We start from the raw sequence: 288,358 nt of genomic DNA, 5'->3' as shown, positions 1-288,358 counted from the left end.
ACTCACATCCATCTGCCAACAAGTGCAACTCACCAGAAGCCACAAAAACCCACTCTTCCAGTAACAGTGGATCTCTGAATTTTACCAACATAGACAAAAGCTTCTGTACTAAAAGGTCCCATCGCTTCATTTCAGTTTGGTCCTGACTGCATCCGGTTGTGAAAACACCAGTGAGTGATTATTATGAAGCAGCCCTAGAAATGTAATAATAGTTTCACTGTTTGTAGAACTTGACATGACATTTAGAGTCACTTCATGAAATCACCTCAGTCTCTGCTACCGTGAACGCATTAGTCGCACCTTTTAACAAACTAGATTTACTATACAGGTGTAAACATCGCTGTACATTCATGGCTGGCAGTGGTTCTCCAGAATCAGCATGGACAAAAAAACAAATAACTGGTTTCCATGCAACTCAAATGTTTGGTTTCCTCCTAAGTTTTTGGTTTTCACTCAGCAGCCAAGGTTAATCCTTTGAATGGGCCACTAAGGCAGATTGGCTTCACAATCAATACAAGATAAACTCTGCTCTCTGTTGGCAGTAAACAGATAGATGGAAACAGAAAATGCTCATATTTCACATGGCTTTTATAGATAACAGTTTCCTGTAGAGTCATTATTAGTGTTAGCTCTCCTAACAGTGTGCATTTTTAAATTTCAAAGGCGTGGACCGGACCAGGCAAAGCATACATTAGTCTGTTGTTGTTGACTGAAATGCTGAGACGGCTTAGTGGTTGATTGGTGGTGAGAAATTGTCCCATAATGTGAAGGTTGCTTTATCAGCAAGTGTGTCCTTCACGCGCCTTTGACCACTCTTTATAAATACGTTTACACAGGAACTGAAAAAGCCAAAAAAGAATTTTTACACTGTAAAAAATGGATTTCAGTTGCCTTCCATGCTCCCCTGATGGTTTAGTCAGTGTGTAGAAAAGTATATGTACTGTACACAGTAACGGAAACTAACGTTTACTTCGATTTGGAGGTAGAATCAGGGCTACAAGGATACAGCTTGGCTGATAAGAATAATTAGGGGAATAGTAAAGGACACATTAAAAATCGCAACTGAAGACAAAAAACATTTGCAATTCCATTATCTTCCTGCTAATCAGCTTTGTATCTAAAGAGCATCCTTCATCGTACTTATACTGAATTATATTGACTGGTCAAATCACCTGCACACTTTTTTTTTTCCAGAAAGAGTTGGCTGGTGAAATTAGGTCATTTTACTTGACTTACACTTCTTCTAGATTATTTGTGGTTATTAGCCCAGTGAAATTGGGAAAAACTCAATTGCCCTTTGACACTACAGTACAGGTTCCTGTATAGTATCATCTTAAAATGTTAAACATCACAGATCTACACGCCTTTTCCTCATTCGCTTTGATGTTCGTATAAGTGGTTTTGAAAATGAAAAACTTGCACAATAACATACCAGCACATTCAAATTTAGGAGGGACAGTGGCAACATTTCACAGTCCTGGTGTCTAGCCTTTGGAACTTCACACATAGTATATTATAAAATGTACAAGTGATACCCAACAGGTAACAGCATTGTCCGCATTCAACACAATAGCAAATGACTTCATAGTACTACAACACATAATAAATATTGTTGCTTTTGACAACTGGCTCCGCTTAAGGAATTACATTTTTTAATGTCCTTTTTAAAACAAGCTGACTATGTTTTAAGTACGATGCAAAGCTATTTACAGCTTCATGTAAGCACTTTTTTTTTTAATTCATTTACATTCACTAAACCATTTGTCTTTGACTTGACTTATGGCTTGAAGCTGTTAAAAGCATTGACTCAGAGCACAAAATAAAAAAAATAGCATGAGATGCACTTCTACATATGTCAGCTTAGAGTCTCCCACGTTCGGTTCTGGGGTCCGAGAGATGACGTTATTGTTGTTATGGATCCACATGCTGGCTCTGTGACTGATCGGAGTGTCTTAATTTGTGAATGCACCCAGAGCAGAGCTGCTGCTTCTCATTAACACTGCAACAGACACCGCTCTTGTCTGCTTTTGCACAATATCCTTCTGTGGAGAGAAATCCAGCCATTCCTTCACCACATCCAAGACAACACAGCATTCATTATTTATCTCTCCGATCCATCCTGGATTCATAATCATAACAAATTCTTGACAAACACTGACTTAGCTACTTTGTGGTTTATGCAGATCATTGTTTTCTTGATTCTGCTTGTTGAGGGCATCGAGCGCCGTCTGGGTCTCCTTATGATCCTCTGTGGAGCAGTTGGACACAGCATTAGCCACGAGGCAGAACTTGCGGAGGAGGATCTCCCTGAAGAGAAGATAGACCCACGGGTCAAGGATCTGATTAAGGGAGGCCAGACGGATTGCTGTCAGAAAGAAGTTACAGTCTAAAGGAACATCCTGGCTGGAGGTGTGACCGGACGCCGCTGCTGTTGAATTGCAGTCATGGGAGGACACCCGGGTGGAGATCATCCTCACCATCAGCACCTGAGGGGAAAGGCAGGCATGAGTAAGTACCAGCGGGTACATGCTGGATGTTATGATTCTGAACAAGTGCAAAAGTATCTTAAATATTACAAACGCTAAGAGAATTCAAAGATATCATGTTATTCAGTGGAAAGTAGTGGAAAGAAAACTCCCACAAGTCTATATGTGATTCTATGGACCTTTTTTGTAGGCACTTTCCTTTGCATTTAATATTTAATGTGACAGGCCTAAGTAGCTCCAGCATAAAACAACTGGGGGATAATCATAATGTTTACAGTCCAGCTACTTACTGCTGCCACTGTGCTGTGGCTTCTATTACATACGTGACAGACGCATGACCTCCTAACATACTAAGCAGACCCTTCCCCGACAGGACTGCGCTAAGTGGATGGCTGCTTAATGGCATTTTAAATTAATAATACAGTGCAGCGTTTACCTGACTGGAAGCCGTGGTTTGTGTTTGTGTGGGGGGTTGGGACAGAGGTTTGAGCACTAGAGTAAACAAACGTCGGTGTTTGAACAAGTAATTGGGAAAAGCAGCAACGCGTGATTGGTTGCAGCGTCTGCTGTTGCATCCTTGTGGCGGCCCTGTCAATACTAGAGCAACAAAGATGTTCAGGCGTTTGTGACAGCAGCTGACAGTAAAACCCATAAAAAACCCAACATAGAACTTTAATTAAAGTAGATTACAGTTGCTAATGAAACATACCAGCAGAGGAGACCAGCATATCAGCAGGACGCACATGATCCCTAACAGCTGAATGACGGTCTCCGTCGTGAGCCGTTCCCAGTGTTTTGAAGACTGAGACGTGCCAGACTTAGTTTTACACCGGATAATTAAGCCCCGGATCGTTACCACATTGCAGGAAAGCGTGACGAGCAGAGAAGAAATCCCCAGCACGGCGAAGGTGATGGCGAAAAACAAATTTCCCGGCACTTCTCTGTCCCCGATGCTGATGAAGCACCAGGTGCCGGGCCACTGCCGCGTGTATTTTCCGACCCCTGCGATGGGCAGCAGTGCAAAGAATAACACCAGACACAAGATGATAGCCAAGGTCTGCTTTGCCACACGTGTCTTCATGTGGTTGGAGTACCAGTGCGGGTTTGTTATGGCCAGAGCTCTTTCAATTGCCATGGCACTGGCCAAGAAGAGGGCGCACAGTCCGAAAGTTGTCATGCACACCCCGAAGAAAGAGCACAGTTTGCCCGATGAGTCGATTCGCTCCCACTTCAGACCAGCTCTGTAAACTGATATCACTATCGGGCTCGTCAGAAGCTGCCCAAACAAGTCAATGAACGCCAGCGATCCGATGCAAAGCAAGAAGGACTTTTTCCTTTTATTCTCCTTCTTTTTGTAAGAGATATAAACGAGAATAAGCGCTAATGAATTGCCCACCATACCAGTGATCATCATGGTTATGGGGAAACCGACAGATACAAATCCACAACTGGAATTCTTGGTGACGCTGCTTTCGCGCAACGTCTTGGACACGTTGGAGTCCAGCATCTCTCCAACAGTGGTTTGCAAGTCCTCTTGAGAGTCACAGCCGTCCGTTGTCATCCTGTCAGTAAGGGTGAGCCTCTACAGGTCTATTGCGAACAGCCCATGTGTGCGTCCAGCATCCTCTTGCGCTCCAAACTCCTCCAAACCAAACTGACTGCGGAGCGTAAAAAGCGCGTCTGGTCCTCTGCGCGCTGGAGGCGGGACTAGAAGCAAAGAGATGAGGCTGAATATGACTTCAATATAAGCATTAATCAGAAACCCAACATTTCCAAACGTTTGCCCGGTGGTGACCTTATAAACTGTCTATTTGTTGAGTGGAGCTACACATCAGACGCACCGGCCTCAGACTCATATTACCGACGATGCCAGAGATAATAGTGAAATCATATGACTCATCTGATAAGATGAGAGAATAAACAAATGGTCTGGGTCTCTTAAGAGGAAGTAAAAGGTACAGAACCCTAGACTTTCAAAGATGAAAGTAACGAATCATTAAGGTCAAATTCACATTTTCTATTAATAAAATATGGGCTAATGATAATATCACCTCATCATACCCAGAGTAACAAATGCCACCTGTTGACCAGAATAGGAACAACGCGTGTGGAGACTCAGCAGAGACTTTTAACAAAGTAAGTCTCTAATAAAATGCTGATTAACCAGATTATCTCCAGTGGCTGGTCAGATTGAAAAATGGGCTCTCTGAGTAGTTTTACATGAGACATTACATATGACCGACACATAACAGCAAACTGATCCTCTCCGGATTTAACATGTAAGGGGGAAACACGAGGCAACTTTAGGTTTAGCAACAGTCTTTTTTTAACAGACCAGATCTGGTTTGAAACCCCTTACACTTGTCAAACCTTCAGATTAGTAGTCTACATACACAGCACACCACTGACTTTTTATTCTGAAACAAATGCGAATTATCTAAAAATACTATAAAGCCTTCATCCAGACAGTGAATTAACCTCTCTGTGCACTTCAGTTTTTTTTTATATTACTTTTCTTTTGCCAGTGAAACGTGAGCTTGTATCCACTTTACGGCAACTGTTGCCTTAGCAACACTAGCAGCGGCTGACGGTACGGTAACGTTGCCTAGTAACGACGTTTCGTTATCTAACACGGAGACATTTCTCGTCGTTACCGCTGAACAAGCTGCTCCACTTTAACTACACCTGTACTTTTAAAACTACTGTGACCTTTTTATAACACCGGTAGATAAATTTACCCTGTACCTTTTATTAGATTCACGATTGACTTTTCCACATCACTGCACCGACCTCTTAAACTTCTATTGTCTTATAACTATTTCACTTTACTCCACAGACATCTATTTACTTCAAGCAACATAAACGTTATTCAGATCTGGGATTAATTACACATGAGCATCATTAGCAAATAAAACTGCTCCCTGCAGGTCTTTAGAAACCAACGTTACCTCAGACAAAGGAATCACACAAATGATTATCAAGAAACAACGTGGACAGGATTTTATTTACATGTGTACATTTTAGTTGTTCCACCACTAAAAAGACTGTATTACCACATTCTACCATAAATCAGGACATAGGTTTCTTTTTGTTGTATTAACCTAAAGCACAAAAATCTGTCACTGAATGAGTTTGTGTGACAAGTGGAGAATATTTCAGTGAGACATTAAGCCACAACTGTGTCTAGAAAAAAAATAAGAAAACATATCCTAACAGAAGACTTGATCACTTATTTAAAACAAGTAATATCAAAAAGTAAAATACTTACCTTGAAAACACATTTTTTTTATTTAATCAAGAAAGAAAAGGCCAAGATTCATTTGCTACATCTCTGGTTTTCTAAACAGGTGCTTAGGTACCTTTCATTTAAAAAGAAAAAATGTTTTAAACCCAATCGCATGTCCTTTTTAGGGCCAAGCGTAATCAAAATGTTTTACTTTAATTTCCCCACTCTTGATTAGAATTAAATACTGCCATGAAGATATTATGAGCAGAATGAGTTTTAAATGGGATACAGCCTCTTCGCAGTGTATTGGATTTTCTTACAGGACCAAACATTTATGTTTACTGAACACCTATAGTTACAGACACTTGTCACAGATTGGGTTGAATGTGGCTTTAAAAGGGGAGCATGTAATTACAAGTAACAGCAGAGAAAAGTCGCCCGCATTTAAGGTAAATAGGGGACTTTGGAGGTTCAATGAAAATGAACATACTGACTGAATTGATGTAGTTATTTTCTTTGCAACACAACATGCACTTGCACTAAGTTTCCTTTCTTGTTTTAAAGGCTGTAAGCAAGTTATTTCTTTTTTGAACTGGAGCCAGAATGGGAGGATCCAGAGGAGTGGCCACGGCGCCTGAAATCACACAAACACCACGGGAAGAGCAAAGTCAGCAGGGTCAGTTAATGATATTTGGCTGTGCGTACACAAAAGCAAAAGGTCACATTGACAAGATACAGAACAGGGCAAGATGTGAACATTTTTGTAATTGTGAACTCCCATAAGCGAGGCGACAGATAATAAACAGTGCCATTGTGGTATTCCACAGAAACCCAAACCTTTCGGACGAACGTGATCTAGAACGCCTCCGTTTCCGCCCTCCAGATGAAGACCTGGAGCGACTGCGCTTCTGTCTCCTCTCAGGTGAGGAGGAAGGTGAGTGGGACCTCTTCCGGGGAGAGGAGCCCTTTCCAGACCTGGAGCTGGATCTTTTGGAGGAATAAATCAAGCACTGAAGTCAGTAAGGTCCAGGCAGGAGCTTCACCAGGATGGGTATTTATCAAGCTTCTCTGAATATGAGCCTTGGACTATACAAATTTATTGTACAAAAAATATTTATTCAAGATACCTTATGATTCAGTGAACAAAGGAAATTTTTAGCATTTAATGAATATGAGTGGGCAAAGCCAACATCAGTCCTGTGAGATGCTTGATGAAGACCCCAGTTGTCTATTCACACTTCTGACCCTTAGTATCATTCGTTTTTAGTCAGGCAAAAACTAAAACTTTAAATAAACCTACTTCAAGTCATTGAAATTGTCAGGAGACAATTCAGAGTGGAGTAAGCACTATGCAGTTTTTGTTAAAACGTATAATAGGGACTAGGCACTGCTTTGGAGCTTTTTCAGCCCCATACATACACTCTCTAAATGGGAGAGAGTGCATGTCACCTCATTCACCTGGAGTGGGACCTCGAGCGAGATCCAGACCTGGAACTGGAAGAGCTTCTAGAGCGGGACCTGAAACACAAACAACAAAACCTTTCCAATATTTTCCACACAAAACAATATCGATGTAGGTGGTAGCAATGCACGGGGATAATATTTACACTACAACGCAACACAAACTCTTTGTTTTACTGTCTGGAGTTAACAGTTTAAAACATACTGATTAATATTCCCAAAAAGACTAAAACATGTACAGCCCATGAGATATAATATCAAGATAATTCAATCTGCACGCCACGTTTTATACACCACAAGGAAAGGGAGGGGGTTGAGAAGTGGTAAAACAACAGATCAGCAGAACACGACATTGACTTGATGTTGATCAGTAAATCAGAAGGAAGATTGAGCTGATACTGACATTTTGCCTGGAGTTACCCTTGACCTGTACCCTTTTACCTGGACCTCGACCGTGAACTGGAGCTGGAGGAACGTGAGGATGAGCGTGAACGGGACGATCCTGAGCGACTGCCCTTGGTCTTGGTTGGCTTGTCGTCTTCATCGCTAGCATTCAGATCATACTTGGACAAGTCTCCATCATCATCATCATCGTCATCATCTTCATCTTCTTCTTCTTCATCGTCATCTTCCTAAAGCGGATGCATGTTTTAATATTATATATTTTGGCTACTATTGTGATTTTTTATTTAATTTCCTAATTCAGCAAGCCATCTTACATTCAATTTGTACTTAGAAAGATCTCCTTCTTCATCATCGTCTTCATCTTCTTCTTCCTCCTCCACCTCCTTTTTCTCCTCACGTTTAGCCACTTCTTTCTTTTCATCTTCTTTTGAGGAAGATGTGCTGTTGTTCTTCCCACGATACTTTTTCTTTTTCCTGCCAAACTGTGGCAAAATTTACATCAATTACTAGTAAGTTTTTTTAAAATGTAAAATTGCATATTATCAGTGCATGTCTAGATTCTGCCTGCCCAGAACTTGTAGGCTTACATGTGACTTACAAAACTTCACCTTTAGCTAATTTGGCAAAAACAGAATAAAGCAAGGATAATCAAAAAAATTGCTTTAAAGTAGTACTCACTTCATCATATTCACCATCAGATTCTTCTCGTTCAATGTATTCCACGTTTTCCCTTTCATTGAAACCCCCTCCATAACCTGAGCCCATGAGAGACGGGAAAATTAACCAATCATTAGCAAATCAAAATTACACGGAAAAACTGTCAAACTATATACAGTAGGTGCTGCATTACCTGTTCTCTCTTCAAGCTTGGCATATTTTGGAGTGTTGCACATGTTGCACTCTGAACGTCTAGCCCAATTTACATTGCCGCAGCTTTATGAAATCAAAGAGGAAAAAAGAAAAAGGGTAAAATTATTTAAATAAACCCTACAACCACTGCACGGACATATTTAATGCACACGTACGTTTTGCACTGCCAGTCATTTGCACTGAAGAGGCCTCTACTCTTCTCAGCCAAAGTTTTCCCAATCTCTGTTCCTCCCGCTTTCATCATCTTTGCCTCTGTTGTTTTCTCTGTGGAAACAGAACAAAACAATAGAACACAACAGAACAGAACAACCTGATTTAAAATAGCAGTTTTCAGATCTATCAAAGCTCTGCAAGATATTTCAGCCTGTACAGAGAAGGACTCACCTCTGCCACATCTGTTACAGCTAGTTCTTCTAGCGAAGTTCACATTTCCACACCTGTAAAAGCATAACAAAAAACCCCTACTGTTAGGCACAGATATGGTTTGAGCTTGTAACTTGTTAATTCAAGTAAAACTAAAATGAGCACCAAGTAAACACCACCACATGAGTATTTTATGGCACATCACAGCACCAGCTTGCATTCTTTGCATTGTACACCCTGCGTCAAAGGCCTGCACCAGGACAACTGCAACTAGCAGTAGTCATTATCGATCATTTTTAAGCTGCTCATTCGCAATTTGATGCTGCTGACTCAAAGTTAAAGCCACACTCTTGACAGCGTGTCTCCTACAACACAGACACAACACTACAATTGTGAGTGGCGACTCTTGACACCAACCCACACAAGCTAACGCTAGCTAGCTAAAGTCTGCGCGCACTGACAACTTAAAACGGAGACACCCTGCTAGCTAATATGCACATTATCAAATGTGTTATCAATGTGTCGTGTTTGTTCCGCTTGTGTGGCTGTGGCGTTATAAAATTAGGTGCAAGTTAGCTAATTTACTTAGCTTCACGTCAGCGTGAACTACATGCTACAGGGCCAAAGCTAACTGCTAGCAGAGCCACCACATTGAACTCCTACTGCTGCATTTAGCCGAACAGTACTTAACACATGATTTAATTTTGTGCGGGGGGGAAAACACTTACTTTTTATCGGGACAAATCCAGTCCCCGTCGCTAACTCGAAAACTCTTCCCCGACATTTTAGCGCCTGCTAACACTGGCTGGCTCACTCGCAGGGTGTGCTCCTTGTGTTCATGCAACAGTAGCTAGTTAGCTCGGCGCCTCCTCCTTCTGCTGCCTTCAGGTACCTTCTGGCAAATCTTTATGCTCATACTTTTTTTTTTTTTTTTTTTTTTTTGCTTGTAATTAGAGACTTTAGATTTTAATTAGATTTTAACACTTTTTTTAACACAGTGAAGACCATCCACGATTGTTGCACATACTTTGTGCAGCCGCGTAAGAAAGCCTTTATCACCTCAGTAAACTAAGTTGTTTACCACGTCCGATATATTAGAAAGCACTTGAATGCATCATTAATAATAAAAAGAAAGACAGACACTTTATAGATAAAATAAGTCTTAGGAGATAATAGTTACCTAGACTGGCCTTACCAAGTTTTGTTTTTGTACAATAGCAGATATTTATGAATTAATAATTATAAGTTCACAGGAATGCTACAGAGAAAACTATATATGGTACAGTGTAGTTATAAATGTGTCTTATATAACAAACACAAGATTCATTTTAAACTATCAGTACTGTTAACACTGCAAATGATTTTAAAATTCAGAATTCAAGTGTAATCATTTAATATACTGATCTTCTGTGTTCTTGCAACGTCAGTGTTTGTCACTAGATGGCAGTTAATGCCAACATTGAGCTCTGCTCATTCTCACAGACTCTCCTCTTTTATTTTGGGCCCTGTCATTTGCTCATAGGTTACCAATGTTTGTGCTTGTTTGTCTGTGTATTTCACACCATAACCTTTAATGGTTTAAGAGAGATAGACTCTGCGTGCTTACATGCACTCTGGATTTCCACATACACTTTGATCTAGTAAATATACCACATTAGTCTTATATATTATTAGAGAGCCACAGCAAATATGATTACAATTCGATTTACATGCATTTTGTGAGAATTGCAGAAGGAACATTTAAGAGACTGTTACTGTATACTTACCATATCTAGTAATAGTTATGGACTAATCCCCTCAAAATATCCTGGCAGGCATCTAGCACAATTGTTTCTATACAACATAGGTTAGTTTTGTCTGAGCGGCTGGATGATGCATAAGCTAAACCTGAATACAAAATGGGTTTTAATAAAAATGTTGATTCTTACAGGTCCTTCAACAGATCTTTCGTAATATGTGTCATGTGATTGTAAAATGATACGTGTTGTTACTCATTATGGAATATCTACAATTACTTTCCATTCATGTATAACTTTTGTTCCACTTGCTGGAAATGTCTGTCAAAGATTACAGTATCAGTGGAAGTCCAGCAAAGCACCAGTCCCTCACAGAACAACACAACAAATCACAGTGTCATCATATTAAATTCATGTTCACAGGTTCATATATAAAAAGTACTCTTTGAGGTAGAGGTCTGACTCAAATATGAACCGTTACCATTCAGTAAAACAAAACAATTATGTCTTCTTTATTCATTTTCTTGGCATTTTAAAGCAACAAATTATAATTGATGAAAAAAAAGATTCTGACCCTAGTTCAGTCTAATTGCTCAAAGTGTTTAAAAAAAACTTGAATTTAGTTTTACAACAAATACCAGGGTAGCTAACATGCTAAGAAAGTAGCATGCAGTGTGTTTTTGACATGTAAATGTCATGAATGATGGGGTTAGAAAGGTTTTAATTTGCACGTATGTCTCATGTTATAGTGATCAACAATTGCTAGAAGTGCACACTAAAGCCTAGGCTGCTCTAGAAATGCCCTTGTCCACCCAATCTGCTGTTGGTCAAAGTCAAAGACCCTTGGAGGTCACTGTCACAGCTGGTCCATGACCCCGAGGCCACACCAGTAGCCATTTTAGTGTTTCGACTGGAGTCTATTACCTTCTTTTCTTTGCACTTTGTTCCTTTTGCAGATATTTGACAGGGGTGAAATGACTTTGCTGCAGCACGTCCCTTACATCTTGGACAAGATGGGTTTATTAAAGTGGGTATACTTGAGATAAATTAAACACGAGTTTTTAATCATATATTGTTTTAATCATCATGTATCTGTTAGGGAGACATGCACTTGATTTATGAGCCCTACACAAGGTTTATTAGGACAAGAGGCCAGCAAAGATATGGTTTCGGAGGTGAGAGAGTCACATTTTTTGATTTAGTCTGCATGTGAGACTTTATCTGTTTAATTTCCATCGCGCACAAAAATGCAAAGTTTGATATTGCATGAAAACAACTGTTCTGTTTGAGTTCTATTTACTTCATCGTAGTCATTTTTCATGAAAGAAACCTCTTTCCTTCTCACTGATAGCGCCGAAGCCATACTCACAGGTTTCAACTGAGGATGTACATTTTGCTTTCTCACAGAAAAGAATGAGGGGAGATATGAACCAAATGAAGCCATGAATAACTAATAAGGAGACATTGCCAGTGCTGTGCTATGTTTGTTTGCTGCACAGAGTTGCATGAAAGATTCAGAGTAGAGTCAGGCAATTAAATAGCACTTAGGTAAACAGTGTCCAATTACATTAAAGTGGCTTCATTGACGGTAATGCTTTCTTTACTTCACTCTGTCCTCTTCTGGCCAATGTTCAGCTCACCAGCTGATTATGTCCTGGGTCAATAACACTACTAAGAGAGATTTTTCATGAGTGTCAATGAGGTTTTGGCTAGGCTGAGACCATCCTCTAGCCCAGTGGCGGGTTACGGATGAGAGTTTGTGCATAGCAGAGTCTCCGTCAGAGAAAGGCAGCCATGTATGTAGGTTTGGAAAAACCTGCCGCAAGCCACCAGGGCTTTCCAATGCTGACAGATGGCAGTGAGCTGTTCCCGAGAAAAAGGGTTGGGTGAGGGTGAAGAGTTGGAAGCTGGTGGACGTTCGCGCTCTGCACCCACCTCCCTTATCTCAGTATCATGATTTCAGTAATCAGGGGGGCGATTTGTATTTCCCATGTGCTAAACAAGAGTCATCTGTCTGGGTGTTTGTTAACTGGATGTAATTTGGTACTCTGCCCTTATGAGGCATGTCTGTGTGTCCATTTGTTTCTGCACATTTGTCAGAGCACAGCCTAACACAGCCAAAGTTGTGTTCACACTTTAGCAGTGGGAGGTGAACTTTAAGGTGCCAGTGAACCCCATCAGAATTATATAATGCAGACTGCTGCACAGTGAAACAGCTTGTGGTGGGAGATGTGCCGCTGCATTGTGCCGTATCTCCTGTCCTCTCATCCTGTCCTTATCAGCAAAGCACATTCATTTTGGAGGCCACAGAGCATGCATTTTACAATCCAGTCTCACCACTTCTTGTAAAAGCAATCTACAAAGCATGATATGATGTGTAAAATTTCAAAGTAATGAATTTACTGTTTGGCAGTAATAAAATGCAAGATGGAGCACGGTACACTGGATCATCAGTTTTGAATGGGGCCAGTGCATTAAACAACTTGATGTCAAGCATCTTCTATTCGCGTGAACCTATTTATATTAGTTTACTTTTAAACTAATTATTTCCAGCTTCCACTACAAAGATAATTCTTAATATATGACATTTGGTAAAGGTCTTCTGTGAAGAAGAACATTTTTGAGTCAAGACAACCATAATACTTTGAGCCTGCAGTTGATCTTGAGCATTCTTCACTGACAATATCAGTGTGTCAGATCTCGCAGATCTTGACAGGCAAGAAAAGTGGAGGAGGGATGTAGAAAGACCAAACATTGTTCTTCAAATGGAAACAGAGAACCCACAGACAAAGTGTTTACAGGGCGAGAGACGATCTCGCTTGATGATCCCCTTGTGTCAGTACAAAATGCAATTTCTTAACCCCAGCTTCCATTAAGACAAAGCCAGCGGGATGCTCTTCAATATCATCTCTCAAACATTTTTGTCAGGTCTGTTGTGCAGACTCCTGTTTAATTGCTGCACATCACTTTTGGGGACCACTTGAAAAAGAAAGAAATCAATGTCCCCTCTGCGACAAACACAGTCAGAATAAAGTGACTATAACTCAGTCCGCACTCTTTTGTGTGTCTCCATGTGACTAACATGAATTGGAAAATCTAAAAAATGTCGAATCTTAGCGCAATTGTTAATTTTTAAAAATCCCTTCATGAAAACTTAATTGAGTAAAATTGGGGATATTGTAACATGCATATTCTTTCTGTGCCAAAGCGATTTACACACATTTGATAGTAATAGAACAGTAAAGATGCTTGAGACTGGATCAGCCTTTAATTAATTATGAAACATAATTCATGAAACCATCTTCAGAATTTTGTATTGCTTGATGTCTTTGATAAAATTTCACACACGCCACATGGTGCTCCGTTTTTTTGGATGTTGAATATCCCTGTGGCAGAAGAGAGAAAATGAAAATGAGAAAGGTAGAGCGAGGGGAAATTGACAGATGGACGGAGAAAAAGGAAGAGGAGATGGGTCCACAGTAAACAATAGTCAGACTGTAATTAAGTGACCTGACTTCAATTAGAAACATTATGTGGGGAAAATTGTTTTTGTGATTTGATGCACTCAACCGTGCATTTGATCCCACAGTTCTTCTCCAGTTATCTTTAACCCCCGCAAAATTCATTGCTCTTCATTCACTTCAAGTGTCACGTCGCCTCACTGCTGGGCTGACAGTTACTGAAGAGGTAATCTGATTGCCACATAACAATGGCTAATGCGGTAAAATGGGAAGCAGTTTCAGCGTAGCCTTGGCCTATGCGTCATCTGGCTCTGCTCTTGGCAGTGACATAGTCCTGGCAGTGGGGTGATTAATGTGATAGGTGGAATTTGTCTCGTTATGTTGACACCGGCTAATAAATGCCTTGTAAACAGCCAGTCACAGCTGTTAATGCATCATCATAATCCAGGATTAGGAGGTGCCAGGCATGGCCAATAAATGCAATTAGGCACTGACAAAATTAATTCTCTGACTTTCCTGCACCCTGTCCATTCTGAGGGAAACTCAAGTGTGTCGTGGGATTCTTCATAGGGCACGAGGGAATGAGGACGCTGAAAATCTCCTCATTAACTAAAGAATATCTAACTCAATTTGTTTTCGCTGCAATGCGTAATTTGTAGAATATCAACTTCAAGTCAGATTGAAATGAAAAAAAAAACATCCCTGCTTTGTTCCTCTGATCATTTTGGAATCATGGAATAATCAACAAGGGAATCAGCTTGAATAGGAAGGAGACTATAGAGCAAGTGAACATAAACATTTTATTGAGATTAAAGTGAGCTAAAGCTCATTGTGCAAATTTTATTTTTCATTCTTTAATCCTTTATCTTCCAGAGTAAAGACAGGTGACGTTTAGTATGTGACTGGTCGTTAGAGAGGTCACAAAGTGAACCATTAACTTCCTGTCGCTTACATCCATCACGCCTCATTGGTGAAACTTCTGATGAATTTCTTCATGCTTTTTAACCCAGCTGGAACTTAGCTGTGATGTTTTTCTAAAGATTTCAAAGACACTGCACCTGCCCCAAGTACCCAGTCAGATCGTCCCATTATCAGAGGGATGGTCAATTGAGATGATCAATTTGCATAATGGGGCATTAAATTTAGCTCATCACACCCACCTCTCAGCAGCTTGCTCCCATGGAGGACTCACTGAGATGGCAATTGCTCTTGTAGGGGTGGCATGAATCCTCCTTGCTGGAGAAACATTTCGCTATAGAGGCCGAAGCACTTGGCTAGCGAATATAGCACCAGTCACTGAATAATGTAAGCTTTTATTCATGAGTAATCTGTTGCAGGATGGAAAGGTTCATGCTAACAGAATATCTGAATACAAGAATGAGAAAGAAGTGTTTAAGTTACAACGTTAAAGCAAGAATTTAAAACTTAGTGTGATTCTTGCTCACTTTTTTCCCCTTTTGCCTTCTGTCCCTGTCTTTGCCAGGCAAAGGAAAAAGATGGAGCTCTCATTAAGTATGCGATTCAGAAACATTTAATTTATTTCTGTCAAAAACATTTCCATCCTCCATTCTCATAGATTCCCATTAGCTAAACAATGTGCTTAATTGCAATGTCCATCCTCATAGTGGCCAGTGGTCATTTCTTGGATACAGAGCAGATCATTTTGATTAACACCCACCAAGGAAATGTAACACCACTGTCTTTGGCAGATTAGTTGAGCTTTTTAGAAGCACGTCAGTGCCTAAGGGCCTGTGAAAAATTGCATTCAAGGAGCCGCTTGGATCTGAGGCCGGCGGGATGTGATTGATGTGTGTGCCATTTGAGTGGCAGGGAGGAATGACATAGAGCTGTCATGGCCTTCCTCTCCACCATGTTGCTGTTGTTTGAAGGGTTTTCTCTGGGGGAAGCGCTGTCCAGAGAACAATATGGCAGAAGCTCCTTGGTGTGCAGGTTTTGTTAACTGGCCATTTGTGAGTGCCCATTTGGCATGATGAGATTTGGTGGTTGGCAGCTACAGCAAATTTCATGAAATTGACTGCATCGCTAAGATGGACTCAGATATTTATATAGCCTCTTCCACGTTTATTTCTAGTGCATCATTTTTACATCAATTTCATATAAAAAAATATATATATGTATATATTTGTTGTACAACAATCACTCTCCTTGGAGAGGGTGCTGGGTGTACAAGTGATTTGCTCATGTCATGAATAGTAACTGAAAAACTTTAATTCCCATGAGTGAAAGCTACCTTTTCCTGCCACAAGCAGCCTGCTGGGTTGCTGGCAGCCTATCAGCTGTGGCCTGACAGGTGAGTGACATTAAAGAACTAAAGGATTTGGAGGTAGTTGTGAGGCAGTGGTTTGATAGGTTTTTATGAAGCTTTGTCAGATATTTTTGTGACATTGGTTTTGGATGAAAGGGCTGTATAGACTGTAATTTGGCAGTTTGACAAGGAGGCTTGTATTCTCATAGGAGCCAAACCAAGGGCAAATTAATTGAAAATATTTACAATATACTGTTCCCCAAAACGAGATATTGAATTTCTGACCTTTGACTGACATAAAATGATTGAAAGTGCAAAATTAAGTTTATAGACAGGTTTATGAAATTATTAAACATTTATTTGATTGTCAAGATGTGAGACTATGTTTTATTTTAAATGATTAAATATAGACTTTCCATCACTCCCTCACTTTTGATGATGTATTTATAAATACATCTTATTCACAGATAGCATGAACTGGTATGACTCGACTGTACATGGTTTGTTTTTGCATGTGTTTGAACTGTGGGTGTGCGTGCAAATGTGTCTCTCTTCAAAATCTGCCCATATGCATCTCTGCGGGTGAGCAGACAAGCCTGTTTGGGTCTGTCTTGCCTATGTGAGTCTGTGTTTAGAGCATCACACAGCCTGGTTGGTGGGGGGATTAATTGGTAAGACTCTGCATGCATGAGTGCTATCTAATTTACCTCCATCAGTTGATACAAAATAGTAAAGGACCCTAAACAGCCAGTGATGAAATACATCTGAAGGTATCGTTCGCGTTCAGTGTCTGGTCTGGTTAGTACAATAAGTGCAACCTGGCGCTTCTAGTCAAGGCTGTCACTGAGGCCAGAGCAAAAACATCCTGCTCTCTGACTGGAATCTAACACTTTCTTCATTCCATTTTAAATGTCACAGCCAAAAGACAACATGGCTGAGTATTTGCTTCTCTGTGCTCCAGATCCATAGCATTAGCATAAATGGAAAATCAATTATTTCAGTCCTGATGGAGCTGATTATGCAGAGACAATAAAGGCAGAAGGAAGAAGTCATAATTACAAGATGACCTATGTCGCCTTTCCACCATCACCAGTGTACCAGTACCATGTTGGTATTTCATGGGTGAGCTGGTAATTACCTGATAAGAACTGCTAGGAAAGTTGGAAGGCAGATTGTCCCCTTTTACACATGCATTTGAATGCAACACGTTATTGTCCATGTCCCTGAATCCGCTCACATTCCCTCTAACAACACACAACCAAGACACCCTCGTAGTGCACATGCACAGCAAAAATGTTGACTCTTCATTTTACATTAGGCGTCAAATTTAGCCGGTGTGTCAGACTGTTCGTGCTGCTGCCCATTTGATGATAATATCCAGTGTAGCACTTGGTCGGCTGAGGAATACAATTCAAATGGCTCTATCTCCTGAGGCACAGGTGCTGTGATGTGCCAGCCACTCAGCCCACAACCAGCTAGTGTCTTCTATGCCATGCCTGTCAGGTGTAGTTGCTGAATAAAAACACCAGCTCATATAATCATCTCTGCTGGATGCCAGGGGAAATGTCGCATTAAAGAGCCACAAATGACTATTTGCTAAATGAGAACTGTGCCCACATCTTTTATACTGATCAGGACCAGAAGCACCTGCTGAGCCATTAAGCCTTTTAGTAAAATCATTCCTAGTCCCATCCCCTTTTTTTAAGAAGCAGTGGTTTCTAACACACAACATCTCAAGTGGAATCAGACTTCTCGATTTGACTTTGGGAGATCTCCAACCTGCTGGCGATTGTACGGAAACGCACTCTGTAGCTCGGTGATATTAGTGAATGTGTTGCAAGACGTTATGAATTATTTACTTCCCTGGAAACTCCTTTGAGGATGACTTTAAAGGCTCCTCTCTTTTTACTCTCGTAATAATGTTGACTGTATTAGTGCGAGCAAGCAGCATGCGTGTATGTATCAGACAGAACAGGACTCAGTGTGAGATGAGACACTACCTCATCATTTCTTCTTCGCCATCCCACAGCTTTCTTTGAAGTGCCAGGCAGCAAAGAATAATGTGGATGCAAGGTCACTTGGGATGACTTGGGTACCAACCCACACACACACACACACACACACACACACACACACACACACACAGAGAAACACCTCTAAAATTACTACAGAGGATCTGGAGAAATTGTTAGAGGAAGAAGGAAAGGAAAAAAGTCAGGGAAACAAAAGTACGTATGTGTGGTGGAGGTAAAGAAAAACATAGTCAACTAGATATGATGTAGTTATAGCTGTAGAAAGCGGGCAAAATAAAATGTAATGTACTTTCATTGCTGGTATTTGATGAAATCACACACAGGGCAGATATTTGAAAGTCATGAAAACATTGTGATTTGACTGTTTAACAGCTGTTTATGACGCTCAAATGAAACAACATAAATTGGCTTGCTGAGTAACTGTATTAATGTCGGCGAAGTGAGTTCAAAGTATCCTCTAAGGGACATATGTGAGTGAGTGAGTGAGTGAGTGAGTGAGTGAGTGAGTGAAACAGTATTTCATTCTTCTACAATCCAGCCGGTCGGGGTTCTGCAAAGTGAAGGTGGCAGGCTTGTTTTCTTGACAGACATAAGAATAAATATGACCTAATGGTGTGCCATCCAATTGTTGGAAACTGAATTTTCTTCTAGCACATCTCCAACCCCAAAGTTCCTTGCAAATCATGCCACATTGCTGCCACCTTTTGAGACAGCTGGGCACAATTGTGTTTGGCAGATGTCAAGGCATCCTGGCAAAGCAACACAAATCTGGGACAGTTGGACTGAGGCAACAAACAGACAGGACCATCTTCTAAATCTCTGTCACCACAAGAGGACACTGTTGATGTATCAGCCCATATAGACTGGTTTATTAATATTGATGTCCCCACCTTTTTTATAATTTCAAACTGCTTGAGTTTAACATAACACATTTTAGATGAGAAGGTAAGTGGGAATATGTTTTCATCATCATTGGTAAACTGGGTTATTAAATAGTTGAGAGGCCTCTTATTTCATACGCTCTCTGAGAGGGTGTGTGCATGGAATATAGTGAGAGGCTATATGGCTAGCTATTTCACTCTCTAATAACCTCTGCTGAAATGAGAGTTTTGGGGATAGAGATAACAGCTGATTATCACTCTGTGTTATTGTGATAAGCATGCAAAGAATACTACACTGAGACACAGGGCATAGCCAATTACGAATATAAAAACCTATTCATTGAGTCAAGCCGTATTCTTTTCAGACAGTAACTGCCTGACACAAAAGATATCCTCTGCTGATTCCCAAATGACTTCCTGTCATGTTGATACAAACTCGGGTTTAGCTGAAGTCCATGGGTGTGGCGAGTTATAAATATGGATGCCTAATCACTCAGCAAACACTGTTGGAGTACAGAGCATTATTCTCTCATTCTCATAAACATTCAGCCATATTCATACTCATCGAATGCCTTCATGCTGCATGACTGCCCATGAGGATGTATAATTATCAATGAAGACACCTAGTCACTGGGAAAAAAAGAACAGACTGAACTTTCTCTGTCAAAGCTTTCTTATATATGCAGACATCCTGTCTTATTGTTTTCCAGTCAAACAGATTTAGATGTCTGCTCGGTGTGTTTCATGTGTCATGAAATGTGTCATGAAAGCCACATATTAACTGGAAAAAATGAGCAACAGTCATTTATTTGCCATATTTCCATAAATATCCTCCAAGATTAGGTTCAGCCTTAGTGTTGACACTTCTCCTAACTCCCCATTTAACTTACATGTATATTAATGGAGCCTCATGTTAGATACGTGGTGAATTGTCAATAGGATGATTAAATGTACTTGTTTCTCCCCATATTTTTCTAAAACAGTCAGTTATCTTGATGCAGAAACAAATTTGTGTGTAAACTCTACTTATAATATACACTGCCTGTCCAAAATAAAAGTCACCCCCTGGATTTAACTAACCAAATAGGTAAGAGCCTCCCAATGCATACTACTGCAACAAGTTATTTAACTATAAATGATGCAGTGAGTAGCTTCTCATTTCTTAAACAACCATGTCTGAAGACACATCCTGTGGTCGTGGAAAACATGTTAATCTGTTTCAGAAAGGTCAAATTATTGGTATCAAGACTAGTTCCTACCGTACAAGCCTGTGGGGGCATTGCTATGATCTGGGGTTGCTGCAGTTGGTCAGGTCTAGATTCAGCAATGTTATGTGTCTAAAGAATGAGGTCAGCTGACTACCTGAATATACTAAAGGACCAGTTGACAATGTCAGGATTCATCAGGCTCAAACTGTAAAAGAGTTTTTTACAGTCCAGACCTTAACACCATTGAGAATCATTGGGATGTGCTGAAGAAGACTTTGTGCAGCGGTCCAACTCTAACATTATCAATACAAAATCTGGATAAAAAATACATTTTGTTGGACCACCTTTAGCCGTAATTAAAACTAAAAGTGGTCCAACAAAATATTAGAGTGCGTGCCTTGTTTTTTGGATAGGCAGTGTATATTTTATGTGCAGTATTATGCTGTATTATTAAAAATTAGCATAATCATAAATTAAGCTTTTTTAATTAGTATATCTGTGGATTTCTTGAGTTATTTTCTTTTTTTAACGGTGTAAAATGGTATAAATCTGAGTACAGTGCAATTCAACAGCTGCAGTAGACCATCATTATGGTTTCCAGTCAACCCAATTGAGACACTGTACTTTCAGCCTGCATTCCCATCAACTTTGTTTCATTTTAATGCCGATCTTAAAATTAAATGTCAGGATACAACAGATATCTATTGCAGTTTCCTCTGAGGTAAAATAGTAGAATGTGTTACACTGCTACTCACTGACCTCTGTGTAATATCTCCAATCCACTTTCCTCTGGTGCTCCCAGCTTCTTTTCTCTTCATCACAGAGCAGGTTCTCATGAATGTATGCTGACCCCACATGTCTTCTCAGTATGCAGTAGATGTGCATAATGTGTGCATGGCAGTGAGTGTGGTGAAGCACAGAATGTGGTAAATATTAAGATGGTTGTTGCTTTGTTAAAAAAATTTCAATAATAAGAAACAAGGAAAAATGGAGTCAACGCAGTGTCACTTGAACTGGTTACAAGCAGACACGCTATAGAAGAACCAATGTTCTTTGTTAAATAAACACAACTAGTGTGCCTCTTTAGCTTTTTGTTAAGACTATAACAATTAACATTAGGCAGTGCTTCCTCCAGAACTCTATTCTCTGATGCAACATTAACACTAGACCATGTAAGGACACAAAAGCTATGTCCCAAATTAATCCCACTCATTTACTATGCCATGTATCAGTGAGTCCCAACCTCAGGGTCAGAACTCCCTCCAAGGGTACTAAGATAAATCTGAGGGGTCACACGATGATTAAACCAATGTTAAGTGGGAGAAAATCTACTTTTATTTTGACTGGACACTTAAGGTGATATATTGCATTGTTTGCAAAAAGGTAGTAGTAGAGTAGATATAGAGTACATTGCATGACACTAGTATTTTGGGGACTCTCATGTGCATAAATTCTACCAGAAACTAGATACTTAAATAAAGGCTTAAAGGAGATAAAAACATATTTTTATAATCATTTTTTTATTCTAAGCAATGGGGGACTCACACGAACGCACTGTTTTCTGTTTGTTCTGCCAGAATGGTTTTGATGATTTCACAGGAGAGATCTTTGGATTTGCATCTGTGCTTTTCTTGCTGGTTTCAGGTGGGTGGGGCATAATTTGAAAAATGAATTTGAAAAAAACAAAACAAAACAACAACAAACAAAGCAGTGCACCAAACAGGATTTTTCGGATTTTTCCATACATTTGATTCAATGTTGATGACACTTTGGAGGTTGTTTGCTGATGTCTGAGTCTGATTATGTCTGATTATGCACTATAAAGCAGATTAGTAGGTTAAGTGATGAAATTGTAAAAGAAATCATTAAAGATGCTTTTTTTCTGAACTTAAATCATTAACATGTAGTGTTATAGAAACCTTGCACATGTGTAGTGTATGTTTTCAGGGACTTTAAAGTATCGTAGTACACTATGTACCGTATGGTAAGACTTTCTTGCAGCTTTCGTTGCAGGTTTGGCAGAACCTTAAAGCTGATGAAGAAACCTGCTAAATCATACCCTCACCTGAAACACATCAAAAGCAAAAAATAGTAGGTGTTTCCTCATTTCTCTGCAGGCTATTAAATTTTTCATATGCAGTGTTGGTTGAATCCATTATGTTGTATTGTCTTGTGTTTGAGCACAAGGTGTCTGAGTATTTTAGTATTTGCACGAGTGTGTGTTTTCTTCCTGGCTTATCATTTTGTGTGTGTGATTTTGAGTGCTTGCTTGTGTGTGTGTGTCAGTGCAGAGCAACTGACGTGGCTGTCAACTTGGCTCAGGCCCAGGATGCCACATCGAAATATTCACAGCTGTTGCAACTGTCCTCTGTGGCAATCCTGACACACTTTCATTCTGAAATACACTCTTGCAATTAATTCAGAGTCTATTATGGGCTAACTCTGTATCATGTTGGTTGTATGGAGGAAGAGCAGGAAATGCTGAACATTTGAAAGAGCTGGCTCCTCACATCTCCTTTTCATTACAATGCCTTTGATGAGTTCATCATGTCAGGGTTGGCTAATGAGTTTGAAAGGCGAGTGTCTGCTTTACTCAAGGCTTTCTGACAGTAATAAAAGCCTGAGAGCCCTCTGTAGTGATGCCTTAGATGTAAAGTGGCCTTGGTGGGGTTTGACAGGTCTGCAAAATAGAAAAAGAACATGCCAAACACATGGTTTGTTATGAGCTAATCCATCTGAAGCTGATCAATAATTTAATTCCAATCATTTCAGATCTTCAGGGCTTATGGAGCTCTTTTTACCTCTATTTTCCTGTTGTTTTGTTTCACGTGTGAGTGTTTTATGTTTGGTTTAGTCTTTTGTATTACTTTGATAGTTGTTGTTGTTGTTTTTCCTTGATTAGGTGCTTTTACATTCAAATGAGCAAACATAAGCCATCACTGTTGTTATCTATTGTAATTTACCAGTATAAATGACATACACTGTTTTGTAATATGGTCCACTATATTGACAGGAGATGGTTCTGTCCTCAGAGCAGCAGTCTTGAAAGGGAGGCCTGTCTCATTGGACAGAAGATATCAGGTTGTTTTAAAGCTGCAACAACTAATATTTAACACATTTTGTGAGAAATTAAGTGACAATGGCACAGGGTGTCTCTCACCTGTTCTAGTCTATTTCATGTTTCTGGGTTATATACAGGCCCTCCATTGTGGCGTGTTGTTACAGCCCACACATCAACCCTGTCGGCCACATAATGTATGAAAAGAATAGGCACTAGCCAGGTAATGGAAAAAAAGTCAAAAACTGTACCTAAGTCTTTTGCACATTGTGAACTAATAGCTAATGGCAGCTTTGCACAGGAGACTGGCTACGCTGAGGAATACGTAGCTGCAGGATTGGAGGGGCAGGGAGCAAAGGTACTGTATATAGTCTTATTGGAGTGATGGAATATAGTCTTACATAAGACAAGGTATATGGTCTTGTGTTTGTTTTGGTTCTCAGAAGGCCATCTGAAATTAGTTATAGGTCCTTTAACACATTTCAATCTGGGGCACTTGATTGCAGAATACCAAGCAATCCCCATGGAAATAATCTAGGATTATCCTGTTGCAATGCTTATCCCCCACATCTCTGAAATGGATTTCCCCAAGACATCAACAAGCACATGGCTACAGACCGCATAGACTGCAGTGTCTGTCATCTGTGAAGCCAATCTCACATATGTGAGAGTGAGATTTCAGAGACTCGGTTCATGCCAGTATGGCCCCTGATGATTTTCCCTGTCCTTCATGACCAGAGGCTGTGGGCAGTGGTGCTGTGCCAGTTACCATGGCATGTCATTATGTCCATCTGTGAGACCTCAGAGGGTTGTCTGCCAAAGGGCACACACAGTGGGTAGTGGGTATCTTAATCACAAAGCCTAAACACAAATCTCCACAAATAGCAACTCTGCCAGCCTCCCTGAGACACTGGACAATGCCAGACTTTGCAATTCAGGACCTCTGTTGAAAGGCAAAGCTCAGAGGAGTTTGTGACACTCCTGTGTTTTATTGGCATTGACCTTAATTTCATGATTATTTAGTTTTTTCCCCTTTCTTTTAATCTTATTAGAATCAAATGTTTTGAAAGTATTGAAGTATTTAAATTACTCAGTTAGGGTAATAGATAGATGGTTGTATTTTGCAGTTAAGAATAAATCTGTATGAAACAAGTGGCTTAAGGCCCAGTGATCCCAAATACGCACGAATGTTGATCTCTGAATGGCTCAAAAAGAATGAAATTAAAGTTTAAAGTAGTCAACTCAGGTTAAAAAATGTCTCTGAACTTGATAGAGCATAGTGGAATAGCACGTCAACTCTGAGGCTCCTGCTGCTTGAGAGATCCTGTACCTCACACAGGATACGATTTAAAAGAGCTGTGTGTGTGAAAATCACATTGAACATGTACTAGTTGAACTCTGCAGACTGACAAACCCTGTGAATTTCCATTGGTCAATTTAAAAAACAAAACCACTGTTAACCAGTCACAATGATAAGAGAGTCAGGCAGATACAGTATACGTCAAAAATAGGCTTGTAAACCTCTATAAGGTCTAAAAATATCAAAGTAAAGGTGTTAAAGTGGGAATCTGGCAGATGGAGTTTGGCAGATAAATACACGTGAACAGTCTTTTAGCAGAAAACATATCAGCTTGGACTAAGCTAAACAGAAAGGCGCAACCTTTCCAAGTGGCATGATGAGTACAAACAGACCAGCTGACTGTTTGTACAAGTCACAGTCAAGTGACCAGTGGGAACAGATGGATCAGGTTTAGAGGGGGCCCTCATGAACTCAGTGTCTCTCACGGCGCTACACAGTTCTGGCAGTCACGTGGGTTTTGTTCAATGTGCGTCATCAGTTCCATGTGGAGTAAACGGGGTTCAATCCACCAGATTCCCTACAGTACTACGTAATTCTCTGACCTGTATTGGACTTGTCAGAGTGATTGGTGTTGTCTGCTGCCTCTCACGAATCTGCTTGTGACAGGCCTTTTACATTCACGCTGAGAGTACCAGGTCTCTCCACCTGACACAGATGAGCTCTGGAGCCCGGCCCAGGTAGTGGATGATGTAGGCTAGCCACAGGCCATCGATGAAGCTCTCGCTCGCAGTTCCCTCCTTCCATACTTTCCATTTTTTCCTCCGTCACTCTCTCCTGCACACTCCTCCCTCCAAGTCTCCTAGGCATGCTGCACCTGTCCCTGCACCAAAAATACCCAGGGATGCCAGCAACCCTGCAATCTGTCACCTCCAGGGCTTCACTGACATTTTTAATCAGAATTTGATAGGATCACAGGTACAGACGATATTTACCCCCTTAGCAAAGACACTCCTCATACTCAAGGCTTACCCAGGAGTGTGATTTGTGAGGATCATTGTTTTCAGAGTGGTACACACAGGTTTTGAAGAGAGGTAACAAAAACAGGAGTCGTGTTTCCATGTGAAAGCTTTTTGTCTCTGCGTGGTTCATAGGGTAGACTCAGCTATGTGGTTACTAAGACAGAAATACATCAAAGGATACATGTGATGGAGCCCAATTATTGGAATGTCAAGATTAAAAGCCAATATGTAAAACACACTTTGCTCTTTCCCACCCTTTCATGCTTTCTTAGTCTCACACCAAGGGGGATAATGATTTCTCCACAGCAAATAAAGAGATGCTGTTAATGAGAAACACTGTAAAAGCAATACAACAAGCACATGATATTAGTACATTTAATAAAGACATTAGATTTTATGCTTAATCAGGCTCCAACCTTGTTCATGCAAGTAACAAAGACTCTATGACAAAGTCTGATGAGAAAGGTTTTGTATCTATCTGTGCCAAAAAGTTTGTTACATCCTACTGGCAGTTTTTAAAAATGTGTGCTGAAGGCAAATTTCCCTGGCCCTCACTATGAAACATTTCTTTTGTACCATGGGATGCTGCAGCCTCGGGAAAAATAACAAAGGGTCTCTTGAGCAGGATATTCTAAATAAATCTCAAATGGAAAATGCAGTTTATTTATTTATTTTTTTACCTCAGTGACGCCAATGGATAATTAATGCAAGAGCGAACAGGAGAAATGTCCCATAGTCATTGTCAGGATCCTGCGGAGGTGAAGACTTACTCACAGGCAGATGTTACCCTCAGGCAACTGATCTTCAATAGGATTTCTCTCCCCCATCTTGCCACGGACAATAGGAGTCAAAATTATAAAATCATCTCGAGATCTGTGAGAGGAACAGTGTGCACCATCATTAGTGCAGCTGTGGGTTGTTGAGGCAGACAGGTGAACAGGTCAAGTAATCAAATGAGAAGTTCAAAAGTCCACCAACCTCAGCAGAGAGATAAGCTGAACTTAGCTGCTGTATAATTAAGGGTTATGGAGTGTCTCTCATCTTACTATTTTCTATTGCTTTTTGTCAGAATATATAGTGTGCTGTGGCTGTGTCCCATTTCCCAGATAAAAATGCCTGGGTAAGGAAATGGTTGCCATTGCCTCTATGGTTGAATAATGGTGTGATGCCCTTGCTGCACAGCCCTTTGGGGATTATGTTTCAACAGTAACCTGCCAGAGTAAAGGTTGTGGCAGTAATTAAAACCAAATATTTAACAGTTGGCCAGCAGTCCAACGCTGAATTTTCAGATCAATGTGGGTGAAGCCCAAAGATCTTGTTGCCTGCCCAGGGCTCCATGTGCCCCACAGAGGAAGCCAAACAGATTGAGTCAGCTCAACTGCTGGCTAACTCACTGAGCTGTAAGGCTGCATGCCTGCTGGGAACTCTTGTTACAGGGTTGGGTTCTTTTTCTCAATGTTTACTAAGGAGAGAAATGGGATGCACTGCTGACAGCTCTGAGCAATGCATGTTCGCTGCGCTGAGTTAAAACATTTTTAACTTCAGACAGATTCTTCTTCACGCATCTCTTTAAATGCTGGCTAAACGCTTCTCACCAAGCCTAGAGCTAAATGGATCCCAGAACCATTTCAACATGGACCCCAGTTAACCCAGACATCGGAAAACTGAAATTTCACATAGCACTTTGTGATTTAGAAGGCATGTTTGATGTGGTAAAATGTCCATGACTCATTCATACCAGATAAATCGGCGTTACCATTGGTTGTCAGAGGTCAGACAAGACCGAGTTCTGCATCAGTAGATCCACAAATTACAGTTTTCCACGTTTACACTTTATGCCTTTTAGAGTGATTAGGTACCTTTGTCTTTATCTTTATCTATCTTTAGGTTTAGAACATTTGAAAAGCAAAATGTAGCAGTACAGCAAAATTTGCTGCATAATTAAAACTATTATCTTATAGTTTATAAAGTGTTATAGTAATCCCTCACATATTACATACTGTAGCTCTTTGCTTTGCCTTTCATGTAGAGCAGTTAAGGGTAATTGAGAAACTGGGTTAACTATTCAATTATCACGGTAAATATGGTTTCACACTCTCTCCTGGATGGCATTCATAATGTTGCACTTGTTTGAATCCACAAACAAGTCATAAGTATTTGTGAAAACAATGAACGAGGAGACAGAGGAGTTCATAATGTGTTTGCTTTCCTCTTCTACCACATAAAAGGGGTGTGACTGTCAGATTTGTTCTTTTGGAAACTGTCAGATACAGCCCCTCCCCCTCTCTAATGTTGTATAGGTGCTCGGGCAAGGCGGGGTTTCAGACACTATTTAATAATCAAACAAGAACTTCTGTTAGTTACTTCTCAATAAAGACAGGTCAGTATTCAGGTGAATGTGGAATTAGAGACATGCATTCGTGAGACTGGGGTATAAAAGATAATTTAACAAAAAGCTTCTTATCTTTGCCTTATTACATTATTAACTAAAATAGTTTTTGTTATTTATAGACTCACAGAGCATAGTAGACTTCAAAGCCAACATGAAAAAGTGCTTAATTGTCTTGTGTAATGATTAATTTTGGGAAAAAAAAACGTATCCCATGAAATTTCAAGCGAGTTAATGACTCACCATTCTATGGTTGGGGTTAGGAATAGTCTTTGATTCACTCATCTTACAGTGAAAAATTATTGAGAAAGCTAAATTACAGGATGACAGCCAACTCCACTCCCTGCCAGGCTTCTCCTGGAGGCAGTTAGTGGACTGGCAGATAACATCCTTTGAGGATCAACACATCCTACCCACTATTTCTTTGAAATACATCCCCTAGGCCAGAAACGTAAGACTTCATCTATTGAAAATGTATTTTTTCAATCATTTATAGCCACTGCATTCACACATTCCACCACCTACAAGTGAAAAACAGTGTATGTTACAGCAAACTGGCATCTACTATAATGCACATACTGAAAACATTAAGAGGGTGTTGAGATTATTTGTTACCTTTTCACTTGCAGCATTTTATATTGTTTGTCCATGTGCTGTAAGCAGAGGTTCCTTTTACCTGTTTGAGTGTGCAGTCGACACAGCACAGTGCTGTTAGAAGAATAAATGCTTACTGTTACAGCGTGCTTTATGGCTAGATTATGCAAGGAAATGTGAACAATTAGAACTCCTTTGTTTGTATAGGAGCTTTTGTGCACAGGCATCAAAGTCCTCTCTTCCCAGTAATAAATTACAAGAACAAAATTACCGGTTACAGTGATCATCTTATGATTTTAACTAACTTATTACACTTCACTAACAATTTCAGCAACAATTCCTAAAAAATGTAGATCCGTATTACAGTCATTGACAACACATTTTGTTTGTACCTTTTTTCCTACTATGTTCAAAACTTGTAGGCTGGATGCATTTCTACTGCCATAAAAATGGGAAAATATAACCTGTGGATTAAAAATGCTTTAAAAGTGTGTCATAACTCCTGTGTCTTTATGGTGCCACATATGGAAGCTTGAATTACAGGACAGACCCTGAGTGTTATTTATGTCCATTCAAGGTCAGCAGTTCCCAAACCTTTGCTGAATGCAGTCTGAGTATTTCTTTCCCTTGAGTCATCTCAGTGTTTGCCAAAACTGTTTTAAGGGTGACCAAAAAAGGCCCTGTCTTTGGCAGGTCTTTGAACTGGCTGGCACTTGTCCAATTTATAAAGTAAAGAAAAAAATCTATTTACTAAATGCATTAAAAGACAAGCGCGATGCTGGAGCCAAACACTGTTTAACGAATCTTAGGCTTCACTCTATCTTCCAGACAGTGGGCTGAAGACCTAAAGTAACACTTTACTCTACTCAGTGATGGCTGGCATTACTACAACACTCAAAGGAAGTTGCAGTATGTACCAGTCCAGATAAAAAAGATGATTACATTAACTCAGAAACATTTTCTGTTTTACAGTTCTACTATACCATTATAGTAACTGTATGGTAATGTGCATAGACTCTGATGGGCAGTGAAAGTATTTTTGCCTGACAGCCACATGACAGCAGCAATAGAGTTAACCAGAGAGATCAGGAGGGCACCTGGACTGATGAGAGGTGTACTTAGGGGACACTTAGGCAGAAAGAAGGCTGTGCAAAGAGGCATTTGAGCAGACCAAGGGCAAAAATGAAGCATGATCCCAAGTGTCCTATTAAGACACAGATACTGTATATATCCTGGTGATGTTTTTATTAAACAGGCATCCAGAAGGGCAGCATGCCACCCACCACCTTGCACCTTCCCACTGAATGGGAATTTTCAGCTATACAAAAATAGCTCTAAAACAACATCGCCTTTAATAGTTTTAATGTCAGTACTTAAGCATTTCAGGGCATTGTGCAGTGTGTGAGCCTAGTTTTGTTAAATGACTTTATTAACAAAATATTTGGGTCACTGTCACAAATATGGGGCAATTAATTTGATTTTAGATCTCAGTAAGCAGACCCAGATCTGAAAAACAGGATGTATGGCGATTTCACTGGAAATAAACTGTAATACAAGTGGTAAAAATACAAGTACCATTGTACAAATGCAACACAAGTATGACTATATTTGTTAAAGACTAGTTGATAATCTATGATATATTATTTTTTATTTTATGTATATTGTTATTTTTCATTTAACTGTACTAGGGTTTATCATTTAAATTTAATTCACAAATAGTAAAGTGATGTGATATGTGGTACTAAAGCAAATGACGAAACATCATACCTGCACTGACAAGAAACTACATCTCTGCATGCCATCACCATAGCTACAGTTTTTTTTAGTACAGAAAATTAGCAGCAATGTTGAGAGTGACATCCAATTACAAAAAGTAGTACTACTACATATCGTACCTGTTCCATGCAATTTAAACCTTGTAATTAACACTAAACCGTGAAATTACAATATTGATTGGCCATTAGCTAGTAGCACGTCAATATTTCAGCTGGTGGTGTGATTAAACGTTGTGTGGTAGTGCTGTCAACCATTTCTAAATATTGCTGTGTGAAGGGTTTTGTGATCATATTACCACATTATTGAGAATAGTATTGGCAAATATTTTTGATATAGGTAGACAATATATGTGCACTGTAAATTCTCGTTTAAGAATATTGTGGAAATGGCAAGTGTTTTTAAATTTAGTTGACCTAAACTTAAAATTTTGAGTTTTTAATTGACATAACTTAAATAAACATTAGTTGTTCTGACTCTTAGCTCACAATTTAACTTAAAATTATGAGTTAAACAAATTTATTTCTGAGAGTTCACTCAACTTGTTAAATTAAGATAAAATACAAAAATAAATTAGCATATTAGTAAACTTCCCAGCATGAATTTGTCAAGTTTAGTCTTAACATATTATTCTTTTTAGTTCCATAGTCATGATGGAAACGTGCTATGTGTCTTTAGCTTATTTATCTTCACACCAGTATATGATATAAGCTTTTATATAATATTTGTGAATAATTTGTGCAACAGCATAAAATATTTGTACATGAACTTCATGTTTGGATGTGTGTAATCGTGTGGCCACAGTTCATTCAGTAGAATAAACACTTCAAATTTAAAGTATGCAAATGAAGTAAAATGTTATTTTTAATTGCTAATTCTGTTTATGTTGCATATATCTCCTCTGACCAAACCGATAACAGCAATCTCCTACAAGAGAAATATTAAGGGCTGTGAGTTGTCGGGTGCTTTGAGTGGGGGGCAAATAAAAAGACAGAATACCAACTGTCTTGTGAATGAAAACTAGCCCCAAATATAAACAGCACACAGATATACGGCTAGGGAGTTTATCGTCAGCTTCTGTCACGCATGGATGGTAATATGAAAACAGCATCATTTGAAAAATGCCTGAGACAGGAGCACACGGTGAACGCAACAGGCTAATAGCTGACATTTAAAGGAAAAGGACTAAAATCACAGCCTTTTAGACTTGAAAGCTTTTCAGCAACATCATATGAACATTGTAACATTACAATAAGGGATTGCATACTTAGTTTTCCATCAAGAAAGAGAACATCTGTGATAGTTTATGTTGTTTCTCAGGGGGAAATCTACTTTGGAAACTTGAATAGTGTTTGTAAAATGTGTGTTTTATTCTGGAACCAAGAACATCAGATTTGGTTATGTGAAATTTTTTTTTAATGTAACAGCAAAGTGCCACAGTGTAGTAGTGGCTAAGATGCATAAATTATAAATGACCCCAATTCATTTCCCACCAGGGACATTTGTTGCCTTTCATACCGTTCTCTCTGTCACTGATTCCCTTCTCCCAGCACAAAGCAATTATTTGTCTGATGTCATCATGGCATGAAGGTGAAGACCTCAAACCCTGTCAAGGTCAGACCTGGTCTGGTTTTTTTTTTTTTGTCAGTTGTTCTTTTGCACATTTGAAGACACCACCATATGTTTGTGGGGGGCGTCTCGGGATTTACCTACAAAATGTACAAAATGTAAAATACAAGTTATTTTAATATAGTCAGGGCCTGTTGAGCTAACCCTGGCTGCCTTAGGGAGGCTATTTAATGAAAATCCCCTTTAGGTTCACACACGTCTGTAACATTGAAACAAAAGCATAATCTTTCTCTGACCCTATTCAAAGTACTTTTCTTGACTAAACCCGACCTCACATGACACTGTGGCCTCTAGTCGGTCCTGCTCCTTCTCCAATGCTCTAAATCAGTCACCCAGGGTGCGTACAAGCAGCCAGCCAATCAAAGTGACTTTTTTAAAAATACATCTTCCATCCTAACAATCCTAACACAGCTCAGGGTGGTAGGGTTGAATTTGTATGTAGATGAAGTGAAGCAATTTGCTCTTCTCAGGTGTGAGGCGTCACTCATTACGAGCCCCAGCACACCTCTGCTTCGCCCTCCAACCCCTCAATTTGTCTGTTTTTAGGAATTCTCGTCCCCAACTCAACGGACAGTAATTCTCCGTAAACTGCTGCAAATTAAGGCCATTGCTGGAAATTTACACAGCTTTTCAGGCAGTGATACAGCCTCCATCCACCCTAACCACCTCCTTGCCACTCGCTTTATATGAATGAGACAAAAAAAGTAGCATCACAACATGGTGATTATGCTTGCTGCAAAACTAAATTTAGGTTGGAAGACTTATTGAGTTTTAATTGACATAAACGTATAAAAACAAACCTGAGAACATGCTTTGATGTTTTAATCAAGATCTGATTTGAGATCTTTAGCTCATTCGTAATCATTTGACCCAAAGAAATAAAAATAAATCAGTGTTTTTATTTGCAGTACATTTGATTGTCTTGGCGAGAACCACAATCAGCTGTTTCTTTCTCATGCACCGTACCTCGGGGGACACTGTAGTTTTTTTTTTCTTAATTTCTGCTGCATTCTGGTCACTACATGCCCAGACTGGAGGCGTCAGGAAACAAGGGCAAATCAGCCTTTCAGCTGATGACTCTCAACGGGAGGGGACATCATGGCCTGATGAAACCCACTCCCAGGAGAAACCATTTATTTACTGGGCCATCACAGAGACCTTGTACTCACCAACAAATCCTCAACAGTATCCCGTATGACTGTAGCAGGGAAACAATCTGAATGTTTTTCTTCTTTACCATTTTTGTTGTGCATTTTTCTGTTTCAGCAGCAGATTTGATGGTTTGTAGATTGCAGACCTGAAAGGAAGTGGCAGAGCTTTGAGACCGTAAAGATTCTGAATACAGAGTTTGCCTGGAGTGTTTAGTGAACCATCCTAGAAACTCAGGCTTTGTGCTGGAGCTTTGCAGATTGGTGTCCTGTTGATCTTTTTTTCTGATAATATGCACTGGTAGTTGTACTCGAGGTGGAGCACAGGGGGCTTAAAAACGGGCTTAATTCATATGCACAGAGGTCATTAGGAACAGCATGAGGGCAGAGCTCAAACAGTGGGTTATAATGTTCCTCAGTCACTGATCAATAGCTGAAGAACAACTTGAGGCTATACACGTACAAGTTCAATGAGTGGAGCCAGGCACGAACACAGATAGGCTTGGAATTATGGCTTCACCTGGAGCTACTGAAATGATGCCTTTTTTTATGCCAATGGGAGTTTTTTGATACCATAATAGGCATACAGTATTTTTGTGTCTGCTACTGGAGCAACTAGAAATAGAGCCTAGGAAATGTATAATCTTTAACATGAAACAGATATTTGAATAACATGGTTTATGGAGACAAATCTGGCATTGGAAAAAGTATACAGATTGTTTATTTATCTATAATCACAACACTGTAATGAAGCCCTAGATATGACATGGTACGTTTCTATCTGCATCTGTGCGCTGTTTGAGTTTTCAGAACCTTTTCACTGAAAACAGTTACTGCCACCAAAAATATGCTGCGAGAGCTGTGAAAGTGAATTCACAGTGAATTTACGGGGCATAAAGCCAAAACAACGACTAAAAAGATGTAAAACTATACATCAGCATTAAATTACTCTGGTACTAGTGAAACTGTGGTAAGAACCTCCCGTGAACCAGACTCACTGAGCAGCCTGGCAGCACTGCAGAGATATTCCCTTCAAACCAATCAGGGAATTTCAATTATTTATAGTAATTTCATATCAACTTCTGGGCTGGGCTGAGCGTGGTAGAGCATACCGGGTTGCAGCAGAGCAAAAAGGGCTGGGCAGAACAATGTGGACTGATTTTGAGTTGAGTCTATTGTGGCTTTAAGTAAAATTATAATGGTATTTAAAGCATCAAAAGATGAGAAGTGTTAATTATGCAGAATGACTCATTTTAGTTATATTACTATGTGGGCGGTGGTGCAGTGGTCAGGACGGTTACCTCACAGCTAGAAGAATCTGGGTTCAGTCGACTGCCCTTCGTCGTCCATGTGTTTGTTTGCGAGGGGTTTCTCTCCAAAAACATGCAGTTAGGATAATGGGTGACTCTGAATTGCCCATAGGTGTGAGTGTGAGGGTGAATGGTTGCCTGTGTCTATATCTCAGCCCTGTGATACCCTGCCTCTCGCCCAGTGACAGCTGGAATTGGCTCCCGCACCATCACGACCCTTAACAGGAAAAATGCTTAGAAGAATGGACGTATGAATGGATCTTATTATAAATGACTTTCATATTGTTTATTCATCTTGTGCGAATAATTGTTGTCAAAGTTGCGTAAGCATCATCTCAAAACCTTGTAAAGGCGCAATGTAAGGTAAGATAAGGTTATATATTTTTGAATGGTTTAATCTGTAACAGTGTAGCATGTGCTATAAAATAATAATTTATAAAACAAATCGGAAATTAGTAGTTGTATAAATGGAGCGGAGTAAATATTTCAGTGTTACTGTTAAAGAAAATAGAAATGTTCTCTAGAATAGAAAATAGAAATACTGTGATAAAAGTACTAAAAACTGGACTGACTCAGTATTTCAGTAACTTATTGTACTTTCTATAACTGCACGCAGTAAAAAATCCTGTTTCTATAAAGTTTGGATTCCTGAATTAGCCCCTTGACTTGACATAAAGCCGTCTTGGCCCAAGCTGAATCTGACCAGTATGAGGTGACCGCGACAGCAGACAGTAGTGGTCCTGTGCTCTCGTCCTTGCTCCCTGCCACCGAGAGTGGGGCAAGTGAGTCCTGTTGCTAGGATACGGAGGATGGCTCTTAAAAGGGAGCAAGAAGAAAACAGTGAAGCGAGTGACTCTCTACACAAACAAACCTGGGTTTTCAGGGATCGCAAATATGTCACTGATCAATGACACCAGCCACTTTGAAATGTGTGTCATCGGTGTCGCTGGTGGTGACGGTATCACCAGCTTCATCTTACACAGGGGGAACAAATGATCCATAGAAATTAAGGAATTCATTTATAATTCAAAAAGCATCAGTGATATTGACACATAGGGCCTATCAGAGGCACAATCATTAATTCTCCATTTTGTGTTCTTTCATTGAATGCATTAAAAAAGCATTAAAGCTTTGTCTCGGTGCATCAAGCAACACCCTTTGTGCTGCAGCCAGGTGGTTGAAGTTCACAGCACTTTGTTAAAGTGACTTTTTCTTCCCATCAATCAACAGCACTACTGACCCTAAAACCCCACGCCGTAATTGCCTTCAGGATTAAAATGGATTGGAGCCTCTGCTGAAATCCTGCATGCATTTTCCATTAGTTTTCACAAGTAGGAAGTCTGCAGATGCAGGCTGAAAGTAGGGGCACAAGGACAATATTGGATTCGTTTTTACTTCTTTTTCATCTTTATGGATATTTTAAAAAGTTGTCAGAGTGTATAAATAAAGAAGGACATGCACCACGCGTATACTGTATGTGTGCAGGGTATTTATATACATATAAATACACTAGACACTTTTTGAGGTAGAAAACAGCATTTGTCATTTTTCACAAACAAACCATTTACTGTAACGCTGGAAAAAAGGAGAATGCAATGATTTGCAAATCATTTGAGGTTAAAATTTGTAAATTGGTTGTAAAAAGTGCAAAAACAACATATCAAATGTGATTGCTTTCTGAAAAATGTATGCTCTTTTTGAACTTGTTAAAAAGTTACCACTTAATTAATGCACCTTTATGCCATTATAGATTTCTTTTGTTTACTGTTGTTACTCACAATGTTATTCAGAGGTGTTCCTGATATGTGCAGCAATGGCAACTACAGAATTGTATCTGTTTTCAATGCATTGACTATCAGATATTGGTTTTCAGCCTTGTCCTTAGTTTACAGAGACTTTCCTGAACCCTTTGAAAATATACACTGTACATGACACTAATTAAAAATAATCACTATTTTTCAAAAAAGCTTTCAGATTTCTGAATTTCAACATTTGGTGATTCAAAAACAGGCTTCAAATGATTTGCACATCATCCCATCTTTTATATGCAACATGGCAGCTTTTCTTCAAAGGGACTTTGGACATGTATTATTGCATAAGAGGCCTCTCGAAAGAGGTCGTTTCAGGATTTTGTTGTCTAGCACGAGCAATAGATGTAATTATAGCAAACATTAGATTATATAACAATAGATTACAACTTTGTCTCTGTTATGAATACAGAGAAGGTCAAATGACTCACTAGATTGTCTTGTAATATGATTACAGTTGAGGCAATGGAGGATCAATTAACATCAGTGAAAGAGAAATTATTTTATCAAATGCATGTCACAGAAGCTGCGAGTTGTTGTTTTCTATGTATGCTGCGAAAGCCAATTTAGAAGAGACGCTGTTGAAACAAGCAGGATCAAACGGCCGCCACATTTGCATATTTATGATACAAAGAACTCTAAGAATATTGCTCACATATTAATTGGGGCTGAGCTTACTTGGCCATAAATAGAAACACGTAAATGACATGCAGCAACTAAACATGTTGCACCCTTACTTTAATGGCTGTTTACTCCCCTCCCACAGACAAATGCATTGTTTATTTACTTCCTCTCTCTCTCTCTCTCTCTCACACACACAGACACAGTGTGCAGCAAGTCATCGCATAGTGTTTGGGAGACAATGCAACCTGCTCTCATTAGGAGACAATGATGTGCTGAGCTGTGTTCTCCTCCAGTGAATGCTGCAGTTAACCTTGTGTTTCTGTGTGTGTGTGTGTGTGTGTGTGTGGATGCTCATTACAGACAGGCTTTAGCATATGCCCTCAATCTATAGTTTACTGTGTGCATGGACGCACAGAAAGCAGGACCCTCTTTCTTTCTCTTCACCCTTCCCGTCCATCTATCACTGTCCTCAATCCTTCTCCTTCTGACTATTATCAAGTGTTTGACTTGTCCTACAAGTCTACCCCGTCTTTTCTTGACATCTCCATCAGCCACAGAGGATCGATAGATATATAGGACAAGCAGGCACCACATTTTCACTGAGACAACAGCAAAGTGCATTAAAAAAAACTGCTTGTTAGTCAAATGTTCCACTCTGCTGCCCTTTCCAGCTGATTCACTCTTGCTTTTGTGTCTCCCTCTCTGTCTTTCCCTTTTGTCTCGCATTAATTTTAGCACATTGAATCAATCTTTATTCTTTACTTTCTTTATTCCAGAAAGAAAAAGAAAAAGCTTTGTGGCGTAGTAGCTGTACTGTAGCTACACAAAGCGATATCTTGATTTCAATATTCTCTTAGTGAAGTAATGAACGTTATTCATTTTCTAAATATTTGTAATTGAAATCAAACACTTATTGTGGCACGCCGCTTTCAAACAGGCTGCCCTTCAAGCGTTTTCTTTAATCCCTCTCACCTAAAAGAGGAGATGTTTGATGTGGGTGTCCAGCAAATCCTCACTGGGCCACTGAAGTCATATCTGTAAAAGCTGCCGGATGAATAACGTTTTTGTAAAGTCTGTCTGCCAGGCTTAAAACAGCCTGGCTTAGTGACCTGAGCATGCATCAGACACTCATTGCCTCTTGTATCATCCCACAGTCTGACAGCGAGCATAAAAATACATTTTCTGCCTGTAATCACAAAGCTCGGTCTGATTGCGCTGCAGTGTTGTCGTGTTTTTGCCATTGTTTGTGCATCGCGGATAGGTGTGGTAAGGTGAAAGGAACAAGCTGAAAAAAGCAATTTGATCCCACTGTCAGTTAGCTTCATGCATATTGCTCCTGCTGGAAACAACTGAAACAATTTCTTTTTGTGTTATTGAGCGGTGGCTGCAGTGCCTCAATTCTTCTACTAGTTTGACTCTGACATTTGTGCTGCAGCTCAGGTTGTTTTCATCCATAAAGCAACATGCAGCACATTTGAACACAAAATAAGTTTCATAATCTTTTTTCCACTGTTAAACGTAACTTAGAGTTTTTCTCCTGCACATTTATATTGCAATTGTTTTGTTTTTCGACACTCGATACTTTGGTTTATGACCTTTTTTTTTTTGGCCGAACCACTGCTGCAGCAGAATAAGCTATATTTTGTGTTTAGGGCTTAATAAGTGCATTTATTTCTGTCTCCACTAACACATTTATGTGTCTATTCGGGCTGTGGCCATGCATGTGTGGTGACGCTGCGGTCGAATTACTACGTTTACATGAACTCCTCAACAATAAGTTGGTGTGATAGTTGAGTGGACTGTTTATTCTGTATTTTGGGGCGGTTTATGAATTGTCAAAATATCAAAATGGAAACAACCCTGCCTGCTCAGACAGTTTTAATTTACTAAACAAACAAAGACAACACAAACAACAACAACAGTGCACTGGCTCTGCCGGCAGTGGCAGTATAATTACATTATATTTCCACTGGGCAAGGAGGCAATGAATTGAGTTAAAAACACCAATACATGACTCATCTTAAAAAATCAAAAGCTTTGTACAGGATGCATAAAGGCAAAACTCTGCTGGTTGCTTAAAGGGCAATCGGAGTATAGTAGATTTACTCTAACTTATTATAATGTTAATATTGAGTACTATTTCTACCGCCTGCAGTAGCAATAGCTACCTGTGAATGTTTTTCACAGGTACCTTGTTGTTGGCGCACTATGTACTGTATGTGCAAATCATGTGACTTGGAACGCCGTGGTGCATGCTGGAAAACAGGACTCCCAAAAAGCCACTGTGTAATTCAAACCCTGGCCATGGATGCAGGCTTTACTTGACACCAAGGTCAGTTTGGCTTGAAACCCAGGTAAGCTTGGCTATCTTCATCGCTCCACTCATTCCCTGCAGGTCTCCCACTCCGGTCCAGACTGTTTAGGTGTACTGCAGTACTCTTCTTGTGTCAGCATCTATGCATGAAGCTTCACGCTGGCTTCAGTTTGGGTTAAAAGAAATGCAAGAGTGCTTCAGGAATAAAGGTCAATATACATCAGAGTCTCAACTGTTGCTCTGTCTGCGCATTCAACATCTACCTTCAGCCCATGGATGGATGATGAGAAAATGCCTTGACATGTGAAAGCCCCCACATTCCTTCTATAGAGGAGCAAAACTCCAAGATTGAAAGTGGCTATGTTTTAATTTAATAATACTTCTACTAATAATACTACTAATAATACTAATACTAATACTAATACTAATACTAATACTACTAATAATACTAAATGATTTATCAATCCCTTTGGGGAAATTATTGTTTACAGGCTGCTGTATTTTAGGTGCCAAGGGTTGGGGGTTCAGTGTATTGTCCAGGGACTCTTCGATATGTGGCCAGGAATCGGGAGGGAATGGGTTATTAAGTGCATGTAAACAAGTGTTAGCCAGTGCCAGGACAGTGACAGAGGTCACATGTGGGTCGATGTATCAGCCACTATCATTATCCCTAGATTGTGCCTCTCATGTATTGCATACATTCAATTCACAGTTCCAACTCTTCCGATGCCTCATTAAAGCAATAACATGAGATGACATCAAGACACAGCAAAGCATAGTTTGCAGTTGCATTGCAAAGAAACTGTCTTCTGCAGTATTCTGCCACTTACCAACTTTAGTGTGAGGTTTTGGAAATAGTGTCAACATTGGACTTAGTCTGTAGGTGAATATCCCCATCAAGCACCGGTAAATGCCAACAAATGTCCCCAAAGTAACTCAAAGTAATGGGCTTTCCTTTCACATTCTCAACAAATGGCAACAAAACAATGGCTGTGCTCACACCTCCACCAGTCAATAAATCATACAATGACACACAAGCCTACTGTACAGGACAGTGCACCTATTAGCGTGTACCTAATGTGTCTAATCTATCATGGTGGACGTTCAATCGTTCCCTGTGCAGCCGCAGACAAAACATCACCTTAGTTAGCTATTTCCCATTCTCTTTTTTCTTTTCCAACTTTGACAAGCGCCTGTTTCTGCTTTAGTCATATTTGATGACAGTGAAGTGAGCGTGGCAGGTGCCAATTCCTACATTCCTAGAAAACAGAAAGGCAGGCAGCCAGACAGGCCACTGTGATTTAATTGGAATAATGTATGAAATGAGTCAGAGTCGCAGGCAGGGAGTGTTAACTCTCAGCTGTGCAGGCTTCAACTGAGATCAATGCACCTAACCTCAATTCAAGAAAACATTCTTTAATGGATCCCCACGGGACCAGCTCGGAGCCTCTTCGCTGCGGCTTTATTTATTTATTTTAATCTTCTTCTTCTTTTTCTATTTCGACTGTGGCACATTTTTTAATTATCCACCTGAGGATTGCCAGGCCAGTAGAAAAGGATGATTTTTTTTTTTTTTTTCATCCTGTCACACCAAACAATTCTGATTTTGCCACTTTTCTTTCATTCGGCTTGCATGCTCTCCTGGATTTTGTGAGGGTTGTATACTCGTGCGTTTCGCCTAACAGCACGTCAAGGCTACACTTTGATCTGCTGCTGTCTTTACCTTGACATCGTGTCTTAGCCCAAACAACAGCTCAAATATAATAAGCTTTTTCCTCCAAACATATATGGCCAAATTCTAAAGCTTTTCAGCACATTGTGTATGCATGTGTGTGTGTTTCAACCATAAAATATAAAGGATGCTGATTCCTTATTGTGTTTTTTTATCATTCCATAATTTCTCTTTCCAACAAATCACACACTGAAGCAAAACCCAGACAGAAAAACGTCTGTTATGCCGTTTATCTTTCCAGAACACAACATGCGATTGAGTTTTCACAGTTGACATTGTATTCTAACAACTGCAGCAACCCTCTTTTGGAAAAAGAACATGTTATCATATTAGGTCTGCTGTTAGTTTAGCTCTTCTCTTACGCTGCACTTGTTGCTGTGTATTGGTCTTTTTTAAGTGTCTCCAAGTTGCTGGATGCATCGGAAAGTACACAGCAAAAAGAACATCAGACAACCACAAGAGTTGAGTGACAAAATATTTGCAGATGTGGCGAAAAGCTGATGTGCTGCCGTCTCACAGTGATGCGAATAGATAAGAGCTGTCTTATAGTTTGCAGCTCCACTTTTTGTTCTGTCTGGAGTTATTTATTATTCATGGAGTGATTTACTTCCCAGTCAGGGAACGGATCCCAAACAATGTCGGGATTTCACAAACACCCCCGAACGGTAACAGTGCTGGTTTTCTCTCTTTGTCTTTGTCCACTCTCTCTCTTGTTTTTTCAAGTTTTAATTTCATGTTTTAGATTTTGTAAATATCTTTTTATTGGGCTTTATAACATCAATTCTCAACTAAAAGCATAATGTTACTTATCTTTTAAGTTAACTAGGAAAGAAAGTTACCCATCCCCCCCATCCTGAATTTAATTGTGCAGATGTGTGAAAGTATTTAATATATTATCGATTATTAATAAGGTAATAATCTATCTGCATGTGGGTAACTACTGTAAATAAATCCATAACTAAAATGTGATTCTGTAGCTGACCGTCTTTTAGAAATACCTGTCAGGGAGAGAATGACCTTTTCTGTGGCTTGAGCACCTGCCCCTCAAAGTGTCTAAGCACAGCTCTCGGAGCTGGTACGTCTCATTTATTCCCTCTTTTATTACCAAAGACATTACAATGCTTTTAGTAGAGTAGATGATTACAACACTTCTGACATTTTTAACAATGCCTGTGGCTGTCAGAGGTTTGAGAAACTATATAACAGTCAAGACAAGTTTTGTCAAATCCTTTGCAGATGTGTTTTCAGTATGTGGCGTTTCCTCCACCCTATTTGGAACATTATATTGTCGTATGTTAATTAGTATTATTTGACATTTTAAACTAAATATTAACAATGCATCTTGCTGCTTGTTTCCATCCATTGTTTCTCACACTGTGTTTATGCTTGAGGCTCCACAAATATATAAATCATAAAAAAATGTGTCAAAACAAATTCTCTGAATAATTTGAAATATGCATTGTTACATCTGTGCTCCTCATCTCCCTCTCTCCCTATTGCTTTGTCGTTGCTATGTTTGTTAGGGCCGCCTATAGATGGTACGATGACAGCTTTTTCCAAGTTGTCTGCATGTCATACTGCGAGATGTGGGTCTTATAAAGGTCACAATCTCTGTGTCCATATATAGGGGGTATGTCTGCTAGGTGTTCTACTTTTCTAAATAATTCATAGTATTAGAAACTGTCATCTATTTGCCCTATCAATCGGCGCTAATCTGTTTTGAAAATGTAGCAAATTAATAGTCAAGCTTTGGCCACAGAACTTGTATTTACTGTATGTGCACCAAAAAAACCTCAAACTGCTGCAGAAATTCAGATTTTGCATCGTTAGTTTGACGTAATAAATTGTTTTTGTAGCAGTCAGTGGATCATTGGCAGGATTGTATACTGCATGTGCACCACGTTGCAAGATAAACAAAATGAGGACTTGTTACTCCTAATACTACTATTAAAATTGCTTTCTGACTTGACTTGTGGTTACAAAAACTCCTCGGGGCACCTTGACGTGTGTTGCATCTCTCATATGATTCTGTGAGGACTGTTTGTGTCTTATTTTGGTTGGAGAATTTTCTTCAAAGAGATAAGAAAAATATGACATCATTATCACAGCACAGCATCTCCATGTGTGATATTGTGATAGTGAGATTGTCAGGTTAGGGAGGAGGGAGCTTGTCTTGTCGCTTAAATCAGTGTTTGCTTGTACAAGTGACAGTGTGTCCAGTCTTTCCTGAAGAACATGCGTTTGTGACAGAGAAGAGTCCCCCCCCCCCCACTTTTCGCACTCAGAGGAAAGTTTGTTTCTGTGGCTTTATGGTGGTTTCACAGGACCGGCAGCATGTCCAGGCAGCAGACAGCAGGACGTTTGGATAGAATCCTTTGCAGCTTGACAGCTGCTGACACTGTGCATGAATTTAAAAAACACAGTGTTACAGGAACAAGTTACATTATGTCTCACATCGCACAATTTGCTACTACGACTGCCTTCGTGCACAGCTACTCTAGTTTCTACATGGTAAATAACTAAATATATAAATAAATCCCGTACATAATGTGATATTTCCAGTGCATTCATGCACCAGCGTACAGCTACAGCACAATCTGACAGCAAGGCTGTGAGTAACAGATGTGACAAAGCCTCTCCTCACCATTCCTGTATACATGGATCTTTTCCTGTCACTCCAGTCCCGCATCATCCACTGGCCTCAACGTGCCTCGCTGAGATGGGCTGATCAAAAGAACAGACGGGGGTAAAATAAAACTAAATACTAACGGCATCCTTATTTTGTAGTAGGATTGATTTCAGCTAGTCAAATTATTTTGTTATGCCACAATGTAGTCCTCGTGCACAAGTGATGGAGGGGAAGAGCACTGCTCTGTGTTCAGCGTGTTGAGCTTGACAAAGGTTAACAGTGAAACCAGCAAGTCAGGAAAATGCAAAGAAAAGATCCATGCAGAAGCCGCCTCATGTCGGGACTGTTAGCTGTGCTTCTCCTGTCTCAGTAAACACATCTCTCAGCTTTGTTTTACTAGCAAAGTTATTTTGTTGTATAAGCACTAATTAGATGTTTTACTGTGTGCTATGTCAATGTTGCACATCTAAAATACTTTATTGAGGCTTAAAGCATGTTTTGATGGATAAATGTAATTTTGTTTCTAAGAGCAACCAAACAGCTCTCTGACATGAATGTATGTATTATTTGATGAGCAGCATACGTTCATGAGAAATGGTAATTTAACAAGTTTGCTAAGAGAATTAATTTATTTCGAACGTTGTCTACTTACTTGGAGAAATGCAGCAGTAGATCTCAGTGAATAATGTTTGTAATTTACAGTGTTCAGTATCTGCTGCTCATGGGTTTATTCCAGTGTTAAATAAGGTGAATGCAGCTGAATGTAATTCTTGTTAATAATTGCATTGTTCAATCCTATAATGTGAAATGTTTTTAAATGTATTTAAACCACTTAATTCTAATTGAGGCAATATGAAATTGGGAATGTGGAAATTAAGAAGGTTATGGTGCAAATTGGAATTGGTATTAACAGATTTATGTCAGTGATCCTGTACAACATGAAAATCCAGAACAGAGACTTTGAGCCTGATTGTAAATGCAGGTCAGGTCTTTTATTGGAACAAGATCCATCTGGAAAGTCCTGCAAGCAAAATCTACAGATTCCATAAAGTCTAAGCCCCCCAGTAGGTCTTTCAGCACCTACACAGCATCTACGTGGCTGCTGAAACAGTTGGATGATGAGGAACCTGCTTTTTTTAATAGGATTGTGCCAGTCACCCTGAGTGGCACACACTTAACAGGCTAGAGTACGTCCCTACTAATGCTGACCCATCAGGATCTGACTGAAGTGATTTGTATGAGTTGAATCTACACCTACTTGACCGTGATCCATAAGACTAGGTCACTAGAGACTGAACTCCATCACAAGGACAATAGATATTAAAGCGACCACTATTAAGGACAATTCTTCATGGCTAAAGGGCCCATTTTTATTTTCTTGTCACTTGCATTGTTTGTTTTTTGTTTTTTTTTATCTGTGAAGTAAACTAAAATTGCAGATGGCAGATTAATTAGTTGCTTGTGACGTGTTTTGATGATTGTTGCACTAAACACTGCAAACTAGTACATGAATGTTCTTATAGTCTGAATACAACCAAAAGCTAACGCAGATATACTTTATGTAATGCGCAGAATGAAAGATGACAGCACAGCAGTGCCCTTAAATTAGTGCAGCTTAGCATGACTTAATTTGGACTACAATACCCATAATTCTATTCAGGTAACGTCTCATTGCTTAAGTCAGATTCACCCTCTGTGGAACAAGGCATAAATGACTGCTTTGTCCTAGAAAATTGAGGAGTTGAACTTCTTTCACATCTACTGCTACACGTGGCTGCTTCTATTGTTGCTCTATTGTGATTTTCTGAATACCCTGATTACACCAATCCTGCCAGCAGAGGTATCTGCCCTCTGCATATCCATATGGGACTTTTATTATAGTGCGACGGCACCTTCAGCTTTTCTTCCCTTTCTTCTTCTAACGGCTTTAAATCACACGGTAGGGCTGGTTAGAGGAGAATGGAAGTGACATCACCATGTGCAGGCAGTGCACAATTATCTCGACAATTTAGGTCGTTAAATAAGAAACAGTATTTTTAATCTCTCTTTTGAAGAGACGTAAGCCCAGTGTTATGTTCATATTGAACAACACATCATCTCACAATTATCCAAGACTAATGTTTAGTGCCAATGCAAAAAGTGTGCCCTTTTTTCACGATGGATGGACATGTAGCACTTTCATGCAGACGTGCAGTTAATGTTCCTTTTTTAACTTTTAACTTTGCCTAACAACAACTGCACTCTGCACACTGCACACTGTCATTACATGCACAGACACTGTGAGAAAGAACAATAAAATGTTGACATTTAACACCAAATATATTTTCTGATACCACTGGAGGAACTAAAAAACGGCAGAAGATAAATGAGTAAATATTAAACAGCCACAATCATTGACTGTACAAATGAAACCACTGAAAGTTGGCATTTGGTCAAAAAAGTAAATAAATGTCAATATGGCATAAACGCTTCAGTGGTTCGCACCAACCTGCATAATTAGAAATTAAAAGCACAGTGAAAACAAACAATACAAACAATTTGAATCTTACAAGCATCCACACCAACGCAGGTATCTGCACTCTGCATGTGCTTTCAGAACTTTACTGTAACGTTGTGGCATCTTAAGCTCAGCCTGTGCCGCTTATTTATAAAAGAAACGAGGCGTTTAGTTCTGAATAGTTTTATAGTTTTTAGTGAGTTAAAGTAGCAGAGCTAATGTCAGATTCGTCTCTCGCATGAGCACAAAGGTGAATCCAAACACAGTCCTGCCAGTGATTTAACAATATTTTACTGTTTAAGGTAACAGTAATGTGCCAAAATGTGCAGAAGACTTTTAGCAAGTAAAGATTGTTGTGAGCTATGGATGGACAGTAAATAGCTGAATACCGGACTATAAAACGGTACAGTACACATGTAATTTCTCTGAAAGTTGCTCAGTGCAAAAATATCTATATTCTTCTGGATTCGGGTCATGAAAATCTTCCAAATTTTAAGTGCACATCATTATTTTTGGGCCTATAGAGACTCTCCACACACACAAATAAAACAATCCTTCTGGTTCTTCTAGACTTTCAAACGATCTTGGACTGAATGGATCAAATTCTGATAATAATATAAATAAGTCAAAAAATGGGATGTGATGCTCATCGCTGTTAAATCACTGCGTCCATCGTTTGTTGATGTGTGCCCCTTGCTCCACAGCCCAGTGCTGATCCTGGGGGTTTGATGTAAACAATACATCATCATGGTTATATCCCTTGGAACCAGTTTCCCATGTGTACTAGGTGCATTTCCAGTAATGAAGCAGATACAGTGCCTCTGTCTTGAAATGATGCATTGTGAAAATGTTGTATGCACTAAGTATTATTTCAGTTATTTCAATGCTTGACACATGCACAAAAAAATCCAGTGTTATCTAGTCATGCATAGAGTAGAAAGATGGACAGCAGTGTGCACGTTGATACATTTTCATTTCTGGGAAACATCCATTGTACCATATGCCTCATTCATTAGCTGCATTGTTTTGGTTTTCCACAGATATCAGCATCCACAGAGTGAACCACTATGTATAACTCACTCTGATTATTTACTGTCTGAGGCCCCACAATGAACAAAGACGCAGAAGGCTTAAGAAGCACCACAGGCAAGCAGATCATTTGTAGCTGCTCCTTCTCCTCTAATTGAAAAGCAATAAGAAGCATGAGTAATATGCACCCAGGACACCCAGGTACCTCCTGGAATAAGCAACTCAGTTCATTGTTTACAGTGTTTCATATTAACAAATTTAAATATAGTTTGCATGCAATAAGTGAAGATGGAGAGGTGTTGTGAATGTGCTGATAGCAGCACAGGAGATAAGTAAGAAGGACGATAGTACAAGAGTCAACCTAAATTAAGATTGAGCACAGTGCTTGCTCTGTTTATTGTAGTGTGAGCAAGGTGAATTCATGTGGGAGGTCTCATTCATTGACATGCCAAAAAAGATGCTTGAGCAGAAAAGAATAAAACAAAGAAGTACAGAGATCTATGTGACTGTGAAGCCTGTGAGAATGATGCACTTGGCTCGATGCCTTTTATGAAAACGTCTGGGAAACTTGTCGAGACACTCAGAGAACCGCCCGATGGTTTAGTCCTCTTGTGTGTTTGTTGTTCTCAGTCATAACTGCAAACACTTCGCCCATCACCCATTTTCTTCTGTGTTTTCCGGTGGCTAGAGCTAAACCAACTATTATGGGCAGCTATGAATTATGCTGTCAGTCATCAGCTTTCCGCCAAGACGCTACAGTACGGGTCAGCCAATCCCGGGGTTAAAATACAGCAAAGGAGAGAGAATGAAAGAGTGTTGAGGTGCGATTATGTGCTTATTATGTCAAGGCACTGCGGAGGAGCTGGCGTGAGGCCAAAAGGTGGCCATTTATTTTACACATCCGGCCTGTAATCATTAATGAGCCCTTGACTCGGCAGGATGAGAAATAACAAACAAAGAGTAACACAAAGCATAAAATGAGACACAGCAAACCCAGTGCTAACTGTCCATTTAATTGTCCAACTATCAGGAGATAGTTGTAGCCGTCATCCCTCTATAAAACTGAAACTGAAATGTTTCTACACCAGTTCTGGTTCCACATGTAAATTTCTCATTCATTATTATCTAAGAGGTTGTTCCTGTAAATGTTCCTATCCGAGTGAGATGGCCTGTAAATATCTCCAAATAAAAAATAAAGTCTCTGTAAACTGTCATTGTAGGACCTGTAGCACCAGTAAATATCAAATACAGGGTTTTCATGACACTGACTGCTTGTATTGTGTCTGATAAGCTAAAATCTCCCGCTTTGCGGGGTTAGTAACATGTACTGTAGCAAATAAGGAACCAGCTTTATAGGTCACGAACGACACTATGCACTATAATTTATATGTAAATCATAATGCATAGGAGCGTTCCAGTGTTTATTGGCTGGTTGATCCTGTGCCTACAATGTGGGCAAATATACTTAATTCGTCCAGGAACTCGAACCATTAGTTTATTCATTTTAAACCCTGTCTCTAATTACACCATTTCCTTATTTATCAGCGTTTGCATGATACAAATAAAGAGAACATACCAGGAAGCAACAAAGACAGGCAGCAGTTCACTGCAGAGGTGCACTTTGTTACAAATGAAGGACTTGCTGCCGGGACTGAATGAAAGGAAAATCAACTGTTGCTTGGTGACCTGTAACACCAGTAAACGGCAAATACTTCTCCTCATGACTTCATAGTGCCTGAATTGTCTATTTCCTGATAAGTTAAAATCTTTTGCTTTGCAGGCTTGGTCACATGTACCGGTGAAAATAAGAAACAAGCTTTGTGAGTCATGAAGAGCACTGTGCAATATAATGCATATGTAAATTAAAATGCACAGGAGGAATCCAGAGTTTCTCGGGGGGATGGATTAGTAAGCTGGTTTAAGAGGGATGCTGTCATCCCAAAACATTTTTGCAAAAAAAAAAGACCCGTCTCTGATCTTTTGTACCGTAGCATTTATCATTCCACATCTACATTTAGTCATTTGACAGACACTTTTAGTCAAAGTGACTCACAAGGTAAGCGTAAGGAGGTCTTGTCTTGTCCACAGCTGGGATTTATACACTGGTTTCCCACATGGAGGGCGGCGATCTTACCACTACAGATGAAGAACCGCCCCATGTGAACCTCAGTCAATGTTTAATTTAAATTCAATTCAGTTTTATTTGTATAAAGCCAAATCACAACAGAAGTCATCTCTAGGCACTCTATAGTGTTTACAAATTATAACTGTATACAGAATTATATAAAAACGCAGCATCCTCACTTGAGCAGCACTGGGCCACAGTGGAGGGTTTTTGTTTGTTTGTTTTATAAATTTGACTTTATGAAGCAGGAAATTAAAGCCTTACTGTCATCATACGTCAAATGATCAACAGGAATCAAACTTCAACTATATTTGTTATAATTAGAATTATAATTGCCTTTGTTGTCCATTCACATTAAATTTGATTAAGATCTTGTAAATACGGACAAACTACGTCTTCGTTTTTAAGAGAGACGTCAGGACATTGCGTCTTTAAATAAACAAGTCGACAGAGTGCAGGAGTAATAGCGACCTTCTGTTTATATAATCACGAGTTTTGGAAAAAAAGGGAGTGAGTATCACAGGCAATGCTGTTTGAAAAGATGGGACTATGATCACAATATCTGATTTAATTAGTTTTTATTTTCTCCTGTGTTTCCGAGTCACAGATGGCTTCATTATTAGTGTGTCAACATTACAGAGGCATTTGAAGTTCACTCTGATCTACACGTGTTTGCTCCAGCAGGCTGTGGCTCCAGTCGTAGCTGCTGCAGATAATGTCTCAGTTTCAAACCTTATAGCGCAAATAAGTTCAAGTTTATTTCCTGTTGCAGCGTTTGTTGGCGACATAATAGTGGAAGTAAACTTGGACCCCGGGCTGTTTCTTAGCAACACAGCTTCAATGCAACGGTCCAAGCAGCGTTGCGTGTGAACACTTAAGAACATTTTACTTGCAATTATGAAGTGTGTAACTCTGACTCCACTTTAAAAAGAGAAAACGAGCAACATTGCGTGACTCATAACCTGGTAAAGCACTACAGTGTCATAACGGTGGCCTGAATCTACGCTGTGCCTTTAATTTCTCACTGTCCTCGCCCCATGCGGACGTCCCAGCATGATCACTGCAGCAGAACCGCTTTCACTCGCAGGCTTTGGCATTTGCCATTTTCCACGTGTGCATCCTCAGGGAGCGTTCGTCAAGCCATCCAATTTATCAGATAATAAAATAATGATAATGGTAATTAGATTAATTCTCCTGATCGTGACCTGTGCACTTTGAATGCAGATTACCGTGTAAACACCGTCTCTGTATGATTTTCCAGGCTGACAGCTGTGGGCCCAAATCAGAGCGCCACATGTGTATCAGAAAGGTCTAATGAAATAATAACTTTAGCTGTTCAAGCATAGTCAAGTTTTCCTCCTGCTTGTCATGCTACTGCACCACTAACAACAACTCTCCTGTCTGGTACGAAACATTAGGCATCAATTATGTTTTAATTAAGAAATATTTAGGCTTTGGCACCTACGACCACATTACAAATTCTCCACAGCTGACTGATTCCAGAGTATTGAAAAGCAAATGCAAATAGGTTTTCAATTTGGAAATGGGATGTAGGCTAATTGAGTTGACCTTAAAATTGTCTTTTATTTAAAATTAACACCAGAATGTGAAGCAGTTAGTGTTTTTGTGAAGAGCTACATCTGCTAAGTATGCAGCTGTGCTTCACCACGGCTCTGACTTTTGCAATCTATTCATAGCACAAACAAGTTTTTTGTTATTTTATGGCAAATAAACCGAACAAGCAGACTGCAAGTGACATCATATTTGTTGCTTTGTCTGTTTATGTTTGTGTCTCGTAACATTGTCCTAATGGCTGGAATATATAAACCATAACATTTCTGTATGCAGATGCATGTTTGCACAACACAGATTTCAAGTAATATATGTATTATCAAGGCTGACAGCAGGTTCTCGAGTGCATAGCCGGCTTGAAGAGTTGGTTTATCACCAGTGGCTGCAGGAAAGTCACACCCTTAATGCCAGAGAGAGCTCTTCATCTGAGTCAAGCAGGTGAAACCACGCATGGTCTCACACTGAGTTGTGCCCCAGTCTAACTGCATTAGCTCAGCTGTTTATGCATTTAATGCCACCTACAGCAGGCCATGAATCACAGAGAGGACATTTGGGTGGTATAAATCATTTATATTGTTAAGCTTTCAAGCAGACACAGTCATTTATCCTCAGTTCAAGGAGACACAGGCAGCTTAAGACACTTGTCAATGACGTGTTTGAAGAGAGCTCATAACAGGCTGTCAAGCTGTGAGATGAGATGTACGCCATGTACAAAGACAGTGCTAAACCAACATCCTCACGCTTATCTGTGCAATAAAAAAAAAAAAAAAAAAAAAGACACACACACAGATGTAAAAGATGGAAATTGTGCCAGCGCTCTGTCCTCCGCCCTTCCTCTGCCGTTGTAAATTATCACCTGTCATATCTGGGACATATGAGCGGTGACACCTGACGTGGTGATACTGGAGATATGAACTTTGGGGAGTGTTCGGAGGGAGTTTTGCACCCCGTGCTTGCATCCTTATATTTCAAGCACTGTTATCAGTGAATCTTAAAGAAGACAGATCAAAACAAGAAAACAGTGGCAGTTTGTTGCCTGATCAGAGATCACGGTTAGGATAGGTTGATCTGTAATTCACCATGTCTAATCTGCACCAGGTGCAATATGTTTGCTGAAAACAGCTCTTGGTGTTGCGAGAGCTGTTAAGACTTCACTCAGGCGCTACCGCTGCACATATGTCCAGGTGGAAAGTTAAAATGACGTGTGTCTGAACAGGCTTCACATGAAAGTCACATAAGTTCTTGATTATCTCATGTAAGAGCTTTCTATCTATCTTTAAACACGTGCCAAAGTCTGTATTTACTTAGAAATGTCAGACTTTGACAAAGCCAGCGATTTGTATGTGCTGCAGCCAGTGGAAAGTTCCAGATGTAACAAATGCTCATGTCTGGAGGTAAACTGTGTGGTGAGTCATTTCGTATTGCGGGTTGCTTCTCTAATCGTCTTGTTTTTCTGTTGAAGTTTCTCCTGGGGGAGAGCTGACCGAGTTCTGAGATGGAAATGACAGAGGAGGAGGAGGACACACACAATTCCCACGTGGGATTGTTCTGTCTCCGTAATGGTAGCAGGGAACCTTTCAGCCCACCAGCTCCACACGTTTCCAAAGGATCCAGATCAGCCCACAAAATGCCAGTTATCATCCTGAGGAAAGCATTTTGCTTTAACAAAGAGAGACGTAACAGAGATCATGCGGGGCCCGTGTGTCCATTTTGAAAAGGTTTTTTTTTTTTTTTTTTTTTTTTTTTTTACAGTAGAAGCAGGTGGAACAGTAAAAAAAAAAAAGCTATCCAAGCCATTCATACTCAGTTCTCATTAAAAACAAAACGGGTCAGAAAATGCCACATTTTGTGTTTTCCGATCTGCCGTTTTTATCACTTAAGGTCAGTTTTCAAGCAGAGTCTGTGTCTTTCCTCTTCTTCTTGAGAGTAATATGAGACACACACTTAATTCTGACTAAACAAGAAGCTGCAGCTAGCGGCTGGTTTGCAAAGCATACAAACTGGAAATAGGGGAAAACAAAAAGGCCTTGCCCTGTTCAAACACAGCTAAATCCTCCTACCAGCACCTCTAACGCTCATTAATTAACACATCGAGTGTTGTTTGTTTAATTCGTTCAAGAAACAGAAACGCATCAACAATTTTGCAGGGAGATTTGTGCAGGAGTGGAGCTGCTAAGTAAGATGGTAAACTCACAAGAAATATCAGTTGTAAATAAGGGTATTTCCTAAAATGCTTCAAGCTCAGGGAGTTGGTCAAGGTTAGAAGAACATAAAAAAAATAAAAAAAATCAATGTTGACTTTTGTTACCAGACAGAAAATTTACAATGTTTCACCTACTTGAGAGTTTGTGCAAAAAATAAAAAAGGCAACAACAATATCTTGAAAACACATCATAAAACAAGATGGAATTCATCAGACATAAAATAAAATATGCTGAACACGTTACAGTCCACAAAAGGTAACATGAAACAATGTTAACAACAATAATCTTCCGAGCTGCCATGGTTTAAATTCATATTAGCGCGTGGAGGTGGGCTGTATTTTAAGAACAATAGTTGCCGGTTTTGCATCATTCAGATCAAACGGCACACTTGGACGTCTCATAAATCCTTTCGTATCTTTTGTCAAATAGTTCTGCTGAATGTTTGGGATGTCACAAGGACGGCTCTTATGTTGAGAGAGCCATTTGTGCTCTTTATCTGATAAAAGCAGGTAATGGATTTGTTCAGAGTGTGGCTCTGTGCAATGCTTCAATGAAATGAGTCAAACGCGTCGCGTTCTGAAGGCCGCTCTAGCCATAGATTAATTCGATATGTTCCCGTCTCATTTGAAACAAAACACAATTAAAAAGCTATTAGAGCCATTTAAAACATTTGTTAAGTATACATGATAATAATTACTTTAATTACTTTATTACTTAATTTCATATAAATGAAAACACAATGTCAAAAAAAAAAAAAAAACAGTATGTTTTCCTGCACTCGGGGAGGAAGCTGGCCAGTGATCTAAGTTAAACCTGTTTCGGATCATTGTTGCCTATTTGTTCACCTGCCAGTTAGTTCAGCTGCATGTCGACATGCATCATCACAGACTAACTCCGTTAAAGTAAACCACTGTTGTACTTATGACACATTTGGTCTTCAGTTTATATGTCTCAAAGTGTGTCACACATATGGATGAACAACAAATAGTGTATGATAATCACATAATGCTGATTAAAGTCATCAAACTACTAGTTTTGACTAGTTTGCTCTTCGCTGCTTACTGAGAACATCACAAATCACCTTATCGCAAACCTTTATAAGCCTCACTGTTGTTTTTTTCCCCTCCTTTGTTTTGGTGTCTTGATCTATTATTTCCCATTTAATAGCCTGCCATTCATTTAGATGCCATTTTCTTGTACAGAGAGGTGCCTAGTTAACAAAGGGAAAAGAAAAGCCATTAAAATGGATGGCTTTCTAATCAACAGGAAGCTACCAAGGCACAGAGGCGCAAGTTGTTCTCCGAAAAACCTCTTAATCATCCAACAAACACAATTATCACCATCGTTTCCCTGCGAGCTGAAGCCTCTTCCGTCTGAAGTCACATTTTTACCAACTTTGGTGAATGAATGTAAAGCAGCACGCCAGAAGATAAATCTAAAGAAAAAGCTTTCAAGATATGGAGTAGTTTAGTTTGATCAATGATTTGTCTCATATGTTTACTTGCATTTATCCTGGGATTGTTTTGTTTTTGCCACTTTGCTGTTATGACAAGAAAAAAAAAAATCCTGACAGACAAACTTGTGTTATCTCAGCAGGACATCGTGCAGCAAGCTCCCTCTCTGCCACGTTTTGTTCCCAGACCAATATGCTCACTAGAATCCACTTATTTCATCTTCATTTAGAAATCTGGATGCTCACAGACGTAGCGCGTCTCTGAGCCAGAGTGCGGGTGGTGTTTAATATTTTTAATTCTTATGTGTTTGCGAGACATTATGCGTCAATGTCAAAACAGAAATCTGCAGCAACATGTCGCTGGAAGCTGTTACTAAATGACTGATTCCAACAACATCCTTACAATTTTTACACTTGACATTACATGAATCTCTATCAGTGGATTTTTTAATTTGGGATGATGCAGAAGCTGCGTGATACGATTTCAAGGATTCCACTGATGATTCCCTCTCGTTGGCTGCCAGTTCGTGGAGATGTGTGACAGCATTCGAAGCCATTCAGCAAAGTCCAACCGCTAGCTGCCGAGGACCAAAACCAGACTTGATTAGTGACGCTTCTGCAGGGGTGGCTGCTCTGTGCAGCTGTACAGTTGTACTGACAGCTAGGTATCAGCCATATTCAACCAATTGAAGAAAAACAAGAAACTTAAGAGAGGAACAGGCATGACAAGTGAACCGAGGCAGCCTCACTCGAGTGTAGGCAACAGTCCTGCAGCTCCCCTGACAGCTATATTAGTGCTAATGACAGGCTGTGTTACTCTGTGGCACAGACGCACCTGGGCTGCAGCACAGAATAACTGCTGGACCAGCGTGAAAGCATGTCGATTGAGGGTGCACAATGAAGCCCTTTCATTGAACGGTAAAGCATCAACGACAGAATAAAACTTGGTTCAGATGAACAACCATCAGTTTCTCTCTTAGCTGCAGACTTACACCTACCTGATGACATAATAATCTCATCATGACGTCCAGTCAGTAGCTGTTCTGCATCTTACTACTACAAGGAAACTTTGTTTTCCTCCCAAATGAGTCATTAAACCTGCAGCAAATTGTTGACTTCTTGGTAACAATGTAAACAAGTTGCGACTGCAGCAGTAACCAGATATCCAAATGTAGTTAATTTTAATTGAACTTGAACACCAGATGAAGAAATGTTTTAGTTACTGCCGTCTTGGTCAGTATCATTCAATTTTATTTGTATAGCACCGAATCACAACAGAAGTCATCTCAAGGCACTTTTTAAGGTTTAAGACATTATAGTATATAACTGTATATAGAATTATATAGAAAACCCAATAATCCCACTTGAGCAGCACTAAGAGACAGTGGAGAGGTAAAACTCCCTTTAACAGAAAAAACCTCATGGTGGGTGGCCATCTGCCTCAACCGGTTGGGGTGAGTGGAAAGAGGAGAGAGAAAAGAACAGCAGGCAACAAAAAACAACAAGCAGCAAAAACACTGGCAGGTCGGTAGGACCAGTAACTGGACTGTGGAGATATACAGCTCCAAGGCCGAGGATACCTGCAGAAAAGTACAGAGAGAAGGAGACAGAGAGGCGGAAACACAACTAGAGGAGTCTATAGCAGCATAACTAAGAGATGGTCCAGAGTCACCTGATCCATCTCTAACTATAAGATTTATAAAAAAGGAAAGTTTTTAGTCTACTTCTAAATGTAAAGCGGGTGTCTGCCTCCAGAACCTGAACCAAGAGCTGGTTCCACAGGAGAGGTGCTTGATAGCTAAAGGCTCTGCCTCCCATTTTACACTTACAACTCTAGAAAACCACAAGTAAACCTGCACTCTAAGAAAGTGTTCTGCTTGGAAAATATGGAAACTATGAGGTCTTTAAGATGAGATGAAGCTTGATTATTAGGTGCTTTATATGAGAAGTGTTTTAAACTCTATTCTGGATTTTACAGGGAGCCAATAGAGAGAAGCTAATGTAGGAGAAATATGATCTCTCTTGTTAATTCCAGTCAGAACTCTGTCAACAACAAATGCATTGACTAGTTTTTCAGCATCACTTTTGGACAGACAGGAAAAACACAGTTCTAAATTGTTCATGTATAAAGCAAAGGAGATATCCTGGTCAACGCCAAGATTTCTCAGTGTTACTTGAGGCCAATGCTATGTCATCTAGAGTATAAATGTGATTAGACATCATTTCTCTGAGGTTTTCAGGACCTAACAAAATAACCTCTGAATTTAGGAATATAATTACAGATTCTCATCTGCAGAAGGAAATGGTGCCAAGAAATTATGAATCTACAACTAAGAGTGCCAGTCAATCCTCAAACGGTGGAAAATGTGCATAAAACAATGTAAATATGGTATTTATGTTTGGTCCGGCTAATAATTATCAGCATTATTTCATATTTTCTTGCATTACCAGCACTTTTTTTTTTTTATACAAAATGCTGCTAAAAGCCAGTGGATGAAAATTCACTTAATGCCATATTATAACCTTTTAAATTGCTGATTTAAGTTAGAAGCTGGTGAATCACAGATTTCATTGTGAAGCCGTCACATGAAACACGGCAGCGAATGCAGCGCTGACCACAGCTGTTAATCAAAAGTGCATCTACAAAACAAGAACACAGTCGTTCTGGGGCCTTTTGAATGTGGATCAGTTGAATTATTAATTGACTTCATTAGAACAACATTAGTTTGTGCTTTGAGCAGATACACAAGCTGTTCTCCTGTATTTCTGTTGACGTAGCTGCTCAGCACTGTGCTGTTACTGAAACCACCATTAACCACAGGGGCTGATGAAATAACTAGGACTTAAATTATAAGGATTATCCTCACAATAAATGAATACCTACAACGGCAGAACTGCGCAAACTCTACCTGCTGATGAAAATCATGACATTATCAAAAGCCACTCGAGCCGACTTTAACTGTTTCCAAGGACAGGAAGGTTTAATTTTATTTCTTGTAGTAGATTCTCTAATTTCCAATTCTTCTATCAAATATTCATTTTTGGTGCCGAGGTTGTGATGAATATTTGACTCTAAAATAAAAATACTTTCAGCATCTAGATGTCACCTGTAAATGTATGTAATTAAACTCTAAATGTCACCAGCTAAGGAAGTGGTCTAAAGGAAGCTTTGAATGCATATTTGAAACACAGGTTTTAGTTCTTGGATGGATTCATGAAACAGTTTTGTACGGCTGCTGAAATTCAGAGTGGCGTCATGTTGAGATAAAATGCCGAATCTGCGTCATGTGTAGGCTGCATATGAATGATTCATGTGGGTAAATGTGTCGTTTGTAACGTGCAACTGCAAAAAACAAAAATCACATTTTCTTCTATAGAAGTGGTATAAATCATTTTAGTGGGAAGTGCAGTTTACAGAGCGTTAAGATCTGAGTGTAAACTTTATTAATGCTAGAAAGGTGCACAAACGGAACAATATCAGCTTAAAATGTGGGAACAAGCTGGAAATTTTAAAGGAGCCTTGCGTGATTTCACCTCTGAAGCACTGTTGCTCTGTAATGACTGCAGCAATTTGCATTGCTCTTTATTAATTTAGGCCTACCGACATGGTGCTCAAGCACCGCTGACAAGAGATATTCAGAAAAATGAAAACATTTCTATGAATAACACAATTTATTCCATAAATGATAGGCTGTGAAATATGGTGCATACCTCTTCAGAGCCATCAAAAAGAAGCTTCAGGGAGAAGCTGCATGAGGAGGCATTATCAGGCTTGTCAACACGGCCTGTCTAAAATAAATACCATTTGCATCTTTCTTCTATTTATCATCTGTTGCATTATGCCTGCTGTCCTCTCTCGTTGCTGATTAAATTTCCATTAGCCATGCTTACTAGTTGTGCTGGGGTGGGAGCTCCTGAAAAATGCTCTTTGAATGCGATCGCCGTGAGAGTGTCGAGGTTGGGTAATGACATGGTGGTATATATTTTTTGTGACATACACCGTGTGACAGCGTGTCTTTTTCCAGTGCATTTCTGGCTCCTGTCTTGGGAGCTGGCAGGAGCAGAATAGAAATGCAAAAAAGGAGACTCCATGAGACTGAACGGGTGGAATAGCTGGAAGATGGACGCTTCAATCGAAATGAAAACATCTTTTCGGGTACACCATTCATGTAATAAGATGAGAACCACTGCTTGAGGGTGTTGGGGGGAAAAATAATCTTCCAGAAAGTGTGTGAGAGAGGGAGAGGGAGTGAGAGTGAGAGAGAGAGTGAGAGTGAGAGAGAGAGAGAGAGGGAGCTGACACTAAGTCCTGCATTTGCAGTCTCAGCTTTAGTGGGCTTAATTTAACAACCCATAACATTGTCATGGTTAATTGCTATAAGATACATTTAACACAAATAATTGGATTTTTTTTTTTTGGCCCCCACAATGAGCTTATTTGCAATAAAAGGAGTAAAAAAAAAAAAAAAAAAAAAAGAAATAAATTTTAGCTGTAAAAAGGCAGCAATAGTAGCAGAAACGATTTCAATATTAATCAACAGGAAATCCAAAAACCAAGATGGTGGTCAGTGGAATGTGCAGAGTAAAAACATAAAACTAGTGACCATCTCATAGAAGATGCAGATGAACACTTTGAGGAAACAGACAGTGGTTTATGGACATATGAAGCTGCAACTTTCTCTAACTAGCCACAGTTCTCCTTGGTTTCCTTAATGGCTTGCTGGATTGATTAGTGCAGGGAGGATGGGCGGCTCACTGCCTCATTACTCTCAGTTTGCAGGTGTTCTCGATGCTTCGGTGCCCCCGCTGCCTTGGCACAGGGAAGACAGAGGACAGAGACCGTACCCACCTCGTTCATCTTGCGCATTGTGATGGAGGTCATGCAGTAAAGCATCAGACTAAGGTGCTGGGAGTGACAGATGGAGTTGCAGAATGGGAGGGGAATCAGCTCTGCCTCAAAGTGTTTCATTTGTTTTTCATCTCAGTAAGGCGGCTGCAGGCACACTTTTGATGACAGCACCCGCCAGGCTTATTTTATGGTTATGTAAGGCACCCTGACTCTGTGTGTTGGGATTTTACTATATCTTGATGAAACTGCAAATGTGTGTACTGATTGTGTGTTTATCCAAGGGGTCGGGACGACGTTTACTTTGCTGTAGCTCCGCGACAGAGCAGCTGTGGTGGCCACACGCTGAACATAAAGATAATTCACTCATGTCATTTTCTCAAGATGTATTGAAAATGTGGAAGAACGTAAAATATGTGCGGGAGTCTAGAAACAACAGTCTGACGGGTAACACACACAACAGTGTTGGGTGGTAACTAACTAGCCTTGGTTTGGCTGTTGTTTCATCAGCTACATATTTCTGGTTGTTCATCGGTGTAAACTCACATCTTATCGATATGTCATTCAAATTTACTTAAACCTTAAAGGACAGCAGAGATAGAATTATAGAAATATATTATAGATAGAAAGTATTTTAAAGCACAGAAAGACCCACACCGTCATCCTAATCCATCCCAGTGCTATTTTTTCTCCCTTGTTTTCTCCAATAACAGCTTCACTTTAACAGATGTCCTTCCTTCTCTGGGATGATATGTTGCCCTCTAGTGAATATGGATGTCACTTGTCACCGTGGTCATAAGGTATCTAATTTTTCAAGCAGCAGAAGGCAGAGAGGGAAATGATTTAGATAGCTGAAGAGGGACCGAGCAGGAGAGGAGTTTGAATTGAGGATGTGAGTCTTACTGGACTTCCATAATTTCTTTTCCAATGCTTCGAACACACCAGGTCAATGTCGAGACTAATTAAAGACAAGTGGTGGAGGTAAATGCACACGTCTTACACCTGGTAGCAATCCATGCTGGATGACATCTTTCTCAGGGGAGCATCTGTAGCTTACAGTACCTTAAAAAACAGCTCAAAGGAATGTGGAACTAAATTAATCGCAATCAATGAACATTAGAAAAACTAAAAAAAACAAAAACAAAACCAAAAGACTTCATATATCTACAGAAATGTAAACTAATTTTAACAATTTACAGCATGGATACGTTTGATCGCAGTGTTTCCTCATCACTTGATGAAAATCTAATCTCTCTGCATCATGTTTCCGTCCAAATATATTTGCTGCTGCGAGTCGGCACTACGTATGTATAATTTATCAGAGAGGGGGTTGTTAAAGAGCCGATTTGAATGTCATCATCAGCAAAAGTATCTGGAAGAGATGCAAACAACACACATTCCTTATTACAAGCTGCCTCCTCAAGTGGCAAAATCTGAGGGCACACCATCAGCCAAATGGCCATCCGGCTTGTCATAGTCGTCCTAATTGCCGTGTTAGTGCAGGGATCCGGCTGAGACACAGGTCTCATTATTCAGACTTTCATTTCAGAAATACTTTGCAAATTCTTTCTTCCTGACTTCAACCGCTGTCACTTATTGTTCCATCTCAGAGCAGAGTAGTTCTGGATCATAAACTCCATCTCCACACATTTGCATATTCTCTCCAGAGCCACAAAGCCTGCAGTCGCCTCAGCTGTCTCCTCTGCAGAGAGGGTATACCGTCATAAAAAAAGAAAATAGTTTCAGGATTTGCCAAATGCAAGGACACTGCAATTAAGCAATGTGACCAGATCTGTTGTTTAAGTCTCTTGAATTTATGCAGCTTATTGTTGTGGGGGGTGCATTATCTTGACAATCTCACTGGGCTTTAATTATTGGAACACTTAAATTGTGTTGTAGAGTTCATCAGCGCTCTGTAACACTCAACACAGGGCTGCCAAGAAAGAAACGAGTAGGTGGGCGGGGGGGCAATTAGAGTGTAGAGCAGCTTCCACTCAACTCTCATCCCACAGGAATTCTGTCCTCACATTTTGGTTCCAGTCAATAATTCGGCCACTGGATTTAACCATTTGTCATCGTATTAAAGTCCCTATTGCCACTGAGTGGGTTTTAGAGGGTCTGGCAGAAAAAGGGCTGCCAGAATGGAAAAGTGCATCCAGGTCAGCTCATAACTAAAGACATAATAGAATTACATGGCCGCAATTTAGTTGAGCAATTGATTAGTTAGCAGAAATGACACTAATAAAACTGCTTTTCCAGCAAATCCTCTCCAAACTACGCCCCCCAAAAACAATTAATGTGAATTCTGACCTGAAGCATTCGTCAGCATGGACAACATTATCTGTCAGTGGCTTTCCCACAGAGACAGTGACTGTTTCAAAAATGATTCATATCACACGTTGCTTTTCTGGTTAAGTCTGGGGAACGATTGTGGTTCACAAGCTGACATTTCCGCTCTGGAATCAGGCCGTTTGTTTGTCTCGTTTTCCCTGCAGGTAGAGACAGGTGGAGTCAACTAACCTGATGTCATTCACCTGGGCAGGTGAATGACCTGGCCTAGTTTATTTTACACTGGCTCCTCTCTTGCAGTCTCACCCTCTACACTTTTGTTTTCTTTGTTCTGCTCTCACAACACCTCATAACCATTACAAAATACACATTGAGTATATGTATTGACCCAATTTCATTTGACTATTTTACATATTCTGAATATATATTGAGTTTTTCTGTACTGATGTTATTGTTTATGTGTATTTATGTTGGTGTGGGTCTCTGCTGGTTGTGGTTCCTTTTCTTTCTGTCTGTTTTGAGAACAATAATGAGGCAAAACAATTTCCCTCTGGGATTAATAAAGTTTTTTGAATCTTGAATTTAACATTTCCCCACTACCGTCTCAGAATTTGCTGGTTCACTCAAGCTTCATTCGGTCATTTTTGTCTCGTTTTAAAGTAAATTGTTTCTTTTTCTCATTGAGCCTGGGCTGTGACAAAACGGGGACCATCTGGGAACCATCAAACCCATTTGTTATAGTTACATCTGGTGTGACCAGGACTGAGAACATGCTAAGGTTATAATGAAATACCTCAAACTTGTCAAAACTAAAGTCAACTCAAAACAAAAAAGGAACACAAATGAAGGTCATGCTGGCTGGATAACAGCAGCAAAGAGTAAATGAGCAGCTTTTATAGCCACGAGGCCCAGGTGAACGACATCAGCTGACGATCAGCAAATCCTGCCCAGGCAGAACAGGACAACCTCCAACACAGTGGGAGAGGTGTCACATGAGACGGAGCTGAAGACTAGCTGGAACGAACTAACCCCGGACAACCCACACACACACAAATATCGGCTTGCACAGATTGCACAGAGGAGCAGAAACCTTTTGATTCAGTAACACGGACGGCAGCTTGTTAATATGCAGCACAGTTTGTACAGGAAGTGTCCAAAAGGAGCAGATTTCAGTTCCAGTGCTGGATGCAGCGGTGTGGGCAGTGCAGGCTGGACTGTAGACCCTGCAGAGCTCGGCACGGGTGAACTTTGTAAAATGAAGCTGACTTCATATGAAATAAAACTGCTTATTTACCAGCAGAATTTTTTGTTACAGCCGCTTCCAGTAAAGACTTCAAAGGCCAAATCGTGTCTTCGGCTTTATTGGAAGTGTGTTTAGCTCACCGAATAGCTGCGCACGTCCATGCAGAGTGAGGCCAAAAAGAGCAGCTGATCTTGCATATCAACAGACTTATCTTGTGAAAATCACCACTGACCATATGATAGCGTAGGAAGCCCTGAAAAAAAGGTTCATAAGTTGACCTTGAGCTGTGACTCTTTCCTATCTAGAGCTAAAGAGATTGTAATTTGTCTCTTGTAAACACTCAGGTAAACATGAACATAAATTTCAGTCTGGAAGGATGATTTAAGTATCTCGGATCACTATAACAGCAGCAACAACTCATCTCTGCTGACATCCAACTGCACAGTAAGTTAGAAAGGAAATAAATCTCAACTTTTGGATGCACAATAAGCTCTGTACTTCCTTTTATGTGTTGTTTCCCGTTGTATATTCTTCTATTAACTCTGTATTATCTGCTCATTAAATGGAAAACTTGGTTATTTTTAGCTTGTAACATGTTGTTATGAATAAATTAAACAATTCCACCGTGGCTGCAGAGCGAGTACGTTGAGTCAGACCCTCCTCTCTCTCTCTTATGAACACGTGTAGCAGCATTTGAGCGTCGCTGCTGTAAATGTCACATCAGTCGGACGCAAACACAATCTACAGTTCCATCATCAACTGCCATTTATTAGTATCAAACCACTGCTACAAAATTACATCAAACATGATGAGGATGGACTTTGCATACGTGCTTGCACAATGTAAGTTTCAAAGTAATTAAAGTACATGGATTTTCATATTTCTGGACAAATATCAATATATATTTATATATATTATATATAGATATATCAATGCCACTTAAAGCCATAAACTGTATATCATTCCAGTGATCTAGAGCCTATAAATGTACAACTATATCCCCGGTGGCTAAAGGACCTTCATACACATTTGAGTGAACATCTCCATTCCAGACTTCTCATCACATTATTGTTCAGCACAAACATTTAAATAAAGCAACATTTCAGCATGTTTCCATCAGCCTCACAATGTTTGGCATGAAAAACAAACAAACAAAACAAAACAAAAACAAATTAAAAAAAAACAACAAAATAACAGAAGTTCATCTTTTCAATTTACAGAAACATACAGATGGATTTCTGCATCTCCTACGTTGAACTCTACCAGAGGTCACTCCGTTTAAACAAACACCACACTGGAGATGCATGTGATGAACGGCTGCTACAAAGAAGTGATTTGCTGTGTCATTAAAGCCGAAGGAAAACAAGCGAAATAGGATTACTTTTATTGTCAGTCAAATTATGACATTTTCTCCATGACAACCCACTCAATCCTTCACGAAAACTGACAGTTGCCTGGAAGCATCACACAGAAACACTTTGCAGCGCGTGATTCAGTCATCAGCGTCATGGAGCGACCTGGCTTAGATAGCTTGCTTTAAAACCCAGGCATTATCTCAGGCTCTGCATCATTGGCTGGCAACTTATTTTCCAGTTCAGTGGAAATAATGAGGGACAGGTTGACAAATACTTGATGCAACCTCTTTTTAAAATAGCACGCCCTCTCCCTCTACATTGGCAGCTGCCACACTATCAGAGAGATTTCAAAGAAAATGAAGAGTCAGAAATTACTGCGTTTTTGTTTTTGAGAGAAAACAAAAGAGGCTTATTTCAAATAACCTTAACATTTTTCTCCTTTTCCATTTAGAACTTGCTCAAACTTGCCTAGCGACTGTTTATAGAGACAGAAATTTACGTTTTCTTATCTTTCTCTGACAGGAGGTATAGTGTCTGCCTACTGTGCAACAAACATATCTACCAAACTGATCGCTAGCACTCAAGAAACAACATTTTTTTTTTTGATACTGACAGCTCAGTATGCTGCTCTGGGAAGTGGGATGGTGACTGCAGGAGTCTGGCAGCAGCTCCAGGGTGTAGTATGACACAATCTCCCAGTTAAAACTGACAAAGGCACAGGAAGGGTTTCATTAACCGTAAGGTCAGGAAGAATCCCTCTCACTCAACTCCTCCAGACTTGCTCTCTGTTCACGTTAACCACAGACGCCTTTGTGAAGAGCCAAGCACTTCAACACTGTGCTCATCATTTCCATAACCTACAGTACACAGGGCATGAATTTGGCTGCAGGATAATGCTGTTTTACATACATTCATTTGCAGGAATGAAAACGGCAAACAGCCGGCGCTTGAGCGGTCAAATCACAACACACACCGTAAAGAATCATGCACTTGATGAATTCAACACTTTGAATTAGTCGCCACACCTGTCGTCAGTGTTTGTTGGTGTTCTCTTTCGGAGACCGTAAATGCTACTTGCACTATATTGCCTCACATTCCCTACATCGACTCGCGTCGGCAACACAGTGTGTGCTCTGCACTAACACGCGCGAGTGTGTAGCGGGTGTCACAAGAGTGTCTGAGTTTGTTATGATGTTTTCCTACACTGACATCCAGAATCACACATCAGCTGCAAAATAATTCATGCTGTTTGTTTTTACTCCAATGTGTTTCTTTTTTTTATTATTACTATTTTATTTTTACTGGAGCTGTGGATAGTGTCGGGCACAGTACATCAGTCACAGAAAAGGATTAAACGCCACTACATTTCCTGTCCATTGTACAGAAGTAAAAACAACTGGAGGATAATTTGTGTATATCATTTAGCCTGGTAATATTCAGGATGAAGATGCTTGTATTTCCTTGGAAGATAATAGATATGACGACACCAAACAAAGCTATTCATTAATCGCAGTGATTTCATTATGATGACATTTAACTCAATTTTCGATGCTATTCTGGGTTACACGTGTCAGAATAACTGTTCAGCCTAATAAAGTTTAATGAAACCGCTTGCACAATGTAGCACTGACTGTAATTACGTCTGTAACCCATGTGGAGTGCTGCACTACTGCGCTGAGGATGCTAAGATGTTATAAATAGCCAATGTAATGAAAACTTCAAAATACTGTAGCACTGAATAGGAGAGCTCTATCTTGGGTTGTGGTAATAATGCTTTAAATAAGGGCTGATGATTGATAAAATATTTAAAGGCACATTCAGTTCAGTACATGTCCCCCTCTGAGACTCCGTTTAAACAACAGTTGCTTCATAATGCAACAAATATAAACTCGCAATAGACGGATTCATGCAGAACTGTGTGATTCTGATACATCAGGGTGAGAACAGGACGACGCTTCGAAGGAGAAAATTCAGGGTGGGGAATTGTGGGGTCACGATAATACACACCAGCATGAATATTTAAAATTCTCTCATCTTACATTTAAAACTGAGAAGATTTATTTCCCTGCGCTGTCAGCTGGGTGCACGGGGGCGAGGCAGTGATCTCTGCTGGTGGGTGCTGTGGCCTCTTTTTCAGCTTGTACATCAACAATGACTCTTTTACGAGGCAGGTCACACACAACAGTAGACGGTTTAGTGGAGAGCGTATCCAGGTCGTAGGATACTCAAAAGCCGGTGTGCCGGTGGGGGGAAAAGATGTAATATAACCCAGCTGCAATGTGGAATGGAGCGGTAGTTTATCTTTTGTGAAATTTCTCCAGATCATATGTGCTGAGCGACACATTGAAGTCAGTGACGAAGATGCAGTGCAAACGGTGGTTAATCCTATGTTCTGTGGCATCTGGCCATCTGGGCTCAGGAGGATTTATGCAGCGTTCAGGGCCAGCGGGGAGGGGATCAAATATGCATGATACGGCACCATTAGGATGACTTAATAACTCAAGCTACACTGTTTAAACATACTGAGATGTCCCTCATCGCCCATCAACCTGGAGAATAGACTCAGGGGATAATAATGGAAACTGTGAAAGCCACACAGCCTATAAGTTATAAAATAAGTTTAGAACAATTAAGCATACTGTGCTAGACACATACTTCTACTTTGTGTTTTACATTACTCCAAACTAAATCTCTTCCAGAGGAATGGGCATCAAAACCACAATGACCAATAATGTTTATCTATTTGTTTCACCAGGTTTTGCCTGTGTTGCTAAAGATTTAAAGGACCAACAGACCTTAGTAAAGATCAAAAACTGAAGTCTCTACCTACCTCTGCATCCTCTAAATTCTGGACAGCGTTTCTACCCGTGCTGAACTACCTGGACAAGACAAAGTCCCACAGACCTGTGTATGTAAGGTCTAACTATTCATACAGTTTGTCAGGGCAAAAACCAAGATAGGAAGAGGTCTCTGTGGACCTCAACACTAATATTTTGTGATGAGCAACCGATCAGGAAAAAGGGTGTAAGACAATTTCTAAAGATTTTAGTGTTCCCAGAAGCACAATGGCCTTAATGATTGTGAAATTGGAAAAGTTCAAAAACAGTGTGGCTCTTCTTTGGAGTGGCCGTTGAGTAACCGGATAAGAAGGATCTTGTTCAGGGAGGTGACCAGGAACCTAACAGTCACTCTAACAAAGATGTGGAGACGGGAAAACCTGCCGTAAGGACAGCCATCTCAGTAGCACTCAACACATCAATCAAGCCTTTATAGTGGAGTGGCTAGACAGAAGCCACTTTGAATAAAAGGCATATGACAGCCAGCTTTGAGTTTGCCAAACAGCACTTAAAGGACTCTGAGCGCATAAGGACAAAGACTCTGTGGGCTGATGGGACAATATTAACCTCTTTGTCTGGGGAACAACAGCTAATACCATCTCTACAGAGGTTCATCAGGGACAGGGAGACTGGTCAACACCGAGGGAGGGAATGCAGCCGAATACAGAGAAGTTCATGAACCTCATGACCTGCTGCAGAGTATTTGGGGCCTTAGAGTGGGCTATTGGTTCAACTTTTAACACCACAATGACCCAAAGCATACAGCAAAGGCAAGTCTCCAGACATGTCCCCATCCAATCTGATGACCTGCCAGGAGCAACAGGATAAACTTACCCAAGAAGTCTCAAAGCTGTAATTACTTCGAAATACCTTCTACAAGGTCCAGAGAAAATGCAAAACTGTATTATGAATCAATGACTTCAATATGCAGCCCAATACAATATCTGAAGCCACTGTATGTTTTGCAGCAGACATTGTTGGATTTGCTCGCTCTGGCTCAAACCCTTGTGCAGTGATAATCAAACCCCTTTGAGTGGTTTTTATATTGTAACATGAAGACTTTTATTGCAAATAATAGTGATTTGATAAAAGGGACTTGTAAATACCATTATTCAAAATAACCAACATCCAGTACATTTCATATAGAATACTAGCATGGTCTTAACTGCTTAAACAAGAACCAACATAACTTCAGACTGTCATCAATGTGCCACAATAATTATCATGACTCTGAATAGCAGTGGTTTCATCAGTAAAGTTCAAATAAACCACAAACAAACATAGCCTGGTGATCTATAGGAGGTATGTACTGTATTTTTAGACCAGGTTAAAGAACAAAAAGTTTGGAAAAACTGATTCCATTCATAAAAAGTATGAACATCTGTAAAATGGCCACCTCAAAAACACAGGTTAACTTTGACATGCAGCACAACCATACTCTCTGCACATCGTCAAACACGCAAGTGTGTGAAAACTATGACTACACACTGGCTCTAAAGATCAAAAGGTATCCTATTTTCTCCAAATATACACACATTGATGCTGTTCTATAATACTGTTATATTGGTTCACACCCTCTCTGTTTCAAAAAGTAGGTAATTTGATTGCAAACATTGCTCTTTTAAATGTACTCATCTGACAAAAAATCAACAACAGTTATGGCATCTAAGTGAACCCGACAACATTATAAACTATGCCATACTGTACCTCATTCAAATAAATGTCACATATCCAGTTTTACATGTTGTAAATGTATTTTTTATACATTGTTTTCATAAAGGAAGAGAATAAATATATATTCTGACCCATTTTCATTATACCTTAACATCTAAACAAGATCATATGGTGCAGTATTTTCATAATTTGTAAAACAAGCTGATAACAGTACAAACAATAAATGGAATAAGGTTTCGCAGACCTCAAAACAAATCACCACAAAACGTAAAAAGTAATATCAGTGTTTGTGCTTTAAGTCTTTTAACTGCGATGGCTATTTCTCTATAGGTTTGCAGTTACAAGTTCATGTGAAAATACTGTGTGAACTCGGTCGCAGGGCGTAAAAGAACACAGTCCAAATCCAAACAAGAGTTGCAAACATGTTAACGTGTACGACTAATACTGCATTTTTTTATCAGGTGTGACTGGCTTATTTGAAAATACCTGTAAGAACCATAAGTTGATCGATTCAATTTTGATACAATATAATGCCTAATTAGAACGATAATGGTTTTATGAACATTCAATCATCAGTAATATGTCAAACAGTATGAGTAGTATTTTTATTGAGAGCTTCTGGTAGTATCCTTCTAAAGAAGGTTAATTTATGGCACTATTAAGGCATTACAGTGCAGTATCTCTGCTTACACCATGGATTGAAGATAGCTGAGGATGGATGTACCATGCTGACAATGTTGTCACAAAGCAAACCCCTGCAATAACCCAGTTCTCTTTTTTTTTTTAGCCTAGATTTGGTTAATTTGCATGAATAAAAAGTTTGTCCTCCTAAAAACCCACATGGTTTAATTAACTTTAAATGTCGGTGGATGTTCTCTGACCCTGCCGACACTGATCATTTGCCCGTCTTAAACCTGCTCATCCTGGAGGAACAGTTAGCCCCTTAGGCTACGTTTGTAATGATGAGAATGATCATAATCTTCATTTTGTGTTGTGTTTCTCTGTTCGACGTGAGAAGGACTCAGAATGGAATCAAAGCAGCTCTCACTATTGAGCTTTTTATTGATTGTGTTTTAACCACTTACTGTGTGTTGGTTGTTTATCAGAAAGCTTGATTCTTGTGGCCTTTGGCTCTGTAGATTTCCATTATTTGTAATGATGCATATCTATTTACTGTAAAACAGACTGTGATATATTTAGATATTGAATTATCTGTAAAGAAAAAATGGGGAATAAAGTACAGTGCTGCAGAATCCTGCTTTTTCACGTCAGAAGTTGAAGCCTGAAACTTCCACAGTGTGCAGCTGTGGGGTTTCAGCCAGATGATCAGTAGGTTTGCAACAATTTCAGAGACCAAACGCTCTGCTCAGACGCCTACTGAAGGTGGCATGCTTCAAAGAACTGCATCTTTAAGAGAAAAGCTTGAAACAGTTGAACTCGGGCTCTGCTTTATCTTCTCAACTGCAACATTCACATATGTGGACTCACTGAAAAAAAGTGTGGAGAATATACTATAGTATTTATATTTTCAAGAAAAATGTAAACATAGGGCAGCGATGTTCCTCCCTTCATAATGTACAAAGTCGTGAACTGTGTTATTGGTCGAATGAGAAAAGCTGGTCCCACAAAAGCCTACACTATATCAAAATATATAGATACAATACAGTATACTTTGCTACTTTGACGACTGCCTGATCAAAGCTGTTAGGCAGGCATAGTAACAGAAGGATCCATTTCAGAATACAACAAAGCACACCTTCAACACTATTCCTCCATCTTTTAAGTAATCATGACAATCAGGTCCTGAAAAAGCCCCGTCTTTTTTGTTTCTACATTTATTGTTTTTTTTTTTTTCTCTTTTCTGTATTTTTCAAGCACACTCCATAATGTGAATTTGTATTGTTAGCAATCGAAATGTTGTTCCCTTGTTCAACAACCCATGATACATTCAGTACAACATTGCCATGGTAATTCTGTGTACTGAGAGACTTGGCACAATTGCTTCTTTTTAGCCATGTACAAAAACGAATTAAAGTGTAAATTTTGCGGCATCCCCGTCCACAGAAATCGGCATGAGAGTATGTTATTTGGGAGGTTTGGGGGCTTTTGATATGATTGGAGGTGGTGTGGGGCTGAGAGTGAGCACTGATTCACAAGATGGTCAATTAATCATAAAAGAAAAGGAAATATAAGAGAGAGGAAATAATAATAATAAAAAAACATAGTATTTACATGACAGAAATTTCACCAAAAAGCAAAGAAAAAAAACAAACAAAAAAAGAAATTCCCCACACAAAGTAACGCTGATTATTTTCCCCTCACGGCTTTTCAACAAATTGTACCAGATTGGATTCCAGCCATCAGCAATGTCAAAAAGGATTCATAAATGCTCTCGACAGTCATTGTGTCTGGGCTGGCCTCTGCTAGTACACGCTGATGAAGGAGGAGAGAGCCAGGACCAGGTATCGGCAGGCCAGCGGGACGTGCGCATTTCCTGTGCTCCCATAGGGTGCAGTGTTGGGCGCTGTGGGCAGGAAACAAGAGAAGCTCTGATTAGTTGTGATTGCACTTTTACTCTGCCAAACCTACGATTTGCAAACCCTCAGTCAGCTTTGTGTGGTGCAGACTGTCACAACTGTAATTATTATACTGTTGTCACTGAATTTACCTGGTTACTTGGTTGCACTTAGTTTTAAAAGAAACTCAAGTCATTGGCATAACTGTAGGAGGTGTACGATGAACAAAGATTGTTTCATAGTAAAATACTAATGTCAAAACATATAATGGTCCATTATAGTGATAGTCCTTCATTTTAAAAATCTTGTATTTATGAAAATGATAACTTCAAAAGTCAAAGTGAAGACTTTGGCAAAAACAGACCGTGACAGACATATAATCCTGCCACATTCATATATTTCACTGTCCAAGCAGACTGAAGTAAAGCTAAGTATGTTTAGTGCAGTAATTCCTCAACATGCAGGTCAATCTGGAAGTCAATGAAATCAAGTCAAATAAATTTCAGAACAAATTTCAGAACAGCACCTTTTGACCAAAGCGCTTTACAGAGAAATAACACTTTTCTGAAAAAGCATGATATAAAATCAATAATGACTGGCATTGAATAATTTTAGATCAAATTAATTTGAATAATATTACATAGACACAGTAGAAGAAGAATTCAGCTACAGAAAATTAAATATCTTCCTAATTCCTCTTTTAAAGCTTTTTCAAATGTCTATATGTTTATACAGGAAATGTCGCTCTGATAACAATTCACATACATTGAACACATGACAATTAAACACAAGTAGAAACTACTTTTTTGTTAAAAGTCACAATAAAAAGCACTGGTTTCATCTCTATTTATAAAACGCATCCTTTCCATTAATCATCAGTACCATCTTCTCCTTTTTAGAGGTGGACAATTTAGTCATCGAGCTTAACTGGTGATAAGACAATGAAGCAACTGAAGGAAACACAAACACATGTTTCTTCTAATGTAAAATCCTAAGAACAGTGTTTTCACTTAGGTTGCTTGATTGACACCTTTTCTCAGATCTGTCAATCTACAACAATGCAGTTACATTAACAGTGTCCCAAAAAGTCAATTTACAGGCAACTCAACTGTAAACGCAATGTTCTCATGTTTTTTAAAGGAACGAGAGAGAAGGGCTACATTTATTAATGGGAAATTACGATGAGGTGGTTGGGGTGGATAGAGGGCAAGAAAGTGCAGGACTGTGCGGCCATGGACCTGAGTTTTAGTCCAGAACAGAGTGTGTGGTTCAGGCAACAAAATCACTCAAGGTTTGAGAAACATCATCGGTTAAAAGTTTAATAAACACATTGTGCCTGAAGTCAACTATTCAGCCAGACCCCAATCTTTGTCTAACCTTAACCAAGGGCTGCAAATGCCATAAGGATTTTATTTGATATGTTCAGTATCAACGCATTTAGAACTTAATGATTACATTGTCAGCATATCCTAATTATGTTAGCAGCAAACATCATCTGGTTGCCATTAGAAAGCCTTTCACCTGATTCTTTTCTACCTGGGTGTCAAAACACTTATTCCCCTTGCTCCACTTTTATATTAGTGGTACAAAAAAACATCAGTGGAAAGAGAACAGATGAAGGTTGCACAAGTTCCTTTCTTCACACTGCTACTGAAGGCAGCTTTGTTTTGTGCTTCTCTGACCAGTGGACAGCCACAGTAATATGAACAAGTCTCTCTGGAGAGCTGCGTCAGGCGAGCCGAGAGGGAGAGGGCAGCCTTTCATTTGGAGGGGCTACTCTGCCTACTCAAAACAGACACTCTCTTCGAGCTTGTAGCTCAATAAAGCACACCTCACAGGTTACAAAACATGCTCTCCCTCAGTGCGCGCACACACACACACACACACACACACACACACACACACACATACTGTATACCTGGATGTACAGGTCACATGCATGCCTGCACACACACGCGCGCGCACACATGCAGCAAGGCAAGGCAGTGCAAACAGGCTTTGTGCTACCAGGGGAAATCATGTGGTGCACAGCCCATATCAGCAGGGTGCCTCTATTTACACAGCCACATAATTAGTTCACAATGTAACTCCTGTGATGTGGACCTCACATTGCAGCAGAACAGCATCACCACACATTACACACACACACACACATAAGTGTACGCACTCCGATGCAATCGTGAACATATGAAGTCCTTTTCTCTTTAAGGTTAGAAACAGCTTGTTTTTTGCACCTTTTGAAGAAGAGGATGATTATCCTACTGCGCTTCTGTCATTTTGGACTGTGTATTTATTCAATAAGAACCTGCACTGTTTGTCATTAGAATGGCATATGGCTGTTGTTGGTGTGTAAAAATAAATACAATGATGCCGAGATTGATCTTTTTTTCCCCAACATAATAGCTTGTTGGTGACAATTTTCACAGGAGATGCCAGGCAGAGAGAGAGAGAGAGAGAGAGAAAAAAGACATATCCCATTATCACCTGACACAGCACTGCTTTTACCTAATATTTCCAAGCATTATTTGTTGGCACTGAAGCTGTTTACCTATTAGAGTGAAAACTAAAGCTCTGCTGACAGACAGAAAGGGGAGGACAAAAAAGGAAAAGTAGTGAATAGACGAGCACAAATGGGTGCAAATTTTGATGATGTGTGTGTTAGATGCATGGCTGGCCTACGTGAACTGCAGCCCCTCCCCTTCTGTCTCCTTGCCTTTCTATCTTTGTCTCCCCTTTCTACCTCATTCTCTCTCTTTGTATCCCTCCCCCCCTCGTGCGCTCTCTCTTTCTCTTCTCCTTTCCAAAGTACAGGATAATGACACAGTTTTCCTGGGCTGTGAGAGCGAGCCGAGAAATGGTAACCATAGCAACAGCTCCTGTCCTGCTCAGCCGGCCCACTGTTGCCGGAGCCTGAGTGCGCTGCATTGTGCTAGCCACGCTAGCAAAATCAGTGTGTTGGGTAGCGGTGGGTGGGGAATAGGCAGATGTCACTATTTCCCTTCTTCTGTTCTCATCTGATCAATGTCAGTGCAGGTTCGGTCTCAGTAAAGGCTGCAGTAATTGCATTAATATCATGTACACAACAGCTTTTAATGCAGCACTTCAGGGACCTCACAAGGTAATTACTGGATCTCTGCTATGACTAATGTTGACTAGGCTGGACACTGTAACAATATCCCCCCCAATACTTCAGGAGGGGAATTGTAAAGTGATGTTGGGGTATAGTGAGTGCTACTGGGTTCCTTCCGCCTCACAGTGTTTGATTGTGGGCTTGTTTAACATCTCCCTGTGTCACTGCAAAAAGCAGGGGCCTCCATTGTTTTGACTGTGTGGGTTGTAACTTGCCATTTTAATTAACTCCCCAACCAGGAACTGCCTGCAACACCATTACTCTGCGTATTAACATGAAGGGAATAGAAGGGGAAAGAGACAGACACAGAGAGAAGGCAAGTACAGAAGAAAGACAGATATGGGGGAGAACAATGGAGAATCAAAAGAAGACAGGGCTGGGGAAAAAAGACAGTGATTGAAAAGGGTGCGAGAGTGAAGCTGCAGCAACAGCAGACAGGAGAGAGAAGAATGGGAGGGGAGATTCTCACTAAGCTCTACCTCTTTGGGGTTTGAATTTAATTGCCATGTACATCAGCAGCGAGCTACAATGAAGTACCAGAATCCCAGACAATATATCATAGAGAAACCAACAATGTCAAGATGCGCAAATGCTGGGAAGACAAGCAGTGCTCCAAAGGGAGAGGAGCAGAGGAGATAAGTGGAGATGAAAGCGATACGCTTCAATTACTGTTTTGCAACAAGAAGTGAAATGAAAAACCCAAACCCTCCCCAGCACTAGCCAGAGTCAAATGAAAATAACAATCTTCTTTTCTTTCTCTTCTCCCTTCTGATTCTGGACCGGAGCCATCGTCTTTAAATAGTGTGCTGGGAGTAAGAGTGCCACTCTCTCGTACTTCTCCCCTCTCCCTTATCCCTCCCAAATCTCCATCGACAGCAGTTTTGTCACCCACATATCATATGCACAACAAATGCTAAGGCCCTGAACCTTAGTCGCGGTGGACAGATTATGAATCATACTGAAAAATGGAACAGTGTCACTCAGTGCTGGGTTTGTGTTGAGTACCATCTCGAATGCACTGCACAGTAATTGACTAGAACATCATTGGTCATTAAGTGACGGCTTGAGCTCCTTTTCATTTACTCCTTTAGCCCATTGTAAGGTTGGTGAAAACAGGTGATCCATTCAGAAATCCACAATCCGGTGCTTTTTCACCCTAAGCTTCACACATGTTCCTAAAAACACATGTAAACCTGCACAAGGCAAAAAGAACAGAATAAAATCTTCCATGTTTTTGTATTGGATTAAGTCTCCAATCCAATTCATTTGTCATTTAATGGATGATTCCACCGCTGAGTTGGTCATATCCTCCAAGCAGGCTGTCACGAGCGCTGCACCGACAGCAGCCAGCCAGGCAGCATCCCAATCCCCTCGAGGACACAGCTACAGAGATGGGCTCTTCTAAGCAGGAAGGTGGGGGCAGTGTCCTTGACCATCAATCAGTGGCCTATGGTCCTCCCCCCACAGCTCCCCCAAGAAAACCCACATGAGACACTCCTGAGCCAGAACTGATCCTGTTCACACCATGCTGTAAATCGGGCTAAATCCCTCTACATGCAAGGTTCACAGCAGCCACAGAGGATGTGTTTAACACACTTCAGAAAATACTTAAAGCAGGTTTTGGGGGAACCTCGTTGGTGTTCTGTAAAGACTGTAAATGGAATATGACGCTCATGACATTTGATGAGGGAATAGCACGCCTTCAAAGAATGTGCCACGCTTCATCGTGCCTGCGCACCAAGACAGTGCAAGCACTTTATGGAAGGCGATCAAGACATTTTCCATGCTTTAGCTCACTTCAGGCCAGTGACAGTGAAATACATTTGTCCCCCTACACCATTCATTTTGTACCCTCTTGCCTGTAGCAGCCTGCCATATTGAGTTGGTGCACAATTGACTCGCCGACCCATCAGCTCATCCATCCATTTCTCTCTCTATTCCTCCTATTCTTGAGCAAGCAAAATGTTCTTCATGACCTGATATGATGTTTAAAACTCATCACCTTCATCTACCACTATGATCATCACACACTGTTACTCCACAGAGCCCGCATTCACATGGACCTCCAAGCTCATTAGCCCCACCAATCATTTGCATTAGTGCTCGTAATGAAAAGCCTCCATTAATAAGATGGCCTTCAGAGATCATTTACACTCCTCCGCCTCCCAGGCCTGCCATATTCTCGCCCCTTTTCTATCACACTCCCTCCCTCTCTTCACATCCTGTTACCTGCCGGTTATCAACACCCAGCAGAATGCTTTTTGGGGCTGGAGCCCAGGCTCTAATAGCTCCTCTCAGCATCAGTACAGGACTAGAGTGAATGAGTGAGAGAGACGGGTCACCTGATAGCTTACAGAGTGAGCTGAGGGCTCTCGATTGCAGGCAGGCTTTGGCCTTCAGCTTGACTTAATCAGTGCCTCTGTGGGGTATCTGGACACATAAGAGAGTCCTCGGCACAGTGTGATCTGGAGGAAGGAATCCCGACAGAGAAGATATTTCTGTCGTTCCCTACACAGATACAGATCCGTTTCATTATTGATCGACCGCTCTCTTATAGTCTCCCTTTCCTCCTCCTCCTTGAACAGAAAGTACAGTTTATGTCTTTTATTTGCCTTTTATTTGAATTGAATAGTCAAGTGATGAGTCTGGCATTTGGAGGAATGCAAAATTCAGAGTGACCTACACGTATGTTTATTGCACCTATCAATTCAAGGACATGCTTTATGCAGGAAATCAATGAGCTTGCAAATGATGTACTTTATATGCAAGCCTGATGGATAAATCTCCATTTTAAAATGTTTTATGAATTTTCCCTTGCAGGTTTTTTTTTTTTCGAAATCTAGAGACTAAATCCACATCAGCATGTTCTGGGAATAAACAAAAATGCAATACAGTGTGGACTGATACTTCAAGCGAGCATTTTTAATCACAGTATTTCCAAAAGCATAATTACTCCATGACTTTGGCTGCTCTCACTAAATCTGTTTAATGTTAGAGGCTTAATAAAATGCACAGGGACACAAACAAATAGTGTCAGCATGCAGGAAGTTCGTGCAGCCCTATTTTTCCTTTCACTCCCTCTCTCTTCCTCTGACTGTCTCTATAATAATCTCCCTCTTATAGTTGGGTCTCTTGCTCCCATACTCTCTAATAATTCCCCATGCCCCTCCTCTTTCCCTCACTTTTTAATGCTTATCAAGGTTTTATTTCTGTGCGAGGCAGGCTGCAGGACCAAGGATTTTGCTGATTCAGCCACTACTTAGCTCCCGCACCCCTGTGATGACAGCGACAATCTGGCCAGTTATGAGGAATGTCTTACGACAAACCGACGCTACTCGCATCCCCATGAGCTGCTCCATCAATACACACTGATAACATCTGAACTCCTACCAGGAGGCAACCCCCTCTTCTTGCCCTCTCCATTCTGCCCATCTCCTTCGCCTGTAGCCTCCTAAAATAGCAATTCCCCGCTGTTATGTATGTGGGATTATGATAAGACAGCTCTCTTTTATCAATTTCCATTATGGTGCTGATAACACAGCAGGACTGAATGTAGAGGGTTAAGTGCATTTTCTTCTTGATGGATATGAGATAACTTTATCACTGCAGACTGCCTGGTTATCACAGTTCACCTGGGGCTAGTCGAACCTGACTGGAATTTGCTCACGCTGAGCATCTCTGCACAAACACAAGCTGCAGTCAGAATTTGCTCAAATGGCCATACTGTATGCGGAGCAATCCATATTTTTTGTTCATATTTACCTACCCTGAGCTGTTAATTGATTTCTCTCAGATCAATTTGGTGGTTTACAGAAATTGTTGGACCAAAAAGGGCCAAATCAATTGGCAAGTGATTAGGATGTGCAGTGGATTATTTCTAGCTGAGGCAAGCTGAGGCTTCAAGCACAAGGAGGAGAGGTGTATACAATGGAGGCGCACGCCATATGTTTATGTTAATTATTGCTCCAAGTCTGCTTTAGATAGTGTACACCCATAGGCTGTGTGTGTGCCACACATGAAATATTCCTTTATTGCTAAGATAGGACCTGAGGCAGGGAATGCACTCCAGTCTCTACTCCCCACCTTGTTGCTGACTGCCTGCGGGAGGTTCAGATAAAAGCTATAGAGTCCTGAAGGGAGCACCACTGATTCAGAGGTGCACTTTATATAGCAGTTTGAGACAGTAAAGGCACATAATACCAAACACAGTCTGGTCTCAGTGTGTGTGAAACCTTCCTTTCAGATTCACACACTGAGGGACCTGTTAAGTGGTTTTAACAGTTTAACAAGAACTGGATATAAACATTCACAACTTTCCTGCATCTCCTGCGACAACGTCTGCTGCAGCTTCATGGACAATGAAACAAAACATGTGCTAATGCTACTTACATGACCCTCTTGATACATGCAGCTTTGGGAGATTGTGATCTGGAGTGAGAATGGATCCCTTTTATACAGAAACTAAAACACGAATTGCGGTGGTGTTAATTAATTCTTAATAGGCTCCGTCTGTCGTCCTGGAGATGGGCTTCACTAAAAAGGCTAGAAAGTAAGTCACTAATGTCATATGCAGTTAATCTGAGGAGTGTATTTAAAAGGGGGAAATTAGAAGTGAATTTGACATGTGTCACATTGATGCTCTTCTTCTGAAATCTTTGCAGGTTCACTGCAGACTGAAAGAACAAACTAGCTCTGACTTAGTTTACAGTGTGCAGGCCATCTTTGTACACTTCTACAAACAACCAACAACAATAAAACATAAGAGTGTGTGCTTAAGGAGTGGCTGAAGAACGCATGCTGGAAAAATATTCCATGCTATCCTCAGAAAATAATGCTTCAAAGAACTAGTTCAGTTCTATGACGCAAGTAAAGCTAGAAAAAAGACATAGTTTTGTTTAAGATTATAATGTGCTTTGAATGTAAAATATAATTCCACAATCTTGATTTAAACCAAATTTAAGAAGCTCAACCAGACACTGACTTTTTAACAGGTTTAATCTGTAACAGTTTAAAATGTATTTAAATATTAACTAGTAACTGTAAATGTCATAGTAGAGCATTTAATAGCATAACATGGGAACGGTCCACAAAATACATGTACTGCAAAATTGCTTTTCACTTTCCACCGCTGTACTAAGGGAACATCTTTCTAAGCATAGTTAAGCTCAGCTGCACAGGTCTGGCTGCTTTTTAAAATGCTTCACAAAATCAAAACCGTTTGAGAGTAAACAAGTCAAGGTGGTTTGATGCACTGTAAAAAAGCTGCCAAATAAAAACAATGGGTGCATATAAAAGTTAAGTGTGATACACATCCAATTTCAGCGCGTTCCAGGCTTTATACTATGATATTTAGAAGTGCTGAGTTGTTTTCTCTCTGTACAATGACAATAACTGTGGAACACTCCTGGGTGTTTAGGTTGCATGAATAAAAGAAGGACAATATCACCTCATACTGAAAAAAAGCTCTTAACTCTTATCTGCTCTTCCACACACACACACACACACACACACACACACACACACACACACACACACACACACACACACACACACACACACACACACACACACACACACACACACACACACATCCTTACTCTAAATCCACTTTAGCCTTTCCTCTGTAGGCTTATCCTCTCTGCCACAGTGACACTATCAATGTGCAACTTTCATGGTTGCATAAATACCAGAGCCGATGATGGTGACACATGCTGTTTCCCTTTGATGTGAAACTGTGTTTGGTGACTGCTGCTCCCAAGTCTGTGAGTACCACTCTTTGCACCTTTATGTTCTTGTTTTTCACATGAGGTCAAACATTATTGACTGGCATCTCTGAGGGGAATGAGCCTGCGTTTACCGACAAATTGGACCAGTGGATTGACCCCTGGTTCAACTCATCTGGGTACCAGGGGCAGCAAATATCAATACAACTGGTAAAACGCACGCGCATCCCACTGTAGATGAAAACAACAGATGGATTCACATTTACATATAATACTCATCAACAAGTTGACTCACTGCTCTCGTGACGGTGAATGTGAGCATGGAAAATGTCAGTTCAATTACACTGCATTCATTCTATTAAAGGCAATTATGGCAGAATGTAAAGGGTCACAATGTAGCCGTAATAAGGGGCTAATGCCATCTGTCTAAAAAATAATGATAAAAGTTCCCCCGGCAGTTTCAAAAATGCAGTTCTAGTGGTTAATAAGACCTAAAATCTAATTATTGAGCTCTATCAATATTAATTTGCCTTGTAAAATGTATGAAGAAAAGATGGAACTGAGATGAATTGAACCAGCCTCTCTTATCAGTTGCTGTAAAACTACTGTTTCCAGGTTAGGGTGTTGTCCTATCCATGCAACACACATACAATAGTAAAATATACAGTATTTCTTTTCTCAGGGGCAGACTGGGACTGAAAAGCAGCCCTGTACTTTTTGTCGAGTGCAGAACCACAAAAACAAGTGCACATAAACAGCCTGTAGCAGGGTTGTCATGGTGTGATAACAATGGTAATGCTAAGATAACAGTTCAAAACAACTGTAGAGTGACCTCACCAGACACAACATATCTGGGATTTTAATTAAATTTAATCTTACTTAGAGTAATATTTGCTACCTATTAGAAATATAATGATGTTTTCACTTAAAGTACTTTAATAAAATATAATAAAGATGGTCTTAAACAGGTGACTAGAACAGTGCTGGGGAAGTAAACAATACAATACAATGTCACTTATGCAATGATTGAATTTAAATATCTGAATTACATGTAGCCTGTCACTGACCTCATTACACATTAATTACATGGAAACATTAAATTAAGTTTAAGCTGCTGCACCTGTCAAGCAAAGGCACATGTTCATGAAGTTATTCTTTAAACCACAAACATAACTTTTAAATTACTCCCAGAATTAGCAATAATTAGCTATGAATACAAATTAAAAGCTGAATGTTTTGTTATAACCTCCTGATCTTTGCTACTAATATGGAGTATTTTCAGTTGCAGTTAAGCGAAATCCTTTGACAGTCTGGATTTCAGAAATCCATCACTCACACTGTTGCACACAGATACATTCACATCTGCACAGTAAAGCCTGTCTATGGTAAAGCAGAGTGACACTGAAACAACAGAAATGAGGTGGACAAAATACAGCAGAATATAGTAAAGAAAGGATTTACTAAAAAAACTTCAGGTTCATCTTTGAGCATTTCTAATGTAGATGATTGAGAATGATAAACCAACAGACTATATTTTCTGTGATTTAGCAGTCTCCTGTCTACTCTCGTTTAGACTAAATGAAGGTTTGGTCTGATTAGTAGCAAAAGAAAATAGACGCCACTCATTTCAAAACTCATATTAATCAACCAGACATCAACAAACAAATTAAATGTCACAGTAGTGGCAGGTGTGAAACGTGCATGAACAACTGCGCAAGCAGGGAATAACCCTCTGATTTGGTTCTGCGTTAGGACTGCCTACTGTTCTAGTGAAAGGCACATGGGCCTCTTTCCAGTTACTTTCTGCTATTTCTGCTTTATTATGTTGGGATGTAGATCTGTGGCTGGGGGCCCACTGGGAACCACCCACCACCTCTAATGCCTCCCCCATGTTAGATGGTAATAGAAATAACAAATGTAAAGCTAAAGGTCTAATTCGCTCGCCTCCTTACAAAAATGCTCAGACAAAAGTGCCAGGGATTCTCCAGTGCTAATTAATGGTGTCAATGGTGACAGGGCTTTGGTTTGCGAGGAGCTTAGCCCATTGATTGTTTCAAACAAGTTAGAGTAATTCAGCAGGAAGAGGGGCTTGGATAAAAAAAGAGCAGTTTATCACTTTAGAGGCCAATGCAGCCTTGGTGTATTGAATCCAAAGATCATTTTGCCAAAGGCATCTATCAGGGCATTCATTGACCTTTCTTCATTATAAGTGGATGTAAAAAGGGTGGATCCTTGTCAAAAATGAAATAACCTATCAGATGCAAGGCCAGAGGAACACTAAAGGGTTAATGGTTTCTGTGTCGGACCTTCAAGGCTTTACCCTTTAGCACTTGCATTTCAGTTTCTCTGCTGCACGAGAACTGAGGGGGAGAGATAGCGGTGAGCTGTGCAGGAGCTGTGCATGTGTGTGCAGGGGGGGTTTGGTTTTCTGTGTGTATGTGTGTGTGTGTGTGTGTGTGTGCATGAAATAGAGTATCATTAACTGTCAGCCATAACCCCCAGCCATCTACTACTAATGCACCCATCCATACACACACCACCACTAAATGGGAACATACTCAGGACGTAAGTGTCTATACAGTGTGTGTTCATATATATACATACATATGTGTGTTTTTGTTGTGTGTGTGCAAGTCTGCCCTCTTTATTGGCCTCTGGGGGAGTGTATCACACAGTGACACAACTCCAACTTGCACTGGGAGCCTTTGGTATTAGCAGAGGTCTGGCCACTCTTTAGTGATGCAGAGGACACCAAACAGTTCCAAAATCGAGCTGATAAAACTAACCTTATTTAACAGCCAGACATCCAAGCCATTTCCCCAAAGAGAATGCCATTTCTGAATGTCATGACCTTTTCTAACAACGTTAAAAACCTCCAAGGTCTTCAAGGTGTGGTTTGTCAATAAAAAGATTCTGAAGACTCGGGAGGATTGGTAAACAGGGAAAAAGGGGGATGCATATGTTTAGTTTTTAATGGATGGTTTAATACTGTCATCTGCTGTTGGGCTGATTGAGAGGTTTTTTATTTTCCTGAGCTTTGTGACAGTGATTGAAGTGGTGTGTGTGTGTCCACAGAGTTTTAATAGCATGAATAAAAGAAAAATGAAAAGAATGAAAATGTTTCAGGGGTAACTTTGAGTGTGATTTAGTGTGTGTGTGTGTGTGTGCATTAACAACAGCGTGTATCATTTAGTGGATGATGGGCAACATGGACTGACGTAAGGGTAGGGGGAAATTGTCATGAAGAGCAGCCTTCTCTGTCCAGGCCTCTCAGAAATAATTGTGTGCCAGAGTAAAACAACACTGTGCAGCAGCACTGACACAGTGAGCGCAGAGTTTATCCTGAGAGGGTGGATGAGCGACACTGAAGACATCAAACCTGACAAAAGAAGTACAGAAGCAATTAAAGGAAAGATGAGGGGAAAGCGTCTGGTATGTGGTTTTCAAAGACGGTGGACAAAAATCTTTGCTACATAAGGACATTATGTATAGATCCACATAATCAATGTTTTTGAAGGTGAACTGAGTTCCAGGAAGTCAACGGGATTTGTTCAAAAATCTCCCTCTGTGGACAAAGATAGGAAAGTGTGGAAAACGCTGCTTAAGAAGAGCACTGGAGAGCCCTCCCTATCACACTTCCCTCAGCATGACCTTGCATACAAAGTGGAGACCAAATGTGTTTAGACTTGTGTTGTTTGTCTCTGGGCTGTTGTAATTACGAGAAGCTTGAATTCTGTTTCAACCAAAGATGGATTAAATGCAAATCAGCGGCTAATACAGTCACATAATTGGTGACTGATAGACAGGCATTTTCATGCAAATGATTTAAATAAGACTTAGAGCTCAATTTATGGAAGACAGCAGCTGAGTCTCTAACACACCTACTATGCCTACAAGTCTTTATTTATTAAAAAAACACTCTTTTTGTTCTTTGACTTGTGGCATAACAACATCTTCTGCTAGTGACTATTAAAAGATATTCCTACACCACAACAGGCAAGGAACCATCAGAAGGTGCTGTAGCTGTGAAAGATACTGATATTATATACACTGCTACTTAGTGTATCTTAATGGTACTGCTCATGTTCAAGATGTATATTATTTGTCTTCTTCTACAATAACATATTTTGGGACACAGACATTTATAAAGACTTACTGTATATCTACTACTACATATGCAATGTTGGCAAAATTGCACACAAGAAGAGCAACTTTGCAGCATGACAAAATGAAAACAGATTTCTGAAGTTTTAGGCTGTACTCTGCATGAAATTAAACAGAAAGTAGTTATTAACTGTACATTTGAATATAGTTTAGCACTTATAATACAAATGTAAAACAGCACAAAACATATTCCGCTTACCAAGTGTCACTAATCTGGGTGCACAATTAAGGATGAACTATAGTGTTTTAACAACTGACTTAAACAATAAAGCATCAGCTTAAATGCATCCCATTATCATTATGACTGTATGTTTGATTTATGCAAGTGAAACAAATCCTAGAATAAGAAAATTCTATGCAAATTTGGTAGGTATGGGTTTAGAAGAGGTTGCTTTGGAAGCAGTGGGCATAGTATCTTTTACTCCTCAGGCCTCTTCAGCTGCAAACTAATTACTGTGTAATTCTCAAAATTTATCATGGAGTGACACATAGGCACCCTGTCCCTCTAAGATTCAAATACATGTGGAGAAGACATGTCATGGGTGGGCAGAATTCCTGAGGTTTAAGTATTATCAGGATAGTTGGCAACAAAGACTACCCGGCGCCCCCCACCTCCACCACCCTTACCCCCTATTGGCACATCACATGAAAGACCACTAATCTGCTGGCAGCCAGCTGTCATATATGAATATACAGTATATAAAACCCCACAAGAAGCTGCTCAGACTTGACACTTTTAGTCACTAGTGAAGCTTGCTGAGAATAGTTAGAAATACACGTTGTGTAGTAGCGGGAGACATCTTGACAAAAACTATGACCCATAATATTCACACATTGTTCAAGAAGAAAACAAGACTAACAGACATTTTTGTTATTAAATTAACTTTTTGCAATAGTCTCAAAAACAAATCAAGAAAGTTTTGTTATTCTAATGAAATGTGATGCAGGCAACTTACAACACATTGTAAGATCTAATTAGTAAAGTGGTAGCCCCTGCTGCTAATTTGCAATCCCACTGAAACGTACATTAAACAGGAAGAAAACATATACAGTAGGACTTTAATGGCCAAAAGGGTAGAACTAAGCTTATTTTAGGACTGATGATTGATGTGTCAAGATTCTCATTCATCCAGGTGAAGTTATCTAGAAGTTGAGTCACGGCAAATGGATTTAATTCATTTTAGGTCAAAATGTTTCACTACTCATCCAAGTAGCTTCTTCAGTCATCTACTCAGATGAGTAGTAAAACATTTTTGACCTAACAAGAAGTAAGGTTCAGCTGGTGATGTTTTTGTTTGAACCCTATCAGCAGAAATGAGTACAAGACTAAAGTCAGCACTGAGCTACCACAATCAAAGAACACCAGTGCATTATTGTTGTTGAACGTTGCTGCTACTCATATCAAGCAATACTTGAAGTGTCTCGATACTTTTTCCATGTCTGATACTGATCCCAACAACACAACGTTGAGTATCTGCCGTTAATTATACATATCCAATACGATCTTTTCCTTTCTAAGGATGCAGTGTGCTTACCTAGCCATCTAAAACGCATACTGTACATAGGCTTTATATCAGTTTGGTAGCCGGACATCCCTCTTACTGACATCACATGGAAACACTAAAGGCCAGGATGAGATAAATATTGAGCACAAACGCATGGTGGAATAGACCAGCGACAGCTAATCTCAACCCTGCCTTTGCATACTGTTCACTTAAACCATGTCAGGAGCATTTTTTCAAAGGCTGCTCCATTGTGAACAAGACCACAGAAGATCACTTTTAGCAGCGAAAGGAACTAATTTTCCTCACAGATAACAGGAGGAGTGTAGAGGGTAAGCTGAATCAACTATAGCTAAGTTTGAAAATGACGACTATGTTCACTAACAAGAGTGACTCAATTATTTCACTGTAGAGTGACTTAGGCACTGTGTGTTATTACAGTGTGTTCTGTTAAGCTCAAACAAGCACAACCTCATGTAGCCACAGTAAGCACACATGAAAGATGGCGACAGCTGTGACCTCAGAATTATTTGTTGACTAAAACAACACTAAAACGAACAATAACTATGCAACTAAAATGAGAATATTTATATAAGAACTAAGTTAAAATTCAAACACCCCCGAATGTGGCAGAGCTATGCACCTTGAGCCTGGAGGACTGTGGATATGCATAGTCCAGATGACGCCCTGATACCTTCTCAGCTCCTTATCCCTCATGAGTTGGATACAAAACCAGAGAGTGATGCAGGAAAGAAGCCCTTAACAACTGAGGTGTGCATTTACTGTATTTCCAAGGGCAATGACAACATGTCCAAAGCTTTCGCTCCATTACTACTAAAAGTGTTCGGTCTTTTACCTCAAAATTATACCCATTTAACTCTGAAGAGTGCTCTCACCAGAGATGAGAGAGAGGGAAGACCTGAAGCACTGCATAGTGTGAACCCACCGCAATTTACAAATTGGCCAAAAAGCCATCTTTTCTGATTTACCACGGCCTCTACTGTAAGTGTGTGGCTTTCTTCAATCATCCTCCTTAATGCACTAACCATTAGAGTCTGTCCAGAAAGAGAATATACCCTGGTGTCTCAATTATAGACCAAGACTGAATCTGTACAGCAGTCTTACGTGGCCATAAAAGGAAATGACTATCCATTTTCTGCTCCATCGTTCACACTGCAACTGCAGAGTCCTGTCTGCTGTTGGGAGCACCAAAACCCATCTTTCCAGCTGAATTGTCATATTAATCACACTGACTGCCGTGGTGAGACTGCCAATTAAAGCTGCGAAAAGATTTGAATTGACAAAAAAACATTTCCTCATCTTATCAAGTGAATTCCCTTCTCTTCTTTTTGCAGAAGTTTCAATTTGAGAGTAGGAATTCAGGTTCTGAAAAACAGTTGTAAAAACAACATCAAAAATGGGGAAAGATGTCACAGACCTGAAAGCGCTACAATGCATAATGTGCTTTGATCTTCTGGGTATAGCAGCAGATGTGTGAGATTTGGTGATCTGCAAACTCTGAAAAGTTATGCGAGGAAAAAAATATAATAAAAAAAAATAAATGACAGCGACAAGGATAAAAGCGTTGCCTGCAACAAGAGCTCAAATAAGAGGTGGGAATAAACACATAAAAGACAGAGGATTCTTTGGCACAATTTAAAAACTGAGAGGGCTCTGACAGGTCTCAGTTTTAATACACACTACCAATATTATCCTCTCAAATACTGAGAAATATCCATGAAAGATGAACAGAGAAAAAAGTGAAGTCTGTGAAATAGTTTTCTTGTTCTTTTGAAGACAGTTATTACGGTTTCTGTGTGCACTGCTGTGTTTCTTCCGTGTGCGTGGGACTGACAGTGCCTACCAGGTTTGCTTTTAATGGCCAACACTCCTGAGGAGATGTGAAGTGGGAGAGATAATCAGAGGTAGAGAGGAGAGCAGTGCATGTGGGAACGGGAGGCCGGGAAAGAGAGAGGCATAGACAGAGAGTCGGTGAGCGAGGTGCAGGGTAAGTACAATAATCTGATGACAGGGGGAAGGGCAGCGTGGTCATTTACATTAGAGACTGACAAACAGGTGAAACGCAGCCCTGAAAATTAGTCTTTGCAGGGGGCAGAGAGGAATGGTGAAGGCTAAGGCCCATGAAATATGGATAATAATCTGTTTATGTAGTTAAGATTGAAAGGGAAGAGTGGTAAGTGGGCCTTTGTGGGAGAACAAAATGCCTTCTGAATGCTCTATGAGAGGCTGGAGTCAGAGATACATGTCAGGATGCACTATATTACAGCTACAGCAGAAGACTTGGAAAGAATATTATCCTAATATACAATGTAAGTAAGTATACATGCAATGATTTCGATGCTTAAACTTATACTGTATACAATATTGGATGATTGGACAAAACCCCGAGATCCATTCAATGACAACATTTTTAGCGTCCATTACATTTTCATGTGTGCAGGTTCAGCCTTCATTCAGTTTATTTGTAGTTCATGTGTAGTGATTAGCCTTTGGTTACCCCTACTGATCAGCTGTAGTACTAAAACTCCCACCTTTGATCACAAAGAATAGGTACTGTAGGCGATTTGATTGTAGATTCATTTTAGACCATCACAGCCTAGAAGGTATCAGATGTAAAATATTTTATGTTAGGTTATTTTACTATTGTTTGCTGATATTATATTTGTAAGTGCTAATAGCAAGCTGTTTGTTGGCTAATCAGTTATAAATATAATTTTTAATTCTTAAGTGTTTTATAATTAATTAACTGAAGAAAACAGGGAGAACGAAACATCACTTTTTTTTTTGAGCATCCTTCCTGGAACAGTAAAACACAAAATCAATTTTATTGTGAGTATCTCCCGCATTTAACTAATCAGAATTAGCATTTTGAATGGATTTTAGGGCACTGTAATAAAAAGCCCAGGCTGTCACAGCAAAGGAGAACCTAATCTGTACTGACTAATGTAACACAAACAGAGTACCAATCAGCCAAATAGCAAAAAATAACACTTCCCTTGATTAACACCCATTTAAAGGAATTACAGAGAGAAAACAGAAGATCATACAGCAATCATATTGTATGCTATTATAGAATCAAAGTAGTGTTTTTCATTTGTTGAAAACATATGCTATTACGCTATGGTAATACAAATGTTGTCAGAAGGCATGGGAACTGTTTCTCAATTAAATGAACTCTGGAAACACTGGTACACTTTGATATTTCAAAGGACCACGCTGTAAAGCTCCAGAGCGCTATGAAATGACATAATCAGTGGTATTTCTAAATGAAGGTTGTATTCACTATAATGTGCATTACGAGGAGGTTTGTACATGCAATTACTGGAGGCTTTTCTTTTCCTATTTAGTCCCCATTAGATATACAATATGCATTTGAGCAAAGGAGGAAATGCACGCTTAATTTCCAGAGCAGAGCTTGTGCGCCTCTGAACAGGTTTTCGACTGGGGAAACTCACAGGTTCACAGTTTCACAGGATAAAACCTATCGTGTATTTACATTGTCCTGGGATCTAGGGGTCAAGTATGATAGATGACATGCCATCTGCTTATCAAGCTCTTCCAGGGATGATTGGGCGAGGTAGCACTAGGTAAAAATGAAGGTCAGCATATCACCTCAAAACAAGCCGTACGAGACACAAGTCGGGGTGGCAGTGCGGTGGTGGGAGGAGGGCGCAAGGGTGGAGGGTGGGGGGGTTGCATGGCTCTTGATCTTGCCACCATATAAGTGATAAGGCCAGTAGAAAATGCGGTGCCAAAAAGGATTATCTGTGGGTAGCACAGTGTGTCTGACACCAGGCATGCTGGGTAAAAGTGAGGCAAGGCTGTTTACTGTAGAGGCTCCTTGAGTAGTTTAACACTGTAGCTTCAACAAGTCCTGTCCTCTAGGATTTACACAGCCAGACAAGACTGCAATGTACATCTACCAGTATTTTCCATCCTGCTGAAAAGCTCATAAGTGCGATGTATTTATACTGGTGAATCACAAACTGAGTAGTCAGTAGTCGCATTGGTGGTTATAATGCGATTGCCACTTGATACAGTTCAACTTCAACACTCATTCAGGATACAGAAGTGTAAAAGAGCAATATATGCTAGTGTTGTTAAAAGAGGCGCTCTTAGCAGTTGTGTAATGAAAGCACAGCTTGTAACAGTTTCTGGAGCCCCATGAGGATCACCCCATAACAAAGACTGTATCTATTACATCTACAACACCTAGAGCAAAAATTAAATAACTAAAAAACACAAGTGTTTAGTGCAAGTTTAGGAACTCTACTGAAGGTGATTTATAGCGTTTGACGTGTTGCATGACGAGGGAGGAAGCAGAGGCTGTGTGACGTCAGAGCCAAGGGATGAAAAAGCCAGTTTTAAAGTAGGATACGGATTCTGACATAAATGTCTACTGTAAACGTACCCGGTGTCTGGTCAGAGTATGGTTTGAAGTTAACTTTAGAACAAATGAAGATTTTCTTACATATTAATACATACATTAGTGATGTGGACTGACTGAGACAGTTTAGTGTGATTGACTGTGTCTGAGGTGAATCAAAGGACACACAAGCCTATGCAGCTCATTCAATTACATCCAAGGTATCCAATATCAATCTTTTATCAGTGCCAATGTCAAAAATAATCCTGGTGGAAATTAAGGATATGCTCAGGCAGCAGAAACGTATAACTGGGTCTTAAAATACCTTTAATGTTCTTTTAGTTTTTCCTTCCACACATTTTGTGAATGTTTCACTTCTCCTGGAAATTCCAGTTAATCCAGGATGACTCAGTATATATGTTATAAATAATGAAAATGATTGCAGGACACCAGGTGGTATTTGACATATGCTGTAACATATGCTTCAGAATATGTTGCAGGAACTTTGTGAGCACTGCTGCATGGTGCACAAAGACCCCGCTAGTCATTAGAGTTTTCAGGAAATAAAATGCAATTCATTCATTCAACATGTAAAATAATTTGCAGTGAATCACTAAATATGGGAGACAGTTTCTCCATTTCACTGACTCAGATGTTTCTTTCATGTTGAAATATGACTAGAAATAGAACTTTTGTTTGATGTGACACCATATTGACAATAGGCCGCCAGACAAAGCAAAGACGCTGTTTCAAACAAAGAAGAAATACAGAGGATCTCAAAGTCGCTTTGCCTTCATTACAAACCAATAACTGAGAGTAACCAATATTCCGGCTCAGCAGAAATCGAGAGGCGGCTCCTCACTTACAATGGAGTCCCTCAGATGAACTGGGCAACTAAAAACTTTAATTAAAAATTTTACTTCAAACACTTTTATCACCAATAATTCCCACTGGGACCAAACATGAAACAAAAAACATGATAAAAAGCCCAAAAGTTATTAAGCATTAATGAAAGCAGCTAAAGATGCATTATGTATTAGGGCTAAAGTTAGAAAATGTTGCAACGGTATGTTAAAAAAAAGGCAAAAAACAAAAACAAAAAACAAAAAGGGGAGATGCAGATTTAATCACCAAAGTAACACATTACATGGTTTCAAAGACAGACTGTGCTTATGAGCTTTTTCCAGTAATAGTTAGTCTAATATTTACAAAGTGATGGCCAAGAGAGAATATTAATTTAGAACTTAAGAGAAAAATGCCAAGTTGTTTATTTTTTGAGAAAGCCGTGCGCAGTGCAATATCAACAAAATGTGCCTAAGGGTCCAAGTTGTACCAACATCAGATTACAAAATAAAGAGGAAAAAAAAAAAGAGGAAAAGCACACCCTAACCTTGTTTAAAGTCATCTTCCGAAGAAGACATTACCTTAGTCCCAGACATAAATTAGCCATCTCTCCTTTGATATAAAAGCTTTACATGCTTACTGAAATAATTAGATTAACACAGTTCTCTGGGCTTTGGGGAGCAGAGTGAGTGACTTTTGAATTTGGGAGGACTTTGGAAGAATACTCAATAAGATAGATTATCTCTTTGATGTTGTGCCTTGGACCTCAAATAAAGAAAGATATATGACCTACCCTCATTCTAAATCCATCACAGAACAGACTTCGTTAAGCTGGTGAGACATTCAGTTTTAAAGCATCTCTATATAAAAACTGATCAGACTCTAGTGAAATGCGTGCACGGCAACATTGTGGATCAAAAGTTAACAATTATTAAAGATTGCCCCATCAGGGACCTCTCATCACACACATCTGTGTTTTATGACTTAGTCCTCTGCAGTACCAAGACACATAAACCTTCATGGACTCATTAATCTCATCCTCCTATCGCCTACTGCTTCATCCTGGGTTGGAAGGCGGGGGGTGGGGGGTGGGGGGGGTCAGATAAATGCCCGAATGCCAGGCTTCCAAGATACATGACAACATTAGAGTCACCTCCTCTGTAATTAGTTCTGATTATACCAGATATCAGAAAAAAAATATTCATGCAGCATTAAAAATGAGGCATAAGAACAGGATTAATGGGAGAGTGAAACTTTATGTGGATCATCTTCACTTAGCTGCACTCAGGCTGCCTAAATTTTGTATATTTGGGAGTTAACATGACACATGGGAATCAGAGAGTCACACACTTTATGTATAATGCATGTAATATTCCTTGAACCAGTAGCACTGTACATGGTGGCTCGGTACAATGTTAAGAACAATGTTTTTCTACCGTGAAGTGATTTGCACAAATAAACAGAAGTGAAAGCCGGTGGGAGCAGATGCTATTATCACATATCTACATTTCTACATTTCAATGGAACGACAGAGTGGCACTGAGCCACCTGCTGTGAAGTATTGGAGTTGTGCTTTATGTTAAGGTAAATACACAGAAATCCATATGTTAAAGATAAAACAAGCTTAAGACCGTTTTCCATCAACAAAGTGGGGTATAATACTATTTTTAGGTAGTCTAACCTTCCATATGCAGGAGATTAACAAATCCCGTCAAGCAGCAGTGGCAGATGGTTTCTATTTCTGTGTGTTCTTCCCTGACGAGTGTGAACATATCAGCATGACATTTAAAATGAAATGTGAACAAATGATAAGGTAGGTTGAGAAAACATGAGATTACATTGGTCTTTGGGATAAAACTAAAGTGTCAAAGGTTATAAGTATCTGTGCACATTACATTAATGCCGGAGTGTGAACACATAAAGACAATTGTGTTCACAAACATTAATGCATCATCACATCCTCACATTCAACTTTTAACCACTACCTTACATTACTTATGCCATTGCTGTTTATTGTACTGCTTTCTATCCCTGACATCTTTGTATTAGTGTTGTCTGATTGTGCTTTTTCCAGCTGCAACAAGGCAAAGCAATTTCCCTCAAGGATTAATAAAGTTTTTTGTTTGTTTTTTTTTAAATCTTGATCGTTGAAAATCAGTTTCTTTCAGCCGCTACTCTGCATCTTTATCATATGTCTACGTAAAGTCAAATATTGACTTCATGAGGTATTACTGTAATAGTTATATCGTATAGTAACATCACGATATAACAGATAAGTATATGTTTAACAAACAAGATTTTGAAATAAAAATGCAATAATAAATACATAAGAGCAGGATTGTTTTAGCACACAAAAATCATATTGCACATAATAATTCCCCACTATTAATGATGAATGAAAATAAGTAAAGTCTTATTTATTTCAGGTGACGTACAACACATAAAGTCTGTCTGAGTGGCCATTACTAAGTCTGGATGTTGGAACAGTGAGATGACAGTGGGAAGTGTGGCTGGCTGAATGGGAGTGGGTTTGCTGGTGGGGGTGGGAGGTGGGGGGGGTGGGTCACAGCTGGCTTAGGCTGTGGTCACAGTTGCTGTTATGGTGTCTGATAGCAGCAGGCACAAGTAAACGCCTGAAGCACTCTGTGTTGCACTGAGCTGGTTACCGAATTCATGTCCATCTGCCGCAGTTCATCACTGAGTGAGTGGGAGGGGTTATCCGGGACGGTGGTCATCGTGTCCATCGTCCTCCTCTCTGCCACTGCCTCCAGACTGTCCAGTTCCAGTCTGACTACCGAGCTGGCTTTCTTTACCAGTTTACTGAGCGGACTGGCATCATCGGTGTTGCTGCCTCCTCCCCAGCACATGATAGCCAAGAACGGACTTTCAGCAGCCTGTTGCGCACACTGAATGATCTGCTTCCTCGAAAGAATGCTCTGCTATTGCTTTTCAAGAGGAGGCATTGTGTTGTGTGACCAGGGTATTTTTTGTTTGATTTGGGGTGTATTTACCCGAATGACAACTGAGGGCAGAGGGCTTCCTGCTTCTATGAATCAACCATCAACTCTGTTGTTTTGTTGATAAGTGGTTGCTGACAACTTGCAATGCCATGAGTACTGCAGGGTATTCAGGGATAAATCTTGGATTTTTTTATGTGTATACAATAGAGTTTGCCAAACTGCCAACTACAGCAGTTTGCACTTTCATTGTGATGCAGTAAATACAGTTTCACAAATAATATACATAATTCCTGTTTCATGATTCAATAAATACTGTATTCACTAGCGCAGTCAGCTGTTTTATGTAACGTTAATACGTTAGCAAACATCTAGTTAGAATATATATACAGTATGTCAGGCTTTGCATTATTTTATTATTTTTGCATGTTAACTTTAACTTGCATGCATTTTTATTACTGGTATTATTAAATCTTATTATTAAATGTTAAAGCTGGATGTTGACATTTGTAAACAAAGTGAAAACTAGCCCTATGTTGTGTCTTTAAAAGGTATTTGAATCAAAATAATGGTATATCTAGTATGTAAATAGGATATAATTAACCTGCACTGACATTTTGGCCCACCTGAACTGTTTCTTATTAAAGTGGAACTGGCATAGCAAGGTTAGAAATATAAAAAGCAATGACTGATGGTGCCTATTAACTTTGTTTTGTCTTTGTAATTTGATTTTTTTGTCATTTGCCCTTGATCAATGGACTGAAACATGTACTGCAAATGCTCTGGAGAAAATGTTCTTCTTCTCGTAATTCTTCTACCTTTCAGAGTAAAACTTCATCCCTTATTTTTTGAACACATCTTGCCAAACTCAATCACAGGGGAAATAAAAGCAGATAATAACCTGTTAAAATTAATTATTAAACTTGATTAGACAACGTTTGGGACAAAAAGCCATTTGCGAGGATCTAAAATAATTCCCTTTGCCAAGCCATTTAGTGAGGGCACCATCAAAAAATTTGCTTCAAATACAACTTGGAACAAAACAAGAAGAGTGGGTCATGGAGTGAGTTTATCTCTACGATTGAAACCACTGGTGTTCCTTTGGACCATGAAATTGTCATTTGTTCTGCAAGCATTACATCAAATGAGAGTTCAGGGCCACGCCAAGAATGTTCGTTGCTGCTCAGCTTATTTTAACGTGTTATCTGCCAGAATCTCCATGGATAATTATATTTGGCTCAGATAGACAGGTAGAGAATGCAGGCGAGAACGTACTAATCCACGGCTGTGCCTCCATAAAAATGCAATAAGAAAACAATGGTGAGCTAAATGAAAAGTCACATAAATGCTTAGCAGATTGCTTGTGTTGTATAACACCCTCACATGTTATTATGTGCGTTCCGTACGTCCAGGTGTTTCTGAGCATTTAAATACCCCAGCATGTTGTCATTTCAGTGTCTAATGTGTTTGTCTGTGCCAGTAAAATCTTTTTACTATGAATGCGTATCTGCATGTTTCTATGTGCGTGAACAGCATTAGACAAAAATAATACAACCAGCAGCAGAGATTACATTCTCTGACTTGCTTAAAACCATTAGAGAGGCAGAAAAGACGACAAGGCAGAGGGGATTACTCTGGGCTGGAATGTGGAAGCGGCAAAAATACAGCGGTGGGGCGACAACAGCGACACTGACAGTCCTAGCAGGTTAAAGAGGGTGGCACAGCGCCAAATGATTGTTCTAGAGAGAGGAAAGCACAGAGAGGGAGAAGGATACAGAAATATAAGAGAGATTACGATACAGAAAGAGAAAGGGAGACAGGAAAGGAAGTGATAAAAGTACAAAGACAGCAGAGATTCCATCTTGCAAACAACAAACTAAAGGCCTTTGCCACCAACAGCGTCCTGCCTTTGATGTATACTGCATTTAGCTGGCACTGAGGAGCAGGAGAGCGGTGGTGTTGCTGGTGAGAAAGCCAGAAAGTGAAGAAGAAGAAGAAACTATCAGCCATTATGAGAAGCATCAGACCCAGAGGCATATGGAACAGCCACTTTGATGACGGTATTGTTTGCTCCACGTGGGGTTGGTGGTGGCAGAGGTGATGTCTAATGAAAGAGAGAGGGCAAGGTGCTGCAATGACACAGGCTGCAGGAAGTATATGTAGCCAGGCTGTAGAAGCCAACCCAAATTTAACACAAAAGAAAAAAAAAGAGATCAAATAAAGTGCAAATGAAATAACTAAAATGACATACAATGACGCTGTACACCCAGAAGGCATTCCAGCCAGCCAATTGAAATAAATCAAGATGGAGGATAAGGTTTCAGCTCAGGTTAGTATGAGGCAGCGGACCTCGTTGCTGAATTGGTGTACAGCATGGTGACATATACTGACCTGGGCTTGAGACAGCACTAGTGGTGGTAGGTTCAATAATTGCTACAGGGGAGGAGAGGGGGGGGAAGAGGGAGGGGGAGGGAAAGAGGACATTCATGTATTATTAACAGAATGGAGACGTAAAATAAAAAGAAAAACGCATGCAAGGACAAAAGGACAGGGAATGGAGACAAATCCTCCCCATGCATTAAAGACTGGCGTCTCTGTGGCAAGATGAAACCTCCACATGCTCATAAACAAACAAGTTTTATCCCCCCTGGTTGCCTTGGATTGGCATGGGTTACTGCTAAGACAAAAAATGGAGGGAACCTTGGAAATGGGGCCATATCCCTGAAGGGGTTTAGTGAATAGGTGAAACTCTCATACTTTCATCACACCTATAAGCAGATGCTGAACAACTGGCCATTTCTCTCTGTGATGGCGCATGAACACACCATGCTCAGTTAGCACCCATAATTTCATCTGCACCTGCTGGGTATGTCTTAAATCACATCTGTTTAATGTTATTTCCTCTCTCCATAGACTGTAGCAGTGTTTTCCACCTTGTGTCCTCCTTTTTACAGTAGGTTGTACGAATCGACTAAAGACCGAGTGAAAAAAGGGAACTTTTAGTCTGACTTTGATCCCTCTCAGGAGGGAACTCGGAGTCCCAATCTGATTACCCTATGAACTCATAAAGCTGAGCCACTGGTGGCATTTTGGAGACAGGATAATGTCCACAAACATTCGGTCTAGTGTGTCAAACTACTAGAAGTGTCTCTGGAAAAGAAAGTGCATCTTTACTTTTGAAAAGTATGTGTAAAATGTCACACCAAGTAAATCCTCTGCTTAGTCGCATTTGTGCTAAAGATGCTCTGCCGAGTCTGTTGTTGTTGTCTTCGATAGCCAATAGGCTTAGGAAGGATGGAAACAGGTACAGGTATTAAATGTGACAAGTGATTTTTCTTTCACATATTATAGCCAAACGACGCTAACACATTTGGGTGCAATTTACATTATTGATACCAATTACATTTCTTTGATTTCTGGCTTCCAACACTCTCGTCTAAAACCATACTTGGCTGGGCAGCATACATTATTTAGTGCTACTTTGCTCTAAATATATTACTGTAATGTAAACATTACTGCACATTTGATCTAAAGTTTGAGACAAATACATAAATAACATGGATTTCTGTTTGGTAAACAAGCATTTAATTTGAGATAAGCTGTGATCAGCTCTGCACGGTGACTCACTCTGGAGCAGAAACTGGAAAGTAAGGCTGTTCTTTACCATGAGAGAGCTCAACTCAAAGTGATGCAGCGGTCGGGCTCACAGGGTTTCCTCGGCTTTGAATTTCTGGCACACAAACAGTGCAACTTATATGTGCAGCTAAAAAACTATTTATACTCCCCACAAAGGTATAAGCCACCTGCTACCAAAAGGCTTGGTGGCAGAGGAGGAGCTTATCTGTCACAAGGGAAACCATGCCAGCCATGATTACACCTAACACATATTCTCAGACAAAAAGAAGTACTACTTTATGTTGTTCCAATAAGCTGCTGTATCTAGGCCATGCAACTGTGCAGGAGCCTATTTATTCTCTCTATTTTAATCCATTTACATGGAGACTCAAAATGGCCATTTCAATTGTGGGGAAAAAGGGACCATCTTCCACACTCAATCTGTGGTCTCTGTGTCGGTTTTCAGAAGGACTTTAACAACTGTATAATGACTGCGTTGCTGTTTAACAGGCTGCTGCTATGCCAACAACAATAAAACATTTTCTTTCATTTGATTTCATCATTCCATTTAAGGGGAAAAATTGTAGAAATCAGTATTCATACGTAAAATGATATGCCTTTTCCTGCAGTATACTGGTGGAGAAATGGACGAATTCATCTTTTCTTCCACAAATGTTTCCACTTTCAGTACTCCTGGGGGAGCCGATATGTGGAGACAGTTTCTTTTTAGTTCTTTTCTTCAAACAGTCAGGCGGGCGCTATCTGATTAATACTTGAGCATGAATTCACCAGTGAATCATTTCATGAACTCTCAGACACTCCTCCATTACTGTGGAGTATATCTTTTGACATGCAATCTCTCCCTTATACAGTATCTCCACACTGACTTGGACTCATTCTCTCATTCAGCAGAGCACCGCATTATTTCACGTACTGTATATGTATGACAGTGGACCTCTTGCACAGTCTGCCCGCTCGCAAGATAAAACACATTTGTTTTCACAGCTATGTCATTTCATGGATTGTTATTCTCTTTGTTCTCTGTAGACGGGATAATGCTAGAGATTTATCTAACATGATTTGCAGGAACCTTCACAGGCTCATCACCGGCTTAATAACAAGTTCATACTAAAGCTGAACACATTAACATCACATTAAGTAAGGTCTCTAAGCTTAGGCAGCTACAACATGCAGACCTGTTTGACAAACACACTGTGTTTGGAGTTACATTTTCAAGCTTAAATACTAAAGTTGTGTAAAAAAATCTAAATCTGATCTGGCACTCCTTCAGGCAGTAGGTAGGACAAGGCTGTTCTAAAGAAACTTTCCAGTCTGAGCCATGGAAGGTGTCCAATTTATCTTCACTGCTCCATTTGAGTGTATTATCAAGTTGTGCTCATGCAGGGACTCAGTCCTTGTGTGAACTGTTCAGCTAGTCAAGTTAAACATTATCCTCACTTACAGTGTGTCACCGTGATGACACAATATCTGGTGTTAAAAACTGTGTTAACTTGTGAGTCAGCTAATTAGTTATTCATCCTATGTCATTTTTAATGCTGCCCAGAGAGTGTATCATCCTGTGGGCATCCACTGGGCTCAGTCATGCTGGAATGCAGTCTCTAGCCCTGTATCTGGCCTCCTGCAGGAGCCAGTGAGGGTGGGTGGGGTGTGGGTGGGCATAAAGTCCATTGCCCGCTGGGCTGCAGGATGCATACAGCACCAAACATTTCCTCATTGAAGTGCTACTGGAAAATGTTAATGGCTTTTCTGATTGCCTAAATATGGAAATGCAGGCATTCAAATGATAGGTAAATGGTGCAACACCATAAGGGTGCTTTTGGGGAAAAGAAAGGACATTGGAACCTCACCATGTTCAATTTATTTGGCATATTTTCATATATGAGTGTGTGAAAATTAAAACACCTAAACACTTACTTCATTTTGTTCATCTTAACAGTTTTCCAAGGAGCTGAATATTGGCAGGATCCACATTGTTTTTATGAGCAATTCAGAAAAATGGAGGAGTCATTTTACACAAAAATTAATGTATCTTTCTAAAATGCGAAGCACTGCCTTCGTGTAATTTTTTCTACATTTTCAAACTGTTGTAACACACCCACATTTCAGATTTCACCTTTAGGTCCCATTTTCCTGCATCTCTGCTCCATGACTCAGGTACAATCACACGGTGTGGGAACAAACAACATCATCAACAACAATGGCAGATGAGGAGACATGTCGAAATGACACCGACACATGCCGGTGATTGATAAGCGTGACAAACGAACACGACGTTCATTAACCAACTAGCCAGCAGTGTCTCTCCTGCCTGAGGGAGGCTGAGCAGTTACAGAGAGAGAGAGAGAGAGAGAGAGAGAGTAACTCTTTTTCTCCCCCATCATTCTCTTCCGATTACTGCTCAGAGGCGGGGAAGGAGGGGAACGGAGAGAAGAGGAAATGAAGGCAGAGGTATAGGCGGAGAAAATCTCCTCCAGGGCTAAGCCGAGGTGGGCTGGGGGATAAGAGCTTGACCAATTAAGCTGGAGGACTCCTCAGAAAATTGGAGTGAACAGCCTCAGTCTTTTCATCAAAGTTCACTTCCATCTAGCACATGAAATGGGAAGTTGAAATAGGGATTGCCAGTTTGGTGACTGTTATACCTCAGCAAAAATCATAATGTGTGTAAGTGTGGTGTGCATATACTAAAGTATATATGTGCAGGAAGAAACTGTAAGAAATACAACCTGCGATGACTGCTCTAGTGCATTTAAAATCATTTTATTTTATCAACCTTCATTAAAGAATGACTTTTACACACATCTGTTTGTGTTCTACAGGACCTAGACTGACTTTAACTCTATAGACAATCCCACTCCCTCGTGTACTGTTTTACCGTTATAGACCTAAAAAAAAGCCTCTACGTTGCTAATCCACACAACAAAGCTTACTAATTGAGAGTTGCTGTATGCCTTTTCTGGCGGCTATTGGATGAGTGTTTTCAGTGAACACCTACTGTAACCAACCTTTCTGTGGTAATTCCCACACAGATGTCTGCAAAAACTGCAGTAATGGTAGAGCCGGGTTTGGAAGATACAGAAGGATCAAAACCACAGTCTACCTGCCAACAAATTCACTGTCAGGCAACTAAATGTGGACGTCTATTTCATGTTACTTATGTATTTTTAAACCAAACCTTTAAATTAAAGCTAATAGTGTAAAATTGAAGCACATCTTTACAGTTTCACATCCAAATCCACTGTCCAATTATACATGGACCTCACTGTATCAACTGGCCACAAAAATGAAATTGGTCTGGCAGGCTTGTTCATTTCTATGGCACTTTGCTCTAATATGCACAGTCCCTTTCAAATAAACTCAAAATGAACTCAAATAAAGTATTAACAAATAATCAGCACATAGCCTACTGCAGCATATCATAAAACTGGCATCTTTCTTAGTTTAAGAACAAATGCATCGATATCATCGGATGCAAACCGACGAAAAACTATAACGTTATGCTATAACTTTTTTAGAAAGCTCATACCTCATTAATTTTCTGTTGTATGCACTTTGAAGTTTGATTTAATCCAGAGCAATGACAAAAATACAGGGAGCTACTGAGACACAAACCCTTGTCTTGTGATTAAATCTAACTGACAGAAAATAAATCACAGTGCAAACTACACCTGTGCAAGATCTGGTTCTGTTGTAGTCAATTAAATCCAAATATTCCATCTGCAAATTACGTATAGAAGTCTCCAACATTATTTCTATGCCGTCATTCGAGCCTATTTTCCAGTTCCATTCATTACACATTTGTAACTTTACAACTGTTTAGAAGTACAGACAATTATGACAAGTGCTTCTCCACTTTATTTGTTCATTCACACTTGGTATTGTGTCATTCAAAATGCAATCAGGTATAAAAGCTTTGTATGCACACCAGCACCACGCGCGCGCGCGCGCGCGCACACACACACACACACACACACACACACACACACACACACACACACACACACACACACACACACACACACACTCTTACAACAACATGTAGTGACACAGAGGCAGTATTCTTTCTTTTCAGCTCTAAAGAACCTGGTTTGTGTTTTTCCACTGTTTTAAACACAGCTTAAAGTGGTACTTGTCTGAAAAGAGATCGCGATCCCTGACTAATGGTTTAACGGCACAAAAATACACGTGGCCTAACAGCACTGGAAGCACTGAATCCTTACCATCACAACAGCATACACTGACACTGAGGATATGGACATGAAATGCTTCTCAAAAAATGCAGAAATTAGCCAGAATGTATCATGTCAACATTTAAGTGTAGACTGGGGTTTTCATGCCTGCTTGATTTGAAACCCAAACCAAACTGGATGGTTTCCAGTGGCTGCTTCGGGTGGAAAGGCAAATGTGTTTACTTTCCCTGGGAAAAGGCTTTTCAGAGTCACAGTTCATCTCATCAGTGATAATGGAAAGCCTCTTCCTGGACTAATTCAAAGTGACTCTGTTATGTTAAGACATAAAGGATTTGCACCTCTGAAGGATAGGGACCTTTCAACTTCAGAATCTTGACAAGAGACTAATGAAACTGAGCCTCGGATGCTTAGTGTTTTCGTTTTTATTTTATCTTTTTCCTCAAGTGGCTTTATTTCAAGAAGAGTTTAGTGAAAATGGGTGACCAATACTTAAGCTTTTAAACTCATGCAAAGCTACTGAACCTCTCTTTGTAATGGAAACAACCAAACAAACCACGGTATCTATACATACAGCGTATACTCAATTTATTGACCGCAAACCACCCAGCTTATGTTGCCACTTAAAATTTACCTCACTGTATGATGCTCTATCAAATATGCATGCCCCTTTCCCCCTTCCCATCTTGCTAATCAATGGCCATTGACTTGTTCTAAAATAGCAATCCAAAGTCACCCGTGGCGAAATCTAACCTCTGGGTTTTGTTTTTTTTTTTGCGTCAACATACCAGTGAGAGTGCACTTGCTTGCCATTCCTCATTAAGAGTGACAGCAGAATTGGCCTCTTCTCCATTAGTGGAGATGACGAGAAAGCGAGGGAGTGAGGGAAAAGAGAGACAGCGAGTGTGAGAGAAAGAGAACGATAGAAAGAATGAGAGGCAAAGGGGTCGGCAAAAGAGTGTGAGAGTAAAACCGTGACATAAGAGAATCAGATAGACAAAGCCATGATAGAAAGACAGACAAAGAGATACAGAGAGGGAATGAAAGTTGGGGGTGGCAGCTCAGGAAGCTGCCTCCTCTGTCTATTCTGAGGGTTTCTTTGCCGCTTTGCCTTTGAGGCTTCACTAGTGTCACATTAAGATCATCCTTTGATGTTCTTTGTGCATACACAAACAGGAGAGTGGAGTGCTCCTTTGACAATTGCCAACTCTAAAGAAATATCCTTTTGTATTCGGAGACTCTAGCCTGCTAGGGACAATGTTTTCATCACAGGGCGCAGCGCAAACTGGTGAATAATTGAATTCACCTGTTCATATTTCATTGTTGAATACGTTAAATTGAAATTTTCACCCACACTCAAACGTTGAGGAAAATGTGTTCCCCTGCCCCTTCGCCGTCAGGTATGGCAGGTGATATATGGACAAAATGACAGGAATGCCTAAAAGAGTAGGAATTTTAAAGACCTAAAAGTCCAGTAGAGCTTCCACTGGAGCATTATCAAAATGGAAAGGTATCTTTTATTTGAGTAGTGAAAGCAGCTGAAAGCCACTTCCAATAGAGATTTGAATATGTGTAAATCAAAAGAGTGGAGAAGTTAGTGGCTTCAGACTCAAATCACTCTAAAATTCATTTAAAAGAAAAAAAGGGTACAAATTGTGTTGTGATCCATTAAGCTTTGTACTGCTTGTTCATTAAATGACAAGTTGACTGAGTTGTCAGGCAGATTTTTAAATATTATCATGAATGCACAGTCAGCCCTGTAACAGATTGATTACTGTGTATACTGTACCTTGTGCCCTTACCTTACCTTACAGCACAGGATTATCACTAGGTACTGCTACTGAAAACTAATACTGAAAACAAGCTATAATTGTTCTGTAGCATGCCATTCAAGACAACGGGATGTCCCAAAACTATATATAGCCTGCAACTTTTACATAGCTATATACTTTGCTACCCTTGGTAACATTTGCTACGCTTGCCAACTTTGATGAAGTACACTGTTTCAAGGAGTGAAGTCAGCATAACAGGGAGAAAATGTGGGAGCTCTTCATGGGACAATTTAAAATTTAATTGAGAAAACGGTGTAAGCAAATGTGTAGTGTCGTCAGGTAAAACATCTGTGGGAAAGGAATCAATGGGAAAAACCCAACAATCTTATTGAGGACAGTCTTATAAGAAGATGCAGAAAGAAAGGTCATTAACACCAGCAGACCCTAACACACAGTTTGAAAAGATTAGAGAAGTCGAGCACCATCCAGTGACAGGAACTGTTACAGAGGTAACAGAGATATGTAAAGTGGCACTTTGACTCATTGATCTGGACTGATTAGTAGATAATTTTTCAAACAACACTGGTCCTTTAATCTTTGAGTAGAAAATTAAGGCCTATAATAAACCTATAAACCATAATAAACTAAAACAACATAGAAATAAAGAACTAAACTGAAATGTGAGAAACCAGCGGTGGAGCAGAAATTCACATTTTGTAAACCGAAATATAACCAAAATAAAAATGAAATAAACAAAACACTGACAAACTAATTATAACCTTGATACAGCCTACGGTACATATGTGCTGCACTGTTTTAAGCAGCTGGCAGCATGTTCTATTGTTTGGAGACTTTTTAAAATCAAACCTGTTGAAAAGAGTGAAAGTGATGATTCAGTACTCCACAAAACCTTTCCAAGTGCTCACGGGTTCATGTTCTAACCTCCTCAGATAAAGGCATATGCCGTTCTGTGATGGCTTTGTTATCAGGCTTTTTCTGAATGATAGCTCTCATAATTACTAGCTTTGTGAAACTCATTACACTCATTATATACAATGTTTGCAAGGACTCTGTAACAGACCTTTAATTTTTTTCTGATGTGAGTTTTTTCACTCTTCATTTATCTATAGTAGAATGTAAAAATTAAATGTAGAATTTGTTTCCTAACAGCAGTTTGGCCTCTGATTGCTAGGCCTGGTCATATACTGTGGGCTGAGGCTGAAACCTCTTCAGAATCTGACACATATTACTACTTTGCATTCAACTTAGTACAATTGACCTGTGTAGCTGCCTTTGTAATTGCAGTGCCTTATTTTTGTCGAGTACACATGCAGATGTAGACTTTAAAAGCAGACACACACCAACACACCCAACACACATTCACACTTTTCAATCACAAGAAAGAACAAACTGATGACTAGGAAATTAGAGAACTACTTCTATTGGTAATCTGTGGGCACCCAGTTGGAGCAATGGGTTTAAAGCTGGCTTTAATCACATTTCAAGAGTGCTGTTGCAAAAATGGAAGCAGTTCTGTGGGCAACACATCAACATCATCCACAACACTCTTTCAGCCCAGTGACCCTTCACCACAAGGAGGTAGAATGAGAACTTACGAATGAGAGGCACACTGGCGTTAGCCGTCCCTAGCTTGTTGGAGGCGACACATGTGTAGTTCCCGTAACGATCCTCTGTGATGTTGGTCATTGTGAGGACTGATCTGGAGCTGAGGCTCTTGATGTCGATGCCCTGACCCTTGAGAATCCTGAAAACAGAACACAATCACAACATATCAAGCTTTTATTTCTTACCCACACGCAAAGTGTCAGGGGAAGCAGCACGAGTCAAGGGCAGAACAAATGTTTGTCATCTTTTAGTGGATCTTCAGATTGTATAGTGCTTCATCACCCTCTTCAACAGATCTATTTATCCCTTAGTCTGTCACGTCTGCCCTGGAGAGATGCTTTGAAGGACTGAAAGTAGGGAGAAATGAGAGGAACCAGCTGGGTGCCACTTGACATATTGTTCATTGTTTTGTTGCAGGTGCAGGGGGATTACAAAAAATGGTATTCCAATGGTGCCTGTGAAACTGAAGGATGTTAAATTGTTTTCATCATGATTGTGATGATCTTTAACAGTCTGCAGCAGGTAAAATTCACTCTGTAATGTCATTGGCTGTTCATCCAGATTGTGGGATTATTGTTCATACAGTATTACAGCGGTGTTTAATTTCATCTGTGTGGTTTCTGTTACTGCTACAGTTGAATATTGGGCATTATAGTCCATGGAAAAGCTCCCACAGAAGAGACATGTTTCTATCATGTTACTAACCCCCTGCCCAACCTTCAGCTTGGCTTGAGTTGTTCTGAGTTAAAATACTATGTTATGACCTTATGTCCAGGAAATATCCACAAAGCTGTTCCCTCTCCCATGGCGACTTCCTCAAATGTTAGCTCAACATTCACTGATAATCTCAGTGGGTGTCGCGCCTCTTCACTAGTTCAACATCAAACTAGTCAGTGCTCCCCTTCTGTCAAAGTAAAATAAACCCCCCCCACCCCTGCATAGACTCACATAAACAGTCACACGCTCACTCATTCAAGAATGAAAGCAGTGACACATCAAGAGAAAGATTTGCTTGTCAGAATTGTCACACTGCTTCCGATAGAGACAAACTGGTGACAGCACAGCACTGAAAGTATGGCTGCATCAATACAGAGCCAAAATGAGAAGTGGCCCTCATTTCGCACACACAGGAAATGGGCAATGAAATAGTCACAACCGTTTTTATGATGAGTAATAAATGAAGAAATCACCATTTAGCCATGTAGGAAGTCACGGAAAGAACAAGTCCTTGAATTAAGTAAAGACTAGAATCATGCCAACTTGGCTCCTTAGCAATTTGAATAAATTGAAACCACCCCATAATTACAATTAGCACAGTGTGAGCTGATGATTGAAATTGTGCTCACCAGGAGTGGGTAAATGATGGGTAATGGGGGTAATTTGGTTTTTAAATTCAAGAACTGACACTTGAATCTAGACTGATTGATGTACTGTATATGCAGTGAATGATTTAAGTCAGTTGCCAGCAAACATTTTATTAGGATCCAAGGTGGAACATTTCTGCAGCATCTCCCCAGAGGTCAGAAAATAAAAGAGCAAACTAATGAATTGTTTCTGAGAAAAAAAGGAAACAAGCAAAACCAAGTAAATGTACAACCTAATGATCCGACCATTAGTGTCAACCATGACAGATTTAAAATACAACATTACTGCCCCGTGAAACTCTTCCTTTAAACCCTATTCATAAACACTCATTATCATTTATTTATTGTATGTCTTCTTTAACCAGACCTTTTTCACTGCAGACATTCTGATTTGTTATTGTAGGAAAAAAGGTGTAAACAAGTTAACATCTCACCTACACTTTTATCCATAGCGACTTGCAAGTGAAGTACAAGGCAAGCAAACAATAAATAAAAAAAACTAAAAACTCTATTTTAAGGAAAAAGACATTAACTTAAATAGAATGTAGTTATTTTACTTTCATCTTAATGTATGAATTATTCCTGTTTTTTCTGCTGCACCATGCTAAAATGCCAGGGCAGACACAATTTTCTTTGCTCTGTTATCTTTACATGCCAGTTCTATTTTGGCTGGACCAACTTGAGTGTCTCAAGTGTGAAATTCACTTTAAGTGTGCACAGACACATGACCACCCCTGCCTAATAAGCTGCTGGTCTTTTGCAGGTCAACAAAACAGCACTGACCAGCCAAGGCATGGACTTTGCAAGACTTCTGATGAAACCCTATCGGGCACAAAGACCATGATGATTTAGCCTTTGAAAAAGTTGTTCACATCTTTAGAGGTGGTGCTGTGTTTCAGCAGGTAGAGTAGTACATCCACTAACAGCAGGATTGGCAGTTCAACCCCTGCTTCCTCTTGTCAAAGTGTCCTTGGGAAAGACAGTGTGCATGTTCCTTACTTGTAGGTCACCTTGGATATATCTGTATGTGTAAATCTAGTGTAAATGCCAGTTGATCTCCATCCGACATGCTCAATGCAAGAACCAGCTGTTCTGATCTAGTGCTGTATAGAAATTGACATGCACCATTGTTAAAACATAATCAATTCATATTCTCTTCATCTGTGGGTGATCATAATGTTTTTTCTCACTGCGCTATTGACAGTTAACATTGATTTACTGTCTGATGGTGCTTTTTATTTCGTGTGGACTGCTTCACTTTTGCGGTTTCAGTTTCTAGCAGCATTTTTAGTCACGACTCCAGCAAAGTCTGTCATGCAGAATACCACAATTTTCTTTGTGTTAATGTATTACATACAACTCATAAAATACAGTAGTGTGCAAACATTTAGGCATATGCAAAGATTCTTTTCTATAATGCAATATCATTAGAGAGATGTCTGATTAGTTCCAAATTCATTCTACAGCTGGATTAAGACCTCAAACACACAGATGGAGTCATAAAGAACTATCTTCAATGACAAGAAGAACAAGGAGTGCTGTAACAGATGGTAAAGCCCCCACAGAGCCCTGATCTCAAGTCAGCCTGAGATTACATGAAGAGAGAGAAGCACTTGAGACAGTCTCCACAAAAGAACTGTGGCACGATACATGGAACAAGATACCTGCCAAATACGTTGAGAAACTACACAAGTGTACCTAGGAGAATTGTTGTTGCTTTAAAGCAATAGGATAGTCAGACCAAATACTGATTTGATGTAGAGTTTTTTTCTGTTTGCTGAACTTAATTGATTGAAGTTATTTGAGAAAGAAAATGCACAGTATCCCTTTTTGAAATCACTTTTAAACATCTTTTCTTTCTTCCAGTGGACACTGGAATCATGATGAAGCAGTATTAGAGCTCTGACATATTGAAGCTGTTACCAGTGACTACATCTGGATTCAGCTTAAGTTTTATCCACAGCTGGGGTAACGCTGCCAATGCACTTTGTCAACACAGCTCATACAAGAAACAAGGCTCACCTTTTCTCACCCTTGTACCACTCGAATGTTGGAGAGGGCACAGCAGCCGCCTCACACCTTAGCAGAGCTGTGCGTCCCAGACCAACTCCATGGCTTTTCATCTCATGGATAGATGGAGCAACTGCGGAAAACAAAAAATGTTAACAGGGCAAACATGCTAGTCAAAAGCAAGAAAATGAGCATTAAACATCATCAAAAAGGTATAAATAATGGTCAGACATAGAAGATTGGGGAATGAGGTCTGTTAAACTTAAAAAATGACAACCTCTGACATCTTGGTCAATGCATACATTACATAGTGTTAACTCAACACTGAGCGTCTACAGAGACAGAGTTGTGGAGAGGAAAGGGCATCCACCCACAATGTTAGGAAAATGAAATGAATTGCACTGCATGGTGATAAATGGCTTAATGGAAGTTCAAAGACTCAATGGTGGAGGCAGGTTCTGTGAATGCAAAATGAGGGTCCTTTCATGTGCAGAAATGTGGTGTAAATCTCTTTGCCAGTGTCATGAAGGCTGCTTTACATTTGGACGAATTCTAAAGCAGCCCACTCCTTTTGTGCTTCAAATATTTACCCCCTTTATAGTAGCACAGCCATGAGAGACATTCATGAATTAAGAAAATACATGAATTGAAGTTATATGAACTTACAATGACCAGTACTTTTTTTACTTATTCACATAATATGAATAAGAATGTTTCACTTATTCCATTTGAAATTATTAGAGTAGTCATTATCAGAGTAATTCATACATTAAAAGTACAGTGTAAAACAAATAAAATGTCCCTTCCTCAGAGTCTAAGAGTGAGAAAAGCTTGCTATAAGCAGCATTGTTCCTCACAGAAGTGAATGTATGCAGTGGATGATACCCAGTGGTATTGTTATGACTGGTTTCCTACTTCACAATTAATCAACAGAGGCCAGGAAACGAGGAGGACAAATCATAATAAGACACAGCGCTCATTCTGACATTGTGTATAAACTTGGCTTGACTCCCTAAAGCCTGACAAATAAAAAAAGCGATCTGAACACTCAATCAGGTACACAGCCATTTGACAAGTACAAGCAAAATTACTTTGTGCCATTTGTACAGATTCTGATTAAAAGCACTTGATACAAAAGAAAACCTCCAAATCTTAGGGTCAGTCCTGCGGCTAGCAGCAAATTGCCCAGCCATGTCTCAAAGTGAGATGTGGATTATTTATATTCCTGACAATGAGCCCTTAAGAATGGCTTGCCAGTCAGTAGCCCGTATCCAGTACAAGGGCTTGGCCAAGTGCCTGCAAACCTTTACTTTCAATTGCATTTGGAGGTGTTCCTAAAAGATGACCTCAGAACGAACGGTTGCAGCTTCTCTGGACAACACAACCCTTATTATTAACTGGCATCAAACCCTCACGCTCTATTTGTACACCACTTTCATTTCTGTGGTGTACCATGTAGGAGAGGCACACTAAGGTGACACTGTGCTGATGATGGATGGCTGTCCACCAACCTTACTCCAGCATCCTGATGAACATACCTATATGACAGTTGTATGTCGATTTCCTGTCTTGATATTTATGCTAATTATACTGCAACTTTCCCGTCTACTGTGGATGGGATGAATAAAATTACTTCAGATCCTTATCTTATTTAATCACAGCCAACATTGTAGTAGAGCTCTGCAGTACTTAAAGAGAAGGAAGGGAACAAGAAGAGAAAAGTGTAGCAGTGCTCTGCAGCACAGAAATATAAGCCAATAACAAGTATGACAAAATCAATGCAGTATGCCGACCGACAGAGGCTTAGTGAATTCTTGTAATCCTCCATTGGTGTCATTGTGCAGGGCCATTGATTATCTGACGCCTCTGAAAGCGCCAGGGTGACCTGGCTGTTGCATTGTAGAGTTACTAGGATGGTGGACACCGTGCCCGATGTAGGTGTGTCAATACTTCACACGTCACACAGAGTCTTTCATTCTAAAACTGGCAACACAGACCACTGGCAAACTGTTTAAATTTGCTCCTTACATGTAGCTGTAGTGAAATTTTAAATCCTAAAAGTTAAAATCCTGGCATATATAATTACATTAAAAGAGAAAAGTAACTAAGAAAATCTTGGTTGTCAACATGTAGTGCAAGCACTCTTCCTCTTATGATGCAGCTGAGGAGTGGTAACAATGACTAAACTGTAAACTCAGATTTCTCCTTAAGTGATCCAGTGTCGAACCAGGCATACGCCTCATATATCATCATCTATCAAGGGCACCTCTCTTCAAAGTTCACCAGACTAAGGTTTCTTTTCTGCAAGTGTGGAGAATAGTCATCTAGCTGCTACAACCAGTTTAGGAAAGAGGGAAAAATATTCCCCATAGTTTTGTAGGTGGTCAAACACACTATCACTTTATATTCACATCAATAATGTCAGGTTTTTCCAATTTCGATTTTGGCACCAAGATATGTTAAGACAGATCACAACTATAAAATCTAGTCTAATCCAATAATTGCAATTTCGAACTGATGGCATGTCCTATGTCATCATATATTGTGCAATACACCATCAAGATTGGGAAAGGAATGCAAAGTAGTGCACTAAAAATCATGACGGCCCAATAATCCAGGTAATTTAGTGTCTAGGAAATCCTGTGGTGGTGCTGTAAATCATGCCTGCAGTCATGGTGACTACACCAGATAGGTCTAAGGGGTTGGATCCAGGAATAGCACAGGCAAAGCAAAAAAAAATGGGTGTTGCGAGGTCCTGCAGGGTGACAAATGGCCAGTTATAGGTCGATCACAAACTGTCTTCCGGTATAGCTGCATTATGCAAAGTTTATCATTAAATGTAATGTCTCCAATTGTACATTTTTACAATTCACACAAATATAAGCATGATAATGACAAAATGTTTAGCCTTCTATCCATCTAATATTAATGGCACCGCACCTTAATGTACAGGCTTCACTAAGTTGCATGCCTTAAGCAATCCTCATGTGACTATTAATGATTAATTGGTGTGCTTCAAGACTGAATATGAGATTTATTTAGCTACAAAGTATTGTTTGCCAAGAGAACCCACAGAAAGCAGGCTTTTTAATTAAAAGATCAATTAATAACCCTACCTCTTCAGCCAGATTTGAAAATGAGTTTTCATTGCAATTAAGAAATGAACTCATCAGTGCATGACTTATCAGCTTACACACAGAGACAGTGTTCCCCACTGCCATCTGCGGGCTTCATTGTCCTGTTTCTTTGTCAGTCAGGGATGGTTCTACTGCCAAGATTTATTAATTCATTAAGATTTCTATTCAGAACAGCTAGAGAACATTGTGTTCCTTCTTTTTATACAATGCACTGCATATAAATAACTGGCTTAGTGTGCAGGAAAGTGTGGGTCAACAGCACCAGGGATCTATGAAATGGTTAAGGTACACACATCCTACCTGCCTTACGATATACACAGTGAAGACCATTCTTCAACCCAAATACACGAGAGTATCATGAATTCTTTAAGCCCCCTCTAATTGTGTAAAGATATGGAATATGTTATAAACTTTTTGGTCTGAGAATGCAATGTTCAAAGCATTTGCCTTTTGTCAGCATTATAAAGTTGTCTTGGTCAGTCACAAAAAAATGCAGACCAAGCTAAAAGATGAAGTCGCGGTGTGTCAATCTATTTTGAAGAGGTACTACCAAGAACATTTATTCTGCAGAAGATCAAGACTCTGCTCATTTATTCATGCCCTGCATGCAGCAAGGAATCCAAATAGCAATCAAGATGAGAGCTTTGGAGAGATGTAGAGAGATGGATTTACATCCAAACAGCTCGAGGGTACTGGCTTTAACTCTACTTAGGATTGGATCAGAATCCAATTCTAGGAAGCCTTCTTTTTTGAATTGTAAGCCACAGTATTTCAATGGATACTGCAAACTGTCGACAAATGCTCAGCTGAGATTTGGTGCCTGATGTTAGAATACTCGCAATAACACATTTTATTGAACTGTGGAATGAACATTTATTCTATCTTTGATCCAGCACCTCAATACACCACTGCACTGAGGCTGATTTGTACACACAGACACACACACACACAGTATATTGGAAATTCTTAATAAAATTTGCTAATATCTTGAAAACATCCCACACTTTTTCACAAGTTGTTTACTTTGTTGTCATTGCTTGACATTATTATTAGGTGATCATAAAGGCTTCCTGCCCAGAAGAAAACAGGTTTAGCGTCTAATTTATTTCAAATGGTCTACACATCCCTGACAGAGGTGTTCAGGGGACAGGAGCATGTTGTGGGTGTATCGACTTGAGCAGGGGCTGCATTTCAAACAGGTCTATATGAAAGGGTTTTCAGAGGGAAATGCAGGATTCGAGCAAACAAAAGACAAGATGATGTAAAGAATTTGAAGAATTTATAGGACAACCCTGCATTTTAATATTAAATATGAAATATAAAAAATGCATCAATACAATGGCTATAGTTGCTGACAGCAGTTTTAATGTGCAGGCTGATAATTAATTAAAAATGGTCACAGTTTTGTTGGGGGAAAGAAAGGCGGAAAGAAACTGAGGTGCTCTTCTTTTTATAAACACGGCCATGGTGAGCAGAATTCACAGCTGCAGGGTACTGAAGGAGGAAGGAGGCGTACAAAAGGCTGGGAAACTCGGAAGCATACAGGGCACAGCTTCACTCTGCAATGCAAGTGAAATTTTGAAGAAAACAAGGGAGGCTGAAGAAAGAGAGATGCCCTGCTATGGTTAAAACCTGAACCTTAGATCAGGATAGGAAGGGATGAGATCATTCAGAAAAATACAAGTAAAAACAAGTTTGCATGTCAGAGGTATTGAGGTATTTGAGCGCTGCTCAAACTTTCTAATATTTAGTGTTTTAATATTACCAATTACATTATGTACACTTGGAAAACACATCAGATTTCAATAAGAAAGTGATCATGCTGGACATTTATACTGATATGATCTGGGTGATGTGTTAGGAACGAAAGGACGCCACATCTTTTGATGGAATTTAAAATTATTAACCTACAGAGGGCTGAATTCAAAGACACCATCATAATCAAAGTGGAAAAATGACGCAGCAGGTTTGTCCATTTTACTAAAATTTAATTCCAGCAACTCAAAATGGTACTCAGAAGTTTGGCCCCAATGTTCTTGTATGCATTCCTGACGGGGCATGCTCTAATGAGGCGACGGATAATGCCCAGGGGTATTTCCTCCCACATCTGGTCCAAGGCATCACTGAAGTCCTGCACAGTCTGGATTTCGTCCAGATACTTATTGGCACTCATTGTGCTGTTTTCTAGCCTGTAGAGGTCTGTGCATCCCTCAATTGATATGCCTCCCCAGGACATTATTGACCCACCACCAAACAGGTCATGCTAAAAGATGTAACAAGTATCATACCGTTCTACAAGTCTTCTCCAGACCTTTCATGCCTGTCACATTGTTACATGTCAATGCCAATCGAGCTCTACGGTGCCGGGCAGTGAGCACAGGGGCCACAAGAGGACGTCAGGCCCTCAGGCAAACCTCATGAAACCTGTTGCTGGTCATTTCTTCCAGCTCTCCTAGAGGAACTGCCTGTCTCCTGGAATCTCCTCCATGGTCTTGAGACTGTGCTGGGAGACACAGTAAACCTTCTGACAACAGCATGTATTAATGTGCCATCCTGGAGGCGTTGGATTGCCTGTTTAACCTCTATAGGGTCCTGGTATTACCTCTTGCTACCAGTAGTGACACTGACCTTAGCCAAATGCAAAACTAGTGAAAAAACTGTCAGAAATCTATGTATCTATCTATCTATCCATCTATCCATCTATCTGTATATTTATATACATACATTTTGCATCACCATAAATAAAAGACAGACATAGTTTACATCTTTAAAAGTCAGTAACTTAAACATCTGAGGTGCCAACAAAGCATAAACTGATTTGTCTTCTTTCTATGATTATTTTCTTGAAATTGACTTGTGGCAGCTTTGTGATTATCACATGGAGGAAGACAGACAATCAGAACATCTGGTGTGGTTTCAAACAGCTTTAGCTGAGGCATCTGAAACAGTGACAAGCAAATAAAATGTAGCACAACAAGACAGTTGGTTGTCTCTGTTCTTTCAGTGTGTGACTAAAGTTTGTGCAAACTGTCAAATCCCATCTTTCACCGTGAATGTGTTCAAACTCTGTAGTGTCAGTCATTCAATAAGTAGTGAGAACAGACAGCTATCTCTGGAGAAGGAGATTTTACCAGAACACAGAGGAAGGTCAGACACCTTTGATTTCACAGCTTGATAAAGGAACAGATTTTTGTTAGTGCCTTATCCATATGTAGTTAGCAATGAACGCCTTCACTCTACAATGAGGTGGCTTCATTAATTAATCAAACACTGGCTTTTTATCTCAGGTGGAGTTTTTCCATGGTGGTTTCCTTCTCATTCATCCCTGCGACTCAGCCACCTAGATGTGATATTTATGCCTTTGAGTCACACTGTGCAGTGAGAATTTCAGCCAATAACTGCACCCACCTGCAGTGAAGATGAATATGTAAATTTGAAAAGTAGGTCAGAGATCAAATTTCATCAGGTAAAATCACTTCTGAATTATCCTTTCGCCAAGCAGAGCTTTTTAGCCAATCTGATTTCAGTGTGACCTTCTGGATGACTGCCATCACTCAGGTTTAGCTGATAAAAGTATTCAGTCGCCATTCTTTCATCATTGGAAGTAGGAAGACAAGAGATACAGGCAGGGCAGTAATTTAATTAATGCTGTCTGATTAAGGTGGTCTTTTGAGCTGTAGAAAATTTCAAGCTGAGGTGACATGTACTGGATTTAACACTTGGATATTACTGTGCAGTGACAATGCCTTATCATATCATAGAAAGCCAAATGGCAGGCTTAGTGTTAGGGAAGGCCTAGTGTTATTAAAACTCTAAACATCCTAGAGCTTAATTTTGTTTTCATTACTTTAGTTTGCTTATTTTAATTAGTGGCCTTAATCTGCAATTAGCCCAGAGGTCAACTATACTCCGAGCTTAAAAGAAGGAATAGTTTTGAAAGTAGAGTGAAATTGTTTGGACATATATTTAATTAGACTGTTGAAATGTTTATGTCACTCACCCCTATGCTCTGCTAGAACAATAAAATACAAATAGTGCAGGCATGAGTGCTATTTGTGACTTCTGCTATTAAGAAAGACACACACACAGCGCTCACCATCATGGAATTAAATAATTATTCATAAAAACCGAACAAAATCTGCATAAAATAAAGACCAGTCATCCCCGTGTCATTAGACTTTTAATTTAAAAAAGGTATATGCTGTACTTTTAAATTCAAATGGTGCATTTCACATCGTTTACTGAGTAAAACTGACACCTGCAGAATCTCCCAGGAGAACCCTTAAAAAGTTGAAGAGCTGATTTTGTCAACCGAGTAAAACAGCTGCAAGAGCATGTGTCCATAAAGTGTGATATTTTTAATACAGTTCATTTTTTGCTTCTTGCTGTGTAATTACCCTCTCTTGTTTGAGTTTTGATGTCAGTGCACGTCTTCATCTTAATTCATAATTTGGCATACCGAGCCTCCACCAACATGCCACGCTCATGGACGCCAGGTGAACATAGCCTGATGTGTGACAGTAGAGCGTGAATGATACAGTAGATTGGGCTAAAGTCCAAATGCTTCTCTTTTTCCTTCACAGAGAGACAACTGTGCCAAGGTGGAGAGAAAGCAGTGAAGAGTGGCCACCAGCTGGCTCAGGCTCTGCCTGCTGTGGCCATATCAGTCGCTCCAATGGACAACTATAATTCATTTGTCCTGCTCCCTTATCTTTATAAATAAGCACATGTGACTCAATGCAAACACAAAAGTGTTTTGAGAGGTGAAACGCTGACTAATTAATGCTACATGACACAAAGAACTAAAGTTCTTTGTTTTGTCTTTCTGGCATTTGAAGGTGTCAACAAGCACAGTTGCCTTCTGCAGCTGTAATGTCAGTGATGTGTTGTTTATGCAGGTCTCATAGCTACGCAGCACTTCGAATGCTAAACGGCTGCCATAAAAAACAAGACCTTTCATGTGTGAGGTGCTTCTGAGGCCAGAGGAGTCTATAGCGCTACATGTTGGCCATAGCTCAAAAAGAACGTCAAGAATAACGAAATATTTATAACTAAAGGAGCAGCGCTTGAAGATTAACACTGTGCACACGCAGACTGCCCCATCACCAAGGCTAAACTAATTACTGCAGACAGACTTTGAATAAAGACGTGTCAGAGAGACATATGTGTTTGCGAACTGCTGCAAGAGAGATTACCTGTCTACTGGAGCTACATATCAACACCTTCTGATTAAACCATGTACAGTATCTCCATATTAAATAATAATGATTTCACATTAATTTAACATGTCTTCATTGACTGTGATATTTCTCCTACAATTCAGCGTCGTGAAATGCTATTACAATATATTATTTCAGAAAAGTATTGGAATTTTGCAACAACGTTGAACTTCGTTGCTGAAAAGAACCTCTTCTATTTTTTAATGATCATCAATTGTTAGAATGTTATTTCAAAGCATTCACTCTGCATTCTGCTGCTACTTTAACAGTGTCAGTAATAGAGATATATGTAATAGTGTCCAACAAATAGTTTGTGTTTTATAATTCATAGCATTTCCAGCAATGTCTGTGATCTGTTGCAGTTATGCTGGGTATGGTGCAAACCTCAATTTTAATGCCCAGAAGGCAAAAGTAATGTACAGGTTTTACAGCTGCCGTATTTGTAATAAATAAAATGTTCAATTCTGTGGCAAACAAGTACAACTATCTGTGTCAATACCTAGATTATAGTTTAAAGTATCAAATTAAATAAAAAACCTTAATGGTTTTCAGGAACCAATTTATAAACCAATAAAAATCACTGAAGGATGCTACAAAGATTATCTGAATCATGATGATTAATAACAAAGAATGACAGACCAGTGACAGGAACTTCTCTGTCGCCCTGTCCACCTCAGATAACTCTGGGCAGAGGGCAAATACAGACTTAATACTTGACCGACTTCCACCCAGAGTATTGTTCAAGCTGTGGTGACTTTGTCTTTCTAAGTCCTTCTAAGCCATTCTCTCGGTGTCGATGCTTAACCCACCTACCCTTACTGTCTCGCTTTAAAATTTGGCATCTGACTGTGACATGCTTTATCAATCATTGTGAATATCTCCTTTGTTCTGTTACATAAAGACGCTGCCAGCTGTCAAAGCACTTTTCATCCTTGAACCCATGTCTCGGTAGAGCTATAAATAACTGGCCTCTAAAACTCCACTCAGGCCCAGCTCATTAGCCAACCAGGCATTACACAGAAATAATGGCTACAAGACTTGGTTTTATAACGAAGCCAGAATGAAAGCTGTATTAAAACAGAGAGGTGGAAATAGAATACATATATTATTGGACTAAAAGACATTGCAAAAAAAAAAAGAAAAAAGAAGGTGGCTGCCAGAACTGTGTATGAAATATAATAATTCTATTTCTTAAACCTGAATTTGAAAAAAAATTTGCATGATTATCTTTCAGGATATTATTCAGTAATGGGGCCAGGAGGAGCCTTTTTTCTTTCTCTCTCCCCTCCCATCTCTGTAGCCGCCTGCCTGATAAGCTTTGCCAAAAGTGAGATTTAGCACAAGGCATCTATGCAGAAACCCCCTCGAATAACAGTAAAGTAAAAGGAGCACTTTTAAAAAGAGTGGGAACGGCAATAATCGTCAAGCACCCATTCCAGCTCATACATACGAGTGGTGATTTCCATGTGACCACAGCAGCTAAAGCCCAGTATCATTCATTAATGCCCTGGCTCCTCATTACTGTCTCCTCACACTTTTGAAAGACTCATTACCTGCATAATGGAATAGTGCTTAGAACAGTCAGACCTTTCCTTAGTGTGAATTAATCACCTACATGCACAGACAAAAAGGGAATTCTCACATTAAATATTAAGAAACTTCAAACTCTAGCTTTCTACTTTTTCAAACTTCTAGAAGGTGTACTTTCTTGAAGTGCATCATCGGGGACACGACACTGGCATCATTGAAGACTGCCCTGGTGTCTTTCATGTGTCTGCAAGGCTAGCGCGGAAAAAAGAAGCAAAGAATAAGAAAGAGATATACTTACAGTTGACTGTGACTTTTACTGTTTTGGTGTCAGGAGAGGAGATGTCATTTAAAGCGCTGCATTCGTAGTCTCCAGCTTGGTCCCTTGTGATCCCGGTGATGTTAAGATATTCGCCACTGTCATACTTCCTGGCTGGAAATAGAAAAATGGAGGCAAAGTACTTACACTGTGTCTACAAAGAATACAAACACAGCACACAAGCATCTGCTCTGTTCAAATGTGGTAAACTGCTGTCACGTTCAAGCCTGAGTAGAAGATGCCATTTGATTAGGTATTGCACTAAACTCCTGATTACTATTCATGAATCCCAAAACAGCGGCAGATCAGCAGTGCATCGATACATTCATATTGACTCGGTGACACCAAATGAAATAATGGCGTATTCCCAGTCGTCCACTTATTTGCTGAAGTCCAGAGCATGTAGTTAGAGCTACTTCCTGGAAGACAGACAAATTCAATGGCTCGATGCACATGTCAGTGCTTCATCGCGAGCTAACAATGCCAAGCAGAAACAGCAAAGCACCGTGACTGGCATATTGGCAGGGGTGTTGTGCGCATAGAAAGTTGGAGGGAGCACAAAACAAACACGCTCCAATCGACAGAGACACAAACTAACATAGTTACAGGTAACAGGTAAGTGTCAATGTGGTCATTTACCATTTGTGTAAATGTATTGTTAGTAGCAACTTAACGAATGACAACAAAGAAACAATAATGAGACCCAGCATATTTCACTGCCAATAATCAATATCAATAACAACTAACAACGACAACAAACGTTTTGTATAAAAACTGGTGATGAAGAAAGTTTATTCATACTTAGCGCATAATGACTCGTTTTATGAATTTCACTAAGTTTATGCTCATTGATTTATGATTGATTATTAAAAGATAGCTTTTGCCATTATGTCCCCACCCTTGACCAAAGACCTGTTAGCAGGCTATAGCTGTATTTTAATGTTAGTTGTAGCTATTCTGTAAGCATTAGGACTATTGCCCAATCTACTGTATCATTCACGCTCTAATATACCTAGAATGAAAATGATGACAGAAGCAGATTGAATATTAATCATTTCACTGAAAACGTAGGTCTCCCAGTAAGCCAACCTGCACTTTTAATCCCCATAATAGACATCAGACACCTGTTGCTGCCATCAGTTTCAAAATGACTTAATGTTTTTCTTAAAATGGTAAATTTTCTCATTATAAATATTTGATATGTTGTAGATATGTATGTTTTATTGTTTTTTTTTTTTTTATTAAGTGGGTTTAAGGGATTTGCAAATCACCACATTCTATTTTCATATAGATTTTTTTTTTTTTTTTTACACCTGCTGATAGTACATCTTTAGTTTAATAACTTTACACAATGCCACAAAACTGCCACAATTTTGAAAGCAATGTATATCCAATGTGTGTGTTATACATTACGTCGGCTATTAGACATCATGTTGCTAATACTGGGGTACCGGTGTCTGTGTGAAATAAACACTGGAGTGCCTTTTAGGCAACTTTTTTTAAGTTCGGTATAAATAAGCAAAGGCATCATAAAGAAGTGATCATCTTCTTAACAAGACAGCAAGATTTCTGTAGAGAAAGAGTTATTTGACATGTCTGGGATCTCTGCAGGGCACCAGGGGTCAGTTATTATGCACTAATGAGGAAGATTTAATCCAAAATAAGTGAATACATTTAATGTTAATTTAACTTAAACAGGTTAGCTGATGTGTGAATTGTTCTTGCTGTAGCTTCAGTCCAAATGACTGTCTGTACTCCATTGAGACCCACAGCCTCAGTAATATACCTAGAATTAAAATGATGACAGAAGCAGATTGAATAATATCTGTTTCACTGAAAAAGTAGGTTTCCTCGTAAGCCAACCTGTACTTTTAATCCCCATAATAGACATCAGACACCTGTCGCTGTCATCAATTTCAGAATAAACTTATTTTTTAAGTTGTAAATTTTCTCAGTTTAAACACTTGATATGTTTTCTATGTTCTACTGTTTATTTTTTATTAAAAAAAAGCGGGTTTAAGGGATTTGCAAATCACCACATTCTGTTTTCATACAGATTTTTTTTTTTTTTTTACACCTGCTGATAGTACATCTCTAGTTTAATAACTTTACACGTTACCACAAAACTGCCGTACGTACTACGTACCATGTGACTGTGTGTTTCATAATGCACTACTGAGTCATTGAAAGATAGCAGGAAGTGTCACCAGTGTGTGTATCAGCAGGAAACCCATGTCCATTGTACATGAAAAAATGTAAATCTGATGTGATGTCTGCATGTAACAAGCACAGCTTTCATGGAATTCTATGAGCCATTAGTAGTTATACTGCAGTGTGTCTGGCTTGTTTACTGTGTACAACGATCAGTGCTATTTTTCACAACACATGCACAGCAGGGGTGTGTCTGTTCCTTTTGCGTTTTATTGTGAAGCACTTTTTGTGTCAGACCTAAAAAAGGTTTTATGGATTATAAAACAACTGCGGATTTCCACTGAATTTTATGTCTCAGTGCTTTATATAGATCACACTTTTACCCTCTCTTCCACCAAATAAGCACTACACAGTTGACCTATACACTGCCCTTAATACACAGTTTCATTGTATTTCACTGTAATAGAGAATTACGAGACTCAGTATTTGAAATAGCTGATTATTATAAATGAATCATACAGTCATTTGTCAACTTCCTGGTCACGGTGTTTCAAATGTGCAGATTTGATACTTTTCTTTGTAAACCGAATGTCAGTTTTGGATTGCTGGTTGTAAGAGACAAGCTATTCAAAAACATCATCTTGAACTTTGGGGAATTATGACATTTTCACAATTTTACTGATGCTTTACAGACAAAAAGAATTAATGATTCCAGTGAGACTTGTGAGTGGCATTTGGTTATGTGTCAGATTTCAGTCCAAGACTTGTTATGAAAGCCAATAAACCACCTGCAGATGCTTAGATAGATAGATAGATAGATAGATAGATAGCTAGACCAAAATCAAGCATAACTGAGCTGAACTAACACGAACTCAGCAATATATCATAAAAGAGGAGAAAGAATCAAGACTTTCCATACTTCAGGAGTGAAAATGCTGCCATTCTGTGCTGCCAGTCTCTTTTCTGCAAGTGAGAATTCTTATATAATGCCACTTCCTTATTCTGCGACCCTGGTGGCTTTTTATCTGCTAACTACTATGTCAAAAAACTTGAAACTGAAGGCACTGTCGATAATGAGCTTTCCTGTCTCTTCTCACTGTTGTGGAGGCAACAATTGAGTCCAAGAGTTTTGGCAAAGACACTAGCGGCTACACAAACAACGGCAAAGGAAAGAAAATGTTTGAAAAACTCATCCATAAACAAGCACCGGATGCGTCTGAAAAACAGACCTATTAATATGCCAAGAGAGAACAGGGATGGAGACATAACACAAAGGGCTCTATTTTTGTGACAGTGCATGGCACAGGGCCAGGCTTTGCACCAGTAAAGAAGCAGATTTTACTGGGTGAACACAGTTTTTTTAACCTTAATCCCAGTGATGTGGGAAGGGATGTGCAGTCCAGAGTGTGTCAGAATAGTGATCAAATAGTGCAGTGCGAAGTTGATGTCAAAAATAGGCATTTTCAGGATTAATAAAGGTTATCTTATGTTATCATATCTTATCTGTGCAGCCTAGGTTAATATGGTAGAATGAACAGTAATGTACTACCCAATGCTGCGGGATTATACGAATCCCAATTGCGATGTCAGCCTAAGTAATTATACAACTACAAAATGCTGCAATTTATTTGAATCAATATTTGCTCTATCTGTTATAATAAATAGGTGACACTCAATCTGTGTTCATACAGTGATGAACTTTTGGTTTTGTGCCTAAAACAAACTGAACTGATCTCAGCTATATGGCGATATTTAGGATTTAAACTTAGCACCACAGAGAGAGGTACTGTCTAAAACATGCAAAATAAAAGTAGCTACCTTACAACAAATTTGTTTCAGCACCTCAAACATTACAGAGAAAAGTAAGTAAACAAGTTTACACTGATGCAGTACTTGGTGTGTTTAACTATTTTTAAGTCTAAATCAATCAAATCAGTGTTCATCCACTAGTGATATTTTGAAAGCAATGTATATCCAATGTGTGTGTTATACATTACGTCGGCTATTAGACATCATGTTGCTAATACTGGGGTACCGGTGTCTGTGTGAAATAAACACTGGAGTGCCTTTTAGGCAACTTTTTTTAAGTTCGGTATAAATAAGCAAAGGCATCATAAAGAAGTGATCACCTTCTTAACAAGACAGCAAGATTTCTGTAGAGAAAGAGTTATTTGACATGTCTGGGATCTCTGCAGGGCACCAGGGGTCAGTTATTATGCACTAATGAGGAAGATTTAATCCAAAATAAGTGAATACATTTAATGTTAATTTAACTTAAACAGGTTAGCTGATGTGTGAATTGTTCTTGCTGTAGCTTCAGTCCAAATGACTGTCTGTACTCCATTGAGACCCACAGCCTCAGTAATATACCTAGAATTAAAATGATGACAGAAGCAGATTGAATAATATCTGTTTCACTGAAAAAGTAGGTTTCCTCGTAAGCCAACCTGTACTTTTAATCCCCATAATAGACATCAGACACCTGTCGCTGTCATCAATTTCAGAATAAACTTATTTTTTAAGTTGTAAATTTTCTCAGTTTAAACACTTGATATGTTTTCTATGTTCTACTGTTTATTTTTTATTAAAAAAAAAGCGGGTTTAAGGGATTTGCAAATCACCACATTCTGTTTTCATACAGATTTTTTTTTTTTTTTACACCTGCTGATAGTACATCTCTAGTTTAATAACTTTACACGTTACCACAAAACTGCCGTACGTACTACGTACCAAGTGACTGTGTTTCATAATGCACTACTGCGTCATTGAAAGATAGCAGGAAGTGTCACCAGTGTGTGTATCAGCAGGAAACCCATGTCCATTGAACATGAAAAAATGTAAATCTGATGTGATGTCTGCATGTAACAAGCGCAGCTTTCATGGAATTCTATGAGCCATTAGTAGTTATACTGCAGTGTGTCTGGCTTGTTTACTGTGTACAACGATCAGTGCTATTTTTCACAACACATGCACAGCAGGGGTGTGTCTGTTCCTTTTGCGTTTTATTGTGAAGCACTTTTTGTGTCAGACCTAAAAAGGTTTTATGGATTATAAAACAACTGCGGATTTCCACTGAATTTTATGTCTCAGTGCTTTATATAGATCACACTTTTACCCTCTCTTCCACCAAATAAGCACTACACAGTTGACCTATACACTGCCCTTAATACACAGTTTCATTGTATTTCATTGTAATAGAGAATTACGAGACTCAGCATGTGGAAATCCACTGTGTGCACTTGTGCCTTTTACTAGGGCAATGAAGTCAAACGCACTGACCCATGAGGCCAAGTATGCTCGATGCTTCCAATAACATTTACCAAATCATTGAATCAAATGCTGTGTTTTCCACAGAAAAGCAACGACTTTTTGCCACATCGTAGGATACTCCGTTAGTCCACTGGCTGTGTAGGGCACGTTAGAGCAAATCACATCTCTCTCATGTTCAAAGGGGTTTATCTGATGTGGAGTTTTATTAATTCATGGAATGTTTACATTCACAAAGGTTTTCACTGTTTACACTAAAGAACAGCGAAGGCTACGTGGCATGTGCGTGACCTTTGGCCCTCAGGGGGCATTACATGGGAAACGGTCATGCTGCCATGATGCATACAGCAGCATGGACTCAAGAGTACTTTGGTTAAATTGTTGTCACTTAACACAGCCCACTTCTGCATCCAGAAATGCAAACCTGAAAGCTGTGCTCTCTGTGATGGAAAAGACCATTTAGACCTATCAGTGAAATGAACACGGCCAGTGTCTGTTGGATGGTATGAGCATGGGTGACTTCAATATATGTAAGTACCATCATCTTGGGATTTCAGAGAGACAGTAACTGCCATCAAGGCACCAACTTTATCTGGCCTGTCTGCAGTCTAGATCTGTCTCCTATGAAAATGTATGGCATACGATGAAGAGGAGAGTCATACAACTGCAGAAAACATGCAACAATTATTAGTTTTTATCCAGTGTAATTAAAGTGTAAAGCACAGTACAAAGTAGTAATAATCGTGTCTCTGTCCCACCCTCTTTTAAGTTGCAGGCTGTTTCATTGTACTTTTGTCAGATGAATAATGGTTCATATCATTTGAGAAACCAGTTTTCAGTTTGTATTGCAATCAACTGCCTGGCCAACAAGAAAAAAAAAAAGAAAGCTGCACACTCTAATATTTCTTGGACAGCCTTTTGCTTTGTTTACAGCATGCATTTGCCATGGCATCATTTCGATAAGCTTATGCAGTGTCACCACATCTATTTCCGTGCAGAGTTTTATTCATTTCTCACCAAGATCTAGCATTGATGATGAGATCAGGCCGCTGTGTAAAGTCCTCTCTAGCATATTCCAGAGATTTTCAATGGAGTTAAAGTTCTGAACCCTGTGGTGGCCAATCCATGTGTGAAAATGATGTCTCATGCTCCCTGAACCACTCTTTGACAATTGGATCTGCCATTGGATTGCAAATCATTGCATTCTGTTTATATCTACATTTCATACAGCATCCCAAGTTTTCTGGAAATTGGGTTGTACATGTCAAAACATCTGAAATATCTGTGAAAGTGGCTGTCCGGGTTTTTTTTTTTTTTTTTTGCACAATTCATACACTATAAACACAAGGCTCCATGTAACTGGCACAATAATGAGAAACAGGTGTGAGTAATAATGACTCCTACATTCAACAGCACTCGCCAGTGATATCCACAGGTGCCATGTAGGTTTCCAATTAAACTGATGCAGCTAAATATTCCAGTTTACAAGAGCTTACAAGTGCAAAGAAAATTGAGTGCTGTGTTGATGATTCAGCATGAAAATACCTTTTAATGGCATCTCTGAGACGGCCAGACATTAGTCTCCAACATTAGTCAAACTAAATGAAGTAGGGTGGGAGACACATAATCATCACCACGATTATATCAATTTTACCAAGCCCAGAAATTACCACGAACATTATCAGACTTTAATTGTTGTCTTACATCCCACGTCCCTGTTCTTACTATTCATCTAACTAGACATTCTGCTTTTCTGTGCTTCTTCTGTGCAAAGGCATGTTTGTTTCTCCCTCTGAAGATTTCTGAATATTCAAACAAGAAAAAAACGAAGACATTTAACAATTTTGCTACTATACTACTAAATCTGCTAATTTGTGTATTCAACATTCCTGAAAATGGAAAGCCAATGTGTAAAATTACACTATACATTTCCTCACTAATCATTCTTCATAAAACTTTACATTTTCTGAACATTTTCGTAAGTTGTGTCTCATGTTAATGTGAAGCAGTCAATCAAGCAGAGCACATCACAGGCAGGTACAGTAAAGAGTTGTCTTCCCATGGAACTATTGTGATGGAGATTGGAGAGAACACTCCAGAGATAGCTTTGCTGCCACATTAAGTTTTGAATCCCAGCCAAATACTGCAAACTGTCATAATGACATCCAAAAGATGTTCTTTATTCTATAAAGTAATGATTAAATACATTGTGTATGGTAAGTGAAAAGGGTTACAGGGCAGATGTGAGTTTAAATTAGGACAACTGTAGTGCTGGAAGAATTGAAAAATATGTATTTATTAATTTGTATATTGTGGACTTATTAATGTCAGTGTTAGGTGACAGAAACCAAAAGCTCACCATCATTGGTTCTATGCCAGCAAAAGTTTCTTTTTTCAAGAAACAGAATTGTGGCTTGTGACTGTGACCGTTCTAAATTCAAATACTGTACTGTACAAATGCCACAAAACAATGGGATATCATTTTGCATATATCACCCCCTTCTAAATAAAGTATCAGATGTGACTTAATTATGACACATTATGTTTTATACAGAGCTATCCACCTCATGATTGAGTTTCTTCCTAAGCAGATGTGGTCTTACATTTCAACAAATGCATCATTCAGATGCTTCTGAAACAAATGGACAAATTCCCATTTGAAGAATCAAATTAGAGTGCAGCCTTTCTTGACAAATGAAAGCCAATATATTCTTTTATACAGGATCTGGTTGCATCATCCTGCCCAGGCTGCAAATGGTATTCCTATCGATTACAGCAGGAAGGGGGGTTTGCAAAGGTCAGAGAAGTCATTAAACAAGAATCTTATCCTTGATATATACCTTGAAGAACATTATGTGAGTGCTCAACCTTCTCATTACAGTAAACAAAAACAGACACAGCATTATGTATCCTTAAAAATATGTAGAATAAAAAAATGAAAGATGAAGGGGAAGAAAATAGCCGCTACTGATGGCGTAAAGTAAAACCACCAAGGGACCTAACACGAGTTGTGTGTGAGTGCATGCTGAGAGATATTTGAGGAACTGATGGAAGCCCCTCTCACCTGAGGGAGATGTCACTCCAAGCAAATTAAAGAAATCATAGCAAGGTTAATTTCGCATTCAGTGCCAATGCTGGCTAAGTGCCGCTGCAATAAGCAATTTCCCTCATTGTGTAGGGGAGCTGTGAGTACACTTCCTTCAGGGCTGCAATACACAGATAGGGCAGGCATCACTGAAGAATCCATTATAGCATAGAGCAGCATTTTCTACATCAATCTATCCTTTTAACTCCTGAAAATGGAGAACAACCCACGCTGCTACATTGTGCACTACTGCCTTCTGGCCCAAACTCAAGGTGTGGGCCAGAACTAGGGGTAGAATCACATTGTGCACGGCCTGTCTGAAAAACTGGCTGTTAGTCTGCCTTGATACATAACTCCTACCCTGGACCCTGGTTGTCAATCTCCAGGCTGCTAAAAATCCAGAGAATGGAACTGGGCCAAAGGGGCCTTAAGTCATGTCTGATTGGATGTGTTGCCACCTCTGTGACCCACAGATTTACCTCACTGTTGCTTTCTGTGCTGACTTATTTAGTTAAATGCAGTGTAGGCAAAGCCATACAATTTTAGGCGCTAGACTTGGCTGAGTTCAGCTATATACTGTTGGATCAAAGAAATATAGAAATAGCCTAGACATGGCTGAGAGTAGCGTAGTATCAGCCTTAAATAAGCATCCTAACAAGAAAGAGTAAAATAAAGTGTGACCAAGACAAATCCTCGATCAGAGCTTGTTTTTGTGTGTTTTGTGCATTAGGATTGATGTACACAGCAGTTCGTTGATTCCATTAAATACATAGTACCTGTACAGTATGTCAACATATTTGAAATATTAGATTTGTTACCTTAACAAACAGTTATAGGCGCGGAGCACTGAAATGTAAATTATTAACACTACATGAAATAGGTAGTGGTTATTGGTTAACTTTATTAGGATTTAAGTTAGAAATATGACATAATTTTTATTTACCATTAGACTGGAACATACTGCTGAACAAAAGACTCCACACCACAGCTCGACTGTGCTGATTGTTTAATTAACTCTCTTGGCAAGCACAGTGTGTGGAATTGAATCAATCTGTTGAGCCTGGCCAAAGCATGAAAACTTAGCACACTGTAATCCTCTAGGTACGTGAATATAATGACAGAAAGCAGAGAGTATATTTGACCATGTTCTTATCTGTATGCGTTCAGAGATAGGCTTTTACAAGATTTAAAGAAATGCAACAATAATGGAACAAAAACACAGACATCCTGTCTATACATTGTGTACAAGAAGTAATCCTTCAAATTAAGTGATTCATAATAAAATCAATCCTTTAGAGCTGCAGCAAACTGATTACTCACTAAGTTACAGCAGACAATTAATTAGCAACTATTTTGGTGATTGTTTTTGTTCTTTTTATTGGAAAGTATGACCAAGTTCTTACTGTGCTGCCTTGCAAATCAATATATTTTCAGATTTCCTCAGTCCTCCATGATGGTAGGGTAAAAACATGTGGGCTGCAGCTTAAATGTATGACTTTTAACAGACAAATGTCTGTCCTAATAAGTTAGAATAAATGGATTAATAAATAACATATCAACAAATTGCTAAGGTCCTTGAAAATGAAACATTTAAAAACCTCATCTTAAAGAGTCAAAATAAATTGCTGCGGTGAAAGAAATCACTTCTGGCTGCCAACTGCCATTAAATGTGTGTGGTGTGGCAGTAACTCAGTATCACATTTGAGTTTCAAAAAGGTCTTCTATTCATCATGTTACAGACACTCCAATAAAGCATGTGCCCATTGAGCACCTCTTTGGTTAGCAATACTCAGCTCAATAGCTGAATGGGGAAGTGTTAGACACGGCTCCTGCTGTTGATATCTGAAATTTGAAATGCAGCGCGTAACTCTCTATCTTTCACCTCCCATCGTGTTTAAAGCTTGCTCCAGTGTCAGCCCTTGAACTGCACATCAGTTCACTGTAGACAATGAGAAAAGGAACCCAGAGCTGAATGGGAGCTTCCTGGTGAACAAGCCACCAAAAAGCTTAGTGTCTCTAAAAGAGCTGCCAAATTCTAGCACAACATGGCAGGCACAACTCAAGGTATGTAACAAAGATACAAGGTTTGAATAATTCATTCTACAGTTAACACGGAGACTGAGTGAGCTACTATACTTGCAGTTGCCACTTGGTTCAGGACCGAGCGCATTGTGTTGGATCCAGCTTTAAGTAAACTACATTACAGCATACATACTGTAGTGAGTTGTCATTGTAAAGGATGGTCCTGCCTGTTTTGTCAGAACATGTTTTGGGGAAGATATGCTTTGCACATAAAACATACCGCGTGATAAACATACAGGAGGGGTCTGGAAAGAGAGGGAGCCGAAATCTATCACAGGAAACACTTAAATATGTATTCAGGTATTCTGGTCAGCTTTTTAAAAGGTCACACTCCCATCCCATGGATTCAAATCTCAATGGAAATAGCTTATCAAAGCATTAGCAAAGCAATTTAGCCAAGCCATCCACCTAACCATACCAGACCAAAACAGACTACATTACAGGCCATTCTACCTCCTCTCTACAACCTGTGAAAGGGTGGGAAGAAACCATAGCACAGTACTCCATGCATAGGCAATACCCTGAAACGCTGACATTTCACCAGAGCTACTGTAAATTTTAGGAGTACAGTAAGTAAAAATGTCAAGAGCTAAATTAATAATGACAGAGGGACTTCTGGGAGTATCACCAATGTATTTCTTCTGATGGCATATCTTGTTTCAGTGCAGATTTAGTATCACACAACATGTTTAAATGAAATCGACAGCCTGTGGGAGAATCTTCAGTTTGGAAATGATCGCATTGATCCGCTCAAACTAGGTGGTTTGGTGACAGCATGCTGCTCTGAACAGTTGGGGGTCGAATTCTTGCTCAAGGGCACCTCGACATCACTTGATAAGGGTATAAAACATTCACTTTGCAACGCACCAACTAATAAGGGAAGTCAAGAGGAGCTTTCCATTGAACATTCAACACTCCTGAGGATTTCACTCTCAAGCACAACTTTTACACAGCCAATTAAACAGCTACACAAAACAGTGATGATTCTTTAAGCACATTAAGCTGAAGACATATGCTGGAACCAGCGCTCCTCTTGGTAGGATGTCAACAAAGATGATCTGTGTGTTACAAGGACTTGCTTCAGTTTGCATCTTTCTAATTGAAGAATATGCATTGACTTTATATGCACACATACTGAGCCAAATTATTATCTCAATAAACAGTTTATGGCCACACTTGACTACATACACAAAGTTTATTATTAACTGGCAGTTTTCTGGTTGGCAGGAAGGAGAGAAAGAAGGGAAAAAAATGCAAACACAAAACAGGCAGAGTGGGAATAGAAACTTGACAATCAGTCAGGGCAATTTATCATTCTGTCAAACTTCACTGACTGCTGCAGCAGAACTATCTACAATGTGAAAAATACCCAACCCAAGCCCAAAATGGCTGAGTGCTGAACAGAATAATGCCAGCAACTAAAACCATACAGACATGTTTGTCACTTTACGGCCATTTCACCTGCTTGGCCTCCTGTCAATGAAAATGATTACTCCTACCAAATACAAAAAGGAAAGTGCAGATAGTGCTACACTAGGTCAAGATTGAGTTCGCTTTGCGATACAGATGTTGGTGAGTTTGACTGAAGTTAAATTGTTCTAGCTTTTAAAAATTTAGGCCTTTGCATTGCAATTCCAATAAAACTCTTAAATTATTAACCAAGTAATTCATAACGTCAGAGTGACCCAATCAGATCTCGAAAATAAAGAGAAAACACAAAGGAAGAAGCAAATCGTCTGCACTGTTGGTGTTAATGGTACTTTAAGTCCTGTAGTTCATGATAGTTCATTGAAGGTTTGGTTTTATTTGATGGGTCATTCATTCCTGTGATAAATATTTCCATTGACCGTGATTGCATATTCAGGTTGCCTGTGCACTGGTTGGAGTAGACTGCTCTGCATATTCAACAGATTAAATGGAATTCCATATATAGGTAATTAGCCTATTATAACCTTTCAGTTGTACCATGTCCTTTAGACAAATTGCCCTCACTACAATAACTGACTCAAAGATCCCATGGCAAATGGCTTCTTTTCTGATGTGCTGGGAGACAGTCTGTGATTACATTCAGTCCTGGGTCCTTTCATTTGACCAGCATATCATTTATTCCCTGGCATACTTCAAAGTGTGGACACTTCAAAGTAGAATGAGTGACTGCCACTCAGACTCTGAGGATGGCGCTTTTGATCATCTTCTGAAAACTCCCCTAACACAATCAGGGCAAGCACGCCACAGAGGGGGATTTGACAGCCATAAGATAAATGCAGTCATCCTCACATCTATCAGATAAGCACAGCATGCTCTAATGCGTTAATATGAAAATGAGGGAGGTCTTGAAGCGTCTGGGTGGGGGCTTTGTAGCAACAGTTAAATGCTTTGGAATCAGTTTTTAGAGATAGCATTCAAGTTTCAAAGCACTTCATGGTGTATGTGTGTCAAAACTGGAAGCTACCAAAAAAAAAAAAAAAAGATCACAATGATAATAATGTTCTTTATTAATGTACCTTAAATGATTTGAATGAGTTTAGAAACTGCCAAAGCAAGTCAGTGGTCTTTCTACAGTCATGAGGAAGTGGGATTTATTGTCAGAATGTGTTAACACATTATTTGCTGTGAGTAAACACAAACTGCCAAATTCACCCAGAACCAGAACTAAAACTGAACACAAAAGCGCCCAGCAGACGCTGAAGTAGGTAACAGAGCCTCAAAAAATTGCCTCGATAATATGAGAAAAATATTATTATAGTTTGCTGGAAAATATATGAAATATATCTAATATTGTAGTTTGTGTCTGTTTAAAGGTTTGAAACCCACATACATCACAATACTGGTTTTCCTCTAGCAATGATATGTAACCTTGTGTTTAGTGTTTTTGTTGGTGGATGTAATAGGGGCTCACAAATGAGCCCACACTTATAGAATCAGGACCATAAACACACTGTGGGTAATTATTGTCTGTTGTTTTCTGGTCACAGATGATTTTGTTCTCATATGGCAAACATAGATATTAGCTACAAAATGTTGGAAGGAGTTGGAATTATGATAGACGGACCAGTCTATGGATAAAAGTAAGTAAGAGGTTTTTTTAGTTAAGACCCAAATTCAAGCCGAGCAGTGATTCATATAACCTTTAGCTATGTAAATAAAAGATTCCCTTTTCTTATCACTGGATCTCTCTGGCTCTTTAGCACTCATGACTTCGGTATATAGTCAGGTCTTATTCTCTCTCTCTCTTGTGCTGTGTTCACTTCAATTTATGATACCTCCTTCTCTCATGGATCCATTCAATACTATCAGTCGCTCACAATATCCCTCCCCCCTTCGATGTCTTCATCTGAAACCAAAACACTAGTGCTCTGTCCTTCTCATTCACCTCTTCACCTATTGATCCCTTCCGTGCTTCCTCATTTCCCCCCTCCATTCATCCATCCATCCATCTTTCCATTCATCCATTTATCCATCCAACCATTCATTAGCATAGGTGTGTGAGAGGTGAACTGAACTCACCTAATGGGGTTATGTGTCTCCAGGAAATGCTTGGCTCAGGTTTCCCACTGGCTGTACAGATGAGCGACACATTGCTGCCCTCATTTACCGTGATGTCAGAGGAAATGTCATATATCTTGGGAGGAACTAGAAACAAAAAATAAATACAGAAACAAGATTAGCATTTCAAATATGCAACCTTCACTTTATTTTTATAGAAAGTGAGATGTAACCTGTGCTCTATTTTGAGTTAGAAGATGATCAATAAATAATAAATAAGTCCCACTTAAAGTTGCAATGTGTAACATTTAGTGACATCTAGCACCTGCAAAGACATCCACGTTGCAGACTGCAACCACCAAAAGAAATATGCAAAGGAAATAGTTCAGTGTTTTCACTCATCTATTTAATTGTATTTTGTAAATATGAGGAAATTTAACGTTTGATGTCTACAACACTCAAAAACAGACATGTATATCACAGTATTACATCACATACGCATTCTTGCTGGATACAAGAGCCCAGCTGCACAACAGTCAGTGGTCACCATTTTCTGATTGTCCTCCTCATGATACATTTTCAGTAAGAGACTGATCTGGACTGCAGGCAGGCCAGTCAAGCACATGTACTCAAAGTCCACACTGTTGTAGCAACAGCAGAATGAGGCTTGGACTTCTCCTGCTGACATATCCACTGACTTCCTGGGAAAACTAGTTGCCACGATAGCAACATATGTCTCCAAGATCTCAATATTCGCCCTTACCCCAGTGGTAACTCCACAAAAACAGTTTCCAAGTCACCCATGTTGTGGCTTTTGCACTTTTCGCTGATAACAGAACATAACAGCTTTTGCAATAAAAGTTGAAATGTGGACTCTTCTGACCAAAGTGCATGTTTTCACTGCTTTTCAGTCCATCTGACATGAGCCCCGAGAATTTGGCACAATTCTGAATATAGTCTGGCGCAAAGCAAAGAGGCATGTTAGGTCACTTCACAATTTACTCATATTTACAAAATACAATTACAAGTTACAAGCTGGTCAAGATTCAAACAAATCAAATCTGTATTTAAATCACACATTTTTAGTTTTAACCTTTCTGGAAAAAGGGGTTTACTGTATATATTGGTCACTATGTTAATTTTGACTGTATGTCTCCTCACAGTGCATTTTAAAAACAATATATTTTAATAAATATAATTATTTTATAGAATAACAGGCAGTGATTAAGCTGTTGACAATAACCGTGCCTAATATTTCCTGACAGAGCTTGGCACAGTCCGTTAGTCCCACCCACAAAGGCTTGGCATGGCTCAGTTATTTCTCAACAGACAATCAGAAGAACAGAACCGTTTTTTGTATTACTTAATAAAAAAATTGAAATGTGAGCAGTGATTCAACTGTCTGGAACCAGGCTACACTTTATGGTTTGGAGCGTGTGCATTATAAATCTAAGTCAGGCTCTGCAGTCTTGGCCAGGTCTCCCTTGCAAAAGAGGTTGCTAATCTCAATGGGATTTACCTGGTTAAATAATAAAAGTCCCTAAATAAGCACCTTTTCGAAACAGAAAAAAAAAAGTTCTTTCTATTGAGGGCAGCTCATCAACAGTCCCTGCTGGACATCATTTACAATCATAATTGGCAAGTTTGTGGGCACTTAAATCCTCTCGGAGCTTTGATGTTAAAAGCTTTGGTATTTAGGCTGCTCAAAACACACACAGACACACGTAGCCGCCCTCAAAATCAGTTAAACGCATTCAAATAGGCATACATCTAGGCACATGTACACACACACTCACACACACACACACACACACACACATAACAACTGCACGTACTGGTTTCTAAGACACAATTTTAATCTCCAAGATTTGAATATCTGCGGGAGCTTTTCTGCAGTCGACTGTGCCATACAGTAATGGTTTCTCAGTTGTCTGGGTCTTCCGAAGTTTTACTCTCTGATCGCTCCTGGCCTGTGCTAAGAAACTAAAAGAAAATTTTACACACAATAGCACACAGCATGAATGATGAAAATATCAAATGTATCTACTGTATATTTGCAATGATTAGTTACATTAAAAATATGGCTCCTGTCTTCCCTCTTCAAATAATGTAAAATAAATAAAAAATTTTATTTTTATTATTCTAAAAACAAAACTATAAAATTATGTATTATTAAAAAAATGAATCAATCATCTATCAACAACATTAATGCACTGCACTGTGCTATAACCTGACTGCACTTATGGGAACTAACTGCATATTAAAATAAATAGCCTACAGTCAAATATAGGACAATGCAACATTAAAAGCATCCATACTAATAAAACCTGACCTTCAATGGTTAAAGAAAACAACCTTTGTAATTCACAAGTGGCACCAACTCGTCTAGAACCAGCCTCACACAATCCCTATCCTCAGTGATATGAGGTAGCGCCCAAGAAAATATTCTTAGCACTGGACGTTTTTGTTTTGTGTGGGGGTAGGCGTCATTTTTGATCAGTAGATCTGGATCTAAATGAGATGAAAGTGGCGGACCTTCAGCGAGAGAGGACCGGAGGCGATGTTGAATCTAGGTTATTGCTTGTCAGACTCCTGTGTTTACTTGCTGTAGGACCTCACTGTTGACACATCTCCTGTGTCTGATAGCACAAAATTGAAAATGTTGGGGTTGTCTACTGATCCTATCTCTCCTTGGCAGGGACAGAGAAGTTTTCAAAGGTTCACATGAAGAGCCCTCAGTTTTTTAGCTCAGAGCTACTGTAGTTCAGTTGCCTTGCTGCATAATACTCGATGCTCCAGCTGGAGAATAACAGAATAAAACATCAATACATTGTAGTCAAACTTTTATCATCTATGAAACTGGATTTGTGAAGAACTGAACAGCACATTATTCATCAGATGGGAGCCCACACTTTTGTTCCATGTCTATTAGAATTACTCTACTATAGTTGGACACCATTTACCACCTCAGGCTATTCAACTTTTTGTTGGTTACACTTTGCAAAGCTCCTGAATTGCAACTATCGGGTGCTTCAGTTTTTGTTTGAGCTTATCTTTTAACTTTGTGTATGTTTTCATGTTTTATTTCCCGATGCTTGCATTTAAATCTGTGACATATAAACTGTAACTTTATAAACTAAATCTCTTAAGGTAAATGAGCTAATAAATATCAGTGTCTGCATACAGTATTTACTTCTAATAGCTTTACTGTCTGTTATCATGCAAAATGGGGTATGATTCAAATGTTACTGTTAAGTATGAAGCATTTATTATGAAGGGAATTATGACAGAGCGAATGCATAAACATAATATTAATTTGCCATCTGTTCTTCCTAATTTAAAAAATAAAGCATCCTAAATAAGGTCTTATATAAGTATGAATCTTGTTGCTAGGTTACAGTGCTGAGACACTGAAAGCTTTGTTGCTGAAGGGTCACAGGATGGACACTTGGAAGCTGAGGGGGCTTTCCATTTGGCAAATAGAGACTTAAATCTAGTTGAAATTCCACACCCACTAAGGAGAAAATCAGAGAGGCTAATGACTACAGGTCGTGGGAAGGCGTATTTGGCCTGTGAAACCCGGCCCTAAAAATCCAGCCCAGCCCACTACTTCAAATAGAGACGGATGGGAGGGTCCCGCTGATGTGTCAGGAAGGTAACAGCCAACTTAGTCTCAAGCATTTCTGCCTTACAACTGCAGTCTATAAGCCACATTAAAATCACTTTAGGCATCAGTCAACTAAAGTGATTGTTAGTCGTTAAAATATTAAAACTTCTGTCTGTCTGTCTGTGTGCACTTACTGACTAGATGTTATGTTAATTACTGGCAGTCGGCCACTGTGGAAGTCTGACCAATGAATGCTGCAGTGTGCAGCGTGTGCAGTCTAAATGGTAACAGTCTACCATTTGCTCTTCACATTGGTAAATTATTGTCTAACAGCACATAACTAGATTTGGGTGCAGACATATCTGAACCAATATCAATACTGATCATTTTACTGATTCCAAACAATTATTTTTATGCTGCAAAGTCTACTATTACAGCAATAAGAGATGTGAGCAGAGTAGACAGGTTTGTGAAACACTGGTTAAATGGGGGGTGGAGGTGGTGATCTGACAATGACTACTGCCCTCGTAAGGCTCGTGGAGCTTGTGGTGAACAGCAGTGAGTTTGAAATGTTTAGACAGTCAGTGGTATGTTTTCGTTTCATGCGTCATACGACATCAGTTGATATTATATTTACATTTGCAAGGGTTACGTTGAAATAGACCCTCAGACTATTTTAACAAAGAAAGAAACATGATCGTATCTAAGACAGAATATAATGAGTCTGAACATTTCTTTTGAAATTATTGGGAGAAATTTTTACTATTTAAAACCATCCCAACTTCCTGTATCATAAGCAGTGTGCATGGTCATTATTGGGTAAATTAAGCATGTGCATTTATGTTGATAAATTGTAGTTTTATTCTGAAAATCCAACCAGCAGCAGCCTCTGAGGAGAGCTGCAGGCTCACACAATTAAGGTCTACAATCGTCTCATCATTTTACAATGTTGACTTGTCATAGTTTGATCACCTAACTCCACCTTTCAAGTTACCAAGTGGCTGCAAAAGTTAATGTCTGCTGTTCTTGATGGTGACACTACTTTCTTTCACTTCTGACTGAATTAAAATAGCTGACATCACACACATTGACTAAAAAGCCAATTATTCTTGTTAGACTGTCACATTGTGTCAACACTGCTAAAATGATACAACATTATCCGTACAGTGAGGATAATGACAGTGAATGGGCAGCTTGCTCTAACATCATCTTACTTGACAGCGATGAAGCTGTTTCAATCAGTATGATGCAGAGACGCCACAAAAATGCGAAACATCTGAATTTCAGTATTCAACCTTTGGTTGCAGTGTCTCTGGTGCCAATTTTCTGTGGTTTTGTCTTAAATTTCACACTGAAAAAGGAATGCAAAAAAAAATGCATTTGGACTGGATAAAAGCAATCCGGTCTACAGGTAGTGTCAGTGATGATAACGTTCCTCTTCTAAATGACACCATGAATGTTTGAGTCAATACATCTAAATGTCAGTGGCAGTTTAAGGCTGTTAGTCTCTCAAAAGGAAAGAAATAAAGCAAATAAAAGAAAAGGAAATACCTTGACTCAATCAACCCTGAGCAATGTTTGGCAGCGTGCTTCAGGTGAACATATTCTTCACATTTCTTTACTTGAATTATTGTATGATACTGATGTAGCACTAAATGTCTACTCTGTGTTTCAAGCAATCACATTTAACCACAGGGTACAATGAACAGAAAGTGACGCTGACGATAACTCAAGCAATGTTATGGGGCCAAAACCCAAAGATTGATATCGATATGTTTACACAATAAAAATCTGCTTAGTCCAGGAATTTATGTGAGGAGCATTGTGATGATCTGTTGCGTATGTCTGAGGCCATGGTACAGTATTATTAAACCCGGGCAACTATACTACTTAGTGACATTAAGGGTTGTAATGCAGTATATCAAATCCTGTACATTGAAGGTATTATGATTAAAAGACAGTGCGAATTATTCATATCGACATTCATCCCTGCTGCAAAAACCCTATCCACGCACTTGTTGTGGGAATCCTTGCTTGCAAAATTCTTGGTTACTACATTACTTTGAAAGCCTGAATAGTCCATTACTATAATGTTTTTCTAGGGCACTTCTCTCTGAGTGCTCTATACTATCCCTTTTACACCTTTTTCCATCTCTTGAAACATCAGAAATAACTCGTGAATGTTCTGCCCCTTCAGCAACAGAACATCATAACCCTTCCCTCCCTACCTACACAGGCAGCTTGTTGTTTTCTTTACGTGCTAATTCATTAACGATGCTATGATTGTCATGTTTGCCCATTCCTCTCTAATTTCCTCTTCTCCAGCCCTGCGGGAAGTGCTGAGAGGGAGCTGCCACAGCTGATCTGGGCGGCATCATCTCCCTCCTGGCAGACACCTCGGGTGAATAAATAAGGCTCTAATGACGCCACCTTGAATTACGAAAATGCTTACAGCTGCACTATTAAAATGCAGGGGTTTTCTTCTAGAGCTGCAAAGTGGGGTGCACACAACAGGGCTTTTCTGTGAATTCTGACAGGCCTCTCCAGGATGACTTCTGCTACCAAATTGCAGGACCCCATTATTGGATAAACCTGCTGCAATCCAGCTTTCCAATTAGAGCATAGAGGGAAAGCCCGGCCACTTGTTGTAATGGATAGAAGTATGGGCACTAGGGAGTTAGAGGAGTGAGCTAGGAGTCAGAGAAAGAGCAATATTCTTTTTCATTTTCTGTAATTCAAATGCTTCATTTGTCTATCGTCATCCCACAAACACCACAGAAACGCACAAAGGTGCTTTAACTGCCCAGAAGCATATTTTCTGTCCAATCACAATAGACTGTAATGGTCTTATTAAACCCAGATGCTTACTGCTCTGAGTACACGTCTTTAATCAAAGACATGCAGCACTTAGAAAATGGATTATGGGCAGATTTGAGTTTTACTTTTCATCTTTGCTTGAAACAGAGAAGAAATCCTGAAGAGATCTTTAAATAGCTACTTGCAATTCTAAAATTACCTACTCCAAAGCTTCCCCAAACTGCAGGTTGTTAGAGATGACATTGATACAGATGGATTATAATATATCTGTAAAATATACCTGTGTTCGTGGGGTGTAATATACAGCTCAGTAATGAGACAGTTCCCACAAAGCTATTCCTAAAGGTTTTCAATTCCCTTTCCTCACTCCAGGCAGCAAAGAAGAACCAACTTCCAATCCGTTAATTAGGTGTCAGACACGGAAGCTAAACATAAACAGTGACAGATTATATTACTCAAAGGGATTACTTCCATTTGCAGTGTCACAAAGCAGGCACAGATAATTTGTAATGCTTAACTTTAGAAAATGTTCATCCAAGTAGAGAGAGAAATCTGTCACCAATGATGTTTCATTGCTCATGACAGAAACACACGACCTCAGTGGATGGAAAAACCTCGGCCTTCTAATTTAGGTACCTGCAGTTTTACTATAAACACCGTGACTTTTTTCTTAACACCAGTATTAATGTACTACATCAAAATCTTCAAAAATATATCAAAGCGAGAAGGATATAGAGTGTGTTCCAGGGATGCTAACAGCTTGGTGTGTGTTTCTGTCCGTGTGTGCACGCTCATGTGCCTGCAGTGTGCGCTTTTAAACAAATAACACACGGCACTTGACTCTGAGCACATAAACTTTAAAAGTCATGGTTGCCTTACCTCCAATATGACCTCTCATAATGTTATTAAACATATCAATCTCAATCATATCCAACAGAAAAACAAACACAACCGTGCACCAATAATATAAAGCAATAAAAATGAATGAAATAAATAAAAAAAAAGAGAGAATTTCTTCTTCTTTCCATTTATTTGAGCCCAGCAGCAACAGAGGAGGTGGACTAAGTGAGAATGGCAGGGCTAAGACATAAAACCTCATCAGCCCTTATTGCTTGTCTGTTTTTGGCATCTCTTCATCTTCTAAGATTTCCTTGTGGCTAAGACTTTGGGTAGGTTAATAAAGAATAGAGATTTGTGGAGAAGCAGACAGCAAAAGGCTAAAGACACAAATAGATTCCCAGCGAATGCACATTAGCTGATGAACATTATTCCATAATGGCGTCATTATGTATGATGAATCTAGTGATTTACCCTGTTGTTGTACTGCAGGAATTCGCCTGAGAGGCCAGTGGTAGTGTGTGAAGTGCAGAACGGTGAAGTATCATTATATGCTGTATGTCGACTGCATAAGCTGCTGTTGCAACATATCAACGGGTGTTTTTGAGGGTAGCAGTCCCTAGTAGTGCAAATTCTTGTCTTTAACATGGAATTCCTCTGTAGTAGCTCTTTTTGTGTAAAAGTGATGCTTCAATAAGCATCGACACCTCATTGTATGACTTTAAATGTACCTGGCATACATTCGTACAGTAAAGTCTATGTCTATTACTCCAACTGTAACCCTGGAGTTATATTCTCCTCTCAGTTGATTTCAGTGGCCCATTTTTTTTTTTTTTTTTTTTTTTTTGCTTCGAGGCAGCATTCCTGTTGCTGACTGAAACAGAAATGACCCCAATACCGTGGCAACAATAATGTACTGGTAAGGTGATGATAGCCTTGGAGAAAAAGAAAACACTGGACATTTTTACCTCAAGCCTCCGAAATGTCGCCACATTTATATAGTGAAACGGTTTAACTGTTTGTTTTACTCTTCTTGTACATACGCTGGGACAGTTGATATAGTCAAAACAAAGCATTCATTTTAATGTGTGAACTGCACATTCAGGTTTTTTCAGTGTTGATCTGGTCTTAATTGACCACACTCATTGCCTATAAGTAATCACATTGACAGGTAGTGAGCTGATCACTCTGACTGACTGAAAAAAGAATTACATGCTGAAAACAAGCTTTGCTCCTTGCGGAAACCTAAAGGAAACTATGAGCACCATTTTTGTTCAACTTGTAATTAACCATTAGTTTATGATAATATTCCTGTCATGACCTAATGGTGCAAAAATAACATGCTTCCGCAAATGTCACAACCGATACATATGATGAGTAATTGCCAATGAGGTTAACGATGCAGAACGCGTGATTATGAAGAGCTTGTTACCAATTTCATGCACTTCTGGGAAATTCATGAATTAAGGGAAATCAATTGATGAAAATGAACTTTTCGAAATACCTTGTGAGAGGCAATTAATCTTCAGTGGGAGTGCTGCACTGGGCATGTAATTCAAAGATAAGCTATCACCCACTTATTGAAAGAGTTTCTAATTTATTCATGCTAATCAGTGTCTTTCAGCCTCAGCATCTTGCTTATGATAAACAAAATTCCTCTGCATGGGACATAGGTCTTCTTTCACTCTTAAGGATCATCACAGGTTTTTCAATTAGCTGCATGGCTACAAAGTGTCTTTGATAGGCACAAACGCGCACAAGGCTCACTTCAAACACGTTACTGTCAAAATGAAACGCTGAGACTGTCTCAGGGCAGCTGCTTTCCAGCGACAAAATATCAGCCAGTGACCAAACGACCGTTGCCATGGGTGATCCGCGTGTGAGTGTTTCTGTTTTGCACGCGTGTGTGAAATGAATGATCTGATGTGAGGACACATCACTCTGTGTCCATCTGTCACTGGGCCTTGATGCAGCACTAAAGGTCAAAGTTCAAACTTTAGAACCCGGGTCGTGATTAATGGGCAGAGAGCGCCTGGCAGCTAGCAGACACACAGTGCACCAAGTCAGGGAAAAGGAGCACAGCTCAGCGGGCGTTTAGATTTGCTCCTTACTGGCTCTTTGCATCAGCCTCAGACTCACTCAAGCTTGTGGTACCACTGTGCATGCAGTTTGGCTCATATGTTATCATCACCTATCAAAACTTAAGTCAACATCCAAAATATAAATACATTTAATCAGCCTATCCCAACATTTCCCATTTTAATCTATAAGAAACTGATCTCCATAGTCCATCCAAAAGTTGCATTTGCATTGTGTGAGTTAGTTTTTCATGAGACTCCTCCGTTACTGCTGGAAAACCAAATCACAGCGACGCTGAAAGCCTTTTTGGGCACAGAAACTCAGTCAACTGTCATACTACTCGAAGTGCTCTTGATGATCATGATGGGTGTTTGGGCTTCTCGAGGACCCATCATCATCAGAGCATGTGCAGTATCCCGTCTTTGTTCATCCATTTGTAATGACATTAAGCTATTACCTTGAAATATTAACATGTATCCCTGATTGGGTCATCGGTTAGAAAATAAACCTGAATCTTCAAGCAGAGCAGTGAATTGTTCAGGAACAAAATCATTTTGTGGAATGAGAGTCTGAACACATTCATGTAGTGCGTGTCAAACTCTCTTCTCTGTCTCTCTCTATGCTGATTTATTTCTCTCATTGGTGAGTCATATAAGTCCATGATAAATAGCACTGGCTGCCAAACAATTCAAGGTTCAAGTGCTGAAGAGGATTAGTGATTATTCACAGAGCATGTATTTGTTTGAGTAGAGGTGCATGTGTGTGGTATGTGTGCGCCCACAAACACTGGATGTGTGACTGTACTGCCTGTGTAATGTTTTTTGTGTGTGTCAGCTGCCACATTCATTCTCTGATGGTGCCCATTATCGACTGGTTTCCTTCACGATCCACCCCGGGGTCTGGTAGGAGGCGATTTCAGCGAAATAACACGTACGTAACACAGGGCAATTCGTACCCGCTGAGGGCTTTCAAAAGGTCAAATTTATAAATATTCAATAAATTGCTCATTATTTAAAACCCTCAGCTTGTTCTTTGCAGAATACAGATGTCAGTTCCTGCTATTTGTTTACAACGTTACTCTAGAGCGCTGATTATTCAAATGATGTGCAGAACATCAGTGACTCTGATCATTTTAAATGAGAGTCCCATCTCTGGTTTGACTGTTTTTGTGTTCTTAATAATGCATAGTCTGCCACACTATTTTAAGTCTGTAAATAATGATGACCACCGGATTCTTGAACAAAATAGCTACAAGTAAAGGGAGCACACTGAGGGAGAAGCTCTCTCTCTGCTCTTTAATTGCACTTTGGCCACCAGATGAATTTCAGGGATGAGACAGGCGGGCAGCACCCCACTGCTGGTGGTCAGTCTACATTCAGGGTGATGTATGCAACAGTGCTGTAGGGCCAGGGAGTGCAGCCTGTGATATTTATCTGCCCAATTAAGGCCAGTGTATGTGTGAGATATCTGCCAATGCTTCACCCCTTCAGCAAATCTGTTTCACAGCTATCCTGCTGTTGATGAAGGTTGTATTGTATGATAAACACTGCCTAGAGGATTGACCGTGCTTGGATCCTTACAGAACTGAGAGAGCCCATGTTTCTGTTGTGATTTACACCCCTGAAAACCAACTGCTTATCCTCGCAAAAAGCCACATGATGATGCCACTGGTTAATACAAAATTCTGAACTGATATAGTTCTCACACTCTGTCTCATCTTTCTTCAGTTTGCCAATGCCAGCCAAACAAAAGCAAAAAAAGTAAATGAACAAAAACTGTTACCATGTTGGCTTTTTTTTTTTTTTTGTTTTGTGTTCTGTTGACACTGCAACATTTAATGTGTAATATCTGGCTTGAGTTTAAATAAACACAGGAGAATTTAAATTAAGACCTAGTATTTCCATCGAAAAAGTCACAGCAGGTTTGAAAATATGGCATCAACCTGGTTTCAAATCTCTGAACTGCAGCCCAAATTTCATATGATTTAAGGAATTCAGAAAGGTCTGGCGTTGTGCTTGATGACAGCTATTTTCCTAGTTGAAAAACCACCTGGCCACCTCGGCCAGTGGAAATACGATATTGCCTCAGCCAAAAGATAGTGACAAAATAACAGCGGAAAATGTGTGGATGAGTTTGAAACAGCTAAACAAACCAGTCAAACACAAACAATTAAAGACATAGCTAGTCTTAAATAGGTATGTTCCTGCAACCTAGAAGATCAACGCAATGTCACACTGAATAACGACGTGAAAACACAACAGCAATTCAGGCTGATTATGAGGCTGCGATAACGTGACAATATTGTAATGATGGTGTGGAAATGTGTGTACATAGTGTTAAAGTTACCATGACGACAGGCAAAGGAGGAAAGGGCAAGTTGAGTTTGCAATAAAGGTAATGGGAGCATAGTAAATTATCAAAAGACACAGGAGAGGTCAGTTGACAGCAAGACTTAATAAAAAAGACAGTAAGATAAAATAAGCCGACAGAAGAAAGACAGAGAAAACTGTAAAGTCTATTGCCCCCCTCTCTACGCTGCCCTTTCGAAGCACGTTCACCAACATGATTCGAACTCAAGTACAGTTGTCACACAGTGCATTGTTGCATTGTGTTCAGCATGACTTATGGTTACATTCTGCCTCATTTGAGCAACGTCTTCGAGCGATCAGACACAACAGTAAGCTGGAGAATTGGCTAGACTCACAGAGGACGGCTACAACGTGCGAATGGTAAGAGGAAAGCAAGCAAAGAAGGTGGTAATTTTTTTGGTGACACAGCCCCACAAATCTTGTATTATTACACCCGGACCCCAGTGTTACTCCAACTCGCACTTTATCCATCTAACTTCTTCTTACTCTAGAGCTCCACATCGTAGAAAGAGAGTCTCCGGCTCTCTTTCAACTTCCCATCAGTCACACACTGCTGATCCTTCATGTTTTGTAGTACTCGACATGCATAATTTGGACTCATCATTCGAGTCCAAATTATGTCTTCAATGTAGAAAACTGGCAAAAGCACTTTATGGTTCATGCATCAGTAATGTTTAGAAAGTGATGTTAATTTGCTCATTAATCTAACATTTTGTAGTACAGGCATGTGGAGAATAAGTTGGAAAGGATAGGACAATTAAAGTAGGATAGCATCCAAGAAAAATGTTGACTACTACTACAATCTGAAGCTCATTTTGATATACAGTTGTACAGTATAATCGCATTTCAAAGTGCAAAGAGTACAAAGACATCTCTCTGCTCTTCACTGTGAGTAAACCAGGTCCAGAATTGTCATGTAGACAACAATCAGGGTTTCCATAATAGATCACGCTGAATCTTAGATTAAGAAACATGTCAGAAGACATTGTGAGCAAAAGCAAATGTGGCAGAATGAGAGTGTAGAGTGACTTTGTCAACTCTATGTTCACATGAAGCTTTTTATTACTTTAAAGCACCCAAAATAAAAAAATGCCAAAGTTGCTTTCCACTCATGTTCCCTCTCTAGAGAAGAGAGACGTGAGAGCTGAGTGGCTGAACTTTGTCCTTATTCATTTTAATTAACCATAGCTAATATCGGTTATTTCTGTGATGAGGAGTCACATTAGTGCGAGTGCAATCACCTACACACACACACACACACACACACACACACACACACAATGGTGCATGCATGTGCAGACACATAAAAAAAGGACAAAAATTTACAAAGGCTAATATAGGGATTCACAAACTCACAGCCCCACGCGCACACACACACACACACACATATGACAATGATTAGTGGCTAACTAAATGTCAGGGGCCATAATGGCAAATCTGTTCCTTTAGACACACTCATATTCTCCCTGCACTTTCTCTGCAATATCAATGTCAGGCTGCTTGTTTTAATGCATTATTATTCCACTGAGACTCTCAATACACAGGTATTCCAGCTGGAGGGAGAAATGCTGATTCACTTTGCTCTCCTCACTGCACTAAAACATCTAATCACACATACAGCTTTGTACAACTATGGCATTAATATCATCACACTGCCTTTTTCACTTTAGCTACATTATACAATGATGGCAATATATTTTTCATGCAATGCAAAACTAGGCACAATAACAATAATAATAATAATAAATAAATGAATTAAGCAAGGCTTTAGTGACATTTAAACAGACAGTTGCTTTAATTGGGGCTCTAACATCTTCATGACATTACAGTATTCCAGCAGTTGCATATAAGCAACGTCAACAATGCAACAGTATGTGAAACAGTTTTAATTAGCTCCATATTATTGTCATACAATAATTAGACTTTGATATTTCAGGTACTTTCTTATTTTCCCTTGGTAGATTAAAATGAGCAGATACATAACAACAGGAAGAAGTGTTGGATAGATTTCCACTTCTGAGGATCACACTAACTGAACTACAATGACCACTCTATGTCTGTATTAAGGAGGAATGTCTGCTCACCAGATGGTGAGGCTAGAATTTAAAAACTGAAATATCTACCAAGTAGGACACAGATGTCTTCAGTTGTTTATTTTTTTATAACATGTATAGGCTATTATAGTAAATTGCCAGTCTAATAGCAGCATTCAATTTCATCTTTGAGTGAGTCACAGCAACTATTGACAAAATGTCTTGCATTGTTCCAGTTTCAATGAAATATAGAGAACTTAGCATTAAACAGTTTAAGCCACTCAACATCGGCTTTAATCGGAAATTGCTTAACCGATATGTTCACGCGGCGCAGTCTATTTTTAGTTGAATAAGAATCAAGGTTACAATCATGCTCAAACGTTGTACTATTTGCTGTATATCGCTGATCCTCAAGAGGAATCCGCAGCAGTAAATGAGGAAGAAATGTCACTTACAGAGATCGTGTGGGCTCATTCAAAGAGTTGCATTAAAAGGTAGCTGATGGGACTGTAGTTCCGGACTAAAGGTCATGTGGAAATGAAATATATTTTAAATGCAACCAGCAATTAATGAGAGCGACAGAGACATGGAATATTAAGAATAAGCTGTGTGATTTATGCCGTAGTCTGTAATTATTCTCTATCTCTGTCCTGACATCAAAGAGAAGAGCGACGACCTAGAGGTTTAACCCTCCATTTCACTTCTTGCTGAGAAACACTCTTCCCACACTGACTCACTCTGTGGCTTTGGGCGATGGGTTTTCACTGTGCATCTGCTCTAATCCATATTAATGTCCAAAGCATTTTCATCATATATGGGATAATGTCTCACATTTTGGGAAAATGTTAACCCTGTGAAATCCCACTCACTCTGTGGCATGTGCTATGATCCTTTGATAACTTGGCGGAAGGGGCATATTGGAAACAAGCAGTGAGTGTGCAGGAAAGCTGAGTCAGACTACAATATGTCAGCAAGATTTCCCTGAATGAATTTTCAAGCTCAACACCTTGGCATGCAGTTTTAGGTTTTCAGTGATGAAAGCTTGAAACACATTACCAAGGCCCATGTGAGCAGTCACTGTAGAAGGAAAGTGTGCCTCCTCCCCCCTCCTCGCTGTAACAAGATATTCTTAGATGAGAGGTGCCGTGCATATTTAAAACATTATCACATCTACAATCTTAATTAACAGAGAGGGAGGAAAAGAATGGCAGCTGAGATAGTCATGTGATGTGCAGAAGGGCGGGTAGGGCCCGATACCAATCTCTCATTCCCCTGTATCCTACATCAGATAATTATCAGCAGAGACTGTAAATCGGTCGGCCTATATATGGTGCAAAGGAGTGTATGCAGATGACCCAGGAACAGTGTGAAAAAGATGGAAAAATAGCCGAGATGATGTGGAGAGAGAGTGGCTAATAGTCACAGTTCAGGTTGTCATTTGTGTCACTGATATTTCAGTTTTACCCAATAATCAGTGCATAGCCACGAGACGTAACGCATTCAATTTAATCTCGTTAAGTCAAGTATTTAGAGGGTTTATCTGCTCAGCTGTTACCTGTGCCAAATCTACCTGAAGCGAAGCATGGACCCTTTTGTTAATTCAGCAGACCTTGATGGCCATGATGATTATTGCTCTGGCTGAGATTATGTGAGAGACCCATTTGGGCACTGGCAGATTTGAGGTTTAGAGTAGTAATAAACATTTTCCCTCACCCAAGTTGACGTGATGGTGCAACAACATTTGAACATCACTTATTACTGCTCGGAACATCAATTATCTGAAAGGTTTCTCTGTATCTGGTGTATCATAGTGACAGTACTGTGAGAATCTGTAGTAAAATGTAATCACTGTAGTTTCTAGCACATGGAGCCTTACATTCCTGGCATTTACAAAAAGCACGAAAAAAAAAAGAAAGAAAGATCATGTTCACGCTTTGCTTTTTGCTTCACGTGACTTGAGGCCGTAATGACGCGGGTTTTTAAATTCCACAGTTTTCTCACGTGCTCTGTTGAATGGCAATGACGCAATGGTGGGAGAGGCACAGATGCAAACGTCTAATTTGTTGAGGCGACACAAGGTCTCTGAGGGGGATAAATGTCACACAGAGATTAAATGATTCTGTGAGATGAGGGAATAGGCACAGCAATATCTAACCCCCTGCCTCTAACGCAGCAGCATGTGTTAGGAACTGCGACAATAAGCAGAGAAGCCCTGTGCCGGGAAACTGTTTTAATGTTCACGTAAAGCGGGGGACCCTATGGGATGTGACAGGGAAGAAATAAAAGTTAAAGTGAATGACGATTTCTCGTTGCCATTAACAGGTATTTGCTGATAAAGAAAGGGGGCCAAGTCAAGTGGCGGAGAGGGAGTTTCAAAATGAAGCAGCGAAATACAAAAGCAGAACTGACAACGTTAAGAATTCTTAATGGCTTCCTGAGTCATCTAAATGTGTATGTGCTAGATATTAGAAAAGAATATTTCTACCTACATCATCACTTTAGGAGATGTTCAGTTTAAAAGGCGACCAGTTTCTAGCTATAATAGCGTACTTGTATTTTTATATTCTGTGCACGGCCCGTGCATTGGTATAAATATTTCAATATTTGTGTTGACAAAACTGTAATGACATGTCCGTATACGGAAAGCCACCCAGCACTGCTGACATAAATATGCAGTTCAGATAAGCATAATTGCTCGGTGGATCAGCCGGTCAAGGACCCTACCATGCACCTGAAATGGGTTGAGACCGCGGCATATTTTCATACGTATACAGTAATCCCTTCTTGCTCTCATTTTCTGTGCTCCTCATGGTGCACTGTCAAGCAAAGCAAAAGTGCCAAAAAATCCAACACCATGAAATCCTTTTACTTCAACTGTAACATTTGTGTCGCAGCATTAATAAATGTTGTATGCTAGGACTGAAAAGCCCAGATTAAAGTGTCTGTTTTTTTTTTTGTTTTTTTTCGAAGCAAGTCGTCCCTTTCCTCTCAGCAGATGAAAAAACAGCGTGCTCCCAGAAGCTTCTGCAACATGACAGAGCTGCTCCCCCTGCTACATCTCATCTGTAAAGAAATCCCTCTGTTCTCCATGAGTGGGCTTAAGCATGTGTACACAAGTACTGCACAGTGACAGGTAATAATTCACAATACACAGAGTTTTGACAAAGCAAATAAACAAAAGAACAATATGGTGTGAAGATGTAAAGCACAGCAGCACACATATGTTGTATCCCAACATAAATTAAGAAATGACAGAGTGGCTGGCAATATAATGAACCCAATTTTTAACCACCTTGAGCCCCCCTGTCAGAGTTTTGCCTGTAGGCATTTATCAGCTACAGTGAGTCATCTGTATTTCAGCGTTCGTCCTGTCTGCAGCTCACAATCCAAAACACAGTTCTGTCTAAACCGCTTGCGACCCAATTGCCAGATGACTCAACAGTAGCAGATGTAGATAACACAATCATAACACGATCAAGTTTTACTAATAGCCAATAACAGTAAAACTAACAAGTACAAAGCATATATATAGAACTCTATTTTCAACTTTATTTCATACTGTTATATATCAAATATACTGATACTTACAGGAACATCTCTGTGTGCAGTTGTTCCTTGGCTTTGGTTGTATATGTCTTATGAAGCTGTAACTATAGAGAAGGGTTACTTCTAAGATTTACGTAACCACGCTATGGAAAAATATCTGTTTTAGAGAACAACAGACAGATGCCAGTGAGTGAAATTACATGTATGAACTGCAGAACAATAATTGGTACTTGTAGGTCAAACTGTTGCTAAAACGTAGCCTCTAGGTCGCATCCATCAGGAATTCTGGGCATTGCAAAACATATTATACAGCTGACAGCTGGCACATTAGCTCCGGTTAGATTGTGACCATATGGCCAGTGGTGAGGAGCCGTCGCGACCCAGAACAGCCCAGGTAAGATTGCCATTACAGAATGTTCTTCAGATAGCCAACATCTACAAAAGCATTATGGTCCTGTAGTGACCACTACTGCCTGCCAAGCAGCTGACTGCGGTTCATCACGGGCACATTTGGAGGTATAATGCACATGTAAAACATCGCTAAAGCAGAGGCAAAGAGGAGCCCTGCTTGCCCTGATTGTGAAATTTCATTAAACTCTGTTCCCACTGTTCACTCACTATGAGCACTGTACATCAGGAAAACGTGTTCTGATAAACATTGCTCAAATGGACAAGTGGGCAACTCTCACAACTGAATAAATATAATTGTATTGTCTATAAATGTCTTATCAAATGCATAATTTACCTCTATCTAATTTGACTCAATAAATACAAATAGTTGCTCACTTGACCGCAGTGCTGGAGAGAGTTGCTGCACAGTAGCTGTAACCACCTCTAAGCTCTGTAGAAATGTGGTTAGTCTCTGTTGGCACTACTGGGTAGTGAGAAAGTACTGCATGTACTATGATTTTGGTTGCCCTTATCTGAAGAGACATCTGGAATTTGTTTCAGCCGGTTGATTTTGTGGTAACAGCTCTCTTACAGTGTGTGCACATCGTATTTTACTGCATAGTGTAATTCAGATTCTCTTATATTCAGAGAGTAGAATTGAAGTGATATTCATTGCATTCATTAAAATTATTAGTTAAAACAAACTTCAAAATGTACAATTCAAATAAAAGACCACTTAATATATTTCATCACTAAAGATTTCCTCATAGCAATAGCATCTCATCACCCCTAACTGAGATACATTATATTACTATAACATTTTAAGACCATTCTATGCCACTGCTGTTTACGTTAGGCCTTCTCTTATACTGTAGTCACATTTTGAGTTTATTGTCAAGCACAAAAATAAAAGAGCATAAAACAGACAAAAAAAAAAAAACCATCTATCCTTTGGTACTATTATTTTAAAGACCTATCATCACATCAATAACTATCTAAACCCACTCACTAATTTCAAAAGCTTTTCATGTAGACTGAATTGGCGACACAGGAGCTTTTCCCAACGCATCAAAAAGTCATGTGACTATACATGAGCACTCGAGCTCCAGCGCCTTAACAAAGTCTGACCCTGCAGTGAAACAAACTACAGCTGTGACTGACCGCGGCAGTAATTTCAGTAAAAGTAACTGCTGTTAAACATCTATTAGCTCTAACTCAGTACTATAGAAACCCCACCGCCAGCTAGCATTTAAATGGTGCAACTGCCGAACAACAAAACTACACGGGCACAAAAGTGTAAATTTGTAAAGGTGTAATGCTTTAAGCCACTTGCACAGCCTCCACCCTAGATTCAATGCAGAAGCATAAATCAAACTTTACTCTATATTAGTGCTGCATGATTAATCTAATTGCAGTCGTAAACCCAATGTTAGCCTATGAACTCATAAGACAATCTGGTCTCCGTTTGTGTGCATCTTGATCATTATCTACGCCCCTAATCAAGAGAAGGTCAACGCTGAACTGGCGCTTAAAACAAAAAAAAAATGTTATGTTATGTTCAAGAGTAGCGACCATTTCAGTCCATTTCAGGTCTACAAAGCACACAGCAGAATTACAGACTGTGATTGTTCCAGCTTTTTGAAATAAATGTGTTGAGCTGGGATGAATGCAAACACCGTGACGTATCAATGGATTCCAGAATAAGATGAGAGCTCGACTGTTAGCTATCAAAACAAAGCACATTTACAGATGTGTTTTCAAGTGTCATACCATAAGATGCTGTAAGTGCTCATGGAGAAATTACCACCATCATAACAGCAGCTACTGCCTTCATATGAAAACGCATTTAGTGTGTAGCACTAAATGTGAGTTAGAGCAATCGCCACAGAAAACCAACTAGTTTGGTTTTTATTGTGGATCTGTCAGAGCCTACTGTATATTCAATCAGTCAGCATTGATCCAATAGAATCATTTAAGTTGTACAGGAGGGTTTTAAAAAAATCTACTTTACCACTCACCAGGAGGAAAACAAAATGTGCAGCACAAAAGGAAGGCTTTCCTGCTTGAGGGAACTATAACAAGACAGAAGCTGCTGATGGACACATTGGCAGAGGCAGAGATTGGCCCCCGTGACCTTTCAGCTATGGGACTGACGCTGCAGCTGTAAAGCAGCTCTGATGAGCTGACAAGTGCTGATAGAGCATTGCTTTTATATTTCACGCACCGAGCTTATGTGTATCAACATCAACAAATAAGTAAGCCATCTTAATCTGCAATCTTTATCTAAAGGACACTAGCAAATCACAAAGGGTTTAATGAGTGCATCTCTGATAATGGGGGCATACTTTATAAAGGGAGGTGAGGTGAGTTGCACTCCATGCGCCAGCCAGTATAACAGACAACCACATTAACAACTACAATAATTCAAAAGGCACTTAAGGCCTGCTCAAACTAACACAACCCCACCCCCCCACAGACTCTGTTAAATAAGCAGTAGAGCAAGAAGATGGAAGTTGACATATGATAGTCAGTAAATAATGACTGTTTTGACTGAACTCTGCAACCTCAAAGGATGACAGCGAAACACAATCCAGGCTATTTTTGAATTTGTGTTTTTTTTAGTGTTTCTGTATCAGTTCAACGTGGATCAATATATAAAAATATTGTTTAGACCAGACAAAAGAACCTGCGGGTACAGCGCGATCACAACCTTCTAATATTTTTTCTGCACTCACTCCACGTGTCATAACAGTAGTGCCAGCTGGAGAGCTGCTTCGACTTTCACATTCCACATATCACAGCTCACACTTCTGCAACAGAGTGTGTCTGACCCTTACATCTTCTATTAATGCTATGCTACGCTATGTGTGTGTGTGGGGAGGGGGTGGGGACAGGCATATTCCAACAGTATGTTCCATTTAAATTAATCCTAACCTTGGCTGAAGTTGAAAACTGAATAAAAAAATGTCTGCAACACAATAATACATCAATACACAGCAGGGGTGACAGACTGCTGTAATGTATGTGTATGTATGAAATTAATTTAAAGACAGAATTAAAATGTAACTTTTGCCTCCTTTGATCCTTTGCCTTAAAACATCCTCATGAATATTCCTACCTACACATCCTAAACACATTCAGCACCAAGTGGACTGAACAGACAGTAAATCTTTGCACCAGCCTATTACAGAAATACAACATGGCATTTGGAAGATGGATTTTCAGTGCGTCTGGTTTCCTTTTTAGCTGCTAATCAACAGTCTGAGGGATCAACGTACGAACTCAGCCACTACCCTTTTAGTGCAACAAGTAACAATTAGGTTGCTGTTGTCAATTACCTCTGTGCCCAAAACTGCTTTTTTAATGTTCCATAAAACACAAATACACCTGCTGACCCTGTTCAACTCACAAAATGAGGCCCAATTTGGAGTCTATCAAGAGCTCAATTGCTATTAAATGTTGAAATGTGGTTTGAAGATCTGACACCTCTTAGTGCACTGGTATATACCGCATGTCAATAACAAGACAGGATGCAGCTAAGAGTTCTAAGGATCACGCTGTATTTTGATACCTGGCGCGACCAAACCCAGGGAGGCTTGATTAAAGCCTGCCTACAGTCATTTTAACCAACAAGCTTCTTCTTTGCGCTGTATAGCCTACAGGCATAAAATGTACCTTACAGAGTCAGTTTGTCTCAACAAAAGAAATTCATCTTCTGTGAAGACTTCATTTTGTTATTTTACACACAGAAACGCAGCCGAAGAACTTGCAGCACAGATGGTGCCGGGTACACCTGTGACCATTAGGTAAATGGACAACTGTTGGACTTGCTTTAAACATTGTGTTGGCTGAACATTCCCCGTTATAAATAACAAACAAGATGTCAGCTAATTAAAAGCAAAAGAGGACAGAAGTTATGCAGGCTTATATCTCATCAGCCAATAAAATATCAAGGAACATTCCACATATAGACACGAGCAACTGAAACTACTGATAATAAAGTATTATTTAATACTAGTTTGTATATGCACAGATACAAAGATAAGGACATACACACACATACATCAAGGGCTGCCTATACATACCTTTAACAATAAGGTTGAGGAGCTTTGGCCGTGGGTTGCGTTCACTCTGAATGGAACACGTGTACTGGCCGTCATCGCTTACATCCACTTTCTGTATCTGAAGGCTGTACTCATGTTTGTCACCAACACTGGAAACAATCGATACACGTGGGTCCACAGACCACTTGTCATTCCCTGCGAATATGATGCTTGAGCGGTTCAGCCAGGCTCCTTTAGAGATCCCGTCCAATAGGTAGCACCTACGATGACAGGAGGCGCTCGAGTTAGATCTGCAGGAATGTCTGATACAAAACAACTGAACATTGAGTATTTTCAGATAGTTAAGGACAAAAGCAGTTTTAATGTACATGAATGTAATGTTAGAGAAAATGACTCATAAAACACAGGAACTTCAGCACCTGGAGAGTATGATTCAACCTGTTATAGCTGTTTCAAGGTTTGCTTTAACTCAAGACTAAAATAGCCCGAGCCAAAAAACAGAAAAGCAGCCATCCTTATGACGGCTGCTGTGTTGTTTTTTGGACCTTCTAAACTGTTAAGTACTTTTGGAAAAAGTGCACTTCATAGTCTAGTTTTTTCATTGACAAGTCAAAAGTTCAACAGTAAATTTATATTTCAAGCAGCGGTTTAAGCAAACTGCAGGCATACGTCGGTACTGTAAAGTGAAAATCAGGTGGGCAGTGTGTCTAGTTTACCTGCGTTTAATAATGGATAGTTTTTATTGAAACTGTGACTGACTGCTAAATTTGCACTGCACTGTTTTACACAGTGAGGTGTTTCTGATATTTAGTCCACTCTGACTGGACAAAATACGAGAAACACATTTAAGACCTGTTTACAACACCTCTCTTTGACCTGCAATAAAATAGTGTAAAAGTCTGTTGAAGGATTAAAATGCTTAAATGAGTGCCACGAAAGAGAGTATACACCAGAGCAAAGCAAAATTGTGACTGCAAAAACATGGCAAAAGGAGTGAAGTGTGGTCATTTCACTGCACAGTTGCAATCATTGGCTGTATATTCACATGTGATCAACAAAAAACTAAACATCTGCTGAACAAAGTATAGGGCATCAGTCCAGCCGCAGATAATCAAACATCCCTGGCTGTGAACAGGCTATTTTCTAGGACCATACTCCGATTCCTGTGTGAGCATCACCGACACCAACGCAATTTACTTTGGAGAGCTAATTGTACAGAGACAAAGGGTCAGTAAATTGTACAACATGATGAGGCTGGGGTCACCATTTTCGCTCGATCGTTCCAGCAGTGTTTGGACTTTGCATTGGAAATCACATCATATTCTGTGACCAATACTGTAATAATGAGGAGGAAAAGAGGCAATCAAGTTTGGCTCTATAGCTGTTGTCAACATACCACACAGGCTGCGGCACCAGTAGTAAAGCCACTGAGGAAATCCATTTGGCACTAACCACAAAGCTCTTTACCCTCCATGCCAAGAAAGTGTCTGTCAGCAAAGCGGGTAGAGGACAATGGTCTTGTCCAGGTTAGTCTCCCCAGGAGAAGAAGGCACTGCCCTAAACGTATTTTGACAAATTTGTGGCAAAAAAATGGGGAACGACTGCTAATAAAAACAACACAACAGAGGAGTCCAGATCCTTTGGAAAGCCCACACGACCTGTCAGTTAGTTGGCCCATTGGCCACCTGAGCCATGGCGTTTCTGACCCTTGGGCAAGATTTACTGAATGCGCCCGGAGGTGAGTTTCTCTCTCTTTCTGTTTTTCTTCAACAAATCGGGACTGCACTACACTTGATGTGAAAGAATTTGTAATTTGTAAGCTTCGAGTGCAAATGTTGCTCTCTGTATTTTTGAAAATCCAAGACCATGACCTATGTAAAACATTAAAGTTACACAAATAAAGCAAATTATGAATGCATTTTCTGCCTTTCAGAAAAACAGAATAAAGTTTTATAGCTTACCTCCCACCTTTGTGATTATAGGCTTTCAGTCACTAAAAATTTAACACTCTTGTGGGGGGACCGCTGAGCGCACCAGCTCAAGGTCTGAACATTTAAGCACAATACACCTGTGTGCAGCCCACAATCACCGATATGAACAACTTGTCAACAGTTTGCTGGGCTTTTATCGTTACACCCTTATAAAACAGTGCAACCACAAAAACATGTTCTCCAGTTGAGTTGCTGTTATAAAACGGTCCTTTCAGAGTCCAACATTCACTTTATGGAGGCTTGAAAGGTGGTTGTTACAATAGTTTACTCCTCCAAAAAAGATCAGAAGCTGTGGTCAGCTTCAATACATGTTAGCTACAAGGTTTTAAATAGCAGACGGCTTTTACAGCCCATTATTATTTTACCTTGTTACTTATCAAAAGTTTCCAAACCACCTGCAGCTTAACCTGCTGTCCAATCCTATGATGGGTTTTATCCAAAGCACTCGTATTTTAGCTGTAATATTGTTATGTAAACTGCTGAGCACAGACGCTGTTCTCTGTAAAGAAGGAACAAAAAAAAATGTACAGCACTTTTTAAGGATAAATTTAGGATGAAGTGTCACTTTAACAAAGCCGGAGTGTCAGAAGTATGACTGGAGGACACTTCACCTTGCCGGGATCACCACTTACACTATTTGGACTCTTGACATCTATCTTCATCTCGATGAACCAGTCCTCGACGTTATTCCACTGTTTTTGCAGCTTGCTTATCACTGCTGAGTGGCTTTGCACTCTCCCTCCAGAAATTATTATGGTTATCGCACTGTCTTTGTAATCTCACACCAAGGAGTCATAGAGATGCCTGTATTTATACACCTCCTCACAAAGCTGTGTGTCAAAACATGCCACTTCCACATTAGCACATTGTCTCAGGTGTTGCTGTTCACTGCGGCTGCTTCCTCTCTAGAAATGAATTGTAGGGGAACTCGTTTCATGTCTGGTATAGGGCTAACGTTTCTGTGTGGTGACTTTTGGTTTCTGTTGGGCTTAGCAATATGAACCAATGTGATGATGTAAGGATAACGAGCAAAAAAAACATACACAGTTACACTTAGGTATTCTAAGTAACTGTTGTCCTTGTTTCCTTCCTTGCTTTCCTTGTTATTTCTCATTTACTCAAAGGAAAAATTTCACATTTACAACATTTGCTATCTATCACGTACCAAAACGGAAATGACGGCAAAGTCGCATCTTTGCCTTCTTCCATTTTCTTCTTTTCCTTTGCCAGTTCCCTTTGTTCATCATCTCCATCATGCACAGCAGCACAAAACTGATAACACCAAGGTGAGCTTTGCTTTCAGGAAGAGCCTTTTCTCCAGGAGTCCACCAGGATACAGGCTTCCCAAGGTTTATACAAAGCTCAGGTAATTATTCTACAAACCCAAGATCATCCACTCTCAAGCAGCTTTGACACCCCAAACATGCAGTAATTGATACTTTTATTTATCCCTGCTTCTGACGCGTGACTGCAGAGGAACGAGGCTCATTACAAGCTTGCTTTTTTGGATTTTGGCTCTCAAATAACAGTTCAATTCAAACCCCAGTGATTATGCACAATGTGCAAAAAAGGGAAAGTGATAAGCTGGTGTTTGAGCACATCACATGAATGGAGAATTATGACAAACCATTAATTACAGTATGGCAGCTGGTAAGAGAGAGCAGATTATAATCCATTTAGCCAAACTCATTCTAGCTTTTTGATCAGATGCCATAATTAACACTGGGTCCTCATTCTGACCCAGATACTTATTTGCTTTATAAAAGATTTTTCTAGGTTCTGTAAATATTCTTCGTGGGACCGATTCCACATATCTCATCTCAAACATATTTCAGCATTTCACAGTCTAGTAGCTTGGATTCAGCAGTTTTGTCTCCACATTTGGCAGAAGAAATGAATACACTTCTAGATGGGTCCCTCTGTAGTGTGAGATCTGTTGTTATGCAACAGTTATATAAAAAAAAAAAAACACAGAGGCCACACAAGCATTGTGGTTATGCGCATGAATGCAGGAAAACAGACTTGGAAGCCTAAAAATATGCTATGAGTGTGCGAGCGACACGCAAGCAACATGTGTAGACAACCGGATCAATAGAACTAGGAGCAGAGGTGGCTGCAGCCAATAAAGAGAGAGCAGGACAGTAGTCAGATGGACAACAAGCACAGTGAGATGTAGAAAATGATTACTATTGTAACAGTATTGTAATAATTTATTAAGCTGTAGATGCACGCAAGCAACCCCCCACTCCCATCCCCGTCAACAGATACTGTCACAGATGGTCAGTGGGAAGCACTTACCTGTAATGTTATATTAACTGTTGTTTCATACATTTGCATGATTACTTTTGTGCTCAAACATTGTCTGATCAGGAACTGAAGGCCTTTTCTAATGAAGATTTCTTTTTGAAGGAGGTTTCCCTGCCACAAAGCGGTGATAAATAAAAATAATATGAACAGACACAAAAACGTCAGTATCAGCCATCAGTGCACACAGCATGAGTAGCTTATTATGTGTGTTAGGGCACAATCAGTACTGAATGGTATATACAGCAATACATATTTGCTGCCATCCAGTCGATGCAATTTTCAGGGAAGGCCTCGCTTATTTCAGCACTATAATGCCAAAAAGCCTTCTGCATGTGTTTCAACAGCATACTGTGTCTCTGCAGAAGGAGTCCGCAGATGCTAAACTGGACCTTCTACAGTTAAAAACATCTGGCGCACTATGAAGGGAAACATCCTGTACGACAAAGAAGTACTGAGAAGCTAAAAATCCACGGTATATCGAGCACGAATAGGAACTAATTTCACTTTTAACACTGAATCAAATGGTCCTCTCAGTTCACAGATGCCTACAGACTGTTTGTTCAAAGAAGGCGTGACAAAACACAGTGGTAAACATGTCCTGTCTTATCGTTTTGGAAACGTGTTAAATAAGCAAATCTTTTTCAAAAAATAGTCCAATTTCTCAGTTTAAACATTTTGGCTTTGTACTGCTGTACTGCCACACTGTCACAGTACAAATGCTCATTCGATCTGTTGTTAATATATAACTTTATAGATATTATTTCTCTACTACATCTATATAAAACCCCAATTTATTCTTCTGTATAGACAGATGACGCTTTGTATGAGACTATATTGATATGTTAGACATCAGAAAATGTTGAACTTTGTAGAGGAGGAGGTTTGTATATCTCTTTACTAGCAGAGAAGACAGATGAAACAAAACATTTTCACTCATTTTTACATCGTGCCTGACACATAGGATCATGATCTGTGACCATGAAAAAAAAAAAAGAAAGAACTCAACACATTGAATTTCATGGAAACACTCGGCCTTGTTGAATTTCTGTCAGCTGACATGCTGAATGACAATGACTGTGGAATAAATTAAGCTTCAGATGCTGACAAGACCACCTGGAATATTTCACTTTCCAGTCTGTGCTAAACTGGAGTAAGTCAGAAAATTACTGGTGCACAGTATCATTGTAGTGGAACATCTGCTTAAAGAAAATGCTTTTATGTTTCTGTTAATAGCGACACCCACTTAACCCGCTTGAATGAAATAAGTATTTTGAAGAGCATAATGAGAGAGTGTGATACAGCCATAAAAATGCATGAGGAAAATCCTTTAATCACGAAGTCAGGGGCAGATGTTTCATTCCATTTTAGCCGTTTCCCACATAAAGAGCAAGACGCTGTGCTGACTGTACCTCCTATGTACGCGCTACAACCTTTACGACTCACTGCTCTCAACAGAGCCCTCCATCCAATGAATCCTCAAATGAGAAAAATGCATTTCACACAGACCGGCTGGATGTCGAAGCAGTGGAGGAAAAGTAAGTGTGATCAACGTGTGAAAATCTTGGGTCCTTTCAAACTGTTACTTTAGATTGCTAAGGTAAGTGCCTGATTAGTTATCTTAAAAAGTAACATGCATGGTAGAATGACAGAAGAACATTTTGATGAACTGATGCACAATAGGAATGTACAATTTGGACACGTCACCCATGTAACGGTGCCGGCTGCCTTGTCCTTCGAGCATAAGTGTGGGCTTGTGTTTAGTTGCCGCAGGTTGGGAATTTTCATGGGGTGGGGTGTGGAGTTGTTGCAGAGAATGAGGGAGAATGAGGACATACTGTAGTGCTGCGCAACCAAGGTACAGAGCACCAGGCTCTTAATCCCTAAAATAATCCTGTCGACTGTGGCCGGTGGGACACATCTGAAGCCTTCCAGCTATAATTCACACAGAACCAATGCTGAAACCAACACCTAACATCACAGACACACCGAACAGTATATAAAATCTCATAGCTATTAGAAACTCCAAAATCCCACTTCAAGTGAGAAGACTTTGAAGTTTATCTATTCCGAATTCTTTTTTATTTTCCATTACAGTATTATTTTTCTCTGAACTGACAGTGAGAAGGAGGCTTTGACTGAGGGAGCAGCAAGGACTTGTTAGACCTCTGACTACATATAAAATCAATGCCACCAGTCTGTTGTTACCACAGTAGTTATTACAACAAACTCTGCACAGTTTTACCTTGTCCCCTCGGGCTCTGGGTCTCCTTAAGGTGCACCTGCCCTCCTTCCTCCCAATGCATACAAATGAAGTGAACCACATTTGAGTGGCTTTGGTTGAACGATTTCGTCTTGTTTCACTTGTGTGGAAGCAGCTGAGTCAAAGCAGCCTGTCATATGTAGCGTGCAGGAAAACGTCATATGTGAACAAAGGCTGTGTTTGTACTCCAGCTCCTCTTTTCCCTTGTTTCCACTTCTCACATGTGCAAGATTTCACAAGCTGTTTATTTCAATGTGAGCACAAGTCAGCAACAGTCTTTCAGCTAAAACTAATTCAGGTACAGAAAATCATTCGGAGCTCTACATGAGTAATCTCTGGATTAATTTATATTATTGATCCCTTTTTGTTTTGTTTTTTTTTTGTTTTTTTTTTTTTTGAGCACTGACATTGACTGAATGAATTCAACTCAAAAAAAAAAAAAAGAAAAGAAAAAATGAATGAGGCTTACAAATTAGCAGTTGAGCGCTGAAATTCTGAGAGGATAGAGAGTAGCTTTTGTTGAGGCATAATGGGTTAGTATTTTCCCACCCCAGACAATTCAGCCTTATAAATATGTGAATGGATCTGTGTAGCACACTCACAGAAAAACCGAGTCCAGTGCAGACACTGACACTCTTTAATACCCCATTTGAACCATAGCTAGATAAAGCACAATCAGACATTTAACCAGTCCACTGTACCATTATCTGTTAAACAAGTACTACACTGTGTGGAAATCTATTTCCTCGGCCGGACTCCACCGTTTTTCAGTTCCACTGACAACAAAGAAGACAACATTGCTCCAGAAACTGAATCACAACCATTCCTTAAAGACAGCAGCAGTGTTTAGGATCACCACAGTGTACTCTAGCACCTATGTCTAAATAGCACTTAGTTTTCTTACATCCGGACAGTTTAAAAGAATATCCACCGGTGCACACCACCAGAACAGCTGAATACTTCTCATCTGAACTTCCAGTAGCAAGGACTCACGGTGATGAACATTTACGCGGTGAATGACTCTGTCTTTACATCATGAAATGCGAGCATGCTGCAGGCTTAAGACACATTTTTAAATCACTTCACTTATTTTAGTTTGCTCCAGGCCTCCTACACTGCAAAGCAGCCAGTTTCCCTTGTTCAGCAACAAAACACACTTCTTCTTTGCTTTTTTTGTTTTGTTTTTTTACAGAAAATAATATTTTAAAAAAACAGTGACCTACTGTAGATCTGCTTTGAGGTGAGAGTGACCAAGCAGGTGAGACAGAACAGAGTACTAAAGGCCTCAAACATCATTTTCTCAGATCACCAGTCTTTCATTAATGATATTAGTCATCCATCTTTTACAGACAACCTTCAAGTGTCAGAGGCAAAGGAGAGCTGGTATTTAAAATAGAGTTAACAGATTTTTACACCCTGCAACTAACTGAACTTTAACCTTGTGTTTTATTTCTAACACCAGACTGGAGCTATTTTTTATCAATGTGTTACTACTATGAAAACGCACACTCTTTTGTGTCCTCTGGTACCTGTCAGGTCGCTGTAATTGTGTGTGAATGCAGGAACCTCCAACAACGTATTTCCCAAATCACATTACCCCGTCCTTCAAAACGGATGCATCAACACAGCTGTTCCAGCTTAAAGAAGCTAGAACCACAGTGACAATTTAGCAAGTGCTTTCCAAGAACGTCCAAAGAGGCACGTTTGCATCATCTTAAAACACCAAAAACAGTTTCAATTTCCTATTAATGCCACAATAGAGTGAGTGAGTTTGACTGTCACCATGCATTTGACATTCACCACGAACACATCTCTGTTCTTCTTACTCTATGGAAAGCAGGGAGGGGCGACATGCAAGTGATGGGACTGCGAGAAGAATACAAATGTGACAGATGACTGCATTTGTGCTGTGTGTGAAAGACTCAGAGATCAAACTGAGGTGAGCGGTGGGTGGTTGCCAAACCCAAGACAAGCACACTGCAAGTGTTCAGGTTTCCGTAATATTGCCTGGGCCCTAGGAGTCTTTTAATTATGCTTCATTTCATTTCAAATGTGGAATAATGCGTGGAAGGAAAACACTTCACAAGAGGCTGTACTTTATTAGAGGTTTTCTTTCCTCCATTAATGGTGTCTTGGCTTGAGAAAGGCCACATTTTAGATTACTGCTCATTATTTTTGTTTGATAAATCAGTTAATCACTTGGAACAAAATTGAATCTAATCTAAAATTTTCTCGGTTTTCTAAAGCCATCTATTCATTTTCTAAACTGCTTGTCCACTCAGGGGTCACGGGAATGCTGGAGCCACTATGATCAGGCGAGAGGCGGGGTACACCCTGCACAGGTCGCCAGTCCATCGCAGGGCCAACATACAGACAACCTTTCCCACTCACACCTCACCTAAAATGTCTGGAAGACATCCTGCCGACACATGGATTTGAACCAGGGTGCTTCTTGTGAGGCAACAGTGCTAACCACCACACCACACCGCCATGACACCCATTTTCTAAATCCCAGGATGACATTCTTAAATTGTCGTCCAAACAAGCAACAATGATTCAGCTACACTAAATGTCACCTATTATAACAAAATCAGGAAATTGACAATTGAGAATTCTGCTTAAGTAGTTTTTATAAATAACCAAATCTGTTATCAATTAACTAATTAACTGAATGACTATTTGTTTGAGCTCTGCATTGATTAATGTAAAAACAACCATACACCATTCAACCATGTCAAATGGTGTAAATCTAATTGTGAAGACAAAATATACTGAATTACCAGTATGGTAACTAATGAGAACATCTGATCATGTGGAGAGGCTCGGGGAAACATCATCTACAACAACCAGTAGGTGTAAGTTTAAAAAAGGAACAGTGAAGGCTTGTCAGATTGGAAAGGCCACCTCATTGTCTGGACCGAATGTGACTGATCAGCGATTATAAAACAGAGCAGATATAAACCACCTGGCTGCACGCATGTCTTCGGTGCTCCGTCATTACCAACTAAATGTTTCATTATTGAGGTACTGCAGGATTACCACCAGTATAAGTTGCAGTAAACCCAGACCACCGGGGGGAAAGCTTATTACACATTTTATTGTTTGTTTTGTTTATTTACAGTTTTACTAGAAGCCATAACAACAAACAATCCATAATGTTGTGCTGTTGAAGTAAGACATGAGTGCTGGGACTTTAACTGAAACGTCGAACCGCTTCAAAGACAAGAATTACAGAAATTCTGGCGAGTCAACTGCCTACAAAGTGGTTTTTCTCCCATTTTCATGAACGTTTTGGGGGATTTAAAACTTTCACACAATTCTTAAGAGGGCTGCTGTTTTCTCGCGTTGTAGCGCTCATGGTGACATTTCCGAGCACAGAACGCATTTTTTAGCATCTGCTTTCCCAAATCTAGCCACCCGTTCTGAGGTAAGCTATTTGCTCTGCGTACTTCTGTTTCTGTTTCTGAGCTGGCAGGGACTACCCTGAACAGCTCAGCAGGGACATCTGCCTCCCACAGCCATCTGTGCCCAGGTCCTCCTAATCCCCCATCTCTCTGTCAACCTTTCCCTCTCTCCCTCTTTCTCAGTCGTATCTCGGTAGCTTGTACTGCACATACTTCAAACACATACGTGTGTGTGTACATACAGTTAACACACACATTGTGGAAGGACTATATAGTCCTCAGTCCATGTAGACAGCTAAAAATGACAGCTGTGCTTCATAGCACCGAAAGTGGGTCAACATGGAGAGGCTTTTAGGAGTGTGAAGCTTTAATGTGGTGACTAAGAAAGTTCAAGTAATAAAAAAAAAAATCAAGAAAAGGTTATCGGAATAAAACAGTTTTTCAACATATCTGAATAATTACACACTTTCAGATACATGTTTTTCTAAATAGGCTGATCCTAATTCTAGTCCATTCCTCTGCCTTGTTTGTTTGTGCTTTGAAGTGTGTGTGAGGTGATTCCTTTCATCAGTATGGGCCTGGTTGGATATTCCTCTGCCGAACAGTCTACCCACACCACTCACCGCCCAAGTGACAGGTCAGGCTTGGCAGTACGCCAGGGAGAGCAAGGGAAGTGGAGTCAGAGGGATAGGTCAAGGCTGGATGTGGGGTAGAGCCACTCACCGCGTGTTAGCCCCGGACTGCTAGGGTTTACAGATGAGTTTACACTGGTCAATAACGGAGCTCAAACCCCAAGTTAAATCAGACAAACCCCAAGCAAGTGTGTTTGTGTAATGTCTAGACCATGAGAGGACTCTTGAGATGTCAAGGATGCCGTGCATGTTTGTGTTTTTAAATGCTGACTGCAAATGACTGCTTTCAAGTGGGGGTGGGGGGGTGGGGGGGGGTGGGGGGGGCATGCTGAATGTTTTTAGCTGACAAATTTTGTAACCTTTTAAAATCACCACAGATCTCACAGACAACTGCAGCGTAATAATACGTTTTTCATATTAAAGCAGTATCGACATGTACTATGATTAATGAGGAAGAAAACACATTCAACAAACTTGACCTCACTGATACATATTATCTTAAATGATCCTACATCATAGGAATCTTACATAAATCACAGATTGTTACAGTTCATAACTATATATTTTTTTTTTATCAATAATTTTATACTCTCTGCTACCAACATGGTCTAACATTAATGCTTATTAAACTCGTGTAAGGCTCTGCAGTGCAGCTTGGCTACATATCAGAGGGGGGTGGCAAAGTATTAAGCTGCTCTTCCACTTTTCCCCGCATTCTGCATAAAGCTGAGGCTGTTTTTGAAAAATGTTTCTGTCCTGGGGCTTTTTAATCAGAGTCAGTGGTTAAAAACTCTGTCTTTCACCATAAAATATGAAAATACACCCACTGTGTACTTGCTTGCTTTTTGAACACTTATATCAGCTAATGATTGAAAGGCCAAGAGGAGCGAGTGCTGGGATTTAAACTAATGTCACCACAACAGGCTTGTTTCCATGCTACTGTTTTCATGCCAGCTTTTTGGTAGCGCAGTCTGATGACGTTACCTTTTTCAAATGGCAGAAAAGTATTTTTTGGGGTTTCCAGTCTTCATTTGTGCCGGTTGCCCGTAAATTCTGCAACACATTATTCAGCTTTATAAATCGAAACCATTCTCAGATGCTGAGTGATCTCGCTCTCTCTCAACAATTTCATCAGCGTTCATCAAACCAGTTGCTGTAGACTTGTGATTCTGCAGAGCAAATGCAGAAGAAATAAATTCAGTAAAAAGCACTCGTTAGTTGAGACGCTTGTTGTTAGTGTGTTAATGAAAGTCCTGGAGTGATGTATTTTGTCACTTCTTTCACATTGTTGTACGCAAGATACAGTATCTGAATACCTTTGAATATAATCAACATAACACAAATTAACACTAACCTAAATTATGAATATTATTTCTTAAATGTTTAACTTTCAATGCTATTGAGTGCAGAATCAGTCAGTGGATGATAGTAACTTAAATCACTAAACAACTAAATAATCATCAACCCTACTGACTTTGACCACAACAAGGAATGCACTGTATAGAGAACGGGAACTACCTAAATGAATTTGATATGATTGCTGGTTTGGGCCATTTGTAACTATTTACTGTACGTCATAGTGGATCATAGTGGGTGTGCAATTTTCTAGAAAGCTAATCATTGGCACTGCATTCAGACGCTGATGCAGTCACCAAACCTGTTATAGGTAATAACAGCTGAGGTGACACAGTGCCTAAGCAAAATTTGCCACAATTTGAGTGTGAAACAGCTCAACACTGGCAAAAGGCTTAACTGATACTGTGAAACATTTCACAGTTAAAATGTCTGCAGGAAAGGATGGGACTAACCTGTTTCAGAAACACTGAAGAAAGTATAACGAGGCTGGGTCCAGAATATTAGAAATACTTTATACTGAAATTTTAAACAGTTATATTTACTTATAAGCAAGTGTTCAATTATAGGCTTCAAATTAAAGAAACTATGACTCTGACTTTACTAATATTGTAAAGTTAGAGTTGTAGTATATTCTCTCTAATGTTGTAAAGCAAATGGGTGGTACAGTATATTTTGTCAGTGTAGGTCTCATTCAACAGATGCTAGAGTGCCTATCAGGTCTAATGTCAGGTGTTGTCACGTGTTCAGTGTACACATGGCATGGAAAATGTCATGCATTAAAATCCATCTGTCGTGACACTAACAAGAAAGTGCTATTGCTTTCCTGCAGGGCTTTATCCACCCTTTTGATGTGCTCTGTCTATGGCACAAATAGACAATCCTTCAGTGTCAGAGGACACTGGAACCTCTGCGTAGTCCGATAGGTGCGACCACATTCATCATCCTGACAAAGGAAAATAAGCAATTGCCACAGCACTTAGCTGGTTTCAGTCATCTGCAAATACTGGAATAAATACATAGAGCAGAGGAGATGTCCCTCTGGGCACAGTCATATTTTGCATGCCCTATTTGTGCTTACTTGCTTGCTTGAGGGACAGAATTTTTTTTCTATCTGTCTCAGTGTTACATGCATACTTGCAGTACACAAACAGTTCCCCCTCCTCGTTTACAGAGTAGGTGAAAGAACTGGGTTGAATAGTTTCAACATCCTGCTTTTACTACAAAGCATTAGGAAATACTTCACTGCAAACCTTAGCTGAAATCACAAAATGTGCAGTAAAGACGAGAGCTGGATGGCTGAAGTGTAAGTATATTAATTATCAACACATGATGTAACAGATTTCTTAATGCTAGACATGAGCACTGCATTATGTGGAACTTGTACATCTTTCAAAAGCAGCATTGTGAATACTATTTTGTGATTTTTTTTTTTCCTGCATTCATAATTTTCTTTCTATACATCCATGCACGGTAGCTTGTTTGTATGGGAGGAGGCGGCACAAGGTTGGATGAATACAGAAATTCAATGAATGCTCATCTGTTTAAAATGCAGAGCCTGTGTGTTGGCAGGCACCAAAAACTCCTTAGTTAAGCTAATCGCCAGTCCATTTGGCAAGGATTACGCTCAGCATAGGGTTCGTCCCACGAACAGGGTCTCTGATTTATAACAATGATTTGAGTAAGTAATTTTATTGATAGAGCAAATACTCCATTCTGGGATTGCTTTAATCACTATATGGGACCCATAGGAAGACATCAGTAAGAATAAAATAGTATTAAAGCACATATAAGATATCACTATGTCTCTAGAGAATGTGTGAGCTCTAGTTGAGTTGAGGACAAATTGTCAGGAAACCAAGGATCTAAACATTACTTCCTGATGACAGCCAACAGGGTTCACAACATGGGTTGGAGAGGCACTTATTTACCTCACTCCACCTGAGCTCAAAGCCTGTTGCACTTAACTCAGTGAAGTGGTGGTCAGCAGGGTGAAAAACAATCCAATTCCTCTAGGAGTGTCAACACTGGTATACAGTTTTAAAGAGGCGGCCAGACAATCCAATGCTCCGGTCGGTGCGTGCAAGGTAAGCTGTACCAAACAATTTTAGTTAAATGACGATCAGAGGACGGTTTGAAAGTTCACAGCTTTCTTGGGTTTTTCTTTTTGTTTACTTGCCGACTAAATCAACTTCAAAGACAGGTTTTGGCTCCCATGTGCAATGTAAAGATCTAAAAATTGATGACAGTCTATGATTACTTCCTTCTTGTGTTTACTGACATCACTAGGGCCCCACAACATGGAGACTGTAGTTTTACCAAGCTTAATGTTGGCTTTTCTGCATGTTTTGCGTGGTTCGTCCTCATTTCTTATTTATGTTCTCGCCCTGTTTTATCTTCCAGGCATCTGCATTTTAGCGGTCAAGTGCAAATTTATAATGCAATTAATATGCACGTCCAGTTCATTGGGACATCGAGTAATTGGGCCGATGATATAACCCACTGCAAGATTCAGTCAAGCACAACATTTAAACATTGCAACAAACTTAATATTAGCATATTATAAAATACTCTAAAAACATCTTGAAAAACATAAAAGTAGTCCAGCTGCCACTAAGCAGCACTTTTGTGATAGTGTAATGTAACAACCAGGATGACTGGAAATATTCAGAGATACCATACATTAATTAAAATAGTTTATTTGTCCATAAACACCTAAACTGAAGTATTATTTACTTATTTTTAATTGCAAAATGTCTAGAGTTGTATTTTCCTATTTCTCAAGTTAGAGAACGCAAGTACTGCATTAAGTCTGTTAAGTATTCGAAGACATGTAAGTAATTTTAACTACTGACATAAGTTCAGTCTAAATGGCATAATTGTGTTTTGCATGAGGATATCGACTTTACCAAAACCTCCATTGTCAATTGCTTCCTGTTACTCAATGACCTTCTTAGGCATAATTAGTTGAAGCTAAATGAGGGTACTGTTGTGAAAATTGCTCTTATTGTCTGGAAACTGTCTGGAAAGTCCCAGTGTTTGGATTGAGAGAAGAAAAGATTTCTGGCAGTGAGTAAGAGAGTAAATTATAAAATAAGTTTTGCATTAGTGACAATAATCTTCCAACATATTAAAACACACAAAAAAGAAAAAACCTCCAAGTGCAACAGCAGACACATCACAATTTAGTTTAATTCAATAACCTACCAGCATTCTGATCAATTGTTATTCTTCCCCTTAATCTACTTAATGACAAAACCAATCAAAAATCCTGGAGAAAATTGCTCCTCTTGCTTAGCACATCCAATCAGTTGCATTAAGTCACTGAAACATGTGCAGAGGCAATGACACAGCTCCAGAAGCAGCACCACATTCTCACAAAAACATATTAACCCTAGTGATGTTATTATCTAAAGCCTATTAAATGATGGATTTGCACCTGATTCTTCTCCCCTGTACCAGTAGCGAAGACAAATAGTAGAAGAATGCATGTCTAAGTAAACAGGTTAATGAATACTATGTAAATTGCTACAGCATCCAAGACTTGGGAATCTTGGTAACCAAGATAATAATGGTAAAAAAAGAAAACACCTAGCAGTGAATCCATCTCAGCACCTTCTACCCACCTTCTGTGGGTATTATTATGCCTCACCAGCTCCGGCTGCTCATTATGGACATCGCACGCATTCAAATAAGCGAATGGCAAATGAGCATGCACAAAAACACACAATACTGCACTGTGTGGGGTTTGATGAGATGGACTGATCATCCTGCACAAGACACAACAAACTCCACTCATCAAACACTGACACTGAAACAGAACCCTAAACTGATTTTGTGATTCAGACTCATTCCTTTTCATCATACATACAACAGGATCACAGCGCTGAAATGTGTGGTATACACCCAATCTGGCCCTCGGAAACCCAGTTTACAGAGTACGCAATTTTTCCTGAGGCTAAAATGGCTGATAAGAAGTCAGCTAAGCCCCTAAATTGGATGGTTACAGAAGTGCAAGAATCTAAATAAGATGTATGGTCTGCAGCCTGTAACCTGTGTGATTTTTCCTTATCAGTTTATGAAACATGCAATTAGTTGAAGACTGCTGCAAGGTTTACTGAATAACCCCATTAAAGAGAACAGTGTTAAATAGGGAAGTGCCTGCAGGCAAATGTAATGGGTTTTTCCATTGACATGCTTTCTATTTGATGGGAAAGAATGCCTTATTTGCTCTTAATTCAGCCCTCGGAAACATTGCGATAGATGGGATGTATTTATTCCATAATTATGAATATAATACAGCATAAATGTAAATAGACAGTCCAACTACTGTACATCTTGGTAGCAAGTGGGTATTAAGCGCCTAAAGGCAATCTAACAAGCCTCCTTTTTATTGTATGATTGGAGAAAATATTTAGTAGGAGTTACTCCAAGCATCCACCTTATAGATTGGGAAGAAAATCATTCCAACACTGTGAAAATCAGAGCTTAATAGAATCTATTTTTAAACACAAGTTACCATAGCATGGCTGTACTGAACTCTGGTTGCTTTTTGCTTCCATCAGGTGTGGAGCCTCCTTGAATATCTGCCTTTCCAGTGAGTGTTTGTAGAGGTGTTCTGATAATTGACAGTGTTGGCACAGGGCAAAACATATTTAATAACAATGCTGCATAATATCTGGCCTCTGTTTAGTATTTTAATATTGCACTTCTAGCTTAGGAAGACATGGCAATGCACTCCAACATCGAATACGTACTAAAAATAGCCTGCTCGTCTTCAAAGCCGTAGTCATTGATTGCTTTATAGCCTTAAAAGAACCCCAGGTTTCTTCCCCAGCTAACTATGCACAAACAATAAATTCATAAGAAGGCATTTCTTAACACATTAATCCAGTACTACAGCATAAAATGCACCCTTACTGTGGGGTTGAGATAATTACCTTTTTTTCCATCTTATTTTAAGCCCACACATTGTCAAGAACAATCGGTGTTCATAGCAGTAAACTCTGCATTTATGTCTTCCCCATTTGGAACTGCGGTTACAATGGGTTTTTGAGTAACTGTGTGGTATCTGATAAGCCGGTATTCAGTTCCTGTATCACTCTACATCCATGGATGCACGCCTGCATTTTAAATATACAATGTGGTGCTTGCACTGTGTAGTGATCCCCAAATTGTCAAAACAGGCCACCCATTGTTTTCTTTGTGTGCCCGCATCCTCTGAAGCCCTGGGGTCTAATATCTCATTTTTGATGAGGCTATAAATTATGCAGGTTTGGGGCTCACTGACACGGCCATGCCCCCCTCTGAGGTATGTGAACAATGAACAACAACACTGTTGTTCACGCATACATTTCTGTGAACAGTAAGTATACATCTAGCCTTTGCACACATTTTTTTACACAAACTTGCCTCTCGCTATGGTCTACACTGTTTTTCAACATGATAATGTACCTGCACATTTTGGGGACTTAATTGACCCGTTTTTAAGCCCCAAAAATTTTAGCACGCTATGGTCAGTAATAATGTGTTATTTTCCAACTACAAAATTTAGCCTACATCATATATTTTCATTCTCTGGCAATGCAATATACAGCCAGTGATGAACAATGCCTCTCTCAACAAAAAACTGCTCTGGCATAGCAGGGCCATCACTTGTAAGAGAGCTTTAAAGTGAACACAGGAGTTGCTGAATTATGGACAGTAATCTTACTGGCCCATGAGAATCAAAGTAGCTGTAGTAGCTCCTCCAGAAGGCAATCAACCAAACTTGTGATCAGCAGATTAGCTGAGAAAATTCCAACTTTGCAGAAAAGCATGAGCTGCGCGAACAAGCCCACAGAGGTATTAAATTAGCAAAGTAAGGCAGATACTTTTACATTATTTTAAATGCACTTTTTGCAAGATCCTGTCGCTGTGAATGAATAACAGAAGGTTTTCGAGCTTTAAAAAAGTCCAAGACATTTCGGAGTTTTTCTATTTCTCCAGCTAAGTGCAGACCCAAGTCTTGGTGCTGCTTTTGATGTCACACTTTTGATTACTTGTTCACAATGTGGCAATGAAAACTGCTAATTGCAAAATGCAAGCTATTGTGTACTATTCATTTCATTTCTCGTAAGGCTATTTTAGTATTAAAGCCTGCAATCTGTTATCAACTCCCCGTGGACTAATGGGAGATGCTAATTCCACGGCTCAACATTAGTCCCAATCAAGCCATAACCAAGCTGCCGTTTGACTGGCACACACAGGCCTGTCTTTTTGGAAGGCACCCCCCCCACGCGGGGCTTAAGTATTTCTGAACAAACAAATCTATGCATCATCATAACATTCATTCTGATTGTGACATTTATTATAATGTTTGATGAAAAACTAAGTGTTTTACTAAGCACAATAGGTCACTGCTTTGTTATAAGCCTAGTAACCACTGGCCTTGAAAGTAAGACAGGACGACCTCCATTCTGAAGCCAAGATTCTGGTAAACCATAATAAATTTAATAAAACATTTATTTATATGTCATCCATCACAGTGGCACACAGGTCAGAAACCTTAAGTAGTGAATTCTCACCTACACGTGGACACACACACACACACACACACAGGTCTACCACAGGGAAAATCTGGCAGCTTGGTATTTTAGCCCTTCAAGGATACAGCAGAATGTTCGTTTTTGTCAGCGATTAATGATGTATGAAGCTCCGTAGTGTTGTGGGAGACTGTGCTGTCATTCAACACCTCCCCCAACCTCTCTCACACACATGTACAGGTTTACACACTTATAAATGCTGAAGCACACCGATACACAGGCATAAACATGCATCCATGTGCGCACCTGCCCACATTCACGTAGCACAAGCGTGTGCACAGACACACAAATACACGTAGTGCTGTTTGGGTGCTTGTAACGAAGCCTGCACTTTCCATCTCTCTCTTCTTCTTCTTCTTTTTTTTCCTTGGGCTTTACCGAGATAGTCTGCAGCTTCAACGTATCACCTCCTGACAGAAAAGACCTCAATTCCCCACCAGTACACACTAACAAGAGAGCGAGAATCCTCCTTACAGCATGTAGGTCAGCCCTGCCTTTCATGAGCGCCGGTTAAAAGAAGAGGTTATTACCAGTAGATCCAAGCTCTTCTCTCCCACATACACTTTTTGTCTAAAACAGCATGCATCTCCCACCTGAGTATGAAGAGCACAAGCTGCTATGAAGTCATGCTCTCTGAACATAGCCAAAGAAGCTGAACTCTGACCTTATAGTCATAAAAAACCTGGCAAGCCTAGGTGATATCATGGTTTCATATAATTTGCTTTTCCTTAATCAAGGGATATCTCTATTGGTGCAATAACATTTTACACCCTTGCCAGTGACAGTTGTAGAGTCATAACGAATGCCATATGGGCATTAACATCAAGATAATGTTGTTGAGGATCATTTCTGAGTGATGAAATATTGCTGTAATGGAGGGACAAAAACCTAATTATACAGTCCGGCTAATGTTGATGACTTTTTTATGAAGGGTGGATGTCAGACATTTGGACAGTAAGCCACAGGCCATATCATGTTTGCAAAACTGGACATTATGGATATTACAGTCCAAAATGACCAATTTGAGCATGTAGATATAGTGAAAGGTTGAATGAAGCTATAATTGCAAATGCATTATCATGTAGTTAAATTCTCTCTATCACAGACCTTGTCTCGTTGCTCCATGTGATGGAAGCTTTTTTATATGCTGTATTATGTTACTGTACACTTCCCTGAGGACAGATTATCTTAAAGCGTTTTCCACATCGGACATTTTCTGCCATAGTGCAGAAGGCATAAAACGGACAAAAGGACTCATAGCCATTATTTAAATTTTTGTATCATACATGATAAAATACCTCAAACATAATTTTCCGAAAAGATTTTTTTAAGCTTTCATCAGTTGGTACTGACACCATCGAGACTGTGACAAAGCAGTGAGATGATTCCAGCGTGTGAGGCATTTTATATGATGATGAAATGTCATTATCATTATATCCTCCACACAGGGGATTTTTTTTTTCCCCCTTCTATTTTTGGAAACGCTGCAAATCTCTGAGCATGAAAATGTCACATAATGTGTCAGTGTTAAAGCCAATAGAAGCATTTCGATTTGGTTTACACGTAGTTGACACAAGAGAGAAGACCGCGAGAGGTAAATATTTGATAGGTTCAATATATAATATTTGTCTGAGGTTATGGTACAGGATGCTGCATACTGGCAGTGTTAAGTGATGGAAAACAATCACAGAGGACAATTAGTGATGTTTCATTATCAGTCATTGAAAGTTGCATGCAAAAGAAATGAAACCTGTTGTTAACTCATTTACATTTAACCTTTTGGGTTCAGGTTTTATTTTTATTTTTTGTAAACAGCTTTAGTAGTCACAAATATAATGTGTTTTTAAAGTAAATCATATCTAAAGTATTTAATTTACTGATTATGCTGATGACAGTGTTTCATCAAACACTGGATAAAGTTAAATAGAAAGCACATTTGTTGAGGACCTTTTTTAGCTACTGAGAATTTACAACAATATGTGAGACTGATTGAAAACAGCCTACTGTGCTAATATTAATAGTAATGAAGGAACTTATAAACTAGTGCAACAGTGTGAGTGTGAGTTTAGCTCAGTGGCACAAAGGAATAATGGAGCTCCAGCTACAAAGACAAAACATGTTAAAATAGTGATTAACTCATTTTCTTTTATAGGATTGTTTACAATATCACCAGATACACACTATTTTAAATCGATAAGATTTTAGAATCATCTATCTGTGTCTACCTCTGAGCAACAATTGTTAAAAAGTAAAAGAAATTGCCCATTGCTGTTGCCCTGAGCCATGCTTTTAATGAAGTCAGTTCCAGTGCAGTCTGTTGTCATTCCTGGAATTGGCTGGCCACTGTCATTCTCTCCTCTTCTGCCAGATTGGGAAAAGTGTTGGAACAAGCCTGAAGCTGGAGCGATGATTGATGACACGCCTCCTCTGGTGCACACTTCCCTGCTGACGCACTCTCACACTGCTACACTTTTCAGCACTAATTGGGCAACCCTGCAAACTCCCCCACCCAGCATGTGTGTGAGGTTCGGGTCTGAGCAAACAACCGAGTGTGTGAGCCGCACTGTTCTGATTAGGCACTGCCCAAAAGCCCCCTAGCATGTCAGCAGCACACCATGGGCCTGTTTACTGTGTAGTACATATTTGCAAGGTGGGCATCAGGAGCCATACTATTGACAGAAGACAAGAACATATGAGTATCCCTTTGGAACAGTAGAACTATTTATATCCACATGCAGAATTCATTATGACAGAGACAATGACAAAGCAATGCAATCTAGACAACTGCCACTTGATATTCCCCAGGACTGTGTTATGGGCCAAGGTGCTATATAGGGCTCGTATTGTTTGTTTCTCCTGACTTCATTGAGGGTGACTTACATAACCTGTGATATGTGTATAATGCATTTATGAAGATGGATATTAACTGACACAATTTAGATTAAGTGCCTCGCTCAAGGACACATCAGCAATATCCTCTGTGCCTGTGTTTGAACTGACAACCTCGGATTCATTAATCCATTTAGGGCTTGGAGGTTTACAGGAGAGTAAACAGAAGGCCAGTGTCCTTTAGGACTGTTTGCTAAGCAGCACGGCATGTTCAGATCATGAATTTATCCACAATGTTCTGTAATGCAGGCACAGGCAATTACTATGCTTGCGAACCATATGGTTGGGAAGACATCTAATAACAGTCTGCTGTATGTTCTCTGGTTTTCAATGAAGGACAAAGGTTCAGCTTATGGGTTGAGGAATTGTTGCAGTGCACTGAGGCATGACTGATCTGTGCAATTGGTGAGCACAAAGAGTATTATGTAAAAAACCCTCCTGAATAAATATACATGATGTGCCTCTAAATCTGATTACAATATCGAAACTAGTCCAAAGAGCCATTACTGTCATTTAGCTCTTCACCAACTCACTGTCTTGCCTGCTTCATCAACAAACCTATAAGATGTTTCTTTTTGTTGTTTTTAAAATCCCTTCACTGTTTCATTTTCTCCTTTGCCCTTTTATTTCTTTTTTTTTTGTTATTCTTCTCCTTTTATCTGCTGCTTTTATCCCTACATAATTGTTAATGTTTAAGTGTCTCTGGGCCCAGACTGTATAATTAGGACCTTCCACTTCCTCAGTGGCAGAGTAAACCAGGAGAGGCTTCATTGTGTCACGTCCAGGAGAAAATCTTAAGAATTTAGATCGAAGAGGAGGTGGAGATGATATGTACAGAAGCCTTTGAATTTATTCTCTGGCTCGCTCTCATATGGGCTTAAGCAGCCACTTCTAAAGACGAACTCCAGACTTTAGGTAGCTGGTTTGCCTTAGACTGGCTTGCAACTTGATTAGCTGTTTCTAAAACCATTTATGTAAGCTCACAGCGTGAATTATTCTTATTCCGTTTTTAATCTCTACAAAGGAATGCTTGCATGAATTATTCATGCAGCTGTATACAGTATCCCTCCTATTATTAACTGCGAGATAAAAAAATATATCCATCTGTGGAATAATTTAGTCAGCAAAGCAGCAGCTGAGTTCACGCACAAGAAGTGCACATTCAAGCTGATTGTGGAACATAAAAATCCATTTGAAGAAACTGCCAAGTGTCCATACAAACTGCTCACAACATTCAGTCATAGGGAAGGTTTCCTTGCTGTTAGATGTAGCACAATGAAATGTCTACTTCAGCCATGCATGTCACTGTAACTATACTGTATGAATAAAACACCCACCAGTATACATTGGACAGTCGTCTTCTTCAGATTCAGGGTTTTTTCTGCTCACACATGTAGGAGAAGACTTTACCCTGACAGACCATCACACAGTGTGTGTCACTTTGGGCTGCTACAGAATGTGTTTGGACCTTTCACTTACAGAAGCAGTGTCATTGAAGTACATTAATACAAGGAATTCAGCGATAGTAACTGCAATCATGTAAATACATGCAAAGTACATAAAAATGCCATGACGTTTGGTTCTGCTGTCACAAGTTTTTCGAGTTCTAATATTAGGTGTTGCAGACCTTTCAACCAAAAAATAGTCCAGGACCCACTAACAGTATCAAGTGGAAATTAAACAATGTGCATCATTATCCTTAATAATAAAGTTGTCAGAAAGCTAATCATTTATGAATTCAATAAATAAAAATATAACAACTATATATGTTGTACTGACAGAACCAGGTATGTCTGAGTCTGAATGTACTGTACGTAAAGTGTTAAGAGAGTCCGTACAAGAACTGGTACCACAGTTTGTACTGACTGAGTCACTGAACAGAGTCTACAGCCATCATATACAGCTCAGCACATATGGGAGATAATGAGGGAGAGTGAGTCAGTATTTTACCCTTCATCACCCCAGACCACGATTTTAATGGTCATTAAAATTTGAAACAGTAATATTAACCATACAGAGTTTTACCATGGTTTATGTGAAACCAATTTGTGTGTCCTCCCTATAATCCATATGGTTACTATTACAGAAGACATAAAAAAAAAGCACCCCTGTGAAAATGCCAGGTTTTTGTGAGGTTAAAAAAATGAGCTATAACCTGTCAAGTGAAAAATAATCTGAAAAACAAATAAGTGGTTGCATTAGTATGCACACCCGCTTATAACTGTGGATGTGGCTGTGTTTGTTATATAGGAGCCAGTACACACCTGCAATCATTTAAAGTGCTTCGTCTGCCTTGAACACAGTACTTTTTTTGCACAGTCCAACCCTCATTCAATTCAGAAATTATGTACTTAAGAAGCTGATATCCTAAAACTAAAGGCATCATCACTTAGTCATACGTTTGCAAGCACATCCATACATTTTATTATTTCACCAGCATTGTACTTTAACGTGTTCACTTTTCTCATTTATTTGTGCCCTGTTTTATTTAGAAACATAATAATGATGAGACACAAGCTAAAATATGAGCAACTCTTAAAATCCCCCAAAAAAATGCCTCACGAGTCTTGATATTACCTTCTCTCAAGCATTCACATTTCTTTTATTCAACGTCACTATTCATGTCATGTAGTGCAACAGGCACTGAAACCTTGGCGCTGCTTCGCTGTAAACACTTCTGATTCTAGAGCTTCTTTCTTGCAATGATCTGTAGCACACTACCTGAAAATATGTCCTCATCACAGGAGTACATAAGATGCTGTTCTCCTACAGTCTTTACAATCAAATCAAACATCGCTGCTCTGTCAAGGTGAATCATTTAATTTGAAGAAATTCCCGGCCAATACTGCAGAGTGGATATCGGAACAATCCGTGGGAGCCACAGAGGCTGTAAAAGTAATCGTCTTTGAATGGCCACACTGGCCTGTCACAGATAATATGACTGTTTATCAGGTGGTTGTTTTACAAGTCAACACATCTGATGGAAATATTGGAAAACAAGCTACAATTCTTAGTGAAAGCAGTAATTTTCAGGGGTGCAACTGTTTCAAAAAAAAAAAAAAACAACAACTCCCGCCCCTGCGCTTTTGTGTTGTTGTACATTGGCATCAGCATCAACACAACACAATAAAGCATCTGGCTCAAATATTCCCTTAAGGCAGCCAGTACAGGGCCACGTAAGTCAACCAGCGCAGCACCTGTTTCCACATGTCTGTGATGGCAAATATGGAGCACGACACTAAGAACGAAACCCACGGTGACACGCCACTACAGATTTTCTTTCTACTGAACTTCTTGAATGGCCCTGGGGTGGCCATGAAAACAAAGATGACAGGATTATCCTCTCCTTGCTTTGAACAGGCTACCCATTAGCAACTGCACTTGCAAAAACGAGGGTGAATATTCTGAAATGAAAGTGACACTCACACAACGCAGAGAGGAAGGCAGCGGGGGCATTGTGTTTGAATAAAAGACAGTGCCTGGATTGAGGTTTGCGGCAGAAAGGCATGGCCCACACACTTCCACTGAAGACATCTGACTGTTTTAGAGATTGCAGAGTGTACTGTGGAAGCTGGAAAGTGATTGTATGCCTCAGGGAAGATCTATTGTGGCACCTGACTGTGTCTCATAAAACACAGTACGATGCAACAGTGGGTGTGTTAAATCCAACGACTGGTATGAACATTTAACACAGAGACACACACAGTGTATTATCTACAAATACATTTCGTTTGTAGATCCTGGGGCTGGATGCTAATTAGCTCAGAGCTGTAATCCTCCTTTTCATAACGTTAACTGGGTAAAATAAGGAAGCGAAAATAAGGAAGCGAAACGGAGCCTAACTGGAAAGAACCTTGATGAGGTTAATTCCATGTTAATTTGCAAAGCTTGCAAGTTTGACTTAAAAAAAGAAAATTTCTTCTTCTTCTTCTGAAGCTTCTCATTTAGTAGCATAGGTGTTAACATTGCACATTCTGTGGGTTTGAGACATCAGTAGATAAGCATGGTAGCTCCTACTGCTATAACTGGGCTATAGCTACATAAAAAGTATATTTACACTACATAATTGATAATGCCAGTCAAATTAATAAAATAAACATATATTGTTATCATATAAATCATCTCCTAATCCTGCATAACAAATCTCTCTGATTTGCTTTTAGGAATAGCTGCACCAAACACTACACTACTCAGCGTCAACAATCGAGCAACATTAGTAAACGACTGCAGTAATGTTTGTTCATTTAACATATCATTTTTCACCTGACAATAAATATGAAGTTTTTCATGTGAATCTTCCTGTAGCCTCAGTGAGCATGTCATTTCCTGCAATGTTTTGTCTGCATGGACATTTTTAGGTTTAGCGAAAGACAAAAAAGCAACAGTGAGCTGATAACGTGAAAAGATTAATGCAACAGGTGCTTATTTCAGTTTGGGCAAATATCAACACGTATTACTCGGACTTTGTTTGTCAAATCATCTTAACAAACCGACTCTGATCATAGTTAGATTTTCTACTTGCCATTAAAATTGACTTCAGTTAGAGCGACATGGCCCTACTGTAGGATTGACAAACACCCTGAATCAAGCTCAGAACAGAATATCACTGAACTAACTTGGTGTATATGTACAGACCAAATACTACAGACAGAATAAACTCTGGAGTGTTTACAGAGAATACCTGGCAGCCGATCCATTACTAGGTAGTAACTGAGCACAACTACATTTGCCTTGGTTGCTTACCTTTAAATGCAATTAGGGAACAGAGCATTACAGAGAGAAAGAGACAGATAGGTAGAGATAAGGTGAAACGGAGAGAAAGAGAGACGGACGGAGACGGGAAAAGTGTAGAGAAATCAAAGTCCCATTATGAATAGCGAAACTCGGGTCTAAAATTAGAATCCTAATGAGTGGCAGTATCATAGATCAGTTGATGAATTCACTGTTTAACATTAGCACAGATTGAGTCAAGCTCCCTGCCATGGTGTGGCTGGAACAGAGCTTGACAGCCTATTAATGTCCACGTTGCTCCCCTACATTTAGATGACATTTTTCTTTCGAGAGATTTGTGTTCAGTTGTAGTTAAATTTTAATAATCCTACCTTCTTAATGAAAAACAGAATTCGTCATTAATGTCTGGTTATAACAGTTTCATGAATACACATTATTTCCACACATACTATTAAACAATAGAGGTCAGGCACATTTTCCGTAACGCTTACCTTTGCGACTGTGCTGCCATAATAAGTGAAGTGCTAAGAACATTGGTTTAAATTCCACTCAAACAACACCGGGTTCTCCTTTTTAACTGGGTCACTCTAAAGTAACAAATCATTCGTGCCGTCTGTGAAACATAGCACAGATTTAAGCTACTACCATGAGTACAGTTAGTCTGTAGGTCTCCAACATGGGCATTTGGCCTCTTTTCATCAGCCACAAATCTACAGTAAGGTAAAACATTTCAATACAATACATGTTTTCATACTGTAACAGGCTACAGCATCAGCCCTGCATTTGCTGTGCATAAACACTGGGCAATGTTAATGAGTCAGTCTCACAAATGAGGCTTTTCTTAATCTCTTCTGTTACCTTAACTCCTGACCCCACTGGAAACAAAAGGTAGCACTATTCTCAGTGATATTGATTTGCTTGACTGCTTCTTTCTCCATTTACTAATAATTACCAATGCAGACTGTCCAATTACTTGGCTCTAACAAACATTTACAGCAGTCTGAAATCCACACACTCATTATGCAGATGACAGAGGAAAAAAAAACACTAAACCTGCTCAGAGCGACTCCAATTAAAATTCTTTAGCCGTGCCAACAAAGAATCAAATGAATTATGACAATATGTACCTCCTTTAGCTGCTGGAGTTTCTAATCAATTGTGAGAGACCAGCCATGGTGAACATGTAAGCATTGAAAGTGAAGTGCTCAAATAAAGACTACAGTCGATATTTCTTGTTTAATTTAAGAATGTTCCTTAGAAACACTGAAAAATAAAACTTTGTCCTGATGCTGAAATATGAGTTGCTTTTAAGAAATGATCCCTCTCTCAATCACATGAATTATGGCAGCCAGAAAAGTAATGACAATATCCATTAGATGGAAGATGATGCAATGACACACATATCATATTAAATGTGCAGTGAACAGCATTTGAAAAGGTTTTACTGCTCCTAACCCTGAATTCATGGTTTCATGGAATGAAATCCATGCTCCTCCTGATAGAAAAGTGCACTAATGTAAACCCTAGACACAAGGCTAATACTGAATTTCATTAAAGAAAAAATAATTCCCTCAACAGCAGCTGAAATCCCTTTGGATTGTTTTAAATCACTCAAGGGCATCGCACTAACCTTGTAATTTATTATTCCCATAGGATCAAACTATTTACCTCCAGCATCAACCCATGCTGACACATGAAGATGTTGCACTGAGGATAATGACATCGACCACTCTATCATAGGGGAATATCTCCCATGATGATGAATCAGTCTTGCTTATGTAACTAAAAGTAATGGGTAACGGGCAGAAAACATTGAGAAACTGATTAACTTGGAGAGTTTTAAATGGAGATTTTGATCCATCAAAGTTGTCATTGCATGACCACTTGACCTGCTCATTGAGTAAACTGAATTGAGGGATGCATGATTCTAGTATCCACTGCAGACAAAGCCATGCAGGAAGTTTCATGTTTCCCAGAAGCTTACTAAAGGTTGAGGTGTCTTCCATGCTCAGCATACCAAGCAAAGTGTGCCACCCCTGTGCCTGTGCTCTTTGTTTCAAAGCTTCCCCATCACTCAGGCTTCAAACTCTGATGTCAGCGAGTTTTCTCTATAACCCACTGACATTAAAGGCATACCAAAACCTGCTGGTATATAACTTTGCATACTGAGATTAAGACTGTACTCTATCAGAGTTACACTGCTAATTATCATGAAACACAGATACTGACTGACTTATTATAGAGAATAACTAAAGGGCCTGTATACATTATTGCAAACTGTTTTCCAGCACAGTAGACATGCTCTTATGAAAAATTCAGTTTCTAGTAACTTTGCTATAAAATTGTTGAAAAGATAGGTTTATAGCTTTCTCACAACACAAAACACTCCTCTGAGATTTTCTGTTAGAGTTATTGCAATTATGTGGATTCTCACAGCTGGGAATGGGTAAAAGCTCCATTTGCTGCCCCAAATCATTTTCTGTATCCCTTATAATTGTAGTGATTATAAGAATATTAGAAAGATGCTTTAAAACCTAGCATAGCATCTATTTTTCTCAGAGGATTTACCTTGAAAATGCATTTCCATTTAGGCTTTAATTCACCAGGGCACTCAATCACTCTAGTGCTAATTGAAATATATTAGAAATAGAAATGCTTAATTTCTAGAAAGTACAATGGATTGAATTGCGTGACAAATGATGTCCATAAATATAATCTATTTAGAAATGGTTTACTGTGTGCATTTTTTATGTACGTTGGCCTCAATTCATAGCTACATGAAGCTATAAATCATGGCATGTAACTAAAAGACTCTGGCAGCAAGAAAAAAGCAAACTGGTTGCTTTACATTAAGACACTAGAGTGGGTTTGGGTTTTGTACCACAGCGTTTCCTTGTACAGTATGCAGTAAACACAGACACATCACCACTGCTAAATGGACAAATGCGACGCACATGGTTTATCAAAATTCAGAACAAAATGTATAGTATGTACTGCAAAGTTTTACACCAAGCCACTTATCGAACTCTGAAATAACATGAATGCACTAAAGCTGGTTTCATACTGTGTATTGTGTAAAAAGTCTAAAAGCAATTACCTGTTAAGCACATTACATCCCTGAATTAAAGACTTTAGGCTTTTTTTGAGTCAGATAAGCTTAATTCCAGTTTGGAAACTGCTAGAAATGAACTGATATTTTAACACAGGGACAAACACGAATAACTACAGTATGTCCATTTATTTTCTTATGCTATTAACTGTATAAGGTAACTGCATTAGTAGTAGTTTGTGAAAGTACTACATTTGTAACATTACTGCACTGGCCTGTATAGTTTAAAATTTGGGTATTGAGATAAACCTGCTAGGAACTAAGTTGTGTTCATGTGTGTTTTGTATTGGGCTGCAGCCCTGAGTCAAACTCCTGTCAAACATTCATTACTATAGCTATCTGGGCCTCCAGAGCCCTTCAAGCGTCAAACACTCCCAGTAAATTAACACACACATGAAAAGACGTATATGAATATCCCTGTCTACTTTTTCATAATGCTAAAGTTGTTTTTGCAGCACTGCTAAGTCACTGCACACAACAGTACCACTACTGAAAACATTCCCATGGGAAACACTACATCTGTTTAAAACAAGAAAAAAAAAAGAGTGCATTTGACCATATACATCTGGATAAATAAGCATCAACAGCATTTGATTTGTTTCATGAGTAAAGATCTTCTTCATTTTTTTGATATGTATCACTTGACAAGAATGACTAAAAGATATGAGACATATTCTCATCACAGGTGTTGAATAAGCATCACTTTCAGAAGAATTTATTACAAGTAGCTTTGCTATTAAAATGCACCACAGGGTTGTTTCTTATAATACTTATCCTCATGGCCAGCTTTGCGACTTTGCACATTTTCATCTGAAAGAAATTAGCTTCTTTCAGCAATGAGCTGAATGACTAATTAAAACAAGTCAAGACAGGCTCTGAGTTTTAATTGGCTACTGTAGAGATGGCTAAGTGGAGGTCTTAAAGGGAGAAGCTGCTATGAAAGTCTTCACAGCCACTGTTCTAGAATGTCTTGTTGGCTGATTTCTATACTAAAGCACATCTAATGCAAATGGACGACAGAGTAATGAATCTGATGAATACTTTAGTATAGCCAACTTCCCTTGGGCAACGCGGGAGAGCAATGTGCCTGCTTCCTACTGTTAAAAAAAAAAAAAGGTCAGATTTTTAGACATGAAGCCAGAATGATTCTGAATCTCGCCATATCTCCATCTGGGTAAAACCACCTCAACGGCCATTGTGTTTTCCATCACGAGTGTTACCCGCCAGCCCAAAAATGAGGTCAAGTGATGTGCCTAACATCTGATCCTTGAGATGCGGAGATCATAATGAACATAAGGACTGTGAAGAGGAGCAACATTGTGCTGACAGCGACACTGATCGCATTAAATGTGTTGTGGGAAAAAAACAGGCAGGAGGATTTCGGTGTTTAATTAACAGTGACAGACTCAGGTGTGCCCCCAGATGTGTCATAAGAGGTAAACCAGGTTTTTCCCCAAATGAGTGCATGAAACCGCAGATATCTGGCAGCTAACTGATGTGTTCACAGCCCACTATATCTGCTACATCTCAAGCCAAGCTGTTGGAGATGAAGTAACTTTGCTTATAGTTTTTTAACAGAACTGACTGTAGCCTAATTAAAAAAGTGCTGAAATGCAGAAAGTGCAGGGGCTGTTTCTCAGCCACTGTTATGGTCGGTGTTAAGACGATAGTCAACAATTCCTCTTTTAAATTGTGTCCTGTGGAGTTTGAAGAGCCACTTAATATTCCTCTGTTCTGTCTTAATAGCATCTGCACTGGGGTGGGGAAACCAAACCATTTAAACTAGATGTTGTCTCTGGCATAAGTGCTTATAGTAAATGTCAAGACCTTTCACAGCCATAATAATGATGCGGTTGAGGAAAATGATACATGGCACAATTTTTTGTCCGGGATAAGGCTGGGAAACACAGCTCCAGTACAATCATGTACAGCCAGAAAAGATTTTCATCAACTGGTCTGTTGACATGAGGCAATGATTTTAGATTTACACCAATACCAGACGTTCAAACTAGTGACAGGTCAATTTTGCACCATTACAGAGACTAATGTCTGTGGTGCAGGCCTTATTTTGTAGCTGAGGGCCAACTGTCAAACTAAATAACAAAACTAAGCTAGGGTCATTGTCTTATTCTTGGTATGTCCAGCCTCTCCCTTTTTATTTGCCTTGTCCTATTTCCTGCCTATGTTAAATGTAAAAGCTGGCTGTTAAAGCACAGTCATTGTTCGTTTTTGTGTAGTTCTCACCACATCATACATATACAATGGTGGAAATAGAAATATAGCTGTCAGCTATACAGCACGAAGTACAGATATATTTTTAGAATAATAATAATAATACACATTGTACCTGTATGGTAGTACCCTATGCTTAAGACTTCAATCTCTTTAAGACTAAATGCATAGATACTGGCTCTTTGCTGTTGATTACGACTGCTTATCCATGTGGAAGAGGCTGCCACTGATACTGTGTGTTTCCAGACAGCAGGGGAAACTCTTTTCATCTGGCTACCCCTCCAAATTCATAGCCAGATGAGTCATTTACTGGAAGGAGTCAGAATTTATTCAGCTGAATCCAACTGACACGTAACCTGTAAAAAATTGGGGAAGAAAGGGGATGTGTAGCTCCTATAAACAGCGAGATCCTTATGGAAGCGCATAGGTTTGCAGTATGGAAAAAGAATGCAGCATATGTGCATAACTTGAACGCACTCGTGTGAAGCGCTTTGAAGCAGCAGCACAGCTCATTTGAAATACAAGGGCTGCTGTTAGAGGCTGAAAATGGCTGAGCTTTTAAGTAATCAAAACAAAATTAAAAGGGTGATGATACACATGTGGACCATTCGTCATCTTCAAGAAGCTCAAACCATTTAATTGATGTGGACTCACTGCCCAACATTAATTGGGGCAGCACTAATGTAGTACTAAGAATCGAAGAGGTGGGGCATGAGCACACAACAGTGGACACACCTCTTGGGAGCTACTCCATAATCCAAAGGCAGTGACTAATTGCATGCTTCTGGGTTTGTCAGTATTTGAGAGGGCTCACATTTTTTAGTCAGCAATCAGCTTTGGGGCACAGCAAAATTGCCCTCTAATATTTAGGGGTCTTGACAAAAGAGAAACGCAACAAACAGGCGCTGCTTTCTGCATTTACTGTAGTTTCTAAAAGAAACGGCTCATGCTTTGATGCCTAGCTCTCAAGACCAATGAAAAAAAAAAAGAAATGAAAAGAGGAAAACAACAGAGCCATGGTTCCTTGTGATTTGAGAAAGCGACTGTGCCAAAACGCTGCCTTTATCATGGCTCTGGCAGGAACAGCGTTTTGCAATTACATGCATCCAGAGAGGCAAGAAGAGTTGTTTAGGAGGTTTACCATTTCTATTAGGTCAACAGGTGCAAGCACAGCAGTGATAACTTCGCGTTGCCAGCATTCACATGACTGCAAAAAAGCCAATGAATGGTTACAGCGAGTGTTGAATAACCTTTTAATTAACTACAAGAACCCTGCACTGAAAGCATTTTGCAAATGTTTTCCCTATCAATTTCCTAGATTTCTAGATGACATTTAGTAAGGCAATGACCTGCTTGCGGAAAGTGTTGCTTCATTCAGGGGGTGGGAGGTAACTTGTTTATTGAGCTGATTCATAGCGCAGAGATAATCTTTGCTCCAATAAACCATCCGGATTCAGGCAGAGCTTGTGCCACTGATCACAGCCAACCCAGACTGACACCAGGGAATTAGACGCCCTCTCTAAAGATACAGTCAGAGTTGTAAGTCTCTTTGACAGGATGCCCCTTGGGTTTGGAGGGAACATGGTAAAAATAGTGAGTACCCCCACAGCTGTTGCCAAGATAATTCTGTGATGAGCACCAACGCATTTTAACCCCTCCTCATAACAAGACGCTTATCTTCACACGGACCCGACAAAGATGTTGATCCAGCGCCACTGAAATTATCCAGCTCTTCAACAATCAGGTAGCAGGCAGCAACGACCGAGAGCGAAGCCGTGTAGGAAACTTTAGACAGATAGCTGCTCTGTATTCACGTCCACACCCAGCATCTCTCAGAGTCAACATCCACAGAATTCATATTGAAATGGGCCAGGCCTGCCCCCTCAGCCTTTCCTCAGAGCCATCAAAACGGATATTTGATATTGGTGGAACAAGATGCTATCAGAGAGCTGCAGAAGAATGTGCATCCTTTTTTATGCCCGCGTTTTGTGTATGCCAAAGAGTTTTTAATGTTATTAAAAAAATGAAATTAAGAAAAGCTGCACAGAGCTGCAGAAAGTGTTTATTTGAAACCTATGCTTCAGATCATCTGTTGTTTTACACTCTTATTATCAATAAACATGTGTGGGATCATTATTCATGGTGTTTTGGATTGAATGCTTATATGATTCCTGTTGGCTGCTGCTACAAACTCACTTAGTGCACGGTTCAAGAACCACACCTCACGCCAGTTAAGCGACTCCTTGATGGGCAGCTCACCCTGCGCCTCTGGCACCGCATGTGCAGGTGATGGAGGGAGGATGGAGGGAGGATGGAGGCGCGTCGCTGCCACAACACTAGATTTGTGATCAACACAGACACACACAGACGCTCCCTCAGCCTCGTTTTGAAACTGCGACATCACTAAAAAAAAAAAAAAAAGAAAAACCCGGTCTTCGGACTCCCAGTTCGCTTCTGCAGCTCTTCGCGTCGCACCATGTTTGCAACTGCGTAGAACAAACGAACACAGTGGCGCGACGTCGCTCGCACGACGCGATGCGGAGGGCTAACTCCGGAGCCCGTTTGCGAACAGCTGGTAAATCAAACGCACCCCCCGTCACCAGCCCCGATACAAAAAGACACACAGTTTGTGTCAAGTGGTGTAAAACACGTTAAAAGTGGCTTTAAAAACTTTACCAGCCGAGCTGCACTCGTGGCGGCGTCCTGTGCGAAGCGGCCGATGCACTGTTCGCCCCCCCTCTCCACACACACACACACACACACACAGTGGATGGAGGGAACAACGACCTATTGTGTGTTTACCGCACAGCCCCTTGTTTAAAAGTACTTCACAGGCATCTTTAAACCAACACAACCGGGGCTAAAGAGCGAGCGAGTGCTTAGCTTGGGGAGAAACTCCGGCGCCGAGGCGAAGTGTGGAGCGGGAGAAAGTGAAGTTGTGTGTTAGCTTGTTTTACCTCAGGATGGCCGTGTCGCCCTGTCTGCTGACCACGCTTTCAACCGAGGAATAGTCCACAGTTTGTCCGGCGGGCAAACAGGACGGCAGAAAGCAGCACAGGCTGAGGATGATCGCAGTAAGCCACTGACCAGACACGCAAGCATCCTGCACCGCAATCATTATGTCCATCACAGCTGCGTGTTGTTGTCGCTTTGCCCAAGTGTAAAAAAAAAAAAAAAAAAAAAGAAACCGAGCGGCTAGCTTAAAAAAAAAACACACACACACATATACAAAAAAAAAAAAAAACCCACAAAAACTAAACGCGAACGGCGATTTATGTCCACACTTTTCCTCCTCGGAGCCCCGCGAAGAACCGGTCCGCCGTCCAGTGTCCCAGGTTTTGTTTTTAAGCTGGATGCAGAGCCCACTACTGTGCAGGGGAGCGCACTCTCCAGTGGCTTGCACACCATCTAGTGAGGAAATGCGATGTAAAATGGGAGCAGACCTAGAAGCAGACAACCCCCAGGCTCTGATCCTGTTGCCATGCGGCCGTTTCCCGGGCAACCCGTATCCCAGTGGCTTGTGATGGAGCAGTAAAACCGGTAGGTATTGACACAATCCAGGAGCAATTAAAGATCTCAACTGGAGAGCCACCCCCTATTTAATCCCCCAGAAGGAAATGAACAAACTGAGCATTTAGTGGAAATAGAGCTCAGTGATGGTGACGCAGGTGAATCCCGTAGGAGAAACTCTGGGGAAGATTTCATACTCATTCAAGAAATCACGGTCCACCCATATGCAAATGATCATTGTTTTCGTAGTGGTTAATGCATGCAAAGATATGTGACTGTATACACACACACACACACACACACAAAAAAAAAACAATATATCATTAGAAGTCCCTTTGGGGAGACGTGGAGGTTATTAAAGTGATATTTCATTAAGGTAGGCAAACTGCAAGAAGCATGTGGGAGCTTTCTCTCTCACTCTTACACACACACACACACACACTCAGGGTTTTTTTTTTTTTTTTGCAAAGTTTACTTTAGAGCAGTAACCCTCTGCATTATGCTGCTCTAATCCTTTTGACTTAGCCTACATAATACTTAACAGACCGTAAAGCTGTAACCATGGAAATGACATACATTTCTTTGAGGTGACACATTGGCGTGACTGCAGATGACGCATGACTTGTTATGAACATGATATTAGCAAAATGTCACAGTTTAGTTTTCATAGTGTGGCAGCTAGTTTGTGTCGGTGTTACATAAATCATGCAAAAAAAAAAATAATAATAATAATGAGATTGCAACTTTGGGGACTTTTCACTCAGTAACCAGTATTCAGGTAAAACAAACAGCTGTTAAAGCGTACTGCTGTTATTTTTCCTCTGTGCAATTGTTTTTTTCTGCTTGGTATTTGTAGATTTATTGCTGATTTTGTTTTCCATTCGGAGTTTATATCCCATTCGTTTGTTCTGAATCCCACATAACACTTTTTATGGTGGAATTCTTGAGCTTTTTTTTTTTTATTAATTTTGCCAAAGGGATCAATATAGTTTTGTGATATCTTATCTTAAAATCTTATCTCACAGACCACAGAGCCAAGATTGCAGTCTGTGATGTTATCAGGATGCACTGTCTGGAGCAGCGCCATTGAAATTAAATAGGGTGAGTGACTCTTGAAAGATTTGCTTCAATTCTTACACTGAAATAAGCTTTAGACTATTTCCTTGTCTTTGGTTTAGAATCAAAAAAGGAGCCTTGATCCTCCGTAAATTCATTCTAGGCTCTCCTCTTCATCTTTTGTTGTTATTTATCTGAGGAGATAAATTGTTTATCTCAGCAGCGTGCGAGAGTAGGAGTTGGGACACATTTCTATTTGCGGACCTTGCTGTGACAGAGAGCCAGGAAACTGGTTTCCAGAGGTTACGAGGGACATTTCACAGTGTTGGAAATGAGTCAACAACCAGTGTACCATGACAAGCAGCATTAAAAGAGGCAGAGTGAAAAGTTCATCTTGTCACAAACACAATTCTAATTTGCATAACTGAAGCTCCCTCTACTGTTAATAGCTGTGATAATACCATCAATACAAATACTCGTTTTGTGACAGAGGTGTTTTGGGCAGAGACAGTGTGGCATTTTCCATCCTTATTGTGTCAGTCACAACGTTGATTTTCGCTCTTTTCTTTTTTATTTCCTGAGCCCATCAAATTACCTCAGAAAATGTGCCTCCCCAAGCATGAAAGCATGAAAGTTATAATTACACTGACTCTATTTAGTGTTAGTGCACTGTGCAGAAGGGGAAGAAGAGTGGCAGCCTCTAATATTCAACTCATAATAACCTCAGGAATTATGAACAAGATGGAAGAGATCAGCCACTGGACTATCATAACGTCTGGCCTGCTCTGAGGAATGGATAGCTCTGATATTTCATAACCAGGGATCTTTCTTTAAGCTAGTGAAATCAATGAATGCAATTGGCTTTAATAGCAAGTGAATAAAGTGAAACACAACAATTGCCCATAAATACATGCTATTTCACAGTGCTATCAGCATCTCTAATGGTAAAGAATAAACCCAACAAGAATGGACTTGTTTGTGTGTCTGCTTTTATGCATATGGGGCTATCTGCATGAATAAAACTGCACTTATTTGTCATAATTGTATGCTATTAATGTGGTATAATCTACTTAATCATATGCTGCCTTATTTAGACTTTACTCAGTGAATTATGTGCTTGAACCAAAAAGCCTCAGAAAGCACCCAAAGCTTTATCACATTCGTTTCCGTCTCGTAGCATGTTGTCTAACTGTTTTGTTCAGGTGTATTTGGCTTTACGCACAACCTCAGTTCATGGGCCTAATTTGACATGAGTGATGCAGCATATTGAAAGCTATTGTTTGCTGAAGTAGCTAAATGCTTGGTCATTTTTCTGTAATAGTGATTTGCTTGGCTATTATGATAATGGATGACATCCAGCGGAGAAGTGCGCCAATCGATCACGACAAACATCGGAAAATGAATGCTGTGCTGTTCTATTAAATGCACGTCTGCAGCCTGGTGTTACAAAGATCTATGAGGAAATATGTAAGGATAATTAATTCCACATTTAAAGGATCTATAATCCCAAGTTTACTCTACAGAGAGTGTATTTTAAATAATAAAAAGATTATAAAGCTTGATGTAGATCAGCCCTGCTAGTCTTAAAATTTAAATTGGATCGTTTATTTTTACATAGTGAATTGGCTTTGCTGGCTTGTGGGGTTTTTGAAGAAGGGGATGTAATACATTAATTTACTGCATGCAGTCTCAGTAAATTCACTAGCTATATGAATAATTCATTCACATTTTGTGGACAACTTCTACACTTCAACCAAAACTACGGTATCAAATGATTAATATCAACATGAACCACAGAGCTTTGAAACTCCACCACAACTTCTTATCAGCAGCCACTGCTGGTCATGAAGTCATAGGGCAGTGAGTCCCTGTGCTCTGATGCCTCTGAAAATAAAGGCAGTGGGGTCAAATTCAATTAAAGAGAAAATTAGATCTGGTAGACATTATAACCCACAAAACAGAAATTAATTATATTTTGCTGACATTTCAATAAAGGAGAATTAAGTATAAAGATTCACCTGTAACACAAAGTGTTATCCATTGACAGTAAAAAATCTGAACTTTCTGAAAGCTGTTAACAACCCCTCAAAAAAAAAGAAAAAAGCAGAGAATCACAGTAAATAGTAGAAAGACTGTGTCCACCTGCAGTGTCAGGTACACCAGCAAAGCTATGACATTCAGCTTTCAAAGAAGACTAACCTCACTTTGAAGGAAATACAAAACAACAAAACCTTAATGCCCTTGCTCTCGCCCTGAGTTCTTCACATAAGAAATTCCATTATGCTATAGTTCAACAACCGCTGCATGTCTGAGTAAAGAGTAATGTATTACATTTCTCAAACTGTACCCTACCTTGTCAAAGTCCAAATGCACATTTATAACAGAGATATACTGGACAAAACACATTTTGAATGAACTATGGAGTTTGATATATGTAGCCCTCGAGCAGTGATTTATTTTGAGCTTTTGCTTTCTTTGCTTTCCCAGCACTGCCCATGTGGGACAAAACCTACACCACTCATGAGTCATAACTGATTTGTACTTTCAGACAGCACCTACCGCATTTCATACTGCACACGGTGGATAGTTCAAAAAGCTCTTCTGAGACTTTACATATAACTAGAAAGTGATCTTTGAGAGTTTACAGCGAACTTTCTCCAGGGTGTGCAGCAAAGGCAGCAAAATTAAAAAACAGGGAAGGAGCGAAGAGTTCACCTTGTCGCAAAATATGTGGAGAGCGGGCAGCGCCGAGACACTTCTGACATCTTTATAGGACGTACAGTAGTGGAGTTTCTTGTTAATTCTCATCACTTAAATGTGGAGCAGCTGTCATGAACAGTTGAGTGCCCAGTCGGCAGGATGCAGAGTGGTCCATGGTGTACTGAGTACGCTTTAGGCTACATAATAATGAGACTCTGGGAAGCAACAGTGGATAAAGCCACAGATGAAACCTTCTAACTCTAAACTGCTAATTTACTGATCATGAGCGGTCATATGTTTTGTTTTTTGTTTTGTTTTTTTATCAGAACTCAGCACATCAACGTGTTCTTACACCTGAAATACCACTAATGTGAAGTAATGTCTTCGTGATATAAAACAAAAGTCAAAGACCAAACAGGATCATAAAAAATTACATATATAGGGCCTGTTTTACACTAAAGCTATAGAATGAAACCACAGACTGAATCTAAAGTCATCGCTTCCTGTTGGGTTAGTCAAGACCTTTGCGTAAAACTGCAATAATGTATTTTTTTGATTAAGGGAACAAGCTGATCAAACAAACTCATGTATGTTTTACAAAGTCAGCAAACAGAGCACAATTACAGTAGCATTGATTTGGAGTCCTGTTTTTGTCCGATGTGTATAAAGTCTAATGTTTACTCTCATTTCAGTTCTGTTTGTGGTGTCTAACAACTACTGAGGAAGGTGTTTTTGCAGCTAAGTGCTCCCTTATGTTCAGAGCCAAGTCTCTAACTTTGTCCCCTCTGTCCTTCAGTGATGTGTTCTTTGTTTTTTTTGTTTTTTCTGGAAGCAGGGAGCTGCTGCTGCTGCTGTTGGAAACAGTGCTGATTCACTCAGTGTGCATACGAGTGCAAAACCAAAACAGTGATCCGGAGCCCACTGAAAGCCTCCATAGAACTGATGGATACTATAAAGGTATAGTAATCCATTGTTATTACAAGACATATTGATTAATACAGATACACACTGGACATATGTGTTCGATATCATCTCTGATGGGAGGAGCCCTTCTAAATATTTTTTTTTTTTTGTGAAAAATATTATCTCTCTCTTTACTCTCCTATAGATGCACATTTTTTCCCAGTTCTATTTATTCTGTCTAACTGAATCCATGTATTCTAATGAACAAAGTTCTGTGTTTGTATAGCAGTGTAAATGATCTAAGAGCCTCACTGTGTGGGAAAGAAAGTGTAACGCTGCCTTTCTGCTCCCTGGGTTTTCTGTTTTATGTTCTGCTCAAACACCAGCCACAGGCAACGCAGCAGCTCCTGTTTGTTTTCTTTGATTGTTGAGCTAGCATAGCAAAGCCCTTCTCTGCATCTACCAAAAAGTTTTTGTTACATCGGGTAAATGTTGAGTGTCTTTGGCAAGATTAAACACTTTGAACCACTATATCTTCAAAGAAGCACTTTAAAGTATATGTCGTAATACAGTCAGGTGCAATATTATCTACGTTGAATATTCAGATTGTGAAACTAAACGTGTACTTTTCTTAATTTTTAGTATTATCTGACTGGCCAATGACTTTTTAGAGGTGACTGTGTAACCACAACCAAGCCTTGACATCACCTCCACTGATACAAACAAGCTCATTTTATAGATGAGATTGTATGTTCGGTGTCATGAGCAGATTCTGTCTTTTTCCAAACTTTAGGCTTTTTAACACTTTAGTAAAGGTCGATCTTTGTCTTATCAGTCTATAAAACATTGTCCCAGATATTGGTTGTCTCATTTCTGATGAATTCCAGCCTGGCATCGCTATTCTTCTGATACCTTCACTCCTGCCCTCTGGAGATTGCTGCTGGTGTCACTAACAGTTGTTTTAGGGTCTTTCTTTACACCTCTCACAGTGTTTCTGTCGTCAACTGCTCTTGTTTTCCTTAGTCTACTCATTCGACATCTGTTACCCAGTACACCAGTGGGTTCTTTCTTCTTCAGGACCTTCCCAATGGTTGTTCTGGCTATGGCCAATGTCTGTGCAACAATAGCTCTGATTGATTTTCTATCTTCTCTCAGCTTCACAAATGCTTGTTTCTCACACGCTCTCTGGTTTTTGTGTTGGTTACATCTCTAAACTATAAGTGCAGTCTGAACAGGCAAAATCCTAATCTGAATATTACACCTGGGCAACAAAACACACCTGTCAGTCACATGTTCCAATACTTTTGCTTGCATTAAAAAAGGATAATGTAAAAGTTTTTGATGTGAAGTTTGATTCAAATCATAAAGTTCTTTAGCGGATCCAGATGTAAACACCTCGAATTAAAAGCTGAAATGATTTTTTATCTCATATTTATCTTTTCAAGTCAAACCCAAATGTTTTCAGACCACAGCAAAAATAAAGAAACTGGCATTGCTGTTCCAATACTTTTGAAGAGACGTGTAACTCCTCTTTACTTGACAGGCTTCTTGGAGGTCTGCCTCAGTTAGCTACCTTACTCCTTCCTTATAAAGGAAATGTGATTTATACTGTATACCTGTTATTTAGGGGGCACAGTTAGCTCCTGCAGAGACCTGTGTGTTGTCACAAATCCTTAGTTGCTGATACAAGTTCAATTCAAATCATAAATTACTTAAAGTGACTCCTAAGGGACTGCATTGTCGAAAACGTGGTCTGATTAATTTCCTTGTGAAAAAAACAAATATCTTGGTCATTTGTCTGCTTTGAGCAGAACAACCGAACAGAAAAGGCACTAATACAGCAGGGAGTTATATCTGCCACCAGAAAGTACTCTCAGTGGCTGCTGTTCTCTTTTTGAATGTACATTCAGGTACCAGCCATGTGCTTTTCCTTTGTGCACGTATATATTCTTTGATTGTAGTATCAATCTTTCTGTAGTCACTTTAAAGCAGAAGATACTATACAATAGCTGACAGATGGTGTCACCACAGTGTTTCTACGATGAGCTACAACTTAATTTTGTAATTAAATGTATAAAGCACTTGGGTCAACTCTGCTTGTTTCTTACTGTGCTTGCACATGAAGTAAATTGAATTGGATAAATAAAGAACAGTTTTCATTTTCCTTATGTTGAACACGCAGATTTTTAAATCAGAATGTGTTGATTATACAGTGTGGTCTAACTTGCTAATGTCTTTTTAGTTATAACCAGCACTTAAAGGTTGGAGTGGTTGAAGTTGCCAGAGAGGGCACCAAAAACATTATATTTGTCAATACTCTAGACTTGGATGAATATCAGATTTTATGACAAATTAATGCAGAAAACCATGAAATTCCCAAGGGTTCATGTACTTTTTCTCGCCACTGTAGGAGCTGCATTTATGTGTCATGAGGTTTTAATCCTAATTTTTCTAATTTCTGTCTCCGTCTGTAAGCACAACAACAGCACGACATCACACATCACCTTCATTGTTGCTGTCAGCTCCAAAAGATGCCTAGTTGCCTAAAGTGTGTTGAGCCTGGGGGAAGTGCACATATTTAAGCAACAATCTTTTATGTGAAATGTTTGTATGAAATATTTTTTTTAATCTCTACTGTTTTCTGCATTGCTTTCATTTAACTGTTTAATGTATCCCAAACTCAGATGAAGTCAACCTGAGGTCGTTTCTCGTGGAGGAATCAGAATTTTCAATTTCTCTATAAAGAAGCATTTGTGCAAATTACAGAAGTGCTGAAAATTCTCATGTTGATATAAAATTTTACTTGCATACACCTTGAACTTCACCTAAAAATAAATAATTAAAACAGTGCTGTTTTGTTATCTAACTTACTTCAGGCCTAACAAAAACATGCCTTGGGTTTATATGTTTTAAATAGCATCTTGTGCAATAAAATGGCCTAAATGTCACCATGAAATTTAATTAGTTGGGAATAAATTTTAATGCCTTGATAGATGTGACCTTTTAAGGTATTTCAAACAACAACCAAGGTCATTAAAGATAATCACTTAATATTGAGCCCTTTTTTTAAGGAGGTATCTATCTTAAGGTGGAATCCCTGACCAGCTAAGGTCAATTTGGTTTTGGCCTTACTAAGCTCTTGAATATCAGTATTACATATGAGAAAGACCAAATCCATACTTCTTAAAACCACAATAAAAAGAGCTGTATTTACACTAGTAATAATGTAAAAGTCAGTTTTATCTGTGATTATTTCACTGAAAACTGACAGTGATAGGAGGAGCGAAGTTTAAATGCAGCATGTGCAGTAGGTGAAATTCAGAAGAGAAGCAAATATCAAGTGCAATATTTCTTGTTCAGTACCAGCAAAAGATAACTGTTGCATAATTGAGCTGGCAATGTCACATACATGGAGCTAAAAGTCATGTTAGATTCAAATGATGCCCAACGATTTGGATAAATTTATATCTTGCAATAAAATCTAATTCCCGATGATTGTGACATGGAAATGTACACTTACAATCCACTGGGCCTTTTGGCTTCAGTCTCACTCCTTTCAATCTAGACCTCGAAAAATGTATTGGTTACAGTGAGAGACTGTCGGGCGGCTGTTCTTTTTAGTACAGAAGTGTGACCTTCACACCAGAAGACGGGAAGTTAATTTTACATCTCATTGAGAGTTCGGTTTTAGAGCTGTGCGGCTCCCCTGCAGACAGCTGTCACGGAAAACTGGGATCTTCATAGCGGGGTTTAATCTGTCTGACCTTCTGGCACAGAGAAATAGATTACCTACCACACCTCCAGAGCCTCTGCTCTAACTACCTGCATTACCCTATGCATACCAAAAAGGACACCTGACTAGATGCTCATTAGTAGCTTTGTGTACATCATTAGAGCTATTTTGTATTTTATCAATATGAGAAACAATGAGCTCCATCTGTGTTCTCTAAAAAACAAGTCCATTTGATTTTTGGATGAGCTCGTGTGCACGTAAACAATTGGTAATCATGTGGGAATAAGCAGAGTAACTCCTCTATGTGGTCAGAATAGAGGCGTGATCTGGTTGTCTACCATATGGCTTCATCTCCTGCTTCTTCTAATAATTCATCAACAGGAAAAAAAAAGGTTTTCCTTACAAAACTTCAGTGGGCATTTACTAATGAAACCTCCACCCAGATGCAAACAACATTGTTTTTCAGTGGATAATAACCAACTGCTTCAACAAACAGATGTGATTGAACAACCAAATATGACATCCCATAATATTTTCTAAAAAGGTCTGTAACTGAAATGAGAGTTCTCACCTTGTACATCCGTAATAACAAAGGACTATGAGCTCTGTGCTCATTAACAAATACACAGATGTTGGACAGAATAAGGGAAGAACAAACAATGTGAATAAATAGTTCAGAAAAAAACAAACAACAAAACAAAACCAAAAAAAAAAAAAAAAAACACCTAATGCTCTGACATTCTTTTCCTCGCCGTGCGCTCGGCGCCAATTCGGCCTCTGGAGAACAACGGATGTGTTGTATTTTACCTCAAATTGGCTAGATTGGAAGATTCAGCAAGAAATAATGAGAAGTGATATGCCAAAGCTTTGCCAGAGATGAAAAGCCTGAGGGTATCGTGAATGCTCTAAAAAGTGCCGAGCAGTCTCCAGATTGGATGAGCCTTATGTTCACGGCAAGCATATAAAATCCAATTTATCTGACTGCTACCAGCCCCCATGTGTGCTTTATTGGAAAGCTGACCCTGACTTGACCAAAGACAAACAAAGCTACAGTATACTGTTCAACCCTTGCATCTGAATACAAAGGGGAACAAAACAAGCCATTACAGTTTTATTCCTCCTATATAGCAAAAGCTGTCTTTTTATACCCCCTGTGTTTATCTTTTACTTGAGGGTGATATAATTTCTCAGGCTATTTTGCAGCAAAATTGAGCAAAAGATAGAACAGGGACATACAGCAACTTGAATAACTTTCCCAACTGGAGAGATTCAAGCGATTTTGTTTCCAGCTTTGCTCTGCGGTCACAAATGCAGTTTTCACGTTGTTTTGACTCCGGCAAAAGCTTGAGTTCCTCTTTCATTTCCCCATGGTTGACAACCCCTAGCAACCCTCAGCGGGATGGTGAGGATAGAGGTGAACGTGTCAGTGCGAAATGAAATGCTCTCTCTCTCTCCTGAGGGAGGTCTCTGCTCTATGTGTCCCGCCACTCAAGGAGAAGTAACAATGCGGCGTACATGGATTTGTGAGGCAATTTGTGGTAAAACACGGACGTAAAGTAGAATCGCACCAGTGCACAGAGAAAAGATTGGTGAAAACCTGTCCACGTGTTGTTAACTAATGGTTCCATCTGTATTTTTGTGTGACTGAACATCAGATTAGGTTTCTAATCCCAGATCGCTGATAGGAGATAAGGCCTAGACCATGAAGAATATGATTGAAGTGTTCTGTATGAACATACATGGCAGGCTGCGAAATGATTATCAAGCTCCACGAGAGGGGATGTTGAGATTTACGGTGGTTTTTAATTGACTGAAATCATTGCTCCTAGTGAAACAAACATTATCAGGTTTATTTTATATCAAATGCAGCGTACCACAGCTTTACCCAGCTGATAGCTGGAATATATTCAAGTGCAGGACTTCAGATATTTATATTCAGTGAGTCAGAGATGCTTCAAAAATCGACCTGTCATGTGGTCGTCTGGCCCAGTGGGTGTAACATGGCACTAACGCTATCAGAGGAAGGGTAACTGTTTTTGCTCTTGAGTTATTACGGCTACACCTGTCAAACGTTACCTTCTCATCTGACACCTGTGCAGATTGTAGTGGTTACAGTGACAGATATACGACTCCGCGTTCATTACAGCTTTCGAAATAATGCAGTAAAAAGCGCGCTTCTCATGACTGGTGATGTTGCTGATGTTTTATCAGCTGCATTTAGCCAGCTAATTAGACTAAAATAAGACTCGAGAGCTGGTTTTAAACCCTGTCTCCTGCTTGCTTTTTTTTATCTTTCCAGCTGGGTGTTTAAAAAGTATGTATCCTACAGAGGTTCTGTACAGCATGTACTTAAGAGCAGCATTAACTATATCAATCCAGGCTGGAGTTAAGGTTGAGGAAAATGTCTCAAGCTGTAATATTACAGTAACACAGTCACATCACATTTACATTTCACAGTCGTGCAGTGCAGCATAGTTAAGGTTATGATTAGATAATCAGTGATGGAGGTTTGGCAAACAGTCAGTTATGTCTGAGATCATCAAAGTTGAACAGTTTAAAGTTTATCCCATTAATTTGGGATAAAAACATGCAGTCAACGACCAAAGGCCAAGTCATTCCATAATCTGTAATTAATTAATGGCCTACCAAGTGGTGCTGATTGTAATATTGTGTGAATGACATACTAATTACGTAATAAAACTCAGCGTAGAGACCATCAGTATTCACACGCACAACTTTCACAGTGGAGGCACAGATTTGCCATTTCACTCATATCTTTTAAAGAGACCATTTCCTCAGTCATGCCCACGCATTTTTTATTTAATCCTTACATGAAACTGACCTTTTAGTTCACATGAAACAAAACATTTGTATTGGTAGTAAGGTGGTAGTGATTTAAAATAGTACTTACAAACAACATACTACTTATAGTTAAAATCCTCCAAACAAGTGTGATCAATAATTGTGTGCGAGCAGATGCTGCAAATGTTTCACATCTAGTTTCGGTAACTCTTCACAGTTTCACACTGGTGTTAGTCTGAATTCTAAAAAAAACTCAAATTTTCTTCCTCAACTGGACAGTTACGGTTTCGCAATCTGACCACACGTGTTATTGCCAAAATGAGAAGCCTCCTTATCGAAATGCTCGCACTGTTTTTTTGATAACATTATTTCGAGTCTTTTCTCCCCTTACTATCAGCCTTTTTTTGTTGCCTAAGGCAATTATTGCTTTAATTGAACCTGTTCAGTGTTTAATTGGACACTTTTTCCTCATCATATAACATTATTTGCAATTTAATAGATATTTTTGAACTCTTTCAGACACATAAAGCCCAGCTAACCACCTGCCTGAAAAATGTGGCAGGGCCATAATCAAACTGTTCTGATGGGTTAAAAATAATACTAACAATAATTTTATGGAAATATCTGTGGTTGCCAGATTTAATGAGGACATATTCTAAGGTGGTGACATTTCATGTCCTTCAAAAATAAACCAGGACGTTCTGCTAGAAAAGCGCTAGTAGTAACCTTTAAAAGCAAAGAAAAAAATGCTGGCAAAAACTTTTCATGATTGATTTGCTGTAATAACATATTTATTCTGTTGACTTCTTCTGGTTTACATTTGGGGTCAGAGGTCAGCAGCTACAGAGCAACACTTCTGATTCTTTTGAAGATGATGGTTGTGTCACTTTATTAAGTATTATTACTGCTGAAATGCATCTGACTAAGAAATAACAACTTCTCCTGGTTTATTGTACTGACTTATTACATCAAGTGGAAACTATGTAAATATAAGCTGGTTGTGAAGAATCACTAAGTAAATAACTTTATTTTCATTAGTTACACTCATGTTGGTACCCACATTAGAATTAAAATCACTTGCTTTTGTGATCAAAGTAAAATGAAGAAGTGGCAGCTTTGTTTTTTATTTGATCGTCAGTATAAATCAGTGAGCTAGCAACATTAAATTACAGAGATTACACAGAAGTAAAAGGAAATAATAAATGAAAAATAGATTTCCAAAAGCATCACTGCAGCAGGATAATATACAGTACAGCGTGTTATATTTGTGTTCCAAACTCACTGATATAAGCTGTAAGAAACGAGATGTTTCCCCTGGTTTTTTTATTTTTATTATCCAATCCAGATATGAGTGCCCATGATGAATTATTCAAAGGTTTCTCCTTCACATTCAAGTTCAGTGTAATTGCTTCTAAGGGAAAATCATTCACTGAACCATGTTTGGGCCTTGACAGTTTATAAACTCAAACTAGGCTGTCATTCAATTCCTACATCTCTATCGCAATCTGGGTCTGTGTAGGGTTAAGTTTTTAACGAGCGTCGCATCAATAAACATCTAAAATCTATAAAGGACACGCTGACGGAAAGATGGACTCCCCTACATTAAGATACACCCTGCAAAATCTCTGAATGTATTCATATCCAGGCACCTTTAAACCACGAGTTTATCTTGCTGCGACAGAGGAAATTTCAAAGTGCACGCTGAGATTTTACATTCTAATAAAGTCTGCATTAAAGTATTTGGAGGAAAGGAATCGTGTTGTGGCACCCTGATGATGCTCAAATCAATTGTGAGGGGCCTTAAAAGTCAAAACGTGTAATACAGCCTCAAAATGTATTGGCATTTGATCCTAAAGTTAATATTAGTATTTCCTCCTTTTTCCAGTTGACAGAAATATATATATATATATATATATATATATATATATATATATATATATATATTATTCATTAGGAGTAATAATTACTTAAGCGGATTTGATTTCAGGTCATTGTAAATGAAGGCTTCAGCTTAAACTTCAAAGGGGATCTATTCTCATCATTGTTCATTTTGAACAAAAAAGCTCTGGGAACCAAGTACACATCTAATAAATAAATGTGGAGTAGCCCGTGCTGGGGCTACAGTATGTCCCAACAATATAAAGGCAATTTGTAAAAGAGGGATTCGGGACAACGTGAGGCCAGAGGAAATCAATAAAAGGCAAAGCATAATGACAGAGCCCCTAAAAACTCTTGCATTACACCGCTGTCTCTCCTGACTGTGCAGGACCCCGACACATGAAATGAAAAGCTCCATTTGTATTCTGAAGAGTGAAGCTGTGGTACAGTGAAGACAATGATTTGTCCTCTAACCTTTCACAAATCAGTGTGGATTATACTTGTGATTAATGCCCCATCAGGTCATGACATACTTATTTTAGTTCTCCCCCCCAAAAATGACAAATTGCAGGTCTTTCTGTTATGGTATGTGTGTGTGTGTATGTGTGTGTGTGTGTGTGTGTGCATGGTTTCATCTGGGTTATGTATCCAGGGCAGCTCTGACCGATGTTCTCTCGTATACCAGCGAGAAGGTGCAATTTATTCCCTTTGTATGATCCCACCACTGCTATTTTTTCACTCTGAGGTGATTTGGCAGCAGGGGAAACCAGTGGTGCTTGGACAGATGTGGAACCATAGTACATCTCTACTTATATGTTAATACTCAATGATGGCTTTAACAATATGTAGTAACGTTTTTTGATTCTAGTAGGATGTTAATATACACTGTAAATCAGATTGACACCTAACTGCGGGTTTTATGCTGCAGAAATTCAAGTCAGTTTTATTTTTATAGCAAATTTTCTCCTTATAGGCTTATGAAAATACAGCATATCATAACTTATCCTTAGATTAGTGCTTGGGATGAACTATGCCACCTTCATAAGCAAATAAAAAAAAAAGAGAATAGGTGACCAACAGACAACCGCTTTAAGAATAGACATGTCCTTTAAATACTGTACAGAATAGACAGGTATAAAAGAAGTAAAATTACCATATGGAGAATAATTATAATACTGTATTCCTGTATTATTAGGGTGATAAATGATCATGTCACAGCTCGGGGACATTCGCAATCATTTGATTTGTAATAAAAACATCTAAAAGAAAAAGAAAACACTGAATAACAGTAACTCTGCATTTTGCCTCCTGATTTTTCTCCACATCCATAAATCTCCAGCGGTAAAATACTGAATCCATGAAAAGCATGTGTGCTGTGTGTCACCTGATGACGGTGTGCTCAAGTGACACCTTGCACCTCCATGGAGCAATGTTAACCACGCATGCAGCTAGTGAGCAGAGTGGGGGGTGGGGTGGTGGGGGGAGGGGGTACGGTTCCTTCTCTGTCTCAGGGTGACAATGCTTCTCCTCCACACCTTCACATTCGTCTAATGAGGTGATAAAGTGAATGAATGAGGCATGAAAGGAGACATGCTGCTGGGGCCAGTGTGTTCCCCAGATGCCACTCCCCACCACACAACCTTTTTCCCCTTCTCTGTGTTTTGTGTTTGAGGACGGCAGGAGAAAAAGCTCACAGGTGGATGAGGCAATTTGTGCAATGTGCCGGCAACACATTTACAGTACGAGTCCTGGGTGCCGTGCATATAGCCTACGTATGATACGTGCTTGTTACGAGCTGTGCTGTGGAACAGGGGTAAAGCTTGTTGGGGAGACCGATTTGTGAAATCATTACAGACATCCGATACTTCTCTCACTTTGGCGGGTGAGCCAGCTTAAGCCAAATAGTTACAGTCCTCCGAAATGCAGCATTGTTCAGCCAACTTAAATTAGTACAAGTTCATACAGTGGAAAAAAAAAAAAGATTTCCTCCTCTTTTTGTCAGCAGATAATGCCAGGAAACAAAATAGTCTCTGTCACTTTGACTGTTCAGCCACATAAACGCTTCCGATTCTTTGTCATGCAAAGGAACAAACTCAAAGCCTCTTTCTCGAGGAGCATGTGCAATCACTGTGTGAGATATCACTGGAGTATGCCAAGCAGATTAGGTGAAATTTAATTCCGATGAGTTATTTAAGGAAACACGCTGAGCCAAAATGAGTTCTTCTGAAAAGAAAAACAGGAGAAACACTGAATTTATTTCTCAGATGTTCTGTGCAATGCTGTAGGTAATTGTTACGTTTCAGCTTATCTTGCAGAGACAGAGAGAGACAAAAAAAAAAAAAAAAAAGGGAATGCATTTACAATGTTTTCAGTTCCATTCTAAAGAAATGGCTATATTTATAATTAACAGTGCTTTAATAAACTCATGGTGAAGTATTTCGAAGAAGAGGAAGTTTGATATTAAAGCTGAAAGAGTCAAATTTAACCTCTGGCTCATCAGTCGTCAGCAACAAAAAGCCGGCAGGCATTAATGACTAATGGAGCTACCTGAGTCATGCTGTTAGATGTGTTGCAGATATTGACATCATTTCAATCACATGTGTTACTTGCACTCAAAATGTGAATTCTGAAACAATATCTGGTGGCTGGAGGCTAAGTAAAGGGCTCGCTTTCAGACAGCTCATGCAGATTAGTGTGCTTTCTGGAAATAATGACTTTCTACTAACAATCTAATCTGTCAGTCCAAACATTGGGAGGGGGGGGGCTTGTGTTTCATATCCCAGTGAACAGATTGGTGGATTGTCTGTAGCGAAGACAGGCAGTAGATCATATCCCTGTGTTGCCATCAGGGAACTACAGTGAAGGCTCAGACGTATTAACCAAATCCTCACATTAGCGCAAACTAACTGGGAATCATCAGGAACAAGACAGTCTCAAACGCGACAATCAGGTTTGCAGTTTGTTCCCCTCTGAGTAGCAAATATTGGAGTGTGACAAAGGCACCTACAGCATATCCACAGTCTGCTTAAATGGATCCACTGAACCTCAACTTGAGATAACACTCTACCCAGGGAGGAGAAGTGCAACTGCTTAGCCCGGGAGGCAGGCCTGGGAGCGGGACAGCAGGAGAGCTCAATTGCTATTCCTGCTTGAGTTGCATCCCAGAAGGCTAGCCCTCATAAATAATATGATAATGCTGTATTTCCACTGTTGCTGAGGTTAGCTGTATGGCAGGAGAGGAACAAAGCACGCCGCTATGAGAATGACCCGAGGTGAGTGGCAGAGATCAGCAGCCGAGGGTGCATCCTGGGGTGATTGCCTTCACCGGCAGTCGGAAGCTGAGGAGACGAGGAGTGTTGACAAGTTTAATCAAACTATGTCAAGTCTGACAAGTGCAAGATTGGGACTGTAAAAATGGCTGACAGGGGCCAATGTTTATGCAGAGAGCAGAGTGCTACTGGTACAGATCATTTACCCAGGGTTTGGGATCTGTCTGGAAAACACTTAGCCCCCTTGTTTAAGCAGAGGGGATCTTAAGCTGCTCCTGTCTTGACCCAATCTTTCAAAACAAACCCCCGCTCCTGCCAGACAAGGGTATAAGAGTGGAAACATTGAATTTAACACTGCCACAGGGTGCAGAGATGGGAAAAAGAAAGGTTCGGTTTCTTCTTGCAGCTGCAGCATAAAGAGGTGACTGCTCCCTGAAATCAACACACACACACACACACACACACACACACAGAGGCTTTTGGGGAGAGTGTAACTGCTCAACCCACTGCCGGGAAAAGCTACAGCAGCATATTTTGACATCCACATATTAATGCAGAACAGACTTCTATTGTGATGCCATTTTATGTCTTCAGGTTGACTGTAAGGATGATACGGATGTTAACTGGCGCATAAACAGGAGACAGTTTTTATCTCCGTCTTTCTGTCTTCCCCTCTTATATAGCTTATACTGTATCGTCCCCCCCTCTCTTAGTATGTCACAGTCGGCGTTTGTGATATTTTTAGCTGAAGTGTATGCATTCACAGGCAGGATAAGGGGTTTGCTTTTTCCAACGTGTCAGCCCAGCATACTATAGAGAAACCACTTAGATGTGAGCCATGTTTGCCAACTGAAATGCAGAGTGTTTCTTTGTGCAATTATTTCATATTTTCACTGCTACGAACATGTGGCAGCATCTTTTCACTTGCACAGGGCTGCATGATATTTTACGCCGTCGTGCTTGGAGGATGGCGCTCTGATATGAATGCTGTGGTGCACTCCAACAGGCGTGCAGTATTTTTCCCAAACAACAATTCCAACACATTTTTATGATAGCTGAGACGGCATTATCTGCATCACCCTGCAATCACTCAAACTATTTTAGGTCTTTAGGGGCTTGTTTTCAGCAACATTTCAAAGCTGAGAAGATACATATCCGCATTAATATATCAATATCCATTTTTTTCCCCCAACAATATTGATGTGTTTATGTTTACTGTCCCAGAAGACCATTTGCAAAAAATCCTTCCACAAAAACAAGTTGCCTCGTGAGATGTTTACGACATTTTCAGTCACAAATCAGAGTTTATAGCTTATGCAACAGGTTTGTTCGTTTTAACACAAAGAGTTGGAGTTAGGCATGTTGATAGTAATGTCATTTTTTCACCACAGAATACCAACATATATATGTGTCTGTTCAGCAGTGAGGTACAAATTAGACATCACATTTCACACATTACATCAAATTGAACAACATTTGTTATAATTACCAGGTTTATTTACAAGATTTAAACACCAGGAACTATCCAAGACCATCTAGCTCCAAATCACCAAACAATGTATTCCTCTCACTTTTCATGGAGCATGTATTTGCATTTGAAGACACTGTGCTCAATTTAGAAAAATAAATCAGGAGGCCAGACACAATCCAGATAGTCATTAATCGATCCACTTACAACCAGCAATCCATAAATGCCTTTTCCAAATAATCAGGATGTGTATAAGAAAAAAATATGCTACTGATAAAACTAAAGCAAAAAGAGCCTGAGAACCCTTAAATGAAAATGTTGACAGCTCTCACTTGGACTTAGCATACACTTAGACCAGGATCAAGCTGATTTCCTGGCCTACAGAGAGTTGCAGCAGTAATAAGTGTGCTTTGGTAAAGATCTAACAGCGCTAGCAAACAGCTCAGTTTTTATAGAGCGAATGCGCTTACGGCAAAGAGAGCTTCAACATAGCATAGAACAAGTTTCATTTTGTCTTTTGGCATATTTATAAATGTATTTTTTATTAGCTACAGCTAATTAAATCTGCACAAGTTGAACCAAAGAAAAGTAATGTTGTGGAAAATCATTAGATTTGTTTTAATAAAAAAAAAGCTTAAGGTTATATTTAGATTGGTTTAACTTTACTTTTCTATGTCAGATCAACGTGCACAATGTTTTATTACAGTAACTGATAAAATCAGTAATCGAAGTGTTAACAGAACAGTATCAATAAATCTATACTTGGTCACTGCTGTAGTTGTATCACTGCATGTTGTAGCATTACAGTGAAACCACTGGTTGCTGCTAGACTAACAACCTGCAGTGTCTTTTGCTATTATATGATGGCCCAGTGAGCCAAAAGCTTTTGCCTTTCTGCCACAGACCGTCGTGGGGAGCAGAGCCGCTGCTGAAGCCAGACTGTGTCAGAGTTGATTTCTGCCTGCGGTGAGGGCAACACTCAGACCGCTCGATTGACAAAGTCTGCCTACGGGCTCCATTTTGAGACTTCCCTGAAAGAGGAGGACTTTATCTCACAGTGAGGACATGATTGAGAATTTTACCTTTGCGCTGGGTAAAGCACCATGAAATTCATGCCAGAGTTAATATTGATCTGCTACAAAAGTCATTCTTTTCTCACCCTTGGAGTCAGAAACAAAGAAATGTGTTTCCTACAGTCTCCCACCCACACAGTCTTGTATATAAAGCCGCGCACATGTCGCTGTTAAAAGAACATTAAGTAAGATTTTTACCGTGCCGCACCAGCAAATGACCATAATAAGCAGCATATCTGTAGGGGTTTAATAGTGTTGTGTTTCACCACAGGCACAGAACATTCTGCCTTTCAAAAGTTATATTATGACCTTTTGCTCTTTTACATGTATGAAAGTACACAGTACTACAAGGGAGGAAGTGAAGGTATCATATATATGTAGTGTTGCATGATTAATTTTAATTGTCTCCAACTCACTCATTTCTATTCTGTCTTTGCCAGAGCTAATGTGTTTTGTAGGAGTTGTAATTCCACCTAGACTAGAACTTTTATCAACATAAAAATTAAACATTTTAATCTACTGTATTTGAATAATATCTTTAATTTGTTTTCCTTGAAATATCGGAACATGGTAACTAAGCACGATTAAACTGTCTGTGGTTTTGTTGCAGGAACTTACATCACATAGATGTGGTGTCTTGATTAAATATTGAAAAAGTCAGCAGGGACACAAAACTGTGTTCTACTTGTTCAATATTGAACAGAAAAAAAATGTCATTTCCTAATGTGTTTAGTTATTTTTAGCCACACATTCAGTTGCACCAATCAAGGCAAAGCGGGCAAATGTCTCCAGTCCCCATAACTCTAGGGGTCCTGAGACTTACCGTGTGTCAACCAGTGCTAATTTAATTGAAATATTGTATATGAATATGCATCTCTATGGCACAATTTCACAACAAAATAAGGGCCTTAAAGTGTGCCCTGCTTTATTATCTGAGCTTATGGTCTTGTTAGAAGAGGGTCTTGTGCTCAAACGTAGCATATTTCTGCAATAATTAGTGTTTAATCAAGTCAACACACAGCAAAATCTCTCAGAAAGTGGGAGAACAGCAGTTAATACATTTCAGCCATATATAAGTTTGATGCAGGACAAGAGCATATATATAGCTTTATAAAATATAAAACATTTCCAGTATAGTATTATACATGCATCAATTACATTTTGACAAAAACATTAAGTAGCATGTAGCAGACAGATTTGGTGAAGTCACAGCTCACATAATGTCCCTTCCTCTGTTGTACTGTAAAATATAATCATTTACAAAGTAGTGATTGGGTTCCTTTGAGGATTTCATGTGGCTTTAGAGCGTATCAAGGCTATGATGTGCTGCATTCTGACAACATTGGTCACATTGCCAGGTGCTCTTCTTTCAATTCAGGTCAGCGCCAAAGTGGGACGCTTTGGAGGCATTGGTGCGACAACACTTGAATGTCCATCACTCTGCTTCACTCGCTACTGAGCCGTGTTGAAAACCCCCGTAGAAGCAGAGAAAAAAGGAGAATGAAGTGTGTTATCGCAGGGGAAAAAGAGCCCACTGTGTGAATGACAAGCCTTAGAGGGGCAGGAGGACATTGCATTGCCACGCTGACATTCACTCTCTGGTAGGGAGCTTACTGCCAAAGATATGGCAAACCATGTGGTGCTCTCACAGGGAGCAGCTAACACACACACACACACACACACACACATCAGTAGGCTTTAAAGCTCTTGTCAAGCCACTTTAACCTCCCCCTCTCTGCATGTAACCCTTAACCCTCACCTTTGTTTTCCTCCCCGAGTTTCCTATCATCCTGTGCCAAACCAAGTTTTGCTGATTTGCCCTTATGCCCTGTGGACTTGAGGAGCTGCAGTGCACTGCCTGTGAACTGTAGGTGTGACATGGCAGATGGAAGGAGCGGTGGGAGACTAGGTGGATCTTTCAGTCCTACAGCGAGTCTCCTGGGCTGCAAGTAGAAAGTGACCGCGGTAATTAATCCATTTTCACCACTTTCTCTTTTTTTTTTTCCTCTCTCTCTCTCTCTCTCTCTCTCTCCGAATATTCAGCCCCACGGGGAGGAGTGTTCACTGAAGGACACAAGTACACCAAATTTCATCTCAGCCTTTTTGTTTTACTCTCTAGAAGTGGTGGGGGGAAGGAGGGAGTGAGGTTGTGGAAGGGCTGGAAGGTAATGCATGGTAACTGCAGAGCCATGTTAAGTAGAGGTCATGGTAGCAGCTTTGCACTAGAATAACTAGAGGGAGATCCAAACATTTTAGTGCATGCTTTATGTAGATGTTCTTCATGTAGCAATCGAGTTACACTTTAAGTATCAAATATCCCTGGAGACTGGAAAGGATAATCTTCTTAGACAAAGTATTTGAATATCAGATGCCGGCTGTACGTCTTCAACTAGGCTCAAGTCTTTTGTTGCATTAATTGTGATGCAGTTGAAATTTGCAAATCAAGTTTGTTGCCCCCAGTTAAAAAAACAAAAACAAACAAACAAACAAACAAACAAACACAATCCTCATTTTTTTATACCCACCAGCAACTTCTACACACCATCACAGAGAAACCCAGAAACTGGTCGAAATAATCCCGTTTTTCTCTGCCTCCTGGCGATCCCCCTTACGAAATCTGCACAGATCTCAGAGGTTGCACAGAAATTTCCATGTTGCGTCATAAGGAAAACATCAGATCAAAGGAAAGAACCCGTTAAAGTCTGTCTCTATAGATTAGCAGTGCAACCGCCAGTATTAATTCCCAGAGAACAATGACGTGCTGTACGAGCATGTGCGAGACACAGAATTAAGTTTGCAGAGTGCCAGGTGCACGGCAAAGTAACCAAGAAACATAGATGTGAGCGTACACAGAAAATAAATTTGAAGCAGCAGCCGAAAGCTAAAAGAACCGAATTTGGTCCAGTGCTTCACCGTGATCGGCATTATCGGCCCTTGAAGGGAAATGACCTTTGGTAAACAGATGCCAGCAATGCAACAGTTAAGGCCGGAAATAAGAAATGCCCCAAGGTTTGACTTTGAATGACACTATCTGGATAGAATTTCTCCTTTGACTGATGGTTTATGTCTTTGTGGGCTTATGAAAAGTTGACCTGAATATGAAAACATATTGAAGTCTCTTTTTACGAGGTTACGAAAGATGCATCTCACCCTATGCTCCCCTGAGATTTGAGGTCAGTAAACACATTGTATAGCAGTATATCTAGTAAATTGACTGTAGACTGATGAATATATTCTCTAAAGAGAAACACGTCTGTCCATTTTAGATCATGTGTAGCCTTTAATACTACTCATTACATTTATCACGTGCCCTTCATTAACAGTCTCATTACAAGTCAGCAGAACAGAACACTTTTTCTTCACTGTTTATCCATTTTCCTACAACAGATACAGGTTTTTGGGATACATTTATTTTCAGAATGCATTTTCTTTCTGCAGACCTTCAAGGGCAATTTCATTGATTTCAAACCTGCTTCCTATAGTTGCATTTTGGAGAGCACATACAGAAGAAGGGTATTAAACTTTTCTATCCTTACCCGATATTTAAATCCTTCTCTGCCTGTGGGTGAAAAATACCAGATGGTGTTGTTGGGAGGAGTTTTTCACTTGGTGCCTGGTGCTGCAGTTTATATAGGCTCTGACAAAGCTAATGCACGTTGCTGCTAGTACTGGTCACCTTGCTCTAATTACTCAATATTTCATCTCTATTTCTTTTTTAACTTAGATTTCAAATCAGGGAGACATGTGCTCTTAATGGGCTCCTGAGCTCACCTGTGGCTGCCCCGCCCCTCATCGTACCTGCAACTCATTCCCCTTGATTAGCTGAGATAATATTTAGCCCAGTCTGCCGGCCTGTTTGTCGACTGAGCCCTGTCACTGTAGCGTTCTTAGCTCACCCAGTGGGTTCTCGTCCATTTTGCTGTTTATGACCTGTCCTCTTGTAGCCCTGGCAGTTAGTTCGGTCAACCTGTCATCAGTGTGGCCTGTTCGCTCCTGTCAACAAATGTGAACAGTTTTCTGCTTCAATCCAAGCCCGAGTGGTCACAATTACACAGCCTCTAGACAATGATAAAACAATATATGAGGTCAGAGAAGTTAGTGTTAAAGTCAAACAATAGAAAAACATAAAATCATATGAGAAAGTATCTAAGAATCCAAAGTCAAAGTCCACTGAATCAATATTACATCAACAGGTTCACAAGGTCAAAGCCTATTGATTAGAAATGCTGACTTCTTCTTGCTGAGTCTTCCACAATCATCAGTTTATCTGTTTCTTTCTTTTTCTATTTCAAGCCAAGAATGAAATAACTTCGTAGTATTTTTCATCCCTTTTTACACTTTTTACAAACTCAGTCTTTAAAGTCAGTGAATCTAAAGACATAAAGTAATTATCCCTGACTCACATTTGCACTAAGTTGCATAGATAATGAACCTAGATAATGAAAACAATAAAAACACAGTGAACTCATACTTGTAGGCAAGCTAAGTAAATCCAGTCTTTGGTTGAAATCCCTAAATGTCTTTTATAGTTACCCACAAGTCAAACAAGCAATGAAAATAAGTTTGAAGTGAAACAGCTTATAGAGAATTAAAAGAAGCTTATAAAGTTCAAAAGACATCAACATCATTAACAAGACTAAATAACGGCATCATCCACGTATCAACGTTTGACACAGATTAACAATATGAATGGTTAAAAGAAGAGAATCGTATACAGCTTCTATTCCAGCTTCTTTGATGGCAGATTGAAATCTGTGAAGCAAAAACGCATCAAACTGACTCTGTCATCAACCACAGCTACTGTGCCAAGTAATCTCTGTCAGAGAATAGTGTGATCAACAGTATTAAAAGCCCCTGGAAAAGCGCTATAAATAGGCATCAATAATTACCTCTGGATTCAGTGGAGTCAGTCTACCTGCCTCCTCGCAGCCTTGGTACAGTAAGATACTGTATTAGCAGCGGTGACACTAAGTGCAGTGTTAAGTATCACGGCGCACAGAGGCAAGAAAACCAGCTGAAAGTCAACGTGTTCGGGCTTGTGCTGTATCTAATCATCTTTTTCTCTCAAAGCGCATTGTTGCTTTTTTTTTTTTTTTCTGCTCGCCTGTGTGCAGTTCGCAGCACTGACTTATATTTAACAAACAATCCAATTTAAGCCAAGTAATTCTCACAGAAAGTGCCTGATAGCAATATTCTCTCACGGAGACACAGCACTTATATTGCCTTAGAGGAAAAAAACTTCTCGAAGCCAAACTTCATAGTCATACTCGTATAGGTTTACACTGGCGCGTATGTGCATTTATCTCTGTTTATAATATTGAGAGTGCTGATGCTAGTTTGCTGTTTAATAGTCAGTCACATGAATACTGTATCCAGGTAATAAATTCCATTTTGCTGGAAATTCAAAGTCACATCATTCCCGTTCTCTGGCATCTGCAGGCACACACTCATCGTTTCACTTTATCTGCAGACTTTGTCATAAACAACAAAAAATTAATGCAAAAACAGGCATAAAAACAACATCAGTGAGGGCTCATTAAAGATATTCCTTACATATACACTGAGGTAGCCCTTTTTTAGTGTAAATGAATCAGTCCCTGTTCAACTGAAGCAGCAAATCCCACCTCAGTCTGTTCGATTGCTGTGTATTTGTGCATCCACTAAGATGGAACTGGTGAAACTAATGATTTTTTTATTTATTTTTAATATTGCACATATTGTTCCTACCTGTCAGGTGAAAACAGTTTGTAAGTGGATCTCACACAACAATGACCTGGATGTATAATTGTGTCCTAAAGAGCAGCCGATGTTGCAGATGGTTCAGAGGGAAAATGCTCACAATGAGAATCCTAACACCCTATTTTTAACATACAGTGTTCCCATTTTCACCAATTTGGCGTATGAGCTCCATCATTACAGTTTTAGAGACTTTTCACTCCAAACTATAAATAAATGTGAAGCTCGTGATGACTCCATGAAAAGTCAGGGAGCCATGACTGTCTGTATGCAGTATGGCTAAACCAAATCATAAGTGCCTCTTAATGCAAACCCTAAAGCAAAGTGACTGGAAGTGAGATGGTTCGTAGTGCTCATTTCACATTAGGATATGTAGTTTTTCCACTGTAACTAGAAAAAAAAAAAAAAAAACATGTACTGGAGAATCTGCAAACACAGCAAATCCATCTACGTGCCATCTGAAGAGCATGTGATTTAAATTATAATGACAGTAGCACGAGCGGTAAAAGCCTGAATCCAAGTTGGTGAAATGTTTGGATTAGAACAGTGGATTAGTAGGTAAACACTGAATTATTCTGTTAAGGCTTGTACACACACATTCACTGCATATTAGGTTTGCCTTAAGGCGCTAGAAATGAAGACGAGCTGAGCGGGGGGGGGGGGGGGGGCTTCTCCACCAAGTCTATTAGTATCAGGCCACTTAATCCTAAACATGAATGCACAATATAATTAGAGCCATTCAGTGTCTTTTTATGTCTTCACTTTTTCATGTGTACTCCTCATGAAATATGCTCTACGTCTGAACTTAATGTAAGCATGCAGTAACTGGAGAATTAGACAGCTTCTTTTTTATCATTTGACATTTGGTTTTGTTGATATAATTTCTTTTTTCCCGTGCCAGCAAATGATTCCGTTGTAATCTGACCAAATGTCTTTGTTTGTCTGACGAGTTGTTTGGCAAAAATAGTGAAATACACTTTGACACTACTGACTTGAAATGTTGCATTCGCACTTGCAGTAGCCACATTAGTGCAGAACATCAGGCTCATTTGGGCAGTCTGTTTATCATCTGTGCTGTTTTTCAAATCATACAGTAATTTTTTGCAGTCTGGATCAAAGTGGTGGCCTGATGTACGCACGTCGGCATCCATGGGTCCCTGCTGAGGTTGTGCCTAAAATGTTACTTTCCAGGAGATGAATACAGGAACACGCATACACGGAGTATTCTCCAAATTCAAGTCGTTTCAATAAAACGTGTTGCTGGTAGATGAGGGGTGCTTTCTGTTTCCATGACAGTCATATGAAACGGCTATTGAACACACTGCTGCAGCCTGCGTGGCTTTGTCACTCCAGGGATGGAGAACCAGGATGTGTAAATGTGTAAGGTGAGAAAAGCAGCCTGTGCTTCAAATTGTCTGTGGCAACTGGTATTGGCACATTTTACCTGTGCCATTGTAAAGTTCGTCAAGGCAGTTATGGCCGCATTATGATACTTATTTCCGTGATGGAGTGCACATACGTGTGTTGTGTTTCAACAGATGTCCCGACGTGTGCTCTTCAGATTATACCTATCTATGTCTGAGGCAGTGCAGCCGCAGCCAGCTTGTCAACTTGTTGTGTTAAGTGTTACTTTGCTGCTACTTTAATCATTCTGCTTCACTGAGAGCAGACATGACAGGAGACCTGCAGTAAAATGCCAAGTACAGTGCAGATTAGGCACATCTTTTAGGGTGTCTAAAAATGTTGGGGAGTTGCAAAATTGAAAATCTCTCATTTATTTTCCGCCGTGACACAATAATTTATTATGCTACTTCTCATTAACGGTGTGTCAAATGAAGTTGACTGGTGGAGCACATTTGTAGCTTCATCACATCACAATATTGTGTCTGGCTTGTCACAATTTGTAAATGGCAAACGCATTGTATCATGCCTGCTCTATCGATTTGCATTTGAAATATTAATTGGAACAATTAAGGTGATATACAACCTGTAGCCACTCGACATCAGCCACCAATGGAGCAACAGTGCGTGGATTCAACGTACTTATTTCTGGCAAAGGACACAAATGCTCAAAGAGACAGCAACAACACATGCTCGAAGCATTTTTAGACCATCTAATGCGCCTAAAAATACTGTAATTCTGGTGATTATCTCAAATTGATGATGCCCTTGTGTGGCTGTGACAAGATTAAAAGAGTGCAGTCCTTCAACAATGACCACTTTAGCTCAGTTTCCTATTATATGTAAATGATGCAAGACTGAGTGCCAAGAATGGGGAAAAAGCTGTTTTTGGTCGGTAACTACTTCACACAGGTTTTGAAACACTTCCCGTTCTGTTGGTTTGTTTATTTTAAACATGCAGATATGAGGAGGAATAATAGCATTAATTGTAGTACAGCAGATATTAAAGATACCCTCAAATAATTTGCTGCATAACTAGGATTGTGTGTGTGTTGTTTTTTTTTTTTTTTGTGTGTGTGTCTGTGTGAGAAACTTTTGCTTTTCTCCACTTTTACTCAAAACAAAGTCGACTTCTAAATGTTCAGGCATGAATTTATTTCGGTTTCATGTACCATGTATGCTCTTTTTATCTCTCTCCAACAACAACGATCCCTTCATTTAAAGCTGTAAATACAACATCATCTCTAAACGCATACTGATTGAGTGGTATCACCTTCTCATCTGACTCTCTGCAAAGAAGTGAACAAGTAAATCGATTGTGTAACTGCATTGCAACCATGCGCACTGAACTTGATCGTGACATTTTCCTTCACTGAGAATTATTACAGCTAAGTGGCCATCAAATAGAGAGAGAATCTTAATCTGCGCTGTGAGTAATCTTTGTACAGAAGCCATTTTGTTCTGATGGGTTAAACGTTCCTGTTGTAACCAACTCTTCATTGCATCTTATTACGGTATGGTTGAATAAACAACAGTATCAGCGTATTACATAGTGTAAATTCTGGTCTTTGCAGGGATCAGACCAACAAGCCTCCAGTCAGGCAGCTAATCTCTAATCACCCTGTCTCTCTGCCAGCTGCTCACCTCTGTATGTATACGTTTAATATATAAGCTGGTAGAATTATTTGCAGGGCTTATGTGCTGCACACGGGTATGTTTTAACTAGACGTCTGAGGCTGTGTAGAGATCAAATCGAGAGCTCAACTAGACTCACGAGCACAGACTCTCACCCTGTAATGTGTGTTTTCTAATAGTGCATCAGTACATGTGTGCAGTTCCATGTTGTTGTAAGTCACACGCATGTGGGTGAAACATCAGCTGCACTCTTCTTCTCTTCGGCGCCTTAAACCTTGATAAACTGTGGGGTTGCCGTGGCAACCGCTCTTCACAGGCAGGAGGATCAGTGGCCTTGTTTCTGCTGTAGATACAGACCCTATAAGGCTGCACACGAAGAATTACTGTATGTGGCTGCTGACTGCTTGGAGCTACTTCACCGCTGCTCTTACCCAGCGCGGTTTCCATGGCTCAGTTATCAATGATCTCTTGGCAGTGCCACAGTGATTCAGAAGAGAAGGATCGAACAGAGTTGCCTAATTTGGCAGCGAGGTAGATTTCACAGTGCTTTTTTTTTTTGTTTGTTTATGATAGGAATTGTCAATTTAAAAATGAACAGAGGACAGTTCTCTGATCATCATAGTGAAATGCTTCATATAGAAATGTATGTTTCTATAAGAGGAGTGATGATTTCTACACACACGCTGTGCACTGTAAGTTTCATATCATGCTGCGACATGACACCCGTGATGTGGTGTGTGTCGGAATCAGTCGGATGAGTCTAACGGGAGAATGGCACTGATCTGTACGGGGAGACATAAAAATTTCACTAGAAGTAAAAATAGAATAGACGGCTCCACAAATAAAGGCTCCTTACGTCACTGGTCAGGCCAACAGTGCCCCCTCCTGGTCGTCTCACCGTTAGTGTTATCTGCTCGTTAAGACTCTCACATGGGTGTTGAAATCGAATTACATCTAAAAGTTACATTGTGCTCGCCCTGTAAAAATAGTGATTACGTCTGATCAGTTAAAAGGATCAAAACAGAGTAATTGGTATTTAAAGCTCTGATGTGTTTTGCCTGCTGTGCTGTCAGGCGGAAATTATGGTGTTGGGGCATCAAAAAATTATGTATTGCCTACGTTAATGTTTATCCAATCAGCCCTGAGTGGGAAGAAAATTGCTAATTTTTTCCTCCCATGGAAACATGTTACACATCATGGCACCATAAACACAGCAGGCCCCATTTGGGAACCTCTTAACTCGTGACTACGACAGGCAGAGTGACTCTAGCGTGTCATAAATATTTTTGAGAGCCTGGGATAGCCCATTGAAATTTAATAAACATTCAAAATATGTTACTTAAAGCACCGAAGATGTGGAATATTTATTTATCTGATTTGATTTAAGCCCCTTTTCGGGAACACTTTTCTCCATGCTTCGCGTATCAACTGGTGCTATAAAAGCAAAAAATGCCTCGAAAGTCTTTTAAATAAAGATGTAATGTTTGGGATGGTACATGCAATCAAGGCAGCATTGTCTTGTGTGTTTTTTATTTTATTATTATTATTATTTATTTTTTTTGCTTTGCCTGCTTCTTCCTGAGGCTGCAGTGGGTGTAGGATCTGGACAACAGGGCCGCTCCTGTTATGAAAAGGTTCTTGAAACATGGAATCAGCCATTAACTTGATAGAGCTATTGATGCTCACTATTGCAGCTTATTGAATCTTTTTGAAACAGTGCCCACACATCAATTAGACCTCAAACCACTAACAGATTCTGGGAGCAGGGAGTTGTTTAAGATCATTGTTGGGATAAAAACATTTATACTATCCAGCCAGGTGACCGTGCGTAGTATTTCTTTATTTACATTCATGTATTGACTGGATGAAGACTTTCATCTCACTGAAAACCACATTGCTGCACCTTTTATGGATAAATGTCATAAACATACATCTGAGATGGTATCTGATGAGGATGGCCACTTCTATCTTTTTGTTTTATTGTTGTTGACTTTTTCCCTGAGCTGTTGCAAATGAGCAAAGTAACTCGTCAAACTCTTCACCTGATTGTTTTCTATCTGCTACAAATATACATATCTGGAATAACATCTAAATCATCAAAGCTACTGAGGCAGAGTGGACCTCAACCTCTGAGGTGTTTACAATCTTCTGGAAACATCTGTATTATCACATGGATTCAGCAGAACACAGGTTGAAACATAGCATGCTAATTCAAAAGCTGCTAATTTAATTTAGGTTTTTTTCTGTTTGTCATCTGGATGCACCTGACTGAAGCCTATTCCAGCATGTAAAAAAAAAAAAAAAAAAAAAAACATTGCTGTTGCTGCAACTCTGACAGCTTGGGGAAAAGCACAAAGATCAATAGTTTGACACACACTGAGGAATATTCCTAATTGTATAGTTAACAATAAACAACTTGGCTTAATTACCTGTAAATAAAAGGCAGTGTACAACTTAGACCAGAACAACTTGGAACAAAAGCACGCAGCCTGGTAGGATTTATTTTTCACATTATCTTCATGTATAAAACACATCACACACATTTACTGCTACATCCAGTAGATTTTAAGTGTCGGAGAGCAGTCCTGTAGATTACTTGTCAAATATAATTACTCCTGTAATTAGCATTGCATATTTTTTTTTAAATGGAAATAGTGAGAGCTAAAAAAAAAAATAGCAGGATTTAATTGACACTGCTGACTAATCTTGAATTGTGCCTAAGCGTTATGACTAAATATCCTGCTCATTGTGGAATTATACCGTGTGTCTGTAGCCCTCAGGCTGTTAATACCCCCTTTATTAGCTTACAACACCTCAAACGATCGGTTTCTGCGGCGGCTCAGCAAAAACTCACCCTCTGTGTTTCAGAGACGGATGCAGCTCCTACAGCCTGTGGCATCAAAATCTCACCTCAGTCAGGTGACCTCAGTTGGCAGCTCTGTCTAAATAAAACTCCCAAAGAAGCTGCTACCTCTGCTGCTGTTGAAACATGCACGCTCTTCATATATTATGTTAATACTGATATAAAATGTGTCATTGTTGTGATAACAAACATTTCCCTAAGATACCAGTAATCTTTCAAAGGATGGTTGGTGCTGAACTTCTTTAGTAAGGTCTCAAAATAAATCAGCTTTTGAAACGTACTATTTAAAAGACGGATCAAGACTGGGAAACATGGCATCAAGTCAATTTAGGGTGAATTTATTAGATACTGTGAGTGGAAGCCTAACAGCGGGAGTGATGTCAGAATTTGAGCCGTCTGGAGGTGTCAGGAAGTGTCTGTGACTAGGTGTGCCCACTTGATAATGTCAGTGATGTGACCTGTCTCACCCACTCACAGTTCTTCCTGTGTCGGTGCACCTTAAATTAGATGGGGAGACAGTTTGTGTCAGATCATGAATGTTGGTGAAGAAGCAATCCAGTTTGTGGCTCCTCCAAATTACCAGATGGATCATTCGCCGGTGCTGTTCTTCTCCTGACACTAGACACACTCCCTTTGCTAATAAGACAAATAGATACGACGGTCGGACAGTGTTGTTCACCTGTGCTTAGGTTACTGTAATGGAAAAGATATTTCTGATGGCTGTATGTGCTTATGTTTAAAAATATGACCATACACTAGATGTGTTTACATGTCTCCCACCACAGCTGCATGAAGTCCTGTCACCAGCGTGCTGAAGTTCCTGTTCAAGACTAAACTGGATCCTATTTCTGTGTACAGAGGAAGCTATAATATGCTACCACATGTGTGTCTGAAAGGTGATTGTTCCACTTTTAACTGTAAAGCTTCTCCCAAATGGGGTTTTGACCTAAAGGGCAAGCAGTGATGTGGTTGGACAAAGGATGATCTTAAACTAAGTATTCTAGGTGTGTGTGTGTCTGTGTGTGTGTGTCTGTGTGTATATTTGTATGTGAGCATGTTATCTACTGTGCAGATTGAACCTTACTGGGTGAGCTGTCGGAGACAACAGCTGATTCCTCTTCTTTTAGTAATACAACTCAGTCTTTATTGACTCAATCATCTAGTTTTCCACCACAGTTACCACAAAAATATGCTTCCAGATACTGCACTGTGTATAGCAGAGTTTGTTGTTGCCTGAGTGCACATGCACAAATATCAACAGCCAGCGAGTATTTTATTTTTAATTTATGTATTAGAATTAAAATGTGTCCTCTCAGTGCAAACCACAGAGTTGTTGGGGCACTTTGACCGTGCCAAAACATATGTTTATTTATCCTCAAAATGTCAACAGCCACTGCATAGTCCTCTCTGTGAACTGAACAAATGCTGGTGCCAGGCTTTTAACATTGTGCCAGTCATATTTTAATGCCTGGTAAACACTGTCCTCTAGTGCTCACACAACACACACATACATTCCACAGCAGTGTGTCCCCTGCTGTCAATGCCAAGCAGCATGAAAACATCAGCTCTGCAGCACCAGAGACTCCAGAGAGATCTCCAAAATGTGATATACAGTAGTCATCGTTCATTAATGCTGTTAATTCTTACTTAATCTAATCATCTAATTTTATTTAGCTGTGACTTGTTGAATTTGTGTGTTTTTTAGCTTCACTAACGTCGTGTATGTCCAGTGCTGCTCTATGCTTTGCACTAAACATGAAGTAATATCTACAACTGGACAGGAATCGCTGTAACCATGGTTTTATTATCAGCTAGTCTCACATGGCTTTTAGCAGGGCTGGTATGGTCTACCTAATGAGGCACGTCTTGATCACAGAGTGAGCAGCAATAAAAAGGAGGGGATGGCCTATTCCTCCTCCTTCAAATTACCTGATCAATCATTCACTAATGGTTTCTAACCAGCTGATTTCGCCTGGTGAAGTCATGTCAACACAAGGTCAGGCTGTCCTGATCTTGTCGACGGCAGGAGGTGATGTGGATCTTGACGTAGACACGGCTGATTCGCAATCAGCCTGTCAAGCAGCACTTTAAAGCTTGCAGGGTGTTAGAGATGTAAATGGAACATAATGGTGCCAATATAATTGTACTCATCCTGTTCAGCCTTTGATGGCAATGTCTTTTCTGTGCAATTCGACACCATCTGGCTGAATCCGAGTAAGCAGGAGAAGCAGAGCCAGGAGTAGTTAGCACAACCAGTCTTTGGTTAAGATGCCATCATTATCTTTGGCGGGTGACACATCCCATTTCTTAGGCCTCAATGTCTGGATTTAGGCTGAGCCCAGTTCAGTTCAGGAGAACGGTTCATGTTCAACAGATCTTTCATCCGTTCACAGCATGTAAAACTTCACATTTAAGATCCTTCTGAAAGGTATAAAAATGTTTATTCTTGTAATTTAGCTCGGCCGCCCAACAAACACTGGACATTTTTAGCAAAGGGCACAAAGAGCTTTGAACTTTAAGGGCATGCGTGGAAACACTGTGTACCGATATCTGCAAACAGTCCTGATGGGTCAGTTGACCAGCTGAACAAAGCAGGTCAAACAGACCTTGAAAACATTAGTCTCTTTCAGTAGAAAGCCTTTAAAAAGAGCATTTGTGATCCAGTCTATTGAATCCAAAGCTCAGCCACAACATTCACTATTCTGACAATCAAATGGGAGATTTAGATTATGAAAGGGCCTATTAACAAAGACTATTTGTTTGCCAAATTGGATAGTAGAGTTGACAAACCTGCCAGCAATTTGGGCCGTGTATTGTGTACTCGTTTCACTTCATCTCCTCCATATTGCAAAGAAAATTATAGTCATGCCAAAAATACCATGTTGTTGTTTTTCCTTTCAAACAAAAACAGAGAATGCTTCAAACTTTTTTATCAGACAGGACTGCCACTTAAACTGAATCTGAATTGAGTGTATATATAGGGATTACAATTAGTAGTATAGTATAGTATAAAACTATGTAGTAGTTATTTGGCTGGATCAAGTATAAACTATAGCTACAACCCAGCTACTTTGTAAATGTAGTAGAGATTCATTAAATGTTAAACGAAAGTAGCTACGTTATTAAAGATTAAATAAATTGAAGAAACAGGTTTTTCTGCGTTTTTAATCATGGGACACATATTAGCACAATGTAGAATAAAATGTGACACAGTCGGAATAAAAACCAGCCTCGGAGAAACACGCTTTGATCCATCCAATCTAGCATTAGGAAGGTACAATATGTTGGGACATAAGCACAAATTTACAAGACATTTCTTCAAAAGAGGGTGTTCAAATTTTAATATGCTGCAAATGAATAAATCAGGACCTTTACAAATTATTTCCAAACTGGTGACATCTGGGAGATTACTGATACATCTTTTATGATCCTCACTTTCATCGCAGTGGTGAGACTTGCGGTTGCGGTGTTATCATTGTGAAAAGAGGCATCTGGCTCCCATCTGGGCTTTGTTGTCTTCCTAAAACACAAAACATATTTTATAAAGCAAGCAAAAAATGGCACAGCTTTTTGCTCGTTTTTGTCCAGCTGCTTTGCATAGAAATCTGTCAAAGCAGCCCACTGCTACACACACGTAACATCACACGGTGTTCAAAAAGACAGCGTAAATTAGTATGAACATTTAATTAAGCTCTGTTGAACTGGTTTCTGTAGCTCACTTGTTTTATGCACATCCAAATCCATCTATTGTTGTGTTTCTGGTGTCATGTTCAAACTCCAGGAAACTGGTGGGTGGCAGATGAACTGAAATAGCCTCGTGGTAGATGGTGTACTAATGACAAGGGAGAAGAAATGACACATCCATGTAAATACAGCAGCAAAGACCGGTTATATGCAATGTAAGGATTTTGTAGCTTTGCATAAAGATGTAGGTAGTGAATGTTTCCTCCAGCACCTCTGGGAATTCAATCTTCACATCGACGCTGTCTGCTGAGGCAGCAGCAACTGATGCAGAAACCTCTTGCTTGGCATTTCTCTCATGTTGCTGGTAGAAGCCGAGAAGGAAAGCCATGCCTGGGATGTAGCTTCCAATTCTGGGGAAAGGTACAAAAGCTCCCTTAATACCCACATGCCAGTATGTGTCATAATTGCAAAACGCCGAAAAATGTTTGCACCATGCTCAATAAAGCAGGATAAGTTGCTCCAAAAATGTGTAAATAGAAGTCCTTCCTCCGATTTCTGCCTCAGCTCATCCTCCTCCACCTGCACACGTTTTATATTTCTTGATACAAACTGTAAATGCTTTCCACTGATGCTCACCTTCTGCCCATCTCTGCCATGGTTTCTGGGACACTGGTCCAATGTACTTTGGCCTTCAGGGTTGGTTTAGCACCAGGCATATTGGCCATCGCAGCCATCATTGACATTTCATAGGACTGACACTCAGCTCCCCATCTGATGTGTGCCTAGATATCAAACGTGAAGGAAAACCACAAAACGACGACACCGGCACCTTACATTGTTAATAACTACTACTTTATACCCCTACATGTATGTTAATATTTCCAAAGAGACACTGGAAAAAAGTGTCTCAAAAGAACTTGTGCTCTTTCTGTGTGTTTTATATTCACCTTTGCCTCTGCATTATTGTTGACACTGGTGTCCACACACATCTTCCAGTTGGTGGCCTCTCCAACCTGGGACACAATCAGCTGAGTGTTCTGGAAGTCTGCCTCGGGTGTGTAGTACATGGCTGCATCGTAACCCTCTGGCTTCTGGTTGCCACTCATAGCAAAAGCTTTGATGTTGAACAGAGCTTCAGGTGTTGCATCCAAGACCTAAGGAGTGAGATAGAAAACCAGCCGATCAGACTGTGACGGGTTTCTGTCCATCAATTCCAGTATGTGCAGCGTATCAATCATCTTATAACATGTGGATTGAAATCATTGCAATAAACTCTCAATGTTAAACAGTGACAATGGGGATTTTGTGTGTAAACAAGGCTGAAAGAATTTTTTTTGCAATATTAAGAAAACTATTTACTGGATAAATCAGTTTAAATGGAGTGTTTTACACACACACACACACACACACACACACACACACACACACACACACACACACACACACACACACACACACACACACACACACACACACACAAATAGCTGTAATCTAACAATGTTGGGATCGAGAATCAAAGCACAGCTCAGCTAAAACCTTTTACACGATGAGATTGCTCTGCACTTCTGTTCTGCCACTTTCTGCAGAGAAACAAATTTGAGGTAACTCTCTGCGGAGCGTGTTTAACATACTCCCATAACGTTGCTGTGATGGCTGTGATAAGCTCTTCTGATGCTTGAGCCTGAATCAGAGGACAGACGTACTTGCTGGGTAGATTCCTGTAAACACATTTAGGAACAGGAGAATTTAAATGAATAAAACACCAGAGAACACAGCAGCAGGTGCAGAGATAATAACATTGCAAGGGTAGCCAAATACCTTGGAAAGCCTCCTCAGAGTCTCAAGCAGTTGGCGCGTGATCGCTGGATGTCTGCTCACCTCAAAGTGGATTTTGTCAACAGCCTTGATTGCCTGGGCTAATAAAAGTGCACAAGCAGTGTTAGCAAAGAAATTAAGAAAGAAAGGTGCAGAGGCAGACTCCAGTAATCAAATACTTACAATTCAATCCACTACAAAAGAACAGATCACAACTATTAGGGATACTAGGCGTGCTCAGAGGCAAAACAGCGGGCGATCGCAGGCTTGTCAGTGTGCTGAGAAGATGCTACTTCACAAAACTTTGATCAGACTAAAAAGATTTAACTTTGCTATTCCATTACACATCGGTCCGGCTTCTGTTTCACATCAACAGACTTCAACAACCCTTTCAAGTAACTGTAAGTCATTCAATATTATTAAGAGTCATGATGTCAGATTGCAAAATGTCATCACAGCATTGGTAACCACAGAGCAAAGGCAGGTATATCGTCTGCAAAGGCCTCCTGATAGAACCTAATTAGATTTGTCTGCAGGTGTTATGCTAACAAAATGCTGTAATAAGGGCTGGCATAAATGTCTGCAGAAGAAACTGTCTCATAAAATAACCTGATGTGTGCAGTGTGTCAGTAAACGAGACATTTATAAGGACAACTCTGTCCGAACTGCTGAAATGTTACATTCTCGGGGGAATATTTAAGCCTGTGATTTAATTTTGAATTGCACAGCACTGTTTGGTGTAATGTTCTAGACTTGTGCCTACCTGGGACTACTTTGACCGCAAAGTGGGTGTATCCCAGGAAATAGGAAAGGGGGTAGTACTCGTGATAATACGCTCTTCTCAACTCCGATTCCATACAAACACCAGCTCCGTAAATGTTACTCTCGAAACACATTTTGACTCTTGGGTTCCACGCGTTTGGTGCCAGCGTCTGTTCAGTTAGAAGAGAGGGGGGGAAAAAAAGACCAGAGTTCTGTGAATGCTGCAAAAGACAAAGTTTGAACTTTGTCGGTATTATCTTTGAGGTGCTGACCGTACCTGATCTGACATTTGGTTGACACTGCAGTCAATAATGGTGGGCATAATTGGGGTCATTTTAGCCAAAGCTGGGTCTTCAATGTTCCTGGAGACTGCATACACATTGGAGCTGTTGGTTGGACAGAAAGACGAGACTTGTGAGGAAGGGACACTATTTTCTCACTACCGTTAATTTAGCGTGTCAAAGGATTGATTTGTGTTTCTAGTCCAGCGAGTTGCAAAATAAGGCATGAATATCTGACTCTAACAAGTCTTGGTGACATTCAGTATCTGACTGAACACATCATATTTGACCTGAAACCATTTTAGCAACATAGTAAGGAGGCCAGCACAGCATTATGAGTGACACATAGGAATGCTTCTTTTGGGATTGAATAAATCTTTTGCACACGTAAAACATACACACCTCATTGAAAAGAGTTCAAGTTCTTTTTTGCATGGAGGGAAGTCAAATTCAAATTTCTTCTCTGGGACATTGATCTTTGCAGTAAACCTCCATGGAATGGCAAATGGGGTTTTGCTTTTAAACTCACAGCCGCACTGGAACATTTCTGTGTTGATCCCATAGAAAACCCAAAAATCCTTTGTGTAACTTAAAAAAGAAATGACAAATTCAAGAGCTGTAACTCCACAACAAGAATATAAATACATATATACAAATTGTAATGTTTAAATATTGATATACAGGCCACAAAATACATGGCTTAAATATTTACTACAACTTTTTTCTACCCAATAAAACCGTCAGTCTCCAGTGAAATTTCAGAGGTCATCAGTTGTCCAAGATGGTCAGTCATGGGTGGATTTACTGCAGCTTTGGCTGGAAAATGAAAAAAAGAACTTTAATAATGGCTCATTTCAAATAAAGTAAAAGATTTAATAGTCATTAATTAGACATAATTTGATTTGCGAGGTGCATCGTCCCCTCACCATTTACAGTGATGCCATTGACTGTTTGATAGTATTTGCTGATCTCCAGTGGGAGACCCAGGGTGGTAGCTTGGAAGTAGCGAGCCTCATAAATCAAGAATGGTTTGGTCCAGTGCCATGAAAGACCTCTCTGCATATTCTCAATCAATTCCCACAGAGGAGTTCCTTTCCCTGCAGAAGGACTGACTGCCTGCAGGCAGGATCACAGGAGTACAGTAGAACACAGGCGTACGGGATCTGACATACACCAAATTGATTATTAATTGTTGTGTTCTCCAGTGGTTCTCTTACCTTAACAAAGTTCTGAATGATGTCTTTCTTGAAATCAGCAAAGATCCACTCCTGTCCAAATACGCGTGAGTAGATCGAGAAGACTGGCTTATTACTGGGTAGGTTTTCCCAGTTTTTAAGCTGCAATTTACAAAGCACAATGGTCACGGGAAAAAAAAAAACGTATCATATTGCAGTTATGATTAGTCTTTTACCTTAAAGTCTAAGTAACTTACCACGTTGAAAATAGCCTGCAAGTCAGAGAAACTTAGATCTCCTTTAAATCCGGGAATGCTGGTGCCAAACAGCTCCTTAATTCCCTCAGGACGTATGCCCCCCTTCAGCATGAAAACAAAAGAAGATTATTTCAATTCATGATTGGGAAGATTGAGAGGTTACAAATGAACGTACAAGACTGTACCTCCAGTAGCTGCAGAATTCTACCAATGGCATAAAAGTTTCCTTTTAACATCATTTTAGTAGGAAGGATGTACGGCGCACTTTTTAGCATGAAGAGTTCTGCAGATTTGCCCATTAGGAAGTCATCTGCATAGAGAGAATAGTGAATTGTCATACACGTGGAATGTTTTTAGTCAATAGGCTGTGCATTGTTATATGAGATCATACCATTAAACCAGTCAATGTGCACCGCTTTACTGTTGAAAAAGCTGAGACGACCAAATTTAGGGGCCAGGATTTTCACGGCTATGTTGCAGGCGGTTGAGCTGTTGCAGAGGCCACGGGGCAAAATTAGCTAACAGAACACAAACCACACAATACGGGATGTTTCACTGTTATACTCACAGGAAGTGATTTTCTGGAGTACTGGATTTGGCATAACCTCTCATGTAGGACAATGCAAAACTAACAACATGGATGTCTTTCTCCTCCTGCAGATGTGCAGTCACTGTGGACACCAGAGCCATTGATGGCTTAGTATCAAACAGAATCATGAAGGCTAACATTCGAATCTCACTGGGAAGGTTCTTCTGCAGGAACAGAGTCATGGTGATGTCTTGAACCTGAAAACAGACATATTAGAATCTCTAGGAGTTCACAATGCGCCCTCATGTTCAATCACCCTTTGCTGAGGTCATTTCTGTTCTGCTGCAGCACTGTTTGCATTACAGCAAAATCTGAATCAGAGTAAATGTTAAAATACTAGAATTCTTTCTTAACTAACACAAAGAAGAAAAATAATTGAGCTTTCCAGACTAGAAAGGTCTACAGCTCTGTGTGTTCTACTGTACAGTAAATACATTCTTCAGCAGACTTTGACCTTTTAAAAGAAATGCGTGCAATTATGGTAACATCTAAAAATGCTGCATATGAGCATCCTGAACATATGAATGTTCTTACAGTGTGAGGGTCTCTGGCAGCGGTAAGTCTCATGGATTGCACAGCAGCACTCAGCACACGAGGTGGCAGATCCACAGGGGTGGCAGCCACTCCGGGGAGGAAGCGCATGATGGTTTTAATGCTGCCTGGATGACCTGCATTCCCCAGAGCTTTCAGAGCAATGACCATGTCTGCTTCACTGCCGGTCTTCATTCCTTCCATAGCCATATCCAGAAGGGGCTAATATAGATGCAAATGTGTCCCGTTATATACAAAATAAATTTTCGGTTCCATTACATATAACATATGTTTAAAGACGATTGCTTTTTCCCTTAGTTTGATTACCTGAACAGCCGCTACTGGGCAGGGTGTATAACTAGCACAGTACTTAAACACAAGAGAGCCATAGGCAAGCACCACCATATTCCACAAATATATATTGGATTTACTAAAGGGCATGGTCAGGAACATCTGTGAAAGACAAAAAAAGACACTTTGACACAGTTTGTAAAGAAGCCTTCATAGAAAGGATGTCCCGATGTGATCTTTAGGAATAACTCACTTTAGCCATCTCAACCAGGTCAGGAACAGCCTGCAGATGGTTAATTGCCAGAACAAAGGTTTGCCGAGCTTCATTTGCAGAAATATCTCCAGCCTGAAACCTCATTTGCAGGAACTTCAGTATTCTGGCATCACCGACTTCAACACTCATGTCTAAAAACCAACGTCTTGTAAGACAAAAGGAAGATTAATCAGACAATACTTAGGAAAATGATTATTCTTAAAATAAAAAAAAGAAACTATAGAGGTGTGAAAGACGAGGTCAGATGTGTCTTTTAATTACATTTGTATGATATGAAATACAAAGTGTCATAATCTTAATGAGCAGGAAAAGCAGTGTTTCAGTCATCACCTTTCTATCACTGTGCTTCACATGATAATAAATCATTCATCAGTGGCAACGTGCCAGACTAAATCCTCCCTGAACTGAGTGGAAGACTACTCTTCAATTACCTAATCAGCTGAAGTGGATCACTATCAGATTTTAGAGAGGGCCTTGGGCCACTTTGTTCATTGTGCAATAATAAAAAGCTGGCAAAAGGTTATCTGTGAAGGAGTTTCATTTTCAGGTGAAATGTTTCAGTTAAATGTTCTCGTGGGTTCAAAGATATCCTGGAAATAATTTCTAACATCCTGGGTGTAGTTAATTTAATACAACTTAACTATTGAGGCTAAGAGAGATCACACATTTGCATCAGCTTCACTACTGCTTTTCTTGCTGACCTGACAGTTGCTACTCAACATGCTCACGGTGAGTTTAGATAGGCCGGGCAACTTTTCATTGTTCAAAGGGCAATTTTGGTGTATGTCTAAATGATGAGTGCAAAACAAATGACATCAGTCATCTGTGTACTCTGTACTGTTTTCTGTAGTGCTACTTATGAAATGTTAGCACTTTCCATAGTGTGATCACTTACCTATGTTCTGCATTTTCTGCAAATTGCTTCCACATGACCTCTAACCCCTCGAAAGGAATCACTCGCAGGAGCTGATACAGCTTTATTGTATCCTCAGTTGTTGCACTGTCAATCTGATAATAATTAGCCGCTGCCAGATGCTTAATCAATTCAACAGCCTACAAAGGAAATTAGAAGGTCAGGAGTTAAAGAAATGTATCTTAGACAAAATAATTAGCATCAGCTAGTGATGTGTGAAGTATTTAGAAGTCCACTTACTTTTAATTCTAATTGTTTTAGAGATGGTTTTAAATGTTTTCTTAATTAATATGTGGATATTGCTTTATTTTCTACTAGATGTATTAAGTTTAACTTAACTTTGAGATTTGACAAAGATATACCTTTTGATGTAGCACCAGAGCATCATTATTACCTTCGGTATGGGGTCTGCCAGGTTCTGCATCATGATGGGGACATTAGCTTCAGCACTGACAAACTTGTAAACAAGGTTGCCCTTGTTTTCCATTGGCCCGGGCGCGATGTTGCCGGCTGTGTCACTCACGCTGAGCAGCTCCGTTTCCTTTCTGCAGGAGAAGTTATTTAAAGCAGTTGATTTGTATTGCAGACCTACGTTGTGGCTGAGCAGGCATAATGTGCAGATATTTTCTTGTCTTACATCGCTTGCATCTTGAAACTGCCGCCCTTCACATTGAAGGGACTGAAATACTGTTGCTCGAGGCCATGAGCCCTGGCAATGACACCCCCCTCTGCTGTTGGCCTGACTGTGTAAACATATCTCACTGTTGAAGTGAGAGATTTCCCTCTCTAGATTGGAGGATGAACAAACAAAAAAAGAGATTTGACTTTAGTCTGTGTAATTTATAATTGTAGAATAAAATGCATCTGCAGTGAGAAACAAACCTGTTGGGACATTTTGTCGAGCATAGCAGCTGCCATTCCTCCAGAGACTGCTGCTTTCTCCCTGCAGTTACTGATATCCACAACCTGAGAGACGATCATGTCTTTTGTTTCCTTGCTTTCTTCAATAGCATAGTTACTTTGACACATGCCATGAATGCCAACCTGCAAACAAAGTCAAACACGTTACATCAATTCTTTGAATAAATAAAGGGGGTGCAGCACAGGGCAGTTTGTGAGTCAGCGAGTTTACCTCTTCCAACTCATAGATCCTCTGTGTGGTTTTGACGGTGACTTCAAAAAAACCTAGAATCCCTCTCACGATGTTGACGACAGTGTCAGAAACCTCAGGAGCGGCGTGGATGTCACCAACGTGTCCACTGACATAGTCGAACATGAAGGGCTTGATGAGTTGGGCAGCAATGCGCTGGGTGAGCTTCGGGGCAACGTTGAAGCCATTTTTCCCCGGGAAGCCGTTGAACTCCTCGAAGGTCAAGTCAGAAACCTTTGAATTAAAAAGAAAAATGAGCAGTTTTATTGTTTAATGAGTCAGAAACTTAGATTTGTAGTGTAATATTTGCAGTCTGTATCTGTTTATGACTGAAAGATGGCTTGAGGTTACTGGGGAATGAATGTTGTGTGCATCGTTGAGGATAAGGATAAGGCATTGTGCAACAGCTGGCATGCAAACAGCTTCTCAACTAACTTTTAACACTTTCAAAAAAGTATATGCACAGTTTTCTGGGGGAGATTAAAGGCTTCGAAAACCAGCACAGCCTTTTTAACAGATGTCTAATGAATTGACTTCCAAATAATTTATGACACATGAATAAAAGATAAATGACAAACGATGCACTGCCAAATTATTTGCTTGATTTGTGAATCACACATTAAATAACCTGCATGTGCTGTGCTGTTTGCTTTCTGTATTTTTAACGTGGCTCATCTTTGTTAAAGGTTAGTGACACACATCTTACCTGAAGGATGAACGTTTGTGCAGACGCACCAGCGATCTTGAACTTGCACGCCATTCGAACAGCAGACTCAGCGAGGTTCGGCTTGCCGAGTCCAAAATTCACCACTCCGTGATAACTGTATTCATAGGTCTTCTTGGGGTTCAGGGCAATGTCTGGAACATTTTCAATGTGAAATGTCATGAGATGTTTTCTAAGGAAACCTTTGGAACAACTTATTTCTGTGATGATGACAAACAGACTCACCATAACGGACGCCTTGGCACGCTGAAAAGGGTGAAGCCAAATATAAGGTCAGTATTTTTGTGATATATGGACACAGTTAAGGTTTGATTTGGTTTATTTAAGACTGTGCTAATGGAGGAGAAAGCATGTTAGAGTATTCAGAACATAGTGTTGTTTTTTCCAACATGTTAAAAGCCAAATACAAACCTGGTAACACTGGATGATACAGAAAAACCCTGAAATACAGTGAATGTTTTCAACGCCAACTCTTTGTCTTATTTACATAAAGACATGACTAAAACACAGATTGATGACGCAAGTCAACTTTTATCACTAACTCACTCCCTCAATAGTACCTCACTCACTCTACGAGTGATTTATTTTCCAATTCATGTCAAAATCTTGCTGCTGGTAATTCATTATTGTTCAAATGACCCAAATCCAAAAATCAATGTAACAGGTATCACCAGAAAAAAAGGATTATGAGTCATTTGCAAAAGCTCTGTAACTGAAGAATTACTGATCGAAAGAGTGAATAATGTGAATAAAGCAACAACATAACTTACAGGCCAGAGCCACAAGGCTGCAGAGGATGATCCCCCTCATGGTGGCACTGAGGAGTGGAAACAAACGGTTCACACCGCTCCTTTTTATACCCATGTGGGTTCTCACTGGGCAAATGACTCACATTGAGCCTTATGTGCAGACCAGAGGTCTGGTTCAGACAACTCACCGTTTTAAAGTAAACACATGGTAACTGTCCAGAGCCATGTTGGCCTGTGACATTGTCAGGGTGACATGAGTAATACAGATAACTGAACTATTTCTTGTGCAAAATAAATGAGCAGTTGTGATAAAATGAAAACGAACCCTCAATGCTCAGTTATTTTCTGATTTTTGCTTAAAAAAGGAAATTGTAAAACTGAAAAGATCTTAATAGCTGTTATAAGCAGCACATAAGTTATGGGAAAATGTGTGTTTTGCTTTTTCTCTCTGAACATTTAAAATGTATCAACCTCATTTTAATCTCTTAGAACAGGAAGTAAACAACTTTTGGCTTTTAAATAAACCCAAGGATCTATTTCCTCAGTGAAATGCAGCGCGCGGGGGCACGAGCATCTCCGGCTCGTGCTTTTTTATATGTCGTCTGTTAGCATCACTTTGCTCTCATCCTGGATAAAACAAGGTCAAAGAGTGTGGTGAATTGCTGCTCTCCATGCCAATTTGAAAACTCTGCCTCGGCCTAAAGGGCCCCACAAACAAGCCAGCATATATGTGCAGTTTGAGGGTGACGACATCAAGCAGCAATCAGCCAACGTGTCTGTTCTCGCCGTCTTTTGGGGTTGTGTTCAGATTGCGCAACAGTCCCTTGTGTAATTGTACTTAAGGATTCTCTTAGCTTTCAGACCTTTCATGTGCAGGCTTCAATGCACCTGACCCCCTTTTCTTTTTTTTCAGGATCAACCAGCAGAGGGCTCCAACATCACATCTGTCTTAAAGTTGGAAACTAGTGTTGAACAGAGCAGGACAGAAGAAAAAAGGCAATGAGCACGTTCATTGTATAGATCTGAGATATACAGTATTAACACATTCATCAGCCAAATCTGGTGCATATCTATAGTCTATAGTGGTGAATTCCCCTCCATTATCAGAGGATTGAGACAAAATGAAACTACAGTACATTTAACAGCTTTATTAAATGTTTCAGCAGCAACACATCCTTCCCACAGTAAGACTAGACGAGCGCTCATATAACATACGTCTGTGAGGAGAAAAGACACAAAAAAGCACAAGACTGGCGTGTGTCCACTAAAACAACACTGCACCTGAGAGTTGGTTATCAATAAAACAAAAGTACATTTACTCCAGTACTGTAGTAAGAACAGGTCTGAGGTACATCATTGATTTGACCGTTGCTATATCCATCTGCAGCTGCTTATTTTTCAAACCAACTCTAATCAACTTATACGTTAAGATGGATTATTATGAAATGACCACCTAGTAGTACATAAAGTAGTTACTAATGATCCTTTACTTCAGCACCAGCATCGTTTCATTGTTTGTGTTTTATGTAGCAACATCAGAAGTTTGCAGCAAGAGGTTCACGCACCATTACAAGTTATTTGCTATTATTTTAATGGGATGACTTTGGTTTAGAAATGATGGTGGGAGATGTCACGGAAAGTTCAGCCACATGCTGCCGACAGCTGTATTTTCACATGACTAGTGAGGTAATGTTAGCGTGCATCAAACCCTAATGTGCTATTGTATTCTGTAACTAAGGAAGTGTAGTGTTTGTTTTAGGGTAATTAACAGTGTGTTGAGCTGTGCACTCGGAGCTGATTTGGCATGTAAGTGTCTTGTAAAGGTAGAAACCTGTTTATTTTGTGGGTCTGTAGATGGACCGTGTGCTCATTCGGCTTTGTTTTGTTTGTGTCCATAGCTCCACTGCTCTATTTCTGCTACACACATTCTGTTCTTCAGTTTTTTGTCAATTTTGTTTATTTTAGTTTCTAGAATATCTGTGAATACACAGTGTGAGTGTGAACACACAGAGTTCCCAACATTTGCTTTGGGTCCATTTCTTAATAGAAGAAATTAATAGGTAATTTTAGTTTTCCTAAGGGAGTACATACATTTTTGTGCTTTGTAAATTCTTGATAATGTACTGAATACAACAGGATGAGTAAAGAATTTAAAGTGGTCCTCTCTTTTCCTTTTTCTTTGCTTTTAGGAAATTAATTGTACTTTTACTTGAGTATGGAGTTTGAAAACTTGATTATTGTAGAACATCAGTGCCTTGACCTCAGTTTTATTTGATGTGTTTTCTTAATTACAGTATAACCAGTGATTTAAATATTTGGGACTGGACTAACAAGCTATGAAAAAACAGAACAAGATGCAGAGAGAGAACATTTGTCTGTCGAGGGCATCTCCTCGTCACGTCCAGCAGATGGGGCCATTGTCATATCTAACGGTTGCTGTATCCAAAAGCATGGAAACAGTCCTCGCAACAATACATAATTCATTTAGTGTAAACTGGTGCCGTTCACAAAGGGAGGCTGCAAGAATGCATTAAACAAGACCATTGATTTAACACATAAAAGAAATGAGCAGCAGAGGTATGTGTTGGATTTGCCACATTCATTTTTAATAATTTACAAACACAAGAAAGGAGCAATGAAAACAGACTGTGCAGGTTATTTGGTGTGTAATGCTGATAATTGAAAAGTTATTGAATTAAACTGAAAATAAACAAAGTATTTCTATTCCAGTATTACTCTCAGGTAAATGCCTTTTTTTTTTTGACATCTGCGCTAAACAATTTCTCCCATAACATTTTCCAAATGTAATAGCCTGAATCACAGGACGTGGTATGGTTGTAGTGTTGACTGTTATTGTACAAATGGAGACAATCAGGCTTTAGTTTCAATAATTCATCTCAGGCATTCAAAACAACATGGCACATTTCTGAAAAGCCTGTAGTACTCCTCCTGAATCTGGAAAAAAAAATGCATACAGGGTGGAATTTAAACAATTATACAGTGAGAGGTTGAATATAACTACTATTTTACTATTAGTTTTTTGTATTTATTATAGCTACAGTTAGCTAAATATGCACATATATGTAGTATATAATATAATATAATATAATATAATATAATATAATATAATATAATATAATATAATATAATATAATATAATATAATATAATATAATATAATATAATATAAGAAATCCAAGCAGAAGGAAGAATTTACCTTTCTGGACAGCACACAGAGGAAGATGAAGATGAACATGCCCTGGAAAGCGTTGGTGAGGGTGAACAAATAGGCGGTGAGGGTGGTCTCGTGGAGGATGTGCAGCACTCCAAAGGTCCAGGTGGCTCCCAGCACGAACAGCAGAGCCAGGGCACCACGGGCACACGACCTGAGGGCGATCACAGTGACTTCAGCAGAGCGGAGGTGATCACAGCAAACTTCTCATTTTATCAAACCGCAATTTGAAACCTCAGGGGACGCCACTTCATACCAGAATAATCCAGCAGATAAGTAACTTACATGTTGATTTTCAATATCCTTTTGTCCTGCTCAACACGGGTGCAGATTATCCTACCTGATGTTTTCATAGTGGCTGATTTCAGGCTTTTTCACAGCAGTGTGCCGGTACACTTTGTAGATGATTACTCCAAAAGCCAAGAGATTAACCTGAAGTGGAGACCAACCAAAACAAATACGAGTAACAAACAGGATGAAATTAATATTTCTCTTTGAAACAAATCCTGTTTGATGATGTGATGAACAGTCATTGTTCAGTATTTTACAAAGACATCTGAAGTTACCAGGATGATCAAACACGCGGGCCCGATGAAACTCCATATGAAGTGGTTCTCTGTGCTTAACCAACACCTGCAGAACAAAAAGAAACATCTGTGTTTTAAGATGTCTTTGTTTCCTCCTTGTGCAGAAATAATACAATTTTTTAATTATTGTTTGGGCTAGATCATACCCTTCACATCCCACAAGTACAAGAACCACTGTAAAGCTGCTTCTTATCACAGTAATGAACAATATACACTTGTTTTATTTTAATTTTACATAAAAAACAGGCTTATTTTACTTTTTGGACATTTCTGTTCAAATTTTCCACAATATCCAAAAGGTTTTGAAATATCCTTTTAGTTATTAACTTAATTTCTGCCAGGCTGTCTAAACAACTTCCTTTATGTCCCTGCTGGCCAAACCTAATCTCTGTCCCTTTGTAATTATAATTATTGTAATTTGTTTATCTTTCTTTGCCAAAAAATCTTAAATGACTTTTTAAACCATTTTTTGTTTGAGTCTTTGTCTTCACACTTTTCAGCACAAAAAAAAAAAAAAAAACAAAACAACAAAAATCGAAAAACAAACCTTGGTTCTTTTTGTACTTACACTTTGTCCGTGCCATAATACCTCGAGCCGAGTGTTGCTGAAATGGTCACCACCACTGCTGGGCTTCCATAGCCGAAGATGTAAAAATTACGGTGCAGGAAGCCTTTGTTGTAGATGACGCCAACCACTATTAAGTACAGATGGATGCCCTCGATGCACATCCAGGCAAAGGCCGCGAGGAAGAAATAGTGCAGCAGCCCTGCTATAACAGAGCAGAAAAGCTGCCAAGGAGCAGACAAAAGAGGGGAAAAAGACACACAGAGATTTCACAGTTTCATGATGTGTGAAGTGTATCATTTTGCTACTATATGTAAGAAGTGTTTGTGCTGCTATTCGTTAGCATATTCATATCAAATAAGCATTTATATGGACGGAAAAAATAAGACCTTCACAATGTTCAACTGAATTAAAAGCAGGGGTTATAGGTGAGTGGGGCCGCAGGAGTAAAATATGCTACACTAACATACAAACTGACACGATGAGCAGGTTTCACCATCCGCCACCGCTTCACGGCGTCTCACCTTGTGTGTATTCATGTTGATCCCGACCAGGAAGATGAACTCAGCCATGAAGAGGCTGCAGCAAAGGTTCTTGTGGATGGTGGTTCTGGTGCTCTGGATCTCACTGAAGAACCAGAAGGTGAAGATGCACATGGACAGACAGATGAGGGAGATGATCATTCCCAGCTGGGTGATCCGGGTCAGGATGTTATAGTGGGCCACCAGCTGAGAAGCAAATGAAAAGGGAGTTGTTTCATTCACAGTTTCGTGGAAGGCGGACGCTGTGTTTTCTGCTTGGATTCATCAGTTGATATAACGTGGCCACGGGCTGCGGTTGCACCAGTATGCCGGCCGGCTGACATGCGTTTTAAATTTATTCTGGGGGCTAAATAATTCTTCATATTTAAGTACACTCCCTCAAATCTCAAAGTCCCCCTCAGCTCACTGTTAACGTATTAAATGTAAGGTTAGAGATTTTAAGGACACTGTTGAGTGCTATAAAACAACGGGGCAGTGTTTCTGTAAAAGCTGTGGGCGGATATCTCCGTAGAGTTTCTTTGCAGCGTAATGTGCAGCCAGTCACCTTGTCTTCACAGTATCTGTTGACCTTAACAGTATTTCACAGTGTTTGGTCTTAACTTTTTAAGCTGCATAAAAAAAAAAATGCTGTTTCACAAGTGGGACTTCATGTTTCAAATTCTTGGCATTCAATGTGACTAGAGAGGTTCCTACGTTAAATTGAAAACTGGTGCAATATTGTCAGTCTGCACCTTCAACACAAAATCTAATAATATAAGTCCACTCACACCGAGTAAAAGTAGGTATTAGCAGTGTCAAATAAAAAAAAAAAACAGTGTCTCTCAATTAAATCTTTTTAGTAAACTGGAAGATCCTTCGTTGACAACACATTATCACACTCCTTATATTATATATTATATAATTATATAAATTTACTTTTTAGTTGAAAAACCTTACTCTCAACTCTAAGTAGCTTATATATTTACTGTTTACTCATCTAACATGGGTTTTTTTTTTATGGGTTATATTTAATTGTATTAAACTATGGCTCAATATTTGGTAAAGGTAAATCTAGTGGCTTGTTCATTGTCTTTCTTTTTCATTCTTTCTTCCTACAAACTGCAGTTTAAACAGAAACACTGAATGCACGAGGATGCCTTTGCACTGCTTTAGTTGTACTGAGTGCGCTCACTCACGTTGGCTCGCCCAGAGGACATGAGGATTGCAAAGTGTGTGAGGTGATTGCAGGAGCAGGTGGTTGCATCGCTGTTCACGTGGATGGTCTTGCAGCCGTGAGTGGCCCAGTGGCCTCGCAGGCTGTCCGGCTCGTACTCCCAGAAGGCGCACTTTGTCACATCAGCTTCAGTGTCTATGGGCTTTCGGGGATAGAGAGGAACAAAGACGCTGTTAACTGTGGATGGTGCTGTTGTTATTAGTTTTTGTTCTGTGCTGCTTTGTAATAGCACATCACCAGGGGGTTAAAAACAGATTTTGCAGGCCTCATCAAAATAGCATTGAAAATGAATTATAGGCCATCCAAAGTTTGATTGCACAGGGCAAAAAAAAAACCTCATGACTAAAATTTATAAATTTATTGCTGTTTCTATGTCATTTTCATTGGCTCTCATATAATTGCTGTGTTTGCATTGGCTTTTCTAATTGTTTCCTTGAAATGGTTTCAATTTATGACTCACTACAAGAAGAATAAAATGTCAAATAATTATCACGCATGACTTTGGGTCAAAAATAATGACGGGAGGCACAACGTGCCAGAGGAACGGCAGTAGGTATTTTTTTGAGAGAGATTGTATAAATATACAACAGAGCAAAAAGGCTGCAAATGGCATATTTCTATAATTGAAATTCACTGTAAAAATATTGCAAGCAGAAGTAAGCAAGAAGAAATATTTTCCATAAATGGTCAAATTGTTATAACAACCAATGAACATGTGCTAAATGTGGTCTAGTGTTTCTCAGGTTGACTTTTATTTCTTTTTTATTTGCATCTAGCTGGATTTATACATTATATAGCTGTGTTGGTGTAACATTTTTGATAGTGTGTATCTACAAGTTTGTCATTTGTACACTTGAATCACAGGATTTCCTCCTAAAATAAACAACATGCGCCGAACAGGTGCAGACTCTGTGTGTCACTGGAAAATACCACTTCAGCAGCAGAAAGTCTCTGGCTGAAAATGGGGTTCAGCCCAAATTATTGACTGTTGCTCTTACAAGGCAATTTACAGAGAATTTTCACAGCTCAACATAAATCAACATCTCCTTTGTTAGGCTTAAATCTCCAGGGTCCAACAAAAATAATTATTTCACTTTCTCATACATTTTCATTATCTAAAAAGAAAATACCAGTACATTAACTTTTAGGGTTATTTCCCTCATTACCCATTTTCCTTCATCATCTATTCACCTTTTCACTGCCATTTCCCTTTAACAGAGAGGTCATTGTAAGAAATCTTAAAATTTCATAAAACTTTACGCAAAGCGCTAAAAAAACTATTCTTCCCATGTGAGTTAGCTTAAATTTGACTTTAATGGAAACTCTGGCAGTTATTAAGTTACTGCCAGAGTCAATCTGGGAGTAAGGAAGCTACTGTTTTTTCCGGCAAAGAAAAAAACAAAACAACGATGGCTCCAGTGAGATAAGGGTGTATGACAAGGATATGGGAAAATTGATATTTCAGAGTGAACAAGATCCTATCTGAAGTTAGAGTTGTTATATACAAATCGCATATAATATAGCAAAGATATCAATGCGTTTCAAGTAGCAAGGAAACTAAATAATAATCTTCTAAATCATGTTTAATTCAGTCAAACAAAAAGAAAAGATTTATAATAAAAAAATAATATGAAAAGTTCTAAAATGCTGATATAAAATCATCTAAGCTCAGCTTGTTTCAGCAAATACCTCCATACACAGAATAAGGGAGAATACACACACACACACACACACACACACACACACACACACACACACACACACACACACACACAGTCTGCTCTTCAACAAAACTTGCATCAACACCCTGAGGCAGCAAACATGTTGAAGGAATACGTGAGGAAAGCAGAAGTGAAAAATAAAGTAGCCAGCCTCAGCGCTCTCTATAGCCATTTACCTTGTTGTGTTTCATAGTGAAGGTGACATGGTCAAGTTGGTAAACGTCAGCAGGTTTGACGGCTACTGCTATGACTTGGGAGTTGACAGTGATTTCCCCTGTTCCTGCGTAGCGAGAGTAGTCAGTGACACCCGGGTCGCTGCTCGGCTGCAGGATGTCGCTGATGCTGTCATACTGCACAAACACCATCGACACACTTCCTGATGGCCAAAAAAAAAAAAAAAAAGTTCGACAAGGAGAGGAGAGAGTCGAAGTTACTGACACCCATGATTTTACATGATTACCCTGCTGGTCTTTTAGATAATACAGAGCAGAAAGCAGTGTGGGAGATATTGGTTTTGACACACTGATTTAAATGTCTAATAAAAAAATCATCATCATTTTATTTGATGGTTTCTGTATCATTCATGATTAATGATCATGTTGCATTTTTATACTGACTAGTCTTATTAAAGCCATAAGAATAATAGTGGACTTTTAAGTTTGAGGATATGCCACTGGGCTCAAAATCTGTTACCATATTGCATTTTTCTATATGCATCAGCAAAAAACAAAACAAACAAACAATAAAAAATCTTGATAACATTGGATTTTTGGGGGAAAAGGTATATATAGCATATGGCTACACATAGGAAAACAGTAGTCCCTGTACACCCGAGCATGCAGATGGCAACATTTTTCATGTTACCATTCTCTCAACATTTAAACTAGGTTATCTCACCATTTATGTTCTCCTCTGGTCTCGGTTTTCTAGTTAAATTAATATGATTTTCTCCTATGGAAGCAGTCAGTCTGTCTTTTGTGTGATTAGCATCGAAGGTGAAGAGTTTTAATTCTGTGGTTGAGAAAAAAAAAAAAGTTAGGGATATCAAGAAATTAAAGGAATGAAAATGATAATTATCCAAAACCTCACTTTCTGCACACAGGTAGGGATAAATGGCAGAACAATTTAATATAATTTGAGTGTCCATAAGAGCTCTCCGTGTTAATAATTATCTCACCCATTTCAGTGGCTTTGATTTCAAGCTCAGTTGGAGTTTTGTAGCTGTTAGCCAAAGTCAGAGCACTTTCTTCGACAGTGTGTAGCAGCTTGGTGATGGTGTGCTCCCGACGCTCTTCTTTCATTCTGCTCCAAGCCACCCGTTCATCCTTCTCCACCAAGTTGTTTACAGCTTTTACTAATTTCTGTTGAAAAAGAACTAAAAGTTAATTTTTAAATCGTGACTTGTCTTTAATAGCACGGCTTGTAAGTTAATTACTGGGTACTGTGTGGTTAGAACATAACTTTTATGTGTTTTGACCTTTATTAATTAGTGGATATGTCCTGAGATAAAAACATATTTTCTTTGCACAGTAACTTAATCTAAAAGTGTCAGAAACATTTTATTTTGCACCTGGTAACCTATCATTGTTGATCTTTTTCTGTTGACTTGCAGGATAGGTCATCTTTCTTTATAAAGCTGTCTACACAGTGCAAGGTAGAGGTCAGGTAAAGAGGAGCACTTTGGTAAAAACAGCAGAGCTTAGACGCCTTTGGAATGTGTTAACACAATATAATCTGCCTACGGTTTCAATTCAAACGTCTTTTACAGTCCATAATAAGAATGAACTAAGTGGTATGCAAAGCCACTTTTATTTAAACCAGTTCAAAGCATAACTGCAGTTGAGGCAGAACTCCAAATGTTGGAAGAGAAACAATAACGGTAAACAAAAGTTACCGAAAGAGTTGAGTTGATGACAGATGGTTTGACAGCGTAATCCTTTTCTGCTACAGCCAGTGTTGATGTGGAGCGACACAAGGCCTCGACATATGCGATCACTTCCACTGAGGTGAGGTCGCCGGACGTCTGCTTGGCAATTTCCTTCAATAGACTCTGGGGCTCCGTGAGGTTGCTCATCTAGAAAGTATTTGTATTCAATCATTCATGACCTGTTAAAAACATGTTGGTATACATTTCTTTTTGCCTGATTCCAACTACAAAATAACCAAACTTTGAACTAATCCTAACATTTAAGATGAAACTAGTAGGGGGCTCAGTCACAAACTCTTCATGTTCTTATTTAACAAGCCAGAGAGTCCCGACTAGAAGGATCTGTTGTCTGATATTCCTAAAGGCATGACATGTTGTTGTAGCTGAGGTTGTGCACCACCTGCAGGCAAGGAGTGTTACAATGTCTATTTCTTTTTTAATAAAAAAAAAAATAATAAAAATAATAATACTTTATTAATCCACTTGAGGAAATTTTATAAACAGGCAGCTGCATTTTAGGATCTTGACCAGGACACTTTGACATGTGGCCTGAAATCAGGGGAACCAGAAGTTGAACCACCAACCCAGGGTTTCATAGATAACTGCCCAACTCACAGAGGCACAGTCAGCCTCCTTTTTATGCTGGTGTGTAGGTTCTTTTTTGGACAACATCATAGAAATAGACCATCACACACACTATAAAATAAACCACACTCATTGAATGTGTAAAGGGTGTAAAACGAGTTTTTTCTTTCCCCATAGATGGCGCAAATCGCCCAAAATTGTTGCCAACATTGCTTTAATTGCCTGCAGGTGGCAGTTAGGTGTAAATGGCTTGTGCTGTGTGTCCTTATTGCTTTGTATCACAGTGTCATGCTAATTGTCTCTTTCTCCAACAGAGGGCAGTGTCTTCATATCTGTTTTTGTCTAGTTTGAAAGAAGGGTACTTACATATTCAAGTGTTTTGTTGACAGTCTGTGTCATGCATTCAATGTTGTCATGGCAGTGCTTTTTGGGATCCTCTGAAAAACAACAATTACCAAAAGTATCTCTTTGATTGCTGAGTTTACTTCCGTGATTTCATCAGGATGCTACAGTAAAATATGAATTTCATAAAAGCTGAACATAAATGACATCAATGCCTGTATTGCTTAAAACATCTGACAATTTAAGATTGCACCATTTACTTGATGTATTGCGTACTCAAGTCTCTCAAAAATGTGCAAAATGAGCATGTGTGAGAGAGGAAGTGGAAAAAAAGGATGCAGAAAGATGTACATCTTTGGTACTAGTGTGTGTGTGTGTGGGTGTGTGGGTGTGTGGGCGCGCTCTCCCATCCTCATACCGACCTTTACATCTTACACCTTTCCCAGGATGAAAGTGCTTACTGCCTGAAGTTGGGATGTAATCACGCTGACAGGTGCAATAGAAAGATCCATTCGTATTATGGCAGCTTGAGTTCGGTCCACAGTCTTGTCCTAAGCTGCATTCATCAATATCTGAAAGATGCAAACGAAGGCTTCAGCACCAATTAATGCTTAAAACATTTTCATTTAAGTGATACTCATTAATTTGATAACTCACAAATGTGAATTTGCTTTAACTCCGTCTTAAAATACTGAACGATGACACGTGTTAAATGATTTCTTCATACAAATCCAGAATCAGCATCAGCATTATGCTAGCTTATTGGTTTTGAGATTTCACATTTGAATATTCTTAAATCCCTTTCTAAAATCAGCTGCATGCCTCTACACTTTAATACAGAGTATGTGTGAACCAGCTGGAAATCTACAGGAAACCTTTATACTAGAGCATGTGACAAAGGTGTTGTTCTTCTAGTGCAAATGGAGCAAAGGATCTTAGATGGTTTCTCAGAATAGCAGATGGGAAGGAAATGAAAGGCTGAGGGGAAAATCACCTCCAACATGTTTATCCTCCTCAGTACAGTGAAAGAGAAAACAGTTCACACACACACACACACACAGTCCCAACACCCCCACAGCTGTGTGGTAGTCACTACTTCACACAATGACAACACGGTATCTGGACCAGTTGCATGTAGCTGATTAAAATATTACCAGTGCATCCAGTGCCATCGTTGGGTAGGAACCTTTGCTGTCCTGTTGACGTGTATCCAGAGACACAGGTACAGTAGTAGCTGCCATTTGTGTTGTTGCAGACCCCCCTGTCCCCGCAGATATCAGTAACGTTCAGACACTCATTGTCATCTAACGTTGAGAAGAGAGGAAAGAAAAAGGAAAGTACAATGCACATTTAACTGATTGCAGGGACGGACACTTTAAATTATCTAAGTGCTGTATTTGAAAAGTGGAACAGATACTGGATACTTCACATTTTTACTTAGAGCTGGGTCGGGATAAGAAAAATAACTCAAATGTAGAAAATGCAATTACAAGTAAACGTCACATTTCTGGATGGATTTTCTTTTTTACTTTTATTCTAGGGAAAGAAGAAAAGGCTGCTTGGTAGATGTGAGGATGACATGATGAATCTATTTTTGCAATTTGCGTAATGGGAACGTCCACAGCTTTTTAAAAAAGGATAATTTTAATGTATGGCATCTTTGGTGACATTTTCAATCTAGAAACAACCTAAAAATGCCACATTATAAAATGTTGAGTGAATAAAGCATGGTGGTGCCACTTTTTTTTTTCTTCACATCCCTGTGTGCATTCTCAAAAGAAGGAAATTACTGGAAACTACAGGAAACCAATAATTTGACTACTGAGCTATTACTATTGAGAATTATTCCTAGGTATTAATTGTAATAATTCACTTTTCAATTTTCTTCAGGGTGCCATTGCTTCAATTAGCAAAATGCCTTTTGAGAGCCTAAACTTGTATCTAGCAAACTTTGTGGAAAAATAATATTTTATTTTGACATTTGAATCACTGCTCCGCCCCTTCAACACTAAATATCTCATTCTTTGACTTTTCGTACAAAATAGCTGCACTAAAAAGACAGTTCAGATGTTTTGACAGCAGAAAATCTGATGTCAGTCCTGTGTGTTGAACTCAAAACAGAGCAGTAAGCCACAAGGATTCTTTGGATAAAAGGATAGCACCACAAACCCATGACATACTTAAGATCTGGTGGCTACATTTCTGTTTACCCAAAACAGAAAGAGGAGCTACTGTGTTATCTGCATGTACTCGCTTCAGGAGTGATGATTTGGTGGATTATGCCTGGATATCCTTCATTAATGCATACATACTAACGTCTAGTTAACAAAGCATCTTCCCTAATGCATTCTCTCTCAGGCTTTTTTGAATCTGACTGCACGTTAACACAAATAGCGACTTGAACAGTCCTCCACAGTTAGATCAGCACTGAAGAAACTCTCAGTTTGATCCTGCAAGCTCAGTTCTGGTGGAGCCTTAATTACAGACAAAATTATATGTATTTTTTATTATTCAAATGTGTGAGTGCTCAGCAGTTGTTTGTCTCTGTTTGATTTCGGGGAACTCAGACTTGTTTTTCTTTCTTTTTTTTTATTCTGTTGCCCACGTTTGCAAAGCATGACTTTGCTGCAGATGCTGCTTTGGTCTGCTCATTATATAAAGTGCTGTTGCAGCTTTGTTTTTCCAACACACCTTCCGTTTGTGCTCTCCCAGTTTATTGGAAATGACCTCGTAAGACATTCCTCTGTTGTTTTCACTTGCCTAGGTATGATGGACGCTTTGCTCTTCCTTTCCTCTGTACCTTTTTACACAACAGCTGTCCGGGAAGGGAAATCCTCTACTCTGATGAGGGAGGTAACTTTATTTAAAGTGGAAACATCTTTATGACACACAAGACCCTTGATCCATTTTATGTTGCACAAACATATGACTCACATATATATATATTTAATATCTCAATAGCAGCATAATCAAGTATGACAGATACTGTGGGTTTTGTAATTTAGTTTTAGGGAAAATAATATACAAAAATAATTTTAAAATATCTTTTAATTAAAATGTTGTCTGTGCTATCTTACCATTATCTCGTTTGTTCATTAGATTTACTTTTAGTACTTGAACATTTTTGCTGTTACTAATATAAACATTTTGAAATCTTCCACCAGAAGGAACTCCCCTTAACTGTGAACTTCACTAAGCCCTTTTGTTTTAACATCATTCGCCACAGTATTTGTATTACTCACATTCTGATTTACATTTGGCTCTCGAGATATGTAAGCTGCACTGTGATTGTGACCAGTTTTGGCCAGGAAACAAACCGGGTTCCAGGAATTCTAATCAGCCTGAAAACATAACACAAGTAACAATGCTGACTGAAAGGCAACACTGGCCATTAAAAAATGCTACTAATAAAGTGAAGATCCCATGGAAATATGTTTCACATTGCTGCGCTTTCTCTGCAGTTAATGATGTGAGCTGCCGACGAGGTTCTAGAGAATACAGGATACAAAACCACCAAAGCGCATATCAACTGTGTCCCAAAAGGGTTATGGCAAACAAAAAGTCATAAAGTTGTTCAGATTACTAACACAGCTCCTGCTTAAACAGTCACAAACAACAGGACTCCTAAAATAGTCTTCCATGGCTGCTACGCACAAAGCTGGTTATACTGTTAGATCTTAAATACTCTGTGATATATGGTTGGAGTTGTGCTTCTATATTTACCGTTGCAAAACGTTGTTCCATCCCCGGTATATCCATGGTTACAGAAGCAGGCTTTGTTTGATCCATTCATGGGCTTGCATGTTGCAAATTCGTGACAAGAATCACAAATGTTAGAAAGGCTGCATGGATCCATCAGACTGGAGAGCCATGCTGCACAGATACAAGTGCAAGACAAAAAGAAGTGTAAGGTTAACACTCACTCAACAATCATATGGATATTTCAAAGCATTTCGTGGTGCCAGTGCTGCTTTTTTTTTAGCATGTGTGGTTCCATCTGCACGTCTGACCGCGTTGGGAACTGTGTTAATGACATATGTAATCCAAAGAACTACAACACACGAGCTACACATTTAGGATACAGTTTGGATAGAAACACAAAAATCTATTAGAAATAAAAGAAAAAAATCGATTAGAATTTCTTAAAAATGTTGATCTTGAACTAAACTCTTGCCCCGTCACAGAGCCTAAACCCATCATAGTTAATACAAAGACTCCCAAATATAAAAATCCATCTGTAACCGTTAAACCATGTTAGACACCTGCCATGCTGTGGTATAGATTAGCTCACGTACCTGTCAAAAGTACAAGTTTCATTGGTGACTTGAGTAAAGACTCCATAGTTGCGCTAGGTCTGGATTTTACTTTTAGCACAGTCTGCAGTGGGCTGGCTGGTGACGTAGTCCATTTCCTTGCATCAGTTTTCCTGTTTCCCTAAACCTGGCCCTTCCTGTCCTGATCTTTAATCTGCTTTTAAAAACAAGCTCAGACCCTTTCTTAAACACCTTCATACACAACACCCAACACACGTCTTTATTTGATTCCAAATTTATTTTGATAAAAGTAGCTCGAGCAGGAATAAGGTTCTTTCCCCTCTCACGTTGTGCTAGTGATGGTATGACTTCGCCATCTTGGAGGTATCCATGCCATTGTTCTCACTTGAACACATAGGGACGACTATGTAAACACAGGCCAAAACAACCTCGGCTAACTGCACTGAAGGACGACCCCCTCCCTTCCGCAAAGGCCTGTACACACATTCAGACACACATTCCAGTGCTGTGTGTCTTTAAGTGACGGATCCGTTGTTCTTCAGGCTGAGGTCTAAGTATCATGTCATTTTCCAGACTTGTACTGCTGAAGAAATGGGAGTATGAGCATTTGACTTCTGTTTATAGAATGAAAAATGTAACCGAGACTATTCAGTTTGAGTGTAGTAAGGTTACTAATCCCTATTGTTAATATTATAAACAACTAAATTCTTCCATTTTTGAGTCATATACTGTGATTAGCAGATCACACTTTGTATGAAAACAAAAGAAAATATTTAACACGAGGTTATGAACCACCATATATTTTTTTAAAACAGATTTTGCCCTTAGTTTTTTATTTTATTTATTTTTTTACTTTCTTGGAACTCTTTACACACACACTCTTTACTCTCTACACACGTTTCCTCTAAAACAGTGACATATCGAAGTGCCACTTATAAAGCTGTTGAAATATCGTGCAGTCTTCTATTGTTCACGTTTCTATACTCAGCACCTTCAAAAGACAGCGAGTGTATCTCTCTCTCTCTCCATGACTAACGTAATAACTGTATTGTAGTAGGATAAGGGTGGTTACATAAACAGAAATAAGTGCTGCAGTTATGTTCTTACTGTGCCTTTGAAGATAAGTGATAAAACAACACATCTTACTTCACACCTGTCATGGACTAATGGCCCCATTCTCTCTGAAGGAAATCAGCAGGGCTCTGTGTTATTTACTGTTTTGTTGCTGGGCTACTGACCCACAAAAGACAAAGTTGTGAGAAGTAACTTACCCAATGACACCCTGCCGGTTTGTCATCTTTACTAAGCCACTGCCACTCATTTCAAGTGTAGATATTTACAGTTTTGCTTTTCCGCCGCTCCCATGAATATCAATCGGCAGAATTGTTCTTTCAAGGCAGAATTTATGTGGCGGCAGCAGTTAGGAAACAAGTGAATTCAAATGTGAAACTGTGGCAATAGTCAAAAAAGAGAAGTGGCCATTCAGGTGTAACTGAGGTCTTTTCATACTGCCTCCTACTTTTTGGCACACAACCACATTCATTGATGAATGGTTTTACTTGGAAGATAAGTTCTTTGTTGACTGTATTGCAATCTGTGGAGGTGGTTTGAATTGCTTAGGCAAGGCGTTCAGTTTATTGCTGAGAAAGGCAGCTGCTTTGAATGACACCATTAGAATTTCTCTGCATTACTGTCCTGGGAAAGTGCCTGGTGAAAACCACATCTGAATGTCTCACTCTGACACTCTCCTAACTGTAAGGAAGGAAGTGATGTTCTCTAGAACAAACCTGGACTGATTGCACCCTTCCTCCTCCGCTTTTTTGTCTCAGGAAATCTCTCATTTAGGGAGAAATTTGTAAAGCTCTCCCAGGAGCTTGCTTGCTCCACAATGACATTGTAAAAAAAAAAAATAAAAAAGATACCTAAGAGAAAAGATCCCTTCAACTGTCTGGAGGCAGTCTTGTGTAAATGTTTCCTCTTTTCCTCTCCTCTCTCATGGATATGGAAATTCTGACTCTACATCAGCAGGATTTTGTGTGGGGTTGTGCTTATGATTTTTGTGTGTGTGTGAGCAAACGCAGAGTGTTGTTTATGCTATTCAGGCAATATTGAGATATGCAATACAGGGTACAGTGGATAATCTATTTTGACACTTCTCACACATATCAGTTCTGATGTTGGCCTTATGTTCAGCCATGATGGGAGGACTGAATGCTGGGGCACAGATGGCAGCGACTGTCTCATAAAGTTAAAACTCCTGAATATTTCAGTGCACAGGGTTGAAAAAACAAGGTTTCTGCTTGGGTTCAGAGATGCCAGCTGGTGTGTGTGTGTGTGTGTGTGTGTGTGTGTGTGTGTGTGTAAAATCCTGAAACATTTGCATTACACTTAAGTATAGATGGCATTTTTTTAACAGAATAACCTGCACTTCATTCAGAGGGAATACCCATCCTTCAATGAAATAATGTCTGGCAGGCTTTACATGAGTAACTTCAGTTATTTTAGTTCAAAATTTGATTTTGCCATTTGTATTTGTCAGCATTTGGCCAGACAACAAGATCAATCACAAGTATTTTACAAGCTATTGACTGACAAGTAAAAGAAACATTGGAAACGATTTTATTAGCTTTGGTGTTTCAAACTGTACATTTGGAGAAAAGCTGACTTTATCTAACACATACTGTAGATCTACTGCATTTAAAACAACAGCTGATACCAGTTGAACTACTTGTGTGATTAATAAGATGTGTTTAGCAAAGCTGTACACCCAGTTCTCCTGTGAAACTCAAAATCTTGTGACATGAAAAACATACTTTAGACTAAACAAATGAATAAATCCAAGTTTACCACTTAGATTATTACAGTGCACTCGCACTATAAGATGACTGACATTGTTTATTTTAGTAATTTCCTGAAAACATTATAATATCTTGATAAGAAAAATGGTTAAAGAGTAAAATAACAAACTCTTAACCCTGTTTGCAGGATTTAATCGACAATATTTTATTCTCTAAATAATTAACATACAGATATCCTGAACAGATGGAGTATGTGATTTAACCGACTGAAACATTTGCATAATTTCCTCACAATACATCCTGGCAAAGGTAATCAAAGTAATCATTTTTTTGTTCCACATACATTTACAAAAGAAGGAGCTTGTTTTACCTGACTACTATTAAAGATGGTACCTAAGTATATTTATGCTACAAGTGTACTTAAGTACAATTTTGAGGTACTTTTTGGAGCGTTTTAGATTAATTATATTTTACTCTCATGTTTTAGTAACTTTGCAGATGCAGATAGTTATTTAAAAAATATAGTTCACTTCATAAATAATAACTTTACCAGCTTTGCCATTTTTATTTAATTTTTCTACATGAAGACATTTGACTTTATTTTTTGTTAGGCTATTAATTAGAACATTGTTTTTGCCATACTTTTTTCATCATCAGATGTTTGTAGTCTACAACACAAATGTGAAATTAGTTCACAGTAACAATATTTTCTAATTTTAAAAAGCGTAGTCGGTGCAGCTCATAAGCCTCAGCATTTGCTTTTACATTCATACCTTCTAAAAGGAAAGACAATGTGAATATCTTTTTAGATTACATTTTCAAAAATATCGTTTGATGCTTTTTGTTGACTAAGGAATTTTAATATTTTTTTGGGCACTTGATTGAATTTAGGTCTGCCACTTTTTTGTGTGGCTTTACACAATCAAATTAGACAGGAATTGGGTATGGGTTGTTTGTAGCCTAAAGGGATGTTTTAATTTAACAGAAATTTCTGCTGTCCAGTGTGTTTTTGCTGCAACAAAGGAAATAACAATTAGGAGTGGACATTTTAAAAAATCGAATGGACTGGAGAGAGGACATGCTAAAAGATGGCAACACACTCTTAAAAAGCTAATTTTACTAGTCAGAGATTGTTTTTTTCACTGTAGGGTGTGTGAGTACCTTTAGTGAGAAAAACTAATGAATGTATCACATATTTTAACAGGCAATTTAAGAATGAATGAACCATTTCAAAGTTGAACTTTCACTTCATAACACTATCTATTTTACAAGTTAAGATATTATGCATGGTAGGCAGGAAATATGTTATAATAATGGCAGGTGTTGTCTGCCACTGGAGATGTGGGGAGGGTTAGGGTAATAAATACCGACCCATTGTTTTGTCATTTTGAGGTCAGAGAGGCCTGAGATGTTTTGTTGTGAGATGCTCTGCATAGCAGCTGTGCTACTGTGGTAATGTAAGGCCATTTAATTTTTGCACTGCACAGAGCACTTTCTTATTAGGCCTCAGCTTAAAAAAAAAAACACACACTGTTGACAACACTGTTTGAGCTTTTTGGGATAAATACGCATTTTTGGCATGCCAGCAATCTGCCATAATTTGGAAGGACTGTAAACACTGTAACGCGCCAACACATTCCAAGCAAATCTGTGTATTGAGTCGATGTAATCTACAGTGGCAAGAAAAAGTATGTGGAATTTCATGGTTCATGGTTTCTTCATTGATTTGCCATAAAATCTAATCTGATCTTTATCTAAAACAAGACTATTAACAAATATAATGTGCCTAAAATAAAAATGCAAACTTAACCAAACATGTTTAGGAAGAATTTTTGCCTATTCTTCCAGGCTAACTGCTTTAGCTCTGTCATACTCTTTGGATGTCCTGTGCGTGATGTTCCAAAGCATCTCTATCTCCAAAAGGTGGATTTAGTTTTTCTGAAACAATTTTGTTGTGGACTTGCTTTGATGTTTTGGGTCATTGTCCTGTAGCACCACCATTGTCCCCCCCAATCACTGCAAGCTGGCCAGGCCCTGATGGATCAAAGCAGGCCCAAATCATGATGTTTCCTCCACCACACATTATGATTGGGATGATGTTTTCATGATGACATCCAGTGCACTTTTTACACCAAATGTATTGATGTTTGTTCTTTCCAAATAGTTCAATCTTAGGTTCATCAGTCCACAAAAACACACAATACTGCTGTGCAGTGTCAATGTGCTCTTTAGCAAACTTCCAGCATGCAGCAATGTTCTTTTTAGTTAGCAGCACCTTCGTGGTGTCCTGCCATAGACACCCTGCTTGTTCAATGTTTTACATACTGGAGACTCATTAAGATAAATGTTAGCCAATTCCAATGAAGCCTTTACATTTGTTGGCTGTCTCTCTGGGTTGTTTCTTTACCATATTGATGAGTGTTCATTATGCTCTTAGGGTCATTTTGAGACACTGTCTCTACAAATAGAGACAGTGTCTCCATTTGTAGATTGTTTGCCTAACTATAGACTGGTAAATTTTTAAATTTTTTTTTTACATCACTTTGTAACCCTTTCCAGCTTTTTGTTGATCAACGATTCTTGATGGGAGTATCCTTTTGGCAAGGCATGGCTCTCATAAGTGCATTCATCTTATATGGAGCAAAATCAAAAAGTGGTGGTATTTGTCAGACTTAGTCAGACTTATAGTATATAATATACATATAAAATATACATTTTTTAAAAGTAACAGAGTGGCTTAACAGGTATCTGTCTTTGTAATGGACTACTACAATATGTAACACAGCAAAAGTAAATAGTTCAGGATGTTTTCCTGGTGTGACTACATGGAATAATGTATGGACTAAGGAAAAAAATAAGCGGTCGTTCTTGTTCCTTCCATCCCAATTCACTTTCTATTTATGTATATTATATGTATCTATGTAATACAGTAAATTTGCTGTCTGCCATTGAGTGTTTAAATTATTAAGTGTGAAATGCCCTGTTGTTTATAATGTCTGAATAATCCCCTCAAACAACTTTTTTCACAAACAGTATTTGGCATTGAAAACCACAGGTGTAAATAGAAAGAAATATTAATAAATTTGATTTAACAGTTTCAAGGTTCCAATATTTGGAAGCAGGCTTGCTATCATGCTCTGTTTCACTTGGGCACTTGAAAAGAATGGCATCATCCTCAATGTTATCATTAACACCTGTCATCTTCATACTGTGACATGTAAAAAATAATGCCTGCTTTTAAAAATGGCCTCTGAACAACAAAGATGGTGGCCATGGTATGGATTTTCTACTTACAGTTCCACAGAGCAGTGCAGTGTCTGAAATTGCAATTTGCTGCTTGCTTAAACTATTGACTGTCTGTTATAGGGAGTAGTGAATTGGTGAACAAGGGGGTGATTTCAGACACAGATTGTATTTATGATATTGATATTTGATATTATATAAAAGTGTTCTAACCTTTTTTATATATATAAGCAAGATCAACATCTTTCAAGATCAATCATCTTTTTGCTGTTGTCTGTGTTACAGTAAGTTAATTTCCATTGTATTCGAAGTGTAATATAATAGATAGTACTAAAATACATGAACCAGAATTATTTCTAACATGACGAATAGTACATTAAAACAGGATATTAACTTTAGTAATTCTTCTTTACTGACACTATTGTAGAATGACTGTAGACAGGAAGCTCTAATGTCCAGGGTGCGTCTTTACAAGTGGAGTCTTATCTAGCATTCAGTTTGCCAGTACTGGTTCAGGGCATGTATGTATTGTTTGGTTACTTTGAAATAGGTTAAGGTGTGCACAGGAGGAATTGGAAGCTACTGTGGGGAAAGTCCTTGAGCTAATGGCCCAGTGAACCTTAGTTGGCATGGAAAAACTGTTTTGTGTTTGAGGTCAAGTGCAACCGTCAGTCAGTCTGGAAAATGGATGGTGGACAAGGCAAAGATCAGTTAGAGGACCTGCCAGGCTTGTTGCAGTCTGCTTTATGGCAGTATTACTGACTTTGTATTATTTTTGATGGAAACGTGTAAAAATGGTGACTGGTGTGTAAAAACTGTCTGCAAACAAAGTCCACAATGTGTAGCAAATGCTAAAAGCAATATTTCCAGTATGAAACACTTAAGACGACATCATCCCAATGTGTCTGCTGACAGCACAAGGAGGAGAGAGTCAAGCATGAATCAGCAACTCCCTCTTCTTAAAGCATTTAAACAAACTTCTCAGTGCAAAAACTAGGCAAAATGTAAAACCAAAGTATTGGGGGTGTTTATAGTGAAGGATGCAACGGATTTCATCATGTGGTTAAAGTGGTTAGGCCGCATTACATCTCCTCCTGCTGACACATGAGCAACACACAATTTAAAGGCAAACAGTAACTTTTTTTGACAAATAAATAAAAAGTATGTTTAAATTGGCAAAACCCTCCTCTTTACATTACCAAAAATGTACCAAGCAGAATCCCAAACCAAAAGTCAATTGTAAATTTTTGTTGAGTGTACCACGCAGCTACGCACTGTACTGTTCCATGAATTTAGAGAAAAAAACAAAACAAAAACAGGACTCATTGTCCTCCTCAGCTAGGCAGTGTGCTATATATGTGCTGTAGTGTGAAGGACCTCATTGTTCTGTAACTCCATCTAAAGATATAGTGTAACGCTTTGATTTTTATTTGGTATCTGCTGAACTCTTGCTTCAGGTTTCACTTGAAACAGTGTTAAACTCTTGTAACTCTTTTATTTTATACATAGGATATAGTTGGCCAATACATAATAGATAGTCAATGGTTTTGATTTCTATTGCAGTACTGTATTGATTATTTTGAAGACGTTATCCCTAAAAACCTTTATGCAAAGTTTTTTGAAGTGTTTGACGCATTTGACCAAAACCCTGCATGCTATTTACAGACTAATATGACAAAGCCAAACAGTCAGCATACAAGTGATGATTCTTCAAAAAACTGAAGTTTAAGAGATGCAGGATTTTCAAGGACATGCTTGTTTTTTTACACAGAAGTTCTCAAGGCCACTGAATTTAGTACTTGCTAAATCGTTCCTAGAGTCAAAGTGGATGTCCCTGATAGATTTTAAAAACACACTTGAAACCACTTGGCGAGATCAAAGTTCCTGCAATTGAGGGAGTAAAATAGGGTCAGCCGTCTTGGTCTACAGTTTGGACATGCAATATTCTGTTAAACTGACCAACACAAAGACCACAATGAAAAGGTGTTTCATTTCATTTAGGGGATTCAATACTATTTTTATAACCTGCTTGATGCATCCTAGCTTTAGTTTGACAAGGTCAGATTCAAGTCGGTAAAAGTAAATTACATTGGTTGACCTCGCTAGTAAAAAGTCATGCAGCGTGCACTCCTCCAAGTTTTTAATGTTTTTTTCAGTTTTTGCCATCAGTTTCCCCATTGTGTTATACAGTTTTTATCTACATACAGTCTCCTGAATCGGCCATTCAAAGCCAAATGATCTACTGCAATTAAATGTACTTGAGCTGAAGTTCATAATCACCAGGAAGAATGAGAGACCATATCTGTTTCATAAATGGCCTACTTAACTGGAAGTGGGAAAAATAATGAACACATCACACTTTTTTTGTTAACATTGTACATGCATATGAATATCATGCCGGGAACTGGGACAGACTTGTGTGTTTTAATACAATTTAATAATGAAATACTGTATCTTACATTTAGTTTAAAATAAATGAGAATATATCTGAATATCAAAATTGAAAAAGAAATACCAATCCAATACACAAATATCTGAATATTTGTATTCAGCCCCAGTCATTATATGTATATATTACATTGTAAATTAATAAAACAGACTGCGATCCTATCAACTTTTAGTAGCAGTCACACAGAAAAGGTTTGTGACAAACCGTTAAGTTTAGAGTTGAGAGTATTAAATTATACAGTACTACACAGTATAATATTACTAAAGTGTAAAGTTATTATGAAAAGAGTTGAGTTTTTTCTCATTGTACAATTGGCAAAAATGTGAAACACACTTCAGTCTGATCAAATCCCTGTTGTACAGAGAGTTATACGGTATGAATTAAACAGACTATGTTCTGTGTCAATTCTGCATCTGGACTTAGACAAAAAGAGCAATTTCTCCAAATATTCGGTGCAATTTACAAATGAATTTCCTTCATGCTTGACTTCTTCATAAAAGCATTTGCCCTGACTCAGATTGAACACAGTTGAACGATCCTATCCATATTCCGGACTTCTTTACAAGACATTGTTTTCCATTGTCTCAGGCACAGAAGTCTAAAATTTTCATGTTCTCAGGTGCAACAAGTGTTACTGATTGGTTCTTTTTTTTCTCTGCCACCAACCTCTTGTTAGGTCACTGACTGGAACAGAATGACACTGGAAGGAGCTCAGGCTCTTTCAAGGATAAAGGGGATCCTGTTGAGGTGACAAAGCTTTACACTGCCACTTTTTACAACTGCTCAAAATAAAATCATCAGTATTGCTTCTATACTGTATAAATTTTTTAAAACCGCATTAAAACAGAAATATTTTTTATGAATAAATAATATAATTAATAAAAAATAATTAATAAAAAGATGCCTCCCAGTAGAACAAACCTAAATATACTCAAAGATCTTTCAATCAACACAAAATACTAATATTGAAAATACTTGGGATTTATTCTTAGGTAAGACCAAAATTTCTGAATTTATATTTATATATTTTAGAATAAGTGGTTATTGCATTGTTGATTATTCAGTTGTCTGCTATTATAGGATTTAGATTACAACAATCTTTTTATTAATTATTATCTTTCAAAGCAATATGGTCTTTTGAAACTAATAAACGCCACACTAGCATTTTATTTATTTGACATTGTAGAACACCACCATGAATCACGATTCGCCACTTCCACACGAGACACCACCACTTTTTGACACACTTGACATCGGCAGACATTTCTTTTTACAACATCAGTTGCGCACGTACACAGATGAGCCTTCACTGAAGCTGAGTAATAGCAATCCCATGCATCTGTTTGTGTATGTGTTACTTTCTATCAGCTACTAAATATGACAGCTTGTTTGCTGTTCACTTCGTGGAGCAGTGCCTCTGTTTCAGAACTACTGAAGTTTGTCTTCCACTTGGAGTTTGGTGCTCCTCCGTCTTCAGTTTTCTGAGCAAGTCTCTGCTCTTTTATGAGCATTGGCGGTGCGTGTGCCTATGCTAAACAGAAACAACTAGAATTCACTTTCAATTGAAAATAACAATGAGAGTTAGTATAAGATTTTTCTAAGGACCTAAAAACAAATTTGTAAAAAAATTTAAGGTAGATACTGGTGAAAGACATGTTCATTAATTGGTTCATTATTTTCTTAATTAGTGGTTTAATCAATCATCATGACTTGTTTTGCCCAAACAACAAAAGGTATTCAGTTTACAGTTATAGAAAGCAGTAAAAAACTGCAGATTCCCATGTGTGAAAATCACACATCACATCAGTCATAATTATGAATGAAATCACTACACAATACACTTAACGTGTAAACATAGTACATGTACTTTACACATTAGCTTTCAAGGCAGTAGCTGTTTAATCCTGAAACCACACACGAAGACACAAAGTTTCTAACACATGACCCCACACATCTGCCATTCACACTCCTAAAATTACTACATGTTACGATGTTAAAAACTGCATTGATATGTCCTGACATGATGTGTTCTAACCTTTGGCGCGATTGATTTATCCATAGCTAAAGGTGAAGCCATTAGTTTTTGGTATGAGATCCCTCTGTGAGGCCGATTCTGAATTTATAAAATTTCAAGGAGCTCTGATAATTTCATTTGGAGTGCCCTTTTATAGGTTAGGTCACCTGCAGCGCCCCTGCAAATTGAATAAAGAACAGTAATAGAAAACAGGATGTCAGGTGGGCTCCCTGCTTATAAAATCATTAACAACAGTGTGTCTTTTCTCATAAAGGAGCCCATTTATTCAGAGGGGGAAATGTTATGAAAGTGTAGGGAGCAACTCAATTTATTTTTCATTAGGAATTAACTCAGGAGAATCAGTGAGAGGGTTAATAGCTGTATGTGTACATCAGCAGTGTGAACTAATAGGTTTGACAAAAGCCTGTTCAAAGGTGGCTGAACATTTTGTTTAAATACAGTGGTGCTCTCCATTTGTGTACCTTTTTAGTAAGTTGGCATCAACACATGTTGCGGTAACTGCATTATTAGAGCGTGTAAAATACTTTATGTCTAATTGCTCACACAGCATCATTTCATGCTAATTCTGAAATTGTTTTGTAACATAACTGAGATGTCTTTTTAAATGTGTCCATGTATTAATTTTTATTATAAAAAGGGGGGATAGGAGACCACTCCCCCCTACACTGGTCTCATGCTGATGGCATTGTTTGGGTCAAATCTGAATAATGCAAGAGCTAGGTCAAATCCTCTCCGCCCTTAACAGACTTTTACAGAGCTCCTGGTGCTCTCAGCATGACTCAGGCCATGTGCCGCAGGAGGTAGAAAACCCTGCCTAATCCCCTCAGTGCTTTTACAAATATCTATATTTCCTCACTGAGAAGATCTGAAGATTACTGCTACAGCCCATGTATCGGTGGACAATGAGTTATTATTGTACCCACATGGTGGTTTTTCATAGACCCAGCAATCTATTTTATGGCTCAAGCGGCTTTTCTGCGGGGATCTTGGGAATACAGTATAGTACATGTTACAGCAGCTGCAAGACTATTTCTTGCTCTTGTTTTTTGGTTACAGATATTACCTATTGTTTGCTAAAACACCAACAACTTTTTTTTTGTTTAAAATACTTGGTTCTGTTACGATTCCTGCCTGGCCTTGCCCATTTTAGTTTTTTTTCTGTCCCTGCCCTCTCTGTCTGTCTCCCTCTCACAATTACCATGATCAGCTCCACCTGTTTACTCCCTCTGCTCACTCACCTCAATCACCGGATCAGTTTCACCTGTGGACCAGCCTCCCTTCATAAGCTCCTCTCAGTTCACACCGTGTCCCCAGTTTGTTCATTTTTGTTTGCTGGTTAATCTGCCAGTTTGTTTGTTACGTCAGTCTTGTAGCCTGTTTGTCTCCCAGTTTGTTTGTTACGTCAGTCTTGTAGCCTGTTTGTCTCCCAGTTTGTTTGTTCCTCCACTTAGATTATGGACTTTACTTTTTGTCTTGTGAGTTTTGTGTCTGCACCAAAGCAGTTTTTTTCTGTTCTGTGTCTGTAAGAAAAACTGAACATGTTTTGACTGGATTGCCGGCTTATTCTGCCGCATCTTGTGTTGAATGAAACCCTAACAAATAAGTGATTTCCCTGGTTGATAACCATCGGTAGTTATAACAGTATGTCAGTGCTCTCTGGTGGACAAAATTATAATGGTGATGTTATTTTTAAATGATCCCAAACTTAATTTATCTATTTCTGTTCTGTAAATTTTGATACTCTGCCCAACGTGATGTAAATGTGCACACATCTGCCATAAGTAAAATAAACAGACTGGTCAATTAACTGGTTGGATGACTGGAATAAATGCAAATCCTGGTTTAATTTTAGATTTATATCTGTGTACTTTTACTGTCCGTTTACACATCTAAACTCCAGGCACATCCAAACTTAACGTAATATAAATTATTTTTGATTTTTGCTCATGCACTCTTCATTAGGAAAAAAATAAAAATGCATAAAAATATTTTACACGCTGTCATCTGCATATATTGTGACAGTGCAAAATGCAGTAGTGCCCACTATTCCCCAGGTTTATGCATGTGTTCACTAGTGTGTTCTGCAAAGTAAGATATGATTATAATGTAAGATTAAACACTGAGTAAACATATAAGTTATTCATGCAGGTTGTGTATTAATTAGCCTGGTGCCTCTCTGGTGTGTTTGAAGTATTTCTTCACCAACAGAGGATGTTCTTGGCATTACAGCCAACTATGAAGTAGTTCAGTCTCTCTTCCTTTTTCCCTGGAAGTTTCACCCACCAGGGAGGCTCTGCTAATAAGTTCCCTGGGCTAAACTCAACCTGTTTTCAGCCCCTTTGCCCTAACTAAGGAACTAAAGATACATTTACTTTTGTAGCTATTTTACTAGCACTGCTAACAGTTGCACAAAATATTCTGTATCATGGTTTTGAACATTAAAAATGGAGTATTTATATCATGAAATATAAAAAATAATGCATGAAACAAAAATGTCCATATTGTCTCGTACAGTGTCAATGCTCTTTCCTTACCACTTCACAGCAATGAATAAGGATTAAATAAATTGCTTCGGTGAGGGCTAGACCGTTACTGGTCATATTTTTACAGCATAAATCTGAAATGGAAAAGAGAGGCAATTATAACAGTTTTTAATATCACCATTATTACGTGGTGACCCTTCATTTCACACGGCTTGGGGACTTTGGTCAAAGCAGGTTTCTTGAAAGTCTCAGAGGCTTGTATTTTTTTTATTCTGTCTGAAAGGGGGACTTGTCTTAGCTTTGACCTCTCAGAGGAGTGCTTTGTGTGCTCACTTACTATGTGTTTTTTTTTTTTTTTTTGTTCCTCTTTCAGCTGTGTCAGGGTGTCTGACTGTCCAGCAACAGTCACCCAATCTGCCCTGCTGACAGAGAAGAGGGCTTTTACTGGCTCCTGTGATTTCTAGGGGGGAATCACAATTTGAAGTGACCACTACAGCCACTTAAAAGCTGCTGACATATGTGATTAATGCACTTTTCTTTCTGATGGGGGGAAAAAAAATCGACACCTAACTATGGATTTCATTTGAATTTGTGTAAGATGCTTAACAAAGACACTTCTCTCCACCTGACATGTCGTAATACTATTTTCAAAATACTAAAAATAGCTCACATCTGCATCAACACAATGCTTTAACACAAAATATTATATTGCAGTTACTATTTCTGTTGCTTAATCAGCAACAATTATTCATTTATGTTTAACCTTTAAAGACAAACAGGTTCCAGCATCTCAAATGTACAGCTATGCTGGTTTTCTTTACTCTTAAGCATCTGAAACATCTGAAAATAAGCAATAGTTGCAGCTCTAGCTAAATACTGGAAATAGAAGTGCGCACGTCTTGTTCTAGGAAATCAACATCCTAATGCTTATTTGTTAAATCAGTGCTTTTCTTTCCACTGGCATCGTAAAACCTTTTTTCATTTCGAGCTCTCCCTTTGTTCACGGTTTCCTTATTGGTACATTGCTCTGAAAGTGATGCTTGTTGACACAAATTTGGACAGGGCAGAGCCTCTTCTATCAGTGGAAGGTGTCCACATGCTTGTGAAGTTATCACCTTCAACAGATCAAAGGCATTTGGCACATTATTTATGCATTGCTGAAAGGTGAGGTATTCCGTTGAAGTCGGGCAGCAAAGCATAGCCTGCCCCTTATTCTGAAGTAATAACCTCCTCTTGATTGAGTGGTCCCAGTCAAATGCAAAGGCTCCACTTTGTGTTCTTTTGCTTTGTTCTGTGTGAAAGGCCTGAGTATGAGACAAAGGGTCCTGAGAAGCAAAAAAACATTAACAATACCTCAAAAATAAAAGGATACAACTACCTCCATAGAGTGAAGTTAAATTTCATTGCGGACCACATTTTATGTGTGTTCTTATAAAAAAATCTTCCAAACGCTTACTGTTTTACACCTACCAAATTGTCTGGGAAGAATTCATATTTAATGGCAGGAATAAATATGTGAACCTTTTCAGAATTTTATAGTTTTCTGCATTAACTTGTCATAAAGTGTGATCTGATCTGACAAGTCAAGAGTATTAACAAATATAATGTGGCTAAAATATTAACGCAAACAAATTCTGATCTTATCTTTATTGAGAACAACCATAAAAATATTGTGCTAGTGCTAGTGGAAAATGTATGTGAACCCCTTTGAATTAATAACTAGTAATACAAATTTTATTTATAATTACTTTTTTAAAAAAAAAAACACCCCCACAGCAGCAATAAACTAAACCAGGTGCTTCCTGTAGCTGTGGAGACCTGCACATAGTTCAGGCGGGATTTTAGCCCATTCTTCCTGCAGAACTGCTTTAGCTCTGTCAAAGTCTTTGGAGGTCTCATGTGTGTGGCTCTCTTCAAGTCGTCAACAAAACCATTTTGTCATGGACTTGCTTTTGGTGTTTTCATTCATTGTCCTGTAGCATCACTTAACATCCACAGAGTTTCAGATTACATACAGACATTCTCACATTATCTGAAGAATTTTTTGATACACTTGAAAATTCATCTTCCCCCCCCAATCAGTGCAAGCTGGCCAGACCCTGATGCAGTAGTAGAGTAGCCACAGTCCCAAAGTGTCTCCATTTGTAGATTGTTTGCCGAACTATAGCCTGGTGAATTTTTTCAGGTCTTTGAAATCACTTTGTAACCCTTTCCAGCTTTATGTAAATCATCAATTATTGATTGTAGATCCTCTAAAAGCTCCTTTTTGTGAGGCATGGTTCACATAAGCACATTCTTCTTGTGCGGAACAAACTCAAACGGTTTGTCAGTCGAAGTAGCTCTAGTCCACCCACTCAAAATAATTTATATTTATATGCCAACACCTGACTCCAATTAGATTTTCTGAATTTGTATGTGAACCATTTGATTCACATACTTCTTCCACTAGTAATATGAGGTTTTCAATGAATACATGAAAGACCAGAATTATTTTATTTCATATTTTAAGCACATTACATTTGTTCATACTCTTGACTTGGATGAAGATCAGATCACAGTTTGACAAATTAATACGGAAAACCAGGAAAATTCCACATTCTAATGTTCACATACTTTTTCTTGCCACTGTATTATAGGCAAATATCCCAATAGCCTGAAATACCTCCAACAGCATATTGTGTTGATTTCCAGGACTCAATGAATGGTGACCCACATACACCGGCATAACTTTGAGGTTAGGCACCCCACACTGTAGTGATCTTCTAAAAATATTATTTTATAACATACTGGTGAGCCTGTGGCTTCTCTCTTCTCCCCTTTGCTCTAAGGCCTATGGCAACAACCTTATTCCATACATTTCAACAGCTTTTAATATTAGCTGTGATATACATGAGTCCTCTGCTGTCATTTATCGATTATCCTCACACCTCCTTCATAAGCTCTTTGTATTATTGCTAATGTTCATATGAGCTTTGACCCATGTTGCCCAGGAATTAGGAGAGCAGTGGTTTTGCTTACTGTTTTGTTTATCTCAGCAGTTTAAGCTGATAATGAAGGGGCATTAAAGGATGCGCCACTTTAAAATGTTTCTGCAGACCTGAGGAAGCAGATTTAAGCAACTTGTTCACAAAGGACTATTTTCACTCAAAGGTCATCCAGGATAAGTGGGGAGGAGGAGGTACACCTCGTCACTTTTTGAAGGACTAAGTGTTCTGCTCTGAAATAGACCATTGGGAGACTCAAATGACTCAAAAGGCTATATCAGCGAGCACTTGTGGTCGACGTTATTTATTTATTAATTTGAGGCCTGTCTACTGACACATCTGAGTGGTCTAATTGCTGCGAATTGACACCGGTTACTGTCCATAATGGGAGCTTGGGAGTCTTTCCTAACCGCAGTTCATTCAGCCTCCCCTCACTGCAACTTAACTGCCCTTAAAATGTCTGATTGCAACACGGGAGCTGTGGGGCGAGACAGGATTATCAGTCTTTGTTGTGTGACTGTGTCTATTATCCTGACCTCTATTCACAGTGGGCCCTTAGGAGTGTCGCTTCTAGCCACACAGCAAACTACCCCGTCCCTGACAAACAACAAGTGAACCAGAGATCTCCTCTTGTCCCAATGCACTAGACACTTACAGCTCCAGCACTGGGCAAAGCACTTCACTGCAGGTAAGGCTATCAAATCCCTATTGATTTAATAAAGATAAATTGGAGGCACTTCCTTTCAATGTTATTGCAGCAAACGCGATTGATTGTTTGTGTTGACTGGTGATATTGTCACCAAGCTAGGTGACTACTGTTAGTTTGGGAAGTTCATTACTAGTGAAGAGCTGCTTTCAGGCTCTTTTATAGGACGATAAAATGCAGTCAGCTTGGACTGCCCTTAAAATATTGCTTTTTTTAACACGATGGTGGGGAACTGGGAAAGCTCTACAGCTGTGTATCTGTATGCAGTTTTGGTAGAGGGATGAGCGTTTTGACTTTCATGTATGTCAATTATTCTGGGTTGTATTTATTTATTTATTATTATTTTTTTTTTTTGTAGCTCTTCAAATCTGCTTTCTGAACAGGCTAATTTGAACATTAAATGGTGGATTTTAAAAGAAATTTAAGAATTTAATCTCTGTCCTTTGGGAATATTTAAAAAAGAAAATTACAAAAACAAAAGCATTACATTTTATGTAATGATTAATATGTTCTAATTATATTTGAACATAGAAAATTACTATTTATTAACCCTAATTTATTTGAAAAATCATTATTGAAACACAAAAATTTCCAATTAAGACACATCTAGGAATGCATGCATTTATATATTTTAAACAATAATAGAAGTATTTCTAGTTTGCTATTAACAGTATATTAGTTTAATTATTATTATCATCAATAATAATAATAATAATAATAATAATAATAATAATAATAATAATAATAATAATAATAATAATAATAATAATAATAATAATAATAATTTGATTACCAAGTACATGGTTAATACTTATATACAAATATGTACACACAAATAAACATTTTTATATATGAATATTAATGTTAGCGTTGAGTATCTCAGCTTGAGGGGAACTTTGTTTAAAATTTAGCATTTTTTATGATCTTCAGTAACAATATAGTCATGCCGCCATGCAGACAACAGTCTAAACGGCCTTTTCTTTTTTTCCCAAAGGACAAAAATAAACATCCTCACCACTGCTCTATTGTGGATTGAGGTCTGGCACGACAGAGCACACATGCGTAGTAAGCTTTGAAATAAAGTTCCATAAATACGAACCCATTAAAGCAAAACTGATTAATTCATCACGTTATTTTCATGGTGGATGTCATATAGTCTATATATAAACTTTCTGTAATCTCACAGATGTCAGGGTGCCAAAAGTTTGGAGGGCTTTGGTGGCATATTTTCAGTATTAAATTTGACCTAAAACCTAAAAATGCACATGATGAATGAAGGATGAAGAGAGACAATGGATTTTTGGCCTTCTTTTTCTTCCAGTATTCGCATAGTCGATTGAAATGTCTATGCTGTCATGGCAGATTAAAAAGAGGAAAGGGCATTGAAGTTAACATCATCATTTATTAAGTCTTTCTAAAACCAAAAATGGTAGTTCTTTGGTTTTCCTTGAGCCCATTCTTTCAGAAAAAGAGTGCAAGCATATTCTTCTACATCTGTCTTGAGAACTTTCAACCACAGCAAGTGTGAATTCAATTTATTTCCATGTGCCCTGATTCACCGCAAATTGCTTAATGGTTTGAAACTCACTCCTGACAGCACCATTAGAGACTTGTACAGAGATAATTTCCAGTGAGGGCCATTAGAGATGTTTTGTACTTTATGCATTTTTTTTTTTTTTAGCTGAATAGTATCGAAATGGGGTCATCCTGTGAATGCGCTCTGTTGGACAAAAGCAGAAAAATAACAACCAATTTAAAACGGCATACTAATTACTAATTATGGAAACCACATACTTTACAAAAAGCCCAAAGACATATGTTTTAAGATCAGGACCAAATAGACAAAACAAATAGAGGCATCTGAAAGGCAGGTTTAGAGACGGTGCACTTGTACAGTTTTAGATGAATGTTGAGAATAAAATGGCAATGATTTGGCATCTGGTGATAACAGGAAATAACTGTATGTGGTGGATTGTGACCGTATATAGATAAACTTCCTACTGTTCTCCTATGCTCTACTGTCAAACAGAGCCGATCCACAGATGTTGGAGTCTCACTTATCCTTCCTCAGCCCACTACATCAGATGGAGATGATTGCAGCCTTGAAATCAATAAAACCACAAACCTTCCTGATAATAGTTTCTCTTGGGGTGCAGTGCCAGATACAGTTGGGGCATTATTTATCCATTTACCAGAGTCTATAGATATTTCTGAGTTTCGCTGGCGAATCATACTATATAGGTGATGTTAGATGCTGCTGTGAAACATGCATGAGCTGGGGCAGTGTATGTTATACATTTCTGTTTATCAATTGATATTTATATTTTTATCAATTAATATTTTCGCTGGAATGATCATTTGTTATCCAGGATTAACACTAAGCTGTCTGGTTTCACTGATTTTTCCTTTTTATTTTCTCATACTCAGAGGGAACACTTTGCAAAACTTGTATATGACGACATTTTGGTTGTTTGGATTTTTGAGATCATGCCCTCTGGAGTAACATCCACAGATTTCTAAGTGAACCCATTTGACAATATGAAAGTCTCTCCAGCTCTCCGATCAATCATTGCTTTCCACTGCATTATTCCCCAAACAATAAAGGACAACATCAGATTAATGTATAGTCTTGGCCGGGACTTATCCTTGTGGGGCGGGCAACGTCTTCTTGTCTGAAGTCGGCAAGCAGTAAGAAGGATTTGGTTGACAGAGCACAGTGGGCCCAGAGACATCTCCGCATTTGAGGTCACTGGTGGATAGCGAAGTTATCTAAAGCCCCCGTTTGTGTCGATTTCTCCGCCATCCCAGAGTGAGTGTGAGAGATTAGTGGGGCATCCATCCTCCATGACCCGTGGTGGCGAAAGAGATACTGTGTTGCCATCTTGTGACATGTCAAACAATGCAAGGGCAAGGCTGTCATTTCAATGCTATGCTATGCCATTGATGGCCCTAAATTCTTTAGAACGGTGGCTTGCATGCAATTATAGCCAGTATGCACCGTCGTGAGCATCTTCCCCCCCATCGCCTGCACCCCAGGACCTGCAAGGTCATTCAGCAGAATAATGTGTTGTATGAGATATATGAGAATTATTAGAAGAATTTACAGTTCTCAGAGAGAGACTGTCGCGCTTTAGAATACAAAAGTGCATTTAAAAGTGTTAAAAGTAATTTTTGTGCCTCTTACTGTTTACATATTAATCTGAGAGTGTTTACCTTGGGATACATTTTTGATAACATAGCTACTGTGTAAAAAATAATTACATTAGATTCCATTTGTCCATAGTCTTCTAATTAATCGACAGACCTTCACACATGACTAATCTACTGGTATTCGATATTCAGACCTAGCTCTATGATTTTGACTGACAAGCCAGAGGAGGAAATAGACAAAACTAATAGAAGTAGTGTCAAAAACGCCAAACAGGCCATTTCTGAGAAGATCAACAAGATGTCTGTGTTGAATCTCTCTGAGGCCTCCGTATTCCCTGCCCCAAACCGCACAACATGGTAAAACCAGAAGGCTGGCATAAAACCTCACTTTGATATCTGACATTCCTATTTCTATGGCTGTCAGGCCTTCTCCTAGTCCTGGCATTGTGTGATATATAAATTGTTCCCCTAAGGAAGTGGAGTTACTCGATTCACTATGTTACACGTGAGCATATCAGGCTATACCACAAGGCATATTTTACAATATCTTATGAAAGATCTGTTGGGATTTATGGTGTGGGGTCCTGGCATAGGAGCATTATCTCAGAAAAGCAAGTCATTCATTCAGAATATCAACACTGATAAATATGATATTTGACAAACAATTTGAAGAAGTAAAACCATGAAGAGATTGAAAAAGTTAACAATAATTATAACAATTATATTTTAGTATAACCAGTTTATTCATTCTAATAACAATAAATATATACATACGTATGGACAGTTGATGAAGTGTCACGAATGATAAATTTTTATGGGCAGTATATACATGGCCCAAAGTAAAACTAATAAATTCATCTCAGCAGGGATACACAGTCTACAGAGATACAGAGACATACAGAGTCTACATGGCAACTGCTTCTAACAAAGACAACAAGAAATCCCTTCACCTCCAGCATTTTTTGTTTTTTATTTCTACATATGGTTGTTTTTATCTGCTATATGGATCTTTTTAGCTGTTGTCATCCTTAATCTAGATATGCATTTGAATAATGAAATATATGGTTCTATTGTGAAATGACATGTCTGCTAACTCCCTCCGGAAACTAACCTACTGTGTCTTGATGCTGTCCAGAAGTTGCATAGAATTTAGGGCACATACTTTGTGATTGTGGATGCTGAAACAAAAAAAATAATCATTTAGTGGGACAAAAGAAATCTGGTCCTTAAAGGTACACTGCCCTGTGCAGGAGTTGTTTGAATTCACCTGGTTAATGGTGTGAGACATGAGCCCTCCGGTCATCAATTATTAGAGGGTAATGAATTTAAAACCTGCAATTGCACAAAGACTTGTGAAACATTTGGTTTATGGGCAAATATTTAGGTTCAGACCTAGACAGTGGCTGTAGATAGTCATTCAAGCACACTAGAGAATATCTAAACTACCATAAGAGACTAATAGAAACATGGAGTAGAAACAACTTTCAGCAACTGGACGTCTTCTGCACAGTAACTGTGTTTATTCTACTTGAATAGTAGTTTTTATGTGTAAAGTGTATATATGTGTTCAGCATTTGTATTTTAACTACAATGGCTGAAATGGAGACAAACTATGTATAAATAAATTGAAACAATACACCCCACAGTGTTTCTTTGTCTTGTTTGGAGGTTTGAAGCTGTGATGGAGGATGTGGAAGAAATGTTTAAGAGTATGCTTTAGCTACAATAGTACGCATAGAAGTTGTTTTTCATTATGGCCATGCTTTTGACTGGCAAAAAGCTTGGTTTGTGATGGGTCATGTTTATTGTGGAGGTGTCAGCAGGTCCATACAGCCAGACTGGACTGGTATAATAACCATATAATTTGAGTTGTCAGCCCCTTTCCACATTGCAACATAGAGAAGAAGCTGTCCATCAAGTGCTGCAGCTTGCCTTTTAAATAGCCCTTTTCAAGTGACACTAGCCTCTCAGGCACTTGCTTTCCAGTTTCATGCATGGCACTTTCATTACATTACAATTTTAAGAGCACTTTGAGGGCTGTTTAAGTAATGTTAAAAAAGAAAGTATTCCTATTACTCTTAACTGAGTGGAACAGGCGGTCAGGACCTGAGTCGTACTGCCAGTGATATGGCCCTACCTCAATAAGCGCTGTAACAATATGCCTGGCAGTCAGGAGTTAATGATGAGCATTGGAAGGAATGACATTATCTGCTTAGTGTTCAGCTCCAAGAACGCCGCCACATAAAGCTCTACCTGGGGCCCAAGGCAGAATCTGTGTTCGCACCTAGATAGGACCCCAGCTGTGTGCTCCACCGAGATAGCAAACCACAAAAGTAGCCATGACAAAAATGCTGATAATGGAATCAGTGACATTTGATGTGTTGGCTTAATCTTCTCTACTTCAAGACTCCCTCACTTTATTTATCAATTCTTTTAATTCATCACATTCATGGATTGGCTCTACATTGGCTGAGAGGGGTGTGGATTTGTGGCTGCAGGAGGGGTTTTGGTTGATTAATATGTTATTGATACTAAAATGTTCCAGTTCAATGTTTTTCTTCGCTTAAAAGTACAGATGGTCCTTTGGCCAACATTTTATTATAATTTAAAAAAATAAATAAACCTGTTTTCATCTATCCAGGCTAAATAAAATGACTAGAATCATATACACACAGTAAATATTCACAAAATAATATAAGTACGGCATATTTACACATATTCATCAACTTAGTATTACACATGTTCATGTTTCAAGGTTATTAAATTAACTAAGGTAACAAACACGTAGCACCTGTGATGCTGATTCCCATTTGCTGTAGAATTCAGGCTGCTTGAAGATAAAGAACTGATATGTCCTTGTATCTGATTAGCGAGTATTGTTTTGTTGTAGGTCAAAACTTCAGTTAACGTTTCGAGATCAATATGCAGACAATACTTTGTATTTATCTTAAAATTCAGACATAGAGCAGCTATAGTGGAGCTTAAAACAGAATCATGAATCAACGTAAAACTACTACAACTACATTACATCCAAATCCTTGACTAATGAGAAAGGCAGCCACAGCGGAAATAAACGACTGTGAATATAAAAAATCAATGAAGCTGTCTCTGAGAGCCCAGATATCTTAGGCTGCTACTGTACATTGTGTATGAGCGTATTTCAGCTCCAAGTGATTACTATGCAAGAACAGCGAGCTTTCTTCCTTGAATCAGCTTCAGAGCAGACTGTTTTCAGATGCCTCTCCAAGTTCTACTACATGCCATGATTAATTCGGCTGTAATGTATGTTAATGTATGTTAATCTGTGTCACTGATATGCTAATGAATACCTAACTGCCACAATCTAAGTTGTCTGCGGTGGCGACACACACTCACTGAAGGAGGTGCCACGTTGAAGTTCTGAGGAAGGATCGTTAGCACAAATTGTATTCGTACAGTAGGTGTTTGCATGAGGCTTGCCTTTAATATTGTCAAGTACAAAATTAGAAAATGGGAAGACATCAAGCTTACTGTGATAAAATCATCATTAATGTGAAATACAGTATGCTAGAGTCAGATCCATGGAGTGTGTGTGTGTGTTGAGTAAATTGGTCATACAATCTTTACACTGTGCTGATGTTCCTAGTGTGTGTGTGTGTGTGAAAGAGAGAGAGAACCATAGTAAACAAAAGCATGCAAAACAGAGAATGTATAAAAACCCCACCTGCCCTCTTCTGAGTTCTTTTATGTATCACATCCACAAGCAATATGGTCTCTGCATTAACAGTAGATGGCACCAAGTCATCGTGATGTAAAGTGTGAGATAGAACTCAACCATTATTTTGAATTCACTAGCACCATAAATAACTGTGTGGTGGGGGAAAGTGAATAAAAGATCTCTGTCCACCCAAATTCACTGGACAGAATAAACTCTACTGCATTTTGTATTTCAAACTTATTTTTAATCAGATCAGTCTGATGTTTATTGGGGCTGAGAGCTCTTTGCTTGGCTACGTTTGTGAACTGTGCCATGCTCACTAGAAGGCTACTGAAGTGTTTATAACTACACTAAAAATAAAATCACTATAAAATATCTTGCAGCGCCAACTAGAAGAAATGTCAGGGACAGAGTGAAGGTTGGTGTTTGCTGGAGATAACTCGCTTTGAACCTTTGACCTAAATGCTTCTTGGCCACTGTTTCTTGCTGTAGTTTAAGAGGTCTGAATGCCTTGATGGTATCTGTTTGACATTCTTCAGCTGTGGGCCTGTTATAAAAAAAAAAACAGCGTTTCTTCATTGCACTTATTTTTACCTTAGAGTTCATATTCAAGTTTCCTTGTCTGGACGAGGGCGCATGCATCAATTTAATAATGACTTTGGAATTAATGTTTTTCCTTTTCAGCCCAACACTCCAGTGAATATTTTATGATTCTATTCCACTCTATTTGTCTTGGTTTGTGACAGTCAATCCATTGGAAAATAGTTATCAATTATTCACATTTGCTCAACAGGCTCATCAAAATTGATCAGAATAATCAAATGACAAGACGCCATAATAATAAGGGGAAAAAAGCTGTTGAACAGTTTTGTTTTCATAATTAAGTTTTTGAAGACAATGTGAAAACATTGGAATTAATGAGGACAAGATACAAGATGTTTGATAATGATAACGATGTTGGATCGGGGTGCAGTGACAAGAGAGGACTCAAGGTGTTGTTTGGACTCATTTCTAGGTAATTGTTTAGCGCATACAATATTGTGTACAGATACTATGTAATTTTTTTTTTCCTGATGTAAAAACACCCCAAAATTGTGTTGGTAATTCTTTATTTATATTTTATTTAGTTTTGTTTTAGTTTATTGTATGCCTGTGTTTTAATCTTACTTTTTTAATTTTTACATTTTTTACACCATCAAATATGATCAGAGTGTAGAGATTTAATCATGAAATCATATTTTATAGTATTGCATATGCAATTTAATTTTTTTTGGCAAACTATTAATGATCGGGAAAACACTGCTTACATTCGTACTCATAAACATAGTCTGGCCATTTGCTTAGTCAATGTTGTAAAACATAATGACATGTTGAAAATAAATGAGCCCACTCATAATCATGCCTAATATGCCATTGCAGCCCCTCTTACGAGAGACATTAATCACATCTGAATCCAGTGGGATATTTTATTGGCAGTGCCTCAGGATAGGTAAGTGAGTGTAGACACTTCAACCAGATTTGAGTTGCATCAACTATAATACAATGACCACTAAATGCTAATTATGAAATCCTCTGATGGGCAAAAGCGCAGTGGGTTCATCCCATTATTGTTTATTCCTCATTATGTTGAGCTTTGTGCTAATGATCCCATTTTATTCACAGAACACGCACTTAAGAGCTTACCTATTGTCATGTGCAGTGCATATATACTGGATACATATAGTCATTGCACATAGGTCAAGAAACAAAGCTTTAAAAGGACTGTTTTGAAATGTGCCATTTCATAGTCTTAATTGAATTTAAACGATAGTTTGTTTAGAGGGCTATAAAGTCCCTCAACAAAATGTCTTTTGAATGGAGCCATAACATCAAGTGAAGTCTTTAAAACAGTCATGGAAACATAACAACAAATCTCTGAACAGCTCAACTGTAAAAACTAATTGTTATTGTCAGTGGAAAACTCTTCCATAAAGCAATTCGGCTTTGACTCAAGACAAGATCTCAGCAAATATATGGAATGTAATTTTACTGCTTAGATGTGTTCTTTCAATTCCCAAATGGTCACCCTCCGGATAAACCAAAGATTACACCACAGCAGGGCTACTAATGATTCTATTAGTTCTTGCATTGTGAAAATACTGCTCAACAACCAGCACTGATCATGCCATCTGAGCTTCTGAACTGGCAGCATAGGCAATTGCTACATATCCAGTCTCAAGAAAAGGTATTGACATAGCGACAGTGTTTTTAAAACTGGTTGAACCACCTTTGGCAGCAGTAACCCCAAGCCAAGACCTTCACAGCATCCAGGAGGAATTCTGCCCTGCAGTTTCGTGGTTTTCTGTTCACACTGAGCATCCTAAAAATATGGCAAACAGTTCCATAACTTTTTCTTGCAATGGATGTCTTAATAAATGGGTAGCAGAGACCTACAATGAAACTGAGACTCAGACAGCCAATACAGTAGATCACTCTCACAGGGCCACTCTTCAGCACTTCTGCTATCAGACAGCATCATTATAATGACTCCTAAACCCATCATTAATTTCCATCAGACATCTGCTTCCTGTCCTTTACATATTGCAGTTTCATGTGTAAGTTATTAACGCAGATGTAAAGAAGCATGAGTCACTTCCACCTATGTGGGAATGAACGGTATCTGACTCAGTGCCTCTTGGAAGTCAGTGATGTCTCTGAAATTGTACTTTTGTGCTGGTTAAAAATCATGGTAGTAAATTCCCTGAAAATACCTGTGACTCTACATACAGAAAATATGATACAAATTTCAAAATTAAACTTCATAAAATCAATAATTCTGCTACCCTGAACCTGCTAATGTGCCTCAAATTTACTTTGTCACAACATTGTGTAGTTACATAAGACCATTTGCAGTTCTGATTCTCTGGAGCAAGTGATTTTGTTGCAAGCATATGAGCTTCAGTTCATTTATTAAAGTAGGACACCCCTGCCGCTCTGCTCTGCAGTGTTATTGTACAGTACAAGAAGCATGACGTGAGAAGAATAGCAATGTCTTCAAGGAGGCATTTTGCTCTGTGATTGACAGTAACTTGTCATTAAGTATACTGGTACACGTTTGTATAAGCCCTGCATGTATTTGTGGGACATCTACACGGTTTTTAGGGGAACTCCTTCAGGTCATTTTTTTTGTTTTCTCTTGTTCTTGTGTTAACAGAGGGGGCACTCATTATTAACGTCATGTAAAGAACAACAGAGCAAGTTACAGGGTGTACCTGTAAACTCTTGTACAAGATGTCTATTGACACGTCTAACATACACTTAGCAATTAGTTTAAAAGCCCTTCAGATATTTCTCCTCAGTGGAAAGGTAATTCAGAGAAAAATATACTTTGATTGTTAAGATGTTTCATAATTAATTACAAAGTTTCACGTAATATGCCAACACATTCTTATCCCACAGTACCACATAACAGTGCTAAAGGCTGTTTAGATCAAGGTTCAACTATTTTCTCAACAGAGGAGGAGGCCATAATCTATAACTTATAGTCTTCACTAAAACTAACATAAACTAAATGAGTAGAATGTGAATGAAACTAATCACAGTTTTCAGGAAATGACTTAAACTAAATTGAAAATTACTAGTTTATTATAATTATTAGTCAAAATGGACTGTTTGGATGAAAGGTGAAGCATCTCTAAAGTCCTAAACAGCCCTAAAGTCCCCCAATTGAGGGACCCTGAAAAGCATTTTGCAAACATAGTCTGAAACAATGCACTAATCATTAGGTGAGCTGTTAAAACTTTCAATTTGTACTGTGTGCCATCTTTATTTACTCTTCAGCAGAAACCCATAGCTTGATATTTAGTATTCAAATAGACCCCAAATAAGCCCTTGAGTCTCCCAATCTAGTTGCTGCTGAACAGCACCTTTGGGATGCTAAAGGTACCCTTTATGTACAAAATCAACCTTATGTACAAAATCAACTGGATTCTAGTTAGACATAAAAAAATTCTGGGTTAGATTATATGTAAAAGCTGAATATGCCTTGTCACGACTGTGTGGATTTCATTGATCAGATTGGATTGACAGCAGATTCCGATTGATTTGTCCTTGGACACCACATCTAACTTTAGCTGATAAGGATGTGTTCTTGCATGGCCCTATTTTTAGGGTCAACCGTAACTCAGTTGGTAGGGCAATTGCAGTGTTGGTGGTTTGATTCCTGCTTCCCCCAAATGCTGGCCACATGTTAACGTGTCTCTGGACAAGACACTGAACCCCAGATGCTTGGCCCTTTAAATGTGTCTTCCTGTTAACAAGTATTTCCCCAAGGGAGTTAATAGAGTATTAACTATTATTATAACTTACATTATAAAGTTTAAGGTGTTTATTTACATATACAATCATTCAGTCCAGGCCTTTGAACTTTGTCTACCTGAAGTCAGACCACATCATAAGGATTTTAGGTCTCAATTTGTATTGAAGTGTTTGCAAATTAAGTTACATTTTTGATTTATTTATAGTTTCTTTAGATAACTAATGACCAAAGCTCCACTTTTAAAGCTCTTCCCACTACCTGTGGGATTGTCTCAGTCAATTTAGTCTCACTTGACCTATTTATTGCATTCAAGTGACTAGGGAGTAAAGCTAACGTAAATACTGGAGAGTTGATGTTTGTGTCACCCCAGGCTACCGAGTAGACCTTTCGAGCATATATCTTTGGTAGCAGTGGTTCTTTGTTGTCAAGGAAATATCTTCACTATTACACAGGGTCTGAAGGCAGCATCTACACTCCAGTGTATAAATATTAATAAATATTATGCTTAGTAACAGTACTTTGCATTGTGAGATATCTATCCAGTTTTTAGGGTATTCATTCATCATTCATTCAAAGTCTGATGCAGTTGTTAACAGGGCGCTTTGAACAGCTATTTTATATTTCTATTGTTGTAATCTGTCTAAGTGATATTTCTTTATTATTGATAGTGAAATAACCTATATTCCCACATTCAAGTGTCTGGATTTGACGGAAACCTGACTGAAAATTGCTAACATTTATTTCATTGGCATTTACAACACAGTGAGATACGGTATCTCATATTATCCATCTATCATTCATTTTTTATGTAATTGCTTCAGGGTAAAGAAGGAAAAGAACAAAATTCAGCTGCAGTTTGATTTTTTTCAGATTTTCATCATTTTGTGTTATCAAGAGGAGTAATTTTTGCCTCAAGTTTGCAATGGCTATTATTTGATTGAATCTCTGCTATCAGCCCGACTACTCCAAAACACCTCTGTTCTTCCACACTACTTCATTTCTGACATTCTAATTATCTTTGTATCAATCATTAAAATCTATTAACATTTGATGTGTTTTTATGAATGATCCTTTGCTGTAGTTATGGTCTGCTCAAACATTTTTGTCACAGAATAAAATTTTTACTGCTCATTATATTTGATTCTGCATTTGACTACATCATGCAGCATTCAAATGAACACACGTATCCTCTGAACTATTATTACAGCAATATGTGCTGTTTAATGATATGCAGCTTGAATTAAAATTTAAGATAAATTCTTCCTTGCAGTCAAGTAAGAGGGAAAAATTCATTGTAACATATGCATTTATTTTTTTTAAATATAGTATTTGGTAGTCACGTGATAACACTTCTACCACATTATGTTTCCCTATGAAAAGTGAGGCAGCAGTTTTAAGTATGTTATTTTGTTTTATGCATGCAGTGGGCTAGAAAATCAAAACATCTCGCTAAATACAGTAGATCCAATATGATACACGGAATAACACATTGTTAACTGCATTGAGAATTAGATTCATCAATGCATATAGGTGGTCAAAATATTAGAAACACCTGTTAAATTAATAATGCATTTCTAGTGACTCCACTTGCACCACAACAATAACCATAGTATTTATCACCATTTTGACAATAGGATTAAGTGAGAACTTTATGGGATTCAATTAGATTCTACAGATGTACTTAATAAAGTGTATATACTGTATATAACCACAGACTGGCTAGAGTCTCCATTTTGACCTTGTGTCAGAAATGTATCATGGAGTAATGGAAGATGGGGACCTTGTCTGTTGAATTTTAGTTTTCTTTTAAATCATGCAGATGGCTGGTATGGGTGCATAGTTTACTGGAGGAAGAGGTGGCTCCATCATGCACTATAAAAAGAAGCCAGATCCCCAGGAGTCAGTTCGATTGATGCTGGAAATACAAGTCCAATCCATAGATGCCCCACAAAGAGATTTACCGACTAAAAGGATATGCTGCTGATGTCTTGGTGCCAGATACCAGAGAACATCTTCAGCAGTCCTGTGGAGTCAAAGCCTCAACAGATCAGAGCTGCTTTGGTGGAACGAAAGGGACCTTCACAATATTAGAGGTTTTCTTCTCTCCGCCTGCCTGCCGGCTGTCTATCTGGTCTCTGGGTAAGCATTTGTGACCCCATGTGCCAGATATCCTTCAACGCTAATTAAGTCAGTCTGTCAATAAGGTATTCTATCATTTCATTTTTGTGCACTTCACACACATTGGTGCTATTGTATGACCATGGCATTCTTTTCCCTTATTCCTTCTGTCACTCTTTGGGTTACTTTCCAGAGAAATCCCATGGTAAGATTCATTACAGCCAGGAAGAGGATCAGTGCTGAATAACTACCTCATGGTGGCTTTTAAAGGCCTCCAACCTCCGCAACAACAGGAACCTGAAACTCAACACCATATCCATTAAGTGCATAACTTAGCATGGACAACACCTCTACAGAATGAACTGATAGGATTATATTTGTCAGTAGAGGATCAGTGTCACGGCTAGACTCGGGTCGAATTTCCAGTAATGTGTAAATTTGTATTTTTGATGACAAATTTCACAAAGTCACAGAATGAGTAAGATTACTCAACTGTGTGTTGGCTCATTCTCATGAATGTTTCATTTAAGTAAAAAATAAGGTTTTCAGTTGGAGGAGATAATAAGCGACCAGATTACATTTTTAAAATACGTACCAGGTGTGAGTAAGTAACTCTCTTCTCTCCTGCACAGTAGTGTTATTACTCTTTCATTTGATCAATTGCAGCCTTTCATGTCCTATACATACCTCCACTCATGCCTGCATTCCTGCCCATGCTAGCTGCTGCCACTAACCTGGTATATCAAAGAAAAGCCACAAACTGTTGGTTTTCACTGATCCAAATGCATTTAAACAGTTCTGAAATTGAATTAAGAGTACAAAGAAAAAAAATGAATGTGAACGAAAGAAGGTCCTTGGCTAAAAAAAAATCTCTGTTTTTATAGCCGTGTAATGAAAAAAAAAAAAAAAAAACAGCTCTGTGCCAGTCAAAGAGATTGATTTCCATGTTCGCAGGGGGGTCAGCTTTCATATCAAAGACGCTGAGATGTGATTTTGATTATGACTGCTCCAGTGCCACCCTACTGAGATGATGTTTTTGGTTGCTGTCTCAGACATTTGAAATTGCTTAAACAACAAAATGAACTGACAAACAAACAGACAGGCAGACATTCAAGAGAGCAGACAAAGGAGTAAAACCAATCTCTTAATTAGTTACCTTTCAACCATAACTCTAAGTTAGCAAGTGCTTGTGTGAAATTCAGAGTTTACAGAAGTTCTCACGTCACTGTAGAGCAATTGTAGTGGATATGGGAATAATGAAAGGGCAGTGATATTCTTATTTTCCTCCTTTGTATTGCAACAGAGAGTTCTCTCAATGCTACTTTGAAGACATCCAATTAAAATCAGAAAATATGGCCTTTGAGCTGGAGGTTACTGCTCCCAGTGGTTTTGCGCTTGCAATAATTTCACGGACAAATGTCTGTCGATGGAAATAAATATACTTCACTGTGTTAGGCAATTTCAGTGGCTTTGTGTTAGCGACTTGAGATGATGGCATGCCTAATTACAACACAGTATTTCCTGCTATAGTACGAGTGTATGTTAGCAACATTTTGCGTTTTTATAAAACTACTAGTTTGCATTTACAGGGAGGGGATCTGTCAGTTTTGTGGTGCAAAAGTGATGAGTTGATAAAGTTTTTATACTGCAGAAACTTTTCATAAAAGATTTTAAGTGTGTTCTGTCATTAGCTTCCTTCTTGAGGTCCACAGTATTAAATATGAACACAGTACATGTATAATTAACCTCCTTAAATGTATTCCACGGTGATCAAGTCATTATTAGACTGTTTATTTAGAACAGTGACATCACTGTGGTCATTGTAAATCAGTGAAGCCGTCTCAAACACCTCAGTCATTATGGTTATGGTTTAATACAATGGGTGTTCCAACAGTAAACTGACCGACATTTGGTCTACAAATGCTTTACACCTTGTATGAATTAGTTCAGCTTTGCCTCCATGCCTGTAATTACTGCCCCCATCTGAATGGGCTTAGCAGGCTAGTGTGAAGGAGTCCCAGTGGGTCCCAGCGTGGGTCCTTTCAGCCTTGTATATTCCATCCCTGCCATTTCAAAAAAATGTATTACCGCCTAGCAGCTCTGGTAAATGTCATGCCATTCTCTCCTGTGTAGAAGGAATTGCAGCCATGGCGGTGGTCAAAGAACCCCAGCCCTTAAACCAACAGGAGGCCGGGCATTTTGAGAAATGGGAATAGATGTGCAAACAATACATCTTTTTTATTTCTTTACTTTTTTGAAAAGTAGAAGAAAAGAAGGAGATATATTAGCTTTATATAGAATACATGTATCCGAATGGGTTGAATTAGAACAGAATTAATAGTAGTCTATATTACCATCATGTATGACATCTTCATGTGCTAAGCCATTAATAAGCCATTTTTCCAGTAATGTACATTCAACCCTGTTCTGTTTTTTTTTTTTTTTCAAAATATGACCAGAACCACAATGAAATGAAATGTCTAAACACAACCATAAAAATACATAAACATACTTAAGGTTTGGTACAGGCAGAAAAACATACGGCAATGAAAGAAATATGTTGCCTACTGAACATTGTAAAACGTTTCTTCATGATGCAACCCTGCCCCCACCCACCCACACCTTTATTTTTTATTTTTTCTAGCTCCTCGCCATCTTTGACACTGCAAATCTTTCACAGCTTGACGGATTATTTGGTTGCCAGTCAGTTTGCACAGTAAAGATGTCAGGAGCTCCTTTCAACTCATTTTCACTCACCAGGAATTAATTTGCACCAAGCATGCTGCCTTTAGAAGCTCCTGTAGGTTACACTCTGCCTACCAGATACTGTACTCCTCGGTCTTAAAAAGTTCTACTAAAGCACATTTCAAATGTACTAGTTTAGCAATGACTAGTTCTTGAATGCAACATGAGCCACACGTTTCAGACATAATTGTCTATACAGTTATTATTATTATTAATATTATTATTTGGATGAGGGCCTCATAGCATTTGCCATTGCAGCAGTATTTAAACATAAGTTGTAGGAGAAATGGTTGGTACATTATACCAATCAACAGCCCATTCATCACTTCACAGTGGAGCTTCATAAATCATCAATCCCTGTGTATTGTTCATATTAACAGATAGCTCACCCTTCACAACAGTGAATGTTGACTGTCCAAGATAATCTCTTTATCTCATATCACTGAACATTGTGTGGAGATCTTGGGTTTTGCTCATTATCAAAGTTGAGCCACCAAAGAGGTATTTAGAGTGATTGAGCTCTGTGGGTGATGTATGTGTTTATGTCATGCCACACTGAGCCTGAGGAATGACTTGGAACTGGAGTGAATAAGCTGTTGTGGTTTATATAAAGATAAAAAAAAAAGATTGCTGAAGATAATTGCATCTTTTTGACTGCTTCAAAATCTTCAGGCTCTTGAAATTGACACGCTGCAGAACCTCAAATGGCATAAAGAAATACACACGTATACTCGCTCTCTTTTCATCAGTGCACAATATCAGTATCAGTCAAACATCATTAAAAATAAAGCTCAAAGTTTATTTAAAATGTGTAGTTGGAGATGTGTTCCACTTTAAAAAAAATAATCAGTGCGATCAAATGAATCATCTTCATATGCTGCGGCAATTAGGCAAGCAAGGAGGTTTTCCCATGTGCCAAAGGGTTCAGACTGTGTATTTCTACTCAAAAGTGAGCATTCATCATATCACAGCTTGGTTTCCTGATCAGCTTAAAGTGTCCCTTAGGTGATTCTTCTTTAAAGACATTAATCATGAATGCTTATTACACATGACCTGCTGATACCAGGTTTTTCCATTTATCTTGGCCAGTAAGACTCCCAGTGTGCATGGTCAAATACTTATACTGTACCTGATCCCTCTGAACCTGCTCCTCCTTTGGTGAAACAACTATGCACAGGTGCAATCAACAATTAACATTAACAGGGGGAAAAAACAAAACAGAAACACGCTGACTCAGCTTCTTTTTTTTTTTTTTTACCGTAATCTTAACAATAAACAAATAGTAGAGATTCGTTATTATGAAATCTTAAGTGGGAGCATCACATTTTTCCAAAATGTCACCTGCTTGTAATTCATAGAAAGTCAAGGGTTTTTCTTTTTTTTATTCCAAGCAAATTAGGGTTGAAATTCAAAACCTAAAACTAAATTTGACAACACTATGGAGTTGTACAATATGTACCAGAAAGAAAACACACACATCCCACGTATACAAGGTTATGGACAATTTACAACATAAACAGTAAGAGCTTGCATGATGAACAGAACAGAGGGTTAAAGAGACACGGCAATCAATGTCAACAATACTGGGAAACATTAAGCTCAGAGCAAATAGAAAAGGAATCATTCACCATAGAGTCTTAATTGAATTCCTTGAATTAAGACTGATCTACCAAATGGCTTAATTTCCCTGTGCAGCAAGTGTCTGGATCAGAAAAGGCCGTCTCACCCAGTTCTCATTCAGTTTTAAAATACACCACACAGCACAGGAGCAGTTCAGCTAATGTTTATAAATGAATGACCTGGCCAGCCACCTCTGTGTCTCTTAAAAGACTCGATTAGTATATTTTAATCAAATATCAGTGGGGTCAGTTTAATGTTGCTTTCCACGGATGAAAGTACATAATCTTTAATGAACAGGGACTTGAACATCACATGTTCAACAACATATAAAAAAAGTCTAAAATTTAAAAAAAGTATTAATACAGTCAATAAGTACATGTAGAGTTTGATTAGTAGGTTATTACAGGTATTTAATCCCATTAACTTTGTTGTCCTAAAACATTTTAAATACAATGTGATTTAGTTCTCAGTGTGATTCAACAGAGCTACACTTAAATCACAAGCATCACACCATAAACTGTACTTGCATTATACAGTATCAGAGTGCATTCCTTATACTTTTGTTCCATTTTTGTATGTGATTAATGAGCTTTTAAAAGTTCTCTTATTGCCTTTTGCCCTTGAAATGACCCCAAGCTTTAGGACTACTAGGCAAAGAGGGTGTCTTTTTTACAGAAAGGGTGAAACAAAGGTTATAAAAGCACTACAGTATTTTACAGGGGAACCCCTCCCTTGCTCTAATTAGATAGATTACCTGTTAGCCATGCCCTTGTGTGCAAAAAATGTTTTTAAACTGCTCTATCCTCTGGGCAAATGGAAAGGAAAGTCAAAAAGAATTACACGCTGTTTGGGCAACAATGAATGCGCTATTAATGGCCACGGCCAAAGGAGACGAGAAAAAAACAAAACAAACTCATGCTGAGTAGTGATAAATTTTTTACTGGTTTGGAGTACAAAAGGTTTGGTTAAAAATTTAACAGCCTCGTGGCTGACAGTGGTAGTCAGATGTCAAGACAGTTCAGTCCCTCCTGCACAGGTTGTTTGTGTGCTGTAGCTCTACACGGGATTCACAGTGATTGTGATTATATTTACTGAATAATAATAATAGTAACAACAATAATGATTTTGCACAGATTTGTAATTTAAATTAGACTTGCTCTTTCTCGTTCTAAGGAACTAAGGAGTTTAAGATGCGTATACATTATGTTTTTTGTTTGTTTGTTGTTCAAAATATATTCTATTCACATGTACAGGAATCGGTTCATGGAGTTTCAGTGTACAAACATGTTTTGCAAGATATAATTTCATATATTTTAATATCAAACACGTGGTTGCTTCTTTGATGTTGTTTAGGTTCTTTGACACACTGATAAATTATCTGTGAATGCGATGAACATTGCATCACAAATTCGTTCTAACACATTTAGCTTGCGTACTTCATGCGCCACTTCAGTGTTGTCTCAGTCCAAAAGATCCATTTCATACTCCTTTAGCACACACCTGCCAATGATGCTCAGTGCTCGACATTACGTGGTCGTGCAGCTTTGAATGTCTAAAAGCCTCCCTTACTTAAACCTTTGGCAAAAACATCCCTCTGTAGCAGACTATGAGTGTCTTGGCACATGTTGCAGCTTCTTTGTATACGTCTCCTGTAAATGATGAGTAGCTGTCACTGAAACCATCAGAGTTGTCTTGCATGTTTTAGTCTATAAATTATGGATAGCATATATGCCACATTGCTAGTGATCGTTCACAACATGTCATTACGGTTTTACATGTGTTGTTATGTTGCATGCTACCGTTGAGAGCAGATTTGATAGCAGCTCTTTTTGGTGCAACACTTCAGGAACTGTGATTTCAGAATTGTGACAGATGAAATTGTTGTACTGACAATGCACAATACATTTGTTATACTTAACTCAAGGAATATATTGGCACCTTTCATTGTATTTTGTGTATGTTCTTTCTTTTCCATTACAATTTAAGAAGCGTACGAGTGAAACCTGAGTAGATCAGGATTAAAGTGCTCTAATAAAATTGATTCCTTTGGGCATTGGGAATTTGAATTATGAGATTCTCCTTTCTTAAAATGCTGCACAAATTCCATTTAATCTGTTGTATGAAGTTTAGAGTATGTTTCACGTGTGCTGGAGCAATTAATTGCTTCCTACTGTTCCAACATAATCACTTATGCTATATATAAACCAAGTAGTCTGTATGATGTTTCCCCTGTGGACAGCAGGACCATCTGTGTGTTTTTTGTTTTTTTTTTCTATTTTACATCGCTTCAGTTGCACAATGTTTCTAAACTTGGTCCATACTGGATGCAGTTGCCTGGTTTTGTCTATTGTTTGTTTTCATTTCACGAATCCTGCTCTTGCTCAGACTTACTTACATTAGATTAGATGTTTTTCAGATTTGTGTCCATCGCATGTAACTCTGTAAAAATATGTCACCGGGTGTCAGCATTTCGAATAAATTCATTTTAATTAAATTCACAGACATCTAACACGCACTAATTTGGGCTAAAACTAAAATATACGGTTTCCTTAACGGTTCAGATGCACAAACCTGATAGAGACTTCTTGATACTCTAGTCTATAATCACTGTGTCTCTGTTAAATGTTGACTTGGAGTGAGTAAATACTTCCATCTAATAATTTTACACATTGCACTGCATTCATACTTTACATTAAATTTCTATTTATTATCTTGTAAAAATCTTTAAAGGGAAGTTGCATGTGCTGTAAGTCTGTTTACATGTGCCCTTCATATAACATAATTGAGTTTTAATCTCTAATGCTGCTGGCTCTGCTGCAGTAAGAGTAAATTAACCCTTGCCAAACAGACTGAGTATAGATAAGGCTCAGATATTTAAATTACCAAATGGTTATTTCTGTCATGTTACGTTCATCATGCACTGATATCAGGCCTTGCTTTGGGTGCTTTGATTGAATTTCATGGGAGTTAATTGTAAATGGTAGGAGGGGTTTTTAAAAATAAAACTATGACTCAGACACTATATTTCTTCTTGCAAAAGCAAGATAAAGCTTAGTGAGAAACAAATGCATCACTGTATACTGAGTGTTTGCTTTTCAAACGGCAGCTGCACGCCTCCACACAAGTCCATCGGTATGCAAAGCATTGTACTGGAGGCGCTAGAATCACAGGTCTTATGGGACACCACCACAGAAGGGTTGTGGACATGCAAGCACCTATCTCACATTTCAACTAAACCATTCCTTCTCTCAGAGCGTGGAGGAAAAGCGGAGTTGCGTAAAGAGATGTCAAATCCAAAGAAAGGCGATGAGATATGCAATGTCACCGCCAGGCTATCTGGAGACTCTTTCTTTTTAATCAAAGGCTCCCATCATAATGTCCACAAGCTTTTTCCTGTTCATTTGCAGTGGTCTGTGCAGAGTTGCAAAACTGCTGGCATACTGAAAGCTCTCGCTCTCACCCTGCTGCGATTCTCTGTAGATCATCTTTGATTGACCCAATTAGCCAGGTCCACCGGGTGATGCTTGCTGCTTATTAGTGTTTCACATTGGCTTAATCATTGGATGCAGTACGTGAATGAGGTGCAGAGCAACTTGGCAGAGGGCTGACACGGGCTCCTTTCAAGTGCAAATGAAACCAAAGGATGGTAACCCATGGTAACTCCAGCAGCTGTCTATCAAAACTAGTCTTAAAGGAACAAGAGATAATATACAGTATTTACTAAACTAAATAATAAAATGACCTTCGCGCATCACAAAATATTGGCTTCTCAGACAATGATTCTACAGCTTGTAATATGTCTTTCGAAACGTTTGTTCCAGGCTGGAACAGCTGTTTCTGTTTTGGCCTGTGTGATCCTGCCCTCTGCACATTGGCCTAGAAACTTTTGCACACCAGAGGTTGCCTGACATGACGGCTAAACACACCTAATGCAGGTGATCATCAGTGGCTAGGGCAAGGATAGTAAGAAAACAGGACAGTGGATTTGACACTTTTAGGATAAATGGCGAGTTAGAAAGTTTACTTCTAAACAGGTAAGCATTGAGCTTCCTTTAACTTATCATGGCTTCCATGATAGTTTTACCTAATTTAAAAGTTCAAGTAATGGCGTTCATACTGTGTGTGAGCTCCCTTTTTTTTCTTCCTTCTCCTGTTTTCTTATAGCTTGCCCTTGTTTCAGTGGTACCTGACCAGCACCCCCCAGCTTCTCTTGACGCAGTTGTCCAATATTTTGAACTTTTGGACAGCAGTACCCCCTTTGATACAATTTAGTTAGTCACTGGATTGAAGAAATATGTAGGAAACTCTTAAGTACAGTAGGGCTATTATTTTGACATTCATTATAGTAATTCCCAAGCGAGCAGGAAGACCAATCTCATTTCCTCCCCGGTGACAGTCCTAAGTGAGTCAGTGCACATTTCTGCACATTATTGAAAAATTCTGAGCATTTGTGACATTCTTTCAAGACATAATGAAGCAATATTTTCTGAGATGAGCTGTAGAGAAGTGGGATGTGAAAGAAGTGAGCAGCAGAGCATTGTGCTACAGATGCAGGTGAACTCCCTTGTGTGACGGATGGAGGGGAAAAGGTAATTTGTGAAGAGACCTACCTGCCAAGATGATGAAGAGTTCTCCTTTGTTGATTTTCCCAAATGTGTCTCTCCCAGTCAGGAGTCATAAGAGAGCAGAGCTTACAGTGACACCTTGACTGGCAATCAGGGAGCGGTAGTCCATTCTTGAAGCTTTGTGTGTTTAAAATAAAGAATATCATTATGTTTTGATAGGAATTCTCTGTCATTTGCAGGGGTAATTCCTCTTCTCTGTGTGACATCGTTGCCTTTGGGCTTACTGTAGTATGACGGTGTTTGTAAATAGATGAAACTTTCCTTAAGGAATGCAGGAGGCATTCGGTAACCTAGACAATAGTCTTATTTACGAAAGAAGGTGGAAAGTGTTCGTGCCGCCTGCTGTTTGAAACATGAAGAGTGATTTATGTGCAGAACGTAAACCCAGAGCTTCTGAGTAGTGTTGTTCGTAATATAAACAGGTATTAACACAAACTCTGGAGAGTAATGTTGTGTTTGCTATCCATTACATTACATTAGGGCCAACACGCAGGTTCAACTCGACATGCATCGACTTGCACAAGTCAAATCAGTGATTGCATTGGAGAATCCATTATTGTCCAGTTGAACTTTCCCAGTCCTGTTTTTGTTATCTGCTACTGCTTCAGTTTTAGTGCACAGGAGTGTGTGACTCAAAACTAGTGTCTCGATGAATTCTGAACTGAGTCATCACAGCTACTGCCCATGACATTTTATATGCACAGAGGGAAAGAACAAAAAGAGCATTGACGGTCTTTGTTTAGAAAATGTTATGATGTAGCAACAAGCCGGCAGATCTGTACATTTTATTCCGTGTGATAAATGCATTGTATAAAGCTGATAGAATCTCTAATATTCTTCATTGTCTAGAAAAATATTAGGGAAGGGAGGATGGAAATGCTGTATGTTGTTAGCAGGTTTGATGTGCAAATGACAGTTTTATAATTACTTGAAGTGTGATGAAGGTGTGAGCTAATAAATGGGAGTAATGTATTCAAGCCCTTTCATATCTATTAGGACTGCATGCTATTTCTGCAGCTTTCGTTGTTCTT

At 39.2% G+C, this 288,358-nt stretch overlaps 5 protein-coding genes across 6 annotated transcripts; all 5 read right to left on the bottom strand.

Annotated features, from left to right (window-relative positions):
• Positions 1 to 1,822: 1,822 nt before the first annotated feature.
• ptger3 (prostaglandin E receptor 3 (subtype EP3)) lies at positions 1,823 to 4,086 on the bottom strand. Its single transcript, XM_026346087.1, has 2 exons — positions 3,196 to 4,086; positions 1,823 to 2,486 (listed from the first exon to the last, which is right to left on the bottom strand). Exons 1-2 carry the CDS (start codon positions 4,045 to 4,047, stop codon positions 2,160 to 2,162), a joined length of 1,179 nt encoding a protein of 392 aa, XP_026201872.1. The 5' UTR covers positions 4,048 to 4,086; the 3' UTR covers positions 1,823 to 2,159.
• Positions 4,087 to 5,460: 1,374 nt separating this feature from the next.
• On the bottom strand, positions 5,461 to 9,678 carry zranb2 (zinc finger, RAN-binding domain containing 2). Of its 2 annotated transcripts, XM_026346240.1 has the most exons (10): positions 9,540 to 9,678; positions 8,833 to 8,885; positions 8,604 to 8,712; positions 8,429 to 8,511; positions 8,257 to 8,333; positions 7,893 to 8,060; positions 7,615 to 7,805; positions 7,171 to 7,230; positions 6,550 to 6,699; positions 5,461 to 6,346 (listed from the first exon to the last, which is right to left on the bottom strand). In XM_026346240.1, exons 1-10 carry the CDS (start codon positions 9,593 to 9,595, stop codon positions 6,289 to 6,291), a joined length of 1,005 nt encoding a protein of 334 aa, XP_026202025.1. In that variant the 5' UTR covers positions 9,596 to 9,678; the 3' UTR covers positions 5,461 to 6,288. The 2 variants fall into 2 exon arrangements, with proteins under 2 accessions (XP_026202025.1, XP_026202024.1); XM_026346239.1 differs by having other exon boundaries at positions 5,461 to 6,699.
• A 61,018-nt stretch (positions 9,679 to 70,696) lies between these two features.
• negr1 (neuronal growth regulator 1) lies at positions 70,697 to 189,295 on the bottom strand. Its single transcript, XM_026346497.1, has 7 exons — positions 189,126 to 189,295; positions 154,698 to 154,936; positions 132,956 to 133,081; positions 118,846 to 118,977; positions 108,674 to 108,794; positions 105,278 to 105,426; positions 70,697 to 71,371 (listed from the first exon to the last, which is right to left on the bottom strand). The coding sequence occupies exons 1-7, from the start codon at positions 189,293 to 189,295 to the stop codon at positions 71,271 to 71,273; spliced, it is 1,038 nt and encodes a 345-aa protein (XP_026202282.1). The 3' UTR covers positions 70,697 to 71,270.
• Positions 189,296 to 223,398: 34,103 nt separating this feature from the next.
• Positions 223,399 to 232,767, bottom strand: vtg3 (vitellogenin 3, phosvitinless). The gene is made up of 26 exons (XM_026345770.1): positions 232,624 to 232,767; positions 231,900 to 232,151; positions 231,650 to 231,811; positions 231,405 to 231,553; positions 231,162 to 231,312; positions 230,750 to 230,907; positions 229,834 to 229,999; positions 229,617 to 229,742; positions 229,293 to 229,511; positions 228,738 to 228,955; positions 228,561 to 228,658; positions 228,355 to 228,479; positions 228,170 to 228,271; positions 227,955 to 228,074; positions 227,664 to 227,853; positions 227,466 to 227,553; positions 227,140 to 227,325; positions 226,734 to 226,842; positions 226,458 to 226,626; positions 225,698 to 225,795; positions 225,511 to 225,597; positions 224,827 to 225,033; positions 224,516 to 224,661; positions 224,151 to 224,289; positions 223,915 to 224,027; positions 223,399 to 223,715 (listed from the first exon to the last, which is right to left on the bottom strand). The coding sequence occupies exons 1-25, from the start codon at positions 232,675 to 232,677 to the stop codon at positions 223,920 to 223,922; spliced, it is 3,627 nt and encodes a 1,208-aa protein (XP_026201555.1). The 5' UTR covers positions 232,678 to 232,767; the 3' UTR covers positions 223,399 to 223,715; positions 223,915 to 223,919.
• Positions 232,768 to 235,974: 3,207 nt separating this feature from the next.
• On the bottom strand, positions 235,975 to 248,520 carry adgrl4 (adhesion G protein-coupled receptor L4). Its single transcript, XM_026345252.1, has 16 exons — positions 248,399 to 248,520; positions 247,827 to 247,976; positions 245,258 to 245,407; positions 244,526 to 244,675; positions 244,128 to 244,198; positions 243,144 to 243,323; positions 242,427 to 242,610; positions 242,147 to 242,260; positions 241,426 to 241,625; positions 239,491 to 239,670; positions 238,298 to 238,501; positions 237,777 to 237,997; positions 237,188 to 237,254; positions 236,962 to 237,053; positions 236,607 to 236,775; positions 235,975 to 236,345 (listed from the first exon to the last, which is right to left on the bottom strand). The coding sequence occupies exons 1-16, from the start codon at positions 248,442 to 248,444 to the stop codon at positions 236,283 to 236,285; spliced, it is 2,241 nt and encodes a 746-aa protein (XP_026201037.1). The 5' UTR covers positions 248,445 to 248,520; the 3' UTR covers positions 235,975 to 236,282.
• Positions 248,521 to 288,358: the final 39,838 nt, after the last annotated feature.

This window comes from Anabas testudineus, chromosome 4 (genome assembly GCF_900324465.2).
Source record: "Anabas testudineus chromosome 4, fAnaTes1.2, whole genome shotgun sequence".
Taxonomy (NCBI): Eukaryota; Metazoa; Chordata; class Actinopteri; order Anabantiformes; family Anabantidae; genus Anabas; species Anabas testudineus.
Note: the sequence above shows the minus strand (reverse complement) of the source record. Positions and strands in the feature narration are given on the sequence as shown.

Bases quoted from the DNA above. Each gene is read 5' to 3' on its own strand.
- vtg3 (XM_026345770.1), bottom strand. From the start codon at position 232,677: ATGGCGTGCAAGTTCAAGATCGCTGGTGCGTCTGCACAAACGTTCATC. The intron at 228,272-228,354 runs GTACAGTCTTGT...TTCATGCTGAAG, and splicing joins GAATTCTGCAGCTACTGGAG to GGGGGCATACGTCCTGAGGG. The intron at 227,854-227,954 runs GTAAGAGAACCA...TCCTGCCTGCAG, and splicing joins TCATTCAGAACTTTGTTAAG to GCAGTCAGTCCTTCTGCAGG.
- ptger3 (XM_026346087.1), bottom strand. From the start codon at position 4,047: ATGACAACGGACGGCTGTGACTCTCAAGAGGACTTGCAAACCACTGTT. The intron at 2,487-3,195 runs GTATGTTTCATT...CTTTCCCCTCAG, and splicing joins TATGCTGGTCTCCTCTGCTG to GTGCTGATGGTGAGGATGAT.
- negr1 (XM_026346497.1), bottom strand. From the start codon at position 189,295: ATGGACATAATGATTGCGGTGCAGGATGCTTGCGTGTCTGGTCAGTGG. The intron at 118,978-132,955 runs GTGAGTTCAGTT...TTCTATTTCCAG, and splicing joins GAGACACATAACCCCATTAG to CCAGGAAGTATGACAGTGGC. The intron at 71,372-105,277 runs GTAAGTTCTCAT...TCCTGCCCACAG, and splicing joins CGCCAGTGTGCCTCTCATTC to CGCCCAACACTGCACCCTAT.
- zranb2 (XM_026346239.1), bottom strand. From the start codon at position 9,595: ATGTCGGGGAAGAGTTTTCGAGTTAGCGACGGGGACTGGATTTGTCCC. The intron at 8,886-9,539 runs GTAAGTGTTTTC...ATGCTTTTACAG, and splicing joins TGGATTTGTCCCGATAAAAA to GTGTGGAAATGTGAACTTCG. The intron at 7,231-7,614 runs GTAAAAGGGTAC...TTTGTGTTTCAG, and splicing joins AGTTCACGGTCGAGGTCCAG to GTCCCGCTCTAGAAGCTCTT.
- adgrl4 (XM_026345252.1), bottom strand. From the start codon at position 248,444: ATGGAGTCTTTACTCAAGTCACCAATGAAACTTGTACTTTTGACAG. The intron at 244,676-245,257 runs GTAATATTTTAA...TGCATCTTTCAG, and splicing joins CGATGGCACTGGATGCACTG to ATATTGATGAATGCAGCTTA. The intron at 243,324-244,127 runs GTAAGTACCCTT...AATACTTTCTAG, and splicing joins TCAACAAAACACTTGAATAT to ATGAGCAACCTCACGGAGCC.